The sequence below is a fragment of the Cnephaeus nilssonii genome, assembly GCF_951640355.1.
Source record: "Cnephaeus nilssonii genome assembly, chromosome: 22".
NCBI classification, from domain to species: domain Eukaryota; kingdom Metazoa; phylum Chordata; class Mammalia; order Chiroptera; family Vespertilionidae; genus Cnephaeus; species Cnephaeus nilssonii.
The window spans coordinates 2,670,872-2,892,458 of NC_137093.1; the positions used below are offsets into that span (position 1 = coordinate 2,670,872).

Here is a 221,587-nt window from a genome sequence, read left to right on the forward strand (position 1 = left end):
ACACAGACACACACAGACAGAGACACACACACACACACAGAGACACAGACACACACACAGACACACACAGACACACACACAGACACACACAGAGACAGACACACACACACAGACACACACAGAGACAGACAGACACACACACACATACACACACGGACACACACACACACAGAGACACACACAGACACACACAGAGACAGACAGACAGACACACATACAGGCACACACAGAGACAGACAGACACACACACACATACACACACAGACACACACACACAGAGACACACACACAGACACACACACAGACACACACACACACACACACACACACGTGTCCCCAGAGCAGGTGCACACACTCTCACAGCTGGTAGCTCAATCGAAGTTTCTCTCTTTTCGGCAGGACCAAGCTTTGGACAAAGGACATTCATCCTGAAACACGATGTGAGGTTTGAAGATGCCGTTGCGGTACAAACACCGCCCTTACAGGGAGGAGAGTGTGTGCCGTTTCATCACCAGCTGATAACTCAGGTTTAACTGATTTGAAATAATGGGTGAAGCCGACTGAGCTTTGAACAAAGAAAACGTGTCCGCCAGACTTCTCATGGAGACACGCAAGAGATGAAGTCCACGCACAAAACCGCAGGCGCCGAGGAGGAGCGGGCACAGTGCCCGTGCAGCGCCCCGACGGGCGTGGTCCACGGCTCTGCGCTGCCAGCGGCGGGCGCAGCCGGCCAGTGTGACAGCGGCTGTGCCATGAGCACTCATTTCTGCAGGTGCTTCCCACCTGGAAATGACTGTCTGTTAATCAACATTGGGCATTCTTGTATATACATGACTGTGTGTGTAAGATTGATCATGTGCACACAGGCCCATACATATGTGTGTGTGTGCGCGTGTGTGTGAGTCTGACTGCCTGGGGAGGAGCTGCACTCTCCCCAGAACAGGAGGGGAGCAAGGACAGCCCTCTCCTAAGCACAGTCCCCTCCTCTCCCAACGGCAGGGGGGGCCTTACACACTGGCAGGGGGCCTTACACACTGGCAGGGGCCCTTACACACTGGCAGGGGGCCTTACACACTGGCAGGGGGCCCTTACACACTGGCAGGGGGGCTTACACACTGGCAGGGGGGCCTTACACACTGGCAGGGGGGCTTACACACTGGCAGGGGGCCTTACACACTGGCAGGCAGGGCCTTACACACTGGCAGGGGCCTTACACACTGGCAGGGGGGCTTACACACTGGCAGGGGCCCTTACACACTGGCAGGCAGGGCCTTACACACTGGCAGGGGGCCTTACACACTGGCAGGGGGGCTTACACACTGGCAGGGGGGCTTACACACTGGCAGGGGGGCCTTACACACTGGCAGGGGGGCTTACACACTGGCAGGGGGCCTTACACACTGGCAGGGGCCCTTACACACTGGCAGGCAGGGCCTTACACACTGGCAGGGGCCTTACACACTGGCAGGGGGGCTTACACACTGGCAGGGGCCCTTACACACTGGCAGGCAGGGCCTTACACACTGGCAGGGGGCCTTACACACTGGCAGGGGGGCTTACACACTGGCAGGGGCCCTTACACACTGGCAGGGGGGCTTACACACTGGCAGGGGGCCTTACACACTGGCAGGGGGCCTTACACACTGGCAGGCAGGGCCTTACACACTGGCAGGAGCCCTTACACACTGGCAGGGGGGATTACACACTGGCAGGGAGCCTTACACACTGGCAGGGGGCTTACACACTGGCAGGGGGCCTTACACACTGGCAGGGAGCCTTACACACTGGCAGGGGGCTTACACACTGGCAGGGGGCCTTACACACTGGCAGGGGCCCTTACACACTGGCAGGGGGGGCTTACACACTGGCAGGGGCCCTTACACACTGGCAGGGGGGCTTACACACTGGCAGGAATGGGGAGGCCCTTACACACTGGCAGGGGGCCTTACACACTGGCAGGGGGCCTTACACACTGGCAGGGGCCCTTACACACTGGCAGGGGGGGCTTACACACTGGCAGGGGGCCTTACACACTGGCAGGGGCCCTTACACACTGGCAGGGGGGCTTACACACTGGCAGGGGGCCTTACACACTGGCCGGGGGGGCTTACACACTGGCAGGAACGGGGGGCCCTTACACACTGGCAGGGGGCCTTACACACTGGCAGGGGTGGGGAGGGGAGGGGGGGCTTACACACTGGCAGGGGTGGGCAGGGGCGGGGGGACTTACTCACTGGCAGGGGTGGGCAGGGGCGGGGGGGCCTTACACACTGGCAGGGGGGCTTACACACTGGCAGGGGTGGGGAGGGGAGGGGGGCCTTACACACTGGCAGGGGTGGGCAGGGGCGGGGGGGGGCCTTACACACTGGCAGGGGTGGGAGGGGAGGGGTCCTGGGCTGCTGTGAGGGGACCCAAGCGAGGAGGCGGCCACACGGGGCAGGGCGGCTGCTGAGCCTCTGGGAACAGCCTTTCACGTGCTCAGGAGCCTGAGAGGGAGGCCTGGCGCCGCTGCCATGCCAGCTCCTGGGCAGGCGGGAGAGGGGGGCTCAGGCCGGAGAGGGGGGCTCAGGCCGGAATGGCTGCCTCACGTTCTGTGCGGCGGGAGGACCGCTGATGTCAGGCCCCACGGGAAACCCCCAATATCCCCCTGGCCGTCAGGGCACGCGGGAGGCTCTGCCCCCTCTGGGTCCCCCCGAGGGCTCCCCGTGGGCAGCAGGGGCGCAGAGCTGGCTCCCCAGGTGGGGGCACATGGCCCCTGAAGGCAGAGCAGGGCAGTGCCCACTGCCTGGGGCGGCCCTGTGTCCCCAGCGGCTGGCAGTTCAGTGGCAGCGGCCGGTCCCTGGGTCCCTGGAGGCGTGGCGATGCCCCGCGGGGGGCGTTCCAGGGCCACGTAGGCGGGAGGCCAGTCGGGTGCTGCTTCTTACAGCGTCAGCCAAGAGCGAGACTCTGAGCGAGAGTCCGCAGGCCGGCCCCATGCAATGCCTCGGTCCCTCGCTCCGCTGGTGGATCCGAGTCGGTCAAGCTCTGATCCACAGGCTGGAAAGGGAGCCAGTCCCCGAGGGAGGGCCCTGACCGCGACGAGCGTGTTGGGCGATGCTCTTCGGGGCCTCCCCCCCGAGACCACGGGCCACGCACCTGAGGGGCCACGGGCGCGGGGACGGGGATGCAGACGCTCTGAGGACGGCACACCTACGCTCAGACCAGAGGTCCGCGTGAACATGCTCCGGACATGCTAGGGCAGGAGCACCCAGGAGGCCAGGGGCCGCAGACACACCGGGTCATCTTTCAGGCCACACGCACTAGCTCTTCGAGGCCTCGGGCTGCCGGCCGCTCCGCCAAGGCAGTACGTGCAGACGAGGATTGCCAGCCGAGGTCGGGGAGGAGGTGGGCTGAGTGTGCCTTTAGAAGAGCAGGAGTGGGGACTGCACGCCAGGAGACTGGCCACGGCTTCCCGAATGACGGCGTCACGGCAAGCTGAGCCACGTCGGAGCCCGGTTTGCGCTGCCGGACGAACACGCTATCGTTACCACAGCGTTACTTCGGCTTCCGGCACGTGGCATGTGGCCATCGGTTGGCGAATGCAGTGTTTCTTGCCTGAATCAGGATCGGGGATCAGAAGGGGTTCATGTTCAAATACGACAGACGGCAATCTCCAGTCACAGTCTGCCCCGGGGCTGAGAGCTAGACCCTCCGGATTCTCAGAGCGGCACCGGTCCATTATGTGGGTGACGTCGAGCTGAGTGAGCACAACGAGCAGGAGAGGGCGAGCAGGCTGGGCCTCGGTGAGACACGCGTTCCAGAAGGCGGAGGGTGAATCCCGACAGAGGACAGACGCAGAGCTGGTCAGTGAGGTCTTGGGAATCCAGTAGTCGGGCGCACTGGGACCTCTCTCTCGAAGTGAAAACACGCACAGAAAACCTCATCGCTGCGTCTTGTAGCCTCTCTACAGAGAAGTGTGTCCTTCCTTCTCTGTGGCTTTCCTTGGATTGTGGAGCCCACACTCCCACCTCTGAGAACGGCTCCAGGCCCTCCCAGGTGGCACCGCATCCTTCCCCCTGACGTGGGCTACGGGCAGGGAGGAACTGGGCGGCCGCTCCGGGCTGAAATGCGAGCAGCCCCGCCCGCGGCCACACGCTCAGGAGACTGTGCTGCCGAAGGCGTCAGTTCCTTCCGGGCCCCAGTGGGAGCGCACGCAGGCCTCTGGAGTTCCGGAGGACGCCATGCTCTCTGCAGCAAACAGCAAACCCGGACCAGCTCCTGGTGCAACTGAGCGCTGGCCTGGAACATCTGACCCACACACAGCAACCAGGGCCCAGACATTCCCATCACATTTCCATCAGATCATCCAGCCAGGGCTCCGGGAGAGCCTCCCCTGCGGGGAGGGGAGGTGTCTGCTGCACCAGGACCCCCACCCTCACCTGGATCACACATGCGGCCACGTGTGGGTTGGGGGTGGGAGGCACACGATGAGGAGGAAGCTTGAGCTTGGTGTTCAGGTGCTCATCTTGGTGTGTGTAGCCGCCGGCAGGTGGCTATCGGTCGGCCTGTCAGGGGGGCCTGGAGACCGGGAGGAGGGACTATCCCGAAGTGCGGACCTGTGGGCAACGTTGCTTGTCATGTGTCTTGTGTCAAAGGGGAAGTGTCTGAGGTTGGAACATGTACCCACTCGAGGCAGGGGTGAGTCGCACGGCCGGTTGGACAAGAGGCATGGAAGGAAAGGGCTTGGAAGTCACTGGCCAGGGAGCTGGAGTAGATGTGGCGACAGACAAGGGGGCTGGGCACAGAGTGTGAGGTCTGAGTCATGTTGGCGCCCGCAGGAAGCGTGCTCTGCAGAAGAGGCCTCAACAACCAACCATGCTGAGGCGGTGTTTGCCAATGTGGGTACTGGGTGCACATGTATGAAGTGGCCGCAGAAGCAGGGACAGAGGTTATGCGTGGGCCCAGCAGCGTGAACTCCCACTTAGCAAGGCTGAGCAGTTACCATGGCCTCGGAATATTCCGTCTGCAAATGACAGAGCCCACAGTGAGCCCTCGGCATGGAGGCGTGCGAGTGCCTCCGCCCGGGCATGGCCTCTATGCTGAGCAGCTCCTGCCCGGGGAACCCACCTCCTAAAAGCAAGAGTGCGGCCGTGGCTCTGTGTGTTCTCCTGGCTGGAAACACAGCACGAGACAGACGCCAGTCATGCTCCCCCGCTGCCTCGGAGTCCCGCGCTTCGGCGCCTGGGCTGCCTTCCACTCAACGGGATGTGCATGCAGTCTGTTAGCTTTTCATCTTAAAAGAAGGCAATTAAAAACCTGATGTAAACTTCTGAAATCTTTCATATTTATTACTACACAGAGGCCCAGTGCACTAAATTCGTGCACGGGTGTGTGTGTGTGTGTTCCTCAGCCCAGCCTGCACCCTCTCCAATCTGGGACATACCTCTCACAATCCAGGACTGCTGGCTCCCAACTGCTTGCCTGCCTGCCTGCCTGATTGCCCCTAACTGCTTCTGCCTGCCAGCCTGATTACCCCCTAACCATTTCCCTACCAGCCTGATTGACGCCTAACTGCTCCCCTGCCAGCCTGATTGCCCCTAAATGCCCTCCACTACAGGCCTGGTCCCCCCCCAACTGCCCTCCCCTACCATCCAGGTCACCCCTAACTGCCCTCCCCTAAAGGCCTGGTCTCCCCCCAATTGCCCTCCCCTGCTGGTCTGGTTGCCCCTAACTGCCCTCCCCTGCAGGCCTGGTCACCCCCAACTTCCCTCCCTTGCCAGCCTGATTGCCCCCAACTGCTCTCCCCTGTTGGTCTGGTTGCCCCTAACTGCCCTCCCCTGCAGGCCTGGTCCCCCACAACTGTCCTCCCTTGCTGGCCATTTTGTGACAGCCATCTTGTGTCCACATGGGGGCAGCCATCTTTGACCACATGGGGGTGGCCATCTTGTGTGTTGGAGTGAAGGTCAATTTGCATATTACTCTTTTATTAGTTAGGATGGTAATAATCACTTGAACAGCAAGCTGCAAGCATCAGTTTAAATTATTGCACGAATGCTCTAGAACCTATCTTCTTAAAGAATTAATATTATTTGCCTCTAAGTAATATTCATTTTTGTGTTGGCCTTGCTCATTCTAGACACTGGGTTTGGGCTAATCTGATAAAGGTGGCTTAATTGTGGGAAAAGTGGCATTGGGGCTTTGAGAACCACATTGAATGACACTTCTAAATGTTCAGTAACTAGTCAGCGGAATTTTCTAGATCTAAGATCTCAATAATAAAAATATTCATCTCTTAATTTTAAACAAGGACTCAAAGTGTTTTCTGAAAGCATCTTTAGTATCTGCCTCTAGCCAGGGACTCTGTCATAGCTATTTCTAAGTAGACCAACGTAACAACAACACCCCTCACAGCTCAATTTGTTCAGACGTACTTGCTAGCACATGAGCAGTGACGCTGAAAGAAGAGGGTGTGGGCGGACACACCGTGTTCCTTCTTCACCAGGTGGCACCAGCAGTTCCTCCGGAAGAAATCCCCTCCAGCCAGAGTGGTTCTGAGGCTGGACACAGCAAGCGGAGAGACTTCGGCCAGGAATCCCGCGCTTTGCAAGGACACGCAGCAGAAACAAACGCTCACACGTCCTTAGGATAACAATACACCCCGCTCCCCCCTGCAGAGGTGAAGCTCACTCACCAAGGATTGAAAATTAGGTTCCAGCAGAGAGATGGCTCCCAAGGTAGACGCCACGTGTGGCTCACGCAGATCCGTAACGTGTTGAATTCAAGTGCCCCGATGTGTGTGCCTAACTGGAAGGACGCACTGGCTTGGTGGCACGAACCAGGAATAATGCATCCAGCCCAAGATGAACACTCTCCGACTATGCACAAATGTGACAAGTCACAAATCCGGAAAAGAGCGCTCAGAGAACTCCGAGGGAGAGTCATCAGCAACATCTACACATCACAAACATGCTGACCCTTTGGCCCAGCAATCCCACTTCCGGGAATGTATTCCACAGGTTTATTTCAAACACGTAAAGGAACACATGCTGATTGCAGCAAATGAGAGAGAGAAGAACAGAAATGTCTGTCACTAAGGTATTGGTTAGAATAGCAATCACACCCAGATTACACTGTAGGCAAAGGGTAAGGTGACTCCCTATGACTGCAAGAGAGGTCCAAAATACATTTTAAGTAAAACAAACAAACAAACAAAAAAAGCAGGGGCCTGGCTGGGGTTCTCAGTGGTTAGAGCATCAGCCTGCAGACCGAAGGGTTGCAGACTTGATTCCCGGTGAGGGCATGTACTTCCATTGCGGTTTGAAACCCAGCCCTGGTCAGGGCGCATGTGGGAGGCAACCCATCGATGTGTCTCTCTTGTCGATGTTTCTCTCTCTCTCCCTTCCTTCCACTCTCTAAAAAGCACTCAGTGGAAAAATATCCTCCAGTGAGGATTAAAAAGTAATAGTTTTTTAAAAGCAAGGTGCACGCGGTCTGTAGTGTACTCACTTCGCTCTGTATAAATGCGGGGGACAGTGAGCGGACGTATATCCCTTTGCTCTATTTGTTTACGTTCTGAGGCACCCCACTTTTCCAGAAGACCGGTAGCGCCTCGCGGCCACACTGAGCCAGCTGTGGGCGTTCTTCCTAGCGGCTCTCCTCCTCCTTTGCTGGCTCCGCTGTGGCGTGAAGAGCCTGAGCCAAGCCGAGGCGGCCGAGCCCGGGCAGCATTGGCGATCAGCAGCGGCGTGGCCCGGGGGCCGGGGGCTGAAGGTGCTGGCTGCGGGTGCTGGAGGCAGGGGGCTCACTAACGCTGGCAAGGTGCTGCCTCAGGGAACGCAAACTCAGCCCCGGAGGCCGCACGTGGAAGTCTGTGGAGACCCAGATGAAGGGTTTTGCTGTTAGTCCCTTTCCTGAGATGCTCTTGCAAAAGAAGGCCGGGAGCTCTGCAGTGAAAGAAAGAAGGATGGCCCTGGCCGGTGTGGCTCAGTGGATGGAGCGTCGGCCTGCGGACTGAAGGGTCCCAGGTTCGATTCCGGTCAAGGGCATGTACCTTGGTTGCGGGCACATCCCCAGTAGGGGGTGTGCAGGAGGCAGCTGGTCGATGTTTCTATCTCATCGATGTTTCTAACTCTATCTCTCTTTCCTCCTCTCTGTAAAAAAATCAATAAAATATATTTTAAAAAAAGAAAAAAAGAAAGAAGGATGGAAAGGCTGCCTCTTGCTGAGGGGGGGGGAAGCTCTGAATTCTTGACGCCCTGAGGCCTGATTGCTGGGATGCGTGGCTTGTCCACGCGCACACACGGGCGGAGGAGAAGGACACCTTTGTTGAGAAACGTAACAGGCCTCACTCTGCGGCGTTACTGGTCAAAGGACCAACAAGCACACCCACCCACATGGAGGGCGCAGAGGAGCTGGCCGGGGGCCGTGGGAATGCTGCTGCTGCCGGCCGTGGGCTTCCCGCGGGTGCAGCGGGATGGCAATGCGGACGCCCTGGTTCCACAGGAGCCGGGTGCAAAGGGCGGGGCCCAGCTTGGAGCTCAAGCTGAGGCATTGCTCATTATGCCCAAGCTTCCTGCTCAGAATTCCAGGAAACACGAAAGTCAGGCAGAACATTCGGAATCAGGTCAGCTTGTGGGTGTGAACTTGAACCAGGTGAGCCAGTGGGAGTGGCAGGAGGCGGGTGGACAGCTACTGCGTGAAGAAACCGTGTATTCTTGCCTGCACTGACCTTCCACCAACCTTCTCCTCCTGGCCGATGAGCCACGGAGCTGGGCGTCTTCCTGAAAAGGCTGACGGGAAGCTTCCCCTGTGTTGCCTGAACCATGAAGACTCCGCGGGAGCCTAAGAACACAGCTACAGAGCTTGGTCCTGGCTTCAAATGATCCGTAAAGGAATTTTCTTTCCCATAGGAAGGAGAGCACACTTGCACCACCTATTAAACTCCAGTCTGAAATGATAATCACATTGTTTTTAAAATTGCACTCAGTGTATGCACGATAAGCAGGCCATTTTCACCCAATAAAAATGCATGTTATAAAAGCATACGATATCTACCTTATTAAATACTAGAGGCCCGGTGCATGAAATTCGTGCATGGGAGTGGGGGGTGTCCCTCAGCCCACCTGCACTGTCTCCAATCTGGGATCCCTTGAGGGAAGCCCGACTGTCCATGTAGGCCCAATCCCACTGGGATCTGACCTACACGGACAGTCGGGCATCCCTCGGGCATCCCTCTCACAATCCAGGACTGCTGGCTCCCAACTGCTCGCCTGCCTGCCTGCCTGATTGCCCCTAACTGCTTCTGCCTGCCAGCCTGATCACCCCCTAACCACTCCCCTGACAGCCTGATTTACGCCTAACTGCCCTCCCCTGCTGGCCTGGTTGCCCCCAACTACCTTCCCTTGCAGGCCTGGTTCCCTACAACTGCCCTCCCCTGCAGGCCTGGTTGCTCCCAACTGCCCTCCCCTGCAAGCCTGGTCACCCCTAACTGCCCTCCCCAGCTGGCCTGGTCACCCCTAACTGCCCTCCCCAGCTGGCCCGGTCACCCCTAACTGCCCTCCCCTGCTGGCCATCTTGTGGCGGCCATCTTGTGTCCACATGGGGGCAGCCATCTTTGATCGCATGGGGTGGCCATCTTTGTGTTGGAGTGATGGTCAATTTGTATATTAGCCTTTTATTAGATAGGATTCCTTGAAAAACAAATTTTAATGGTTTATTAATTTTTTCTAATGATGTATTTTTACTGTTCCAATAGTTCCTTATTGAGCATTTCAGATTAAAATGTTTATGCTAATATGAATGACACGTAAGTAACAAGGTCTGAAAGCATCCCTGTTTCTTAGTATAAATTGCTGTACAACAACTGGAACTTTCAGTGGGACTTTTCATGCTTTGAAGTAGCTTTGCTAAAATGCTTCCCAGGGAAGTTAAGTGGGTAGAAAGGTGGGTGACCTAGAGGCAAGTGCTGTACATTTGTAAAATGGCAAAAATTAACATAGAGGAGACAGAGGCAGAGGGCTTGAAGGCCTGGTGACAGGGCCGGCTGAGATCTGCAGGTACCACACTGTGCTTTCACATCTCTGGACCTTTGCTTACGCCGAAATCCCCATCCCCAAACCTCCAGTGTCACTTTTTCCCACAAATTATCTGACCATGTCTCTACAAAATCACTTTTTGTACAGATGGTGTACCCGTACCGTCCCCGAAGGTGAAATTGTGTTGCTAAGCTTTGTATTTTGAGAACTTGACTACAGTGAGTGTGCAATAAATGTTTAACTCAAAAAACAAAATTCTGGAAAGACACACAAGAAACTAATAAAAGATGAGTACCAGGGTTCGAATGGGATTTTCTAATGTATACCTTCTTTGTTTTATTCAGACTTCTTTTTGTAAACAAATTGAAATTTAAATCAAACTTTTAACACAACCAAAGCAATTCATAATGTCCTAGGTGTATTCTCTAATTGTGGAGTAAAGCTTACACCTGCCCTCAAATGATTTCATGCACTGGGCCTCTATATATATTGAATATTTTAGTAGATCAGTTTGGGGGGGGGGGGACTAAACATTTCTAATGTTAACATTCATATTTTTGAAGGAATCAGAAATACATTATATTTTAAGGAAATACAATATGGTATGTTATTCCTTTCATGGATTAACTTAGTTCCTAATTCTCAGTTACCTGAAAAACTTAAAAGTAGATGAAATGACTGATGTTAATATTTAATGACCTATATAGTTTTTTTGAGAGAAATAAAGCAATCTTTATTCAATAAGATTTTATATAGTATAAAAAATAGACAAATCAACCAATGAACTCATATGTGTATATGCACAGCCCACGGACACAGACCTATGTATGTTTTAAAAGTTATCTGGCCAATTCTGAACTCCAAAGTGGTAAGTCTAAGCTAAAGAACACACTCTTCTCCAGAGAAGCCTGGGGAGAAAAGGTAACCTTGCTTGTAACATCCCGTGCAGGTCACAGCGTTTCAGGGCGCGTGGGCTGGAGGGCGGGGGTGGGCCTAGGGGCGTGGGCAGGAGTGCGGGGAAGAGGGGTTGCAGGGGGGGGTGGGCTAGGGGGCGGGCTGGAGTGAGGGGGGAGGGGGGTCGCGGGGGGGCGGCTAGGGGTGCAAGCAGGAATGCGGGGGGCGTGGGGGCTAGTTCAGCAGCACACAGTGGCTCCTCTGGGGCCTCAGTTCTTGGCACAAGGTTAATTCGCAGCATTTACCAGGACATCCTACCTAATAATAGACAAATATGCAAACTGACCGTACCTTCGCTTTGGCCAGGAGGCGCGGGGGGGGCGGGACTCGGGGTGGCCGGGGTAGCTGATTGGGCCGGTGGGACGCTGAGCTGCGTCGCCAGCAGCGGCACGAGCGCAGCGTCTGCGCCATGTCCATGCTGCGGCACAGAAGGGGCCTCTGGGGCAGCGAGCTGACGTCCTGCCGCGCGGACCATCAAAAGCGGGGGAGCTGAGTGCCTGTCTGCTCAGGCAGCAGGCACTCAGCTCCCCCGCAATCAAAAGCAAAAGTGTGGGAGCTGGGTGCCTGTCCACTCAGGCAGCAGGCCTTTCAGAAGCCTCTGCCATGCCGGAGGCTTCTGAAAGGCCTGGTGCACCAGCGATCGAAAGCGAAAGCGTGGGAGCTGGGTGCCTGTCCGCTCAGGCACCAGACCTTTCAGAAGCCTCCGCTGCTCCAGAGGCTTCTGAAAGGCCTGGTGCACCAGCGGACAGGCACCCAGCTCCCCACGGTCAAAAACAAAAGCGTGGGAGCTGGATGTTTTTCCGCTCAGGCACCAGGCCTTTCAGAAGCCTCCGGCGCCTGGTGCACCAGCGGACAGGCACCCAGCTCCCTGTGATCGAAAGCGAAAGTGTGTAGGGCACCCTACACGTGCATGATTCAATCATGCACTGGGCCTCTAGTTATTGATAAGCAGGTAGCATTCAAGTGTCCAGAACTCGAATCCTTATAGAAAATTATTTTTCAAAGGGAAAAAGTGGCCCGAATTTCTACATCAAGACGAGACTTTCCTTCTGGCTCCATCCACGCAGGGGATGCGGCCGCCTGAGCGGGGCTCGGGGCGCCTCTGAAGCCAGCGTTTCTAGGTGCTCCCTCCACGTTTTGCTTCTAACTTTAGCAAAATCCCGATTAAGTGTGTGAAGATGGCGAAAGTGTTCCCAGCGAGGTCCATTTTTCATAAATACACAGGCATCCATCGTGACCACACAATCCAGAAAAAATCACAACACAAAGAGAACGTGGACTTGGATTTTTAATTTTTTTAAAGATTAACTCTCTCTATATATATTAATAAAAAGTGCAAAGGACATGTTTAAATTATATTCTGAAATAAAATATATATTTCCATCAACTGCAGGAGCCAAGCCCCCTCCGCCGACCACGTGCCCGAGGACAGCACTCGGGCGCCGTCACCGGGTCTGGTGCCTGGAGAGCAGTTCGTCTGTAAGTTCCATCCAACACGGAGCAGGGAAACCAGACACACACACATGCCCGCAGAGAGCGGCCTGGCACCCCGCCGGTGGTGCAGCTCACAACCCAGACAACACGTGACCGCAACCCCGCTGACATGGCTGAAATGTTGGGCTAGAACTGAACTTTCCCTTTGTTATGTAAACAAAATTTTTAAACACAGCATAGTAACATTAGGCCCTATTACACACAGCTCCCATTTTGGGTTTTCATCAAAAGGTTCAAAAGAAACGAAGAGGTTATATAATGCCTGCTGCTTTCTTATGTATGTATGGCAATAGGTTGCAGAAACAACAGAAACTTCTAAAATGACACACGACTCTGAACTTATTTTCTTTAAAACACTCTGGGATATTTCAAATAAAAAAATTGATTTCTATGTGGCTTCAGCAGCTACATGCTCACATCAAAAGAACCCCTTGGTTTTGGTTTAGATTTCTTTTATTAGTCCTTTCCTTTTCCATAACTGAAAAGAATGTCTATTTTTGAAAAGATAGGCAGCAACCAAGCTGTAATACTGGCTATGATGGCATTCTGATCACAGATATGCTCTCACTGAACCTGGAGGAAGTCAGGATCAAAACAGAGAAAGCAGCCATCAACTATGCATCACTTGTGGGCTCAAAGGCCCAGGTGTCTTCCCTCCTTGGCCTGTTATAAAAATAATTTTGGTTACGAGTGTCTACGCAGCACCAATTTTATTTCAGAAGAAGCATTACTCAGCCACGCAAACAAGTCTACAAGTACACATGCTCAAATCCCTTTTCTCACTGCTCTAACTCTAAAAGACCGGTAATTTTATTAATTTTGTCTCAATCAAAAATTATTCAGCAAGTTTTAAAACCATCAGTTTCAATGCCCTACAATACCCACACCCACAGAGAGGAGCAGTCTCCTGCCACGTGCGTGTGTAATAGAAGTGCACCTGCCCGCGGGCAGGCCTCTAACAGTACAAAAGCATCTCATAGAACTCTGTCATATATAAAATATCTCATCAATTGTGACCCTCCCGCTTATGATTAAAGCAAACCTAAGTGTTCCCTCTGCCTTCTGTGGGGGTCAGGGGCCACACAACCTCAAAAAATAAGGGTGCATCTATCTCCTTGGCTGACAAAAGCAAAGGCTCAGCTAACCTGTTCCTCTCTCAAATGCGCCTGCACTCATGCACACACACAGCCTCCACAGTTTTAACCTTCAGACACGAGGGCCACACTCTGCCCACTTCCAAAAATATGCCAGGAAATTGTGATTGCAAAATAATGACTCTGATCTATGTGCAGCGCGGCCCCACAGCCCCCCTTCTGCCTGGAAGGACCGAGTCCGGAGGGAGACGAGGCCTCGTCCCCTCACTCCCTTTGGTTCCCACCTTCACTGTTTCGGTGAATGTAGATCGGACTCGAGAGGCCTGGGTCAAGGGCTTTACAAACACTGAACCTGAAGTGCATAAGAGAATAAATACCTGCTATTACGGCATAGGAAAGTTTTAAAAGTAACAGTAATAAACACAACACCATATACATGAAGAATTTACAAGCCACCTAAGAAATTTCCGAAGAAATTCACAGGAGTGGTGGAATCAATTAAAAGGTCAAAAACCATCCTAAAGATTACATTCTCTGAAAAATCCTGCCTGTGCACGCCTCCTGCCCGCCTATGCTAAGTCTCTGTACACATGGTGGACCACGAAAAACACATTTTAAAGAAAGAGCCTGTACTGACTGACAAAGGAATGGAATAAATCAAGACGTCAGAGCAGGGAAGGAACTAGATTTCAAAGAAAAGTGCTTTAAATATGCTTCTGCAAAAAATCTGACCTGGAGGCGGTTTTGAATTTGGACACTTGTACTTTACTCATAAATCAGAGCGGCGCTGCGGGGCGACCAGGTGAAACGGAAACAAGGAGGCCCCGCCCATCATGGCACCACCACGTCCCAGGCGAGAGCTGGACCCACAGCGCCTCGTTCACCACAGAGTGCAGGGCGGGCCCTGCCCAGGACCCCCGTCTCCTGACTTCTCCAGACACCCTCGGGGGAGGCCCTGCCCAAGCCGCCCTCGCCCTCCTGGCTCTGACGCAGCAGGCGGCCGGTGCGCACAGTAAGACGGGGTTCCTCAGTCGTCCTTTCGGGAGGGAGGGCACACGGGCTGGAGATGGAGTCAATTCTGCCGGCAGAGCTAAAGAAATCTTGGTAAAAAATACATCAAACAGCCCCCACCCATTCCAGGGGTGGGGGGATACACCTCCACCCCCTACACAAAGCAAAGCCAAACCAAAGCAAACCCATCTTCTCCCTCCTAAAGAAAACCCGGGAAACGGTGCCTGCGGAGGTCCGGGGGTGCAGTGCGCTCTGAGAGGTCACTTGGCTTTGGACTCTACGTAGATCTTATCCCCATCCCTGATGCCGAAGGAGTGCAAGGCCCGCGAGCTGTACTTCATCTCCTCGGGGCCGAAGGGCGCCTCGTGGTCGAAGTGGTAGAGCAGCATGCTGCTCGGGGGCAGCTGCACGAGGCTCTTTAACTGTCTCTTCAGTTCTGCGACGGTCTGGTCCAGACGGATGCTCATTTCTTCCACCTGGTCGTTAAAGTGGACTTCCACCTTTGCACTGCTCTGGGGTCTGAGATCCACTTCTGCCAAAGGCTCCAACTTCCCGTATTTTGTGATCAGTTCGTGATACCTGGAAGGATAAGCAGGCAGTGTGAGCTGCAGCCACTAGCAACTGGAGTCCAAGCTACTTCCCCAACTCCCGGTAAATCACAGCTCTCCTCCGCATCAACCTCCCAGCCCCATGCTCTGTCTCAGTATCGGACGACCTCTGCGGGACCTGTGACTGGAAACGCTGCCCTTTGAGGCTCACAGTGAAACCACGTGCTGTGGACAGCCTGCCCTGAAGATGGTGCCGTGCCTGCTGGCCCTTCTGCGTAAGAGGCTCAGCGAGGAGAACAGAGCCTAGAGCGGACACTACGAAGACCACAGAGCGGAGTCCAGTTTGTCACAAAGGAGGCGGGTCTAAGCTGCTCCTTAGAACAGGTGGGAAGAGGGAAGTGGGCCGGCAGTTCCTGAACCCGGAGAAGTCATAGCTTACAAACACCCAGGGTGTGTGAGCCTGTTTGAATGATCCAGCCTAATCTCATTGGAATTTGTGGAAGAGTCAAGAATGAATTCTTGTAAAAAAGTGGTAAATGGGGGATACAAGTTCCTCGATCAAGGCAGTAATAAAGAGTAAACAATACCAAGAGGAAAGTGAATATAGAGGTGAGTCTAGGGCCCCCAAGATGGTTTCCCACGTGGGAAATATTGTTTCCACTACCAGCCTTGGAGGATCTGATTTTATTGAGGAAGCTGAGCAGTTTCCTAAAATCCAGAGAGGGAAAATGCTGAAAAGATCCGATATTAGTTTTATTATAACCAAGACTATAACGAGGTTAACTTGTGATCAGAATACAATGGTCACATAAGATTATTCCCCCCTCTCCCCCTCTACTTTTGGTTTTAATTCAGTTAAATCGGTGCTAAATTAAGGTTGGCAGGAACATAGAAGAACAGTGGGATGTCTGTGGTCAGAGATGGAGGGAGCAATTCCACCACAGGAGGGACAGGGTAAGGCCAAGGGGCACTGGCCTTGGAGTGGGAGACTCCTTACGATTAGCCATGTGGCTCTCTTACGATTAGCTGTGTGACTTGGGTACTCGCTCAATCCTTTGGATTTCAGATTTCTCATTAGTAAAATTGGGATAATAAATCTGCCCTTCCTACAAGACAGTCTTAAAATTATATAAAACTAGAGGCCCAGCGCACGATTAAATCCTGTGCGTGTAGGGTCACCTAGGCCTAGCCTGCCAACAGGGCCATGTCTGCCGCTCTGCGACGCCCCGCCTCGCCCGCTGCGAGAGCTGCTGCTCGTTTGGTCGTGACGCTGTTACGGCATCACGACCACAGGCCTTTTAGGATATAGGTAACAGGGGAGTAACACTTTGTAAATTAACTTCGTAACATAAAAAAATATGAACGTTACATTCCTACTGTTCTGGAATTTACATTATTAAAACACACACACGCCTTAGAAAATATATAATTAAAGTATATTTAGATAGAACTTCTTGGAAAAGGTAGGGCTATAAGAAGCAAATTACAGAATCTTCTCCTCCCAGGACTTGAGCCCAAAGTAGTACTTTTGAAAAGGGTAAAGAAATCACCAGCAGCAATTAACAGAAGAGATGTCAACCAAAATTGTTGTCATCATCAATTCAATGGCAACAGGAGTCCCCGTATTTGGTGTGGCAAAGGGGGAGAATTTATTCAGTGAAAACAGCTCACTTTAGCACAGCGTGGCTGAGACCGCTCAGGTATGAATGGCTCAAAGTGGCTCAGGGGCTACAGCTCCCGTCAGGGGAAGGCAGTCACGATGGAAACTGAACGTGCACTCCATTGAGACAAAGGGGAAGCTGGCTTATGGAGAGAAGAGTGTCTGCACCCAGTCCCTGATTGGTCCAATAGGACTCCAAATCTACATCAGTCCAAATAGCACTGTCCTGATTGGTCAGAATGGAATGCTCTCATTGGTCAGTGAGGAGCAAATGATATACAGCTGCACAGCTCCAATTAGACAAGGAAAGTCTCAGTCCTATTGGTCGAATTTCAATCCTAGGAGCTCTCTTATAAGGGTCAACGGAGACAGCAGGAGCCCAGTGCAGGAGGCGTGGCCGCCCGTCTATGGCTTTCCCCTGAAATGCAGAGTGCACGAGACCTCTGTAAATAATGGCTGCTAGACTCAGGAAAAACTCCTATTTGGCAGGTATATTCTTTCTTGGGTCAACAGAGGGAATAACCTTATTGCCATAATCTTTAAAAAGGAAAGAAAGATCTGCATTAGTGGTAAGCTGTGGATGCATAATCTGGATGAGCTGTCTCATTTTTCTGTTCCAACCGCTTCCTGAAATACCTTCCTGAACTGCAAAGATTGGAACTGAAAACTACATTTCCCACACTCTTGGCAGGTGAACTTTAGCTTCTATGAAGCACATTCAATACTCCTGGGGTGAGAAATAATGAATCTAGCAGGCACAATCTGGGTAGAGGCTTCCTAATGACCAGATTGTAGTTCAAGCAGTGTGTTTCTGGCCGCAGCTCGCTGATCTCCAGATCCCAGCTAAGGTGGTGTGACCCAGCACCCGGACATCACTTCCTGAGTCTCTCCTCACAGGGCTCCTGCAGAGGGAGCACTGCCCTTGGTCAGCTGGTTCCGTGTAGCATTCTAGAGACAGACCAGTTCTAGGGAGACAGACCTTCCAAAGATGTTGTCAGCACCTTATTTTCTGTATTCAATTCCTTCTTCTTAAAATAGCTGCTGTGAGGTGATGTAGGGGAATGGCAGCATGCAAGATTCCCTTGGTCTCTCCCCTTGAATTTTTAACAATTTCAACAGCTATAACTCAACAAAATGATTCCCTGCTCAATGCACAAGTCACCGGAGAGATCCACGCACTGAAACATCTAAAGGTGGAACAAACTGGGGAGGTGAGAAGAGAAGAAATCCAGTTGTGGCTGGCACTCCACTCAGCTGGGAGGAGCAGAGAGATTCCATGGACGCTCCTGCAGCAATGAGCAGTACGAGCTGCAGCTGAGCCCCGAGACCCAGGCAAGGGCACAGCATGGGGGACATCTGTGGCTGTTGGGTGACCAGCATTCTCCACGGAGAAACAAGCCATTATCTGCAAACCCAAGAACAGGTACTACAGAATCACTCTATCCCTGAGCAAAGGGTGCACAGTCCCAGGGCTGGGTGCAGGGGGGACCCTGTGAAGGTCTCAGGTCATCATTACCAGGAGGGCAAAACAACGAAGAAGCTGGCCAGTTCCCCAAGCCCACCCCACCCCACACATGATGGCTACACAGATGGGAGCCTCTCTCTGGCTGTGGAGGACAACACTGGGATTTCACAGAGCTAAGAAAACTTGTGCTATTCAGTGCCCCCTACTGGAAAAGAATAGAAAGACTTCTTCATATTAATCTGTTAGAGAAGTGCCACTTACACATTGATGTCAAGACAGAGAAAGAACCCATCAAATGCCATGAATAAACCAAGGGATCAAGGCAACTTAGAAAGAAACTGAAAAATCTCCAGAAAGCAAAATTAAAGACATGGAAATCGTGATATAAATGACAAGGAATTCAAGATTGCACTTCTGAAAATACTCAATGAGATGTGAGAAAATACAGGCAATTTAGTGAGCTCAGAAAACAAATCAACAAACAAAATGAGTACTTTACCAAAGAGATTGAAAAAAGAACCAAACAAATTCTGAAGATGAAGAACTCAATAAAAGAGATCAAGAATGAACTAGCAATCACAGAAAACAGAGTGGACCAGAAGGAGGAAAACATTAGTGATATCGAAGACAGAAATCTAGAAATGATGCAGAGGGAAGAGAGACTTGAGCATGAAAAAAAAAAGAAAGAAATGACTCTACGAGAATTATCTGACTCCATCAGAGAGAGCAATATAAAAATAGGCATACCAGAAAAAGAAGAGAGGAAGAAAGGAAGGAAGGAAGAGCTTATTCAAACAAATAGTTGATAAGAACTTCCCAAACCTATGGCAAGAGCTAGATCCTAGAATCCAAGAAGCAAACAGAATACCTAATTACCTCAACCCAGAGGCCTTCTTCAAGGCACACTGTATTAAAACTATCAAAAATTAAAAGAATTATCAACGTAGCCAAGGAAAAGAAGAAAGTAACCTATAAAGGGAAACCTATTAGAATATCACCAGACTTCTCAGCAGAAACTCTACAAGCCAGAGGAGAGTGGAACCAAATGATTAAACTACTGAAAGAGAGAAATTACCAGCAAAGAACAATATATCCAGCAAAGTTATCATTTAAATGTGAGTGAGAAATAAAGACTTTTCTAGACATACAGAAGCTGAGGGAATTTATCACCAGAAGAATTTCACTGCAGAAAATACTCAAGGGGGATAGTCTACCTGAAACCGAGAACGAAAGGTCACAAAATTATGATTATGAGTAGTATCACCAACAAACAGCATCAACAGGGATAATCTGTGACAATAAAAACACCAAAGGGGAGGGGATAAAGGTCTGAATTTGCAAAGGAAGGAGATTACATGCACTCAAAAGATAAAGGACTACTGTATATATGAAATTTTCTCTTTCATAAACCTAATGGTAACCACACACACACACACACACACACACACACACACACATACACACAGCTTAAAAAAAAGAAGAAACAGAGGAAAGAAGTATAGAATACTACCAAATAAAAACAGAAACACACACAAAAAGAAGTACCAGAAAACAAAATATGAATGGCTGTAGGAAATCCTCATACATCAATAATTACTTGAAATGTAAGTGGATTGAGTTCACCAATAAAGAGGCACACCATAGCAGATTGGCTCAAAAAACAAAACCTAACCATTCGCTGTCTTCGTCAGATGCATATAAGCTGCAAAGACAAAGACAGACAAAAAGTGAAAGGGTGCAAATAAATTCTCCAAGCAATTAACATCCACAGATAAGCAGATTTCAAAATAACAAAAGACAAGGATGGACATTTTATAATGAATAAGGGGACACTAACTCAAGAAAACATAATACTTCTCAATATATATACACATCATCAGGGAGCACCAAAATATATAAAGCAACTACTAACAAATAAAGAGAGAAACATAAGAACACAATCATAGTTGAGGACCTAATACTCCATTGACAGTACTAGACAGATCACTCAAACAGAATATCAACTAAGAAATATCAGTCTTAAATGACACATTGGAACAAATGGACATAACTGACATTTACAGAGCCCTTCATCCCAAAGTTTCAGATTCCGCATTCTTCTCCAGCGCACATGGGACATTCTCAAGGACAGACCCTATGTAGGGTAACAAAACTAGCATCGACAAATTCAAGAAGACTGAAGTGGTATCAAGCAGATTCTCTGACCACGATGCTTTGAAATTAGAAATCCACTGAAAAAAGGAAGTAAAGAAAGCCACAAATACGTGGAGATTAAACATACTACTAAAAAATGATTGGGTCAAAGGAGAAATAAAAGGTGAGATAAAAAGACAAATGAGAATGACAATACTGAGACTTCTGGGATATCAAAACTTCTGGGATGCAGTGAAAGCAGGTATAAGAGGGAAGTTTATATCACTACAGGCCTATCTCAAGAAACAAGAGCAAGCCCAAGTAAACAACCGAACATTACATCTTAAAGAACCAGAGGAAATTAAGTGAAATAGATCAGACACAAAAAGATGAGCACTGCATGGCCCACTATGTACAGTGTCACATTCACAGACACGCAGAAGAATGACGACGGCTGCAGTGGTTGCAGCGGCTGCAGAGGCGGCACTGGGGAGCTGATGATTAATGGACAGTTTCAGTTTTGTCCGAGGAAGATTTGCAGTACAACAATGTGAATGTACTTAACGCTTCTGAACAACACACTTAAAAATGATTAAGATGGTAAATTTTGTTATGTATATCTTATCATTTAAAAAAGTGATTAAGTTGGTAAACTTCATGTGCATTTTACTATAATTAATTTTTTTAAAAACTTAAATAATAAAAAAGAGATTTAATACCAATTTTATACAATCTTGTTTAGAAAACAGAAGAGGGGGGAACACTTACTAATTCATTTTATGAAGCCAGTATTATCCTGATACCAAAAGCACAGAAAATTGCTTTAAAAAATACTACATATCAATATCTCCCATGAGCTTAAACACAAAAATCCTAAACAAAATATTATCAAACTAAATTCAACAACATATGAAAAGAAATATACATCATGACTGAGTGGAAATTATTCTACATATGCAAGACTGATTTAACATTTGAAAATCAATCAATATGGCATCCCTGCCAACAAGTTAATGAAGAAAAATCATATTATAGTAATTGATACAAAAAATAATTAGGAAAAAACTGATATCCATTTATGATAACAATTCTCAGTATGTCAGAAAGAGGAAACTACTTCAACTTGATGAAGAGCACCTACAGAAGAAACCTATAGCTCACATTATACCTAGTGGTAAAAAACCGAATGCTTTTCCCTATGATTAGGAGCAAAACAAGGATGCCCAATCTTGCCACTCTTAAGCAATATAGTACTAGAAGTTCTAGCCACTGTAAAAAGGCACAAAAATGAAAAAAGTCATATACATTTTCAGTCATAAAATGAAATAAAGTCATATCTCTGAACCCATAATAATCTGGCCACTCAGTGTATATCTTACCTAATAGACAAACATGTAAATTGACCGTACCTCCACTACACCCCCAGCCAATCAGAGTGAATATGCAAATTAGAAGGACAAAGATGGCGGCTGCCCAGCTGCTCCAGGTGCGGAGTGGCCAGGCGAGGCAGAACACCTGCTATGAGAGGGAGGGCAGGGGGGGCGAAGGGGTCTACAGGAGTGGAGTGCTGCAGCGAAGACAAGACTGCAGACTCTGGAGTCTGCAGCGAATACAAAGATGGCAGACTCCAGCCTGAGTCTGCAGCAAAAACAAAAAGTCAGACTCTGGCCAGAGCGAAGGCCTGGGTCCCAGGTACTGGAGGAAAACCAGTGCTGGAAGTCAAGGGAAGTAAGGCCTATTGCACGAATCTCTTCATGCAACAGGTCTCTAGTCTACACTAATAAAAGAGAAAAATGCTAATTGACCATACCTTCGCTATGCTCACAGCCAATCAGGAGTGATATGCAAATTAAGCCAACAAAGATGGAGGGTAAATTTGCATATGCAGGAGGGGCAGGCTGCGCCTGACGCCGCCAGCTGGGACCAGGCCGCCATCGGGGACCAGGCAGGCCAGACAGGCAATGCCTAACGCCACCCTCTGGGTCCAGGCCGCCATCGGGGACTGGACAGGCCAGGCGGGCAGCACCTGATATCGTCTGCAGGGTCGAGCTGAAAGGTAAGCGGGCGGGGTTGGGGGGAGTGCCTGACTCTGCCCGCGGTGTCCAGGCCGCCATCGGGGACCAGGCAGGCCGGGCAGGCAGCACCTGACTCCGCCCACAGTGTCCAGGCCGCCATCCGGGACCATGCAGGCAGGGCGGGCAGCGCCTGACTCCGCCCGTGGTGTCCAGGCTGCCACTGGGGATCAGGCAGTGGGGCGGGGGCAGCGCCAGAGGCCACCCGCTGTGTCCATGCCGCCATCGGGAACCATGCAGGCAGGGCGGGCAGCGCCTGACGCAGCCCATGGTGTCCATGCTGCCATCAGGCACCAGGCAGGACGGGCGGGCAGTGCCTGACACCACCCTCGAGGTCCAGTCTACCATGGGGGACTGGGCAGGCCAGGCGGGCAGCGCCTGACATGTCTACAGGGTCGAGCTGATAGGTACATGGGCGGAGGCGGGGGGGGGGCGGCGCGGCGGGGGCGGGAGGGAGGGGAGCGCCTGACTCTGCCCGCAGGGTCCAGGCCACCATTGATAACCGGGCAGGCCTGGCGGGCAGCCCCTGACTCCGCCTGCGGGGTCCAGGCAGCCATCGGGGAACAGGCAGGCTGGGCGGGCAGCGCCTGATGCAGCCCGCCGTGTCCAGGCTGCCATTGGTAACCGGGCAGGCCTGGCGAGCAGCACCTGACGTCACCTGCGGAGTCCAGTCCACCATGGGGATCAGGCAGGCCAGGCGGGCAGAGCCTGATGTCGCCTGCTGGGTCGAGGCCTCGATAGGTAACCGGGCAAAGGGGGTCTGACTCTGCCCAGGGTGTCCAGGCAGCCATCGGGATCCTGGGTAGGCTGGGGTGGCCAGGGTCTATGGGATCATTGTCTGCCCCCGGGCTGCCTGTGGACACAGGTGGAGCAGGCCGGGGTTGAACATTTTAATGAAAATGGGGTGCCTGTGTCCAGGCCCCCTGCACCAGTCCCTGGCGAGGAGAGGGCAGTGGGCAGTTAGCAGGCACCAGGGCTTGGAAGGGACTGGGAGCACCCTGCAGGCATGCTACCAGGAAGAGGTGCTGAACCATGATGATGCAGAGAGCTGGCTGATAGAGGCGCACAAAGGTGCAGACGAGGCGGCTCTCGCTGACGCTAAGCTTGAAAAGCGCACCAACAGCCTGATGGACTAAATCGCCTTTCTGAAGAAGGTGCGTGAAGAGGAGATCGCTGAGCTGCAGGCGCAGATCCAGTACGCTCAGATCTCCATGGAGATGGACAGGTTCTCAAGTCCGACCTCTCTGCCGCGCTCAAGGACATCGGCGCCCAGTACGAGAAGCTGGCTGCCAAGGACATGCAGAATGCAGAAAAATGGTACAAGAGCCGCTTCACCATGATGACCAAGACCACTGCCAAGAACACCTACGCAGTGCGCCACCAAGGAGGAGGTGTCTGAAAGCCGCCGCCTGCTCAAGGCCAAGACCCTGGAGATCAAAGCATGCCGGGGCATGAACTAAGCTCTGGGAAAGCAGGTGCGAGAGCTGGAGGATAAGCAGAACTCCGATGTTAGTGCGATGCAGGACACAATCAACAAATTAGAAAATGAGTTGAGAACTACAGAGAGTGAAATGGCATGATATTTAAAAGAATACCAGGACCTCCTCAATGTGGCTTTGGACATTGACATTGCAGCTTACAGGAAACTCTTGGAAGGTGAGGAGACCCAGCTCAGTTTCACCAGCGTGGGAAGTATAGCCAGTGGCTACACCCAGAGTTCCCAGATCTTTGGTCATCTGCCTAAGGTGGTTTACAGACTAGCTCCTACTGGATGTCGGGTAACTGGGCAGGCCTGGCGAGCAGCACCTGACGTCACCTGTGGAGTCCAGTCCGCTCGCTCCTTCCCTTCTTAATACACCAGCCACGTCCAGGAGGAGCAGATCGAGGTGGAGGAGACCATTGAGGCTGCAAAAGCCGAGGAAGCTAAGGATGAACTCCCCTCTGAAGGAGAAGCTGAAGAGGAGGAAAAGGAGAAGGAAGAGGCTGACGAAGAGGAAGGAGAGGAAGAGGAAGAAGGTGCCAAGGAAGAATTTGAGGATGCAAAGGAGGAAGAAGAAGGAGGTGAAGGTGAAGGAGAAGATGCCCGAGAAGCTGAGGATGAGAAGAAAGATGAAGGTGCTGGGGAGAAGCAAGCAACCAAGAAAAGACTGAGCCCCCCTTTCCTTAATTATTTCAGGAATAACCCTCCTGAAACCAGATCAACCCTGTCACCAACCAAGCGGTTGAGTTCCCGATACTATATGAATTAAGAAGTCAATATATGTAACATTCTGAGGTGACTCAGGTTGGACATTAAATGTTGTGCTATGACTTTTCTCCTTATGCAGAGTATCTGTTTGCTTGCAGAGTGGCTTCCTGGCTTGCTGCCAGCCTGTGCATGGTCCACGCTTATGAGTTCAGGATCTATGACAATGTGAATAATTCAGATGTTAACAATAAAAACACATGAATACATGAATTCACAGATGTTAATGTTAAACTTCATGGAAAAAATAGTCCTTTGAGTCTTTGGTGGTTAGAAATTAAAGAACTCAAATCATGTGCAATAAACAGTAAATAAAGTTACACTGAATGACAAAAAAAAAAATACATTAGGGGCCAGGAAACATTCAAAGAACTGGGGAACCATTCCCAAATCAGGAAGGGAAGTCACAGGGTGTATATTATTGCTATGAATACAGTATTTCCTACTACTTACAACATATACAATGTAATGTATTAGATGCCTTCATATCGCATGAAGTATGTATTCTCATAGAGTAATACTGGTACATATGTTATAGTTATGGCAGTATGTCATATTCTATCTATATTAATAAAAGGGTAATATGCTAATTAGACCATGAGACCTTCCAGAAGTCCTTCCGGACAAAGCCATGGTGGCGGGGCCGAGGCAGAGGTGGTTAGGGGTGATCAAGCCAGGAGGGGAAGGCAGTTGGGGGTGATCAGGCCCGGAGGGGAGGGCAGTTAGGGGCAATCAGGCCGGCAGGGGAGCAGTTAGGCATTAATCAGGCTGACAGGGAAGTGGTTAGAGGGTGATCAGGCTGGCAGGCAGAAGTGGTTAGGGGCAATCAGAAGGCAGGTAGGCAAGCAGTTGGGAGCCAGCAGTCCTGGATTCTGAGAGGGATCCCAGATTGGAGAGAGTGCAGGCTGGGCTGAGGGACAAACACCCTCGTGCACGAATTTTGTGCACTGGGCCTCTAGTATGTGTGTGTGTGTGTGTGTGTGTGTGTGTGTGTGTGTACACACACACACACACACACACACACTGAGTGGCCAGATTATTATGCGTTCAGAGATCATAATAATCTGGCCACTCAGTGTACATTGGAAATGTAGAAATAAAATTTTTTGTGTTTGCAAATGACATGAAATACTTAAGACATAAATCTAACAAAAGATTTTACCAGACTTTGTATGTTGAAAATTACAAAATTTTGATGGATAAGTGGATAAACAAAGATGGAAGAAATAAAAAACACACATCTTATTGATATATATAAAAGCCAAGCGACTGGAACGATGGAATGACCAGAACGACCGGTCACAATGACACACACTGCAGTGGCCAACCAGCCTGTCTGGGGCTCCCTGCAAGCTCCCACGGCCCCTTCCCCTAGCCGTCCCCGTCCCGATCAGCCCTCCACCCCGAATGGGGGCGGGGCTGGCCAGCCAACTGCCCATGGCCCCTCCCCCCAGCTGGCCCCATCCCCGATGGCCCCCGTGGGGGTGGGCCAGCTGGACCCCACCAGTGCACGAATTCATGCACTGGGCCTCTAGTATAAATAGACTTACTGTGTTCATGTATTGGAAGATCCAATAGAGTAAACATGTCAATCTTCCACAAACTGATCTATAGCTTTAATAAAATTCCTATAAAAATCCCAACAAGATTTTTTGTAGACAGAGTCAAGTTTAGTCTAAAATTTATATAGAAAGGTAAAGACCCTAGAATAGCTAAAATACTCTTGAAGAATAAAGTGGAAGAATCACTCTGCGTGATGCTCAAGCTTTCATACAGCCACAGGACTCAAGGCAGTGTGGTGGTGGTGGAGCAGCAGACACACAGGTCAGTGGAACAGAACAGAAAACCTAGAAATATACCCTCACAAACATGCTCTACTAACTTTTTAAAAAGTTGTCAAAGCAATGCAATGGGACAGACAACTTTTTCAACAAACGATTTTAGAGCAATTGGCTCTCCATAGGCCAAAACATAAACCTTAGCCTCAACCTCTCCTCTTCAAAAAACTAACTCAAAATTAATTATGAACTTAAATGTACAATGTAAAACTACAAAACTTTTAGGAAGAAAACAAGAAAATCTTCATGACCTTTGGCTAGACAAAGAGTTCCTACCACTAAAAGCAGGCATCCTCAAACTACTGCCCGCGGGCCACATGCGGGTGTTTTTGCCGTTTTGTTTTTTTACTTCAAAATAAGATACGTGCAGTGTGCATAGGAATTTGTTCATAGTTTTTTTAAACTATAGTCCGGCCCTCCAACGGTCTGAGGGACAGTGAAATGGCCCCCTGTTTAAAAAGTTTGAGGACCCCTGACTAAAAGCATAATTAATAAAAGAAAAAATTGATAAATTGAGCACTCATCAAAATTAAAAATGTTTGTGCTATCAAAGCTCATGCAAAAAAATATGAAAAGACAAGCTAATACAAATAGAAGATATTTACAAATCACATATCCAGCAAAGAGCTCTCAACCTCAACAGGAAAGAAACAAAACAACCCACTAAAAACATGGGCAAAACCCATGAAGAGATACTTCACTGATTTAATAGAAAAATAAAAAAAATACCAACCCAATTCATTTTATGAAGCTAAATAACCTTCATAACAAACCCAGAAAAAAAAGTACAAAAGAAAACAACAGACCAATTTTAAATATGAAAGTAGATGGAAACCTCCCAAAACATTATAAAATTAAATTCTGCAGAGTTGAAAAGAATAAATATTTTACAACTGAGCTGAATATTCCACAAATGTAAATATTATTCAATATCTGAAAAAGTATGACTAAATTCAGATTAACAGAACAAAATAACATGCTTATCAGAATACACAAAGAACATTTTATTTAAAAAATCATTTAAGTTAAATAAACTGTTAGAAAAACAGAGATAGTGACTACCTTAACTTGATGAAGGGCACCTATCAAAAACCTACAGCAAAAGTCAGATTTCATATCAAAATATTTCACATTGAAAGTTTGGAAGTAGTCCCTTTAAAATGAGAAACAAGATAAAGATGGCCTCCTTTACTGTTCAGTTTTAATATTATACTGGAGAACTTCCTACACCCCCCTCCCCTCATTAAAAAAAAGAAACAGAAAAGAGAGGGATAAAAATTATTTGCAGATATAACTGTCTACGTGGATCTGAAAGAAAAGTAAAGATCAACTATTCTTGCCCTGGCTGGTGTGACTCAGGTGACTGGAGCATCATCTTGTACTCTGAAAGGTTGGGGTTCGATTCCTGATTAGGGCACATACCTAGCTTGTAGGTTTGATCCCTAGACAGCGGTGCATACGGAAGGCAACCGATGGATGTTTTTCTCACATCGATGTTTCTCTCTCTGTCTCTTTCTCTCTCTCTCCCTCCCCTCTCTAAAAATCAACACACAAAAATAAAAGCATGCTTATACACTAACAATAACCAATTAGAAAGTAATGAATGAAAAAAATATTGCATTTAAAACAGCAACAAAATGTAGAAGATGCCTAGAAATAAATTTACCAAAAGATGTAAAAGGCCTTTGTGAGAGAACTAGAACTGTTGCTAAAGAACAAAAAGGTGTTCACAGGTAAGAAGACATAACAGCGTCAAGATGTTAATTCTCCCAAATTAGTCAGCGGATTCAAATAATAAATACCCAAATTACAGTGGGATTTTTGTGGAACTTGATAAGCCAATCCTAAAATTCATAGGAAAAATGGTCTACAATGACTAAGGTATTCTGAAACAATAATTAGGTGAGGAAACCTACTCTAATTGGGAATTCAGACGTACAGCAATTTAGCAATTCTGTAATGGCACAGGAATCGACAAATTCACCATAGAACAAAACAGAGCCCTGAAACAGAAGCATGTGTGTGTACCTGTACATTGCAAACAAGACAATACGACAGAGGCAGGTCAGTGGTGAATGCCGATTATCAACATGGGGGCGGGGGCAGGGTGGCCAAACACTTGGATCTCTATTTGACACTACACACACATAAAAGTAGATCCCAGGGGGATCAAAGACGCAAATGTGAAAATACTTCAAGAAAAAGATCAGGAGATTATCTTAAGTTATCTTTGTAAAGGAAAATATTTTTTGAATAAGATGAAATAAGAATAAACCAGAGGGTTGATACATTTTATATTAATTTTTTAGAAATTCTTTAAAAAAACACAAAGTGAAAAGATTCAATTGAAAAGCTACAGACTGAGAGACGAAATCGCAATGCATGTTGACAACGAATTATAAAATCCTACTTTATATATATATTTAAATACATTTTTATTGATTTCACAGAGAGGAAGGAGAAGAGAAAGATAGAAACATCAATAATGAGAGAAAATCATTGATCGGCTGCCTCCCACACGCCCCCCACAGGGGATCGAGCCCTCAACCCAGGCATATGCCCTTGACTGGAATCGAACCTGGGACCCTTCAGTCTGCAGTCCAACGCTCTATCCATTGAGCCAAACCAGCTAAGGCTTAATCCTACCTAATAAAACAGTAATATGCAAATTGACTGCACCTTCGCTACGCCCACCATCCAATCAGAGCAAGTATGCAAATAAACCCGACCAAGATGGCGGTTAATTTGCATACATAGGCACTCTGAGCTGACCCCCTGCAACGGATTGCAGGGAGCTGGGCTCTGCTCTGGCACCAGACCGAAAGCCTCTGCCGGAGGCTTTTGGCCTGGAGCCGGAGCGGACACCCAGCTCCCCACTTTCGATGGATGGTGCGCGTGGTGGACAACCAGCTCCTCGCTCTGATTGGATGGTGGGCGTGGCAAGCGGACCCCCTGCCATCGAAAGCGGGAGCTGGGTGTCCGTTCCGGCTCCAGGCCAAAAGCCTCTGCCGGAGGCTTTTGGCCTGGTGCATGAGCGGACACCCAGCTCCCCTGCCATCGAAAGCGGCTTTTGGCCTGGTGCACGAGCAGACACCCAGCTCCCCTGCCATCGAAAGCCGGGAGCTGGGTATCCGCTCCGGCACCAGGCCAAAAGCCTCCGGAGGCTTTTGGCCTGGTGCACGAGCGGACCCCCTGCCATCGATCGCAGGGAGCTGGGGGTTTCTTCGGCCTGGTACACCAGCGGACCCCCTGCGATTGATCACCTGGGCAGGGAGCTGGGGGTCTGCTTTCCGCCTGGGGCACGAGCGCACCCCCTGCAATCGATCCCAGGGAGCTGGGGGTTTCTTCGGCCTGGTGTACCAGCGACCCCCTGTGATTGATCACCTGGGCAAGGAGCTGGGGGTCTGCTTTCGGCCTGGGCAGGAGCAGACCCCCTGCGATTGATTGTAGGGAGCTGGGGGTCCGCTCCTGCCCAAGAGGCTTTCAGTCTGGGCAGGCCTGGGCAGGGGCTGAGCCGGTGATCAGAGGGAGCTGGAGAGGCCTGCCCAGGCCTAAAGCTTCGGCCAGAGGCTTTAGGCCTGGGCAGGGCCCAGCCCTCCATTGGTGTGAACTATAGAGGAAACACCTTTTCTGACTATACATTGGCTAAGCTTCCTGTATGCCACTGGTAATATTCTTAGTAACTTGGGTAATAAGAATCCAAAAAGGTGATCTAGGGTTTTTCCACCACACTTCTGGAGAATAAAATGAAGGTCTGCTGCTGGAAGGCTAAGAAATGTCATAGCCTGCCCTAGCCGGTTTGACTCAGTGGATAATGCCTCAGCCTGCCGACGGCAGGGTCTGGGTTTGATTCTGATCAAAGGCATGTACCTAGGTTGCAGGCTCCTCCCTGGCCGGGGCCCAGATCCGGGCTCATGCAGGAGGCAACCAATCAAAGTGTTTCTCTCTGTCTTTCCCTTTCTCTTCCACATTCTCTAAAAGTCAATGGCAACATACCCTCAGGTGAGGATAAAAAGTAAATAAAGAAATCCATATCCTATGAAAGACACATCTTGAAAATGCCTAAAGAAAGTTGTCATTTTTTCTTGGTGAAGGGACTGGAGTCCGTGTTGATGAAAACACCTTGGTGGCTGCGGTGACTGACAGTGGCTGCAGCAGTGAGGTGATGGGGCTGGTGCCTTCCCCTGACCAGCCCGGTCGCCTCCCACAAAGGGAGGCCAGACTGTGGCTTAGGTACGCTCCCTGTGGGGCGAGGGCCTAAGCCGTCAGTAGGACATCCCCTGAGGGCTCCCAGGATGTGAGAGGGGGCAGGTTGGGCTGAGGGACCCCCGACCCCAGTGCACGAATTTCGTGCACCGAGCCCCTAATGGATATATAAAATATAATCAGCAGACACCAAGGATACAGATCAAGTTTTTGCCAGTGGTTACATCTTGCAGTAAGGACCAGGACTGATAATAGAGTCCAAAAGACATCCAACTTGATCTGCAATATTGTTCCTTTAATTAAATAAACTTGAATAAAATATTAACATTACCAGTTCTGAATAGTATAAACATGACTGTTTTATTATTTCAGTATTTTTCATGATTTTATTCTAAAAAGCAAACAAAACACAAAAGATAAAGCTGTCCCCTTGCACTTGCCAAACAAAAGCTGGGACCCTCCGGACAGTCGCCCTGGAGACCAGGATTTGGGAGGCTGGCTCTCACTGCTCCTGTCCTTCGCAGGTCTATTCCAATTCCCACACAGAATTCCATCCCCATAGGAAGGCAGCCCATCTTCCCCAGGCTGGGAAAGTGGCAAGAAGTCAAAATAGAGGCCCGGGTAGTGGGAATGACAAAGGCCTTGCCTCAGGGGAAGCTCTCCTTTCAGAGGCTCTGGGGCAGGAGAAAGCCCTTTTGTGTCCGAGACTCACAACTCCTGCAGAAAGTGAGGAGGGCGGGGTCAGGGCCCTGTCAGAGATGATGGAGCCTGGCAGCATGGAGAGGCCCAGGAGACCCGGGCCCTGGGCAGGCATGTTTCCTCGCACACAGGCCCTCTGTCTGAGAGGAACATGAGGTCAGGGACACAGCACACTAGGGTTTCTCCAGCACCCCGGACAAAATGCGCCTCCCTGAGTGGTGTCCAAATACAGGCTGCTGCCCGCTCTCCACCACAGGGAGATCCGATCCGCGCAGTTCAGAACAGCCATTCGTCTCGGGCAGGAAGAAAAGCCACTCTCAGTATTTTAAAAAGCATACCACTGATGACTACCAAATAAGCATCTGACAAATGCCTAATACAGCCCCGGGCATCACAAACAGGAATTTCCCAGGGTGCAGTTTAGGGAACCTTGGGGCCCACCGCAAGTGAGGTACCAAGGAGAGCAAACGCAAAGCAAGGCCTTTGGAAAGCCTCCTCGGGCGTGGCCACTGTCTGACAGCAGCACTTCCTCCATCACAGAACTGTCACAGGAGCTCCGCCTCCTACAATTCCTCCCCAGAAAAATGTTAAAGTCTGAAAAATAGAGACACCCCAAATCAAGGAATCTACTTTCCGCCAATATCCTCAAAAACATAAAGAAACCATTGACTCCCAAAAGAAGCAGGTACTTTGATTTATAAAAGAAAAGTTACATAGTTTTTCTTTTTGTCTCTCTGTAAAACTATGACTGGATATTAGTGGAGTTCCAAATATGCAATTTAAATTAAAACTCTCAGAGAAAATTAAGAGATAAAGAAAACACTTTAAAATGAAGGAAAAACTGATAACTATAGGCAATGTGGACAGACATCTGATAAAAGGCAAGGCAAAAATAATAAACATAGAGACTGTACCAGCTCCATAAACATGGAAGTCCCTTCCTCTCTAAATGACATTTTTCTACCCCATGAGAGATCAGGTCTCTGAATACAGAAAAAGAGCAGCGCCTCACAGTGTGTCTTCTGAGGACTAAGCCAAACGCGTGGAGACGTGCACCAACGTGCACCTCTGTAGACACAGGCAACTCCAGCACACACACCCGCCTCGACTAAAGTCTCGCTGGGAACTGGGGCTCTGGGGCTCTGAGCTTCTCCTAAATATGACCTGAAGTCTGGCCCTGACTTCCCCACTGAAACCATCCAATGACTTCCCACAGCTACAAAAAGCCCTAGTCTCCTGGTATGTCACAGCAAGGTCTTTAACAGACTGCTCTGGGCCCTACCCACCCCCACCCCCACCCCCACCCCCAATTATCTGCCAAACTCCCGCTTACTCCTTCCCACCAAGTCACACAGAATCCGCAGCGCACTACCCGGGAAGAGTTACGAGTGCTCCTGAGCCTCGCGCTCAGAGCTGCTGTGTCCTTCTCTCCTAGCGTCACCAGATCAAGTCATTTTCCAGGAAGCCCCGCCTCTTCCAGCAGAGCTAAGACCCAGAGCACACATGACTGGTACAGGGGAACATGGTTCTTGAACTTAATTATTTCCGGAAGGCTGTTCAAGAAGTGATTTGTTCAAAAGCCGTATCATATTTTTCCCGTTAGAAATAATGTAAATTGAATTAATCCATTCCGGGCCCCCAAATGATCCCGTTTTAACCTTTCTTATATACAGTGCATGTCTCCTGGACTGACTAATCTACAAACAAACACTTTTCTTAAATGCATCTACTGGCCTTAGGCGTGTCACGTTCAGCACTCAGTCCTGGGGTGTCTTCCAGGGCGGCCTGCAGCGACTTCGCTTGTTCCTGTATCACTGCCCCAAAGGCTGTCCTGGCTAATGTCCCACACCCTTAGCAACATCAGCACTCTTAATGGCCTCGTTATATTTTAAAATTGTGCTAATCATCAATTTCACCATGACATACTCAGTAGCCAGGTCAGACTCGCAAACACCTCCATCAAACTGCAATTATTTCCTTTTTAAGCTCTATCATGTTCTCACAACTTTCCTTTTCACTTTGTTGCCATCACTAACCTTCTTAGGGCCCAACAATTTCCTGAGATGTTAATGCGAGGTTTAGTGGTAAACTGACTCATACTCGTGCATTCTCTCCTTTGTCACCTGAGAGACATGTGACTGATCACAGAGTATCACCATGCAATGGTGATCGAGAACTGAAGTTTTGTTCAACAACTGAGACACTTTTCCACGAACAACTTGGTCAAGAACTGAATTGCTCCAGATGGGAGACACTCAAGAACTGAGGTTTGACTTTTTCAATAAGTTTACACTCACTATTATTTTGTACTAGAGTCCCGGTGCACAAATTCCTGCACGGGTGGGGTCTGGCCGGACGGCATGCCCCAATAGGGGCTGATTGGGCCAGGCTGGCTGTGGGGAGGGGCTGGTTGAACTCCCGGTTGAATTCCCAGTCAAGGAGACAATTTGTATATTAGCCTTTTATTATATAGGATTAGTTTCAGGTGTTCATCATAGTGATTAGACAATCATATACTGTACATACTGTTCAACCAGGTATTTCCAATACCAACCTACATAGATATTACAATGTATTTGACTATATCCCACTGACTATATTGTAACTACAAATTTGTACTTCTTAATCCATTCACCTTTTTCATCCAGTCCCCAACCCCCTTCCACTCTGGCAACCAGGAGTCTGTTCTATCTATGAGCACGTTTCTGTTCTGTTTGTTCATATATATTGTTCTTTAGATTCCACATATAAACTAAATCAGATGATGTTTGTCTTTCTGTGACTCACTTATTTCACTTAGTATAATAACCTCTAGGTCCATTCATGCTGTCACAAATGGTAAAATTTCCTTATTTTTTATGGCCGAGTAATATTCCATTGTGTATGTGTACCACTGCTTTATCCACTTGTCTATTGATGGGCATTTCGGTTGCTTCCATATTTTGAGTACTGTAAATAACACTGCAATGAACATGAGGGTGCATATATTCTTTCCGATTAGTGTTTTGGATTTCTTCAGATATATACCCAGAAGTGGGATTGCTGGGTCATAAGCAGTTCCATTTTTAATTTTTGGAGGAAACTCCATGTTATTTTCTATACTGGCTGTACCAGTCTGCATTCACAGCAACAGTGCACGAGGGTTCCCTTTTCTTTACATCATCACCAACAACAAGTGTTGTGTATTGATTTATTGATGACTAGAGGCCCGGTGCATGAATTCATGCACGGCCGGGAGGTAAGGGATGTGGGAGGTAGGCTGGCTTGGCCCTGCCCATGGTTGAACTTCTGGTCCAGGGGACAATTTGCATATTACCCTTTTATTATATAGGATAGCCATTCTTACAGGTATGAGATGATATCTCATTGTGGTTTTAATTTGCATTTCTCTGACAATTAGTGACACTGGGCATCTTTTCACGTCTATTGGCCATCTGTATGTCCTCTTGGGGAAATGTCTATTCAGGTTCTCTGCCCATTTTTTTATTGAATTGTTTGGTATTTTGGTGTTGAATTGTATGAGTTCTTTATGAATTTTGGATATTAACCCCTTATCAGATGAATCATTGCGATTATCTTCTCCCAATCAGTAGGTTGTCTTTTTGTTTCCCTGAGATTTCCTTTGCTGTGCAAAAACTTTTTAGTTTGATGTAGTCCCATTTATTTTGGGGGAGTTCCCTTGCCCAAGGAGATATGTCATAAAAAATACGTCTAAGAGAAATGTCAGAGATGTTATTGCCTATGCTTTCTTCTAGGACTCTTATGGTTTTGAGTCATATTTATGTTTTTAATCCATTTTGAGTTTATTTTTGTATATGGTGTAAGAAGGTGGTCTAGTTCCTTTTTTTTGCTTGTATCTGTCCAATTTTGCCAGCATCATTTATTGAATAGACTGTCTTCACCCCATTGTATGTTCTTATTTCCTTTGTCAAATATTAAATTACCATATAGGTGTGGGTTTACTTCTGGGTTCTCTATTCTTTTCCATTGACATATATGTCTTTTTTTATGCCAGTACCATGCTGTTTTGATTACGATAGCCTTGTAATATAGTTTGATATCAGGAAGGGTGGTACCTCCAATTTTGTTCTTCTGTCTTTCTTTTTTTTAAAAGAAGGTATTTTTATTGATTTCAGAGAAGAAGGGAGAGGGAGAGAGGGACAGAAACATCAATGATGAGAATCATTGATCTGCTGCCTCCTGCATGCCTCCCACTGGAGATCAAGCCCACAACCCAAGCATGTGCCATGAACAGGAATCAAACAGTGACCTCCTGTATCATAGGTTGATGCTCAACCACTGAGCCACACCTGTCAGGCTGGTGGTCTTTCTGAAGATTGCTGTCTATTTATGGTCTTTAGTGGTTCCATATAAATATTTAAATTATTTGTTCTAATTCTGTGAAAAACGCCAGATATTTTGATACAAATTGTGTTGAACCTATACATTGCTTTGGGTAGTATGGAAATTTTAATTAAGTTAATTCTTTCTACCCATGAGGATAATCTATGCTGCCATTTATTTATATCTGCTTCAATTTCTTACTATAGTATCTATTTTTTTTTTTTTACCTCCTTGGCACTATATTTTAAGGAGGCAACTGTAAATGGGATTGTTTTCTTAGTTTCCCTTTTTTTATAGTTCATTATTGGTGTATAAAAATGCAACTGATTTCTGAATATTTATTTTGTACCCTGCTACTTTACTGGATTCATTTATTAGCTCTTATAGTTTTTTGGTGGTAGAATCTTTATGGTTCTCTATATACAGTACCATCATCTGCAAATAATAAGTTTTACTTCTTCTTGTCTGATTGTTCTAGTCAGCACTTCCAGTACTATGTTGAATAGGAGTGGTGAGAGAGGACATCTCTGTCTTGATCCCTATCTCAAGGGAAATTATTTTAATTTTGTTTTAAAGTCTATTTTGTCTGTTATAAGCATTGCTACCCAGCTTTTTTCTTTTGTTTCCATTTGTATGAAATATCTGTTTCCATTCCTTTACTTTCAGTCTGTTATCTTTTGTTCTGAGTTGGATATCTTGCAGACAATATATGTGTGTGTGTGTGTGTGTGTGTATTCATATATATATATATATATATATATATATATATATATATATATATCTTATATTCTTATTCATTCAGTTACTGTATTTTGATTGGAATATTTAATCCATTTACATTGAAAGTAATTATTGACAGGTATGTACATATTGTCATTTTATTCTATTTTAAAAATATTTTTATTGATTTCAGAGAGGAAGGGAGGGGGAGAGAGAACTAGAAACATGAGAATTATTGATTGGCTGCCTCTTGCACGCTCCTTACTGGGGACTGGGCCCACAACCTGAGCATGTGCCCTGACTGGGAATCAAACAATGACTCCTGGTTCATAGGTTAATGCTCAACCACTGAGCCACAATGGCCAGGCCTTTATAGTTATGTGTTGTTGTTTGTTCCTTTCTTATTTTTAAAGAAGTCCCTTTAACATTTCTTGTAATACTGGTTTGGTGATAATGAATTCCTTTAGCTATTTCTTGTCTGGGAAGCTCTTTTTTCCTTTCCATTTTAAATGACAGCCTTGCTGTGTAGACTAGTCTTGGTTGATGGTCCTTGCTTTATATCACTCTGAATATTTCATGCCAATCCCTTCTGGCCTGAAATGTTTCTGTTGAGAAACAAGCTGATAGTTTTATGGGAGCTCCTTTGTAGATAAGTCTTTCTCTTGATGCTTTTAAGATGCTTTGTCTTTAACTTGCCATTTTAATTATGAAATGTGTCTTGGTGTGAAGATTTACTAGATCAGTGAAGATTTTTTTTTTAGTCATTATTTATTCAAATTGGTTCTCAATCCCTTGCTATCTATTTTCTCCTTCTGGTACCCCTATAATGTGGATGTTGTAACACTTCATGTTGTCCTAGAGGTCCCTTGAACTATTTTCATTAGAAAAAGTTTTTCTTCTTTTTGCTTCTCTGATTATTTTTTGCTACCTTGTCTTGGTCATTCCAAATCACTGATTCCATTCTCTGCTTCATCTAATCTGCTGCTCATGCCTTCTAGTGTATTCTTAATTTCAGATACTGTTCTTCATTTCTGAATGGTTCTTTTTGTGATTTCTATGTCCTTTTATATGCTTTAAATTCTTACTTAGTTCATTCATTCTTCCCCTAAGTTCCTTGATCATCCTTCTAACCATTGTTTTGAACTTTGTACCTGGTAGATTGCTTGCCTCCACTTCATTTAGTTTTTGTTTTGTTTTTTCTAGCGATTTCTCCTGTTCTTTCATTTGGGGCATGCTACTTTGTCTCCCCATTTTTGCTGCCGCTCTGTGTTTGTTTCTGTGTATTAGGTAAATCTTTTATGTCTGCCAGTCTTGATAGGCTGGCCTTATGCAGTAGGTGTCCAGTGTGGCTCATTGGTGTAGTCTCTTTGATCACCAAAGGTAGGTGCTCCAGGAATGTTCCTTGCATATGTCCCTCCTGTTGTAGTTCAGTTTTGATTGTTGTTGGCCCATCCCATCCATGGGTGGGGTTGACACTCAGGTTGGCTGACTCTGAGGACTGACTGCAAACACAGTGTACAAACTGCTGTGCAAAAGCTGTGACCCCATCAAGTGGAATTAATCCCAGCAGCGTCTGTTGCCTGCAAGATCTCCCTTTGGGTGTTCCACTTGTGAAGCCAATTGGGTTATGCTCTACTGTGGTCTGAAATGCAGAACTGGGTGTGTTGGTTCTTGGGTGTCTTGGAAGGGACTCCAGTGCATGTCACTGTCAGATGCTGTCCTTGAATGGCCCTGGGCTACCTCTTTGGAGCTACCTACCAAGCAATCCATAGTTTGTGGCTGCCTCTGCTGGGCCTTGAGTACACAAGGGAGCAGCCAAGCTGCGTATCAATGCTGATTTCCACCAGAACCAAGCCTGGGGGCAGGTCAGCAAAAGGGCCAAGGCACAGAGATATGCCTCCCGCTGTGGGCCACCTGTTAGGCTTAGTCACTGAGAGACCTTCTGGCAGTATGCAGGTTATGTAAGATTATTCTCAGTGAATCACCAGGTAGAAACAAGTGATGTTCATGAGGCTGATACACATTCAATCTTGGTGCTAGTACTGGGCCTGAAGCCACTCAGCCAAAGTCCCAGGGTACGCCAAGGCCAGTTGCCACCCACCTAAAGCCTGTGGACCTTGGTGGTCTCAGGGAGTTTCCAGGGAAAGGCCAGTAGAGTTCATGGAGCTAAGACAGACCACAGTGTGGCCCTGTGGAGGAAGAGCTCTGCACAGGAATGGTGGTGTCAGTCGGGGCATGTGGCGAGTGGTGAGTAGGTGGAGAAATGAACCTTCTCGAGAGCCTTCCATTAAAGTCTGTTCCACAGGCCTAGGCTGGCTGCAGCCAGCAAACTCCTCTGCAGGGAACAAGTGTGGCAGGGCAGGGCCACAGATGGTGGAGACAGTAAACTAGTGCATCCACCCAGGCTGACGCAAATGGAGGCAGAGTGCTTGACCCAGGAAAGATGGCACCTGTGGGTCGTGTGGGAGAGGGACTCAGAACAGGGACAATGGCGGCTGTCTCTCTAGCTCTCTCCTCAAAGCCACATAACCCAGTCTCTCCTTGGATGACTCACCTCCTCTAAGCCCTTTAAGAGGGTGACTGGGTTTCTAGAAGACTCCCCTCTGTCTCTGGCAGATGAGATTTCCACAGATTTTCAGTCAGATACTATGTGGGCTCCCTTTTTCTAGTTCTCTTGGCTGGGAAGCCCAGAGTGAGGGAAGTCCCACCACTCCTCAGGGGGACCTTTGCAGATGAGATACCCCTCCTAATTCTCAACCACAGCATGCAGGTGCTCTGCCCTTCCCACCGTCTCACTGTGGCTTCTTCTATAAATCCTTGGTTCTGAGACTTCTCTTCAGCTGGCCTTCAGTTGGTTCTTCAGGCTGGCTGTTCGATAATTTGGTCCTGGGAGGAGGTGAGCACACTGCTCTGATGCCTTCTTGGATCTCCAGTAGAAATGAAAGTGGCTTGATGGCATGTAGCTACTCAAGAACAGAGTGCCTAGGATTAGAATAAATGGGCTATCTAATTTCACGGAGAGTGAAATGTGTTTTCATTTATACAAGGAATATATGAGAGCAGGTAAGAAAAATATTTAAATGTGACTGGGGAAGATATGTGTATAAATGCTGGGTAGTCAAAGTGGCAGATGATAGTAGATATTCTTTTTGCTGATTTGTCCCTATTGGGAAAAAAGTCCCAAGATCTACCTCACTGCAGAAGCCAAAGTGGAGCAGATAATCCCTCTCCCTATTGCTAGAAAAACAGGTGTGAGCACATGCCTTAAATATAGCCAACCAATTGGTCAGATGTATAATTCTGAAGTAAAGATCAGTGAGTATTTTCATTACTTAGGAAGGGAATCAAAGTCCATGGCAGAGCTGTAAGTGTCCAGTGGTAAAGTCCAGAATTGTCATGCCCAGATGAGACAGTGGCAGCAGAGATAAATAAACAAACCATGAGTTGGAACCTTGGCTATCCTTGCCTCCCTTGGTTCCTACCTATTTTAGCTTCTCAGTATCCTCCCAATACATTCTTCCACTGATTCAAGATGATTTCAGGGACCTTTATTCAAGAACAGCAACCAGCATAGACACATGAATGGCCTTTAGGATACTTAGTGCCATCAGGAACAGAGAACAATTCACTGCCCATATATATACTGGAAGTTAAGGAAACTATAGTGGAAGACTCTGGCTCAAAGCTAGAATATTTACTTTTCTTTTAAATATATTTTTATTGATTTCAGAGAGATAGAAACATCAATGAATAGAGAAAATCATCAATCAGCTGCCTCCTGCATGCCCCCTACTGGGGATTGAGCCCACAATCTGGGCATGTGCCCTGACCAGAAATCAAACGGTGACCTCCTGGTTCATGTGTTGACACTCAACCGCTGACCCAGACCAGCTGGGCTAGAATGTTTATTTCTTTCATTAATATGTTAGTTTGAGTCAAATGAAGCTATAGATTAATGACCATTTGTTACCTAAAAAAAATTTCATGCAGTTTAACCTAATATTTCTGGGCTGTATTAAGAGGCACAATATCTATTTCTCTCTACCTGGCTATTCTTAACTAATATTAAAAAGTTACCTTCTATTTCTTTTCTTTTATTGAATTAACAAAATTGTACAGGCATCAGGTGTATAGTCACAGAATACATTATCTATACATCGTATTGTGTGTACATCACCCCAAGTCAAGTCTTCTTCCATCACCTTTTCCCCCATATACCTCTCTCCCCCTCCCTGCTGCAATCACACCACTGTCCATGTTCATGAGTTTTTTCTCTTTTTTTAAATCAATCCTTTCACCCTCCAACCCAGCCCCCAACCACCATCCCTGACAGCTGTCAGCCTGCTCTCTATGAGCCTGTCTTTATTTTGTTTGTCAGTTCAGTTGTTAAAAGGCATAGAACTAGCTATCTCTCTACCTGGCTATTCTTAGCTTAATTAATTAATCAATTAATTAAATCCTCACCTGAGGATGTTTTTGTTTTGTTTTTCACTTTAGAGAAAGAAACATTGATGTGAGAGAAAAACATCAATCGATTGCCTCCCACACCTGGCCTAACCAGGGATTGAACCTGCAACCTAGCTATGTGCCCTGACTGGGAATTTACCAGCAAACTCCTCGTGTTAAATAAGATTTCATATAATTCTAAAAGTAATTAAGAAAAGCATATAACTTATAGGTACCTGAGTATAGTTACCAACACCTAGAAAACTGGGAAATTTATTTTCTTCTACCTATAACATACATGTTGCATTTCCTTTTATATTTACACAGCATTAAAGGTAGTCCGTCACCAAATAATATATAATAACTCTTTAGACACTTAAAGGTAATTATTAATTTAGCCCTCAGCATTTCTCTTCATACTCAACCATACTAAATTCCTTTACTATTTCCTGGAGTCTGCTTTCCAATCTTTTTGCATAGTCTCTAAACCTAGTATACATTTGCCAAATCTTCCAAATTGCAGAACTCAGTATATCCTGAAAGCAGGTGCAATGTGAAAGAAGAGACCAATTTGCCCCCAAAGAGGATTAAAAAAAGAAATCAATGATGTAAAGTATGAAGTGGGAACTACCAGAAGCAGCCAAATACTTAGGCGTGCAAGGCAGACACAACACACTGTGGGAAACGAGAGAAAATTGGTTGGCTTTCGTGTTTCTTTGCTTTTTAACCCATCACCAATCTCCTCTCAGAGGGTCCAATAACAAGTTATCAGATTCCGCTCTACAAAAGTACTGCTTAAGCTGCCGCAACGCCTGCTGCAGAGCCCCTGAGCCGATGGGGCTCTTACCTGAATGGCACTTCTTCCTGCGGAACAGCCACGTAGTAACGAATGAAAAACCTCTCCGAGTCTTCACGCTCATCGTCGGTAACAACACTGCCATTAAGTTTGGAAACTGATGGCAATCTGTCAGTAAAACCAAAATAAAGACTTTTTCAGATATGAAAAACATTTAGCTTTGGAAACAGAATTATTGATTTGAGCCATTATTCTCTTGAAAGGAACTTTTGATGCAGCTGTGCTTGTGTGCAACTACTGACATAAACTAAAGGGACATAATATAAAAGGACCCAAAATATTTAAGCTTCATTTTTGGATGAGACACTGCCCTTTTATAATCACACTCACTCTTCAAAATAACATTCTAGGTTCTAGGTTGTATTGTCCAACTTGAACATGATGCAAGCCACACATGTAATTTACACACAGTCTCTAACCCTAGTACACATTTGCCAAATCTTCCAAATCGCAGAACTCAGTATATCCTGAAAGCAGGTGCAATGTGAAAGAAGATTTGGCAAATGTAGCCTAGGTTTACCAGCCATATTTTAAAAAGTAAAAATAAAGCAGATGGAATTCGTTTTAATAATATATTGTATTTAACCCAATATATGCAGGATATAATCATTTCAACCTGTAATCAATACTAAAAAATAACTCATGAGATATTTTACATTCTCTTTTGCATATAAAGTGTTCGAAATCCAATGTATATTTTACACATTTAGCACATTTCAATTCAGACTAGCCATATTTCAAGTGCTTAAAAGTCACACATGGCTAATGGTACCAAATTGGACAGCAGAAGTCTATAGAGTAGTCAGTACAGTTTGGTCATACACTTCAGGAATTAGCTTATTGTATTTACGAAAGAGCTATGTAAAAATACAAGGCCCACAGCAAGGCTTATTCTTCCTAGAAGACAAGGCCGCTGAGGGATTTCTTCAGCGAGGTGTCCATGTGCATGTCCCTGCGAGCAGCAGGGAAGCCCTGCTGGGTGTCAGTGGGTCAGAGAGAACAACACTGTTTAAGGAGCCACTCTTCTTCCCGGGGCCTTAAAGCCTCCTGCTCTCCTTTCGAAACTGCCGTGATAGTGCCCAGAGAGCAGATCAGCGCTCCATCCCTCACACCTTAGCTGAACACTGTTGTTGCTAAGGCACATGCAGAAATAACACGCACGGGTCGTTTCAGCAGTCTGTGGGAGTCTGAGGCAGGAAAGGCAGAAGATAACAAAACAGTAGCCAAATCTAAGTCGACCTATATGATAATTGGAAAATACAGATGCTGCTCTCTCGACCTATATGATAATTGGAAAATACAGATGCTGCTCTCTTAAGTTTTAAGATGCTGCAACAGCCTGATTTTTAGGTATTTACACCTTAAATGACCACTATGTTAACAGAGAAAATAAGGACAGCTGATTCTACCTACCTTTACTTCATGACCCAAAACAGAACTTCAAATATTATAAATATAAAAAAGTATAAAAATAGAATAGATTGGTGAGGAAATTTTGCAGTGGTCTTGGCAGGCCAATTACATTTCACATTTTTCTCATCATATTGCATTCCTTTCCTTCCAGGATTTCAAGCTACAAAAGCAGCTCCTTCAAGCACAGTCTGTTCACAAGTTGGATCAACTTATAATGCACTCCCTCCTAAAGAGTGTCTCATTCCTGCAATGAAATAACAAGGCCCAGGGGAGGGAGGCAGAGGAACCGGACAACAGACCTGGCTATTACCAACTTCCTGCGCTCCTCGGTGGTGTATGGCTGCAGAAGAGGAATGCCTAACAATCTCACTTCTTCAAGTTTAGGGAATGAATTTAGTTTGTCAATGTCTTCCCAGGTCTGCAAACCTAATTTGAAAAACATATTTTTTAAATAAATCCAGAAAAGTACATGAATAAGAAGATAAACATAGAAAAAAAAACTTCAGTTAATATGTGAAATATTAAAATAATTGTAAACTAGAGATCCTGAATTTTTTCTAATCCAAGGAAAGAATGGAATACATTTCACAGCATAAAGGCTTCCCTAGTCTCTCCTATCCCTGTGATCCCAGTGGTCAAGGAGAGAGACCTTCATTCTCCAACATCCACTCATCTACTAACTCTCCACCCAAATGGCTTGTAAAGGGATCACCGGTGATTTCAATAAGCAGGATGTATGCCATGATGACAGAGAATGGTGACATAATCAACTCTCCCATCAAGTACAGACTCAGGGAACAGGACCATTTATGATCAGACTCAAATTTTTTACCTAATAAATTCTAAAATGGGGCAAGTTCAGCAGATCCAGAAACGAAGTATTAACTCTCTTTCATACTGTCCTGATTTTGGGGACAGGGAAAACAAATTCAAAATTTAAAGGAAACAAAAAAAAAAAAAAACCTGAACCTTTGGGTAAGAACATGCAATAAATTAAGTTCATCTATTCCTAAAATGAAATCCTGCCTATCGCTGTGAATAAATACATCACCCAAGTCAATACTTGGCAGTGGTTGGAAAAATATTGCTGTAACAATGAAGCTGGCCGATTTTACAACACGTTGAATCCATGTTAGAGAATGTGATCCCTTCCTATTTCTGTCCATCTCCAGTGAACATAAAGCAGAGGAGCAAGTTATGAGGACTCTGGTGCATGACACCCCCGCCCCCCCCCACACACACACACACAACTGTCCTCTCCCTGCAGCATGGCATTCCCATCCAGGAGGAAGAATGGACTTAGCTCAAGGGGCGGTCAAACAGCTTCATTATGCAAAATACTAGTTTTTAAAACTTAGTTCTCACCCTTATACCCTCTACAGTGAATTCAACTGTTTACATTTTTTCTGTTGTAGGTTATCTATTTTAAATTATGTAGTTGTTTTAAGAAATAGGCTACCAGTAAAAGACAATGTCATGAGAATGAAAAGAAAAGCCACAGACAGGGAGAATATATGTGCTAAAACATATCTGATAAAGGATCCTTACCCTATAAAATACACAAAGAACTCTTAAAACTCCACAATAAGAAAATGAACAATCTGATTAAAAAATGGGTGAGAGACCTGAATAGACACCTTACCAAAGGAGATATATAGATGGCAAGTAAATATATGAAAACATATTCAGCATCTTATGTCATTAGGGATGTAAAGACAGAAAAAAAGGCCTTTTTTTTAATTTGCTGTGGCCCTCCACAATTTATGAGAAGTACCTGGTAATTAAACCCCAAGATATTAGCTCCTCTGATTCAAATAGCCCCTCTGTTCAAACTGCAGGACAAGGTAAGCTACTCTCCAGGCTACATTCTGGCATCCACCTCCTCCCTGCTGTTTTCAGAACTCAAGGATAACTCCCACCAAGGAGTCTCTAATGAGTAGAAAGTTCACTTCCCCAGTCCCCTTCAAAGAAGCCTCTTTTAAACTTTTCATAACTTTTGCTCTAAGCTTGTTCTACAGGCTTGGGAAAAATGCTGATAAGATACCTCCCTAGCGCATCTGCTAGACTATCTTCTGGAAAGCAAACAAACTGTAACTTTTCAAGACAGCCCCTGGTATCTGCTCAACTTCAGTACAACACAAACCCCTCCCTTCCTTGTCACCTAGCAATGACAGCCATTATTCTTTAAAAGTGGAAGCTGCTTTTTGTTCCCTACCCTGTACTGATTAGCAATGCACTGGCCCTTTCCTCTCTTGGAAAGTAAAATAAACTTCCTTTCTGCATCTCTTCTTAAGCTGTGAATTCTTCCACAGCCCGAGTCACCGGCCAAACCCTAACATTTTGGTGGCCTGTATAGGGAGTTAACTTTTCCTCCAACTTCTCCTCTGTCTCTGGAAATTCTATCTCTTTTCTCAGTTGTGAATTCTTTCACAGCCTGCATCACTGCCCAAATCCTAAAAGGGAATTGCAAATTAAAACAATGAGATACCACTATGCACCTATTAGAAAGGCCAAAATCAGCCAAAACCGGTTTGGCTCAGTGGATAGAGCGTCGGCCTGCGGACTGAAAGGTCCCGGGTTCGATTCCGGTCAAGGGCATGTACCTTGGTTGCGGGCACATCCCCAGTAGGGGGTGTGCAGGAGGCGGCTAATCGATGTTTCTCACCCATCGATGTTTCTCACTCTCTATCCCTCTCCCTTCCTCTCTGTAAAAAATCAATAAAATATATTAAAAAAAAAAAAAAAAAAAGAAAGGCCAAAATCAAAAAACCTGACAACACCAAATGCTGACAAGGATGTGAAGCAACTCTCATTCATTGCAGATACAAAATGTTCCTTTGGATACAGTTTGTCAGTTCCTTATAAAACTAAACATACTCTTACCATATGATTTAGCAATTATCCTCCTTGCTATTTACCCAAATCAACTGAAAATTTATGTCTACAGAAAAACTGCACACAGAGGTTTACAGCAGCTTTATTCATAATTGCCAAAACCTGGAAGCAACCAGGATGTATTTTAGTTTGTGAGTGGATAAATAAACTGTGGTATATCCAGACAGTAGACTAGCACTGGTTGGGCCTCACAGGATGTAAGTGCTAAAAATAAATAAGCTATCAAGCCATAAAAAGACATGAAGGAAACTTAAGTGAAAGAAATTAATCAGAAAAGGCTGTATGATTCCAACTACATGACATTTGGAAAAGGTAAAACTATGGAAACAGCAGAAAACACCAATGGCTGCCAGGATTGGGAAGGGGGGAGGATAAACGGGCAGCGCATAGAGGACTGTTAGGGCAGTGAGACTGTTAAGTATTATACTACAAGCGGTAGGTACGTGTCATTATAAACTTTCCAAACCCAGAAAATGTGTACCACCAAGAATGACCCTAATGTAAACTAGGTGGTGAGGGCGTGTAATGCAGGTTCAGTTGTAACCAAGGTATCACTGATGCTGGGATGCTGAGAGTGGGGGAGGTTGTGCTTGTGTGAAGGGAGGGAGCCTGCGGAAACTTTCTGTACTTTCTGCTCTATTTTGCTGTGACTCTAAACTGCTCTAAAAAATAAAGTTTGTTAATTTTTTAAAATCAGCTAAAAATATTCACTCCTGTAATACACAGAATAAGATGGCAACAAATTGGCAATCAAATATGTAAGTAGTAGAAAAGAAAAGAGAAAATTTGAAAGGCACACCAGGTTGGGATTCCCTAACCTAAATCCACACAATATGGTCTAGTTTGCAATTCCTTATATTCTTTCTACTCTGCCTTTTACTATACAATTCATCAATTTCACTCCTTTCACAGCATGACCCCTTTAATATATAAAATGTAAATAGCTAATATAACACTATGCCACTTGATTTATGACAATGAATGCCTTAAATTCAGCTGATCCCCAGGCACCTGCAGGTCACTCCTGAAAACGGTCCTCTAAGAAGGCAGAGCTGACTGCAGGAACACACTTGCACTGCATTTCATGCATACGCTCAGCTCAGTTCACATGGGAATGAGAACAAGCCGATACCTCACCTGACTTGTGGAGGCTGATGGACCGCAGGTTAGGAAACAACCTGGCCAGTGAGTCGTCAGGCTCCTCAATAGCGTTCAGGTGGTTGTTGGCCAGGACCAGGGTATCCAGCGAAGGAAACATTGCTCCTAACTTTCGTATTTCAGTCCAGTCTTGGAGATTGTTGTCTGTTATATGTAGGAGCTTCAGAGAATGACAGCAAATGGAAGGACAAGACACTGTTTCATAGTCATTAAGGCACAGGAAGAGCTCCTCCAAACTGGAAAGAAAAGAGAAGTATTCCATTGTGTAGAGCAGTTAACTTCCTACTTGGCACCTATTTTCATTCGTTGAAGAAATAAGTAAGTGCTACTATGTGTGAGCCTCTGCTAGGGGTTACAGGGAAAATACAGATATCTTCCTGAAGCTAAAATACAGCTGAGACCACAGCAGAGGAAGATATAACGCAGAACTAAATTAACTTTGTGCTTAATTAAGAAGTACTAACTGTATGTACAAAAGTATTTCATAGAGGCATGGAATTAAAATTGTGTTAGAATAATCAGGTAAGGGTGCATAACCTTGAAGGAGGGGCAGACTTATACAAGTTGAGAGAAGATGGAAGAAAATTCCAGAAGCAACATGAACAAATATTTAGAACACAAACAATATCTACCATTTATTGAATTTCTACCCTGTGTCAGGCCCCATGCCAGATGCTTTATAGACTGACTGTTCTTCTATTTCTGCAAGGTAGATCTAGTTATGCCCATTTTATAGACAAGGAAATAGTGCTCAGAGAGGTTAATTAGCTTATCAAAGGTCATCTATATATATAAAAGCCTAATATGCTAAGTGTCTGACTGTTCAACCAGTAGCTATGATGCTCACTGACCACCAGGGGGCAGACGCTCAATGCACAGGCATGGGAACATGGAACAGACTGATGAATCTCAGAGGGAAGGGAGGAGGGGGAAGGAGGGAGGGCGGGAAGAGATTAACCAAAGACCTTATATGCATACTAGAGGCCCGGTACCTGGATTTGGGCCAAAACCAGCTCTCCGACATCCCCTGAGGGGTCCCAGATTGCAAGAGGCCAGGCCAAGGGACCCCACACATGCACGAATTCATGCACCGGGCCTCTAGTATGATTAGAAAGTGGAACTGGGTTTAAAACTCATTCTGTGCCATGTTGGATGCTGCAGGCATGAGGAAACCAATCTCACTAGAGTGATAGTGGGAAACTAAAGTGGAATAAGTGGGGTGAGACCAAATTCTGAAAAGCTTTGATAATTTTCATATTTAAAGAGTAAAAAATCTACAGCTTCATATATTTCTTTAAACGTCCTTTGAACATTTATGCATATTTAAAGATAGATACAAACAAATGTAACAAAGCATCTCTAAAATGACAAGAGTATAATTTCTTGCATAAAGTATTGAAAAGAATACCAGGTTTATTTCCAATGAGGCCAGCTATGTACAATCATCTGAGTGTTAATATATTTTAGAGATACTGTGATTATTTTTTCCTCCTAAAGAAAAGGTTGAGGCAAAATTCTGAAACCAGGTAATCAGAAGATTAAAATGGAGAAAGGCTGGGTTGATCTAGAAATGATAAGTGCTATTCTCAGGGCTATTTTCTAGCCAAAGATTGGCATATCCCATGTTACTCAACACTGAATGAGCATTCCAGTAAAACGCTCCTGAGTTACATTCACGCCCTCATTGTACCCACTCCATGTTGGTAACCGCTCCCCATTGTCTCCGCAGGCCTAGTGTTTCTGAGTGGCAGGTCAGGGGATTCCATGCCCAGGCAGGTGACGACCAGCCTCCCAGCATGTGTTCCGGCTTACTCTGGCAGCTCCTGCAGGATCGTGTGCACTGTCTCCCAGGAGGCTTTGCTGTTATTGAGGACAAGTTTGCGAACCCCAGAGAAGGACCCAGCACATGTTCTTTCTAAAACTGACAAATTCAGAGGGTTGGAACTCAGGTTTAGAAACTCCAACTGGGGAACATTTGACACAATTTTACTGACCTAGGGAGAAAAAAAAGAAAAAGCATATCAGGCAATAATCAGTTTCTAAATAGCAATCATGTTCAGACAGGCCTAAGCGAGTGGGTCTCCAGGCAAAGGATCATTCACATTGGGGAGTTCTATTTAGTGACAGTACCCAGAGTAGCATAAATAATTTCAACAAATCTTGGCAAATAATATCCTTCTATGAAACAGTGTCAGGACGAAAAAGCAATGGTACAAACAAAAAGATTTCCCATGTTGCCTTTGGCAAGGTTTTTATTCTGATATTCTCTTTGATAAATGGAGAAAAGACAGTTTTGATGACACTTTAGACTACAAGTTATTAAAGAGCTCAGTATGGGTCCTCTTTGTAATCCTCTTTGAATATTTCCTTTCTTCTTCCATCCTCATTACAACATTAAGGCTAAGTGAAATAAGCCAGCCAGAGAAAGACAAGTATCACATGATCTCACTCAAATGTGGAATCTAATGAACAAAATAAACTGATGAACAAAATAGATCCAGAGTCAGAAGCATGGAGCAGACTGTGGAATCTCAGTGTGGGGAGAGATTAACCAAAGAATTTGTATGCATATATGCATAACCCATGAACACAGACAATAGTGTAGTGAAGGGCGGGGGTTCGGGGGAGGGGTGGGGAAGGGGACATCTGTAATACTTTCAACAATAAAGATACATTTTAAAAACTTACTTGATTAAAGACCACAAAGTAACAATTCAGGTGTTCAAAATTGACTACATTGCCACAATCACTAGAAAACAGGTTCAGCTTGGGTCAGAGAGGTACTAAACTTTAAAATATATTGACTGAAAATATAAAAAAGCACAAAAACTATATAATAAGAGAGAAAACATGATCATAAATTTAATAATTTAACTAGTAAACTGGTAGACACAAAAATTTTAAAAAGGACCTGAGCATTACTGACCTTAGCTATTGGCTTTATGTAGCAATAGACCTGCATAGCTTCTTGCACTACGTGCCCCCAACAACTTGCAAGATGACTATTTCCATTTTAAAAAAATTAAGAAAATGAGCCTCAGAGATGTTAAATAATTAACATCTTGTGTTAAATCAGGTCTCAGAATCACAAAAGCCAAATCTCAAGTTGAAAATCAGAAAGGCAAATCTAAAGTTAGCCCATGGTTCTTCCCAATATACAGTCGCCCCCTATCTGCAGTACTGCTTTCCACAGTTTCAGTTACCCACAGGCAATAATGGAATGAAAGTATTAAATGGAAAATTCCAGAAATAAACAAGTCACAAGTTTTAAATCAGGTGCCACTGTGAGTAGCGTGATTACATCTCGCTCTGTCCGGCTCTTCGGCCCCAGGACAGAAATCACCTTTGTCCAGGTGTCCACCCTGCATACACCACCTGCCCCACCCACTCATTAGTCACTTGGTCGCCATCTTGGTTATCAGATGGACTGTTGTTCAAGCAATCCTTCTTTCACTTAATAATAACGCCAAGGCACAAGAGCAGGGATGCTGGCGCTTTGGATGTGCCAGAGAGCAGCCATGAAATGTATGCATGCACAGACAAAACCATAGTACATCCAGGGCTTGGCACTACCAGGGGATTCAGGCATTCTTTGGGGGTCTTGGAATTTCTATCACATAGATAACTTGGAATTTCTATCACATGTACCACAACTAGTAAATTATAAATATAACCAGAAAAAAATGAAAACTAGGCTTAAAGTAATATAAAGTGCTAGAAGCCCAGTAAATGTTTAAACACCGAAGAGCCAGGCAATGTGGTAAATGAAGTTATGAGAAGAGAAGTTAGCAGAATACTAGTAGGTAGAACTGGTTTGGGGGTCAGACCAGGTCCCAACACTTCCTAGTTGTGTCTTAAAACTTTCCAAAGCTCAGTTTCCTTATCCGGAACACAAAGAAAATAGCACCCATCGTTTTCACAGGATTGCTGGCAGAATTCAACGAGGCACGTGTGCCGAGCACTGCTCATGGTGCGTGGCACTCCTTTTAGAAGCTGGTTTCCTTGCCCAGGAGAACGTAAACTCCAGGAAAGCGGGGACAGCACTTAACCTTCTTCATTCACCTCTGCACTGGGGCGCTTAATGTTTACTGCAGAAGTTAATGGCACAAAATCATTCAATAAATGTAATTACTACTAACAGAAATTTAGTATGAACCAATATGTCATATCATATTTTTTTAAAAAAGGAAAATACTCAAAATTTGATAATTTAAGGGTTTTTGAAGCAATTTCTGGGAGAATTCCCAAAGCGAACAGATACTGATGTAACCTTTCCCGAGTCTGCATCTACCCTACAGTCCAATGAGAATAAAGATTAGAATAATGACTTACTAGCCCTGGAGTATCCCAAAAAGACGATGTTAGACTATAGTCTAATAATTAAAGCAGAAAAAATAATACATGTTAAAAACAAATAAATATTTTATTTAGAAAGCTGAAATTAGAAAGTATTTTAGGGTAACCATAAATTAATAGTAAGATTCTGAAAAATGTAACACCTTACACAGGTAAACTTACTTATGGCAGAAAAATGTCCTAATAGCAAAGACGGGCAAGCATGCAATAAGTTTCTAGGGCAGCCCACTGACTTCTCTTTTTTAACTTCTAAACACCAACCAACCAACCAACCAACAGAAACCGCTTCCAGCTGGAGTGAGCTGAGCAGGCTCATGTGCAGAAACATGGAGCTGAACTCCTGTCTCCTTTAAGTCTCCACAATTCTATTATTTAAGAGGGGGCCCTCTACTCGGGCTTCTAAAAAGAAAGAAATTACAGTTTTAGGAAAAATGGGACAAGCATTATAAGACAACAATCTGTAACTTCTACCCAAGCTATTCTCTACCTCACCTGAGTAGCTAATACTTCCCTCCTCTCAACTCTTTTATAAAATGGTTTTGATAAGAAAGGGAAGAAACAGAAGATACCTTGGGAAAGGTCAGAGTAAAATCTAGTTAGACAAAAATTCAAGTCAAAAGCTAAAAAAATGCATCTTGTTTTAACACAAAGACGCCCGACTTTAGAAGGATAGAGACAAATCTTTGCTTCCCCCAAAGTATTACACTTCTCAGTCACATTGATCTTAGTCTGGATATATAGCAGCCAGTAGTTTAAACTACATAAGAAGTTACTCATAGCATTAGTGATCATTCAAAACACTACAAGAGCAAATGATATTACAGTATTTTGTTCCACTTTGCTATGTCAAATACTGGCTGAATAAACTTAGTTAATGGACAGAAACAAATATCTTTTTGGCAATCAGATATATGGGCTACAATGGGGTTGAAATGTAATGTCTTAAAACTGTGACCTATGCTTTTGTAGCCTAGCAGAGTTTAATCAATCCTCAAAATCAATATTCTTTGGCTGTACTTCTCCCATCTCTCTGTGTTCTGATTTATGTTCCAGAAGACGGAGATCGATCACGTTTAAGGTTAAGGACAAATGTAAAGCAACGATGAAACAAAAATAAACTGGAAAGGACACCAGAAGGGCAGTAGCAGCAACCACTTACTTGAAAACAAGCTACAGAGTGCGTACATGTGGGACCTACAAACTCCAGAGTCCAGACACGCGACCCTCTGGCCATCACGTCACTGGGTGGGCAGGGTCAGCGCAGCTCTCCGTCCAGGCAGAGAAAAGGCCGAGTGCTCAGTGCGAATTGTGTTCTGACCCATGCTGCCATAAACTGCTCTCCCGAGGTAGCAACGTCAGCACTGCTAAGCTGGTCCCACCAGGCAGCCAAGGCACAGGTCAGAGCACGAAGCACGCCCCTCAGTAGTTTACCCCCCAAGGAAACGGATTAGGAGAAGCAGCCTGCGGACACAGGAGCGGAAATGATTCAGAGGGAGATTTGGTCCGACTTGCCGCCCACGCGGGTCAAAAATCTCCCTGCGGTCAGCAGGAGGACACTGCGGGGATCGTGAGGAGGGTACCAAGGGAGTTCTGCATCTGTGCAGTGTGGACAGAGCATGCGTGTCAATTAAGCACCTCAAAGGACAAAGAAGGCACAGACTATAATCTGCTAAGGAGTGAACCACACTGTTTAGATCAGTGTATCAGTCAATAAAAACATGTGCAAATAGGGACGTTTTCTTGGAACAGCCAGTGAAGACTGCATATACTAGCAAGTCACTTAGAAATCAAGTGACGTGCCTCTCAAAGAATTCAGGTGAGCATCTCAATAGAAACAGGAAATATGACTGGGAGCAGTCACTGGATTGAAGCTATGAAATAAATAAGCAAATACACGAGAAGCGGAAGAAAACTGATCAATAGGAAGCTGTCTCAGAATTTGTACAGCGTTCAGCATCTATAAAACGCCTCAGTGATGAATTTTATCAGCAGCCCTGTCTGTAACATGAGCAAACTGAAGCACTGAAAATGAAGGGGCTTTTCTTCAGATCACAAGAAAAGTTGGAGCAGTGGTCTTCATTAACCCTTAAGAGACAGTCATTTACTCAGTAATGAAGTCAACAGACATGTGAGTGCCTGGTATGCTGGGTGCTGATGATAAAAAAGACAAAAACCTCCACTTCGCAGAAGGTCATGGAGCAGGGAAATGCCGAGGGAGCCAGTGGTTGCAGAACCTTGTGAGAAACCCTGTCAGGGCAGCAGGACCCGGCAGGGGGCAGGCGGCTGCCTGGGGGACGCCAGGGAAGCTCCTAGGAGTGGCGCCGGGGCGTCTTGCTGAGACACAGAAAGAGGGCAGTGGACTGAGAAGGAACCGAAAGCAAGGAAGCTTGTCCTGGAAAAGCTTCTCCTGAGCTGTAAGCAGCAGCATGAGGTTAAAGATGAAGATGAGGCTCTAGAAATAGCACAGGGCCAGCTGAGGGAGGGCCACCCCAGAGAGCTCGCACAGACAGCTGCAGGCCCTCAGCCAAGGGTCCCAGGTTCGATTCCGGTCAAGAGCATGTACCTTGGTTGCAGGCACATCCCCAGTAGGGGGTGTGCAGGAGGCAGCTGATCGATGTTTCTCTCTCATCGATGTTTCTAACTCTCTATCCCTCTCCCTTCCTCTCTGTAAAAAATCAATAAAATCTATTTTAAAAAAAGAAGAGTAGAAAATTTAATGCATTGCTAGCAGTCTAAACTTCTCTCAACTTATTACCCTTTGGATGCCTGGAATAAAGTTCCTCAGTGCTTTTCACATTAGTATAAACTAATAATCAAGTTAATTGAAAAATTACCATAAGAACGGCTGAAACAGCCAGTTATGTATCTTAGGCAAACAGACAACAAGAATCTCAAGTGAGAACGAGCTCAGCAGAATACCTGATACCATGAGCAATGCGAGGATGATTGCAGCATTTCCCCAAAGGGCAGCGATAGGAGAGCTTACCTCCTGCCAGTCTTCGAGCTTGTTGTCAGAAAGGTCCAGCTCAGACACGTGAGCGCAAAAGGCAGCGATTTCGGTTTCCTCGCCCGCACAGGTGATCCCACAGCTGTTCAGCACCAGGACGCTGGGGAGGTTGAGGCGATCTGGGTCACGGGAGACAGAACACTTGCTTCGTCAGCCTCGCTCTTGTCTGACACAGGCAGCCCCCAGGAATCAAAATCCAAAGCTACGATGTGGGACCTGAGGGTTCGGAATCCTCAGTGGAGACGCCAAATGTGAAGCAGGCAACAGTGTGTTTCAGAACCAAACCCGGAGGAGATGGAAGCACGGGGCTCCCCTCCCGCAGCCTGCCATCCACCACACAGGCCATCACCCCGCCACCTGAAGACCAGGTCCACACGACTCGGGTCACCCACCAGTGTCTTCTTATTGGCCTCAGTTCTTCCTCTTTAAAATTTAGTTCAAAAGTATCATTCTGGATAGCTCTTTTCTCTCTGTCTGGTGTATAGTTTCACCTTTTGCTGCCTTTTAAAATAACCTCAAACCATTAAACATAGTCTCTGCTAACCTACTTCTGTTTGTCTACGTGTCAATAAAATCACTTACTATCCTATCCTATATAATATCCTATATAATAAAAGCATAATATGCAAATCGACCTAATGGCCGAACAGTGGCACGGCCATCCGGGACCACACTATGACACCCACTGGCGCCGGGTCAGCCAAGGCAGGTGCGATGCGATTGGTAGGGGGCCCGGCCATCGCCCCATGATCGCCCGCAGAGGGAGGCCCAGGCCACCGATGGGAGGGCTGCGATGGGTGGGCAGGGCCTCCCTCTGGGAGGGAAGTCCGGGTCCCGGGTGCCAGAGGGAAGCCAGTGCCGGGGGAAGGAAGGCTTCCTCTTGCAGGAATTTCGTGCCTCAGGCTCCAGTCTCTAAGAAAGGGATAAGCATGAGAACTCAACCACTTTCCCTGTGCATAAAACAAGGACTCACAAAGGTAATGTTTAATAATGGAGGCCTCACACTGCATGATTTTTCAACTTAGTACTTATCAGTATCAAGTTTTTCAGAAAGAGAATGGAGCCTGAAAAAAATGACCAAGTAAGAAGTCCACTTCCTTCTGTCATTCCAGTTGATATGGGATGATAAGATCGTTGCAATGAGAATAAAAGCTCGTAACCTTTGGATATAGGAACCAAAACACTGTTCAATAATAATCTTCCATAATTACAAAGAACTAACCCTATGAACTGTTCATTACAACATTAAGCTAAAACAGCATGCACACTTCTAGTGTAGATCTTGGCTCACATCATAATCCCTCTTCTGGAATGTCTTTATGTCTCCTCTAACAAAATTCTACGTTCTTGAGGGGTTAGTTCAAGTCTCACAGCTTTGAACCCTTTTCTGATATTAACTCTCTTCTGAACTTCCTCCCCAGTCACTGTATCGTTCATTGGGCTCAACGTAAACTACCTCATGTTATAGTTTCGTAAATGTGACTATCGTAATTCAATTAGGCTGTTCGGCTGTTGAGGACAAAGGAGTTTTGCAGTCTCTGGCACCCTCCAAGTTCGTGAAAGAATATGTATTTGAAATGATATCACCCAAATATTGTTCTTGCCCCATGAGTCCAACTAAAATGACTTTTGACCAATCAGGAGCAAAACAAGTCCTTTCACTTTTTTCAAAAAAAAAAAAAATGAAATCACAGCAAGGGAGAAAAACTGACTCATAATTCAAAATAAAGAAATTTGCAAAAAGGCAATATTCTGGTTTAATCTCCTAAGTAAGTCCAGCAAATAACCCTTTTAGATCTCTTTCTTACCTTTCATAGGAGAGCCCTGAGGTGTAGCTGGGACGTGGACTCCCATCCCAGGACCACGGCGGTAAGGAAAGTTTTCAGGACTATATTTTTCACATAACACTTGCATAAAACTCCTTCCAGTAGGCTGATCCATCTTCCTTTCCTAAAATTCTACAAGAAACCAAGAAGTCATCAAGATTATTTATTTTCTAATATAAGAAATATTTATTAAGAACTAATTATTTATAAGGCACCAGGCTAGGCATTGCAGACATCTAAGACACGGTCAGTGCCCCCAAGAATTCATACTGTGGTGAGACCTTATGACTTAGGGAGGCCACATGTAGACAAGACAGCAATACAGTTCAGCACATGATCATCACAAAACAGATAAAAAGTGCTACATGATTTCGAGGAAGAGGCCATCATTCTCAACCCAGGGCAACAAGAAAACTTTTGGCTGGTGCATAGGGTTCATGTGGTAAGTAATAGGAAAAAGGACTAAAGAGAAAGTAAAGACTAAACATCAGACTAAAGCATTTGAACGAATCCTCTATTTTTCTCCTCTTCCTCCATAGTAAAAAAAAAATGTTTGTGTACATAGCTACCTGTATTTAGGAATGACAATATGATTAAGTTCTAGTTGATGAGATAGAAACAAATTATTCTATGGCCACTTCTAGAAATCATCCTTAAAAGAGCCAGAGCCTGGCCGGTGTGGCTCAGTGGTTGAGCGTTGTCCTATGAACCAGGAGGTCACACACAGTTTGATTCCAGGTCAGGGTTGTGGGCTCGATCCCCAGTAGGGGGCATGCAGGAGGCAGCCGATCAATGATTCTCTCTTATCATTGATGTTTTTCTCTCTCTCCCCTTTGCCTTCCTCTCTGAATTATTTTTCAAAAAGAAAGCCAGAGTATGCTTTTGCCCAAGTTATTTTTACTTTTGTTGCCTTTGCCCAAGACATATATATATATAAATAATCATGCTGAGGTCAATATCAGAGTTTACTGACTAAATTTTCTTCTAGGAGTTTTATAGCTTCAGGTTTTACATTTAAGTCTCTAATTGATTTTTAGTTTACTTTTGTTTATTGTGTAAGAAGTGATCTAGTCTGATTGTTTTGCATTTATCTGCCCAGTTTTCCCAACACCATTTATTGAATAGACTGTCTTTACAACAATATATATTCTTGCCTCCTTTGTTGTAGATTAATTGACCATTTAGGCGTGGGTTTATATCTGGGCTCTCTATTCTGTTCCTTGATGTATGTGTCTGTTCTTGTGCCAGTACAAACACTTGTCCACTTACTGTACCAAAAGTTGTATCTGTACAATTTACCAGTTGAGACTATGGACTGTCCCCTTGAGAATACAGGGCTGCCCTGTCGGGATCCTCATTGTGAGCTGAAGGATGCAGCGTGTTTAGCTCTATCCACGCAGAGTGATCAGTGCCTAGTGTCCTCTATCCCAGCCCTGAGTGTGTCACAGCGGATGCATTCATCTAGGCCTCAGGCAACTTCAAGTTGAAAGGTTCTTTTTGTCAATGTAAATTTATCACCACGGACAAAGTGGAGCAGGGGCTATGTCATCAGCAACAGCACCATAGCTCTTACCAAAGACCTGTCTCAAGCAAATGCCAAGAAAAATTTTAGAAATGTTTAACAAAAAGTCAAAGAAGTTACACTGCTATCTTCCCTGCAATTGGCAGTTCAACAAGATTAAAGAGTGTGGGGAGCGTGCTGAACTGTCAGTGTCCGCATAACAGCCACCTGAGATTAAATAGCATCTTTAACTGAAAGCGTCAGGACCACTTACATTCAAACCTATGCAATTCAAGAGCAGTAATCTTATACACGATTTAAATGGAGACAAACTGAGGAATGGTAATATTAAACACATATTCAAGTCAAAGTAAGTCCTCGTAAGCAAGTAATCATAGAGCACAGAACATAGAAAGGTTATTCTTCATGGCCCCAGGCTTAACAACTCTTCCAGACAGTCTGGGGGTTTCTCCTTCCTTTTCCCCCGAAAGACTTAAAAGCAGTGCCAGGTGCCTTCACTGACCATTTTCCAGGAGACTCTATTGAAAAAGCTTCCCAGGAATGTAGATAGCGTACACATTAATACGTGAGCTTTGAATTAGAAAGTTAAGATTGCAAAATGAATCAGTAACATAAATCTACTCAAAATCTGTTGAGGCAGTTTGAGGAGGAATAGCAGCAGAAAAGGGAAACGGAAAACCAAGCAGACTGAAAACTGAGGAATCCAGGATGAAAAAAAAGATCTTTAAGTGAAGCCTTCGAAAAGGTTGTTTTGGGGTAGGAGGGTAATCTATGTCTTTCTGGGGGAGAAAACAGGTGTCAAATTACACCTGACTAGCTCTCCAGCGGGCATGGTGCTGATGCATTTGTAAAAGTGTTCTAAATTGGTGCTTAGTCGGCAGCCATGAGACCTGGGTGATGTCACTTGGCCCCATCATCAAGTTGTGGAGTGCGCCTGTGAAAATGTCAGCTCCTTTGTGCCTCCAATCCAGACTACACGATGCTCTTGTAAAGGCTGGAGAATGTTCAGGACAAAGAGCATGTTGGTGGGTAAGCTGCTCAGTGTACTTTTGCCAAATCCTATGTAATAAAAGCCTAATATGCTAAGTGTCCAACTGTTTGTTCAACCATTCGACCAGTCGCTATGACACGCACTGACCACCAGGAGGCAGACGCTCCAACAGATAGGTTAGCTTGCTTCTGGGGTCTGGCCATCGGAACTGGGCAAGATGGGCCGGACACGCCCTGGAGCCCTCCCGCGGTCCCTCCCCAGCCCCGGTGGGGTCCCTCTGCCTGGCCTGCGCCCTCTCGCAATCCGGGATCCCTTTGGGGGATGTTGGACTGCCAGTTTCGGCCCAATCCCCACAGGCCAGGCCGAGGGACCCCACTGGTGGACAAATCCGGGCACCGGGCCTCTAGTAGATTAACATCACAACAGAACACCCAGTCACCTAAGTACCCTCAAATGCTGTCAAACAATTTGCACTTTATGTCCCCAAAGGACTAAGTCAAAATTAGTATGAAACTCAAGGCAACTGGAAATAGGAACTAGGCCAGGTCCAGCATGAAGCAGAAGCTCCCCAGTGCAGTGCGCGGAGGTGGACAGAACACCCTCGGCCTGCAGTCACTTCCTTCACTAGACAAGTTAAATGTGCTAATCAATGTTAGCCAATATTTCATCCCAATTACCCAACTGTCCAAACTGCTGTGACTCTGGAACCATAAGGGCTCCAGGAGGCAGAGGTGACAAAGTCATCAAAGGCTCTGGGATCAGGCCTTCCTGCCACCTCTTCCTGGGGACTAACCAGGAGGAGTGGAGCTTCCGCAACAGGAAGCCGACCCCAGGATCCTGGCTACTGGGACAGGAAACAGTTCTAAAAAATCAACTGCAGTAATTCAAAATATGCATTAGTTTAGGAGAAGGCTACATCTCCAGGAAGAGTTTTCATAGCATAAACATAGTGGAGAAGAGGGAAACATTCTCAAGTAGTTTAAAACTATTGTCAGTCACTTGACATGAAGCCACTTATACACAACTAACCCATCTCACCTATTCATCAGAGAAGGGCAGAAAAAACTACACTCCAAAAGCCACCTGCCCAGATTTTGGTTCCAATTATTTAAAAACAAAACTTAGGTTAAACATTTTAGATGAAGATTCTACAATTTCACCTTTAGGTTCCTTTGGTCAGACGACATTTCATTCTGGTCATTTTCCTCCACTTAAATGTCTATTTCCTTTATAAGACCGTTTAAGAATGAAAATCTCTTTACCACTTGTTTAATAAAAATGGAGAGCAAATATAATCAATTAATTTTGCTATCTCTCTTGGGCGCCTTACCAATTATTTTCCCATTCATCTACATATATAAAAGCCTAAGTGACCGGCTGACCGTTGGACTGGCCGACCGGTAGCTATAACGTGCACTGACCACCAGGGGGCAGACGCTCAATGCAGGAGTGGAAACCACAGGCATGGAAACATGGAACAGACTGATGAATCTCAGAGGGAAGAGGGTGGGGAAAGAGCGGGAAGAGATTAACCAAAGATCTATATGCATACTAGAGGCCCGGTGCACGAATTCCTGCACCAGTAGGGTCCTTTGGCCTGGCCTGCACCCCTTCCCAATCCAGGACCCCTCAGGGGATGTCAGAGAGCCAGGTTTGGCACAATCCCCGCAGGCCAGGCTGAGGGACCCCACCGGTGCATGAATCAGTGCACCAGGCCTCTAGTGAATTTATAAAAACAAATGTCCTCACAGAGCTTCAAGTCTTACTTAGTTCTGTTCAACAAACAGGAAGCAGATGGTGCATTTGTGCCGAACACTTTGTATTTCTGCCGAACACTGTGTGGAGCACTAAAGAAGTGAGTGAGGAAAGCCCAAACTCTGCCCTTAGGACAGCCACAACCTACAAGAAACAACACGGACATCACACATGCCTGAAATAGGCCACACAGAACAAGGAAGGAGGAGGTGAAACCTGAGGCACTTGAAGGATGATGAAGATTAGGTTAACGGTGGAGAGCACTGCAGGCACAGGAAGTAATACAATGTGACCAGGCACAGGAGACATCAAGCACTGGCCAGGGAGCTGTCTAGCTAAACCATGAAATACGCGTTGGGGGAGCAGGACATGTGACTGCAGGGTGGATGGGAGACTCAGCTTATTGCTCAGAGAGATAAGAGTAAAAAAAATGTTGATAGATCACCACGAATAGTGCAAGGATGGGGGTTACCAATCGTTATGCAGAATATCGAGAGGTCAAAAATGGTGAGAATTTTAAAGCCCCTGGGCAATTAGTTCATTCATCTCAGGGAAGCATTTTCAGGACAGACAAGTGGGTACACATCGGAAGCTAAGGAAATAAGTAAGTGAAGACAGTGAGCGCAGACCAGGCCTTTGAGAAGCTTCGATGAAAGCAGAAGAGATGGGGCAATGGATGAAGAAAAACCAAACGTTCAGAGAGAGTTTTTATAGCTTGTTTTTTTTTTAAAAGGATAAGAGAGATATTTATAGGCTGAGTTCTTTTGAGGGGGGGGGGAGGGTGCAGGAGGTCAATAATAACAAAATAAGTCTGTGGGGGGGAATCTCTCAGAGACTACCGAAGAATCTTTTAAGGTTACAAGCTTTCTCAATTTTTCCAAGTATTTTTTAAAATTATTTTTAAGCCCATTTAACTTTACCTTTGTGGAATTTTAACCTCGTACAGGAAAGCTTCCTTTTATGAAAGATCCCCACTGTACTCAAACCCTGCTAGTGTCTTGGACATTTTAGGTTAGCTAGGACTTTTGTTCATTTCTTTTCCAAATCTTTCTGATCTTCAGCGTAAGTATATCCCAATAAAACACAATTACTCTAGGAAAACATATGTGTGTTATATGTTTTTCCCTCCATGAAAGATTAACTACATGAATTACTAAAGGTCTATTAATAAGCTTTTTTCTAGCTCAGGCTGGGTTGTTCAGTTGGTTGGAGTGTTGCCCCATTTTCAAAAAAAAGGTTGTGGTTCGATTCCCAGTAAGGGATCATACCTGGTCGGGGAGTGTACAGGAGGCAACCAATCGATGTTTCTCTCACATCAATGTTTCTCTCTCTCTCTCCCTTCCCCCTTCCTCTCTCTCTAAAGAAAAATCAATAAAACATATCCTTGGGTAAAATTTGTTTTTCTAAATAATTGCTTTAAAAATACAAGTATACACATTCTGAAATTTTTAAATGTTCAATTGCTTTAAAAATACCAGTGATTTACATTCTGAATTTTTTAAATGCTCTATTGGGAAAAAAAAAAAACACCACATAGTTTTTGTGTAGATATACTTCTCCTTTTTATCAGCTAAGGGAGGCATGGAAGTAAGTGTGACCCAAGCCTGTCCTTATCAGTAGCATGTCTAGCGCCACAGCCACACCTGGAAGTTTGGTCAACAGATTCAGCGAGTAGATGAAACCGGAGGATGCTCCTTATGGTGCATATGTTTCCAGACAATTCCTCATGCTATGTAGATATGTATTTTTTACACAAAGATTGAGTTACTTTACATATATAGTTTTGTAAACTGCCTTTTCACTAATAGCTCATGAAAAACTTTATCACTAAACATATACCTACATGATCATTTTTAGGGTTTGTAGAGATTCCATTAAGAATCTTTTACAGCTGAAGTCATAAAAACACTTCAGGGATATTATCCAAGTCAATATAATTAGGCTAGACAGTGTCACTCCTAATTTCATTTATAGGTAAACCTGAAATACTATCTCAGTACCTTTTCTAAGCTTTATGTGATATTAGAGGCCCAGTGCAGGAATTTATGCATGGGTGGGGTCCCTAGGCTTCGCCGGTGATCAGGGCCAACCAGGCCATCTCACCCAGTCCCAATCAGGGCCGGGCTGATTGGGCCTGTGCCGATTGGGCCTGCGCCGATTGGGCCTGCAGGCGGGGAGGGGGGGAGTGAAGCAGGGAGGGACGGGGGAGGTTGGCCGGCTGCAGGAGGTTGACTGTGGGAGCATACTGACCACCAGGGGGCAGCTCCTGTGTTGAGCTTCTGCCCCTGGTGGTCAGTGCGCATCACAGTTCCGGTCATCTGGCTGTAACGGTTGCTTAGGCTTTTATATATATACTAGAGGCCCAGTGCATGATTGAATCATGCACGTGTAGGGTCCCCTACACGCTTTCGCTTTTCCCAGGGGAGCTGGGTGCCTGTCTGCTGGTGCACCAGGCCTTTCAGAAGCCTCCAGCTCGGTGGAGGCTTCTGAAAGGCCTGGTGCCGGAGCAGACAGGCACCCAGCTCCCCCACTTTTGATGGTCCGCGGCCGCTGAGGGGGGCTGCCGCGGACACCTGGCTACCCTGCCGTTGAGAGGCGCAGCTGGGTGTCCGCGGCAGGCCCCCTCAGCGGCCGCGGATCTGGCCGTTGAGAGGCACAGGGGGCGGGACCCCTCCCTCAGTGGCAGCGGATCCGTGCCTCTCAATGGCCGGATAGGCCACCCCGAGTCCCGCCCCCCAGCCTCCCGCCACCCAATCATGGGCGTAGCGGAGTGATGGTAATTTACATGTTACTCTATTATTAGATAGGATAGATACTTAAATGGGTGCCTTCTTGAGATAAAAAGAAAGGAAAATAAACTAATTCTAATAAACTTTCAGAACTATTCTATAGAATTATAGTTCACCAATTCACAAATTTATGCATTCCAAGTGCAAAACTTGAGTGTAGCTGATAATCCATTATCATGACACACCATGTCATAACCTGCTATGAACGACCATTTTTTAGTCTTTCTCGATTGTATACTAAACCACATTTAAGTGTAACAAAGTAGCACATCAACTTTGCAAGACAGAATATTTTTTAAAAAAATCCAACATTGCCAAGTGAAATGAGAATTCAGACTCTCGCTTAGTCCTTGAATTATGCTGTTGGTAAGTCACTGCTGTTATCCTCCTTGCTTCTCACAGCACTATGACTCTCTCTAACAGTATCAGATATTAAAATGTCCAACTCACACGCTTTAGTCCAAAGACGTCTAGAGCTGTGACTCTTATCAGAAAGTACAGCCTCAGACCTGTATGTATTTCCTACTAAACAACTACAATGCACATGAGGCATATTTGATATTGAAAAAAGAGAAAGCTTTCTCATTTACAACTGCACATTTGCAAATATGACTGACCTGCTTGCTGTGTTCTACTGTATGTAAACATAGTGCTTAGAATTTCTGATCCAAATGCACTAACCCAAGAATTTTAAGATTCTGATGAGAAAGCATTTGAGAGGAAACAAAAATTAAGAAAATATTGCTATTTAGACTGAAGAACCTTTGTGCAAAAATATTTCTAAGCACTTCTTTCTTGATTTTCAGATTCTTGTCCAGAAATGTTGACTTAAATCATTGCCTACATTGCTATTAAATTAGGCATACTAAAATATAGAAAAACACTTTCCAAAAACTTTCAGCAAGAACAACAAAAGCAGTTTACCATTCACTACACCCTTTAATTCAACAGCATCCAAGGAAGAGTCCCAACCTTACTGCACCTCCCAGCTCTTTCCCAAACTGGCCACACACCCTTTCTACCCGCCCCGATTCAACTTGGGAAAATCTCAAGGCTTGCTGTACTTACTCAAAATTCAGGAGTAGATACATTTACTCTCAAATTCATGTTCCCCCAAAGCCACGTGCCCCACACCGAGACTAACAATCGTGTTACAGCCTCGCCGTTTTCCACAGCCAGCCTCTGGGACAGACAAACGGACACTTCTGCTTCCAGCTCCGAGACTGAGGTGACTGCTCAGGTTTCTGTGGCCCAAACAGCATGAGTCAGACTTTGTGGGCCCTAATCTACTGAGCCATGCTGTCTTTACTAACAAACAGGTATTTACGTCAACAATATGGGGCATCACACAAAAATCATAGAAATACAACTTATTAAAATATATGAAAACCACTACACCTCAAATACCTCTTGTAACTACATCAAATTGAATCACAAAACTAAGCAGCAATACTGATAGTTTAGTCACCAAAAGGGAAAAAATGCTCATAACTTCTTCCTGTCAAAAAAGCAATGAATATTCGTTTCTTGAATGGATTCATTTCCATCAGAAGAAAACTATGTGCATGCTATCTCAGTGGTGAATACACAAGTTCAAGGTTATTCATTACTCAGCTGTTTACAGGACAGATTGCACCCATTATCTCTACTCCTGAGCAGCAACGGAAGCTAGTAAGTTAAAATGAGGCCTTCTAGACGAGCGCTTTTCAACCTTTCTCATCTCATGACACATATAACCTAATTACTAATATTTTATGACACATTATATTTTTTTGCCAATCTGACAAAAAGTAGGTATAATTTTTATTCAGTCACACTGGACAGCTATGGTTGTGCTGGCTGTTGTCATTTTTTTATTTGACAATCTAAGGGGAAAGAGGTCGGTGCCCCTGACTAAATAGTCAGGTATTGCATGTTGTAAAAATGATTACTGCACCCCAGTTGGAAATTGGTGTTCTAAAGAAGTTTGCAAACCATTCTGGCTCATTACCAGGTATTGCCAGAATGTTAAACATCAGCCACACAGAGTTTACAAAAGTTTACAGGTCATTAAAAAATTCACTAATCCTTCCCGGCCAGCATGGCTCAGTGGTTGAGCATTGACCTATGAACCAGGAGCTCACAGTTCGATTCCCAGTCAGGGCACATGACCAGGTTGCAGGCTCGATCCCCAGTGGGGGGCATGCAGGAGAAAGCCAATCAATGATTCTCATCACTGATGTTTCTCTCTCTCTCCCTCTCCCTTCCTCTCTGAAAGCAATAAACATGTTTAAAAAGTCACTGTCTTTTCCACATTTAGAGCTGCTATAGCATGGCCTATGGTGGCATTGCCTGGTGGTAATAGAAGTGCTTGTTTCAGAACGAAGTTGCCTGATGTAAATCATGACTGTCTCCACTATGTGTGACTGTGGGCAAGCTTCTTCAGTTCTCTTAGGTCTTCGTTGCCTTGTCCATAAAAGGGGGCACAGGGTGCTGAAGATGGTGACCATATGGGTAAAAGTGTTTACCACGGTGCCTGGCACATAGAAGGCACTTAGTAAACACAAGCTTATTACTATTACTTCTACTGCGACTCCTATTACTCCTACCATCACCACTCAGGGAGCATGATAATGTAGGGCTGGGGGACTAGCAATTTTTGTTAAATAGATTCAATCTAATTGTTTTTGGTCCCAGGTCTGTTAACTAATGCCAATTAATGATTCAGGCAGTAAAAATGTCTGACATTTATAACAGCATTCCTTCCTAGTTAGAAGATCTTCCCCTGTCCTCTCCACCTATCGAAATGTTATGGATCCTTCAGTGCCCAGCTCATTTTTCAGATACCTCCTGGCATAATCATCAGTTTCCCTTGAGCTGAGCCCATGGTATCTATTGCCTAAAATATTCAGTGAGCAACTAACCAATCACATATTGGCATGGAAACTTTTCATTTGTGTCCCATATATTAGTACTACTAGTACTACTATGCATTATACCACTTGTGCGTAATGATGTGATTTTCATGTTTATGCCTGTGTCCTTAGACTGAATAATTCTTCAGGGTAAGGACCATAATGCTTCTTTGCATGATCATGGACTGGAACTTTGCACTAAACTGGCACTCAGTAAATATGCTAATCAATGAGTTTTCTAATCGATTCTGATTGTGCATATCAAGTGAATTTTATAAAATATTTAAGACAGGTTTATTAATAAACTCTGAGATTAGAGTATTTATGAACAAAAATGTTTCATATCTACCAATAAGCATGTACTTATGTCTACCGCTTCACAGAGATTCCAAAAATAAAGATGACATGACTGAGCAATGAATCCATAGCAGAGTCAGAAATACCTGCTATCAAGCTAAATTCTTCCGCAAAACCTACAGCCACAATTGTTTTAACACTGAGTATTTTATTTTGGTATCCATGCCATCCTCCTATACAATAAAAGCCTAATACGCAAATTGTCCCCTCGACCGAGAGTTCAACCACTCGCTATGACGTGCACTGACCACCAGGGGGTGGTGTGAAACATGACAAGTGTCGGTTACAGGGCACTGGCAGCGGTGAAGGTGCTGCCGGCCCCAATGGGCCCCTACAAGAGCGGGGCAGCGGTGGGATGGTGGAACAGGTGAGCAGGCAGCGCCAAGCCAAGGTGGGTGCGAGCAGGGACACGATTGCTCCACAGATGGCGACCAGCGGTGGCGGCAGGGGGGTTGCGGCTGCCACCCAGCTCCCAGGTGCTGAGGAAGCCAGGTGGGGGCCCAGCCCCGACCGATCGTCCTGCAGATGGCAACCAGCGACCGGCAGGCCCTGATCTCCTGATCGAGACTGGGCCCCAGGCTGAGATGGGGAACTGGGGGAGGGTGGTGGCAACCAATCTCCCGCAGTGCCTGGGCGGGGGGCTGCGACCTCTCGCCAGCTACCTGGGGGTGTAGGTGACAGGGACGGAGGTGTGGTGAGAATGCATGGTATCCACCAAGCTTGCTCTCACTTCCCCTACCTGCCCTCAGGATGCCAGGACTCACGCGCCGGGGAAGGCCCCATGCTCAGGTGCTGGGTGCTGGTGAGGAGCACACCCCGCACCCATGGGGCCTCTTCCAAGTGAGCTGGGCCGCAGCTGCTGGGGCCGCAGGGGCCGATCAGGCTCCCTGTGGGTTCACGCAGGAGCCAGTCTGCAATGCCAGCCGGGAGAGAGTATGCTTGTGCTGCCTGCCCGGCTTCCGTGCGGTGCCGCTGGGTGGCCCAGAGACCCATGCTGCACCCCAGCCAGTGGCGTCTGGCCAAGCTCACTGCATCTCCATGTGGGGACTCAGGCACCATGACTCAGGTGGAGGGGGGTGCGCAGGGCTCCAGGTGCTGCCCAGGGCCAGAGGTCAGCTGGGACCTACCCTTCCACGCCAGACACTCACACTTTGATCGCCGGCCAGGCCTAGGGACTGCACCGGTACACGAATTTCATGCACCGGGACTCTAGTGTATTTCATATGCAAAAGTTAATAATATGTTATACTTCAAAACAATAGATACTTTAGTAACTACAGATTCATATATGTGCATTGCTGGTGAGAATATAAAAGTGTAGCTGCTATGGAAAACAGAATGGCAGATCCTCAAAAAATTAAACATAGAATTACCATATGACCCAGCAATCCTACTTCTGGGTATATACCAAAAGAATTGAAAGCAGTGACTTGAGTAGATATCTGTACACCAGTGTAACAGCATTATTCACAACTAGAGGCCCAGTGCACAGATTCGTGAACAGGTGGGGTCCCTCAGCCTGGTCTGCACCCTCTCGCAACCTGGGACCCCCCGGAGGATGTTGGACTGCCGGTTTTGGCCTGATCCCCAGCAGTCCAAAACCATCAGTCCGACATCCCCCTGAGGGGTGTAGCAGTGCCTAAGCGGCAGGCGGCCAAGGAGGAGCCCCAGCCGGGGCCAGGTGCAGCTCCACTACCACTCTTCCCGGCCCTGCTGCACCTGCCGCCACCGCCACTCAGTAGCGCTGCCGCGGAGGCGGGCGTGGCTCCCACTGCCGCAACTGCACTCGCCAGCCGTGAGCCCGGTTTCTGGCTGAGCGGTGCTGCTACTGTGGGAGTGCAATGACCATCAGGGGACAGTTCCTGCATTGAGCATCTGCCCCCTGGTCAGTGCGCATCAGTGACCAGTCGTTTGGTCGTAACGGACGCTTAGGCTTTTATATATATAGACAAGAGGCCTGGTGCACAAAATTCGTGCATGGGGGCGGGGGGTCCGTCCCTCAGCCCGGCCTGTACTCCCTCCAATCCGGCACCGCTGGCTCCTAACCACTCACCTACCTGCCTGCCTTATCACCCCTAATCACTCTGCCTGCCTGCGTGATCACCCCTAACTGCCTCTGCCTACCGCCTCTGCCTGTCTGCCTGATTGCCCCTATCCACCCCTGCCTGCAGCCTGATTGCCCCTATCTACTCCCCTGCTGGCCTGATCACGCCTAACTGCTCTCCCCTGCCGACCTGATTGCCCCTAACTGCCCTCCTCTGCCAGCCTGATGGCCCCTAACTGCCCTTCCCTGCCAGCCTGATCTCCCCTAACTGCTCTCCCCTGCTGGCCTGATCGCCCTAAATGCCTCTGCCTTGGCCCCCGCCACCATGGCTTTGTCTGGAAGGACGTCTGGAAGATGTCTAGTCTAATTAGCATATTACCCTTTTATTAGTATAGATAGCCAAAAGATGGAAACAATCCAAATATCTATGAACATATGAATGAATAAATAAACAAAATGTGCTATGTACATATGATGGAATATTATTCAGCTTTGAAAAGGAAGGAAATTCTGACACATGCTAACACATGGATAAATCTTAAAGACACTGCTAAAAGAAATAAGCCAGATGCAAAAGGTCAAATACTGTATGAATCCACTTATATGAGTTATCTAGAGCCATGGTCGGCAAATTGCGGCTTGCGAGCCACATGCGGCTCTTTGGCCCCTTGAGTGTGGCTCTTCCACAAAAAACCACGGCCTGGGCGAGTCTATTTTGAAGAAGTGGCATTAGAAGAAGTTTAAGTTAGAAAATTTGGCTCTCAAAAGAAATTTCAATCGTTGTCCTGTTGATATTAGGCTCTGTTGACTAATGAGTTTGCCGACCACTGGTCTAGAGTAATCAAATTCATAGAGACAGAAAGTAGAATTATGGGCTGGGAAGAGTGGGGAATAGAGAGTTATTGATTAATAGATACAGAGTTTCAGTCTGGGAATATGAAAAAATCCTGAAGAAGATAGATGGTGGCGATGATTGTACAACAATGTGAATGTACTTGATACCACTGAACTGTACACTTAAACATGATAAAAATGAGCCCTGGCCATTATGGCTCAGTTGGCTGGGTGTCATCCCATGCACTGAAAGGTCGCGAGTTCCATTCTCAGTCAGGGCAGATGCCCAGGTTATGGGCTCCATCCCTGGTAGGGGGCATGTAGGAGGCAGCTGATTGAATATGTCACTCTCACATTAACATTTTTCTCTCCCTCCCTCTCCTTTTCTCTAAAAATCAATAAAAATCTTTTTTAAAAATTATACATTTTGTTATATATATTTTACCACAATGGAAAGTATTTCAAAAAATTAATGAATAAAATATATAATATGTAAAAAATGAACATAAGTCAAGTCCAAAATTTCTGATTCTTACTCTCTCTCTCAGCACACTTATCAAATTAACACCAACAATTCACTGAAGACTCTCAAACAGTGAGTAGGGGATAAATTAGTCTCAATAAATACATTTTATGGGAAATTTGATTTATAATCTTTATCTTTTCTTGGACTCCTTCACTAATGTTCACATGGAGAAATGTCACTAATTCATGAGGAACTACAGAGTTAACATTTAAATTACAACCTCCAAAAGGCACTTAGCTTTCCAACACTTAGACCTTAAGGTATTAACAGTATCTATGACATAATATGATCCTCATGAATCAGAATATGGGATTAATAATTTAGACTTGTTTTCAAGATTTTAAGAATTGCAATTCTTTCCTAAAATTTTTAGCTCATTTAGCTATGAACTAGGTATCAATATCATGATTACAAATATCACAAATTAGTCACAAAAAAAGGAGTATCTTTTCTAAGATAATGGCCTCTGTCAATAAGAACTTAGTATTTGAGAGACTCATTGCATTAAACTACTCTTTGAAAATAAAATATTCTAAAGGCATGTGTAAACATGAATGGGAAGGGAAAATGCCAAGATTTCATAGCAAAGGCGAGCCTCGTTATCAGTAGATTCCTTACTTGCAAATCCACCTACTCACTAACATTTGTGGCAATCCAAAAAGCAATATTTGGAGCATTTTTACTTCAAAACTTGGAGTCATTTGCAAATACTCCCAAAGCAACAAAAAGATGTGAGTAACCCGACGTGCATTCCAGCAGAGGTAGAACAAGATGGCATTCTGCCTTCTCATGTCAGCCCTCACGCTGTAAACAAGTGTTCTTTCCACGATCTATTCAGTGCCATGTTTTTCCTATTTCTGTGCTTTTTTTGAGGTGATTTCATTATTGAAAATGGCCCCAAATGTAGTGCTAAAGTGTCGTCTAGTGTTCCTTAGTGTAAGAAGGCTGTGATGAGCCTTATAGAGAAAATACATATTACATTTACTTAGGCATGAACTATAGTGCTGCTCACTATAAATTCAAAGTTAACAATTAATAATATATATCGAACAAGGTGTCTTTAACCTGAAACACATATAAAACCAGGTTTGTATTGATCAGTTGATGAAAATGTTATGACCAAAGGCTGGCAGGAACCTAACGATGTATTTTCCCTGGGAGCAATGGTTCCAGACTCACTAATTCAGTATATGTGGCAACTTTACACATGTACCATGAATTACAAACATTACAAGCATGGACTGTACATGTTAAAAAAGCATGAAGTGGGGGAGGGGCTAGTGGGGCACAGATCAATGAAACAGAATAGGCAGCCCAGACACAGGTGGATGTAATACGGCAAGAAGTGGCATAGAGATTCACAGCAAAAGGCTAAACTATTCAATAACTGGTCTCAAGACAGTGACTATCAATGTGGGAAAAATGAAAGTTAATCCTCACCTCACAACTTAGAAAAACCCAACCCCAGATAAAATGTGAAAGGCAAACTTTATCCTTATGAGAAGAAAATAGTTATATTTTTCTAATAGAAGAGCTTTAAGATCTTGATATAGGAAAATATTTCATAAACAAAACACTGAAGGAACCCATAAAGAAAAAATTGACCAGTCAAATGAAAAACTTTACATCATGAAAAAGACATTAAACCCTTAAAAAGGCAACTGAAAAAAGATACTCACAACACATGTAACTAATATAGAGAACTCTTGAAAACAGTAAGAAAAAGGCAACCAACCCAACAGAAAAATGGACAAAGGACATGAACAAGTATTTGACAGAAGATAAAATTTGAATGATTAATAAATATGTACAAAAGATGTTCAAGTTCAATAATATTCCAAAAGGAAAAATTAAAATCTCAATGAAATACCATTTTATATAAATCAGCAAAATTTAAAAAACATCACCAAGTGCTGGAGAAAATGTGGCAGAATAGGGGCGGGAGCACAAACACCTTGCAGAACAAGTGATCACTGTCCAGTGACGTTAGATGCACACTCCCTGTGACACAGCAATTCTTCTCGGGGGACCAGGAAAAAAGCAAAAAATGTCCACAACAGAGTGTTTTGAAATCACAAAGTCCTGGTGGAAAACAAAAAGGGTCTTGCATCCAATAATAGGCAGTTGGATAAATGGTGTTATGTTCAAAAGATGAAGTTACACAGCGATGGAAATTAACAATTGACAGTTCCCTAGGACTGCTTCCTAGAGAATGAATAAAATAACTAATCACAAGGGGGAAAAAGTACAACACAATGCCACTTATTAAAATTTCAAATCCAGAGGAACCAAGATGGTGGCATAGGTAAACACCTGAACTTGCTGCCTCGCACAACCACTTCAAAACTACAACTAAAAGACAAAACGGATGTCATCCAGAACCACGGGAAGCCTGGCTGAGTGGAAATTCTACAACTAGAAGGAAAAAGGCCATTGAGTTCAGTAGGAGGTTTGGAGGTGCGGAAGTGTAGCGCAGAGGTACGGCGGCACACGAGGAAAAGGGCTGGCAACTGGGTACGCTGTTGTCTTTTTCAATCAGGAGGGAGATACAAGCTCCAGCTGCTCTGAACTCCAGTTCTGGGCGAGACTCTGGGGACCCAGACTCATACGGAGAGAAACTGGACTGTCTGGCATCAGGCCGGAACACGAGGGCGGCTTTCTCTCAGAGGTGCTTGCAACGATCATTGTTCCTGCATGGTGCCGCAGGACATAGAGACCCGGGGACCTCTTCGGGGCAGGGCTAATGGTCAGCCATTGCTGTTTGCTCCGCTCTGGTGATTCCCTGAGACCCCGCCCACCCAATTTACAACCCCACCCAAGCTGTGTGCAGAGGCTTTTGCATATGAATGGCCTGGCCTTTTGCAATATAAAACCTAACAAACTGTAGGTGGGTCAGAGAGCCACAGAGCCTCCAAAAGAAGGCCCAAGGCTGGACAGCTGCTTGCATTGCTTCACAGCTGGGCCTCACCTGGGCACCTCCAAACCCCAAACAAAGAGGAGGAATCTGCAGATCTCTCTGTAGCTCCTGCTGGGTGACCTCAGGCAATGGCTGACTTTGCACCTCCTTGGAGATCCAAGAGCCAGTGTACCCAGTGGTCAGAGTGAAACCATCCAGATTACAACTCTTCACATCCATAAGAGACACAATCATGGCAGACTCAGTGATCGCCAAAGCCCCACTGAAGCAAATCTTGCCCCATAAGGGTGTCTCCAGCACAGTTCTCCCATTGTAGACACAACTAATCCTCACAGCCAATTTGCCTGGAGGTCAATTCCTCCCAGTGATACCAACAGCAATCAAGGCTTAACAACAAGACTGTGCACACAGCTCACAAAGGGGTGTATCACGAGTGTCCACCTCAGGTAACTGGGGAGGCTGAGCCACTGGGCCATATAGGACACCTAGCACACAAGACCACTCTAACAACTCAGGGAAGCAGCCAAAATGCGGAGACAAAGAAACAGATCACAAATGAAAGAAACGAAGGAAAGCAAACGACTGGATATAGAGTTCAAAACCACGGTTATAAGGTTATTCATCTTCTAGAAACCTCTGAGAAATTTAGTGAGACCCTCAAAGATTTAAAAAAGGAGCAACTAGAAATTAAGCATACATTGACTGAAATAAAGAATAATATACAGAGATCTAACAGCAGACTAGAGGATCCCAAGAATCAAGTCAAAGATTTGAAATACGAAGAAGCAAAAAACACCCAACCGGAATAGAAAAAAGAAAAAAGAATCCAAAAATATGAAGATAGTGTAAGAAGCCTCTGGGATAACTTGAAGCGTACCAACATCACATCATGGGGGTGCCAGAAGAAGAGAGCGAGCAAGATATTGAGAACCTATTTGAAGAAATAATGACAGAAAACTTCCCCTACCTGGTGAAAGAAATAGACTTACAAGTCCAGGAAGCACAGAGAACCCCAAACAAGAGGAATCCAAAGAGGACCATACCAAGACACATCATACTTAAAATGTCAAGGGCTAAAGACAAAGAGAGAATATTAAAAGCAGTAAGAGAAAAACAATTAATTACCTACAAGGGAGTGCCCATAGGACTGTCAGCTGATTTCTCAACAGAAACTACACAGGCCAGAAGGGAGTGGCAAGAAATATTCAAAGTGATGAATAGCAAGAAGCTACAACCAAGATTACTCTACCCAGCAAAGCTATCATTTAGAATTGAAGGTCAGATAAAGAGCTTCACAGAAAAGAAAAAGCTAAAGGAGTTCATCACTGCCAAACCAGTATTATATGAAATGCTGAAGGATATTCTTTAAGAAAAGAAAGAAGAAAAAGGTAAAGATAGAAATTATGAACAACAAATACATATCTATCAACAAGTAAATCTAAAAATCAAGTGAATAAAAAATCTGACGAACAGAATAAACTGGTGAATAGAATCAGGGGCATAGAAAGGGAGTGGACTGACAATTCTCGGGGGGAAGGGGTGTGGGAAGAGAATGGACAAAAATCGTACACCTATGGATGAGGACAGTGGGGGGCAAGGGCAGGGGGTGGTGTGGGAACCGGGTGGAGGGGAGCTATGGGGGGGGGGGGGAGAGGAACAACTGTAATAATCTGAACAATAAAAATTTATTTTAAAAAATTCAAATCCATATTAAATTAATCATCATATTGTGTAGGGCCACACACATGTGGTAAAAACTATCAAGAAAAGTCAGAGAATAATAAGCACAAAATTCAGAGTTATGGTATCCTTGGAGGGTGGGGATGTATAATCAGGGACAAAAAAAACCTCTTGCTTCCCTCCTTAAACCTGCTCCTCCTCCACCAGTCCCTACCTTCAGAGTCACATTCGATTTGTCTTCCTCTCACACCCCATGTAATTAATCAGCAAGACCCATCAACTACCTCTAAAACATCCCAATTCTTTCCATCTTCATCACTTCATCTGGTTCAAGCCTCCATCAGCCTCTCACTCAGGACTGCACAATTCATTCTCCACAAAGCAGCCAAGTGATCTTTTCAAAATTTAAGTCAAATCATGTCCTTTAAACTCTCCAATGGCTTCCCTTCACACTTAGGAAAAAATGTAATCTCTTGATCACAGTCTTCAGGACTTCATTTAACTGTTCTCTACCTCTCTAACCCTGCTTCCCCTCTGCCCCTCGCCTGTTGGGCGGCTCCCGCCTCGCAGTGGTCCACAGGGATGCGTGCCCTTTCCCTGGCTCTTGGCTTAGCTGGCTTCATCTCAAATTTAAACAGAAAGGTGATCTTCTCACTGAGGCCGCCTCTGAGGACCCCATCAAAAACAGCACCACTGTCACTTTCAATCACTCATCATCTCACCCTCTGTCATTTTTTACAGCACTTCTCTGTCTTGGTTCTAGGTCCCTCTCCCCCAGAACCAAACCCACAAAAGCAGGAGCCATCAGTCTGGTCCAGCGTTACAGGGAACAGTGTCTGCCACGGGGCAACAAATACTCGGATGAATGAAAAAGTAAACTTTACTGAGAATAAACATGAACATCTTCTGGCAGTGAAATGAAAACCAAGTATACCAATCAGGAGTATGACAGGATGGAAAGGGACTATTGAAAACCACTGGACAAGCATTAATTCAAGAAGAGTTTTAGTTTAAATACGCTGTCTCTCAAGTACCAGTAACAGATCCGTCAGCCCAGGCTTCACAGGCACAGCCCTGAGCTCCAGCAGCATGCCATCTGCTTACATCTCCTAATCCGTTGCTGTTAATCCTCACCTGAGGATATTTCCCCACTGATTTTTAGACAGGGAGTGAGGGGAAGAGAAACATGGATTGGTTGCCTCCCCCATGCACCTAGACTAGGGCTGGGGATCCAACCTGCAACCCAGGTACATGCCCTTGACTGGGAATAGAACCCGTGATCCTTTGGTGTGCAGGGTGACACTCTAACCATTGAGCACACTGGTCAGGCCTAAATCTTCTGTTCTTAGAAGAATACTATGATTAAGAGCGTGAGCTTCAGTTTGGCCTGAGTTCAATTACGAAACAACATTGAAATTTGAGTTACTAACCTCTCTATGCCTATTTCCTCATTTGTAAAATGGAGCTATTAATAGTTATTTCATAGAGTCATAGTGAAGATTAAAGGTTTTAAAACATCTAGTTGTGCCTGTCATGTGGTAAGTAGTCAATAATAGTAGTTATGATGAAAGTTGACAGTAGAAAACTCCAAGCACATGGGAAAGCTTATCTGAGTCAAATTACAACTAAACATCTCCCACCTCTAACAAGGTGGACTAATTATTTAAAATGTACTGGGAGCATATACTAGGACAAAATCCTTTTCCCTCCAAAAGAAGACAAAGCTGATACAAAGGATGCACAAAGCCCTTTGAGAACTCCAAGAGAGCGGCTCCTCATGAAGGGCGAGTCCTAGAAGAGAGCCACGGCTCTCCCTATGAACAGTACAGCACATGCACAGGCCCGGGAAGTGTGAGTGAGAAATGGGCCTCGCTGCCACCCAGGGTGTGGGAAGAGGGCTGGAAGAGCAAGACGGCTGGCAGGACCGGTGCTGAGGGGCAGCTCGCTGTTGAAAAGTTTGCACTTTATCCTTCAGGCAATGGGGAGATGAAGAGGAAAAAACTTGAAATCCTAAAGCCATGGCCGGCAAACTGTGGCTCTCGAGCCACATGCGGCTCTTTGGCCCCTTGAGTGTGGCTTTTCCACAAAATACCATGGCCTGGGCGAGTCTATTTTGAAGTTTAAAAAATTTGGCTCTCAAAAGAAATTTCAATCGTTGTACTGTTGCTATCTGGCTCTGTTGACTAATGAGTTTGCCGACCACTGTCCTAAAGCAAAACACCTTTATGACTTAAAACACCACATATATAAGCCCACTATCTGGTAACCAAGAGCAATTAACAATGACTGACATGGAGCCTAGTCTCACTTTTCATTACTTCAATGACCATTGTCAGGCTGATCATCCTTTTAACAACAGCAGATAAAATCTTTTGAGTTTTACTATGTGTCTGTATTATGTGGTTTTACGTATGTTCAATTACACAACATCCTGATGAAAGGTACTATTATTAATCCCATTTAAAAGATTGGAAAACTAAAGCAGAAATGTTATAGTCAGATGGCTAGTGAGACAGGATTCAAATCTAGGCTTCCTGACTCCAAAGCCCTAAAAAAGTAAACCAGCCTCCTGGCTGCTCAGTTCATTTACATCACTTGAAACAAAAATTCTATGTATGTGCCTATTGTAACTTAAAGTTATCACGCTAGGTCAGTGATTCTCAAATTTTATTGAACAGAAGAATCACAAGTCACATACCTAGAATTTGATTCAGTAAGTCTAGGACACAATTTTCAGAGAGCTGCAATTTTAACCATAAATCCAGTTAATTCTGCATCACATGATCCAGGAACCAAGCTCTCATAAACCCTGTGCTAGGTGTCCTAGAGATTCAAGGATATTTGAGCTTCCTGTCTTCTATGAGTTTACGATCTAAAAGGGAAAAAACAAGGCACACAAACAATACAACGCAATTGAAGAAAAGCAATACAGGCAGAACAGAAGAGACGTCAAGGAAGAAGTCATCAGTAACGAAATGAAAGTAGGTTTTCATGAGGAAAGGAAAGACACTTCCTGCAGGCTTTCAGGAATAATGTCATATAGAAAGGAAGGTCTGATGAGTAAACCACTTAGTGAAAATGGAGGATTTGCATTTCAGAATGGAAAAATGTCAGAAGAAGAGTAGAGGCTGTGGAATGACCTCAGTGTCAACCTATACAGTGCCATCGCTGGGAAGCTGCTAATGGTTTTGAGGAAGGAAATGATAAAGGACAATAATATTCTTTGAAGCTATGCAAGATCATGCAGACCTAGAATAAGACAATAAAATGGTTAGGCCAGTGATGGGCAACCTTCTGAGCTTGGTGTGTCAAACTTCGCCAAAAAACTGAGCATAACTCGGGTAGTACGTCACTTTGAGGAAAAAACATTATTTCGCAAATGTTTCATCCTCGGCATGCGGCCGGCCGCGTGTCATCAGAAATGGCTACGCGTGTCAGTGCTGACACGCGTGTCATAGGTTCGCCATCACTGGGTTAGGCTGTTAACATTCTAATCTCAAAGAAATGAGTCAAAATAGGGTAGTGAAAAAGTTGAAAACAGGAGAAATGGTAACTCTTAATGGCTATTTGCATGTAGGGCAAAGGCAACAATCACAGCTAAGTGATTTCTTCACCCCTAAGTCCAACTTGTATCACCGTCAGATTCATATCAGTTTTTAAGAACTTTTTCTTATTACAGCTAATGAGGCTCAAAATATATAAAGTTCATTTATTCAAAAAGCAGCCCATGATTAAGAGGTCAATAAACAGGCCTTGGAGTAGCCAAAATACATATCACATAGTTCAGATACTAAAAAATATTAGTAATTTATATATTATACATATATACATATTATATATAAAGAACAGTACTCAGAGCTATACAATCTTATTTTACATAAAGTTCTAACAATTTGATTCAATTCTAAGATTTGAATTTCCAAACTCACCAGTTTAGAAGCAAAAATTAGAAGGGGAAAAGATCATTTAAAAGTCTGAGGTTCAAAAGAAATGAAAACTATAAAAAAGTACACACATTCACTCAGGGTATATTCTCCACAACTGTTTATTGAAATTCCCAGGGAAAAAAAAATTTTAATGAGACTCTTCCTTCATGTTTCAAATACTTACCATAAAAAAACCCAAACATGTTTTAAACATGCTTTAAAGCTAAATATTTTAAAACAACTATTTACCTGATTAAAAGATAATTTAAAGGATGACTGGTACATGACAACACAGTTCGCTCATCAATAACCAAGATATAGTCAATAAGTAGTTAAGAAAGATAGATTTTACAACAAAGTTTAAAGATGATAAGAATCTTTCTTAAGGCATCTAATGTGACCCCATTGATGAAGTTTAATTTGAGCAATTCTTCCCTGATGGCTGTGCCTTTGATTTCCATGTTCCAAATAATATGAAGGCATCCTCAACAAAAATTAACACCAGTAAACTGGTCTTAAATATATACCCTATAAATTGACCTACTGAAATCAGGTAACATCATTTGGCACCCAACATCCTGTAGCAACAGGCTGTGTCACAACTTTTAAAAGGACTTTACACAGATCAACACATGCAGGCTTCTCACTTGGTCACCAACACTCTTTAATGTTTATTACAATAATATAAGGACCTCGCTGATTTATACACAGATGAAAACAACATTTTCCTGGGAGGAGGTGAGGAATAATGATGTTAACTGATTCAAAGTTAGACTTAAGTTTAAAATATATACCAAAACCATATACTTTTAATTATGTAGAAGTAGCCTATATAATCTTCTCTAATAAAATGGTAATATGCAAATTAACCATCACTCCGCTACATAAGCCACGCCCACTAGCCAAGCCACGCCCACCAGCCAATCAGGGCGAGTATGCAAATTAACCCAAACCAAGATGGCTACAGCCACAGAGAGCAAGGTTTCCCAGGTAACAGAGCAAGCCAAGCTTTCCATAGCCGTTGCAGGCCTAAGCCTCCACTCAAGCTACAAAGTTTCAATTATAGAAGGTAAACAAATTGAAACAAATGGCGGCAGAATGGAGCTTGAGAGAGCAGGCCAGGGTTGCCGGTGGCAACAGGGGAAGCAAAGCTTTCCGCACACCCTGGCCGGGCCCACCCGCTTAAGGCTACAAAGTTTCAACTGTAGAAGGTGAATTAACTGCCACAGAAATGGCTGCCGCCCCAGAAATGGCTGCAACCCCAGGCTACAAAGTTTCAATTGTAGAAGGAAAATAAATTCCAGATACCAGGGCCTCCGCTTGGGTTGCCAGGGGGCATGGTCGGCCTGCAAACCACCACAGGCCCCTCGCTCAGGCCGCCCCACACCCCAAGGGAACCCCCACCCTGATCTGGGACACCCTTCAGGACAAACCAGCTGGCCCCCAACCATGCACCAGGCCTCTATCTTATCTAATAAAAGAGTAATATGCAGATTGATCATCACTGCAACACATAATATAGCTGCCCTCATGTGGTCAAAGATCCTGCCCCCATGTGGACACAAGATGGCTACCACAAGATGGCCAGCAGGGGAGGGCAGTTGGGAGGCACCTGGCCTGCAAGGGAGGGCAGTTGAGAGGGACCAGGCTTGCAAGGAAGGGCAGTTGGAGATGATCAACCCTGCAGGAGAGGGCAGTTAGGGGTGACCAGGCCGGCAGAGGAGGGAAGTTGGAGGTGATCAACCCTGCAGGAGAGGGCAGTTAGGGGTGACCAGGCTGGCAGAGGAGGGAAGTTGGGGGCAAACAGGCTGGCAGGGGAGCAGTTAAGCATCAACCAGGCTGGCAGCGGAGTGGTTAGGGGGTGATCAGGTTGGCAGGCAGAAGCGGTTAGGGGCAATCAGGAAGGCAGGCAGGCAAGCAGTTGGGAGCCAGCAGTCCTGGATTGTGAGAGGGATGTCCGACTGCCCGTTTAGGCCCAATCCCACCAGGATCGGGCCTAAACAGGCAGTCGGACATCCCTCTAGGAGTCCCAGATTGGAGAGGGTACAGGCTGGGCTGAGGGACAACCCCCCGCCGTGCATGAATTTCGTGCACCGGGCTTCTAGTAAAAGGCTATGATGCATACTGACCACCAGGGGGCAGATGCTCAATACAGGAGCTGCCCCCTGGTGGTCAGTGCATTCCCATAGGGGGAGTGCCACTCAGCCAGAAGCCTCTCCTGCCTCCACAGCTGAGTGGTAAGGAGCTTGCCGCTAAGGAGCTGTTGAGTGGTAAGGAGCTTGAGCAGCGAGACAAGTGGTAAGGAGCGAGCAGGTCCCGGGATCGGGCCTAAGCTGGCAGGCGGACATCCACTGAGGGGTCCCGGACTGGGAGAGGTTGCAGGCGGGGCTGAGGGATGTCCGCCCCCCCACCCCCAGTGCATGAATTTCATGCACCGAGCCTCTAGTACCATATATTAATTAATAGAGAATAGTTTAGGTTTCAGCTAGATATTTTTTTAAACAGCAGAAAAGGAAATCAGTGTATGCTTACAGCACTGTAACATTAAAATAAAATTACCTTACTATGTTGTAGGGATAAGTCAACTAAATGAAACTTGGCCTCTCCTATTTCTCAGACACAGCAAAGGATAGAGAAAATTAAAGAACATGCTTATTTCAAACCTTTCATCAAATGATCAAGCAAATTAAGACATCATGATTAAGATTATGGTACAAACAGCAGTCAAATATGCTATATGATAAATATTTAAACAAATGAATCCCTCCCCAACACTCTCAGGATTCATGTGGGGTAACCAGCCTTGCTCGCTAGCAGCAGACAATAGGAGGACAGTAATTGAAGCCAAAGAAATGTGCCTTGGAGACAGGATTTTTCAAACTGCAATTTGGGACCCATAAATCGATTTAGTGAGTCTAGCATTTTTAATTAAAGAGAATGAAATATGATAGAAATCATTGGACAGCATCACATGTCATAAGGATAAACACTGCTTTGTGAAACTTTTCATCCATACGTAGGTATGTACTGGATCCTGATGCTAACTGTACTTCTCTCTATGGAGCATGGTTTTTAAAAAGGAGTTTGAAAGCTCCTACTCCAGAGATCTAGGTCCGATGGATGGCTCAGGACCCAAGGCTGGGAATTTTCCATCGTCCTCAGCTCCTACACAAAATCTCTGCTCAAGATGACTCCTGGGAGCCAAAAGGAGCCGCGGGCAGCACAAGAAGGAAGAGCTGGGACGCGCCTCAGCTAAACTCACAAGAGCACTCGGGTCCCCAGCAGCCTTAGGCGGGGCCCTCAGCTCCTGGCAGGTTAGCCGCGCAGAGCGGAGCTCCTCCTTCCTCCGCCGAAGTAAACAGTCCGGCTCCTGCGATCAACTTTCTTATCGGCAGCTCCCAGCAGCCCTGTCCCAAGAGAAGGCGGTGTACAACCTCCTGCCTCACCAGTGCCAATCTGGGACTCCGCCGCCCAGCACTACCCTCCAGGCCCGGCCCCCTCCGGCCCGTTACTCCAGTCCCCGCGCCCTCGGCATCTCCCCGCAGAGGGCAAGGCGATTCTCCCAAGCCTTTCACACTCCGCCGCTCCCTTCGCCCTGGAAGGAGGCCTAGCGCCCCGGGACTTCCGCGGGGACGCGGGTGCCGCTGTTTGGTTTTGGCTCCAGTGGTTCGGGGACAAGTTTCCCTGCCCGGGAGACAGCGGCCCAGAGTCCTCGCCTCCTCGGCCCGGCCACGGCCGCTCCCAGCCAAACGCCCCGGGCCCCGGAGGCGCCCCGACTCTCGGGAACTCGCACTGGCCGCCCCTCCAGCCTGGGCCCCCGCGGCGCCCACCGGCCAGGCCGCCCGCCCTCCTCCCGGGCAGGCCCGTCCCCCGCCGCTCCCGCTCCCGTGGGGCGCCTGGGCCGCGGGTCCCCAGGAGGCGGCGCCGGCTCCACTCACCCCTCAGCCCGGGAGGCGGGAGCTCTGCGCCGTCCTCCCCCCTCCCGGCCGCCGCCGCGGAGCCGCTCGGCTCGGCCTCGGCCCGGTCCCCGCGCCCCGGCCCGCTCGGCCTCGTTCCCAGCGCGGGCCCCGGAGCCCGGCGTCCCGACCTGACCCGGAAGCAGCTGTCAGGCCCAACAGCTCCACGTGACCCGGGCGCAGTCTACGTCCTCTGCGTGAGTGGGCGGGGCCGGAGGAGCTAGGCCTCACCCCGTCTCGCGCTGCCGTGGCGGCAGCGTCCGGTTGCCATGGCGGCGGGGCCCGCGCCGGCGCGTTGTCCCGGGAGAGGCCATGCTGTGGTGCTGTCTCCGGTGCGGCCGGAGGGCCAGCCGGTGCCGCGGAGGAGCGCGGACGGTCCGCAGCCGGGGCGGCTGAGGGCTGCGGCCTGACCGAGCGGCCCTGGGGTGAGCCTTCCAGGCTCACTTGGAATTGTGTCCTGGGGTCACTAATTTGTGGCGGGACCCTGACCAACTCACTTCCGGTCTCGCGTCAGCGTCCTCACCTGGTGCCCCCCAGGCTGGAATCCAACCCCATCCCAAGATGCGGGTGCGTGAGGCTGAGGAGCGCTCTGGCCGCCGTGCTGCGTCCAGAGCTGTCGGGGCTCCGTGGCCAAAGGAGCAGTAGGAGCTTCCACTTCTGAGCACCCTGCCTGGCCCGGGCTCTGTGCATCGGCTACTCCCAATTTTACTGCCTCCATCAAGGGGCTGTTTTATAGATTTGAAAACTGAGGTTCACAGACGTTAAGTAATCTGTCCCAGGCCAGGCAGTTAGTCGAAGTGACCAGGCTAAGGTCTGAATCCAGGTCCATCTGGCACCACAATAAAGTCCACACTTTCCGTTATGCTATTGCTGCAGCCCCGCACACATTGTACCTGACCGTCGGGCAGTGATTGCTTCGTACTTCTTTGTCCGTTTCTTTTGCAGGAACATACATGGAGTAGGATGGTGCTGGCTGGCCCTGGGCAGAAGTCGGCCTTTGTGGATATGTTAGCTGAAGTGTTAGGAGCCGAGGTCTGTTGCCTGGGCTGTGTGTGCTCTCATGTGGTGTGTGTCAGGAAGCAGGTGAGGGTTTATGGTGTGCATGCCTGGGGATGTATTAATGGTTCCTAGAGTCAGGGAGACAACATTCTTTAGGAGGGACCCAGTGGCCGTTCCTGGGGACTTACTTGCCTCGTTTTGTGTTGTTTGCTCTTGACCATAGATAGCACTTAATGAAGTTAAAGGGGGTGGAGAGGGAGCCTGAAAGAGCTGGTTAAAGAAAGTGCTCTGAGGATCAAGGGGGGGGGGGGGGGGGGGGGAGTCAAATCAATGTGGCTTAGTTTGCTGACGTGGGGCTTTTCCCTCCTGCCGCAGAGAACAGGGAGCCTTCTGGCATCTTAGAATGAATGGCTTTGGGAGTATCAGGGTCATTGCCATGATCACATTCAAAAATAGCCTCAGAGGCAAGGGCCAAGAGAGAGCAGAATGAAATATGCAGAGGAGGAAAAATTGGGTGGGTGCTCCATGGATACTCAATGATAGACTTGTGAGTTCAGGTACCCCTGGGGATACCCAGAAATACTTAGCAAGTTAAATGTATTCTGAGCAATTAGGGAAAAGGCAAGAAATGTGGATAATTACTATTAACAAATACCATGTACAAGGTCTATAAATGTATCTGTGAGTGTTGTATATGACCAGGTATGATTAGTTATATACTTTTTTATTTATTTGAGATGTTATCGAGTCACTTTTCTTTTGTTCCCTTCTCTCCCCTTATAGAGCAATTCCTAAAGGCAAGACCACTGTCTTCACCCATCTCCAATCTCTGCCCACAAGACAGCCAGAATTCTCTTTCCAGAACTCACATCTGATCATGTGATTCCCTGTCTCCTCTTATTCCTTACCTGTCCTGTCCCGTCTGGTAGCCACTATCTCCATGTGGTCATTTAAATTTAAATTAATTAAAATTAAGCTAAATTAAAACTACATTTCCTGAGACATATGACACTAGCCCTATATCAAGTGCTCAATAAACATATGTGGCTAATGTTATACTATTTGACGGTGTCTAAATAGAATATTTATATCATCCCAGAAAGTTATGGGGCAATGCTGCTCTCTAAATTCCTCATGCTTCTGTTCTTTGGAAATTTGTTTTGCTAAGCTCTTTGCTTGAAAGATTTTTCTTCTATCTCCTTGAGACTGAAAATTATACATGATTGCTTGTTTTCTCATTGGCTCCTTGACAAGCACTCAAGCCTCTGTGAAGGCAGGAACTAAGCCTGTTTGTACACCACTGATTCCTCATTATGTCTAAATGACTGTCATAGAGCAGAAGAGCAGACAGTGAACTAAAGAAACAGAAAATAGGATAAGAAAGGAACATTTTATTAGAACTTGTGGATAGTCTGATTATTTTAACCTACAAACAAATTTCATATGGTCCAACCTAATAATAAAGGAAAACTTTCAAAGAATTGGAGGTGCTTCAGTTGGTTCTAATGAGTTCCCTGTCTCCGGGATAGTTTAAACAAAGGCTGAATGTTGGAATAATATATAAAGAATTACTGGGGAGGTTTGACGGGTTGACCCGTCTGATTCTAAGATTCTAAGTCTGTGTTCTAGCTGAGTCATTAGTTCAACGTTGATTACACCATAACAACAATCACAGCTACTCTCATTGCCTATGTGCCAGGCGATGCTCGCTATAGTTCACTTAACTTACAGCTTTCAGTCCTCACAATAAGCTTGTGAAGTGTGTTTGGCACCATCCAAGTTACCGAGTGAGATGCAGGTTAGGTAATACACTCCTTGCAAAATACAGCTAGTAAATGGCAGAGGTTGAGTTCATATTCTTGTAATTTCTTGTTTCCTACCATTGTGGTCAGAGAAGATGTTTGACATGATTTGAAAATTCTTAAATTTATGGAGACTTGTGTTTTTCCTAAGACGTGGTCTATCATGGAAAACGTTCCACGTGCACATGGAAAGACTGGATATCCTGTTATCAATTAAATCCATCTAGTCTAGTGCGTCATTTAAGGTTGCTACCTCATTCAGATAAGTCCTCATTCCTTTGCTGTCTATCTTCTCTCTCTGACACCCCTATGATCTGATGCTGTTTAGCTTGATGATGTCACAGAGGTTTCTTAAATTCTCTTCTCTTTTAAATTCTTACTGTTCTTAGGGCGGGCAGGGTTCCCACAGAGAGCAGCTGAAGTTCCAGAGGGCATGTGTGGGAGCCAACCAATTGATGTTTCTCTCACATCAACATGTCTCTCTCTCTCTCTCTCAAAAGTAAAAATTATGTGATTGTTATTTTTAAAGAGCGTATAACCCACTTCAGACCACTTAGTCTTTTTGTCTTCTGCCGGGCTAGGTCTGTCTGTCCCTGCAGCTAATCCCACAAATGCAATTTAAGGAAGCCTGGAAATGAAATAGTGGTGACAATCTCTAATTACTGTTGACAGCAAAAAGGAAGAAGCCAGAACCCTGCCCCGCCCCCACCCTGCTGTTGATGAAAACAGAACAGCAACAAGCTGCCTCTTACAGCAGAGTCCTGTCTCCACCCACATGGGTCCCAGACTCCACTCCAAGGAGATGAAGCAAAGTCTGTTTTTCTAAACAGAAAAACATTGTGTGTGTGTGTCCAATTATATACACCATCTGAATATTGCATTGTGTGTTCATCATCACCCCAAATTTTTCAACAACCCTAAGACTCAGTGTTGCTTCCTCCACTAAAGCCTATCTCAGCCCCCTGGACACGGCCCTGCGTTCCTACCTGGTTATGTTCCAGACCCAACACTCCGGGACCTGGATCGTGTGTGCTTCACTTTTGCTGCCTCTTTCAGGTGAGTCCATCCTCCCAGACAGAGCACAGTGTATCTACGGCATCATTTCCCACAGAGTCTAACGTGTCCCGGATGCTAAAGAAACGCCCGCCAAGGCCACGCACCGATCCATGAAACAGTGCCAACAGGTGAGAGGCCCTCTGGTCCCTGCTTTCCTCTGAGCTTTTGAGAGTCAGGGAGCACGTTGGACTGGGCCAGAATACTGAAGCACGCAGCATCCCTCCGCTGCGTGGCTGGCGGGAGGGTCACTGCGCTTGCCTGTGTGATCTCCATCCTCTACGATACAGACTCCAGGGGTCTAACCTGTCATAGCAGTAAGTCCCAGACACAGCACAGCCACATGCACCGACTCCCTGAGATGTGAACCTCGGACATGGGGACATCACACCCAGGCTCTCAGCTCTTCGGGCAGATTGAATACCCAGTTTCTTTATGCTTGTTCTTAGGCCTCTGCCTTCTGCCATTTGTGATTAGAGAGGCTGTTACTTTATTGCTCCATAAACGTCTTTCTTTCTTGACCTCAGCACTGTATCTGCTCTTTGTGTATGGTAATATTAGTATTTTTTCATTCTTCACATTTTGAAATTAGTATGAATTAATAAAATTGAACAATAATGTTCTATCAATAGGGACAGAATCTCTCTTGCCTGGTTGCCTTTAAATTGCAATGGGGTTGTTGACCCCTTCAGTTCTAAAACATGGAGGTTTTTTCCCCCTGGAAGCCACACCCAGGTTTTGTGTGTGTGTGTGTGTGTGTGTGTGTGTGTGTGTGTGTGTGTGGCGGAGGGGGGGGGGTCCTATGAGAAGGGCACATGGCATCACCAGTGTGTATGTGTGTGTGTGGCGGGGGGGTGTCCTATGAGAAGGGCACATGCATCACCAGTGTGTGTGTGTGGCGGGGGGGGGGGGTCCTATGAGAAGGGCACATGGCATCACCAGTGTGTGTGTGTGTGTGTGTGTGTGTGTGTGTGTGGCGGGGGAGGGTGGTCTATGAGAAGGGCACATGGCATCACCAGTCTTTGAGGGGCATACTGCAGGATGGCCAGCGTCAGCCTGGAGGCACTGTGTCCGGGCAGCAGTGGCCTTGCCCGTGGGGGAAAGCCACCTTTCAGCAGAGGCATGGGAATAACTCAGCTCGGGCAACTGAAGGCGGCATTTCTCTGTTTGAGAAGGTCCCATAGGAAGCACCAGCTTTAGGCAAAGTCTTTATGAAAGGGTTCCTTCTCTGAATTTCCCAAACAGGCCTCTTTGTTATCACCCCACGGGAGCTGACAGCCAGTGGGAATCAAATCTCCCTTATCGTTTCCAGACTATTTTCCCTGCTGCGCACCCCCACTGGCAGGAGGGCCACAAGGGGTTCTCTCAAGCTTCGCTCAACCAGCCCGCTGCTCTGAGATGCCTCCCCCCCCCCACCCCGACCCCCCCACCCCCCGCCTGCACATTTAATTCCTGCACCACAGGGAGTCCCCTGGATTCCAAAGGAAAGGTAAACTCCTTGGAATCCAAAACTAACCAGCGTTCACAGGGCGGCCCAGGCGGATTGGTTATCGTGATATTTCAGTCTCACCTAACCAATAAGAGGGCCGGTTGGCAAGTTCCCAGGATGAATATTCTCATATGAGCATTGAATTAGAGAAAGCCATCTACACGCTCAACTTACACCCCGCTAAGTTCTGAAGTAGAGATCTTGTGACGGTTGGGGCCTTACAAAGCAATTAAAAGAAATAAAGCAAAGTATTATATTTTAATTGATGTAATCTTCAAGCTCCCAATGGGATCTGGGTGATATCTGACTAGAGTTACCCTCGGTATCAATAGATGACTATTCTGTGAAAGTGCATTGAGGAAGACAAAACCCTACAAATCCTGAACTTCATTAGCATGCGGGTCTGTTTGGGGGGATTGGCTCCGACTCCCAGGACTACAGATTGAAAGAAGCCACCCAGACTTTTCAGAGAGCTGAACAAAGCGCTGCAGCGGGTGGGGGTGGGGGTGCGGGTGGGGGTGGGCTGGGGGCGGAGAGAGGGGCAGAGAGGGGCAGGCGGAGGGGAAGACACAAAGGTTGTTACTGCTATTTGCTGTTAGCCTGGATATAGGACAGGCCAGATCATTCTCCAAACCCAAACAGCTTTCATCCATCACTAACATTTCTGGGTTTGTTTCTGTTTTATTATAAATATTCGAAGAAAGATAAACAGACAAGAAAACCTGTGTGCACAGTAACAGATTCAGATAGAAAATACAGAGTGGGAAAGAGAGCCAACAACCAACAAGATAACAGGTAGAGCCCAGCCAGGGAGCGGACTGGCTGGCTGCAGATGGCCTCTGGTCGGCTGAGCCCAGCGCAGTGCGGCCTCCGGCTGACAGGCGTGCCCGCGCCAGGCTGACCTTCATTCCACACGGTGAAAGGAGCAGACGTGATAAATAATTCATGGGGACATTTACCTCAGTAACCCAATACAAAAAGCTTGCTATTGATCAAGATATCCTGCTTATAAAAATGAGTTGTAAAAAACACCTTCCCACCCCAAATGTGATCTCCCAATAGGGACCCCTCTGTCAGAACCCAGGCCGGAGCCGGGTTGGGTGTGCACCGCTGGGGCTGGGGCTGGGGCTGGGGCTGGGGCTGGGGCTGGGGCTGGGGCTGGGGCTGGGGCTGGGGCTGGGGCTGGGTCAGTTTCCCTCTGGGAGCCCTTCTCACCAAACCCATGTTTCTCCTGAGGCCTGCAGCAAGGTTTAAAAATACTCATGTCCTGCACTGCTTGCTGTCATCCAGTCGTAAAAAAGAAAATATTTAAAAAGAATTCAAATTCATGAGCGAGAAGGTCAGCCTAGGACGAAACCGGCACCCTTCCCGGGAGTGACCGGACCGCCGGCAGCTCTAACCCCTGCCCTGGCACCAAGAGGAGGTGGGCCACCCAGACGGCAAAGTCACCTCCCAGCGGCGTCCGTCCTTGAGCGCGTCCAGCGCAGCGACGCTGGGAGGTCCATTGGTTCCAGCGGCGGCCGCGGCTCTGTGTCCCCCGTTCCCTCTGACGTTTGTAAGTTACAATCGGAAATTGCATAGCATTTAAGTTTTCCATCAGAAAATGAAAATTCTCTACGCGAGCATCCTAAGTGGTGAAACCAGCCGCGGCCACGCAGCTGCCGAAGCCGCACCCCCTCCGCCGGCGGCGGGCACGCAGGTTTGCAGGTGGGGGAGCTCCGTGCTTCCCTGAGGCCACGCGGCTGTTGCCCAGGCCCAGCTGAGGGCGGAGGCTTCCGGCCCCCGGGCCTGCGTGCTGGCGACAAGACCCCACATCTGCCAGGATCATGGCAAACCTTTGGTTGCTTGAGGTCATTTCATTGAGTAAACACACACACACATATGCACACACATGCACACACATGCACACACATGCACACACCCCCACGTGTGCACCGTCTCCTGTCTACCAACAGGAACTCCCCCGGCCACGATAGCCGCGGGCCCGGCCCCGGGCAGCCGGAGTTGGGTGAAAGGAGACGCAGGTGGCAAACGTGGGTCGCACGCGGGGTGCCCCCCCACCCCCCTCCTCTGGCTGCGGGACGGCAGCTCCCTCTGCTCCGCGGACGAGGCCCAGAGGCTGTGCCCGCCGCTCACCTGCCTCTGCCTCGAGGTCACACTCACAAAAGACCAAACCAAACCAGTGAAAACCAGGAGGGGAAGCCAGGGCCACCGCACCTTGAGGTACCGCTGGGCACCTGAACCGGGGCTTCAATGAGCTTGTTTGTTCTCCCAGAAGCTCCTGCGGCCCGCACCACGGGGCTCAGCCCGCGTCCTGCGCTGCGGGGAAGGGCCCCCCAGTGAACACAGGACAGAAGGAGGGAAACAGCGGTGGGGAGAGGGGAACAGGAACAAAAATATACAAATGCAGAAAAGGAAACTCCCTGTTGCGTTTATTTTTCCTTGTCAGAGCTGGACCCAGAGTACAACCGCCCCGTCCTAACGGGAACCCACCAGGTCACTGGACGTCTGGGCGGCCCCGGGCTGTCACCGGGAGGCCCGCGGGAGGAGGGTCCCTGTGGTCCCGGGCGGTGGGCGCGGCGTCCCGCGCGGGTCGGCGTCTCGGGAGCGCCCGGCTCCGCCCGCGGCGCGGTCTCTGCGGGGCGCCGGGCCCTTGATCCTTCCGTCAAGTCCCGGATCCCGACTCCGGAGGGACGCGCGGCCGCGGCGGAGCCCCCTGGACGGCGCGGCCGCACTGCCCGCCGGCCGGCCCGGCTCAGGGTCCGCGGCTACTCGGGCTCGCCGCCCGGGGCCCGCTCCCAGGCCAGGCTCTCCTCGCTGCGCGCGGGCCGGCGCGGGCCCTGGAAGCGGCGGCACTCGGGGCAGACCCGCACGTGCGCGCAGCCGCGGGCCACCAGCGCCGCCTCCCGCGCCAGCCGCTGCGCCAGCTGCTCGGGCTCCGCCGCCGCCGCCCCGCACAGCTGCCCGTTGCTGAGCGTCGCGGTGGCGCGAGGCAGGCGCTCCTCGGGGAGGGGGGGCCCGGGCCGCACCCCCGCGCGCCGCCGGCGGGGGCGGGCGCCGTCCTGACACAGGATGATGCTGCGCAGCTCCGCCACCATCTCCTGGCAGACGGACACCTGGAAGACAGAGGGCGCGGGGCTGTCAGACCTGCGCACTGGCCTCGGACCGGAAGGTTCTGGGCGCCTGGCAGCCACCGCCTGGCTCCCGTCGCCTCTGCAGCCGGCGCCTCCGCACGGCGCTCCCAGCCCAGCCTGCCCGCCAGTCTCGGTCTGACACCTTCAAAGACAGTCCCTTTCGGTGGTGCCAAAGCGCCCTGCCCTCATTTACTTACTTACTGTTACTTTTTGGCATTTCTGTTAAATGCTGCTAAGTTCACAATTCCTCTCCCTCAAAATTCCCATTGGCACGTTACCTCTGGACCCAGAAGCCCACTAAATAATAACTCTCCACTCCAGGCCAGGCTTTCAAGTGTTTGAAAGGCTACCATGTCTCCAGGAACATCCTGTTCTCAGGCTAAAGGTTCTCATTTCTTTGGGTCGACTGGTTAGAGCCGGAGAGCATGCGTTCTAATAACTAGAACAACAAGACCACGGCAACACCATTCCTTCCGACCCACAACCTCCTAATATGAGACCCTCGGGTCCAGCTGTGTTTCAGAATGTTTTGGGTTTTAGGAAGGGAATACAATACACATACGATGAGTATATATATTGCCCGGCGGGGGGGGGGGGGGGGGGGAGGTCAGGGGCAGATTCTATGCTCAAACACATTGATATTTCTGTGGCAAACTGCACTTGCCTTCACACTGAATGAGACAAAGACCATACACAAAATTTCATACCAATTCAAGGTAAGCTTTGCACCAAATGCATTTGTTTAACAAACTTATAAAAAAAACTTGGAACTTTTGGAGTTTCTTAGGCTTCAAAATTGTGGATAAAGAATCATGAACCAAGGGGCACACCGAGAGGGCCCAGCGCAGGTGACTGGGGAGGCTGAGCCACTGGCCCCACAGGGCCCCTCCTACAAAAGGCCACTACCAATTCCAGGAGACACAGCAGCTCTACCCAACACACAGAAACAAACACAGGGAAGCAGCCAAAATGCAGAGACAAAGAAACATGTCACATATGAAAGAAATGGAAGAAAGCAAACTACTGGATACAGAGTTCAAAACCAATTATAAGGTTACTCAAGGATCTTCATGAGGCCTCCAAGGGACTTAGTGAGAATCTGAAGGATCTTAGTGAAAATGCCAAAGACATGGAAAAGGACCAATCAGAAATTAAGCATACACTAACTGAAATAAAGAATTTACAGGCATTCAACAGTAGAGGATTCGAGAATCAAATCAACAATTTGAAATATGAGGAAGCAAAAACCACCCAATTAGAAGAGCAAAACGATAAAAGGATCCAAAAATATGAAGACAGTGTAAGGAGCCTCTGGGACAACTTCAAGCGTACCAACATCACATCATGGGGGTGCCAGAAGAAGAGAGAGAGCAAGATATTGAAAACCTATTTGAAGAAATAATGACAGAAAAGTTCCTCTACCTGGTGAAAGAAATAGACTTACAAGTCCAGGAAGCACAGAGAACCCCAAACAAGAGGAATCTAAAGAGGACCACACCAAGACACATCATAATTAAAATGCCAAGAGCAAAAGACAAAGAGAGAATTTTACAAGCAGTAAGAGAAAAACAATTAATTACCTACAAGGGAGTGCCCATAGGACTGTCAGCTGATTTCTCAACAGAAACTACACAGGCCAGAAGGGAGTGGCAAGACATATTCAAAGTGATGAATAGCAAGAACCTATAACCAAGATTACTCTACCCAGCAAAGCTGACATTTAGAATTGAAGGTCAGATAAAGAGCTTCACAGATAAGAAAAAGCTAAAGGAGTTCATCACCACCAAACCAGTATTATATGAAATGCTGAAGGGTATTCTGTAAGAAGAGGAAGAAGAAGAAGGAAAAGAAAAAGATAAAATATATGAAGAATAAAATGGCAATAAATACATATCTATCAACAATTGAATCTAAAAATCAAAATAAATGAATAAGAAATCTAATGAACAGAATAAACTGGTGAATAAAATAGAATCAGAGGCATGCAAATGGAACAGACTGATGATTTTCAGAGGGAAAAGGGCTTGGGGGGCGGTAGGAAGAGATTAAACCAAGATTGTATATGCATACATGCATTACCTATGGACACAGACATCAGGGTGGCAAAGGCCTGGAGTGGAGCGGGAACCAGGTGGAGGGGGTCATGGGGGAAAAAAGAGGGACATCTGTAATACTCTCAACAATAAAGATTTAAAAAAAAAAACAAAAAAAAGTTTAAAGCAAAAAAAAAAAAAAAAAAGAATCATGAACTTGCACCGCTACCACTATTATACCCATTTCACAGTTGTAGAAATGGAAGCTCAGAGGTTATAAATCTTGCTAAAAATTACTTGACTAATAAATAGAACCTAATTAGAATTAGAACCTAAACTTATCTACTGCAAAGGGCATGCATACTGTCTGTTCTCTGCCTGTGCTGAAGGACACGTGCCCAGTCTGTGACAGGAAAAGCCACCTTCCGCTGGTTCACGCTCTTCCTCCCCGTCTTCCAGTTCTGCCAACAGGCCTGTTCCTCTGCCGCAGCCAGATGGCTAAGGGAGCTCTTACTCTCCACCTTACTGTTGGGAGTCCTCACTGAAGTTTTCAAGGTCCGGCCAGGCCACGGCTGAGCTCTTGGGGAGTAACCGAGTGTGCACGGTCCTCTCCTTGAAGCAGCTACAGAGAAGTGGTAGCATTTGAAAGAGGACGGCCGAGCCAAGAACTGAGACCTGGATTCTAAACACGCTGTTGTTACTAAGCAGCTGAGACTCTAGGCAAGGTCCTTGACTTCTCTGTGCTTCTAGTAATAACTGCAGCAGGTGAAACAATACCACCTGCCTGAGCTGCTGCAGGAGACAGGAATGTGACCGCCTGCAGGCCGTGACGGCCACCCTGCGGACAGCACAGGTCTGCGTGCTCTGTGTGCGGGCAGCGGGCGGGGAGGCAGGGGAAGGACGGACTCTTCTGGTCTGGGGAAGAGGCGGGAGAGCCGGGGAACGCTTCCCACGTGGCCTGGGTCTTGCTGTCTAGAAGGAATAAGGAGAATTCACTTAAGGCGTGGACAGAGCTGTAGAGAGACGTGGGAGAGAAACCAAGGCGCCAGGCGAGGCCCGTGAGGGAGAGCTCCCGGGAAACCGCTCGCTTTGTCAGGGGCCCATTGAGGCTCAACAAGGCCCAGCGCGTCCTCTCTGGTTTTGTCCATTGGGAGGGGTCAGACCTTTCAGCGTGACCTCTCAAAGCCAGACTGCCCGGATTGAGGGCTGAATGGGAGGCGAGGCAATGGAGACTGAAGCCGTTGGTTTGGGAGAGGGAGGGAGAGGCTGAGAGTAACAGGAATTTTGATATTTTTAACATAGAGAGTAAATGAGCATGTTTTTAGATTTTGGGGAGAGAACAGGGATGAAAATTGAAGGGGAGAAAAGATAATCCTGGGTAGCTGACAAAAGATGGATCAAGACAGAGGTGGAACCCTGGCTGGTGTGGCTCAGTAGATAGAGCGTTGGCCTGTGGATGGAAGGATCCTGGGTTCGATTCCGGTCAAGGGCACGTACCTTGGTTACAGGCTCCTCCCCGGCCCGGGCCCTGGTAGGGGCGTGGGCAGGAGGCAACCCATTGACGTGCTTCTCTCACATCGATGTTTCTCTCTGTCTTTCTCTCTCTTCCACTCTCTCTAAAAACCAATGGAAGAATTTCCTCGGGTAAGGATTAACACAACAACAAAGACAGAGCTGGCAGGACCACGGAAACACCTGCCGCAGCTGCAGGGCAGCTCAGCCGGGGGGCCTCTTAGGGGGTTTCCTTTGGGGCTTGTCACGCCTGAGTCTTGGTGAGGCACCATGAACCTCTGTGCATGGAGGAGCAAAGGGGTGGGAGGCAGGGACGTGAAGTCCTGCTGGAGATGGGGAGAGGCTGAGCAGAGCTGGCTGGAAGGCGGTGTGAGGGCGAGGCCCTGTGAGGAGCTGGGCTCCACGGACGGGGCGGGGGGGGGGGGGGGGCGTCCCGCGGTGCTGCTGGGAGCTGCTGACCAGGGTCGGTTACCGCAGGAGACTGAAGAAGTCCGAGCCGGGAGACTGAGGCAGAGGCTACTGTACTTTAAAAGCAGAGAACACAGCTAGCCTGTGAGGCTTCCTGGCCTCTCCGAGAAAGTGGAGGTGCAATGGGAGAGTTTTCTCTTCAGACTCTTCACTCCGTGACACTTGCTGAACACCGTGGGTAAGCACCAGGCTTGGGAACTGGACTTATTCAGATCCCCGAGAGGGAAGATGGACGCCTGGCCCGGGACGGCGGCCTCCCTGAGACCTGCACTTGCAGGTGGAAGCCTTCACAGGGAAGAGGTGAGGCGTGGTTTCCCTGAGCAGCGGCACTTCTGCCTGCCTCCCTTTACCATGGTGCAGCTCAGATGACAGTCACAGAGGGCCTCGTTGTTCATAAAAGCCTTTCCCATCGTTATCTCCTGGGCTGTTTCCTAGAAGACTGAAACCGGCAGCTGGACGCCTTTCTGTGGCTGCACGGAGGGAGCTCGGAGGCCGCGCCCGCCCGCGGCCTGTCCCGGGCTGCTCCACCCGCAGGCCCGCACGGACCTGCAGGCAATCACTTCTGTCTGTGCGGGAGCCTGTGAGCTCTGCCCTTTCTGCCAACACTATAGGTCAGACCCCTTTGGAGGTTTACCTCGGTAGCTTCTGAGTGTCGGAGAGTCCATAAAAACTCCAACATAGCCATGAAAATGGCCACGATTAAGCCACAAATAAGAACCACAAAGATTCCACCAATATTCTCCATTCCCAGTCCTGTAAGAAAGTGATAACAAAAAAAATAGTGTAAAAGAGCTGGAAGACACAAACATCCTACCAAAAACGCTGAAGTCACTTCAATGACAAAGTAAGTCTTGCAGATGCTTTTCATACATATTCCTTAAAGAGATATAACTATTTGCTTGGAAAAGTGCATCGTAGCGGGAGGAAAAGAGGGGAGGGGCCCTCGATGCCAATGGGGGGGGGGGGGGGGGAAAGCTCCCGAAAGGGCTCTGGGAGGGGGCGGGGCATTTTAAGAAAAGAGCTCCGGGAAGTTTGATTTCGCCTGTGATACCAAAATACCGGTGCATTCCAGTACTTGCATAAAAATGTAGCCCATCTTATTTATCATGTGTTTGCTTGATATAGAATAATTGTTTTAACCAAACTATAGAGAAAGATATGTTTACTAAAATACTAATTGGGAAATTAAAACCTTTTATCTTACTTTTTATCCTATCAGACCAGAGGTTCCCAAACCTACCTACCATCAGAATCACCTGGGGAATTTGTTAAAATATTGATTCCTCATTGTTCCCCAGACTTCTCAAAGCCACATCTCAGGAGATGGGGCCCAGGAATCTGATTTTAACACATCTGATAGGTAACTCTCATCCAGCCAGGCCATAAATAGTTTTCAAATTGGCGTTTTGGGAAGTTGTACTTGACTAAGTTCCTTGAAGTCAGGCATAGTTTCTGGCTGGGCCTCCTTGCCTGGCACACGGGCGTGTGGCACCACTCGGTAAAGATCTGGGGTTGTATGGCTGCTTCCTCCACAGTGCCGCCCACTGAGTGCGGCTCTGTCACTGCACGTCACAAACCCACCCAACAGCACCTCCACCAGGAAGGTGCCCGGGGCTGCTGGCACCGCCCTGCTCCAGGTGCTGCCACGTCTGCGTGTCCCGTCCGCAGTGTCGTCATGGGATGTGGAGCTACGGCCGCGCCAGGGGAAGCCAGCTTCACCCACCGCCAAGGGGTGAGCCAGGTCCAGAGCAGACCGCAGGGAGAGCTGGCGAAAGAGCCCTCAGCTGCCTAGATGCGGGGTGTCCTCTCACAGAGCCTCAGGGGGTGTCTGTTGTTTTCCTGTTTGGTTTTACAATCACCTAGTGCAGTCAGCGCCTCAGACACTGCGAGCGAGGCCTGCCCCGTATGAGGGGCCAGGTGGGCAGTGCTCTGTCTGCAGCACGTCCCGGCCCCTGGGGGAAGGAGGGCCGCTGGGTGGATGGTCAAAGCCAGGGCTTATTTAAAGCTCAGTGGTAGGGAGGCCCACAGGGCATAGGGCAGACGCCACCTTTGAGAGGAAAGGCGCCGGGGGTTTACTGGAACACTCGCACCTAACCTGGGAGCATTTGGGCAGAGGCTTTTGTCCACAGAAACATCAGGGTCCATGGGGAGGTGGGGGCACAGGGATACCCAGGATCCGGCTGGGGGCAGGCAGACGCTCCAGCGCCAGGTTTCCGGGGGTGAGGACTAGGTACGGGATGCACCTGAGCTCCATGGACAAGCTGGGTTCCCTGCTGCCCCTGGGGAGAAGGCGGCGGCGTCCCCAGGGAAGGGTTCCCACCAAGGACGCCCACCTGGTCTGGCAGCTCCCAAGGGATTGCTAGATGCTTCCTATCCGCCTCCCCTGCACGTTGGGGTGGTGCTGTCCCATATGGAAAAGACACCCGGAGCCCCTTGACGGGCCTCCACCTCCCCTCGTGTTCCTGCGGGGGGGGTGGGGGGTGGTCCTGCCGCACGGACATGCCCCCACATTGCTGCTTCGCACAACGTGAAGGATGAGCAGGAAAAGGAGGATGGAGACAGCCCAGATGCACTCCTGGGCCCTCCAACTCTGTCTACTGCACACCCCCCTCTTCCCTCCTTCTTTGGATAAACTTTTTGAAGCTGTTATTTATATCAGAACTATTTTAAAGACATTTTAAAGCCCTAAAATGCTTACATTTGGAGACCTCACCTCACATAAAAGCAAGTAGAAGAAAATGCGCCCACTTCTTACGTGAAATGCATTTTTAAAATTTTTCTTGTGAAATGACTTAATGGAACAAAAAGGTTATAATTGGCTGTGATTTCTCAGCATTCATTGTGCAAAATGAGAAAAATCTCACAAAAATTGTTTCTAAAAGTAATGAAGTTTTTATGAATACTACATTTAAAAATTAATAAAGTCAAAACAATGTCATATTTTGGAGATATTTAATTAAATATGTCTGTCTTAATTAAATTTTGCAGTTTTCTATTTGCATAATTTTCTGCAGGCCACACACATAATTTTGGCTGCTGGAGAAACTTTAGGCCCCAGGGGTCTTGTCCATGGCACTTGGAAGTGTTCTGGGGGGTCTTGTCCATGGCATTTGGAGGTGTCCTTGGGAGTCTTGTCCATGGCATTTGGAAGTGTTTTGGGGGGTCTTGTCCATGGCATTTGGAGGTGTCCTGGGGGGTCTTGTCCATGGCATTTGGAGGTGTCCTGGGGGGTCTTGTCCATGGCATTTGGAGGTGTCCTGGGGGTCTTGTCCATGGCATTTGGAGGTGTCCTGGGGGTCTTGTCCATGGCATTTGGAGGTGTCCTGGGGGGTCTTGTCCATGGCATTTGGAGGTGTCCTGGGGGTCTTGTCCATGGCATTTGGAGGTGTCCTGGGGGTCTTGTCCATGGCATTTGGAGGTGTCCTGGGGGGTCTTGTCCATGGCATTTGGAGGTGTCCTGGGGGTCTTGTCCATGGCATTTGGAGGTGTCCTGGGGGGTCTTGTCCATGGCATTTGGAGGTGTCCTGGGGGGTCTTGTCCATGGCATTTGGAGGTGTCCTGGGGGTCTTGTCCATGGCATTTGGAGGTGTCCTGGGGGTCTTGTCCATGGCATTTGGAGGTGTCCTGGGGGGTCTTGTCCATGGCATTTGGAGGTGTCCTGGGGGTCTTGTCCATGGCATTTGGAGGTGTCCTGGGGGGTCTTGTCCATGGCATTTGGAGGTGTCCTGGGGGGTCTTGTCCATGGCATTTGGAAGTGTTCTGGGGGGTCTTGTCCATGGCATTTGGAGGTGTCCTCGGGTATCTTGTCCATGGCATTTGGAGGTGTCCTGGGGGGTCTTGTCCATGGCATTTGGAGGTGTCCTGAGGGGTCTTGTCCATGGCATTTGGAGGTGTCCTGGGGGGTCTTGTCCATGGCATTTGGAAGTGTTCTGGGGGGTCTTGTCCATGGCATTTGGAGGTGTCCTCGGGTATCTTGTCCATGGCATTTGGAGGTGTCCTGGGGGGTCTTGTCCATGGCATTTGGAGGTGTCCTGAGGGGTCTTGTCCATGGCATTTGGAGGTGTCCTGGGGGGTCTTGTCCATGGCATTTGGAGGTGTCCTGAGGGGTCTTGTCCATGGCATTTGGATGTGTCCTCGGGGGGTCTTGTCCATGGCATTTGGAGGTGTCCTGGGGGGTCTTGTCCATGGCATTTGGAGGTGTCCTGGGGGGTCTTGTCCATGGCACTTGGAAGTGTTCTGGGGGGTCTTGTCCATGGCACTTGGAAGTGTTCTGGGGGGTCTTGTCCATGGCATTTAGAGGTGTCCTGGGGGGTCTTGTCCATGGCATTTGGAAGTGTTCTGGGGGGTCTTGTCCATGGCACTTGGAAGTGTTCTGGGGGGTCTTGTCCATGGCATTTGGAGGTGTCCTGAGGGGTCTTGTCCATGGCATTTGGAGGTGTCCTCGGGTATCTTGTCCATGGCATTTGGAGGTGTCCTGGGGGGTCTTGTCCATGGCATTTGGAGGTGTCCTGGGGGGTCTTGTCCATGGCATTTGGAGGTGTCCTGGGGGGTCTTGTCCATGGCATTTGGAGGTGTCCTGAGGGGTCTTGTCCATGGCATTTGGAGGTGTCCTGGGGGGTCTTGTCCATGGCATTTGGAGGTGTCCTGGGGGGTCTTGTCCATGGCATTTGGAAGTGTTCTGGGGGGTCTTGTCCATGGCATTTGGAGGTGTCCTGGGGGGTCTTGTCCATGGCATTTGGAAGTGTTCTGGGGGGTCTTGTCCATGGCATTTGGAAGTGTTCTGGGGGGTCTTGTCCATGGCATTTGGAGGTGTCCTGGGGGGTCTTGTCCATGGCATTTGGAAGTGTTCTGGGGGGTCTTGTCCATGGCATTTGGAGGTGTCCTGGGGGGTCTTGTCCATGGCATTTGGAAGTGTTCTGGGGGGTCTTGTCCATGGCATTTGGAGGTGTCCTGAGGGGTCTTGTCCATGGCATTTGGAGGTGTCCTGGGGGGTCTTGTCCATGGCATTTGGAGGTGTCCTGGGGGGTCTTGTCCATGGCATTTGGAGGTGTCCTGGGGGGTCTTGTCCATGGCATTTGGAAGTGTTCTGGGGGGTCTTGTCCATGGCATTTGGAGGTGTCCTGGGGGGTCTTGTCCATGGCATTTGGAGGTGTCCTGGGGGGTCTTGTCCATGGCATTTGGAGGTGTCCTGGGGGGTCTTGTCCATGGCATTTGGAAGTGTTCTGGGGGGTCTTGTCCATGGCATTTGGAAGTGTTCTGGGGGGTCTTGTCCATGGCATTTGGAGGTGTCCTGGGGGGTCTTGTCCATGGCATTTGGAAGTGTTCTGGGGGGTCTTGTCCATGGCATTTGGAAGTGTTCTGAGGGGTCTTGTCCATGGCATTTGGAGGTGTCCTGGGGGGTCTTGTCCATGGCATTTGGAAGTGTGCTGGGGGGCGGGTCTTGTCCATGGCATTTGGAGGTGTCCTGGGGGGTCTTGTCCATGGCATTTGGAGGTGTCCTGGGGGGTCTTGTCCATGGCATTTGGAGGTGTCCTGGGGGGTCTTGTCCATGGCATTTGGAGGTGTCCTGGGGGGTCTTGTCCATGGCATTTGGAGGTGTCCTGGGGGGTCTTGTCCATGGCATTTGGAGGTGTCCTGGGGGGTCTTGTCCATGGCATTTGGAGGTGTCCTGGGGGGTCTTGTCCATGGCATTTGGAGGTGTCCTGGGGGGTCTTGTCCATGGCATTTGGAGGTGTCCTGGATTCACGCTTGTTTTTCCTATCACTCCTCGTCCCGGACAGTGTCCCCTTGCACCATATGTTCCATGAGCTCTTCATGCCTGACGCACTGGGAAAGGCCCAAGCCTGGCCTTCGCGGCCGCCGGCAGCCCTGGGCGTTCATGCTGCCTTGCCAGCCGCTGCCCTCCACCTCCTCCGGCCTTTGCTTGCTGGGGGCGGGGTCTCCTCCTTTTCCTGCGTGTGGCCTCTTGCAGCTCCTCCACGCACCAGCTGAGACAAACCCTGCCGATTTCCCCTCAGATGCTTTTCAGCCCCTTCCCCTTCCCTCTCTGCTCCCACTGCCGGGCCAGGCCCACACCTCTGGGGCAGAGTGACTTCCTGCTGGCAGCTGTCACCTCCCAGCCCTGCTCCACACGGAGTTGCCTGGGTGGCCTTTCTGCAAAGCACAGTGGAACTATGACACACCCTCTGGTAACAGAGCTGTTGGGAACCCCCAGGGCACCCCACTGTCAATGCTACCTGTCCTTCACGCCTGTGAGCACCTCCGCCCAGACCCGTGCCCACCCCCATTCACACCCTGGCCAGGCTCCCCCCTCCTTTCGGATGGAGCTCGGGGGTCACCTCCGTCAGGCCATTCTTCCCGGTGTGGCCTGACTCGGTTAGTTACGTCACTTTAGTGTTTTACTGATTCCGCTCTGTGCACCGCTCCAAGGTTGCATAAAACAGCACATGAGTTTAATTCTGTGTTATCTGGCCTCCCCGTGAGGCTGTGCATCCCGGGAGGGGGCGCTCACCCTTGCTCAGCCTGCAACTCCGCAGCCACGGCGGTGGGAGCCCAGTGAGAGCCTGAGAAGTGGGTGTTGAAAGAATGAGCAGAAAGAAAGGGGTAACGACGTCCCAGACGCAGAAACCCGAGTTATCAAAAGCTTTGGGTCCATCCTGTGATGTGTATTCATCCCCAATTACGTTTTGTTTGAAATAATAGTCAAGCGTGGCACCCCTTGCCCAGTGCTCCCAGCCTGGTCAGAGGCATCAGCCCAGACTGTACTGAGCGGCTGGTTGTGCGGGGCAGCACTGCACGCAGGCGGGGGGGGGGGGGGGGAGGGGGGGGCGGGGCGGCAGGCGGGGGGCAGGCCGGCAGGAGGCCGGGGGGGGGGGGGGAATGGGGGGGGCGGCAGCAGGGACTGGCTCTGTGCTGGGTGATTTTGGTTAGACCAGGGAAGCGTTCTGGAGGGCCTGAGCGTTTAACAGGATGCTGCTGGGAACCGGGAGTCACTGAGACGCCCACGGGCGGGCTCTCTTCCCAGCTTCTCCTGTGTCAGGGCCGCATGTCAGTCATGGGCACCGGCTCCAGCCGGTGGTTCCTGGCTGAGTGGCCTCTCCCCCTGGGGGCAGCATTACAGACCACTCGTGCCTTTAGGGTCTGTTGGAAAGTGGAAGCGAGCATAGATGCTGGCAGAGTCAGAGCTGAGAGACAGAGGGGGGGAGGGGCGCGGGTGCTGAGAGGGTACAGCACTTCTTTTCTCACTGTCGTCCCTCATCCTCCAGAAGTCAGATGCCTCACAGCCAGCCCCTCAGGGCAGCCTCTGGTGGGCTCCTCCGGGCCTGACCACAGGACCTCACTGCCCTCCCAGAGGCGCCCCCAGGGCCATCCATCACCCCTCCCCCTCCTCAGACAGATCCACCTACACAGATGGTTCTCAAACTGGGGTTTCCTACTGGCACTCCGCCTCCAGCTCAGCTGGGGCCCAGCAGTGAGATCGTACCAAGTGACACAGAATCGAGCTCTCCCCACAAACTCCTGGCTGCTAAACACTGGCTTGGGGCCACACACAAATACAAATGACAGCTGACCAGTACCTACAAACACATCTGCTTCTAAAGCTGTGAGTCACTGCGGGGCCCGGAAGGGCGTGCCTCTGCGTAGACCTGGCTCTCCAGCCCCACCCCCGCCCGCCCTGCCCTCGGAGGGACTGGGGGGTCTTCACGCTGGGATCTGGGTGCGCACATGTCTCACCCACAAGCCTTGCAAGCCTCAGGCGGCACTGCAGACATGTGCGCCAGACGCAGGGACGTTACTCATGGCCAAGGGAGGGCAGCTGTGGCCCGGGAGGCAGAGAGACAGAGAGGCCCAGGAGCCACGAGGCAGGTGGGAGGCAGGCGGGCTGCGCAGTCTCCCAGGGGCCAGCGCGGCTCCTCTCGGACGGCGGCCAGCACACATTTTTAAGGAGCTTCCTGAGCCGAGCAGGGTCCAGGGGCTGGAGCTCGGTGCAATGCTCTCCGCTGAAAACATTTGATCAGAAGTGAATTTTTTAACCAATATGACTTTCAAGTACCTTCTATTTCAGAATCACATTCACCGACAAATACACCCATTGGCCCCACCACCACGCTTATTTGTTGTAACAGCACCTTCCCCTGGGCCACGTGTGAGCGACCTGCACGGCCTTCCCGGAGGAGGCGCTGAGGACTGACTTAGCCTGCTTGTCATTTCTCCTGGCGTTTCCTGCGGCCTCTGTGGGCGAGGCCAGCAGCCATGGAGACAGGGATGGAGAAGAGTAGGGAAAGGGAATGAAATAGAAAGGGGATGGGAAAGGCATTTGATAAGTTTTGCAATTTATCAAAACACAAATTATGGGGGAGGCACTTTACAGTTTATCCAAATCTGAGCTCAAGCACTTCATTTTAAAAAACATTTCTTACGTCATTCACTTATTAAAAACACTGTAAGGAAGGCCCGCTGTCCAAATTTTACAGTTAAAGAAATGAAAATTCAGAGCACTTAAGTTGCCCAAGTTTTTATACCTAAGATGTGAAATCTAGAAAAATCCTACTGCCTGGCTAATGTTCTTTATACAAATCAAGTTGTTCTTTATAAGTGTTTACTATGAACACAGCTACCATGCCAAACATTTAAATTCAGTCCTAACAGTTGCCTTGTGAAGTCAGCACTACCAATTCAAATATATATAATTGATTTCTAAAGAGAGAGGAAGGCAGAGGGAGAGAAACATTGATGTGAAAGCAAAACACTAAACGGCTGCCTCTTGCACGCCCCCTACTGGGATCAATCCAGCAACTGCAACTGAGACAGGAGCCCTGACCAAGAACCAAATTGGCAACCTTTGGTGCTCGGCCAACGCCCAACCAGCTGAGCCTCTGCTCTTCCTTCCATTTTCCTGACAAGGAAGCCCGGGGCCTGGAGTCAGGCCACCTGCTGGGCCCTGACCCCACCCACACGCCTCTCCCAGGAGCCGGGGTCCCTCCGGTTGCCGGGGCTGATTACAGAACTCAGCCTGGCGCCCCATGACGGAACTCATCCCTGGGACCCCCACCCGGAGCGACCGGGGGGAAGGGGCCCCAGGTGTGGCTATTGGTTCCACTGATAAAATCCCCTTCTCTTCTGGGGAACGTGCTTGAATCAATGATTCACTGACTTAGTTTCCAGACAGAGTTGGCGGCAGCCTCCACGGCTGCGACCCCCGTGAGGCCCACCCGCTGGACCACAGCGGCCTCCATTCCTGACCGCGCTTTGCATTTGATGAGGGAGAAGCTTCCTGCGAGCCCCTCTCTAAGACACTCTCTGAACTCCCACATTGGGGTTCCAGGCTGGCTCTGTCCAGAGGAACCAGAAAACCAGGATCCTCAGGCTGGGCCACCTGCGCAGACCGAGGAAAACATTCCCAGAACGCCCCTCCCGCACCCCATCACTTGCCCCCACACCTGCTAAGACGTCTCATCTCACACTTTCATTCCCAAGCTGTGCCCGTGAGCGAACTTCCTGCTCTCAGGATTGTGTGAGGAGTCACCGGCCGCCCTTCCGTCCTTGAAAGGGCCCCTGCGTTTCACAGCCGGGGGGTGGGTGGGGGGGCATTGATGTTCCTTCGGAGCTTGACGGTGAGCTTGTGTTTTTCAAGATGAAGGCATTTCGTTGTCTTGGAAGCCACTCCTGCCTTTTGAGAGACTAGCCATGGTTCTGCGAGCCGCCAGCAGCCCCCCCCCTTGAATTGGGATGCTGGCGCCTGCGAGCGGCTAGCAGAACCTCTTTCCACAGGAGCCGAGTGAGAAAACAAGAAGTGTTTTGGAGAAGAAAAGGCAGGAAAAATGAAAGAGCCTGGAAGGAAGCCGCTCCGTGTGCTGCTCCTGTCCTGCCGGAGCTGCCGGCACGCTTAGCTGCACGAAGTGGGCGCCACGGAGCGGAGCGGAGGCGGCAGGGCGCGGCCGAGGTGCGGCCAAGGCCCGCGTGGGTCCAGCAGCGCCACGTCCGCGCTGCGGGGGTCGGACCCGGCAGCTCACCCACCCGAGGGCTCTCCTCTGGGGTGGGGACTAGAGGTGGGATAGCCAGGGTCTTCCTTTAAATTTCTCGCATTTTAACAGGACAACAAGGCAGAAAGGGATTGGGTTGGGCACCACCAATGTCTGGTTCTTTCTTGTTGAAACCGAGCGCCTAAAGCCGGCCCCTCTGCTTCGGGCCCCTCACAGTCCCCTCACCTCCGTCTCTGCCTCATCTACATTTTTCCCACTCCTCTGGGCACAGGCCAAAGCTGTCTTAAATCGGGAAGGGAAGGTCACCCGGTCGGCGTCAGAAAGCGGTCTAAGGCCACTGCTCCTGGTCAGCGTGCGGCACGAGGAGGAGGATGCTCCAGGCCGGGTAGGAGGAACGGGTCTTTGGGGTCGCGCGGTCCTGCTCTCCTGGCTCAGGAGGGGTCTCCTGAGCAGCACGCTATGCCCTGAGTCTGATGGCAGATTGGACCAAGCGAGGGCCTCTCGCTCCAGCGGGGCTTCTCCTGGGTCAGAGGTCACGTGGACTGTCGTGGCCAGGACGCCTTTTGTTTGGGCTTCGGCCACGGCAGATGCGGGGCCCCTGTCTGACTCAGGCACACGCTGCGGTGGCTGGAGGGGAGCGGTGTCCTGGCTGTAATTCTGAGTCGCACCCCTCCCGACGGCTCCCCGACATCCCTGCTGATCGCTGCAGAGGCAGGCCATGGGCTGCTGGGTGGGACCTGGCATCTTCTGGGGCACCGGGCCGGGCTGGTGACTTCCACCCATTATTTTTCCCTTTTCATCGGCTCAGCTCTCTTCTCCGGCCAGAGAAGCTTGGTCTCCCAGCCGGCCGGGGAGAAGCCTCCTGGCCACGCCTCTCCATCACGCTGGGAGCCGGTCTGTGGGTCTCTCCCCAGCCCGCCTGCACCCCGCGTCAGATCAGCCTCCGAGCCCTCTGTGGAATGGGGAAGAATTTCCAAAGCCAGCCACGCTGCCCAAATGGTAACAGTTCTCTACAAATGCACCTAATTTCGCCTCCCATTCCCATTCCCACTTGATTGCCAAAAACGTAGACTTCCCGGTCATTTCCGTTCTAAACTCAGTTAAAGGCAGCGTTTCCTCTGTCCCCCTCCCCCGGCATGCTTTTCAGGCCTAGGAGATGCTGTGTAATGACATCATCACTACACGTTAGATTTCCCACATTCTTGTCTGGGGTCCAGGAAACAGACCTTCTACATGGGTCCCCTGTGCCATCTCTCATGCCTGCAGTCCGCCAAGCACGACACGTACTTCCGGGGATTGCCAAACTCCAGCAAAAATCTCTTTCCTCTTGGAATCCCCAACGAATCTAGAAGTTGTATCTGCCACTCTCCACCTCCCAGCAGGACACGGGCTCCTTCCGGGACCTGCCACGTGCAGCACCGCCTTCCTGCTCGGAAGCCCGTCCTGACCAGGGAGCCCTTGGGCATCCGGTTTGCAGAAGACCTGGCTTTCCTCTTCTCTCCTCACTCTCTCTAGCTGCACGCTCAGTCCCTGCAGGCAATTACCCTTTTGTTTCCAAAGTACTTTTCTAGCAAATCAAACTCATGACTTCTTTTTGTTAATCCTCACCCGAGGGTATTTTCCATTGATTTTTAGGGAGAGTGGAAGGGAGAGGGAGAGACAGAGAGAAACATCTATGTGAGAGAAACACATCCATGGGTTGCCTCCTGCTCGGGCCTTGACCAGGGCCCAGGCCGGGGAGGAGCCTGCAACCAAGGTCTGTGCCCTTGACTGGAATCGAATCCGGGACCCTTTGGTCCGCAGGCCGATGCTCTATCCACTGAGCCACACCGGCTAGGGCCAAACACTGTGACTGCTAAGAACATTGTTCTGCAATGACTGTGCCCTGGGCCCACGAATGCCACCCAGAGCTCAGAGCTCTACCCCACAGCACTGCTTCCATCCTGCCCCCTCTCCCCGGGAGCCCAGGATGTCTGCAGCCAATGCCCTCAAACCCGGTCTCCGGAGTGGGATTCACGTGCCAGGCCAGGGCACCAGCTAAACTCTGGGCAGTCTGTGGGCTTCTTCCTGGAATGCTGATTTATTTTAAGCTTCGGCAGGAAAAACATTTCTACATTAAATACACGTGCCTATATTATGCGGTCAGATGCAAAATTCACACGTGTTTGTAGGACAACACAGAACACTTTAAGGAAATTCTAAGCCTGGTGGGCTACCTGAGGCTATGCACGCACATCCCAGGAGTGTAACCGTTTTCCTCTGCTACTCGCCCTCTGAGGGAAGCCTGGGACACGCTGATGGCCAGTCCCAGGGCCTTTGCCAGGTCTCAGCGCCCTGCAGCTCCGACCTCCTCCTGCTTACCCAGAGCCGTGCCGAGGACAGCCCCGTGCTCCCAGCGCTCCTGAAACTGTGGCTCTAACAAATCTTCGGGGTCATGGCCAAACGTCTCCCCAAAGCATTCCTGACCTTTGCCCAGAATCAGTCACGTCTTCCTCTGGGCGTCATAACTCCCGTCATTAAAGCAGTCCCACGCGCAGCCACCAGACAGACTCGCCGTGCCTCCCTCTGTGTGCCTCCCTCTGGGCTCTAGCCCTCTGAACGCAGGGCCGTATCGTATTCCTTTCTGTCATCCCCGAGCCTAGCACAGGGCCCGCAGGCAGGGCTGCAGGCTGTTTGTTGGATGCAATGGGGACTGTGAACACTTCCAAATGCCCACACCTGGGGTCAGTGTCCCTGTTCGGGAGGAAGCAGACACAGGATGAGGGTGAAGATGGTACCGGGCTGGAGGTCCTTGAGAAGTTTGCTCATTCATTCATTCATTCATTCATTCATTTGTTGCTTATCCTTCCATCAAATATTGCTGCGGATAACATGCTGGTTACTGGGATACAAAAATAAGAACCAGGCCCTGACCTTGGGTTTCTCCTAGTCCATGAGAGACAGATGTCAACAAACACAAAATAAATGCCCCAAGCGTCGGTTTTCGAAGAGCCATGTAGCCTTACGGAGCGTGGGGTGAGTGGACAGGCACCGTGGCTTGTGGACACTGCTTAGACCTCTTGTTGTGCCTACTGCTCCTTTAGACCGAGATTTTAGAATAGAACCCGTACCCATTTCCTGTGTGCCAGGCACGGTGCTGAGCGCTGAGCACGGGTTAACTCCTCCCACTTCCTGGCGGCCTGAGATGGAAAATTATTGCCTCTCCCGTGAAGGGCCACCGGGCGCCAAGGCCTAAGCAGTGTCTAGCACAAGAGCATCTGTGGAGTGGGGTACATTTGACCCACAGCCCCTGGTCCCAAATCCTCAGACCCGCCTCAGGAAGAGAGCCGTGCTCGGTGTGTGAAGACGTGAAGAGCCTCACTCCTGGGGGGTGGGGGGGACACAGAGCCCATTGGACTCTGGGTGACATCCAAGGGGAGAGATGGTACAGCGAGGTCCCTGCGTGAAAACCCTGAGGCGCCCAGTCCCAGGTAGCCATCCCCACGTGTCTGCTTGAGAGCGTAGAAAAGCGCACGCACACACACACACACACACACACACACACACACACACACACACACAAGTGAGCGCCCAAAGCGAGGGCCTGTGGCGGGTTCGGGTCAGGGACGCAGGGGAAACCAGGGAGTGAGGTGACTCAGTAGCCACTCAAGGGAAAGCGGTGCCAGGCGATGCCCTGGGATGGGCGCAGCAGGAAGGAGAGCTGAGCATCCAGGGCAGCGGGAGAGGGAGGCGAGGCTCCGAGGCCACGCCTGCTCTGCTCCTGGCTCCCAGAGGAGGGGCGCCGGGGCTGCCAGAAAACCCTGGGCATAAAGGCCACCGAGAAAGGAAGTGCAAGCACAGTTTCAATCGTCGCCGCAGGGGCCCAGGAGGCACAGCCATGGCAGCTGGCAGCACAGTCCCCTCCCGCCAACGTTACGGCCTGCCCACCTGTGCCAGGCGCTGGGGGAGGCTGGGGACCCAGAAGCAGTGAGACTGGGTCCCTGTCTAAGGGGCGTCATCCAGGCAGAGACGCAGAATGCAGTGTCCTCTGCCCAGCGCCCGCCCAGCAGAGGGCGCCGCGGCGGGGTGGGAGGGGGCCCAGGGCCTCGCTAGTCAGTCCCAGGAAGGACCAAGGGCTCTCCCTGACCCAGGGCCTCCTCCACTTCCATTTCAGATGCTCCAGCTCCATCGCCAACACGCCCCTCCCCTCCCCTGCCAAAGGGCCTCTTTCCCAGCACGCTCACCCACCGCTGTCACGGGCCATTGACCAACGCCAACCTGTGGACAATCTCACTTTATTTCAGCTCCCCGGCCTGGTCAGAGCACATGGTTTTCAATCACATGTGTTTGCACAGGGACGGGCGGTGGAGGGCCACGTGGCTGCCCACAGCTCCCCTGGTGCCGCCCTGTGGGCAGCCACGTCCCCCTGGGCATATCTCCGCTCCACCCGCAACACCGCAGCCTCTGCCCACAGCCTGCCCACTGCGGCCTCTGCCCACTGCCTGCCCACTGCCTGCCCATTATGGACTCTGCCCACAGCCTGCCCACTGCGGCCTCTGCCCACTGCCTGCCCATTATGGACTCCACCCACAGCCTGCCCACTGCATCCTCTGCCCACAGCCTGCCCACTGCATCCTCTGCCCACAGCCTGCCCACTGCCTGCCCACTGCATCCTCTGCCCACAGCCTGCCCACAGCCTGCCCATTGCCTGCCCATTATGGACTCTGCCCACAGCCTGCCCACTGCGGCCTCTGCCCACAGCCTGCCCACTGCCTGCCCACTGCCTGCCCACTGCAGCCTCTGCCCACAGCCTGCCCACTGCCTGCCCATTATGGACTCCACCCACAGCCTGCCCATTATGGACTCCACCCACAGCCTGCCCATTATGGACTCCACCCACAGCCTGCCCATTATGGACTCTGCCCACAGCCTGCCCACTGCGGCCTCTGCCCACTGCCTGCCCACAGCCTGCCCACTGCATCCTCTGCCCACAGCCTGCCCACTGCATCCTCTGCCCACAGCCTGCCCACTGCATCCTCTGCCCACAGCCTGCCCACTGCATCCTCTGCCCACAGCCTGCCCACTGCATCCTCTGCCCACAGCCTGCCCACTGCCTGCCCACTGCCTGCCCACTGCATCCTCTGCCCACAGCCTGCCCACAGCCTGCCCACTGCATCCTCTGCCCACAGCCTGCCCACTGCCTGCCCACTGCATCCTCTGCCCACAGCCTGCCCACAGCCTGCCCACTGCATCCTCTGCCCACAGCCTGCCCACTGCCTGCCCACTGCATCCTCTGCCCACAGCCTGCCCACAGCCTGCCCACTGCGTCCTCTGCCCACAGCCTGCCCACTGCATCCTCTGCCCACAGCCTGCCCACAGCCTGCCCATTGCCTGCCCACAGCCTGCCCACAGCCTGCCCACAGCCTGCCCATTGCCTGCCCACAGCCTGCCCACAGCCTGCCCATTGCCTGCCCACAGCCTGCCCACAGCCTGCCCACAGCCTGCCCATTGCCTGCCCACAGCCTGCCCACAGCCTGCCCACAGCCTGCCCATTGCCTGCCCACAGCCTGCCCATTGCCTGCCCATTATGGACTCTGCCCACAGCCTGCCCACTGCGGCCGCTGCCTCCAGGCCTGTCCTTGGGCACCTTCTGCCTGCAGCGCCCTCCTGTCTGTCCAGGTTCTGGGCACCTTCTCATCGGGTTCATTCTGTCCAACCCTCGAAAGTCCCCTGATGCCTTTCTCTGTCCCCCCATCTCTCTTTCCTCTGGATGCACAGAGTTTGCATCCTCCACACTTGACTTTTGGGGAGCAGACAGCCAGGAAGGGTGTGGCCTCGCGGCCCCGGCGATGGGAGGAGCAGAGATTCCCTGAACAAGGAGGGCGCGCCCATGAGGCACAGGCGCGAGGTCCCCTCAGGGAAGAGCCCGAGGAGAGACTGAGGGACGCCAGGCGCTCATTGGGCTACTCACGCAGAGGGTGGGGACACGGTGCTATCACTCCGTGCCCCCCGCTGCCCTCCTCGGGGAGTGCAGGTGCCTTTCTGGGCAGAGCTGCAGCAGATGGCGAGGGGAGCGCTATGCCTTATGCACAGCCAGGATGCTCTGAGGGTGAGGGCGCTTCTAAACATAACCGACTGGCACCAGCTGGCCCACAGCTGGTCTGATCGGGGACTCTGGGCAAAGCAGGGTATAAAATACTGGGGCTCAGGAACCTGGGGAGGGGTGAGGGTGGGGAGAGGGGAGGGTGGGGAGAGGGGAGGGTGGGGAGGGGGTGGGTGGGCAGGTGAGAGGTGTCCAGGTGAGAAGTGGGCGGGTGAGAGGTGGGCGGGTGAGAGCTGGGCGGGTGAGAGGTGGGCCAGGGTGGGAGGTGGGCGGGTGGGAGGTGGGTGGGTGAGGGGTGAGCTGGTGGGAGGTGGGCGGGTGAGGGGTGGGCAGGTGAGGGGTGGGAGGTGGGCGGGTGAGGGGTGAGCGGGTGGGAGGTGGGTGGGTGAGGGGTGAGCGGGTGGGAGCTGGGCAGGTGGGAGGTCGCTGGACAGGGAGCTGGGGTGGAAGTGCCTCTGGCTCCTGAGCCAGGTGGGCATTGACACTGGGCTTTGCCAGGGCGCTCAGAAAGGAGCCAGCCCAGCCCAGCCCAGCCCCGGCTCCTCCCAAGGCCTGTTGTGCACACGCCTTGGAAGCCCCGGCCGGGACGGACACAGGCCCAGCTCTCGGTCCCGGGCGGGCCCTTACCTTTGGCTCTGTGGTCCTCCTCCTTGGGGCACTTACCCCCTTCCCACCACTTGCGCTTCAGGATCTCCAGGCGGTTGTTTTCCTGCAGCTGGAGAATGGCCAGGTCGAACTCGTCCCGGAAGGCTGAGCCTGCGGCACAGAGAGCAAGGGCAGGGCATGAGTCCTCTCGGCACCTGCTCCCTCCAGGAGCCTCGGCCAATCCCACTTCCCTGGGGGTGGGGGGCGCTGCAGCCGCTGCTCTGGGTGCGACCCCGGGGCCTGGAGGAGAGGAGGAGCTGGGCCTCCCGCAGGCCTCTCAGGAACTTCCCCTCCCGGGGCCCCTGGCCAGGCCCCGTGCGGGGTGGGGAGGGGGTGGGTAGGGGCAGGGTCCCGGGCAGCGTGGCTCCTGCTCCCACCCGCGGGCCCTGTGGTGCAGGACACACACAGGCAGGAAGCTGCTTGCAAAGCCTCCATCGGCATCCCAGCTGTGAGGCCGAGGAGGAGAATCCATGACGTAACCTCTCAGGCAGGCAGGTGCCTGTTTTCTACTTTATTTAAATAATTTCTGGGCATTTATACCTCTTTCTACATTACAGCTAACATTACCCAGAGCAGCCACCAATGAATGACACCCACCCAGTGGGACTGAAGTGCCTCTTCTCCCTCCGGGTACCGGCACCCAGACCCCGGCTGCTCCACGCCCTGGTCACACTGCTCCTCCCTCCCTCCCCACTCAGAAGGCTCTGCTCAGAACAATTCTTTTAACATTTTCTGGACCATATTGGTCAGGGAGCTTTGATTCTAGATTTAGATTTAATCACAAAGACAGGCTTAAATGAAACGGCAGAAGGCTCAGTGCCCGGCACAGGCTGAGGCCTGAGATCATAAGAAAACACTGCCAAGCCCTCGCCCGTTTGTCTCCGTGGGTAGAGCGTCAGCCTAAAGACTGAAGGGTCCTGGGTTTGATTCTGGTCAAGGGCACATGCCCGGTTGCAGACTTGATCCCCAGTGGGGGGCGTGCAGGAGGCAGCTGATCAATGATTCCCTCTCATCATTGATGTTTCTATCTCTCCCTCTCCCTTCCGTTCTGAACTAAAAAAATAAAAATTAAAAAAAAAAAATACTGCCAAGAGGCTGGAAATCCACAGGGCTGCGCAGTGTTCTTGCCCGCTCTGTGGAGGCCTGAGGGACAGCTGTCCCGGGGAAGACTATGGTGGAAACTCAGGAACTCAGGCAGCAGGTTGGGACAAGGAGACGAGTGCTCTCAAACTCCAACGTGCACAGGAATTACCTGGGGATCCTGCTGAGCTGCAGACTCTGATTCAGGGGGGTCTGCATTTTTAGGGAGCTCCACGGTGATACCCTGCAGGGGCTGCACTTTGACAGGCAAGGACAGCCCAGGACCCCACAAAAGAAGGAACCTGCCCACGGCAGCTAAGCCTGGGCTGGGCGTGCCAGCCCCAGGCCGCAGGCCTCCCGAGCGAGCAGTAGACACTTAACACCGCCTGCAGGCAAGAGCCCCTGGGACTAAGGGATGTGGCAGCCGGCGGTCCAATGGACAGCCCAGGCTTGAAGGCAACTGTCCAGCCCAGCGAGGTGCTTCAAGGCGTTCTCAAGGCATTTTCAGCCGAACCTCAGCAGCACCCGGGGCCCCGCGGGAGGACATTCCATTGCTCTGTCTGCCACTTGGCCCCTCAGCACCTGGCTAGTTTTCCATCGCCCCCCTTGCTAAAAGTTATCTGCTTTTATCAAAAAACATAGGGGACTATGGAAGAGACGGGGAGGGCGCCAACGTTCCCCCAAGCAGGCTAGGTGTGGGCCCTATGGGAAGGCACCTGACTCGATGGCCAGATTTCACCCTCACAAGAACCCTACAAGGTAGGTATGAGCCACCTATTTTCCAAGCGGGATGACTGAGACTCAGAGAAGTTAAAGGACCGAAACAAGGCCCCACGGCCAGCGAGCAGGCGCATCCCCAGCCGGCCTGACTGCAGCCCATGCTCTTCCCCTCTCCCAGGGCTCCCTGGCGCCTAGAGCTTATAGAGGCCCGAGCGGTGCGTGTGAGGTGCCAGCACAGATGCACAGCTGCATGTCAGTCTCCCCACGTGGCCTGATGGCCTCAGTTCCCGCTTCTTCCCTGTGGCCTTGCACAGGACCGGCCGGACGAGGTCAGCCCTACACAGCATGGCTCCCGGTGGCGTGTGGAGGAGGGTCTGCACCCAGTCACCTGGGACCCGTGTCAGATGCCCCACAATCACAGCCGGCAGCTCAACGGCCTCCCTGCAGCTCTGGTAGAGGAGCGCTCGGGGCACAGCACCGTTAGAAGCAGGGCCGCGGCCGCTGTCTGGAAGCCAAGCCTCTCTATCTCCTATGCCAGCCAGAGGGCACGCGGTCCGCAAGCTGGACGCTGACTCAGAGCAGGGCATCCGTGAGAACACATGTGAGTTGAAAGCCATCTCATCAAATCGTGTCAGTCTTCTTCTGTAATAAAACTTTCCCCAGGGACACTAGTAGCAAAATGAATTCATTTGAGTTTTACCATCTTCTCCTTCTCCTTCCCACTACGAGATGCTAATCAACAGAGAAACGGCCAACGGGCAGGAGAGAGGAAAGCAGAGGCCGAAAGAATCCACCAAGGGCATCAACATGCCATGTAATAATGAACTAATTCATCGCTGGCCCGTGTGGCTCGGTGGTTGAGTGTTGACCTATGAACGAGGAGGTCACGGTTTGATTCCCAGTCAGGGCACATGCCCGGGTTGTGGGCTCAATCCCCAGTGTGGGGCGTGCAGGAGGCAGCTGATCCATGATTCTCTCTCATCATTGATGTTTCTCTCTCCTTCTCCCTTCCTCTCTGAAATCAATAAAAACATATTAAAATAGTAATTAATTACTTCATACCGATTAGTAAGGATTGAGAACTGCTCCCTGGTTAGTGGGAGCATGTGGGTTTGCTCTTTTTGAGCTCTCAGCAATGCCCACCCAACGCCACGGCCACCCTGGGCTTAGAAACGGGCTGTGGATCCCGGGCTGCCCTCAGGGGCCTAGTGCTCCGCCGCCTGGCTGAGGCGCCCGGGGCCGGGCTCTGCGTACCGACGGGCATGCCGATGCCGTAGCCCTTGGTGTCCAGCAGGCCCCCGACCTGCGTGAGGTTGCAGTTGCGCTGCCGGTGGTACTCGTTCATGGTGGACTCCAGGAGGAAGGCGTAGTTGGAGTTTAGCACCCTGGCGACCCCCTCCTCCGTGCTCTTCACGAACACGCTCGGCTGCTTGGAGTACATGTAATTCCACATGCGCTGGTAGGTCTGGTAGCGGGAGTTCTGGGAGAGGGCGCACGGAAGCAGGAGGAGGAAGAGAAAAGGAAATGTTAGTTTAAAAAGGAAGAGAGAGCCCTGGCCGGTTTGGCTCAGTGGATAGAGCATCGGCCTGGCCTGCGGGCTGAAGGGTCCCCGGTTGGATTCCCGTCAAGGGCATGGACCTTGGTTGCAGGCTCCTCCCTGGCTGAGGTTGGGGTATGTGAGGGAGGCTGCAGCCAATTGATGTGTCTCTGTCTCTCCCCCCCGCCCCCGCCTTCCACTCTCTCTAAAAATCAAAGGAAAAATACCCCTGTGTGAGGATTAACCGAAAAACAAAGTGGGGTGGGGAGTCACAGTGGGCCTTACATTCTGGCCCTCCTGCTCCCCGTCCCCACCCTATCCCATGGCCCTTCCTGTCCCAGCTCTTCCCAACGCCTGATGGCGGGAGGGGGAGTGGGGCCCTGATGCCTTTCACCAGGGACAGGGAGGGACAGGTCCGCAGGCTGCGGCCTCTGCCTGGAGGCTGGGTGCCTGGTGTGGCCTCATCTGCCGAGAGGCTGCGCCGGGCCTGTCGGATGGAGTGAGAATGGGAACTGGGGGTGTCCTGCCTCGGCCTTCAGGCTGGGGCAGTGGCCCCAGCTCGAGCCGGGACTTCCACAGAGATGCCGCCTGCAGGGCCAGCGCCGGGCCTTCCCCAGGAGCCCTAAGCCAGCTCCAGTCCAGCAACAACAGGTAATAACGGGCGGAGCGCTCCGGGGTCTCGCCAAACCCTGTCAGCAGGGTGTCATCACTGGCCCCGTATCCACAGGCTCCAGGACTCGTGGGAAACAGAAACCGAGGCCTGAAGTGTTCATGAAAATGAACGTGGCTGATTCCACCATTAACTCCGGGCCCTGTCAGACTCCCAAACTGCCTCCTGTGCAGCCAGGCTTCCCCGGGGTCCTGAGCCTGTGGGAGCCCACCCTCTGTCTGCTGCGCAGCTCACCCCGTGGCAGGGCCTCCGGGGCCTCGCAAGGGAACCCCAAGAAACTACTAGGGTTCTGATCTGAGACCCCTCCAGTCTGGGATCAATAAAACCAGAGCGTTTTAATCTAGTGTTCCTTACACTCCAGTCATTTGCGTATTATTCTAATCTTGCTTTGTCTCAGTGACCTATAAATTAAAGTAACTTAGAAAACATTTAAATATATGCATTAGCCTCATCCTATGCAGTAATATAAATAAAAGTACAGATTAGATTCATTGCATATACATTTCTAACACGCATTTAAAAAGAAACATGAAGCTACTGCGATTAAAAAAATAGCTCTGCCAAATAGTACCTAAAATAATCTCCCCTACCACCATCTGTCTGCATGCAACACTCGGGACAGGCTGACACTAGCCCCAAGGCTCTGGGGGCCTCAGGGGCGTTTTGTGGAGCAGGAGGAACCCGAGTCTCATGTGAGCCCCAAAGCAGATGCTCCAGAGAGATCTGGGTGAGGAGAGAGGCCCCTGTCTCGGGGACAGACGTCTCCCCGGTATGCTGCCCATCCCCGTGTTGGTGAGCGACCAAGTGGCTTTACTTGGAAGAAGGTCATGCTGGAGCCGCCGTGGATGGTGCCGTACTCGATGGTGGTCTGGTCGGCCAGGTCGTCCACTGACTCAATGGGCACGTCCATGCGCTGCACCGTCAGGAAGGCGGCCAGGTTGGCCGTGTAGGAGGAGATGATGATCAGCGTGAATGCCCACCTGCACAGGAAGGACAGGACGCCGTGTCCCCAGGGCACGCCCAGGAGTCCGGGCCCACCTGGTGCTGCTGCAGCGGGGGGAGACCGGGTCCCTCGCGGGAGGGACCAGGTGTGTGAGGCTGCCTGGAAGGAGACAGGGTCTTCCTTGTTTCCTACCGGAAAGATGGGGCTGTTACTCAATGAGGGCTGTGCATGCACAGGAGGCAGTTTGGGAGTCTGACAGGAATGGGCGTGCGGTGAGCGGGGGCGGAGGCTCTGAGGTTCTGCTCGGAGCTGGGCTGTCTCCTCAGGAGGCAGCCAACCTTAGGGGAGCAATGCCGTGGGCGAGGCACCGCCCCACGCACTCGCCTGGCTCGAGGGACAGCCGCGCACCCTGGCTTTCCAGACGAGGCCCTGCGGCTCCGAGGGCAGCCTGCCCAGCAGCTCGTGTTGAAGCCGGTTCTACGGCCTGTCACCGCAGAAACTCCTCACGGCTGTGGACAAGCGCCTTCGAGCTGCTCAGGAGTGGCAGTTGGGACTCACATGCTCGTGTGATTTCGAAGGAGAAGCCTGCTTTACTGGGCGGATGGAGCGGATTTAAAATGACAGTGATTGTGCCACGCAGGCAGCATGCACACCAAAGCCCTTAAACCATTTGCTCCCTGAAGGAGTTAGACAAGCAGGATGGCTCTGCACCCTAATCCACTTGTGTATAGGGGTTCCAGGACAGATCTGGGCCCGCTTGCGGCTGGATAATCACACATTCTGACTCCGGGGAGGCTGAGTCCACGAGGCCTCACACTCCGGGAAGGTGTTGCCCGCGCAGGCGTGGGGCTGCCCCGAGTTCAGCAGCCAGCGGCCCCCAGGCGGCTTTGTTGTCGCTTTTGCTACCACGTCCAGGGCTCCCGCGGGCTGCCTCCCAGGAGGAGACAGGGGCACCTGATGGGGGCCGTCACATGCCCAGTCCCCAGACCCGTGTGCCAGGCCCCCAGGGAGGTGACGGTTCTAGTCATGGCACTGTCCTGTCCACTGTGAGGCGGGGGTGGGGGGGCATGTCCCCTGAATTGCTCGCATGTCTAGCAAGCGGGTGCTAACGCCTGCTCGGCCTTGAGATCTGTGAGAGCAGATGAGAGGTCAGGGGACGGGTCACCTGTGCGCCCCAGCCGAGTGTGGGTGTAGAGAAGGTGGAGATGGACCCCGTCACCGCTGTGGGGGGCCCGCTGGCTGCCTTCCCTGCGTGTGACCGTAGGCCAGTGTGCTCCACAGCCCAGACCTGCCCTCCGGCTCCCGCCCCAGCTCTGCACGCGGCTGGAAGTCGTTTCTCATGCCCACGCCCCGAGGAAGCCGGGAGGTGAGGTGAGTGGCCCAGTGAGGGTGAAGGTGACCGTGCTCAGCGGTCTTGGCTAGGACTCTGGGGTAAGGAGCCCTGGGCATGGATGCCACCTTGGCGTTGGCTGGGGAGGTTCCTCAGCCCTCACACTCGGCTCCAGCCTCGGGCATGTGGCTGTTTATGCCCCTGTGGCAATGGAAGGGGTCAGAGGTCAGTGCAGGCCTCGCCTCTGCTGAGAAAGCACATTCCCCTATCCGCCCCCCTCTCGGCAGCACGGGGGCCCCCAGTCCCGTCTGAAAGGGGCCGTCTGTGGTGAAGCTGGCATTCTCGTCAGCTCCACGGCGCTGTCTGCCACCTGCTCTGGGCGAGGAGGCTAAGGGCGGCCTGTCTTCTGCTCCCAGTCCCCCCGCGAGCTACCAAACCGAGCACTGAGTTAACGACCGACCGAGAACTCCAAGGGGCAGAGGGAGGCGCCAGCACCACCCAGTTGGGCTGGGGTGCTGCCTCCCACACATGCTCGCTCCGCTCGCTCGGAAGCAGAGTCGCTGAGCCCCGGGGCCAGGCACTTGCACACGGAGGGCCCGGTGCGGGCAGAGCGGCCGGCGGCCTGGGCGCAGCCGCGGGAACAGCACCCTCTGCAAGGCAGGCCCCAGGAGGCGGGGCAGACCCTGCAGCTGACTCTCGTCTCCATGGCATCTGCCCAGGCCTCCTGGACGGTTAGATGCTCTGCGACTGTCCCTTCCGTCCTGGGCAACGGGAACCCGGTTCTCTATGTGGAGCTGCTGCGTGAGGGCGAACGCCTCGTCCACATGCTTTAAACCCAGAGAACAACAGCCCAGCCTGGAAGCGGCTGCTGTCCCAGCGCGTCTCCCCGTCCCGTCAGCCGCTCTGACTGCTGAGCAGACGACCCTGCCCCGCACGGGGTCCAGTACAGACACGCTCCTGCCCTGTCCTGGGCCTCACACACCCTGGACCGTGTGTGACAGCCAAACCCGAGGTGGGCTTCCGAGTGCAGGCGGGGGCTGGTGCTCTGCACGCTTCTCTCTCGGTGCACATTCCCTGTCAGCTCCTCCCGGCCCGTCTGAAGCAAGTCTCGTCCACACGTCAACAGCACCTTCACGTTTCAAAGAGCTTCGCCCCCACTGAAGCGGCTGCCCCGGGGGAGCCGGAGGAGAGGGGAGCTCTGGGTGGAGGCTGCCCCCTGCTTGGGAGACCAGAGGCTGGCCGTGTGCTGCCCACTTGCCCCCCGAGGGCCTGTCTAATTCAGAGTGACTACGGATTTGCATCCCCCGCCCCCCTTCTTCCCCGCTGAGGTGGACAGGCCTGGGAGGCCCCCACGCCCGGTGCAGAGGGCAGGAGGCTGGCGGAGGCTGGCGGAGGGCGGCAGGCGGCTGGGCGAGGCTCCGCCCGCAGCGCCTCCTGTTCGCACACTTCCGCACAGGCCCGGGCCGTTTTCTCAGTCCGTCTCCCTCCCGCCTCGGCTCCCTCGTGTGCGGACTGCGGCGCGGAAGGGCAGGGGCAGGATGCCCAAAGCGTCCCTCCACTCCCCGCTGGTGGGCTCGGCCAGGCAGAGGCTGCCGGCTCTCCCACGGGGAGCGAGGTTCTGGCCCAGGCGAGCGGTGTGCACCCCGAGCAGGGCTCATCGGAGGCAGGCCCCCCGCGGTCCCCGCCCGCCCACGAGGCCCTTCTCTGCCATCTTACCAGACGCCGCTGACACAGCGCGTGGACAAGGCCCGCGGGGCGATGGTGGAGCCCTGCTGCATGAAGCCCCCGACCGGGAACCAGAGGCTGTTGCCCAGGGAGTACTGGTTCACCAGCAGGCCGCACCGGCCCCGCGCACAGGCGTGCGGGCTGTACCACTCGTAAGGGGTCAACCTGCGGGCAAAAGGAACATGTCTGGTGCCGCGGAGGGGCGCGGGGACGGGGCGGGAGAGGCGGGCTCCCCTTTCTGGCCTCAGGTTTGCACTGCCACTGGGCTCGTGGCCTTGGGCAAGTCCTCACTGCGGGCACTGAGCTCAGGACAGGTGTCCTTTCCTGGACTTGGATTTTCCCACCCAAACCGCGGGGCCTGGATCGTACTGGCAGCTCCTTGCTGTTTTTCCTTCATCATAGAAACACGCTTACTTTCCCACATGAATGCTGATGCAGAGCTCCAGTGCACACAACAGGCGAGGATGGAGCCTGCGACTGGCTGAGAGGTTCCGGCTCTGGCAGGCCTGGCGAGGCAGGCGTGTGTGTGTGTGTGTGTGTGTGTGTGTGTGTGAGGGGTGGGGGGATGGCTGGTAACCAAGCTGGAGGACCATTTCCAGCACCTTCAAGGTCACCTGAGGCTGTGGTTGCTGGTGCAGGAGGGGCTCAATCAAAGGGGCAGGAGAGAACTGGGGAGCAGCAAAGCCAGGCTCCAGGCAGGCGCTCCTAACGGGCAGCAGACAGTGCGGCCCGCGGAGGGGCCAGGCAGCGTGCCGGTGCCCGGGGACGCCCTGCTGTCACTGACAACAGGGACGTGGCACTGGCCCGGGCTGCAGGCCGCAGGGGCAGGTGGCGGCCAAGCAGCGCGCACAGCGCCTCTGAAGACCACCAGGCGGTCAGAGGGCTTTCTCTGTGGGCCCGATGGCTTCCTGAACGTGGCTTTGATTTCCAGGAAGCAGCAGAGACTGGGTGACGCAACCCCCCTGGGCGGCGGGGAACTGCCCCAGCTGGGCTCCCCTTGGTTTGGGGGCCCGTCTTCCGATGGGAGGAAGCACAGCTCCCCAGGGCCACTGAGGAGCCGGCCCCGAGGGAGAACCCCCAACACACACAGAGAGGTGGGGCCTGCACGGAGGCCTAGCCCTGCGGCCGAGCGGAGCAGCTGCTGAGGGGGACAGAGCCCCTCAGCCCCGCAGGCGCCCTCTGAGCAGTCGTCCTCCCGCACAGGCGCCCTCGCTGTCCTCACTGCGGGCACTGAGCTCGGGGGAGGCGCCCTCGCTGTCCTCACTGCGGGCACCGAGCTCAGGGGAGGCGCCCTCGCTGTCCTCACTGCAGGCACGGAGGTTGGGACAGGCGCCCTCGCTGTCCTCACTGCGGGCACGGAGCTCAGGGGAGGCGCCCTCGCTGTCCTCACTGCGGGCACCGAGGTTGGGGGAGGCGCCCTCGCTGTCCTCACTGCGGGCACGGAGCTCAGGGGAGGCGCCCTCGCTGTCCTCACTGTGGGCACCGAGGTTGGGGGAGGCGCCCTCGCTGTCCTCACTGTGGGCACGGAGCTCAGGGGAGGCGCCCTCGCTGTCCTCACTGCGGGCACCGAGGTTGGGGGAGGCGCCCTCGCTGTCCTCAGTGCGGGCACGGAGCTCAGGGGAGGCACCTCTGAGGGAGGAAGAGGAGCCCCTGGCCTGGGTCCTGCTTCTGGGTAATGAAGGGCCAGGCTGTTTCATGCCCCAAGCCTTAAAGAGCACACCCTCCTATGCACAGCCCAGGAGGCCTCAGCCTACAGGCTCCTTGACTCTCCATAGGCCCAGGGCAGTCTCGGGCTTCCAGGGAGAGGGGAGGGCAGGTTCTTCCCAACCCCTGATCTGGGCCACCTATACTAATAAAAGGGTAATATGCTAATTAGACCGGGTGACCGGACATCTTCTGGATGTCCGACTTCCTTCCGGACAGTTAGAGGGTGACCAGTCTGGCAGGGGGGCAGTTAGAGGATGACCAGGCCAGCAGGGGGGCAGTTGGGGGTGTTCAGGCCGACAGGGAGGCATTTGGGGGGCAACAAGCCCAGCAGGGGGGCAGTTGGGGTGCAACCAGGCAGGCAGGCGAGCGATTAGGAGCCAGTGGTCCCAGATTGCGAGAGGGATGTCCAACTGCCACAGGATCGGGCGTAAACTGGCAGTCAGACATCCCTCAAGGGGTCCCTGATTGGAGAGGGTGCAGGCTGGGCTGAGGGACACCCCGCCCCATGCACGAATTTCATGCACAGGGCTCTAGTATATATACACTGAGTGGCCAGATTATTATGATCTCTGAACGCATAATAATCTGGTCACTCAGTGTGTGTATTTATATTTATATTTATATTTATATTTATATTTATATTTATATTTATATTAGAGGCCCAGTGCATGAATTCGTGCATGGGGAGGGGGCGGTCCGGCCAGCCTGGCCAGGGGGAGGGGACATGGGCGGTTGGCCGGCCTGCCTGCTGGTCAAACTCCTGGTCGAGGAGACAATTTGCATATTAGCTTTTTATTATATAGGATGTACACTGAGTGGCCAGATTGTTGTGCATTCAGAGATCATCATAATCTGGCCACTCAGTGTGTATATATAATTCATTTCAGAAGGGAGGGAGAGGGAGAGAGAGAACCATTAATGACGAGAGAGAATCACTGATCGGCTGCCTCCTGCATGCCCCGCACTGGGGATAAGCCCACCACCGGGGCATGTGACCTGACCAGGAATTGAACCATGACCTCCTGGTTCATAGGTCGATGCTCAACCACTGAGCCCCGCTGGCCGAGCTGGACCATGTGTCTTAATGTTACTGGCAAAAGCCTCTCTCCATCCTGCCTCCCTGCCATCTGCCACCCTCATGCTCCGGTTCAACAAGGCAGCTGTGTTTTCGCAGGCAGCTCTGGGCTGGGGAGAGGCCAGGCCTCTGCAGAGAAGCCTCAGCGCTTAGGCCTCCGTCCCCATTCCCATTGCTCATCACTCAGCCCTTTGTGGCAGACCCTGGCGAAGACTGATGCCAGCGCAGTGGAGTGCACAGTGCTTCATCAGAGGGACCTCCTTGCCCCTCCGCTTCCGCCCCTCCTTCCTCCCAAGGCTTCTGCAGGAACAGGGGCTGAAGACAGGGGAGCAGGCGGGGCGAGAGGCAGGGGTGCATGCGCAAGTTTGGGCAAGCTCACCTGTTGGCATTGCACACAGGCGGGAATGTGTGTGCCATGGGTGGGTGGACAGTGCCAGGCCAACAGCTGGGCTGAGTGGTTCAGGTTCTGACTCCCTCCCATCAAGGCCTTCTCCTCCTCCCCGCCCCTCCCAGGTAGTTCCCAGAGGTGGACACGAGGTGGCAGTGTGAGGAAAGGGACGGGAAGACTTTACCGCGCCACCAGGAAGAGGATGCAGCTGACGGCCAGGTAGGCGAGAAGCATGAAGAGCCAGACACCTGGAGAGAACGGGTCCAGGAAGGAGAAGTAGCCAGGCTTGCGTCCCTGGGGACGGAAATAAAAACAAGACTCACTGCACACATTCGATGAGAAGGCTTTGGGGCCAGGCAGGGGGCAGGGTCTGGTGAGCGCAGGGCTGGTCCTGGATTGCATGGCCTTGGGCTCTGGCTGACCGGGTGGAGTGACCTGGGGTGGAAATGTGGAGGGGGCTGCTCCGAAATGAAAGGTCAGCCCAGGCCAGGTCACTTCCCGGGTGAAGGTGGTTTGGCCAAGCAGAGGGGCCGCAGTGCCCTCGGCGCTGCCCGTGCGCTCCGCCCCTGCGCTCCCGCCCTGCGCTCCCCAGGCATCCTGGAGGGCGGGAGGCGGCGCTGAGCGGTCGCTGTCCGTGGTGCTGGAGCGGGACACACGTCTTTCTCTGCAGGTCACACACAGTGAGACCTTCTCATATAAATCGCAAACCAGTGCTGTGGGGCACAGGTTATAATTTCCATTTTTAAGTGAAGAAGCCAAAGCCAGGGCAGTCAGGAGATGTATGCAGATCACACAGCGAAGAAGTGAGAGCTGGGACTCAGACACACGTTTCTTTTTCTTTTTTTAAATTAAAATTCTTTATTGTTTAAAGAACTACATATGTCTCCTTTTCCCCCCATTGACCTCTCCCCGGCTATTCCCAACCCCAGCGCATACCCTCACCTCCCTACTGTCTGTGTCCATTGGTTAGGCCCATGGTCGGCAAACTGCGGCTCGCGAGCCACATGCGGCTCTTTGGCCCCTTGAGTGCGGCTCTTCCACAAAATACCACGGCCTGGGCGAGTCTATTTTGAAGAAGTGGCGTTAGAAGAAGTTTAAGTTTAAAAAGTTTGGCTCTCAAAAGAAATTTCCATCGTTGTACTGTTGATATTTGGCTCTGCTGACTAATGAGTTTGCCGACCGCTGGGTTAGGCTTATATGCATGCACACAAGTCCTTTGGTTGATCTCTCCCCTTTACGCCCACCCTCCTCTGCCTTCCTTCTGAGGTTTGATGGAATGTTTGATGCTTCTATGTCTCTGGACCTATTTTTTTAAAATATATTTTATTGGTTTTTACAGAGAGGAAGGGAGAGGGATAGAGAGCTAGAAACATCGATGAGAGAGAAACATCGATCAGCTGCCTCCTGCACACCCCCTACCGGGGATGTGCCCACAACCAATGTACATGCCCTTGACCGGAATCGAACCTGGGACCTTTCAGTCCACAGACCGACGCTCTATCCACTGAGCCAAACTGGTTTCGGCTCTGGACCTATTTTTGTTCATCAGTTTATGTTGTTCATTATATTCCACAAATGAGTGAGATCATGTGATATTTATCTTCCTCTGACTGGCTTATTTCACTTAGCATAATGTTCTCCAGGTCCATCCATGCTGTTGCAAATGGTAAGAGTTCCTTCCTTTTTACAGCAGTGTAGTATTCCATTGTGTAGATGTACCACAGTTTTTTAATCCACTCATCTGCTAATGGGCACTTAGGCTGTTTCCAAATCTTAGCTATGGTGAATTGTGCTGCTATGAACATAGGGGTGCATATATCCTTTCTGATGGATGTTTCTAGTTTCTTGGGATATATTCCATAGAAGTGGGATCACTGGGTCAAACGGGAGTTACATTTTTAGTTTTTTGAGGAACTCCATACTGTTCTCCACAGCGGCTGCACCAGTCTGCATTCCCACCAGCAGAGCACGAGGGTTCCTTTTCTCCGCATCCTTGCCAGCACTTGTCCTTCGTTGGCAGACACAGGTTTTCTGACACAAAGCCCAGGCTGGGACGGCGGCGCTGCGGGAAGCAGGGCTTGTTCCCGGCCCAGGGATGTGTTTGGCCAGAGTCATGGGAGTCACAGGAGGGAGCTGGTCACAAGAAGCTGTGGACAGTGGACCTGGAGGAGAAGGAGGGAGCCAGGAGCAGGAAGCTGTGGGGAGTGGACCTGGAGGAGAAGGATGGAGCCAGGAGCAGGAAGCTGTGGGGAGTGGGAGGGAGGAGAAGGATGGAGCCAGGAGCAGGAAGCTGTGGGGAGTGGACCTGGAGGAGAAGGATGGAGCCAGGAGCAGGAAGCTGTGGGGAGTGGACCTGGAGGAGAAGGATGGAGCCAGGAGCAGGAAGCTGTGGGGAGTGGACCTGGAGGAGAAGGATGGAGCCAGGAGCAGGAAGCTGTGGGGAGTGGGAGGGAGGAGAAGGATGGAGCCAGGAGCAGGAAGCTGTGGGGAGTGGACCTGGAGGAGAAGGAGGGAGCCAGGAGCAGGAAGCTGTGGACAGTGGACCTGGAGGAGAAGGAGGGAGCCAGGAGCAGGAAGCTGTGGGGAGTGGGAGGGAGGAGAAGGAGGGAGCCAGGAGCAGGAAGCTGTGGGGAGTGGACCTGGAGGAGAAGGAGGGAGCCAGGAGCAGGAAGCTGTGGGGAGTGGACCTGGAGGAGAAGGAGGGAGCCAGGAGCAGGAAGCTGTGGACAGTGGACCTGGAGGAGAAGGAGGGAGCCAGGAGCAGGAAGCTGTGGGGAGTGGGAGGGAGGAGAAGGATGGAGCCAGGAGCAGGAAGCTGTGGGGAGTGGACCTGGAGGAGAAGGAGGGAGCCAGGAGCAGGAAGCTGTGGACAGTGGACCTGGAGGAGAAGGAGGGAGCCAGGAGCAGGAAGCTGTGGGGAGTGGACCTGGAGGAGAAGGAGGGAGCCAGGAGCAGGAAGCTGTGGACAGTGGACCTGGAGGAGAAGGAGGGAGCCAGGAGCAGGAAGCTGTGGACAGTGGACCTGGAGGAGAAGGAGGGAGCCAGGAGCAGGAAGCTGTGGGGAGTGGGAGGGAGGAGAAGGAGGGAGCCAGGAACCTGCCCCCTGATTGAGCTGTGAGTCCACACCCCCTCCAGCCTCGGTGGGAGCTGGGCTCGACCAGAGGTGACACACTTGTGCTTATACCACACGCAGCCCACAGACAGCCTGTTTGTTTGCCCTGCATTGTTCACACATTTTGATTCGTTGCCAGCATTAGTTATGGAGATTTCATTTAAAAATCCAGATTTCTGGCTGTCTTGCTTTTGATGGGTGGTCCGGCGACACCGGGCCTATCTTCTCAGTTGCTGGAGCCGAGTCGTGGCTGCCACGCCAGGCGGCCTCTCCCTTCAGCTCCCACTGCTCCTGTGGCCTCGTGCCAGGCTGGCCACGTCCACTCACGGTGAGACCACTGGCCAGGGGCTCCCACAGGACCATTCCCGATGGAAAATGTGATTTCATGATTCCAGAAATCTAGGACGTCCGAGAATAGAATAGAAACTCAGTGCTAAGCGCAGGGGTTCTGCAGACAGACTCATAGACACGGAGAACAGACTGAGGTTGCCTTGTGGAGGGGGCTGGGTGAAAGGTGATGGGATGGAGAAGTATTGATTGGCAGTTACAAAACAGTCACAGGGATGGAAAGCACAGCGCAGGGAATGTAGCCAACGATGCGGCAATGACCCGAGTGGTGCCAGGAGGGGACTGGAAATATCAGGGGAGGGACCACGCTGTGAAGCAAATGACTGTCTAATCACTATGCTGTTCATCTGAAACTAATACAAAATATTACTGAATTCAAACTGCAACCGAAACATGCACACTTAGGAAACTGGTGAGCAAACGCCTGGCTATGTCAGTTTTTTGTATGGGGCTGGAGTGTCTTCCTCGTCATGCTAAGAGCCAGCAGCAGGCAGACTGCGCAGGCCCCATCCTCAGAGCCCAGTGGGGGTGGGGGCTGGCACGCCCACACCTTGCACAGCCACCGACTCTGGGCAAACATTACGTGAGTCCCATGTGCCCTGTCAGTCATGATCATCTTACTCTGTGTCTCAATTGAGAGACATCTATGAAAAAAATCTCTCCTTGTTGCTTTCTGAATCTGGAACCCCATTACATGCTGAAGTCAGAATCTATCCTTGATTTTACCATGAGTGACACTGTGCTATAAGGACGCAGCTCCACTGAACACATCTAGTCACTTGGCAAGACGCCATCTGATTCCTCCTGTGATTGGCCGGTGCCAACCGGAGAGCAAAGAGGGGCAGTCGTTTGAGATTTGAGTCGGGGCCCCCGCTGTCTTGGCTTGGGCAGAGCCCACACAGTTTATATGATGCAAGAGAAGTATGTGACTTGCAAGGCTCTGAACGCCTACCATTTTTTCCTGTGGGGATGCTTTAGATGGCTTTCTTCCCAAGACTTCTGAGGTACCGTGCTTGGAGCAAATCAGATCCATATGCCATAGGCATTTCTTCCAAGTAACAGATTTTCCTCAACCCAAAAGGTATATGATGGCGAATAACTCAGTGCTTCCCTGTGTTCTCTGGCTCTCAATGCCAGGTCTCCACATTGAAGGGTGGGAAGGTCCAGGGAGGGTCCTGGCCCAGGGAGGGCGCATGCCATGCTGACATCATGGCGATGGGTTCCGTTTACCTGGTGCTCATTTGTTGGTCTGTTGCCATACGGATGCCCTGCTTGCTTTCCTTTAAATGGCCCCTGGACTGTGTCTTCTCCTTCTTATCTTGATTCAATAATGTCCCTAATTACTTTCACACCTTCTCCTCAATGCCAGCAGAATTCCAATGTGCTCCATCTCACCCCTTACAGTACTCTTAGACATCACTTACTTATAACCACCATTATTTATCCGCCAGCCAGACTGCCTAGAACCGAATCCTGGTTTCACCACTTACAAATTGTGCGATCTTGGGTAATAATAAATAATGCCTTAATACAACAGATATACTCTGTGGTACCTATAGGCATTTACACTGGTTGTACACGTCTCTGTTGACTGATGTTTCTAGTTTCTTGGGAGGAATACACCATTCTTTAGGAGGAATACACCACTCTGAAGGTCGGCAATTGGTTATAAATGTCTATGTCTCAATTGCCTAGGACAAGTCAAGCTCTGCCGATGGGATTGAAAATTAGATGGCACCAGAATTCGAAATGGTCCCCTTGACTTTTGCTTCAGACGAACCACACCAGAGCCAGCATCCCTGATGGTGGGAGAGAGCCAAAGGGCTGGTCACCAGCTGAGCCGTCCACATGGTGAGGCTCTTTGAATGTTACCAGTGGAGCTGCCCAGGGGCTATGAAGTGGCACCAAACTCCCCTTGCAAGTAGGCAATTCCTCTTCTCCTCAAAGGAACCTATAGCTCCCTGATGCTCCGTTCTGTGTGTCCTGGGGTAGGTGACATCACAGGAAGAACACAGGGCTTTTCCAGAGTCTGGAACAGGTGCTTGAGAGCCATGCAGGACAAGCAGTAAACGGAAGCAGACTTGGACTGAACGTGGCTTACACTTACAAACTGTGACACTGGGCAAGTCACCCAACTTCTCTGGGCTTCTGTTTCCGTTGTGGCAGGGGTGACAATAAAACCTGTCGCATGGGGTTGCTTTGAGAACTCGATGACACGTAGTGAGGGCTGTGCACTAGTATGTGCTTGCCTCTTCCTGTCTAATGGCAATCAGAAATGAATGGGGGAGGGGGTATGTGATAGGAGGGAACGTACTTTTATAGTGACACTCCCTCGATGCAGCAGGTATCCTACAGTGACACCTGCTAACGATGCTGGGGTGCCATCTGGTTATAGTCACTCCCCAACTCCCGGGGTTCCTGTGGTTATAACATGAGTCATAAGGGTCCCCTAGGGCTCCCCAGGGAAGCCATCAGGGCAACACCAGGCTCGCTCCTGGAGGAAGGCACTTAGATGCCAGTGATTCCATCTCACTGGCACCATGTCAGCCTTTCCGGATGGACAGAGTGGGTCCGACTGTGGTGGGGCCTCTTGTGTTTGTGTAAAGTTGTACCCTAGTCACCATTCCCTCCATACAAACTACTGTTATGAATCTTCTTTTTTCCCTGTACTCCATCCCCTCTCCAGCAGAGCTAATGACAAAGGCTTGGCAAAGTCGTTGGAACTCAAGGCAATTTACAGAGACCAGTCGTGGTCAATGGTCAATAGAACACAATTGGGATGAAGAGATAAGACAACCGTTTCCATTACTCCTTCAGGAAGAGGCAGAAGAGCATAATTCCTTCTTGTCCCAACCCAGGAACCAAAGGGAGCTCCCCTCAGTGTGTATGCAATGAGTTGTCTTGATGACATTTTGGTTTAGCATGCAATTCTCATCTCTGACTCCCAGGGCGGAAGGCTAATCAATGAATTCCTCTTACATAACACCCACGGATGGGGTTGTTGCCTGCATACAGCCCAGATGCAGCCTATCTATTTCACGTTGCTTGTTGGAAATCAGGTGTGAGTAGACCTAAGTTCTAACCCTGGCATTGCCTTTGTCCTCCTGAGTGATGCTAGGCAAACCACTCAACTTCTCTGGTGCCACTTCTTTATCCGTATTGTAGGACACCATGATCAGCATGGAGGGAGAATGTGAGAATTACTAAAGTTGATAAAACACCTTCAGCTTCTTTAGAGAGGAGCACTCAATAAATAATCAACATTAAAATGATTCAGGAAGCCATAGTTCCATTATATGGGCTATTAGGTTATTTAGTGTTAAGAAATAAAACTCTATTCATTTTCAGTTTTCTTGTAATAGAATATTAAGCAGTATTAGGAATGATTCACTGGTTTACTCAGCACTGTTCTCCATTTTCCTAGACAATCTTTCTGAAGTGAAAAGACCTTCTTGAAAAAGGGGTAATACATCCAGCAAAATGCTTGGCATTGATTCAATGTTGGCCTTTATTTCTTTCTCACCTTTTAATCCCTGTCTTCATTTGCTTTTGGGTGTTCCCTTGGGGCCCAGGTGCTGGAGGGGGTAGGGTGGGCTCAAGAAACAGTGTGAGCTAGGGAACACCCAGGGATTCTGCCAGGCGCAGCTCTGAGAGGAACACTGTTCTGAGAGTTAGGACACCTGCATTCCAGGCCCAGCCCTGTGTGAGCTCCTTGCTTAAGATGGAATTGTAATCCTGGCCCTTTTCCCTCAAAGAACAGTCCTGAGGACCAAATGAGAAAGGGTACACAGGACCATTATTCAAACGTCCCACAAATAAGGGTGCAGGCCTGGTATCCTAGGAGAACAGGCTTAAACCTGGATTTGAACTCTTCTCTCTCACTCATTGGTAGGTGATCTTGTTCAAGTTTTTAAAACAAGTACAACAGCTACATTAGTTTCCTCGGGCGGGCGGCCACCACAAAGTACCACAAACTGGTGGCTTACAATAACGAAAAGGTGCCGTCTCATAGTCCTGGCAACTGGAAGGCCCAGATCGAGATGTGAGCGGGGCCAGGCTCTCTCTAAAGCCTTCAGGGGAGAACTCTTCCTCGTCTCTCCCAGCTCCTGGTGCTGCTGGCAATCCTCGGCATTTCCGGGCTTATAGACACCTCCCTCCAATCTGTCTTCAAATTCACATGGTCTTCTCCCTGTGCGACTGTGTCCAGATTTCCCTCTTCCTATAAAGACGCCCTAATCCACTACGACCTCACTTTAGCTTGATTTCCAAATAAGACCACGTTCATAGGTGCTGGGGGTTAGAACTTGAACGTATTTTTTGAGGGGCCCCACTTCAACCCATAACAACAGCCAACATCACAGGTGCCTGAGAGTGTGTCTGGCACAGAGGAGGTGCTGAGGAATGGGGGCTGTCATCACCGTGAAAAGAGGAGAAAGAGGATTAACACCCCCTTTATCCACAAGAGACACGGCAACAGCATTGTCGACCGTTGTCTGTGACCAGACCCTCATCTTTCTCTCCATCTTTGCCTGGAAACCTGGGATTTTGATGTTCTCTTCTTCCAGATGCTTGGCCTTCTTCCCCAGGCCCGGCAGGGGTCCTGAGAGGCCCAGGCCCAGGCCCAGGACAGCTGTGCTCTTCTGAGCAGCCTGGTGGCCGTGCAAGGAGGCCTTCCCCTGGAGAAGTGGGCCCCGTCTCTGAGGCCCTAGCAGCTGTCGGCTCTGTGAGCTCGGGCTGGGGCTGGGAATGTAAACATCCCCTTTCCTGGAATTGGAACCCGAGGCCCGAGGAGGATCAGAAGAGGGAGGGTCGCTTCTTCGGCAGACACGTGGGATGAGCTTTGGTGACTTCCCTGCTGGGTAGCCGTGTGGTGCCAACTAATACAGAGGAATATGCTGTGTGACCTTGGACCCCAGTGGCTGCAGTGCCGGGAAAACCATCTAATACAGTGCACGGAGAGCTAGTTTGTATGAAGATGAGAGGAAGCTCTTCGGGTTTAGCAGACAAACTAGGAGCACTACGTACGAGCCGGCCATGTGATGACTGCCATGGCGGTCTGAGGCCCAGCCAGGCTCCTTCCCTGCCCTGCCCGCCAGCTGTCTTGCCCATCCTCTGCTGCCCATTGCTGTGCCTCCACAATCCTTTTCACACCAGCTGTACCCGCTCTAGCCAGCCTAACCAGAAGCCTCCTTCTCTTGTTAAAGTATGCGGCGCCCTGGCCAGTGTGCTCAGTTGGTTGAGCGTCGTCCTGTGGAGCAAAAGGTCGCCGGTTTGATTCCTGGTCAGGGCACATGCCCTGGTTGCAGGTTTGATCCCCAGTCGGGGTGTATGCGGGAGGCAATCAATTGATGTTTCTCTCTCTTCCTCTGTCTCTAAAATCAATTAAAAAATTAAATCATTTAAAACATGTGTGCAGAAGAGGGGGACATGTCAGGGATACATGACATTAAATGATCTGCCCTTTATTCACCAGTGGAAGGAGCGGGCCTGCCCCCACCAGGCACCACGCTCCGAGTGAGCAGAGGGCAGCTGAGCCGTGAAGTCTGGAGGGTGCTGGGGACCTCGCTGTGCTGTGGCCTGTCCTCCAGGGGGAAGCAGAGGGACCAACAGGCCAACCGTCCCTAACTGAGCAGTCACTCCTGGCCATCGCTACTCAGCGAGGCAGACGCAGTATTTACAGGGACGCCCACAAGTGTGACTCTTCCGTTCTTCTTGTTTACCAATCGTGCAGCTGCTGGGGGAAATACGAGCCCAGCACATTGGCACTTAAGTCTTGAAATCTAAATATTCCCACAGTCATTCTTAATTACTATATAACTTTGTGTTTGCATGCAAATACGATGAGTGACAGAAATGCTTACCATGTGAACGCGGTAAAGAATGCTAATCCCCAGAGTCATGAACGGCTTGGAGAAATCAATCACCTTCTCGCGCTCAGCGGTAATGGTGAGGCCGGCCACGGCCAGGTCTGCTTTCTGGAAGGGAGAGAGAGCCCATCAGAGGGGCGGCTGCATGGGACGGGGCGCCAGGACGGAGACAGAGGCCACCGCTGCTGGGGGATGCTACCCTGGTCTGGCTTCTCTGTCGTGGGAGTGACTCTAAGGAGCAGCTCCAAGGTGGGAATGATCACTGACGGTCACTGGAGGTTAGACCCCTCTGCACACTGCACACTAAGTAGAACAAAAAGCAGGAAGGACCACATAGACTGCTCAGAGAGACTCAAAGGCCCTAGAATAGGGGTTTCAAATGGGAAAACTGGTAGATAGGTTTCTTGGAACCTCAACATTGAGTTGTTTTTTATTCAACTTATTAATTTATTTAGTCACTAAATGTCACTGAGTTCCCACACTGTGTAAGGCACTTTTGCAGGGGGTAGGATTACAATCTATACTAATAAAAGCCTAGGTGGCCCTCACGTCATCACAAGATGGCTGCCCCATGTTGTCACAAGATGGCCGCCCACACATCATCACAAGATGGCCACCACAAGATGGTCTGCAGGGGAAGGCAGTTGGAGATGAACAGGCCGGCAGGGGAGGGCAGTTGGGGGCAAGATCAGGTTGGCAGGGGAGGGCAGTTGGGGGCGACTGGGCTAGCAGGGGAGGGCAGTTGGGGATGATCAGGCTGGCAGGGGAGTGGTAAGGCATCAATCCGGCCAGCAGGGTAGTGGTTAGGGGGCAATCAGGCAGGCAGGCAAGTGAGTGGTTAGGAGCCAGCAGTCCCGGACTGTGAGAGGGATGTCTGACTGCTGGTTTAGGCCCGATCCCTGTGGACTTCTGAGGGGTCCCAGATTGGAGAGGGTGCAGGCTGGGCTGAGGAACACCCCCTCAGTGCATGAATTTCGTGCACCAGGCCTTTAGTAAAAAATAAGAATAATGGAACCACAGGAATTAAAAACAATCTAAAGGAACCCATTCATTTCCGGTCAGATGCTGAAGAAATGGAGACCAAGAAATCAAGCAAGTGGCCCAACATCACTGAGCTTGTCCTTGGAGCTGGGACCAAGCCCACTGGCCACTGAAGTTGCTCTTGAAGCTAAAATTCAACTTCCACAGCAGAACTGAGGGAAGGCCCTCTGGTCCCTTTCATGCAAAATCAGCAGAGTTTGTTCAGAAGATGTTTCCTTCCTTTCGTTTTGCCTCCAGGTTGCACCTTAATGCCCACATTGGACGGTCTGTCCTGAGTCAAGGTCCTCTGGGAAAGGAGGGATGTCGGCTCCCTCTGCCAGAAGTTCTTGCATCCAATCTAACTCCATCCCACTGCAAAGCAAGCTCGCTCCCTAGTGGGCTGCTCCCCTGCAAACAGAGTGGGGAGAGCCCAGAGCTGACGTTCATTCTAGTCCATGCTCTGCCCTAGCCACTGCCCTCCTCAAGGCTTCCGTAACCTCATCCCTCAGCTGAGGGTCAGGGTGAAGAGAGTTGTTGGGTCCTTCTCAGTGGCTCTCCAATGTAGTCCATGACCCCGGCAGCCAATCACCCGAAAGACTCAATTAAAATGCCAGTGCCCGACCTCCTCCCAGACCAGGAAGGTGCCCATGTAACAAGTTGCCCGGTGATGCTGGCATGCTAATACCCAGGAACTCAGCGTGCATCTAGACTGGTCGCCATGGGTTTACATTTCAGCTTCTTCTTTTTTTGTGTGTGTTAATCCTCACCTGAGGATATTTTTCCATTGATTTTTAGAGAGAGTGGAAGGGAGGGGGAGAGACAGAGAGAAACATATCGATTGGTTGCTTCCTGAAGGTGCCTGGGGATTGAGCCTGCAACCGAGGTATATGCCCTTGACTGGAATCGAACCCAGGACCCTTTAGTCCACAGTCCGACGTTCTATTCACTGAGCCAAACTGGCTAGGGCTGTATTTCAGCTTCTTTAACTCCTAATTCTTATGGATCAGTTGATGAAAAATATGAAGAAAGAAATATCGAAAAGTGAAGTGTCCAACCATCTACAAACAGGTATACTCACACACATTCCTCCCAATCACTGGAAGGAAGTAGGGAGAGAGACACGCTGGTCCCCACTTTCCACACCAGGGGTGTGTGATGGATGAGAGGGTACATTCCCTGGCAAGGTCAGTTCCTTCTCTACCGACCCCCCTCCCCAATCCTCCACCCCAACTCTGTTCCACCAGCTAAAGCCGCCAGGAGACTTAGCAGGCTAATAAGCTCAGGCCCTCATACAGGGAGGTCAGGCTGAAAAGAGACTAGCCTGCAGATGTAAGAGATTGTTAACAAAAAATAAAAACTGTGAGTAGCTCATTGTGCTCGCTCTGTATATTCTCCAAGACAGTGTTGATTACTTGTATCAAGTGAATCAACCCATGGGTCAGGGAGGGAGGTGGGGTAGAAGACTGTTAGCGCCTGCATTTGGAGATTCCGTGGAGGGCTGTTTGGGGCTTCTAGAACCTCAGCCCTGCATTGAGTTCAGGCAGCCACAGAGCCCAGCGTGCGCCATGCCAGGCTGGTGCGTGGTGGATGCCAAATCGGCAGCCCAAGACTTGGGAGGAGGAAGAGGCGAAAAGAAAATTGGTTGGAAAGAAGGAATTGAAGGAAATGTTAGAAACCAAAACTGGTAAGACGGGTCAGAGGTAAACACAGCACCCAGTCCTTTCTGTGATTATATAAATACACACACACACACACACACATACATATACATACACACATATACTGCATGCACACATATACATATACACACATAGTGTATACACATATACTGTATACACACATACATTTACATACACACATACTGTACACACACATACACACATACTGTACATACACACATATACGGTATACACACATATACATACACACATACTGTATATACACATACTATATACACACATATACATACACACATACTGTATATACACACATACATATACATACACACATACTGTACACACACATATACTGTATACACACATACACACATACTATATACACACATATACATACACACATACTGTACATACACACATACATATACATACACACATACTGTACATACGCACACACACATACACACATACTGTACATACACACATATACTGCATACACACATACACACATACTATATACACACACATATACACACACATACTGTACATACACACATATACATACACACATACTGTACATACGCACATACATATACATACACACATACTGTACATACGCACACATATACACATACACAATACTGTACATACACACATATACTGTATACACACATACACACATACTATATACACACATATACATACCCACATACTGTACATACACACATACTGTACATACACACACATATACTGTATATACACACACACACACACACACACACACACACCTCCCAATTAACCAGAGTCAACAGCTCTGTCCTCAGGTTTCTCTCCCTACAGTCAGCTTTCCCCCACAAAGGCAACTGCAGATTGACATTTGGGAATCTCTTCACAAGTGTGTAAGAGTCGGCCGGCGATGACGATGGGAACGCGTGCCACGTGGAGAGAGGCTGGGCGTGGGTGGTGCCCACAGGGCCTCTCCTGGGCTCCTGGGCGGGACCGTGCCCAGCATGACGCCCCAGCTCCTTCGAATCCTCGGACCCGAGGCTCTACCCTGATCAGCCTCCAGATCTTTATTCTCGGGCCCTTATCCACGGTCCACCCGGTCCCCACACCCTCTTCCCGTCCTCTGTGCGGGCCAGCTGCCCCTCCGTGCCAAGCCCGCAGCTGCCCATCCTCTGCAAGGCTCATCGGCACCTCTCGCTTCACCGGCCCCCGGCCCCTGGCCTCGCGTTCCTTGCGCCGTTATCTAGCTCTGGTGGATTAACTCTGAAGCTCCTGGAGCAGAGGGTGCTGCGCAGAAAAGGCTGCACTGAGCATTCCCGGAACCTTCTTTCCCAGGTACTTTCCCTGGACTTCCCCCCCACCCCCCCATACCGAAAGCCTCCTGGAACTCCCACAGGCCGGCCTGAGGCTGTGGGAATGGGGCAGCACTATCCCTCCCACCCGCTGGGAAGGAGGTCCCATCCGAAAACTTGGTTTTCTTGGGGGGGGGGGGGAGCGCACATTAGGCTCTGACTATCTGGCTGAGGGTGACATGGGGTCACTGAGCTCATCAGGGGTCCCCAGAAGCCCTGTATCTCGGGTTCTGCCTTCCCTGAGTGTGGGATACTGAGGTGGGCGGGGCCTATCTGCAAAGCCGCTGCCCCTCCCGCCCCCTTCAGTGCCCAGCAGTCCTCCTCACTCCTCACTGACTCTGCCTGCTCAGGCGGGGTGCCGGCATGCAGGGTGCCGGGATGCAGGGTGCCGGGATGCAGGGTGCCGGGATGCAGGGTGCCGGCATGCAGGGTGCCGGGATGCAGGGTGCCGTGATACAGGGCGCCGGGATGCAGGGTACCGGGATACAGGGTGCCGAGATGCAGGGTACCGGGATGCAGGGTGCCGGGATGCAGGGTGCCGGGATGCGGGGTGCCGGGATGCAGGGTGCCGGGATGCAGGGTACCGGGATGCAGGGTGCCGGGATGCGGGGTGCCGGGATGCAGGGTGCCGGGATGCAGGGTGCCGGGATGCAGGGTGCCGGGATACAGGGTGCCGGGATGCAGGGTGCCGGGATGCAGGGTACCGGGATGCAGGGTGCCGGGATGCAGGGTACCGGGATGCAGGGTGCCGGGATGCAGGGTGCCGGGATGCGGGGTGCCGGGATGCAGGGTGCCGGGATGCAGGGTGCCGGGATGCAGGGTGCCGGGATACAGGGTGCCGGGATGCAGGGTGCCGGGATGCAGGGTACGGGGATGCAGGGTGCGCAGACACAGGCCCGGTCCCTGGAGGCAAAGCTCCAGCGGCTGGAGGAGGCCGGAGGGCGGAGCCAGGGCGGAAGGTGCGCCCGGAGAGAATGAGAAGAATTAGAAGGCCCGGCAGGGTTTTAAGCAGAGGTGGGCCTGCAGGGCCGCGGAGTGATGGGAACACAGCCCTCATTGCCTCCTCGGTGCTCCGACACCCCCGGGCGCCAAGTCACTGCTGTGACCCCCACTTCACAGATCAGGAAAGTGAGGCACAAAGCGGTGAAGGAACTTGCCCAGGTTGCAGAGGAAGCAAGTGGCAGACCTGGGCTCAAACTGGGCAGTTCGGTTCCGAGGCTGCCTCTCGACCCTGCCACAGACCCAACGGGCTCTCCTGGAGGGAGAGATGGCAGAGGCAAGAAGGACGCGTCCTAGTTGTCACCCTCGCCGCCTCCCGCTTACACCCACGGGACAACCCGACGCCCAGGCCAGCACTCCGCCGGGGTCACCCGCTGGCCGGCGACCCTGTGACACAGGTCTCCACGCGGCCGCGCACACACCTGTGCAGGTGCTGGAGGACAGACGGCGGGAAGGCTGAGGACCGGAGCCCAGAGAGCAAGTGCGAGCGGAGCCTAATGTCACGAAGCGGGTGACAGACACGGAGGAGGGGGAGGGGAGAGCACCGCGGAGTCTCTCCGCCCCAGACCCGGGGCTCCAGATCCAAGCCAGGACGCCTCCCACTCCCACCTGCAGCTCCTCTTTCCATGGACTGTTTCTCAGGTCATGAGTTACCTGCCACCTGTCACCAACACTGAGACCAGGCGTCAGCCGGGAGCCTCCTCTCCCTTCCTGTCCTGGCCCTCCCGTCAATAACTGAGTCCCAGCCCCCAACGCCTGTGGGTCATGACCGTCACTGGAACCTCGATGCTGCCGCCCTCGTCCGGGTCTCCACGTGATCACGCCTGAGTCCCGGCGCTGCTCTGCTGCTTCCATCCAGCCGGGAAACTGCACAGCCCCCGCGTGCTCACACCCAAACCCGCACCAGCGCCGCCGGAGCCCGTTAGAATGCAAATCGCTGGCCCCTCCAGAGTGCCCGCCTCAGTGGGTCTGGATGGAGCGGAACGCGGGTTTCTGGTGCCCCAGGGGCTGCAGCTGGCTCCGGGACACGCCTGGACAGCCACCGCTTAGAGTCTGTTTCTACACCACGGACCTGACCCCTCGTTCCCTGCCTCCGAGCGCCAGCAGCTCCTGCTGCCGGGGAAGTACAGCCCAACGCCTCACAGCCACCTGCACGGCCCGCCCGCGACCGCCTTCCCAGCATCGACCCCGCTCCGGACTTCCCTCCCTGTGATGGCCCCTGGGCCCCTGCCTGTTCCTTAGGCCGGCCCCGTATTCAGGCTCCGGGCCTGTCCCCACAGTTCCCTCTCCTGTAACGCGCTCCCCCTCGGTGCCTCTCAGTCCCCGCTGGGCCACCACGGCCCCCCTGGACTGTCATTCCCGCGGGCTTCAAGGGTATTGGAGCGGCATGGACGTCGACGTCAGGCGGGGTTGGCTTTGAACTTCAGATCAACCGCTCGTTCGTTGTGTGACCTGATAGCCTTTCTGTTAAGCAGCTGTCAACCTCAGCCTCTTTGTGATGAAACGTGAGCGACAATGGTCACCTCACCAGGCTGTCGGGGAGGAAATGGCACATGGTAAGTGCCTGGCGGTGCTCGGCCCTCCACACACAGCAGCTGTGCACCAACTCTGCCCACTTCCTGGAGCGGAACCGTTTCTACTTTTCTGTGCCCATGAAGTTAGTAAGCGACTCCATCCGCATGCTCTGTGGGCTGCGGGCTCCTGGTTTTATGCCTGCGCCTCATTCGGAGGGAGGTGGCGCCATCAGGTGAATTACACAAATCGGTCCCTCCGGGAGCCTGAGTGGCACCTGGCTTGGCAAACGAAGGCCTCTTTGTGGGAAGGAAATCCACAGGTGGACACAGCCTCCCGCACGGCACGTGCTTGGCGAGCAGGGCGGTCTCGCCCGTCGCCGTGTCCGGTAGACAGCCTGCCCAGCAGCCCTCGGCGTCCGGGCTCAGAGCCGTGGGTGCGGGAAACAGCCGCTGTTTCTCATCAGCCTCCCAGTGACGCCGAAGCCACGCATCGGCCGAGGACAGAAAACACGTCCGCGGGGTTAGCAGGACCCTGGCCTCAGGGTCGGGACAGGACCCACAATCCTGGGGTGAGGGCGGAAGGACCAAGGCTGGCTGCTCCAGAGGCTCATCCCGGGGGTGGGGGTGGGTAGCCCAGCGCTGACTTGCTGAGAGGGGGCGGCAGCCAGCGCGCTTGGGGAGCAGGCAGAGGCTGTGCTGCCCGCGGGCAGGGGCTCCACACAGTTCTCCGGACTCACTCGGGCAGAGCCTGGTGGTGGCTGAGGCGCAGGTGCTGCTTCGCCTCGGGTTCAGCTCTCTGGTCTACACCCCTGGCTGCAACCCACCGTGTGACAGAGCAGGAGGGCTGCCAGGAGGGGCTGACCTGGGAGAAAAGCAGCACCTCCCAAACAGCCAGGCTCCCGCCCAGGTCTTCACCTGCCCAGCCCCGCCCCGCCCCAGGGAGTGGCTGCAGGCTCCTCCCTGGGCCTCTGTCCCTCCTGTTGACGGCTCAGCCCTGCACCGGCCAGCTCCCAGGGCAAGTCCCCACGTCTGACTGCCCCTGGGCTGCAGGGCAGCGGGCATCCCCGTTCTCTGCACAAGCCTTGCTGTGCGCCCGCCGGGCCCACACGGCCAGACAGGCTCCTCAGCGCCCCCAGCTCTCAGCGCCTTCCCGCTCCAGCCTGCACAGAACCCACACGCTTTGTCGAGGGTAGCTTATGTAATGCCCCAACTAAAATGTAAGCCTTAAAGACTAGGATTTTAGAAAATGCATCTGATATCCCAAGTGTGGTACAGGTAAAGGGTTAAAATCGTATTAACCAGGGGCCGCATGTGCGTGGTGCAGAGCCGCGGACACAGACGATAGTGTGGGGAAGGCCTGGGAGGGACGGCTCGGGTGGAGTGGTCAATGGGAAAAAACGAAACAAAGGGGACTCCTTTAACTCTTTCAACAATAAATTAAAAAACCATATTAATTCCCTAGATGAAGGGAAGGGAGTAAAGAAGAAGAAAAGAAAGAAAGCAGGGAGGGAGGCGTGAGGCGAGGGAGGAGTGGGGCTGGGAGGGGGCGGGGGGGAGAGGCGCGGCCTGCACCTAGGCGGCCTCCCTTGGAGACGGCACAGGCCCCGGAGGCCCGTGCTGCACGGAAGCCTGCGGCTCGGCATTCAGATCCCAGCGCAGCCTCGTCCTGACTGTGGGTTCAGACCCGTCGTCCCAGCTCTGAGCTCAGGTGGCTTGTGTGACAGTGGGGATGACACGGAGCTGAAAGGCACGTGTGTGAGGACTGGAGAGAAGGACGTGCAGCACGTGGCACGCTGGGAGGCTGCAGGGCTGCCCTCGGAGAGCAGGGTGAAGGGGCGGTGCAGACTGCACTGGGGTGCCCATCCCCCACCTGACCACAAACGCCAGTTAGGAAAACATGGGCCTTGCATTAATAATGACTACTTTTTACAGATGTTAATAGTGTGTACCAAGAAAACAAGAGATTTTCCCCTGGAAAGGCTTTGTTGTTTTTTAAATTTTATTTTTTACTTATTTTAGAGAGGGGAAGGGGCGGGGGGAGAGAGAGAGAGACATTGATCAGCTGTTTCTCATGAGGCCCAACTGGGGATCAAACATGCAACCTCTGGCTGTAGGATATGATGCTTCACTCAACTGAGCACCCGGCCAGGGGCTGGAAGAACGTCCCACATTCCTGCTCTAACCTAACAGACGACTGATATTCTATGATGCTCACCTGAATTTTAATCCACATTCCCTCTGAAAATCCTGGACTTGTGAGCCTGAACAAATGCACCTTGGCCCTGGGTCTGTAAGGGCGCTTTAGCGAAGGCAGAAAATGACACAACAAGCAGTAACTGCACCTGTGACGAATCCTCTGACGCCGATCCTTCCCTGTGATTTTACTTATTTCTTTATTTTTAAATATTTAATGCTGAGAGTATTACAGATGTCCCGCTTCTCCCCCCCCCTTGTCCCCCTCCCCCGGTTCACATCCCACCCCAGGCCTTCGCACCCTATGGTCTGTGTCCATGGATAATGCATGTATGCATATAAGTTCTTTGGTTGATCTCTTCCTGCTCCTCCCCCTTCCCTCTGAGATACGTCAGTGTGTTCCATGCTCCCATGCCTCTGGTTCTATTTTATTCATCAGTTTATTTTGTTCTTTAGATTCCTTGTTCATTTATTTTGATTTTTAGATTCAATTGTTGATAGATAATGCATTTTTTGCCATTTTATTGTTCATTTTAAAAATCTTTCTTTTTCCCTTGTTCTTCTTAAAGAATACCCTTCAACATCCTATATAATAAAAGGCTAATATGCAAATCACCTGAAGGTGGAATGACTGGTCGCTATGACATGCACTGACCACCAGGGGGCAGACAATGCAGGAGCTGCATCCTGGTGGTCAGTGCACTCCCACAGGGGGACCACAGCTCAGCCAGAAGCTGGGCTCATGGCTGCCGAGCACACCAGCAGTGGCGGGACCCTCTCCCGCCTCCGCAGCAGCACTAAGGATGTCCAATTGATGGCTTAGAAATTCAAAAGACTAATCCATCAGTCGGACATCCCCTGAGGGCTCCCACACTGAGAAAGGGCACAGGCCAGGCTGAGGGACCCCCACCCCCCTGGTCTGTGCACAATTTCGTGCACTGGGCCTCTAGTTTCATATAATACTGGTTTGGTGTTGATGAATTCCTTTAGCTTTTTCTTATCTGGGAAGCTCTTTATCTGACCTTCAATTCTGAATGATAGCTTTGCTGGGTAGAGTAATCTTGGTTGTAGGTCCTTGCTATTCATCACTTCTTGCCACTCATTTCTGGCCTGCATAGTTACTGTTGAGAAATCAGTTGACAGTTGTATGGGCACTCCCTTGTAGGTAAGTAACTGCTTTTCTCCTGCTGCTTTTAATATTCTCTCTTTGTCTTTTGCTCTTGGCATTTTAATTATGATGTGTCTTGGTGTGGGCTTCTTTGGGTTTCTCTTGTTTGGGGTTCTGTGTGCTTCCTGGACTTGTAAGTCTATTTCTTTCACCAGGTGGGGGAAGTTTTCTGTCATTATTTCTTCAAATAGGTTCTCAATATCTTGCTCTCACTCTTCTCCTTCTGGTACTTCCATGATGTGAATGTTGTCACATTTGAAGTTGTCCAGAGGCTCCTTACACTATCTTCACATTTTTGGATTTTTTTTTCTTTTTGTTCTTCAGATTGGGTGTTTTTTGCTTCCTCATATTCCAAATTGTTGACCTGATTCTTGGATCCTCTATTGTTGATTCCCTATAAATTATTCTTTATTTTAGTTAGTGTATCATTCATTTCTGTCTGATCCTTTTTTATGTGTTTGATGTTCTCACTAAGTCCCTTGAAGATCTCATTAAGTTTCACGAGCTTCCTTATAACCATTGTTTTGAACTCTGTAAATAGTTTGCTTGCTTTCATTTAGTTATTTTTCTGAAGATTTATTCTGTTCTTTCATTTGTGACATGTTTCTTTGTCTCCACATTTTGGTTGCTTCCCTGCATTTGTTTCTGTGCATTAGGTAGAGCTGCTATGTCTCCTGGAATTGGTAGAGTGGCCTTGTGTAGTAGGTGTCCTGTAGGGACCAGTGGTTCAGTCTCCCCAGTCACCTGAACTGGGCCTTCTAGGTGGGCACCTGTGTGGGCTGTGTACACTATCTTATTGTAGTTGAGCCATGATTGTTGTTGGCATCATTGGGAGGGATTGACCCCAAGGCCAATTGGCTGCAAGGACCAGCGACGACTACAGTGGAAGAGCTGCTGTGCAGGAGCCCCCCTATGGAGCAGGACTTACTTCAGTGGGGCTTTGGTGCTCACTGAGTCTGTACCTTGAGTGAGTGACTTGTGGATGTGTGGAGTTGTAATCTGGTGTGCTCTGAAGCTGTCCATGGGGTGCATTTCCTCTGGGGCCTCCCCGGAGGTGCAAAGTCAGTCACTGCCTGTGCCCTGACTGGGGCCACTTGGTAGTAGCTACAGAGGGATCTGCAGATGAATGCTACTTGTGTTGGGCTTTGGGCCTCTTACTGAGAAATAGGGGCATGCTGATACCAGCTACTGCTTATTTGAGAGATTTTAGGAAAGTCTGAATCCTGAGCCAGGATAGGCTATTCATATGGAAAAGCTGCTGCAAACTGCTTGGGTGGGGTTGCAAATTGGGTGGGGCAGGATCTCAGAGAATCACCAGGGGGACTAAGTCCAAGTAAGTCCCAGGGTGGGTTCTTTAAGAGGAACTGCCCGGAGCAGCTTCTGTCACTTAGCCACAATTCCCAATGATTTTCACAGCTTAAAATTTTTGGGGGTTCTCTTCCCAGCACTGGGCTGGGAGCCTGGTGTGGGGCTGGGACCCTTTGCTCCTCACAGGAGGCCTCTGCAGCCGAGATATTCCTCCAGATTAACAACACACCACACATGAGTGTCAGACTAGCGTGTTCTGTGCCTCTGCCCCGCCTAGCAGTCTTGATGTGCTTTCTCCTTTACTTCTCTGGTTGTAGGACTTCCATTCGGCCAGATTTCAGGCAGCTCTGAATGATGGTTGTTCTGTATTTTAGTTGTAATTTTGATGTGGTTGTGGGAGTTGGTGAGTACTAGCATTTACTTATGCCACCATTTTGATTCTCCAGCCCTCTCCCCTGTGTCTAACCATCTCTCCCTGACAGCACCTCTCAAGGTCAAAGTCAGCTGATGTTGGTGTGTTTCACTTTCCTGGGACCTGTCCCAGCCCTGCCAGGGGGTGCTCATGAGCAATACAATAATCAGAACAAAGAGCACCTGGATTATCCAAAAGCAGAGCCCTTTGATTCCTGTAAATTGGTGAAAGCCTCCCTTACCTGTTACAGGTGCTGGACTGGGCCTTCTAGGTGGGCATCATGGTTTTAAATAGTCACCAATGATTCTCACCAGGGACAGCTCAGCAAAAATTTGTGCAATGAGCAGAGAAATAAGTGAAAAATGACTGACTGACTGAATCAATGGAGGGTTTATAAGCACACAGCACAGCTTCATGTCCTTCCATCTCCCTCCCCAGCCCACTCCCAAGTCCAAATCACCTGTTCATTCCTTACCCTCGTGATCAGCTCCCCGACCATTCCCGTCCAGGTGCCGTTGGCCTCGGGCACGCCGTACACGCCATCCCCGACCAGGCGGATCCTGTAGTTGAACCGGAGGATCTCTGCTAGCTCTTTGAGCATGTCCACACAGAAGCCCTCGTAGCGGTCATTGCCTTCCATCTCCTGGTGATTCCCCTTCAGCATTAAATATGGGTTTTCCTGCAGCAAAACTGGGCAGCTGTCATTCTCATCTTAGCCCTGGTGTCTTAGCCACACAAGATGGGACCCAGGGCACAGGAGATTCGGGAGGCGATGGGGTAGATGAGGGGAAGTGGCTTAAGTAACGGGCTACTTTGGAGGTGGTGGTTAGCTCCCCTCCTCCCAATTCAAGGCACTTATCTTTCCAGGAACAAACAGGAGTCCCACTGCAGAGTCAAGCTGAAGGCCCTCTGCCTTGTGTAAGGTCATCGCCTGACCCCACCCCATTCCATCCCTGGTCTGTTTGTTTATTGCACACGGACCTATCACTGAGCTCTATGAGATACAGGATGCTGAGGCTACAGCAGGCCAGGTAAGAACATGCTGAACACCTGCAGCCACGGCAGCGCTGGGCCAGCCAGGAGTGTTGGGAAGAGGGACAGGGCCTCTGGAAAGCTCCGTGGAGGAGGTGGGCTGTGAGCGGGGCCTGGAGGACGACAGAACACTGACCGATGGGAGGGTGTGGAGGGCAGGCCCCACGGGCGTGATCAAGGGCATAATCCCGAGTGAGGTCATGCAGGGGCGTCAGGGGACAATGGGCCCTCCATGTAGGGAAGCATGGGCTGTGGGGAGCAGGGGTAAGAGAAGAAATTTAGGGAGATGAATTAAGGACAGTAGGGCCTTGGATGCCAGCACGAGGTGCCTGTACACCACACATATACTAGGGAAGCATTACAGTTTTAAAGACTTAAGATAGGAGTGTAGAATATTGAGAAGCAAGGGACTGAATGTCTGCGGGTGAGAACAGACGCTGCCTGATATGAAATACTGAGTCCTGAGCCACAGTTTGACTCGGGTGGGACACAGAGAGGGTCAGGCGTGGTGACAGCGTGGGCGCCGGGCACACAGGGGTGAGGTCCTCGGACCCTTGGAGCCTGTACAGATGACTGAGGGCGGCGCCTTCGGCCAGGGATGATTTGGAGGGAACGGATCTGGAACATGTTGACCCTGTTCACAATGTGGAGTGAGGGCAAGGCTGGGGCCGCGGCTGGGAGGCTCCTGTAGCGGCCTTGGCGGCAGGTGCAGAATCTGTGAGGCCGCTGAGGGGAAGGAGCGAGGAAGGACCGAGAGTGGTAAGCAGACCTCGTGGAGACCGCGATGTGAGGGGAGTGAGGGCAGCCACAGAAGACAGCAGAAGCGTCCGGAAGAGCTAAGGGTCAGAAGGTCAAGGCCCTGACAGTCACGAAGGGAAGGTGTCAGGCAGATTCCCACACAGACAGGCAGGCTCCAGGGCAGCCTTTCGTGGAGAGTGGGGGGGGGGGCGGGGGGGGGCACCCACAGGACGGGAGGGAATGCAACTGGCCCTGAGTGAGCAGCGTGCAAGTCGGGAGAGGAAAGCAGGCCGGCAGAGCCTCCCACCCGCCAGTTGTGTCTCTCTGAGCCTCAGCTCCTCATCTGCACACCCGGCGGGAGGGCGCCCAGGGCCCCTGGACCCAGGCACGTGGCTCTGTGAGCGGGCGGTGGCCAGAGGGCAGCGGATGTGCTCCAGGCGGGGCCGCGGCTCAGGGAGCGGAAGCTGGAGCTGAGACGGGAGCTGCTCGGCCTGCCCTTTGCTTCAGGCGCCCTCTGCCCAGGACCTCTCTTCCCAGCTGGCCCTTGGCTGCCACGTCCGTCCGTCCTGTCAGGTGTCTGCTCACACCTTCCCGCACCTGGGTGTTTACACAGCTCGCCGCTCAGTGCCCAACCGCCCGCCCCAGGCCTGTCTGGTGCTGAGCACGCACAGCGCCCAGCACACGGGATAATAAACGCCCATCAGTGAATGAACAGCCAGCCAGTGGCACCTCCCCCCCCTCCCCCCTCCCCCCCCCCCCCCCCCCCCTCCCGGTGCAGGGAAAGCTCACAGCCTGGCCTGCAAGTCCCTCCACAGCCTCCGGCCACGGAGCTCACCGCCCCCCCAGGCTCAGCTGGGGATCTGCCCTTCCCAGCATTTCCGGCATTGACGACTCCGATTCATTCCTCCCGCCCGCCCTGTGCTGGAGCTCGGCTCCATGCCCCTTCTCCTCGGAAGGCTTTGCTGACCTCCGGAGGGGGGACTCTCTCCCCTTGGACCCTTAGGTGCTAGGTGTGCGCCTCCTTCCCGGCCTACGCCCCACTCTGCGTGGAGCACCTCCAGTCCAGCCCAGAGCCCGGGCCAGCAGCTCACGAAGGTGGTGAGGGAGGTCCCGAGCCCTCCAGCATCTCCAAAAGCCCGAGAGAAGCAGCGCACCTGCAGGCCGTGCACTTAGCGACCACAGGCTGAGCCGCGGGAATGCCTCCCGCCTCTGCTTGGGGCCGGACCCTGTCAGTGCGGCCACACTGGGTGCCGCTGACGGGTGGCCGGGCAGGGAGGTGTGCTGCCCAGCAGGTAACGGCGCGGGGGCGAGAGGAACCACGTCGTTGCCACTTCGTCCACGCAGGTGGCTGCACTGACACGTCTTTGAAAACATGGTCCTCAGGGGGAAGAAGGCTGCCTTGGCCGGGGCCGAGCCTGCCTGGCCACCCTCGCCTCTGACCTGAGGACAGGACCGAGTCTCCCGTCTCTGAGGGCAGTAAGGAGCGCAGTGCCTGGCGCGGGGAGGAGGGTGCGGGGAGGAGGGCGTGAGGACTCTGCCGCAGCAGCTGAGCAAGAGGACATGGGCCAGGAGCACCGCTGGCCTGCAGGGTCCCTGCAGGGGCACTGGCCTGCCATGGGCACCGAGCGAGGTGGCTGTTATGCCAGCGAAGGGGACGGCCTGGTGGGCTTCTCCCGCCTGTGCCTCTAGGTCCCCTTCCCTCGGCCATCACAGCTCCCTGACTGCCTGGAAGAGCGTCCCCAAACGGGGCGTCTCCCTCCCTCCCTCCCTCCCAGCTGCTTTGGGACTCAGCAATGAGTGAATTGCGCCCCATGCTGCCGCAGCTGGCCAGGGCTGTGACAGAGCGCCATCCTCCGCTCCTGGGGAGCCTGTGAGTGGCTGGACCTGGGAGCACCCTGGGCTGCAGCCAGAGGCGGGGGCACCTGCTTACCAGGATGGTGGTGACGACCAGGGTGGTGTTGAAGAGACTGTTGGACGTGTTGGAGGCGTAGAGGCGGCTGTCCATGCTGAGGCCGTCTGCCACGTGCCACTGGCCAATCTGAGGAGACCAAGGAGAAAGGGCAGACGGCGGGAGGCGGGGGCTGGCAGCTGGCGAGAGGCCTGCCGGTGCAGGAGCCCAGAGGCCGGTGCCCTGGCCCCAGGTCAGCCACAGAGGCTGGGAGAGGCGGCCTACGGCCTACGCAGCCAAGGGGCTAACCTGGGGTGATTTCCAGGGGTTGGGGGTCAGAAAAGGGTGAAGAGACCTGAGGGAGCAAGGGAAGAAAGGGGCGAAGGCTCAGGAGCGGTGGGAGGATCAATCGGAAAAGGAAGTCAGGAATGGAATGAGCGCAGGGACCTTCTCTCACAAAAGGGAATGGAGCCTGCGGGTTCGCGCTGTCTGGAGGCGGGAAGGAGCCAGGCAGCCTTAGCTCCCTCCTGCCCGCAGTAACGCTGCTTCTCGACCTGAGAGTCAGGAGGCGGGTTGGGGGAACTGGGACACCCAGGCCTTCAATGTGTGCTGAGGGGGGCGATGAGTGAAGGAACCAGAAGAGGGAAGACCCGGTTCCAGTCCTGCTCGGTTCCCCTGCCAGATGTGAGACTGAGACAAGTGACTTCAGTCTTTCCGAGTCTCCCTCTCCGCCTAGGGGTGGAGAAGAATGTTTCCTCTGTCCTCCTCTGGGGCCCGAGTCCTGGAGGCGCCACTTTGCTGCATGTTATTCCGCGGCCCCTGGACTGTGGGTCGCAGCTGTGCAGCCTCGGAGAAGCGACTGCACCTCTCTGAGCACGCTTCCTCGCCTGCCGCTGGGACTAACGAGAGAAACCTCACTGGGTGGTGGTGATACTGTGTTTAGCCCAACATTAAGAAATGCCATTTTCTTTTTCTTCCCCGTTGTCTTCATTTCTAGGCGCAAAAAGTCCACCACTTAGTTCTCCACTAAGTTACCAAGACCGAAACGCAACAGCTTTGGGTTTTTAGATGTTTTCCCAGTGGAACCGCATGCGTGTGTGTGTGTGTGTGTGTGTGTGTGTGTGTGTGTGTGTTACCAACACATTTCTATTTGCTGGAGCCCCTGGCAAATCATTTCTGTTCAGGAGAGACAGGTGATGGCTGGCTAGAACCCAAGGCAGTGCCCACATCCGCCTTCAGGCAGTGCCCACATCCGCCTTCAGGTGTTGCCCACATCCGCCTTCACACAGTGCCCACATCCGCCTTCAGGCAGTGCCCACATCCACCTTCAGGATTGCCCACATCCGCCTTCAGGCAGTGCCCACATCCGCCTTCAGGGGTTGCCCACAAACACCTTCAGGCGTTGCCAGGCACCAGCAGCAGCTTTCTTGGAAAACCCTTACGTTTCCATGGGTGCCATGTGGCTCTGGCCACCTGAGCTGGGCTCAGAGTCCCTCCTGTGAAAGCTTCAACCTCAGTAGAGACCTGTCCCCGGGTCCTCATCTCACCTGGAGGGGTCAGTGGTGAGTGAGCAGGACCATCTCCCTGACGTCACCGTAGAGACTGGAGAGGGGCCGAGCTCGGACCTCCCTGGACCATCACTGGGGCCTCCTGCCCACCTCCAGGGTCTCCACAGGTGCTACTATCATCTGCCAAAGGGCGACGGCCCAGCCTCCTCCCCAGCCCCTGCGAGGGCGCCCCCTGGAGGGCTGGCGGGTCCTGTACCTGCTCCTGTTCACCTTCCTTTCACAAGAGTGTCTCCTGCACATCCGCACAGGAAACGCATCTTATTGAGAAAGAAACTGACACCAAACCAAAAGAGCCATCAACCTGAGGTCACCTTGAGGCCGGCTCCTCCCATGCTCCACCTCATCCTGCCGGCTCCTCCCATGCTCCGCCTCATCCTGCCGGCTCCTCCCATGCTCCGCCTCATCCTGCCCTGCTCCTCCCATGCTCCACCTCATCCTGCCGGCTCCTCCCATGCTCCATCTCATCCTGCCGGCTCCTCCCATGCTCCGCCTCATCCTGCCCTGCTCCTCCCATGCTCCACCTCATCCTGCCGGCTCCTCCCATGCTCCGCCTCATCCTGCCCTGCTCCTCCCATGCTCCACCTCATCCTGCCGGCTCCTCCCATGCTCCACCTCATCCTGCCGGCTCCTCCCATGCTCCTCCTCATCCTGCCGGCTCCTCCCATGCTCCTCCTCATCCTGCCCTGCTCCTCCCATGCTCCACCTCATCCTGCCCTGCTCCTCCCATGCTCCACCTCATCCTGCCGGCTCCTCCCATGCTCCTCCTCATCCTGCCGGCTCCTCCCATGCTCCTCCTCATCCTGCCCTGCTCCTCCCATGCTCCACCTCATCCTGCCGGCTCCTCCCATGCTCCACCTCATCCTGCCGGCTCCTCCCATGCTCCTCCTCATCCTGCCGGCTCCTCCCATGCTCCTCCTCATCCTGCCGGCTCCTCCCATGCTCCACCTCATCCTGCCGGGTCCTTCCATGCTCCACCTCATCCTGCCGGCTCCTCCCATGCTCCACCTCATCCTGCCGGCTCCTCCCATGCTCCACCTCATCCTGCCCTGCTCCTCCCATGCTCCACCTCATCCTGCCGGGTCCTTCCATGCTCCTCCTCATCCTGCCCTGCTCCTCCCATGCTCCACCTCATCCTGCCAGCTCCTCCCATGCTCCTCCTCATCCTGCCCTGCTCCTCCCATGCTCCACCTCATCCTGCCGGCTCCTCCCATGCTCCACCGCACATGTTTGTTCTCCTATCCATCTCCCCACCTGCCTGTGCACTGGCCTATCTGTGTTGGTGCCCAGCCCACTTCCCACGTCGCTGTTCTCAGGAGACCCAAGCTTCATTGTCTCCCCAGCCCCAACGGCATGGTCTTACCTGAGCCACGAGATGGGAACCCACAGAAATCAGGGGTACAGTGATTTACCCCAAATCAGAGTGACAGCTGAGCCATTTACTGTCCCCACCTTTGGGAATGCAGCAGAGAGGCTAACGAGCCCCTAAATGCCAACCGGAAAATTAATCTCACACCATCCTTCCATTAGCCCCCAGGAAATTAATAACCTCATCAGCTTCAATGAAGTGGCTTGGCAGCTATTACCCGTGCAATCTGATTGCTGAAAGGCAGTGGGAGGGAAAGTGAGAAACACAGCCTGGTGCCCTGGGGTACAAGCTAATTGCCTCACCCACCAGGCACCGACCATGCCATGCACATGCCAGCGGGCAGGAGACACAGCTGTCGTCACCGAAACATGTGGCTCTGCCTCCTGTTGATTTACTGTTTCACGCCATCGTCCGAGACAGAAGCTGGAACTCCCTGTGCCTGGCTTTGCCTTGGCGACCAGTCTATTAGGCAGAGGAGGCGGGGCCCTCAGGTCTGGCTCCTGGACCAGCAGCACTGACGCTAGAAAGGCCAGTGCTCAGGCCCCAGTGGGGCTGACTGGGTCCCAGACTCCAGGAGGGCGGGCTGTCAGTGCCAGGGCACGTGCCCCGTGGTCCGAGGCAGGAGGGGCCAGAGCGCAGCAGGCAGAGCAGCTCAGACAACAATGCTGAGGGGGGCGGGGTGATCAGTGGGGCTGGTGCCTGCCCGTGCGGGGCTCCCCGGGAACAAGGCCCTGATCTGCAGCATTCCCCGATTTCTGTGGTGGAAACACTTCCCCGGGGGCCAGGTTCAAGCTCTCCCCGATGCCACCCACAGAGCCGGGAAGGGAAGCACACTGGTGGGCACAGGTAGGTTTCCATCTGTGAGCGTGGAAGTTTATTCTTATACTAGAAGCCCGGTGCACGAAATTCGTGCACGGCGGGGGGTTGTCCCTCAGCCCAGCTTGTATCCTCTCCAATCTGGGACTCCTGGAGGGATGTCCGACTGCCCGTTTAGGCCCGATCCCACAAGGATAAACGGGCAGTCGGACATCCCTCTCACAATCCAGGACTGCTGGCTCCCAACTGCTTGCCTGCCTCCCTTCCTGATTGCCCCTAACTGCTTCTGCCTGCCAGCCTGATCACCCCCTAACCACTCTGCTGCCAGCCTGTTTGCCCCCAACTTCCCTCCTTTGTCGGCCTGGTCACCCCTAACTGCCCTCTCCTGCAGGGTTGATCACCTCCAACTGCCCTCCCTTGCAAGCCTGGTCCCTCTCAACTGCCCTCCCTTGCAGGCCGGATGCCTCCCAACTGCCCTCTCCTGCTGGCCATCTTGTGGTGGCCATCTTGTGTCCACATGAGGGCAGGATCTTTGACCACATGGGGGCAGCTATATTGTGTGTTGCAGTGATGATCAATCTGCATAGTACTCTTTTATTAGATAGGATAGAGGCCTGGTGCACGGGTGGGGGCCAGCTGGTTTGCCCTGAAGGGTGTCACAGATAAGGGTGGGGGTTCCCTTGGGGTGTGGGGCGGCCTGAGTGAGGGGCCTGTGGTGGTTTGCAGGCAGGCCACGCCCCCTGGCAACCCAAGGGGAGGCCCTGGTATCTGCAATTTATTTTCCTTCTACAATTGAAACTTTGTAGCCTGGAGCGGAGCCAAGCCTGGGGCTCCGGCAGCCATTTCTGTGGCAGTTAATTCACCTTCTACAATTGAAACTTTGTTGCCTTAAGCGAGTGGGCCCGGCCAGGGTGTGCAGAAAGCTTTGCTTCCCCTGTTGCCGCGGCAACCCTGGCCTGCTCTCTCAAGCTCCATTCTGCTGCCATTTGTTTGAATTTGTTTACCTTCTATAATTGAAACTTTGTAGCTTGAGTGGAGGCTTAGGCCTGCAATGGCTATGGAAAGCTTTGCTTACTCTGTTACCTGGGAAACCTTGCTTTCTGTGGCTGTAGCCATCTTGGATTGGGGTTAATTTGCATACTCGCCCTGATTGGCTGGTGGGCTTGGCTTGGCTGGTGGGCGTGGCTTATGTAGAGGAGTGATGGTTAATTTGCATGTTACCATTTTATTAGAGAGGATTATTATCCATTAGTTATTGTATTCTTTTCCATACGAACAACTAAACCTCCTTGTGCCCACTCTGCATAACGGGCTCCCAGGCCTGTGGGCTCCGGCGCAGCCTGGGCCACCCACGCTCACCCCGGCTCTGGGCGGGAGGCGGAAGTTCATTCTTACAAATCGCATTGCCACTCAGCTCTATTAGTGGGGACAGGGAGGCCCACATATGTTAATATTCCCCCTAGTAACAGAGCTGCTAAATGGGAAAGGAAGGATTCAGAACAAGGCCAAGTGCTGCTGCAGGGGGATCACAATATTGACGGCAAACGTGTCCTCCTTCTCACTCCTGACGCTCACGCTCTTGGAGGAAACCTCTGGTGCTAGGTGGGCCTGGTCAGATATGAAAACTTAGGGAAACGTAACGGACATGGAATGTATCTGCACAAGCACAGCAAGTACCATTATCCCACACACCAACGGATACAGGCTCCATATAATTACAATAATCTTGCTCCTTAAATCACTACAATTTTGGAGATTTAAATTATGTATTTGAAAGCATTATTTCAAAAGACTCTTTGTGGGGAAATTACAATGTCCGCTGTCTTCTCAAGAACATGAGCATCGGTAACGCCATCCCAGTGTGTCCTCACGAGGCCAGCTGCCCGTGGTGCCGGGATGTGCGGGGAGCGGCCATGCCTTCGTTTCTGTGCTCTTCTGCATTCCTTTGCCCACTCCCACCGAGTCTCTCTCTCACTGTGAACTGTCCCTGCTCACTGCCGGCAGAACAGCCGTCTCCAGTGGCCCTGCCTCCCCACAGCTGTGCTTAGGGCCCTGGGGCAGCGGCCACGGTACCAAGGAAAACACAGGCTCTGGTGCAAGCATGTCAAACTCGCGGCCCGCGGGCCTCATGCGGCCCATAACAAATAATTTTTTGCGGCCCAGCCAATATAACGGTATGTAAGAAACGTCTTAACAAAAATTTCCTTACTTACTTTTTACAATATCCTGTTATACATAATTATTAATAACGAACTACAATGTTCGCTAATGACGGATGACTACAATCATGTTGCATTTGTTTCCCTTACGCGCCTTACGCACAGGCGCACCACTTCTCTCCACTAATAGCAGCAGCGAATATTTTAGCAGCCGATGGCCACGTCATTATTTTTGGACTGACTTGTTTGATGTGTGCAACAGGAAATATTTCACTTTCAGAGGAAAATAGGTTTATTTGTGCTACGCTTATTAATTTGTGCAGTTATTCAGTGTTTGGTAAGTTAATGTTCAAGAAAAAAATATTAATTTTTATTAAAACGTTCTATTATTTTATGTTAACGATGACTCATTTATTTCAGCCCTTTGTATTCCACATGTTTCTATCGAAATAAACGTACATTTCCATGAAAATCAAAGCTTTTGTTTTTTTGCGGCCCACAGAAACGTACACCTTGTTTATTTGGCCCGTGTCAGCCTTGGTGTTTGACACACTTGCTCTAGTGAATGGCTACGGGCTACTCTCAGTTACTTGGAGAGGCGACTATTGCACCATTGAATGAGTGTCAGACCCGCGTTAGGTCTGCGGTGTGACCCTGGTCACCCTGAGCAACATACCTGTGGCATGCTTATCCCCGGGCCGTGGCCAGAGAGGTCCTCGCTGCTCCCTGAGAGCTGCCGTGAGCAGCCTGGAGTCCAGGGGCCAGATTCGCATCTGGCACCGTGACCACAGGGCTGGGCGGCCTGTGAGACGCTCTGCCCTGCCCTGGCCTCCCTGAGCCCAAGTTCCAGATGAACATCTTGGACCGGAGCCCACGATGGCCTCTCTGTGTCCTGTTCTCTACACACAGCCAGCGGTCCTCCCACACATCTCCAACACGCCCCTGAGCCCCTGCTTAAACCCCTTTCTCGTTTAGGTTTAAGGATGGAGACCCACATCCCTACACCAGCCACCAGGCCCTCGGAGGCCTGCCCGCTGCCCAGTCTCCACATCCATCTCCCCGGATATTCCCCAGCCTGTAGCTCTCCCTGCCGCCCGCCCCGCCCCAGCCCTCTCCGCGGATCCCAAGCTGCGTGGCTCAGGAAATAGTTTTCTCGAGCACAGCCACGTCCGTTCATCACGTGCTGTCTGCGCCTGCATCGTCAGCACCAGGAGTGCTCTGGAGTCTCCCTATTCACTCAGGACCTTCACAGACCCCAGGACCTTCACAAACCCCAACCTCGTTGAATCCTCAGGCCTCAGTTTAAAACCACTCCCTCCAGGAAGCCCTTCCTTCACCTTCCAAAGTCAAATTCTCCCAGAAAGGTATCTGTCGCCCTCAGGGCATGGATCCCAAGCTCACATTCCTGAGGAGCCATTCCTTCCTTGCTCCCTGTCTTCATTACTAGGCTGCTGAGAGGAGCCCTCCTTCATGGCCGGCCTGGAGGGCCCAGAGCAGCCCACACCTGGAGGGCCCGAGCTGCCCACACCATCTCTCTCACAGCCTCTCCTTCCCCCAGAATCACTCTTGGTGGTCATTTTGCCACCTTGTTCTCTCCCAAGTGGGTAAAAGGAATTCATTTTTAAAACCCTGAGGAGGCAATATACAGATTTAATGCAATCCCCATCCAAATCCCAATGTCACTTTGTAAAGAAACGAAACAAGAAATCATCAGATTTGTATGGAACCCCAAATAGCCAAAGCAATCCTGAGCAAATAGGACGAAGCTGGAGGCATCACGCTACCTGACTTCAAATTACACGGCAGAGCTGCGATGATCAAAACAGCACGGCATTGGCTGAGACACAGACACACAGGTAATGGAACAGAACAGAGAGCCCAGCTATAACACCACATGCATGCAGACAGATAATCTTCAACCAAGGAGCTAGAAATACACAACACAGTAAAGACAGTCTCTTCAATAAATGGTGCTGGGAAAACTGGAAAGCCACATGCAAACGAATGAAACTGGATTACAGCTTTTCCCCATGTGCAAAAATTAATTCAAAAATGGATCAAAGACCTAAATATAAGACCTGAAACAACAAGTGACATAGAAGAAAATATGTTACATAGGTACCAAACTTATGGGCCTTGGTCATAGAGAACACTTTATGAACTTGACCCCAAAGGCAAGGGAAGTAAAGACAAAAATAAATGAATGGGATTTTAACAAACTAAAAAGCTTCTGTACAGCAAAAGAAATGGACAACAAAACCAACAGGCAGCCAACCAGATGGGGGATGGTATTTGCAAACAGTAGCTCCAACAAAGGTTTAATCTCCAAAATATACAAAGAACTAGTAAAACTCAACACCAAACAAATAACCCAATAAAAAGGTGGGCAGAAGACCTGAAAATACACTTCTCCCAAGAAGACATATGAACCAATAGATATATGAAAAGGTGTTCACCCTCACTAGCAAAACAAATGCAAAACTACTATGAGATACCACCTTACACCAGTTAGAGTGCCATTATCAACAAGACAAGCAACAACAGTGTTGGAGAGGTTGTGGGGAAAAGGGAACCCTCATTCACTGCTGGGGGGAATGGAGGCTGGTGCAGCCACTATGGAAAACAGGCTGGCGATTCCTCAGAAAATTGCGACTAGAGCTACCATACAACCCAGTAAGCCCTCTCCTGGGTATACTGGTATACCCAGGAACCTCAAAATCATGTATTCGCAAAGATATATGCACCCCCGTGTTCATTGCAGCATTATTCACGGTGGCCAAGACATGGAAACAACCAAAGTGCCCTGTGGTAGAGGACTGGGTAAAGAAGATGTGGCCCATGCACACAGTGGGCTACTGCTCAGCCGTAGGAAAGGACGAAATACTGCCATTTGCAGCAACATGGATGGACCTTGAGAATACTATGCTAAGTGAAATAAGTCCATCAGTAAAAGCTAAGAACCATGTGGTTTCACTCATATGTGGGGTATAAAGCTACAACTCGTGAACACAAACAGCAGCGAGGTGGTTGTCAGAGGGAAGGGGGTAGGGGAAGAAGAGGATCCTAATACAAGGTGACAGATGTGACTTTGGGTGGTGGGCAATATACAGATCTTGTAACATAGAACCTCACCTGAAACCTACATGTCATGTTGACTAATACCACCCCAATCAATTAAAAAATATCCTATATAATAAAAGCCTAATATGCAAATAGACCGAATGGCAGAACAACCGAACAACTGTGCTGAGCACCAGGGGGCATGCGTGGAACATGGCGGGTGTCGGGATGGCGGGATGGTGGAGCAGGTGAGCGGGGGCGCCAGACCAAGGCGGGGCACTGGTCGCTGTCATTGGGGTGAGCCTCTGGTGGTTACTGAAAATTCTTTGCTCCCGTGTGCCACGGTCCCATCCGGTTCTTGCACCTGCTGCTGGCACCCAGCGCTGGTCCCGATTGCTCGGTGCTGTCAGTGGGTGTGAGCAGCGGCTGCCAGTCCCAATCACCCCTGAGGGCTTCTCCACCTCCCCCTGCTCCTGGGGAGCGATCGGGGCAGCAGCCGCCGCTCGTACCTGCTGCTGGCACAGGCCCCAATCTCCCTGCGCCTTCATCTGGTGCGAGCGGGGCTGGCGCCCTAAGCGTGTGAGAGTGACAACAGCGGGAGGGGGGCTGCTGACAGAGAGGAGACCTGGGGCAGCAGCAGGAGGGGCCGAGACCCACTCCTGTGCCCACCGCAGCCTCATGGCCAACAGTTCCTTTCAAGATGCACGGATTCATGAGCTGGGCCCCTAGTAAAGAAATAAAGCCCTGAGGGATTTCTTCACATTCTTGCCTGCATCAGTGGGTGCACACGCTCAATAGCATCTAACACTTTATGTACATTTAGATGATTGTTCTTTACACTCGGCCTGTCAGGACCCAGCTTCTTCTACAGAGACTGACAGAACTCCAAGCCAGGTCTGTCCTGCTGCGGAGTCAGAGTTTGCAAACATCACTGATCACCTTCCCATGCTGGGCACTCAGCCACGTGGCTTGCCTGCATAGGTTTCCCCGATTCTGCAAACGACAGCGCTGTTATTATTTCCACCTGAGAGATGTAGGTGCTTCAGACAAGTTTTTGTTGATTGAATGAATGAATGAATGAATGAATAAAATTCAGACTCAGAGATGTTAAGCAACTCGCTGAGGGTCACAGTTCATAGGGGACAGGAGCTGGATCTGAACTCAAGATCTGCTTACTACTACACCGTGTGATTGAGTTGAGGGCAGGTGGAGGCCACGCCAGCCTGGGCCTTCCCACACATCTCTCTGATCACAGTGAACTCAATTGCTGGAGAATGCAGTCCTGGAGGGAGTCAGCTCCCAGAGCCTACAATGTGTCTGGCGGCTTCTGATGGGCCACACCACACCCCGGCTGGGCTGGGGGCGGCGCAGGGCTTAGCACAGGGCGTGCAGCGAGCCCCCAGGCCCAGGTGTTGTGCCCTCCTCTGCCAAGGTGAGCTGTGTGAGCGTAGTCACACCCTCTCTGAATCTTTCCTGTCTGTGAAATGGAACGGATGAGCCTGCCTGCTGAGAGTATGACGTTGCTGTTGACAATGAGCGGAGATGATGTGTGTGAAGAACGTTAGGTGACTCCATCTGAAAGCGAATCCCCTGTCTTGACATCTGGGTGAACCAGAGCCTGGACCCCTCTCCTCCCCCCGGTGAGCTCTGGGCTGGTCACCGGACTCTGATTAATTCTCTTTCTGGGGCAACACCCGCTCCAAGTTTCTCTTACTGCAGCCTGCACCAGAGCCCCAGCACCTCACCCCTGTGGCCATCCACACTCCTCACTACCTTTAGCTGTAAAACAGAGGCTGGGGAGGGGGGTGGGTATAGTGATCCAGACCGCTTTTCCCAGGGGAGTTTCCTATTAAATTCTTCAAGGTGTGAGCATCACCAATGGACGCAGACAATAGGGGGGTGAGAGCATGTGCTGGGGGGTGGGAGTGGCTGGAGAGAGGTCAATGGGGCAAAAGGAGACTTACGTAAACAATAAAGAATTTAAATAAAAAAATAATAAAAATTCTTCTAGGTGACAGCCGGGCTTGTCTACCAGTTCTTTGGCATCCTGGATTCTTTGGCATTTGGGGCCGCTTTGCGTGCACAGCCCACTCATGAGCAATGTGTCTGGCGGCTTCTGACGGGCCACACCCAGCACGAGGGCGTGAGGTGGCAGCGCTACGGCCTGTGGGCTGGCAGCTGAGAGTCGGGGGGCTTGGCTTCAGGTCCCACCGGCACTGTGTGGCCTGTGGAATGTCAGTTTTGCTGCTGCAGGAGAAGAGCGGGTTTCCTCGCTGTTCCCTTGTGGGGATGAGCTACGCCAACCAGAGGGGACACGTGTTTGAAGGCCCAGCCAAATGCAAGCTCTTAGTTCCAGACCCTCGTTCGCTAGGACCATCTAGAGCTGCACAAACAATAACCAGGGAGTCTTTGGTTTTACCTCAGATTCAGGTTCAAAGTTGAAGTTCGCGTTAGGAAGGGTGCATAGACTACGTTAGTGTCTCCTTGAGCACACTCGTTGAGTGATGGTTGGCATAAAGCACTATGGCTAGCAACCCTAGGCCTGACCCGAAGGGCGTGAGTTCAGAGTCAGCAGCCCAGGCGTGTGCCGCGACGTAAGACTCGCTGGAAGGCCTGTAACGGGAGCCTCCCTGCGGTCACCCCCGCAGGAAGGAATACATGTTTGCTGAATTTACACCTAATGTCTCCACCATGAGAGCTTAGTTCACGTGGAAGACTGGGCTCGAGTAAGGGCCCGACCGAGTGCTTGAGGGCTGATTCGGGAACAAAGGGAGCTGCCAATGTTGGTTCAAGACCTCATTCTCTTAGTCAGAATATTCCCTCAGCACCACAGAGGCGCGCACGCAGAGCGCTGTGGAAATGCTGGGTCAGAGGACAACGACTCGGGCCAGTGCGACGGTGAGAGGTCCGAAGGAGCCCACGGAAGACGCCTCAGCAAACGACCGTTCCACCCGCGCTCATCGCTGTAACGGTCAGCTCGGGGGTAGGGCAGTGTTTTGTTCAACTGGGATCGCAGCCCGTTCCCGGGTGTGAAACCAACTTATGGGTCAAGCCCTGCACTTTAAAGTGAAATGAATTCCAAGGGTGTATCCGAGAGCAGTGCACATAGCAGGTGGCGCGGTCGCCTAAGTTTGGGTTTAGTTATGTGTAGGTTGGTGTTTGTGTGTGTCCTAGATTGTACCTAACGCAGCTCCTGCTCACAAGTGTGAAAATACCTGGCATAAGGACTGGGACCCCTTCCCTGTCACGACTCTGTAGCCAGCCCCTAGCAGAGTACCTGGAACTGTGACGCACAGACAGCTCCAGGGGAGACGCACGAACAGCTCCAGGGAGACACACACACACACACAGACAGCTCCAGGGGACACACACACAGACAGCTCCAGGGAGACACACACACAGACAGCTCCAGGGGAGACACACAAAAGAGACAGACAGCTCCAGGGGAGACGCACACACACAGACAGCTCCAGGGAGAAACACACACAGACAGCTCCAGGGAGACACACACACAGACAGCTCCAGGGAGACACACACACAGACAGCTCCGGGGGAGACACACACGCACACACACACAGACAGCTCCAGGGAGACACACACACAGACAGCTCCAGGGAGACACACACACAGACAGCTCCAGGGAGACACACAGACAGCTCCGGGGGAGACACACACACACACACAGACAGCTCCAGGGAGACACACACACAGACAGCTCCAGGGGAGACACACACACAGACAGCTCCGGGGGAGACACACACGCACACACACACAGACAGCTCCAGGGAGACACACACACAGACAGCTCCAGGGAGACACACACACAGACAGCTCCGGGGGAGACACACACACACACACACACACAGACAGCTCCAGGGAGACACACACACAGACAGCTCCAGGGGAGACACACACACAGACAGCTCCGGGGGAGACACACACGCACACACACACAGACAGCTCCAGGGAGACACACACACAGACAGCTCCGGGGGAGACACACACACACACACAGACAGCTCCAGGGAGACACACACACACGGACAGCTCCAGGGGACACACACACGGATGGCTCCAGGGGAGACACGCACACACAGACAGCTCCAGGGGACACACACACGGATGGCTCCAGGGGAGACACGCACACACAGACAGCTCCAGGGGACACACACACGGATGGCTCCAGGGGAGACACACACACACACAGCTCCAGGGGAGGCAGCTCCAGGGGAGACACACACACACACAGACAGCTCCAGGGGAGACACACACACACACACACACAGATAGCTCCAGGGGGGGCAGCTCCAGGGGAGACGCCGCAGAAAGGCCCGCAGTGCGGTGGAGCCCTGAGGGCATGTCTACAGGCATCTCCCTTTCCTCTCAGGATGGTCATGGTGCCCAGGAAGCAGGGTGACTGCAGCAGCCGCTGAGGAGCAGGCGCCAGGAGCTGGGAGGCTGGGCCTTGGCATACGTCCGCCCAGCACTTGCCTCCTCTGCCTCAGCCCCTCAGCCCCTGGGCTTCCTCTCCCCTGGCTGCCCGCCCGCACTCCCGCCTCTGGCCTGTGGTCTGCTCCGCGTCCTGGGGCTGACCTATGGCTGCTTCATGGGCTGAGTTCGCTCAGCCCGTTCCCGCTCTCCAGGCCTGAGCTGCCGGAAAGACGCAGAAGGAGTCACTGGGCACTGGCACACGTCCCCGGGAGCTCGGGCAGGACAGACATTTAAAACGCAGCACGTCCAGCCCCTCCTCTGCCCGAAGCAGCCGCAGTGAAATGCAAGCAGCTACAATTGTTTGCAGGCTGCGTGTGCATCAGCTGCTACGGTCGGTGACTTTTCCATCGAAGCCCTTAAGCAGCCCGACCCCGTGCTGTGGGAGAGAGGCCCAGGCCGCCTGGGCCAGGGAGGGCAGGAGAGCCTCGGTGACCGCCCCCACGTCGCACCTCTGCCCCGGCTGTCCTCCTGCGGGGCCAGCGAGCCCAGGCTCTCACAGGAGGAGGGACTCAATAGACTTTTAATTACCAAGGAGTATTGCTCCTGGAGAAAGAAAGAAAGTTTAAGGGAGAAATGAATCCATTGTTTGGGGGCCTTCCACTCTCATTTCAAATCCCAGCAGTCCCTGGGGGCGGGGTGTGAAACCCTATTGATCTTTAGGACAAAGCCAGGGCCCGGGCCTGGGGCCCTGCAGCCTGCCGCCCCTACGCCTCTGGTCCGAGAATGTACCCTAGTCTCTGCTCTGCTGTCAGCTACCCGCACCCTCAGGACGACCCCCTCGCCTGGCTCCTTCACTAAGAGAAATGCACGTGTCTTCTCAGTGACCTTCTAAGCAGCCCCCAACACCCTCCCTCCCTCCCCCCAAGAACCTGCCACCGCAGCATTTCCCCCTTGAAGCTAAGCCACTGCACTGGTTCTCAGGGGAAGGGGCGCACCCAGCAGCTCCCCACGTGCCCACCCCCGGCGCGCTGAGCCAGGTCTGCAAAAGCAGCTCAAAAGGTCTGCATATTCACGGTGAACTCCTTTCCCAAACTGAAAATGTGTGCGGCAAACTAAGAAGAGAATCCCATTTACAGCTGCATGAGAAACAGGTACTGAGGAATAAACTTAACCGAGGAGATAAAAGACCTGTAACTTGGAAAAGTGTAAGACATTGAAGAAAGAAACTGGACATGCAAATACATGGAAGCACATACCAGCCCATGGATAGAAAGAATTAACACCATTAAAGCCATCTATAGAACTAGAACAAATAATCCAAAAATTTGTATGAGACCACAAAAGACCCCGAATAGTCACAGCTATCTTGAGAAAGAAGAATAAAGTTGGAAGGATCACAATACCGGATATCAAACTATACCACAAGGCTTTGGTGATCAAAACAGCCTGGTGCTGATATAAAAAGAGGCACAGATCAATGGAACAGAACAGAGAGCCCAGAAATAAACTGATACCTTTATGGTCAATTAATCCATGACAAAGGGGGCAAGAACATACACTGCAATAAAGACAGTCTCTTCAACAAACGTGTGGGGAAAATTTAACAGATACATGCAAAAAATTGAAACTGGACCACCTTCTTACACCACACACAAGAATAGACTCCAAGTGGATTAAATACTTAAATATAAGACTTGAAACCGTAAAACTTCTAGAAAAAAACATAGGCAATAAAATCTCTTAGCAATATGTTTTTTTGACATATTTCCTTGGGCAAGGGAAACAAAAGAAAAAATAAACAAATGGGACTACATCAAACTAAAAACATACATCTCAACACCAAAATACACACAATTCAATTTAAAAATGGCCAGACATGGACACTTCTCCAAAGAGGACATGCAGATGGCCAATAGACACATAAAAAGATGGTCAACATCACAAATCATCAGAGACATGGAAATTAAAACCACAAGGAGCTATCACCTCACACCTGTCAGAATGGCTGTCATCGATAAATCCACACACAACAGGTGCTGGCGAGGGTGTGGGAGATGGTAGGGGGTAAACTGGTGCACTCACTGTGGGAAGCAGTGTGGAGGTTCCTCAAAAATTACAAATGGAGCTGCCTGTGATCCAGGATTCCACTTCCGGCTACATAGCCCATGAAACCCAAACCACTAACTTGAAAGAATAAATGCACCCTGAGTTCACTGCAGCACTTTTTACAGTAGCCACGATACGAAAGCAACCCAAGTGCCCATCACTAGACGAGTGGATGTAAAGGTAGTGGTACAGATACCAGGGAACGTTGCTCAGCCGTGAAAACAGTTAGATCCTATCCTGTGACAACATGGATGGACCCAGAGATGATTGTGGTAAGTAAAATAAGCCAGTTAGACAAAGCCAAATGCCACATGACTTCACTTATTTGTGAAATCTGAAGAGCAAAATAAACAAACAAAATAGAAACAGACTCAGATGCTATAGACCACAGACTGGTTGCCAGAGGGGAGGGAGGCTGGGGACTGGGTGACAAGGTGAAGGAATTAAGTACAAATTGGTAGTTACAATGGGCCTGGGCTGCAAAGGGCGTGGAGCCTGTAACGTGTGTACCTGTGTGGTGCAGGTGGTGCTGTCAATGCCAGGGGAACTTGGTCAAGTGTATGACTGTCCAGCCACTGATGTGACCTGAACCTAATACACAGCAACACCGAACGTCAGCTGTAGCTGCAAAGGAAATGCCTCGGTCAGCGACCCATGGAGCCCGGCTGGGCCTGAACCCTCTGTTAGTGAGATGGGACTGGCTGTCAGAGGCGCCTCGCAAGAGGAGGTCCGGGAGGGGTGTGAATGTGGGGGGGGGGGGGCTCTCCACACAGAGAATGGCCCCTGCTCCCCGTCCCAGGTCACGGGCCGCAATGCCAGCGCAGCCTCCACCTGACGGGTGCTGTGGGGTCCCTGCTGCTCTGGCCTCCTTTGTGAAGTGAGGGGCGCTGTCTGGAGGCGGGACCAGCGGGAGCCCACCAGCCTGTCCCCTGCAGCTGCTACCGGAGAAACAGGTTTCCTGTGTCCCCTCCCGCCAGGCGGCCAGGCCAGCAGGCGCAGGGCCTTCACCTGAGCTCCTGTGCCCGGCCCTGGGCATTGCAGGAGCAGGTAGGGGCATTGCAGGAGGGGTAGGGGCATTGCAGGAGGGGGAGGGGCATTGCAGGAGGGGGAGGGGCATTGCAGGAGGGGGTAGGGGCATTGCAGGAGGGGGGAGGGGCATTGCAGGAGCGGGTAGGGGCATTGCAGGAGGGGTAGGGGCATTGCAGGAGGGGGTAGGGGCATTGCAGGAGGGGGGAGGGGCATTGCAGGAGGGGGTAGGGGCACTGCAGGAGGGGGTAGGGGCATTGCAGGAGCGGGTAGGGGCATTGCAGGAGGGGTAGGGGCATTGCAGGAGGGGGTAGGGGCATTGCAGGAGGGGGTAGGGGCATTGCAGGAGGGGTGAGGGCATTGCAGGAGGGGGAGGGGCATTGCAGGAGGGGGAGGGGCATTGCAGGAGGGGTGAGGGGCATTGCAGGAGGGGTAGGGGCATTGCAGGAGGGGGTAGGGGCATTGCAGGAGGGGGGAGGGACATTGCAGGAGGGGTAGGGACATTGCAGGAGGGAGTAGGGACATTGCAGGAGGGGTAGGGGCATTGCAGGAGGGGTAGGGGCATTGCAGGAGGGGTAGGGGCATTGCAGGAGGGGTAGGGGCATTGCAGGAGGGGGTAGGGGCATTGCAGGAGGGGGTAGGGGCATTGCAGGAGGGGGTAGGGGCATTGCAGGAGGGGGTAGGGGCATTGCAGGAGGGGGTAGGGGCATTGCAGGAGGGGGTAGGGGCATTGCAGGAGGGGGTAGGGGCATTGCAGGAGGGGTAGGGGCATTGCAGGAGGGGGAGGGGCATTGCAGGAGGGGGTAGGGGCATTGCAGGAGGGGGTAGGGGCATTGCAGGAGGGGTAGGGGCATTGCAGGAGGGGCTGGGGCATTGCAGGAGGGGGTAGGGGCATTGCAGGAGGGGGAGAGGCATTGCAGGAGGGGGAGGGGCATTGCAGGAGGGGTAGGGGCATTGCAGGAGGGGTAGGGGCACTGCAGGAGGGGGAGAGGCATTGCAGGAGGGGGAGGGGCATTGCAGGAGGGGTAGGGGCATTGCAGGAGGGGTAGGGGCACTGCAGGAGGGGGAGAGGCATTGCAGGAGGGGGAGGGGCATTGCAGGAGGGGGTAGGGGCATTGCAGGAGGGGGAGGGGCACTGCAGGAGGGGTGAGGGGCATTGCAGGAGGGGTAGGGGCATTGCAGGAGGGGTAGGGGCATTGCAGGAGGGGGAGGGGCATTGCAGGAGGGGCAGGGCAGGCACTCATTGACTCCCAGACCCGGAGTGTAGAAGGAATAAACAGTTTGGGGACTAATTCCAGGAAGCAAGTCAACGTGGTGAACAGAAATCTAGGGTCAGGTGGGGGAGGGGTTGGCTCTCAGTCGGCTCAGTCTGTGCCCGGGTGGTAGCTCCGCGGCAGTGCGGGGCCTGCGCTGGGCCTCCTGCTTCGGTGGAGACAGAGACCAACCCAAAGGCACAGCGGCGAGGCCTGCAGGCCGTGCACTGGGAACAGGACGCACGGCTGCGGTTCCTGCCTTTCCCCAAGACCACGAGCTCGTGAGGGCTCAGGACTCAGGTCTCTTGCATTCCCAGCCCTTGGCACAGAGTAGGCACTCAAAATGCCTATGCTAAGTCTCAGGAAGGGACGGAGAAGTAAAATCAAACAACTTCAGGTATTAGAAGAGCTGGGGAAACCAGCAAGCAGGGCCTCGGGTTGCTCGCAGGCGGGGCGAGGGGCAGACGGTGGGCAGACCCGTGAGACTGGGAGGCCCGCGGGGGAGGGTGGCTCCAGGGGAGGCTGCGGCTGTTTCCCTGGGGCAGCCGGGGACAGTCCTGCATTGTGTTGGAGGTTAGACTCGCGGCCAGAGGGCCCCTCCCGCTGGCCTAGGCCATGCTGCTGAGGGAGACCAGGCAGCTACATGCGGACTCCTTCTCAGGTCTGAGACCAACTAGCTCTGGGGATGTGGGCTCATTACTTTTGCTCTCTGCTTCAGCATCTTTACCCCCAAGATGGAGCGACTAGCTTTATGCATGGCATCTCCACACCCCTCAGCACGGGGCGTCAGGCAGGAGGCACCCAGCACGTTAGCTCTTCTGACGGCTGCGTCAGGAGAGCCGATTTCCTCCCCGGTCACCGGCAGCGGAAGAGGGTGGCAGGCAAACCCAGTCCCGGTCATCCTCGGGTGTAGCCAGGCCGTTGGAGGGCCACACCCTCCCCGGGCAGCGGAAGGCAGTCCCCACGCCCCGGGAGGCACACAGCCGGCCAAGGAAAAGCCGAGACCTGCTTCTGTCGCGGGGGATGCCAGACCCCCTTCCTTCGCCTTCCCTCTCCCAAAAGCTCAATTAGGGCCCGTTAGACGTTTCAGATCCTCGGACGAAAGACGCGCTCGTCAGCGCAGGCCTGACAGGGCCGCCGGGGGCTGCTCGGAAGCTCTGAGCGTTAGACCAAGTTACCGGCAAACAGAGGGCATCGGCCTCTGACGAGGGCTTCTGCTTTCCTCGCCTCTTCTATAGGATTTCTTCCGGGTCAGAAGGGGGCGCTGCTGTCCCCATACCATGCAGGACATGGGGGGGGGGCGGGGGGCATGGGATGGAGACGGGATCTCGCACAGGCAGACGCGGAGGACGGAGCCAGAGAAATGGAAACAGCACTGCTGTCCACACCCCAACAGGCAGGGGGCGCTCCCAGGTTCAGACGTGTCACCCCAGGGCGCCAGCGTCTCCCCCCACGGGCTCTGCGGAAGCCCCAGGAGCCCAAGACGGAAAGCCTCCCCAACCATCAAGCGTGATTTGTAGATGGCAGCGAGTAGCCTGAACCCTGAGGCTCTGTTTAAAATTGCGATCCTCCCTTTGTGGGCCGCCAGCAGGGAACCTGGTACTTGGTTCAGAATCGCACCAGTTATCCCCAGAGCCCTGCATGGTGCTTTCTAAATAACCAAAACCAGCGCCTACTAGCCGGTAGCCCAGGAAGAAAAAACAAAACAAAACAAAACAAAACAAAATCCCCACGAGAAGACGCCATGCTGGAGACAGCCCGCCCAGCAGGCCCTGGAGTCAGGGTCCCCGCCCCCGCCCCGCAGGTGGCAGCAAAGCCAGAGACCCGGGTCACAGGCGTGCTGTGGCGGCTCCGGGTGCGGGAAGGGGAGGCGGCCAGGAGTGGGCGGGCTCCGTGTCGGACGAACGAGCGACTGGCTAGTCATTTCCTTGGGCCAGGCTCCTTCCCTCCTGAGCCTCGGTCTCCTCATCCGGGAAATGGGGTTTGTCCCCTGCAGGGCTGTTCACCAGGGCAGCTGTGCTCTGGGCCACGGCGCCGCGCCGTGCCGGGTACACACAGATGCTCTAGAGGCGCCTTTCCCTGCGCCCGGCACCTGCCCTCCCCCGAGCGTCACCGTGGACGGGACTGGGAGACGATCAGGACGTTGGCATCCCTCCCACCAGGGAGGCAAGCACGATGATCTTTCCTCAAACCCTCTCTCCCTCGTCACAGGGAAGGACACGTGTGGGGGCAGGGACGGGCTGGTGATGGGGTGGAGCCCCTGTCCACGCACACCCTCAGAGGGCCATCGGTGCTGAGCAGGTGGAGGGCAGCGCCCCATCACCAGGCTGGTGGAGGAAGAGCGGGGTACACGTGAAAGCGGTCACGTCATCCACTGCCTAGTGCAATCAGGAGCGTGCGTCCCGCGCGCGGCCGAAGGGCAGAAGCGCCTCCTCCCTGGCGGCCCGCACCCAGCAGGCCCCTCGAGAGGGTGGGAGGCGTTCTGTGCAGAGGCGGCTGCCCAGCATCCCTACCAGGCGTGTCCGGCTCGGGTGGTCAGCGCCACCTGCATTAACCATCTACCGGCCGGTGGGTAAGAACACGCAGATTCTGGGAATGCACCCTGTTTTGCTAACGCAGCATCGCGGGGCCTGGGAATGTGCATTTAAAGACAAACTACCCTGGTCATGCTTGTGCACCCCGAGGCCGAGCAGCCCCACCTGCCCCAACAGTGTGTGCCCCGGCGGCTGCTGGTGAGTCTGAAAGGCTGACTCTGCGGCCGGAGCCTGAGCGGCAGCTGCTGGGGAGGAGGCACTTGGCGCTGCAGCAGCTGCCTCAGAGGGCAGGGTGGGCTCAGGGCCCGCGGCGATGCCCGAGGAGGGGGCGCTGGAGGGGCTCCTCCCAGGAGACCAGCAGGAAGCAGGTGGGAGCCGGAGGGGCTTCCCACGCCCAGGTGGGTCCCACAGGGGGCCGGGCCTGGCCGGGCTGGGTGGGGCTCAGGGAAAGTCAGCCAGATTTCCTTGCAGGCGAGGCCCATTGTCAGGGAGTGTGCCCCAGGGCACGACGGGGTTAATGGCCCCAAGTGTCGCTTATGTTTTTTGTCATCTCAGCCCTCCGGCCTGTGCGCTCTCTCGGGGCAGGGACCCGCCTTCCCACCTTCGCTCCCGGCCCAGCAAGGCCCGGAAACGCTGTCAGGAAACCAAGGGGCACGTGAGACTCAGCCGTGGCGTCAGGCCGCTACCACCGGCCGGGTGGGCGCCAGGAGCCACAGCACTGTGGTTGCTTAAAGCCCACACAGCCTGCCCAGAGCGGCGAGGAGTTCACACGGCCCAGGACTCTCCGCCTGGGACTCCCCTTTTGTGTTTTGTGATCTGAGAAGGTGACCTGGCCTCACGGCCCAGTGTCCTCAGTGTCCCCCTGGAAGGAGCTGGATCTGGGGGCCTCCAGACCTGGGCGCAGAGGGGCGGCGTGGGTGTGGCGGGCCCAGCGCTGGCCGGGCACCCTCGGAATCACCGTAGGGTCTGACGCCTTGCTCCCTGAGCCCTATCCTCGGGCACCCCATCCGTCTCTTGGTGGGTAGAGTCGAAAAATCTACCTTTTGACCAAACTACCAAGGTAACTTGAATGCATGATTGACTATAATGGTTAAGAACCTGGGCTTCGGCGTTAGAGGTATTTGGGTTCAAAGCTAGTTGATCTTTCTAATTGTTCAAGGCCAAGCCAGTCAGTGTCCTCAGTTTCCCTGCTTATGAAGTAGGGGTTCACACACAGTGCCAGCCCTGTGGGGTCCATGAGAAAACACAGATGCACACTTACATGGCCAATGGTAAGACCTCGGTAAATAGAACCTGCTATGACGATGACGATGATGATGAAGAAGAAGGAGGAGGAGAAGAAGAAGAAGAAGAAGAAGAAGAAGAAGAAGAAGAAGAAGAAGAAGAAGAAGAAGAAGAAAAAGAGGACGACTCTCAGCCTCTCCTGGGAAGCGCCCTGCAGTGCTGTGTCCCCTGTTCAGCTGCCCTGACAGTCAGGAAGCTCGTTGATTGTCTGCTTCCTGCTTGCTCAGTGCACGGCGCCCTGTGCCTCAGGCTTTCTGAGGTTGGTGAAGGGCTAGGCTAAGAAAGGAGCTGATTATTAGGGTGACAGGAGGTTGGGAAGCCTTCAGAGAGTCATTGGAGTGGTTGTCAGAATCCCTGTTTCTTCTGGTGCAGCAGAGTTGGAGAAAAGGAGAAGGTGATGGAGGAGAATGGAGAGGAGACAGGGAGCTGGAAGAAGCTACAAAGGACAAAGCACCCTAAGCTGGGGGAGAAGACAGGCAGCAGAGAGCAGAGGAGGTGCGGGGAGGGGAGCCTGGGCCGGTCAGAAAGGAGCCGACGGGGAGAGCTGGCCGACCATCCCAAAGCTAAAGGCAGTCCTCAGTGCCCATGGGATTCCCTCTGTGTCTAACCAGCCAGCAACCGGGCTCTAACCCTGGCTCCAGGGTCAGGGCGAGACTTGGGGAGCAGAATAAGCCAAAACCGCGGACAAGGCTTGGGAATTGCTTCCTTACACGACACCCCCTTGCCTCCCCTCGCCCCAAACAAAACATGACGCCTCCTTGGTATCTCGCCGGGGCTGCCGTCTGAGACCCACCCTGGCTGAGCCTGGGGGCAGGGAGCCGGGAGCAGTGCAGCCAGGAGCCTGGCCTGAGGGGCACCTGCTGTTCTTGGGGATAACGGAGAGCAGGAGGCCGCCCTGAGCGCCAAGGAGAAATGGACTGGGGACAGAGAGAGGAACAACGAGGGCGAGTGTCGCGTGGCGTCAGAGCCAGGCTTACCTGCCGAAAACCACTCCTTGTGAACTGTAAGATTTTCAAGGCATAGTTGGACCTCTGGCCTTTGCTGTTGAATTCAATGTGGCCGGTGAGACCTTCCAATTCTACCTGTCCAGGAGAGAGAGAGTTACAGCACCACAGGGGCCGGGCCACCGGCCTCAGCACGCGGCCCACGCGTGTGCTGCTGAAGGATGCTAACAGCTGCCCGCTAAGGGGACACAGGCCCGTTCTCCTGTCCGCCTCTCAGCGCAGGCTCCTGAAACTACAAAGGCGATGACTGGAGCCAGTTCAGAACCGGCTGGGACTGGACGGGAAGAAGGGTGCCCACCCCTAAGGACCTCACAGCTGCTGCCTAAACCAGCGCCACACCAAGAGGCCAGCTGGAGTTCAGACCCCCCCGAGCCCCTCCTGCTGGCCCTCGGCTGTTCCTAGGGCAGCCTCCACTCCCACCCCCACCCCCCCAGTGCAAGTCAGGACCACCTGACTCAGCAAAATCCGAGCCACTCCGCCCAGATGTGAGGTCTGCGTCCTGGTCTAGGGACCCACATCCATCCCCCCGAGGACACGTGGCTGAGAACCGGGGACCGGCACCAGTTAGAAGTGCTGGGCCTGAGGGTCCCTGTCTACAGCAGCAGCGCCCACCCACCGTGAGCGCAGCTTTGCTGGGACCACGTGTGAGCTCAAGGCGCGGGTTCCAGCCCGGCCCCAGGGGGCCCTGCACTGTCGGAGGCTCTCCAGGGCCATCGTCTTGTGAACAGACTTGCCATGGATTCGGGGGATTTTAGGGATTAGGGAGCAAAGGTGACCCCTGATCCCCGGGAGGGGCTGCCACAGGTCACTGTTTGGGCTGAGCTCACGGAGGAGGCCTGCCGGCGAGGGACATGGCAGCGACCCCCCCCCCCCCCCCGGCCGGCCGGGCGTGGCCCCGGGCCCCCTCACCATGCGCAGGTAGTTCATGAGGCTGGTGCCGTGCTGCCAGATCTGGGCTGAGCCGCAGGACAGGGGCTTCACGCCGATCTCCTGGCTCCGGTTCAGCTCCCGCACCGCGGTCACCACAGCGTAGAGGGCATCGAACAGCAGGGCCGACGAGAGCTGGGCGGGCAGGGGCAGCGGAGCAGGGGCAGCCAGGAGGCGTGTGGGTGGGCGGGGGGGGGGGGGGAGCAGAGAGAGGAAGGGCCGGTGTGAAGGAAGGGGAAGGGAAAGGGGAGAAAAGAGAAAAGCAAAGTAGAGATGAGATAAGGCTGCACCCTGTGGCCTGAGGCTACCTCCTGTGCCGGACCAGCTCCGGCTCCCTTCCCGGGGCAGCTGCTCAGCCAAGGCAGGCAGTGCTGGCAAAGGACTCTCGGGGACTGGGCCAGCAAGCTTCGGGGCCCCAAATGATTGCAAGGAGATCCGTTCTCTCTTTGCTCCAGGGAAGTACCCACTTTTATTGCCCGCAGGAATCCCCCAAAGGCAATGGGGCTGCCTGTCTGAGGGAGAGGAGGGAGCCCAGCCACTCCCCTCAGATGTGCCCACTCTACCAGACTCCGGTGAGGGTGACTTCTGCTGGGAAGACCCCCATGATGCTGCTCACAGCTGTCCGCACTCTCAGCCCACTGTGCGCTATTGATTTGATGGGTCTGGATGAAATACGTGGCACGTTGAGTAAGGCCCTATTCCTGTGGTAGATTACAGTGAAACCGGGGTGGGGCTCGGGGAGACAGGGCACATAGAGGTGAACATGAGACTGAGTCGGGGACCCACAAAGGGCTGTGGGGTCCACAGAAGATAGCGCATCTGGTTGGGTGAGCAAGGAGATGGTTCTTGGAGGAGGCAGTGCTGGAACTGAGCAATAAAAGGTTCTGGTAGCGAAATCGTTGAAGCTGGGAGTGGGAGCAGCTAAGGCAGGGAGAAAGGCGTTCCAGAGATGGAACTGTGTGAGCAAAGGCACAGAGGCGCAGCGTGCAGAGCCCCCGGAGGGGCGCAGGTGAGGAAGCAGCCAGAAACCAGAGGTGAGGAGGCCGTGCTGTGGAGCCTGAAGACCAGGGGCAGAGGTCAGTGCAGTGCTGTCCAGCTCTGCACCTCCCTACTGCATTGCAAACAGACTCTTAGGGCAGGAACTCACGGGCCTCATCTCTACAACTCACAGAGCACACCCACCAGGACCTGGCCCATGCTGGCCTCCAACGTATTTACTGAATCAAATTAAATTTGGGGCGAAATCTGCCCGCGGGGCTCAGCCTCAACACTACATCCCGTTAAGCATGTGTCAGCCTCCGTGGGGGCGGGAAGGCTGAGGGGTGTGGGTGGAGGTGGCAGACGCAGAAACACAGAAGACACTTGTCCTTGGGGATGTGCGTCCCGGGAGGCGATGGCACTGGGCTGCGCACAGGGGTCCCAGACAATAGAAACCGATGGAGCGTAACCAACCACGGGGCCAGCACTGAGCGGGGTCTGGGGGGGGGGGGGGGGCGGAGAGGCCTCTGGGAGGAGGGTGTCAGGTGCCCGAAGCCTGGGGACCCTCCTCACTGCAGCCCTGCAGACGCAGCTCACCCTGCTGCTGCCACATCTCCCCACCAGGCCCCACGCTCTCCTGCCGTGGGTGTCGCCATCCCCACTCCGTCTGAACAAGGCTTTCCTGGCGGACGCTCTCTCATTAGCCAGCGACCCGGGTGCTGGGCGGTCCGTGTGTGTGCCTGCTCCCCGTGCTTTCGGAACCTCAAACTTCAGGGCCCGCACGATTCTCTGAATGCTGCTCGTGAGAACAACTCCAGCTGGGGGGGCGGGGCAGGGAGCAGAGGGAGGGACGTCTAAGGCACCTGTCTCCTGTCCATCTGTGTGTTGCCTTCAACGAGGTGACTGGTGACCTGTGACCTGTCCCCAGGTCCTCTCCGCAGCTCAGCCTGATCTGATGTGAACTGGACACTCCTAAGCCCAGACGTCTCCTCTTCCAGCCCAGCCTCCTCAGGGTCCTTCAGACGCAGCCGACAGCCCTTGCTCACAGGCTCGGCAATCCGCCCGGGACCCTCGCCCAGGTCCTCACCGGCTTCTCTGGGCCTCGCCTCCACCCCGTGTTCTTCAAGCTCATCTCCCCGAGTCGCCCACCTCCCTCCTCACCCCGCCTGAGCGAGCCTGTCCTCCCAGCTCACCAGAGCCCCGTCGCACGTGGATCTCCACCCCGGAGTCTCTGTTTGCTCTCCTGATTGCTTTCTGCCTCGGGTTTCATTTACTAACTTCGTTCTGGAAAGTTTGGGACCACAGTTGGCAAATTAGTTCTGGTTCAAAACCGCCCTCTCCTGGTCTCCACTCCTGGCTCTCCTCGCTGCCGTCTGGGCCCTCTGTCCCCCCATCGCTCCGTGGCTGACCCTCGTCTCTCTGTGGCCTCCCTTCCCATGTGTCGTGCCTGCCTCGGGGTCTTGTCTCTGACAACCCTCCCCCCGTGCCCTGTCTCTGGCTCCTTCTAAACATTCAATCCCCAATGCCTCGATCCTCATTTAAAATCCCGTCCTCTTTCTTGACACCAAAATGCTTCTTGGCAAGAAACCCTCAAGTCTCTTGTTTTTATATTTTCATCGGTTCTTCATGGCTATGTTCTCTCGAGCTGTTTGTAAGTTGTCCAGGGGAATGAAAGGCTATGAACGAAGATGAGTCGATTGGCCTCAAGGAGCTGTGGCTCAGTTTCTCCCCGTCCCGGAAAGAGGACTGACGGATCTCCTGCACACGCGCCACCTCCCCTGGCGGCCCGCAGCCCTCCTGGACGCCCATTTGTCCCTGAGCCTTCGCAGCTTGAACTTCACCCCCAGTACGATCCCAGGGCAGAGATCATTAAAATCTCACGGAATAGTTCTTACAGCCTGTGTTTTATTCAGTGAAATAAACACTGACAAACATCTGTTTTAGCATAAGCTCAATTAATTACTTAATCTAACCGTCAGTAATTTCAATGCTCTTCCACGCTCTCGTTCTGGGCAGCATGATCAATAGGGTAGCATGAACCCAGTGGATGTTATCGCCACCCATAATGCTCCTTCCTTGCATGGCTCAGGCAAGAAGCTCAGGGGTCTGACCCCTTGCAGCTCGCTGTCTGTCAGACCCCTGGGGTGCAGCTCGCTGTCTGTCAGACCCCTGGGGTGCAGCTCGCTGTCTGTCAGACCCCTGGGGTGCAGCTCGCTGTCTGTCAGACCCCTGGGGTGCAGCTCGCTGTCTGTCGGGCCCCTGGGGTGCAGCTCGCTGTCTGTCGGGCCCCTGGGGTGCAGCTCGCTGTCTGTCAGACCCCTGGGGTGCAGCTCGCTGTCTGTCGGGCCCCTGGGGTGCAGCTCGCTGTCTGTCGGGCCCCTGGGGTGCAGCTCGCTGTCTGTCGGGCCCCTGGGGTGCAGCTCGCTGTCTGTCAGACCCCTGGGGTGCAGCTCGCTGTCTGTCGGGCCCCTGGGGTGCAGCTCGCTGTCTGTCGGACCCCTGGGGTGCAGCTCGCTGTCTGTCGGGCCCCTGGGGTGCAGCTCGCTGTCTGTCGGGCCCCTGGGGTGCAGCTCGCTGTCTGTCAGACCCCTGGGGTGCAGCTCGATGTCTGTCAGACCCGGGGTGCAGCTCGCTGTCTGTCAGACCCCTGGGATGCAGCTCGCTGTCTGTCGGGCCCCTGGGGTGCAGCTCGCTGTCTGTCGGGCCCCTGGGGTGCAGCTCGCTGTCGGTCAGACCCCTGGGGTTCAGCTCGCTGTCTGTCGGGCCCCTGGGGTGCAGCTCGCTGTCTGTCGGGCCCCTGGGGTGCAGCTCGCTGTCGGTCAGACCCCTGGGGTTCAGCTCGCTGTCTGTCGGGCCCCTGGGGTGCAGCTCGCTGTCTGTCAGGCCCCTGGGGTGCAGCTCGCTGTCTGTCGGGCCCCTGGGGTGCTGCTCGCTGTCTGTCAGACCCCTGGGTGGGGTGCAGCTCGCTGTCTGTCAGGCCCCTGGGATGCAGCTCGCTGTCTGTCGGGCCCCTGGGGTGCAGCTCGCTGTCGGTCAGACCCCTGGGGTTCAGCTCGCTGTCTGTCGGGCCCCTGGGGTGCAGCTCGCTGTCTGTCAGACCCCTGGGGTGCAGCTCGCTGTCTGTCAGACCCCTGGGGTGCAGCTCGCTGTCTGTCAGGCCCCTGGGGTGCAGCTCGCTGTCGGTCAGACCCCTGGGGTGCAGCTCACTGTCGGTCAGACCCCTGGGGTGCAGCTCGCTGTCTGTCAGGCCCCTGGGGTGCAGCTCGCTGTCTGTCGGGCCTCTGGGGTGCAGCTCGCTGTCGGTCAGACCCCTGGGGTTCAGCTCGCTGTCTGTCGGGCCCCTGGGGTGCAGCTCGCTGTCTGTCAGACCCCTGGGGTGCAGCTCGCTGTCTGTCGGGCCCCTGGGGTGCAGCTCGCTGTCTGTCAGACCCCTGGGGTGCAGCTCGCTGTCTGTCGGACCCCTGGGGTGCAGCTCGCTGTCTGTCAGACCCCTGGGGTGCAGCTCGCTGTCTGTCGGGCCCCTGGGGTGCAGCTCGCTGTCTGTCAGACCCCTGGGGTGCAGCTTGCTGCCGGGCCCCTGGGGGTGCAGTTCGCTGTCGGGCCCTGGGGGGCTTGCTCTGCTGCTGCTCCTCAGTCGGCTCCCCCCTCTCCCTGCCCTTCGAGCTGCCAGCAAGCTCCCCCCGGACCCCTCCGGCGGACATGTGAGGTGAGGAAGGCAGGGAGGCTTGCACAGTCGGGAGGGAAGGAATGGGAGAGAAGAAGGAACAGGAAGAGAAAGAAAGGCAGTTACAGGACAGAGGGGGTGGGAAGGACAGCATGAGGAAGGAGGGAGAAGAGGGATGGGACTTGAGATGGAGAGACGGAGAGGGCAGAGGGCCTCGAAGACGAGGAGAGAGGGGAGGAGAGCGGTCCCCTGAGCTGGGCGCCCTGGCTGTTGGAGAAGCTGACGGGAGACAAGGCGGGAGGATGCTCCCGGCTCCCAGCCAGTGGCAGAGCAGAGCCGGCATTGGTGCTGGGTCCTCAGCCCTGGAGAGGATGGGCGGAGGCTGCTTTCTGAAGGTTGCTGCTAAGTGAGACCCATTGGGGGGTGGGGGTGTGTGCGTGGCAGCTGTGGGCTCCTTCCACATTCTTTGATGTGAGTTCCTATAAACCCTTCCTTCCTCCGGAGACCACAGAGCCCTAGCTGACGCTGAGAGGCAGTGCATGACCCCTAGATGACCCCTAGATGACCCCTAGCTGACGCTGAGAGGCAGTGCATGACCCCTAGCTGACCCCTAGCTGACGCTGAGAGGCACCAGCTACATAAATGCTGTTGCTGTGAGACTGGGGGCTGATGTTCAAATAGCATTTCTTTTCAAAACCTTCCTGATACCGTTACTGATGCCTAGCCTTGTGGCTGGCACACAGGAGGTTAATTCAACTCCATCAGTGCATAACTGTGCCTTGAAGACAGAACCGTATCCCATTTTATCGTCCTAATAACCCTCTAAGATGGTCAAGCACAAGCAGCTCAAAATTACAGATAAAACACCTGAGGCCAACGGCTCACACAGCCCTGAGCTCAGTGGCAGGTCCTGCCGCCTCCAAGCCCAGCACCGTGAGCTCGGCCAGAGCCGCCGCCGGGAAAGGCGCCGCCCACAGGGCCTGGAGGGCTCTCCTCCGGTCGTGTGGTCCACGTGGGCACCACGGAGGGGCTGTGACCCTCCGGGGGGAGTTGGAAAGGGGAGCAGGGACCTCGTGCTGCCCTCCGCAGGTGCCGGGTGAGGGTCGGTCCGTGATGGAGGGGAGGCGGTGATTTTGTTTCCTCTCCTAAGATGGGCCTTGAGCCGTTCAAGTCCACTGGCATCTCATTAGCATGCTGGGGTGACGGCGGCAGGAAGGGAGGGAAGGCCAGGACGGGCTTGTGTCCCTGCAGGAGGACGCTCCTGCCCATCCATGACACTGGGCTCGAGGGCATCCCTCACTGTCCCCAAGCCCTGACGTGGGCGAGGACCTCCCTCCAAACCCTCCCTGTGGAGTCTCACCTTTCAGGTCAAAACGCCACATCGGTGCCGCAAGGCATTCCCGGGCTGGGCCCCACGCCCTCCCCACCGTCTCCCCATCAAGGCGCCCTGCTCTGCGCGGGCGCGGCCCGCAGCTGCCTCCTTCCTGTGCCTCTCACCGCCACAATCCCACCGGCAGAGCTGCTGGAAGGTCACCTTGTCCTTCGGCCCGCCCACTGCTAGGTCACCATCCTGGCCAACTGCCAATCAGGCGCCCTGTGCCCGGGTCCAGCATCGCCCTGGCCTCTGGACACGTGTTCTCCAAGCCAGGGTCACTGCTACCTTAACGCCCAGAAGAGGACGTCACGCAGGAAGGTACCCAGTTCCTACTCCTGAATTGTTCCCATTTCTTCACATCTTTAACTCAGGACCCCTCTGCTCACTCGCGCACTCCGTCACTCACCTGGCAGACACCGCTGGCCGCTCTCGTCTGGCCCGTCTACAGCGCAGTGCGCAGCGGGCGGCCTGGAGAAAGGCCGGGTGCAGGGGTCAAAGCTGTGACCCGTGAACCCGCCCGGCCTTGGCTCCGACCCTGCTGCCTCCCACAGGAGCTGCGGCCTGGCTGCTCCCTTAGCCTCCCGGCCTCAGCGCCACCCGCGCCAACGCAGACCCGCAGCGGCTCCCTCAGAACGCTGTTTGGACACCACGGACGCTGCCGTGGGGCCTGACGGCACCCTGGCGAGGTCAGGCCTAGAAAGCCACCCGCCCTGCTCCTGAGACCCTGAGACCCTGTCTACTGCAGATGGACACAAGCGAGCGCCCCGTCCCACCGACAGGCCCTCACGCCCCGTGGACACAAGCGAACACGCCCCGTCCCACCGACAGGCCCTCACGCCCCGTGGACACAAGCGAACACGCCCCGTCCCACCGACAGGCCCTCACGCCCCGTGGACACAAGCGAACGCCCCGTCCCACCGACAGGCCCTCACGCCCCGTGGACACAAGCGAACACGCCCCGTCCCACCGACAGGCCCTCACGCCCCGTGGACACAAGCGAACACGCCCCGTCCCACTGACAGGCCCTCACGCCCCGTGGACACAAGCGAACACGCCCCGTGGACACAAGCGAACACGCGCCCTGTCCCACCGACAGGCCCTCACGCCCCATGGACACAAGCGAACACGCGCCCTGTCCCACTGAAAGGCCCTCACGCCCCGTGGACACAAGCGAACACGCGCCCTGTCCCACTGAAAGGCCCTCACGCCCTGTGGACACAAGCGAACACGCCCCGTCCCACCGACAGGCCCTCACGCCCCATGGACACAAGCGAACACGCGCCCTGTCCCACCGACAGGCCCTCACGCCCCGTGGACACAAGCGAACACGCGCCCTGTCCCACTGAAAGGCCCTCACGCCCCGTGGACACAAGCGAACACGCCCTGTCCCACCGACAGGCCCTCACGCCCTGTGGGGACCGGCGGGGCCACCTGTGCTTCCGCCCGACAGGAGGGAAGGGAAGAGCGAGGAGAACACGGGGAGGCCCGCGCGGCTCCTCTGGGTGAGTGCCTCCTTGGGGCCGTGGTCCGGGTGTGTGAGCAGCCCTGGACCCGGAGTCAGACCCTCAGAACCTAGTTTTACCTGCAACAGGCCTGGCGTCTGCCCTCGAACAAGACCCCCACACCGCCATTCCCATCTGGCCTGCGTTCCCCAGCTGAAGTGTGAGGGACAGACCAGCCAGGGGATTTCCAATCATAATGTCCTTGGGTTCTAAGCGCAGGCAGTTCTCAGCAAGTCCCCTCAGGAGTGTGGCCCCAGGAGGCTCCAGCACTCTGTCCCACCCTCCCCTCCCCCGCAGCACTCTGCCCCACCCTCCACTCCCCCGCAGCACTCTGTCCCCCCTCCCCTCCCCCACAGCACTCTGTCCCACCCTCCCCTCCCCCACAGCACTCTGTCCCCCCCTCCCCTCCCCACAGCACTCTGTCCCCCCCTTCCCCCCACAGCACTCTGTCCCCCCCTCCCCTCCCCCACAGCACTCTGTCCCCCCCTCCCCTCCCCCACAGCACTCTGTCCCCCCTACCCTCCCCCGACAGCACTCTGTTCCACCCTCCCCTCCCCCGACAGCACTCTGTCCCCCTCCCCTCCCCCACAGCACTCTGTCCCCCCCTCCCCTCCCCCACAGCACTCTGTCCCCCCCTCCCCTCCCCCACAGCACTCTGTCCCCCCTCCCTCCCCCACAGCACTCTGTCCCCCCCTCCCCTCCCCCGACAGCACTCTGTCCCCCCTCCCCTCCCCACAGCACTCTGTCCCACCCCTCCCCTCCCAACAGCACTCTGTCCCCCCTCCCCTCCCCACAGCACTCTGTCCCCCCCTCCCCACAGCACTCTGTCCCACCCTCCTCTCCCCCACAGCACTCTGTCCCACCCTCCCCACAGCACTCTGTCCCCCCTCCCCTCCCCCACAGCACTCTGTCTCCTCTCCCCTCCCCCGACAGCACTCTGTCCCCCCCCTCCCCACAGCACTCTGTTCCCCCTCCCCTCCCCACAGCACTCTGTCCCCCCTCCCCTCCCCACAGCACTCTGTCCCACCCCTCCCCTCCCCACAGCACTCTGTCCACCCCTCCCCACAGCACTCTGTCCCCCCTCCCCTCCCCACAGCACTCTGTCCCACCCCTCCCCTCCCCACAGCACTCTGTCCACCCCTCCCCACAGCACTCTGTCCCCCCTCCCCTCCCCACAGCACTCTGTCCCCCCTCCCCTCCCCACAGCACTCTGTCCCACCCCTCCCCTCCCCACAGCACTCTGTCCACCCCTCCCCACAGCACTCTGTCCCCCCTCCCCTCCCCACAGCACTCTGTCCCACCCCTCCCCTCCCCACAGCACTCTGTCCCCCCCTCCCCACAGCACTCTGTCCCCCCTCCCCTCCCCACAGCACTCTGTCCCACCCCTCCCCTCCCCACAGCACTCTGTCCCCCCCTCCCCACAGCACTCTGTCCCACCCTCCCCTCCCCACAGCACTCTGTCCCCCCTCCCCCCCCCATAGCACTCTGTCCCCCCTCCCCTCCCCACAGCACTCTGTCCCACCCTCCCCTCCCCACAGCACTCTGTCCCCGCTCCCCTCCCCACAGCACTCTGTCCCACCCCTCCCCTCCCAACAGCACTCTGTCCCCCCCTCCCCACAGCACTCTGTCCCACCCTCCCCTCCCCACAGCACTCTGTCCCCCCTCCCCCCCCCACAGCACTCTGTCCCCCCTCCCCACCCCACAGCACTCTGTCCCCCCCCTCCCCTCCCCCGCAGCACTCTGTCCCACCCTCCCCTCCCCGCAGCACTCTGTCCCACCCTCCCCTCCCCACAGCACTCTGTCCCACCCCTCCCCTCCCCACAGCACTCTGTCCCCCCCTCCCCACAGCACTCTGTCCCACCCTCCCCTCCCCACAGCACTCTGTCCCCCCTCCCCCCCCATAGCACTCTGTCCCCCCTCCCCTCCCCACAGCACTCTGTCCCACCCTCCCCTCCCCACAGCACTCTGTCCCCCCTCCCCTCCCCACAGCACTCTGTCCCCCCTCCCCTCCCCGCAGCACTCTGTCCCACCCTCCCCTCCCCGCAGCACTCTGTCCCACCCTCCCCTCCCCACAGCACTCTGTCCCCCCTCCCCTCCCCACAGCACTCTGTCCCCCCTCCCCTCCCCACAGCACTCTGTCCCACCCTCCTCTCCCCCACAGCACTCTGTCCCACCCTCCCCACAGCACTCTGTCCCCCCTCCCCTCCCCCACAGCACTCTGTCCCCTCTCCCCTCCCCCGACAGCACTCTGTCCCCCCCCTCCCCACAGCACTCTGTTCCCCCTCCCCTCCCCACAGCACTCTGTCCCCCCTCCCCTCCCCACAGCACTCTGTCCCACCCCTCCCCTCCCCACAGCACTCTGTCCACCCCTCCCCACAGCACTCTGTCCCCCCTCCCCTCCCCACAGCACTCTGTCCCACCCCTCCCCTCCCCACAGCACTCTGTCCACCCCTCCCCACAGCACTCTGTCCCCCCTCCCCTCCCCACAGCACTCTGTCCCCCCTCCCCTCCCCACAGCACTCTGTCCCACCCCTCCCCTCCCCACAGCACTCTGTCCCACCCCTCCCCTCCCCACAGCACTCTGTCCACCCCTCCCCACAGCACTCTGTCCCCCCTCCCCTCCCCACAGCACTCTGTCCCACCCCTCCCCTCCCCACAGCACTCTGTCCCCCCCTCCCCACAGCACTCTGTCCCCCCTCCCCTCCCCACAGCACTCTGTCCCACCCCTCCCCTCCCCACAGCACTCTGTCCCCCCCTCCCCACAGCACTCTGTCCCACCCTCCCCTCCCCACAGCACTCTGTCCCCCCTCCCCCCCCCATAGCACTCTGTCCCCCCTCCCCTCCCCACAGCACTCTGTCCCACCCTCCCCTCCCCACAGCACTCTGTCCCCCCTCCCCTCCCCACAGCACTCTGTCCCACCCCTCCCCTCCCAACAGCACTCTGTCCCCCCCTCCCCACAGCACTCTGTCCCACCCTCCCCTCCCCACAGCACTCTGTCCCCCCTCCCCCCCCCACAGCACTCTGTCCCCCCTCCCCACCCCACAGCACTCTGTCCCCCCCCTCCCCTCCCCCGCAGCACTCTGTCCCACCCTCCCCTCCCCGCAGCACTCTGTCCCACCCTCCCCTCCCCACAGCACTCTGTCCCACCCCTCCCCTCCCCACAGCACTCTGTCCCCCCCTCCCCACAGCACTCTGTCCCACCCTCCCCTCCCCACAGCACTCTGTCCCCCCTCCCCCCCCATAGCACTCTGTCCCCCCTCCCCTCCCCACAGCACTCTGTCCCACCCTCCCCTCCCCACAGCACTCTGTCCCCCCTCCCCTCCCCACAGCACTCTGTCCCCCCTCCCCTCCCCGCAGCACTCTGTCCCACCCTCCCCTCCCCGCAGCACTCTGTCCCACCCTCCCCTCCCCACAGCACTCTGTCCCCCCTCCCCTCCCCACAGCACTCTGTCCCCCCTCCCCTCCCCACAGCACTCTGTCCCACCCCTCCCCTCCCAACAGCACTCTGTCCCCCCCCTCCCCACAGCACTCTGTCCCACCCTCCCCTCCCCACAGCACTCTGTCCCCCCTCCCCACCCCACAGCACTCTGTCCCCCCCTCCCCTCCCCCGCAGCACTCTGTCCCACCCTCCCCTCCCCCACAGCACTCTGTCCCCCCCCTCCCCTCCCCCACAGCACTCTGTCCCCCCCCTCCCCTCCCCCGCAGCACTCTGTCCCACCCTCCCCTCCCCCGCAGCACTCTGTCCCCCCCCTCCCCTCCCCCACAGCACTCTGTCCCCCCTCCCCCCCCCACAGCACTCTGTCCCCCCTCCCCACCCCACAGCACTCTGTCCCCCCCCTCCCCTCCCCCGCAGCACTCTGTCCCCCCCTCCCCTCCCCGAAGCCTGCTGGTGGCGCACTCTTTCCGGGAACCACCTCCCAGCTTGGCCTGGAGAAGGGGCCCCGGAGGGGGTGTCCTGGCTGCCCACAGAGGGGGCCCAGGCACCGGAGGGGCTGGGGGGGGGGGCACTCACCGCCGGCCCGCGGAACGGCACGTGGTCACAGTTCTCCTGCCAGGACTGGCTGAGGCTCTGGGCAAACTCTCGGAAGAAAGCGTGGGACTGGTTGAAAATGGAAAATCCCAGGATGTTGACACGATCGTCCACGAGGCCGTCCACGCTCTGGAGCGAGAACTCCTGGAAAGAGCACAGTGGGAAAGAGCCGCGTCAGACAGGGGAGGCGGGGGGGGGGGGGGGCTGCTGGCCCCACCGCTGTCCTGTCAGACCACACGCCTTCCTGAGAGCAGGCGCCGGAGAAAAGGAAAGGGCAGCAGGGTCCCTAAGAGGGCTGTGGGGTTCGGGACAGGAGCGAAAGGACACGCGGGGCTGGTGGAGGCAGGAGTGTCACAGCAGGCGCCACCGAGCTGCCTGTCGGGGACAGTGTGCAGGCATTTGCCGCCTGGCTCGCTGGGCCTTCAACAGGAGCGATGTCTCCGGGGCCTCTGGGGCGCGGCCGGGAGGCTGCACTTTCAGCAGGTCCCCGGGCGTGATGCACCCCAAAGTTTGGGTTTACTGGGTTAGCACATAGGGTGCACGGGCGGGGCGTGAGAAATGAACTGGAGAGGCTGGCCTCTCTCCTGTGCGCGATGGGGCCGAGGGGACGGTCGCAGAGAGCAGACACGATCAGGCCTGTTTCGGAGACTCTTGGCCTGCAGGCCCAGGACGGGCTCCTTTATTGCGTCACTTTCATTCCTTACAGCACCTGGGTGCCCACTGTGCGCCAGGCGCAGGGAGCGTGCGGGCAGGGCAGCCTCCGTGCTGGGCAGGTGGGGCTGTCCTTCCTTGCAGGCGGCCAGGGAGCTCCCCTCGGGGCAGTGACAGGCAGAAGCTCAAGGGGATTCTCCCAGAACCATGTCCTCACAGGGCACCTGGGCCCGGCCAGGGCTCATCTCCGCAAACGAAACCTGGAGCCTGGTCCCACGGAAGCCAGTGCGTGCCCCAGGGAGAGCAGCCTCCTCATGGGCTGAGCTCAGAGCCCCAGGCCCCCTGTTCCTGGGCCCCGCACCCCGGGCCCCTGTTTCCTGGGCCCCACACCCCGGCCCTCCGGGAGGCCGGGCGGCAGGGTGTGGGTGGTCAGCTCGCTGATCCCGCTCGAGAGCAGCGCCTTCCCCTGCGGGTCACTTTCCCGCAGGAAGTCCCCTCATCACATGCTCATTGTGAGCGCCTCACACGGCCCACCGCCAGCGGGCACATGGCGGCACCGACCCCGACAGCCCACTGCCACGCAGCCCGATGGCAGAGGCGGCGCCTGGAGCTGACTCCCGGTGCCTCCTCCAGGAAGCACTGCTCTCCTCAGTGGCGTCTCCAAGACTGAGCTCCCCCGGGCCCCTGTGCACCTCTGCGTCCCCCTCGGGTCTGTGCCAGACACTGCCAGGCCCAGGCTGCGCGGAGCCCCCTGAGCTGAGTCCAGCCGCTCTGTGCAGCTTGCAGATCCCTTTGGGAGATGCTGTAAGACCCCTTTGGGAGATGCTGTAAGATCCCTATGGGAGATGCTGTAAGATCCCTATGGGAGATGCTGTAAGATCCCATTGGGAGATGCTGTAAGATCCCTTTGGGAGATGCTGTAAGATCCCTTTGGGAGATGCTGTAAGATCCCTTTGGGAGATGCTGTAAGATCCCATTGGGAGATGCTATAAGATCCCTTTGGGAGATGCTGTAAGATCCCTTTGGGAGATGCTGTAAGATCCCTTTGGGAGATGCTGTAAGATCCCTATGGGAGATGCTGTAAGATCCCTTTGGGAGATGCTGTAAGATCCCTTTGGGAGATGCTGTAAGATCCCTATGGGAGATGCTGTAAGATCCCTATGGGAGATGCTGTAAGATCCCTATGGGAGATGCTGTAAGATCCCATTGGGAGATGCTGTAAGATCCCATTGGGAGATGCTGTAAGATCCCTTTGGGAGATGCTGTAAGATCCCTTTGGGAGATGCTGTAAGATCCCATTGGGAGATGCTATAAGATCCCTTTGGGAGATGCTGTAAGATCCCTTTGGGAGATGCTGTAAGATCCCTTTGGGAGATGCTGTAAGATCCCTATGGGAGATGCTGTAAGATCCCTTTGGGAGATGCTGTAAGATCCCTTTGGGAGATGCTGTAAGATCCCTTTGGGAGATGCTGTAAGATCCCTTTGGGAGATGCTATAAGATCCCTTTGGGAGATGCTGTAAGATCCCTATGGGAGATGCTGTAAGATCCCTATGGGAGATGCTGTAAGATCCCTTTGGGAGATGCTGTAAGATCCCTATGGGACCCCAGCCCCTGACGCTCTGCGTTGCACGATGGTTCATTGTGTTGTGGGTCTCCCACATTCCTGTTAGGGAACGGAACATGCCAGAGGACAGGCTGACTCCTAAGCTGATGTCCTGTCCTAACAGGCAGCTGCCCGCGTGGGGGCGATCAGCCAGCAGAGGCAGATGGCTAAGGAGAAGGATGCGTCTCAGAGGAGAGGCGGCGGGCCCCAGCCAGGCGGCTGCAGGGCACCCAGGGTCCTCACTGATACGGCTGGTGGGGACCAGAGAGGTGTCCCCTGTCCCCTGCCTCCTGTCCGGTGGGCAGCTGGCACCTCTCCTCCGTCCTCTCCCCACATGCACGGCCTGACGGTCTCAGATGCCCACAGACCCGCCGGCGGCTGGGGCATACGGTAGGAGAGACCCAGGCTCCTCACCCTAGTGAGGTGCGCCTTGGGGAGGCCTTTAACTCTCCAGGCTTCAGGCCCTGTTTGTAACGTGGGGACAACAACGACGGCAGCCGCAGAGGCTGGTCCAGGGTCAGGTGAGATGCACGCACAGCTCAGCCTCGATCTGCACCGGGAAGTGCTCAGCCTGTAACGGGCACTGACCTGCTCTGCGAGACCCGGGAGTCCCGCCCTCCGTGCCATCCCTCCCGGCGGCCTGGGAGGTCTGAGTTAGGAAGGTGTTTCCTGCCCTGGCCGGTGTGGCGCAGTGGATAGAGCGTCAGCCTGCGGACTGAAGGGTCCTGGGTTCAATTCTGGTCAGGGCACATGCCCCGGTTGCAGGCTTGATCCCCAGTAGGGGGCGTGCAGGAGGCAGACAATCAATAATTCTCTCTCATCATTGATGTTTCAGTCTCTCTCTCCCTTCCTCTCTGAAATAAATAAAAATATATATTTTTTAAAAAGGAAGGTGTTTCCTTCGAATGTATGTCAAGTAAGAACGAATGTTAACTGCAGACTCCTAGGACAGCCCTTTCAGAAGCCAGCCAGTCTGTCTTCTGGCCTTTTCATTCCTACTTTCTTATCCCTCAATTTTGTTCTTTTCTCAAAGTCCCCTTAAGATGAAAAGACCCAAAATCTTCCTTGACGCCTCATCCTGTTTGTATAACTCACGGGGGAGCTCGCAAAGGACCACAAAGCAGAGTGCGTCTTATCACAGTGTGGCCGGACACGCGGGGTCTCCTCCCCAGCCCCTCGGTGAGGAAATGCTGTTTAAGTCTAAGCGCAGCCTCGCTGGGGGAAGCTGAGCACCGGCTCCTGAACAAACATGGAAACAGCCACCAGTTTCTACACGATAACAGCTTCCAAGCCAGTGCTTCCCAAAGTGTGTTCCCCAGGGCACTAGCTTTTCCAGGAGCCATTAGAGAAATTTCATAAAAATAACGTTTCATGTGCAAATAAAATTAGAAAGCACTGCATGAGACAGCTGACTCTTGAAGATTCGCAACAGTTATCCGCACATAGAGCTTTACAGATGGACAACAGGGAGCTGAGGCTGGATTCTGGTTCACCCAGCTCTTCCCCGCACACCGCTCTTCCGGTAAACCACCCTTCCCCGCACACCGCTCTTCCGGTAAACCACCCTTCCCCGCACACTGCTCTTCCGGTAAACCACCCTTCCCCGCACACCACTCTTCCGGTAAACCACCCTTCCCCGCACACCACTCTTCCGGTAAACCACCCTTCCCCGCACACCGCCCTTCCCCGCACACCGCTCTTCCGGTAAACCACCCTTCCCCGCACACCACCCTTCCCATCACACCGCCCTTCCCATCACACCGCCCTTCCCATCACACCGCCCTTCCCATCACACCGCCCTTCCCATCACACCGCCCTTCCCATCACACCGCCCTTCCCCGCACACCGCCCTTCCCGCACACCGCCCTTCCCATCACACCGCCCTTCCCATCACACCGCCCTTCCCATCACACCGCCCTTCCCATCACACCGCCCTTCCCCGCACACCACCCTTCCCATCACACCGCCCTTCCCTGCACACCGCCCTTCCCATCACACCGCCCTTCCCCGCACACCGCCCTTCCCCGCACACCACCCTTCCCATCACACCGCCCTTCCCATCACACCGCCCTTCCCATCACACCGCCCTTCCCATCACACCGCCCTTCCCCGCACACCACCCTTCCCATCACACCGCCCTTCCCATCACACCGCCCTTCCCATCACACCGCCCTTCCCGCACACCGCCCTTCCCATCACACCGCCCTTCCCATCACACCGCCCTTCCCATCACACCGCCCTTCCCATCACACCGCCCTTCCCCGCACACCACCCTTCCCATCACACCGCCCTTCCCATCACACCGCCCTTCCCATCACACCGCCCTTCCCATCACACCGCCCTTCCCGCACACCGCCCTTCCCATCACACCGCCCTTCCCATCACACCGCCCTTCCCATCACTCCGCCCTTCCCCGCACACCGCCCTTCCCATCACACCGCCCTTCCCATCACACCGCCCTTCCCATCACACCGCCCTTCCCATCACACCGCCCTTCCCATCACACCGCCCTTCCCATCACACCGCCCTTCCCATCACACCGCCCTTCCCCGCACACCACCCTTCCCATCACACCGCCCTTCCCCGCACACCACCCTTCCCATCACACCGCCCTTCCCCGCACACCGCCCTTCCCATCACACCGCCCTTCCCCGCACACCGCCCTTCCCGCACACCGCCCTTCCCATCACACCGCCCTTCCCATCACACCGCCCTTCCCCGCACACCGCCCTTCCCGCACACCGCCCTTCCCATCACACCGCCCTTCCCATCACACCGCCCTTCCCATCACACCGCCCTTCCCCGCACACCGCCCTTCCCATCACACCGCCCTTCCCATCACACCGCCCTTCCCCGCACACCGCCCTTCCCCGCACACCGCCCTTCCCATCACACCGCCCTTCCGATCACACCGCCCTTCCCCGCACACCGCCCTTCCCATCACACCGCCCTTCCCATCACACCGCCCTTCCCATCACACCGCCCTTCCCCGCACACCGCCCTTCCCATCACACCGCCCTTCCCCGCACACCGCCCTTCCCATCACACCGCCCTTCCCATCACACCGCCCTTCCCCGCACACCGCCCTTCCCATCACACCGCCCTTCCCATCACACCGCCCTTCCCATCACACCGCCCTTCCCATCACACCGCCCTTCCCCGCACACCGCCCTTCCCCGCACACCGCCCTTCCCATCACACCGCCCTTCCCCGCACACCGCCCTTCCCCGCACACCGCCCTTCCCATCACACCGCCCTTCCCCGCACACCGCCCTTCCCATCACACCGCCCTTCCCATCACACCACCCTTCCCATCACACCGCCCTTCCCGCACACCGCCCTTCTGATCACACCGTCCTTCCCGCACAGAGGAGGCAGAGCGCTGGACCCCGCAGCTGTGACTTGCTTCGCTCTGTGCCTCCGCGACTAAATAACGAGTTGTTAACTGTGAGCAGAAGTTCAGGGTCAAGCTGACCTGAGATGGTGGACACTGTGCTCCCCTCGCCGAGGCCCTGCACTCCCGTCAGGATCGGCCTCCTTCCCAGCCACCGGGTGGGAACCTCTGTCCAGTCCCAGCTCCTTAGCCTCAGGCCTGTGGTGACCAGTGCACCGCCCATCTCACCAGCGCGCAGCCGGCTGCTGAGGAAGATGAGTGGACTGTCCAGCAGCAGTCTCGGCCTGCCCCATCTCTGTAGCAGGGCCAACGCTGGGCTCCCGTGGGCTGGCGGCTCACTGTCCAACATGCTCAAGGTCACTCAGGAGGTATGAAGAGGGCAGGACCAGGATCCAGGACACTGAGCTCTCAGGTGGCTTCCCACAGCAGGAGGGAAATGCACGTAACAGGAGATTTTTCAGATCTTGGCCATTTTTGCCTCATTCATGTCACCAGTCCACAAGCACCTGCTCTAGGACACTCAGCGTGTGTGATGCACGAGAACCATAACGCTGAGCAGGCTGGTCCCTGCTCACAAGGCGCTCATTCCTAGAGGCCAGCAGGAGGCAAGTTCCCCAAAGTGGTCGGTGCCAGAGCCAGGAAGGCAGGCGGGGTGGTCCCTTCTGCCGGGATTTCTGTTGATTTTCCTAAGCTGAGAGCTGATGGCAAAGCTGAGGTCTGAGAGATGCTGCATTCAGTCACTGCCATCTTGGCACCCATCAGGGCTCTGAGGTGGGCTGGCCTGGGTCACAGGACAGTGCTTCTGGGCAAGGGGGAGGGAGAGCCAGGGAGCTGCCCTGCTCAGGCGCCCTGGACAGCGAAGGGCACGGGGAGGACAGGCAGCCCAGACAATGACAGACCACGAAGAGGGAAGCCACGCACTTCACCTGGGGACAGGAAGGCGGGAGACTGCCTCCCGCCATTTATCACCTCATCATCCAACCATGAAGCCAACAGCGTTTCAGAGTCTATGGAGCTTCTCGACTTGCTCAGAGGAGGAAGGACTTGACCCAGCTGCCAAGACCAGACCTTGGGCCTCCCATGCCAACTCCAATGCGGAAAACGCCCGGCAACTTGGCAGGACAGATTGATCTTCTCTGACGGAACCTTCCATAGTGGCTCTGGCTCCCCCTCTTCGTCACACCCCTGGCTCCGCCAGGGCAGGCACCCTGCTCTTCCTCAGGCTCATGACGCGCCTCTGCCTACACGCCACACTCCCATTCTCATTCCTAACCAGCCTTTTTAAGCTCCTCACCCAAGGTATTTTTCCTATTGATTTCTAGAGGGAGTGAAAGGGAGGAGAGGGAGAGAGATACTGACATGAGAGAGACACGTCGCTGAGAGCTCTTTAAGCTACATCCCAATGTTGCTTGCATTCCCCAGCACACAGTAGGCATTTAATAAATGCTTGCCGAATAAGTATAGTTCATTTTAACATTTGCTTAATCATGTCTGACTAATCATAATCCTATAACCTGGGCCAAGGACTTCCCGCTGTCAGCCAAATGCAAATACAAAGACTCATTCTTCTGTGGATGCCTCCTGGATCTCCTTCCAATGATCCCTGCCGCGCCTCCTGAGCACACCCCTCCTCTGACGGCCAAGGTCAGAGAGCACGCACCAGGAGGCATAGCCGCGGGAGAGAGCGGTTTTGGAGCCAAGTTTCTCTTTAAGGTGCTGTGGTGCCCATGTGTGTCACTGTCAGATCTCCCCCCACTCGGGGTCTGCATGGTGGATGGTGCCTTGGGAGCTCAGACACATGGGAGCCTTCACTCCATTACTCTTTCCTAGCTGCACTGAAAACATATTTATTCACCAAAGTGCACTGTGCTGTGCAGCGTGGTTCTCCTAAGAGGCTCAATAAAACTGAAATATGTGGGTAGTCTTAGTAATTTTACAATAAACTACACTTCAGAATCAACTGCTCTAGCACTTAGAAAGTTCTCTAACTGATGGATTATAGCTCTTGGCCACTCTGCGAGTGCAGGTGTGTGTGTGTGTGTGTAAGAATGCATGTATGTGTAGGGATGTGTGTGTGTAAGGATTCATGTATGGGTAGAATGTATGTGTGTAAGAATGCATGTATGTGTGAGTAAGAATGCATCTATGTGTAAGGATGTGTGTGTAAGAACACATGTATGTATGTAAGAATGCATGCATGTGTAGGGATGTGTGTGTATGAATGCATGTATGTGTAAGGGTGTGTGGGGAGGGTGCTTTCAGTCAATGACTACAAGATAATGAAGAGGCTCAAGCACCCTGGGAAGTACAATTCCAACTGAGTGAGAAGCCAATTTTGAAATGTCCCCGATAGCTTCCGAGTTTCAGAAAGCGAGAGGCAGGCAGCAAATCAGAAAACTGAGGTCTAAGGATGGAAATACAACATGAAGTGGGCAAAAAGAGATGGGAGATAAATAATGTTGACTAGCAGCCCACTGAGGTTTATAAACTTTCCATGTTCTGCACAAAATGATGCTGTAAGAATTATTCCCATCTTACCAAAGGAAAACAGACTCTAACAGGCTGCACACGGTGCCACATTACATCTGACTCGTGGCAGGGCCCAGATTCAAACTCATGTCTTCTCCGATCCGAGGCTCTGACTGCCTCCATTAAACCGTGTTTCTATCCTCTGTCTCAACACAGCCAGGAGGCTCCCACAACCTCACGTGCCGAGCCCTGGACAGTGGGCCGCCTGAGACAATTTCATCCTGACCTTTAAAGCCTGCAGGGGAGGTTTTGTTTCAAAGACCTTTGGGTTCTGGCTTCCCGAGTCAGGTGCCAGATACTGGCCCGAAGAGGCCACGTGACCAAGGCCAACCAGAGCAGATTGTGGCCAGCGGAGTAAGCAGCCCCAGGTGACGGACAGGCCACTCAGCACAACGAGTCAGACCGTCCTTGGTCTCCTCTGCCTCCTCCTACCTCAGTGGTCGTTGTTGGTGCCACCCTGGGCCTCAGGTTTTGACATTGCCCTCACTCACTAGGACCCTTGGAACGCTGTCTCTTGAATCCTGAACTACGCCCCCTTCACGGTCATGCACACCCTTCATTCTAGTCTGTCCAGCCCAGCATGGAGGAAGGCCCTCCAGGCGGAGCAGGTACTGTGTGGTCCTCCTGGCCGAGCTGCAGACCTTCATGCTTATGGGCGTGGAGGGGGTGAGCGAAATTCCTGTTGGATGCAAGGCGGCGAGCTCTCTCTCACCTGGCCAGCCCTCCGAGTCTGAGAACTCTGTAATGTTATGAACTGCTCCATTCATTCACTCCACATACACTTACTGAGCACCTCCCATGTGCCAGTAGGCCACTGAGGTTATAGTGACGAAGCTCAAAGCCTAGCGGAGGAGTCAGCTATGGAGGGAGTTCCCACTTGAGATGAGGCTACAAAATACAGAACACAGGGCTCTGTGAGGGAGTGTGCCAGTGAGCTCAACCGGGGTGTCAGGGGAGACCTCCTTGAAGGCGTGACATCAAAGCAAGGCCTGAAAGAGGAGTGGGGTTGGCTTGCCAAGGGGATGGGAGCATATCACTTCCTCCGGAGTCAGCTCCTTCCCTCCCTGTCTGCCCCAGCTCCTCTCCGTAATGATTTTAGCAATTTCAATGACTTATGACTAATCTCTGATAACGCTTTAGAAGAATAAACACAGGCTCCATCTGCTTGACAATAACATGGACCCAAAGGGTACTACTTCTCTGCATATACACATTCTGCCCAAAGAAACAGGGACGGGCGCATGGGACAAAATTTCTGCAGGGCTCCCGGCTGGCTGCAGCGCGGGAACCCCGGCAGCTGTAGAACTAGCAGCTGCGTCCTCGGGCCACGTGGGCCTCTAATCAAGGGATCATTCCTCCTTGGAGTGCCAGCCTGAGGGCGTTGTGACTTGAAATGCTCCCAACAGCGTGTAGGATGGAACGAGTCCAGGACTGAAAAGACCCTCAGAGACCGCCTAGTTCTGCCTCATAATTTTAAGGTAAAGAAACTGAGTCCCGTGAAGGGAATGGGCTGGCCTAGAGCGGACGCGGTCGAGTGAGGGGTGAAGAGCTGCTGCGGATCCACGATCGGCTCCACTACCTCGAGCAAGACAACCCCCTGGCGGAACTCGGCTCGCTCACCCTTAACATGAGGGTGAAGCAGTGCTTCCTGTGGGAGCTGCTGTGGGGTTAACGGAGCAGCCCTCACGACAGAGCGTTCTGTGTGGAAGGTACTCTTTGACGAATGTCATCCCATTGCTGTGTCGCCCGGCTAGTCAGTGGCAGGGCTGCAACCAGAAGCCACGCTGCTTCATGACCGCCCTCGCTCCAGTGAGACGTCCTACTGTGTGACCCTTCCCACGCCGTCCAGCACCAGCACTGGGCCCTTCTCTCTCGGTGCCCGGAGGGAACTCGGAGGTGCCTGCTTCCTATACGGCCCACGTGGCAGCCTGCCCTCAGGCGTGGCAGTGGTGCCAAGAGCTCAAAGCTCTGGCCCCGCCTGGCACATGGTAATAACACGTGTCATGGTGACATGCAATGCTGATAGCAGCCCCAGTGGCCCGCAGGCCACACAGCCTCCTGCTTTCGGTGCCCAATTAATTCTTGCATTTCATTGACATATCATGACTTTTGACCCAGGCCCTTACCTCTCCACACTTCTCCCTGCCCAGGTGGCATCGCCCTCCTTCAGCCCAGGCCCATCTGCTCTCTGACAGGGACTGGGTGACGGTACTTTCCCGGTAGGCAGTGATTGTGCATCTTCCTGGGTTCACTAGTAGCTGGGTAACCCTTCCAGGCTTACCAGCTCAGATCACACCTCTGCCTATGCCTCTGATCCGAAGGGGCAGCTCGGCCGTCTCAGTGGCTGACTTGGCTTTGCCCAGAGGCCGGAACTCTCCCGTCGTTTTCCATCGTCTTGCAGACAACAGTTTCCGAGCCAAACCCAGAGGCAACTGGACAGACTCCTCCCAGATTAACGAGCGGAACAAGCACAGTGGACCTGAACCAGCCCCGTGCAGGCCCCTGGAGATGCCACAGGACCATGGGCTGCCCCTGCACAGAGCAGCCAGGGCAGGCCTGTGAGCTGTGAGGGAGCCAACCCCTTTGTAACGACCGCTAATCTCCACGTTGAGGACCCCTTTCCCTCTAAACAGACATGCCAGAGAGTAGGATGCTCATGGCTTTTCCACATGCATGAAAGAGTATGTGATGATTAATAATTTCATGTGGCAGATATTGCTAGCAATCACTACACACATTTCCTCTTCCACCTGGGCAGTCAGCAGGTGAAATTTCCCAATCTCCCTTGCAGGTGGTTGTGGGCATACGACTGAGTTCCAGCCCGTGGAAGTGGGAGGAGAAATACCACTGCCCCCTCCAGGCCTGGCCCACACGCCTTCCTGCGCCTGACCTCCCGTGTCCCCATCCCTGGCTTCTAGGGACACATTTATACGCGGGAGGAGCCTGGCCCTGAACGCCCTGCGGAAGGCTGCCCGCTGACCAGGACTCTCTTTTGAAACTTCAGCTGAGTCAGAAACACACTTCTGCTGTGTGAAGCATGAGGTTCAAGGGTTTATCTGCTACAGCCATGGACATTACCTATCAGAGACACGTGCTATCAATAGCTAACTTTTTATTTTACTCAGATTTTAGCCACAGATGTCATTACCCACACTGTACCTGTGAGAACCCAGGACCCTCGGAGCTTGGGGCGCACAGCGAGTGAGCGCCTGACTGGGGACTTCACCAGGTCTGCCCGCCTGAACGGCTGGGTTCTCACACGCTGGCTTTGTCCTCTCAGTATAAAGCTTCTTAATCAGGTCTCACCTTTAGACATGGGTCTTGCTTCTTTCCATTTGCAAAGTCCAAATAGAAATAAACACATGTGAACTCTTCAGACCCATTGACATGACTATTATCATAAAAACAATGACAAGTACTGGTGAGGACATGGAGGGACTCGCACCCTCATAAACTACTGGTGTGAATAGAAAACGGTGCCGCTGGAAAACAGTGTGGCCATTCCTGCAAAACGAAGCATAGAATTCCCGTCGGAGCCTGCAGGTCCACTTCCAGGAATCTGCCCACAAGGGCTGAAAGCCGGGGCTCAGACAGGTCCCTGCGCTTGTTCACGCAGCCAAAGCGAGAGGCAGCGCAGCTCTGAGGGGCCTAGTGATAATGGAGCCGATATTTATTAAAACCTTCCACATGCCAGGCTCTGCAGCCAGTGTTTCTCGGTTATTTTCTCATTTAAACCTCACAGCATTTCTAGCAGCAGGCACTGACTCAGACCTCAGTGGCCTCATCCGTAAGCAAACACTCATGCTACCACCTCGGTAGTGGCATCACCCAGCAGCCAGCTTACACCACGAGCGCAGTATTCTTCATACTGCATAACCCCGTCCCCGCCAAGGCGCCCCGGGAAGCAGCTGCTGTGTGGACAGGATCTCTGAGGCGGTGAGTCGTTGAGGCTCAGAGAGGTTAAGTAAACTGCACGGGGTCACACAGCTGATATCTACCGAATGCCAGGGCCTGTGCCTTTCTAACTCACTGTGATGGCTCTGAGAATGCGAATCTGGTGCCTGCTGCATCCTGTGGCAGAATTTAGGAGATGGGACATGATGGCATCCCTGAGAAATTCAGAGAAGGAATAAATAAGAATTAAAGCTCAATGGCCTCTGTATTTGGGGGGAAGGGACTAAAGAAGTACAGAAGATAACTCACTATCCTCTTTAATACACACACACACACACACACACACACACACACACACTGAATGGCCAGATTATTATAATCTCTGAACGCATAATAATCTGGCCACCTAGTATATATATATATATATATATATATATATATATATATATATATATATATTAGAGGCCCGGTGCATGAATTCATGAATGGGTGGGGTCCAGCCAGCCTGGCCAGGGGGAGGGAACATGGGCGGTTGGCCGGCCTGCCTGCTGGTCAAGGGGACAATTTTCATATTAGCCTTTTATTATATAGGATATACACTGAGTGGCCAGATTATTATGCGTTCAGAGATCATCATAATCTGGCCACTCAGTGTATATATATATATGTGTGTGTGTGTGTTTGTATTTTTTTTTTTTCCAGAGAGATAGGGAGAGGGGGAAAGAGATGGAAACATCAGTGATGAGAGAGAATCATTGATTGGCTGTCTCCTGCACGCCCCCTATTGGGGATAGAGTCTGCAACGAGGGCATGTGCCCTGACTGGGAATAGAACCAGGATTTCCTGGTTCCTAGGTCGATGCTCAACCACTGAGCCACTGGCTGGGAGCATTACCCTCTTTATGAAGCCTGGCCTGCTCTGCTCTAGCCCAAGACTCCCACTGCAACTGGGCAGAAAGAATGGACTTCAAAACGCTTCTTTACTCCTAGCAGAGGGTCTGTCCATCCAGAAAGCCCAGCCCCGAGGGGCTTCCAGACTCCCACTGACGTGTGCAATGGCACCGCCTCTGTTTCCTGGCCTGCTTATTACTCAGCCACCATCCCTGCTGCAGCCCCCGCTCTGCTTCCCCAGGGCTCCGGCGGTGCCACCCTGGTCAGCTCCAGGTCCAGAGAGCTCGGACGCCTGCTCCCGGGCCCCTGGTCTGTGCCCACCGCAAGGAGGAAGGCTCTGGTAACGGGGAGTGCTGTAATGCACTTCCTCATCCTCACAGCAGCCCCGGTCCACCCGAGAAGACCGGGCGCAGGTCACCAGTGCGACTCTCCCAGAGGCACGCAGCGAGCCAGGCCGAGGGGCACTTCCGGGTCTCCTGGCTTCACAGGCCAGTGCTTTTCCACCTGAAAACCCCCAATCACCATCGCCATCGTTTGTGAGGAGAGGGCGTGGCACACAGCATTGGTGATGCTGTTTCTGAAAAACCCTCAAGCCGAGCAGCTCCTTCTCCTTACTGTGCTGGGAGCTCACTCCAGATGCCTGGCTCCCCCGCGAGGTCACCCCGTGACGCCCTGCTTCCAGCATCTTTCTCTGCTTCTGGCAACAGCCCTGGACTCCCGGCACACACAGCAGCCCTGGCCTCCCGGCACACACAGCAGCCCTGGCCTCCTGGCACACACAGCAGCCCTGGCCTCCCGGCACACACAGCAGCCCTGGCCTCCCGGCACACACAGCAGCCCTGGCCTCCCGGCACACACAGCAGCCCTGGCCTCCCGGCACACACACAACAGCCCTGGCCTCCCTGGCACACAAACAGCCCTGACCTCCCGGCACACACACAGCAGCCCTGGCCTCCCGGCACACACACAACAGCCCTGGCCTCCCGGCACACACAACAGCCCTGGCCTCCCTGGCACACACACAACAGTCCTGGCCTCCCGGCACACACAGCAGCCCTGGCCTCCCGACACACACAGCAGCCCTGGCCTCCCGGCACACACAGCAGCCTGGCCTCCCGGCACACACAGCAGCCCTGGCCTCCCGGCACACACAGAACAGCCCTGGCCTCCTGGCACACACAGAACAGCCCTGGCCTCCCGGCACACACAGAACAGCCCTGGCCTCCCGGCACACACAACAGCCCTGGCCTCCCTGGCACACACACAACAGCCCTGGCCTCCCTGGTACACACAGCAGCCCTGGCCTCCCGGCACACACAGAACAGCCCTGGCCTCCCTGGCACACACAGCAGCCCTGGCCTCCCGGCACACACAGCAGCCCTGGCCTCCCGGCACACACAGCAGCCCTGGCCTCCCGGCACACACAGCAGCCCTGGCCTCCCGGCACACACAGAACAGCCCTGGCCTCCCGGCACACACAGAACAGCCCTGGCCTCCCTGGCACATGCAGCAGCCCTGGCCTCCCAGCACACACAGAACAGCCATGGCCTCCCGGCACACACAGAACAGCCATGGCCTCCCTGGCACACAGAACAGCAGCCTGGCCTCCCGGTCCTCTCCTCTCTCCTCCCCTGGCTCCCCAAACGGGACACAGCTGCCTTGTACTCTGTCCTTCCTCTCCTGCCACTTCCAGGCTCCCCCTCGTGCCTCCTTACGTTAAGCAAAAGCTTTTGTCTTGCTCTGGGAATCATCTGATCCTTTCTCCCTTCCACATGCTACCTAGCATGGCTGCTCTAGTGTACAGCGTGTTAGACAGAAAAATACACACATAAGCCAAGAAGTGCCTGGCGCTTGGCACGCTGAGGGGGGGGGGGGGCCTGCGGGGCTGGCACTGGACCTGGTGGGCTCGCTGGACGGCGCTCTGCAGGTGCACGGAGCTGTGTGAGGCTTCCTGTGGCTGGTCCTCCAGGATGCCAGGCCAGCGGAGGGGCAGGAGTGCGGAGCTGGGCGACAGCTGGGGAGGGACCCCCGATGCGGGAAAGAGGCCCCCGGGTCCTTCAGGGGCTTTCAGCTCTGGGAGCAGAGGCCTGGGGAGGCGTCAGTGTGAACAGCCCCACAGCCGCCCGCAGACAGCGCGCTCACAGGACCCCGACAGCCGGACGGGAACAGGACGGCGCAGTCCCGCGGTTCCTGGGCAGGCACCGCCCTCCCCGCACAGGGCAGTGCCCAGACCCCGTCCCTGCTCCCCAGGGGACGTATCCTATCACATACGCTGACCAAGAAAGCTTAACTTTTACGTAACCTTTTCCTCCTTAAGATTTAAGAGTTAAATCTGTGAGGTGAGATTCTGCTCACTAACATACTTAGACCCACTTTAAATCTTCTAAATGGTTATTTTCATAGAGAGATTTAGTTGAGCAATTAGCAACGATCACCTGCAGGGCCACCTAGAGCAGCCCATATAGTTCAAGTGAGTCCCTTTGCCCTGGACACGCCATGCGCGTTTAATCCCCGAGCCCGTGGATGTGCGGCTCCGATCCCAGAACCTCTTCCCACCTGGCTTATCCAGAAAAGGCCCGCCGACTTTCAGGATGTAGCTTAAATCCGCCTCCTTGGGGTCTTCTTTCCTCCTCCTCCTCTTCTTCCTCCTCGTCCTCCTGCTCCTTCTCCTCCTCCTTCTCCTTCTCCTAGTCCTCTTCTTTCTCCTCTTCCTCTTCCTCCTCCTCCTCTTCCTCCTCCTCCTCTTCTTCCTCCTCGTCCTCCTCCTGCTCCTCCTCCTTCTCCTTCTCGTCTTCTTTCTCCTCTTCCTTCTCTTCTTTCTTCTCCTCATCCCCCTGCTCCTCCTCCTCCTCCTCTCCTTCCTCCTCCTCTTGCTCCTCCTCTTTCTCCTCCTCCTCTTCCTCCTCCTCCTCTTCTTCCTCCTCGTCCTCCTCCTGCTCCTCCTCCTTCTCCTTCTCATCTTCTTTCTCCTCTTCCTTCTCTTCTTTCTTCTCCTCATCCCCCTGCTCCTCCTCCTCCTCCTCTCCTTCCTCCTCCTCTTGCTCCTCCTCTTTCTCCTCCTCCTCTTCCTCCTCCTCCTCTTCTTCCTCCTCGTCCTCCTCCTGCTCCTCCTCCTTCTCCTTCTCGTCTTCTTTCTCCTCTTCCTTCTCTTCTTTCTTCTCCTCATCCCCCTGCTCCTCCTCCTCCTCCTCTCCTTCCTCCTCCTCTTGCTCCTCCTCTTTCTCCTCCTCCTCTTCCTCCTCCTCCTCTTCTTCCTCCTCGTCCTCCTCCTGCTCCTCCTCCTTCTCCTTCTCGTCTTCTTTCTCCTCTTCCTTCTCTTCTTTCTTCTCCTCATCCCCCTGCTCCTCCTCCTCCTCCTCTCCTTCCTCCTCCTCTTGCTCCTCCTCTTCCTTCTCCTCCTCCGAAGCCTGCCCCAGGTTGATCGAGTGGCCCCTGTTTTAGGGTGTAGACCGGGTTGTACACATCTAATAGAATTTACCACTTTGCACAATGGATACTTTGCATTTTCCAAGGCAAATTTACTTTCTTATTCCCATTTTAATCCCTAATTCCTGATGCAGCGCCTGAAACATCACAAGCATGCCTGCATGAAGGGGCCACTTAAGTGATCTAAGACGTCCTGCATTTATAAAATAAAACAGACTTCTTCTCCTAACGACTGTTACAACGGCTCTATTTGTAACAGCCAGAAACTGGAAGCAACCAAAATGTCTCTCAACAGGTGGGTCATCCGCACCAAAAGCCAGGTCCTCTTTGGTCAGAAGCAGACCATGCCCTCACCTAACAGCCCGGTGACTCTCCAGGGCACGGCGTTGGCCTGACAACAATGACCTCAAAAGGGATTGCATTAAATAGCATTCTGGAAGCTATAAAGCAACAGAAACAGAGAACAGAGTAGGGAGAGTGGGGATTAGGGTGGTAGGAGGCTATAAACCCTAGCACAAGGGAGATTTTTGTGGTGATTAGGTAGTTTTGTGTCTTGATTGCAGTGGGAGTAACACAAACCTACACATTTTGAGAGATGTGCCGTTTGCGATCCTGTTTTGATGTTATTGTAATTAAATAAGATGTGACGCCTGGAAGAACCTGGGTGAGGGGTACAGGTACCTCTCTGCATTTCCTTTGTGACTTCCTGTGGTTCTTTTATTTCGACATAAAAAGCTATAAAATTCTTCTAAAATCCCATTCTCTGACGTTCTTCCTTCTCTCTAGCTGAGTGCCTATCCTTCATAACAACCTTTCTCTCTTTTACTGATTTACAATTTCAAAATGCTCCACGCACATTAAATTACATCCTTCCAAAACGCAGCGGCTCCGCGGCGCAGCGGCTCCTCCTGTGTCACAGACCAGGAGGCGAGCTGGCACTGCTGAGGCACGGAGCTGGTAGGTGGCAAAGCTGGTGCCCCCACCTACCCAATAAAATGTCTACCGGCTTTCTTTCTCAGCCGCAAAGTGGGGGTTGGTAGACACGGGCTCGGACGGCGCAGCAGCGATGACACCTCAGGCCACGTGCACCTGCTGTGCCCTCGCTGTCCTGCGGGGCCGGGACCAGCAGCCAGCAGTCCGGCCTCCCAGGGGGACTCGTCTCCCAGGGGAGGCTGTGCTGTGTAGCCAGCGGCATGTGAATGGAGGGTCAGACTCTACAAACCCCCGTTCCCCCAAGACGAAGAATCGTTGAGGTGAGAATGCGGTAGTTCTTGAAGTTCCATGTTCCCAGGACACCTGCCTGTCATCGGGCTGGCCTCTGCTTCTGTGTTCCCGATCCTCACCTCCTGGGCGTCATCCTGTCCCCCCACTGACCCTGATTAAGGACACTCTCCATGCCAAGGAAGTGGGCTGTGGAAATGTCTTACCAGATTAGTGAAGATGTACGTGTAATAGGCTGACACCATCCCTAGCTCAGCGGCCTGCAAGGGGAAGAGAAGGAGATTAGAGAGGAAAGCATTATCCACTCGAAGCCAAGGAGCAGCGAGGGCGCCGTGCCTGCCACTCGCCCGGCTCACTCGCCTTCGCCCAGGCAGAGGAGAACATTGGGATCTGTTCTTATTTTGCCCTTGACCTTGAAGGACGGGGCACAGAATCACCGGCCTCTAGGGCAGGTCTCCCCACCTCCGCCCCACTCCCACCCACAGGGACTCGCAGAGCAGCTGCTGTTTGCACGCACAACATGGACAGGAGCAGCAGTCCTGGAACCCAAAGGACTTTAAGGGGAACGAAGCCGGTACCAGCCGGACTGTGACCTGGCTCATCTCCACCCCTGCGAGTGCTGGTGTGGCTGAGCCTGGGACTTGTCTCGCTCGGGCTAACGGACCAGGCGGCGCCGCCTCCCGTCTGACAGCGGAGGAACGGAAACACCAGCAGGCCCCACAACTTGTCCCGGTTCACAGGCCTCATGAACGGAGACGCCGGCAGTAAAGCCAGGTCGCCCCCACCCCCGGAGGACTGCAATATGAATGGAAATCCCACTGGGAATTCTGACAATTTTCTCAGGAGCCAAGGCATACCCGGGAGAGGCTGTGGGTTGAAGGCAATTCCCAAATGTACCTCATGCGTGGCAGAATGCAAGGAGCAAGACGCGTGGCCTGCGGTCAGGTGGGAAACGGGGTTCTGCATTAGTAAGAACCAAGCTGTGTGATGCGCCTCCACCTTGACCGCAGCACGCAGTGTGGCGGCGCCCGCAGGGCGAGACGGCTGCTTCAGCACAGCCCCCCTGTGGTCTCATCTTTGCCGCGTCACACACGCTCCTCACCACCCTCCCCGGGCAGTGTGCCCGGCTGTGTGTGACGCGCTCCAAACCAACAAGCAGATCCAGTAACTAAGCCAGCCCCCCAGGCCGTCCCTCCGGCAGGCGGCAGGGAGTCCTAACGCCCCTCAGCTCTGGCCACTGTCATGACTAGGGAGGTGCCGGGGGGGAGAAACACCCAGCGATGATGATCCCACCTTCTTCTGTTTACCTCCCGAGGAACTCCAACAACCGGGCATTCCTGTAGGACACCCCCAGTCTCCCCGAAGAGCAGGCTGGGTGATTACATCACCACCACTCCAAAGGGGATGCCTGCAGGGCCTGAGTGACTGGGCAGGGGCATGTGGGGTCCCGATGGAGCTCAAGGCTCTTAGTTGAGGCCCCCACTTCCCCCAGCAAAGCTCCTCTTCTGAGCGGGTGAGGTGTCAGGGTGCCGCCCATCCCCTCTCCACTGCCCAGGCTGACGGCAGCCCCTGAGGCAGGAGGCCACGAGGCAGCACTGTTGGATGGTTAAGACCCGTTCGGTGAGGGCTGCTGTCCTGTGGATAAAAGAGAGCCTTGGCTTCAGGACCGAGCTCTCTGCAAACGAAAGTCACTGCCGGCACGGCCACTCGGTAAAAGGAGGGCTCACTCTGCAAATCCCCCGAAATCCAGAGGCAGCAGATGTGGCCACGCTCGGGCCAGGCTCAGCTGTGCACAGGGTCCCCGAGCGAGCGCTGTGTGCTCTCTGCTCACACTGCCTCACCCACTGAGCTCACCCCTCCCGAGGGCCCTCAAGGCTGGCTCTCTTTCTGTGCAGGGGAGTGTGGGGCGGGGGAGCGTGGGGCGGGGGAGCGTGGGGCCCAGAGAGTGTGGGGCCCGGGGAGGCTGGGGCCCGGGGAGCCTGGGGCCCAGGGAGCCTGGGGCCCAGGAAGGGTGGGCCCGGGGAGCCTGGGGCCCGGGGAGGGTGGGGCCCGGGGAGCGTGGGGCCCAGGGAGGGTGGGGCCCGGGGAGCCTGGCGCCCGGGGAGCGTGGGGCCCAGGAAGGGTGGGCCCGGGGAGCCTGGGGCCCGGGGAGGGTGGGGCCCGGGGAGCGTGGGGCCCGGGGAGGGTGGGGCCCGGGGAGCCTGGGGCCCGGGGAGCGTGGGGCCCGGGGAGCCTGGGGCCCGGGGAGCCTGGGGCCCAGGAAGGGTGGGCCCGGGGAGCCTGGGGCCCGGGGAGCGTGGGGCTGACCCAGGCCTGCACTGGGGCCACAGGAAGTCGCCCGGAACAGAGGGCGCAGGCTTTGCGGTGCCTCAGGTCATGCTGGGCACAGGCCCAGGCCGGGAGGTGTCTCGGGAACTGCTGCTGGCCCTGCAGAACGCCTGGCTGCTAATGACCTTCACAGGCCGACTTCCCTTCACACGCACGGGCAGTGAAACACTGAAAATCATCCTAAATGGCGACGCGTGGCATTGGTGGGTGCCATGAGACACCACACAGCTGGTGGGACTGTCAGTTGTTACGGACTTTCTGAAAGGCCATCGTGTCAAAATCCTTCAGACGTACATGCCTTCCACTCAGTGGTCCCACTTCTAGAAGCTGTGCGGGGAGAGTATTCGTGAATGTGCGAACCATTCTTGACACAGCCACAGGTTAAAACTGGCCTGCATCTCCAATAGGAAAGCAATAGTTCAATAAAGTATGATACATCATGATCGCAAATGATGCAGCTATTGAAATATTCATAGGAAAATATGTCATGACACGGGGAAATGCTCACATATAATGAAGCAGAACAAAGCAGGTTACGGGAGAGTATGTGTGGGGTGATAATTGGGGAGGAAGTGTGTCTATAAAGGCAGAGAGAACGGACATCAGAATTTCACAGTGGTAGTCTCTGTGAATTGTGAATACTTTTTATTTTCTCCCCTGTGCTTTTCTGTGCTTTCCTGAATTTCAACAATAAACTAGACATGCCATTTCCGAGAGAGAGAGAGAGAGAGAGAGAGAGAGAGAGAGAGAGAGAGCAGATGCAGCTGCAGGAAACCGCGAGGCACTGCCGGCCAGGGCTGCCCGAGGCTTCCCGGGGACTGCCAGGCCCGGCTCTGCAAGGGGTGCAGGCTGCCCTGCCCTCTGCCAGGAGGCTCCCCCCTTCCCAAGGACTCCTCAGCCTGGGTTTCTCACGTCCGAACACTTAGAGGAGCTTTTCACTTCATTGATCCTAGTCCCAGACACGAGAGAGGAAAGAGGAGGAAAAGAGAAAAGGTGTGCATGTGTGTGTGTGTGTGTGTCTGTGTGCATGTGTGTGTGTGTGTGTGTGTGTGTGTGTGTGTGTGTGTGTGTGAATTGGGTATATGCACAGAGACAGACATGGGTTTGAGCTGTGAGAAATTACTATAGCAACGGGCTAACGGGATAACCCTCGGTTCTCAGAATGCATTCACATCTCTTGTTAACTTGGAGACAAAAATGAGCTGGGGGGAGAGAGGGAGGGCGGGGGAGGAAGAGAGGCCATCCTGTCTGCGCGCCCCCCCCCCCCCCCACCTGTCTGCCTGGTGGAGTGAGTGAGGAGCCTGGCTCCCCGCTCCCGGAGCTGAGGTGCTGCTTTTCGATGTGCAGCTAAATGGCATCGGGAGAGGCCGCTGGGCCTGGAGAGGCTGGGGAGCTGCTGCGAGTCGGAGGAGCTCTGAGGCAGGCCCACTCTGTTTGGGGTGTACGCCTGGCCCGGCCGCCAGCCCAGGACTGGTGCCCAGAGACACCAGGGCTGGCCAGTGGTTTCCAGCTGTGTGCCAGGCAGCTGGCCTCGCTGCGTGTCTGTCTCTGTCTCCCTGGCGCTGGCCTCAGAGGCCCAGCTTCCCTGCGCAGGGCCTGAGTGAGGCCTGGGGCAGGGTGGGCAGGGGAGCCCACTGCGGGCAGGGAGGCTGGTGCAGGCCTGGCTCTGCTCCCAGGCTGCTCCTCGCCTGGAGCCTCAGTTTCCATCTGTGAAGTGGGCATATCACACCCACCTCACGCAGTCACCGCGAGGACCACACTGGGAAACCGCACCGTGGCCCTGGTGACCCGGGCACACGTGGAAGGTCATGGGCAGGCCCGTGTTCAGCAGTGCACACAGATGAGACTGCCCTGGGTGTCCACACATGGGAATCCTTCTGTACCGCTGGGCAGACAGCCCATCCCATCACCCCAAACCCTCTAGAGACCCAGGGACCCCCAGAGCCCTGGCGGGATCTCGGCTGGCCAGCGTTGCGTTGGTGGCTGCCCTCCTGCAGCAGCTCAGTGTTCCTACAGCATCGCCGTCACCCTTTCTCCCGGCAGCCCTCAGGAGCGTCCAGGGAGACTGAGGCCCCCAGAGGTTGGTCAGGGCTCAGGCCCCGCCCAGAACGGCCAGGAGGACCCCCCGCACGGAGGGAGCAGAGCGCACGCTCCGCGGGAGGGCGGAGGGACGCACCTTCAGGAGGATGGTGTGGGACATGGAGGCATTGGCGTGGATGATGATGGTGGCGGTCTTGTCGTCCCGGATCTCTTTGAGGAGTGGGGTGGGGTCCCTGGTGTCATCCAGCATCCGGACGGAGAGGGTGTCCTTGGAGATGAGGAACTGCCGCAGCAGCTTCTCCAGGTTCAGAAGGCCTGGAGCGGAGAGAGGACGAAGGCCCCGAGGGCCGCATGCCCCTGGGACCCCTGGAGCAGGAGCAGGAGCGGCCACGCCCCGGGGCCTGCTGAGGCAGGCGGCCCAGCCAGTGCCTCTTGGCCTGAGCAAGGTTCTCAGCTGTTCTGAGCTTCCAGTACCCCCTCTTCAATAAAACAGATGCTCCTACGCTCCCAGGGCTCCCCCTGACTCCCCTGGGAAACTCCTAGAAGGCAGACAATGCACTCCCCCAGGCAGACAGAGCCCCCACTCGCTCCTGTCCCCCACCCCCGAGGCAGAGAGAGCTCCCACTCGCTCCTGTCCCCCACCCCTGAGGCAGAGAGAGCCCCCACTCGCTCCTGGGGTTCCCCCAGGCAGACAGAGCCCCCACTTGCTCCTGTTCCCCACCCCCGAGGCAGAGAGAGCCCCCACTCTCTCCTGTCCCCCACCCCCGAGGCAGAGAGAGCCCCCACTCGCTCCTGGGGTTCCCCTAGGCAGACAGAGCCCCCACTCTCTCCTGCCCCCCACCCCCGAGGCAGACAGAGCCCCCACTCGCTCCTGGGGTTCCCCCAGGCAGAGAGAGCCCCCACTTGCTCCTGGTCCTCGGGCAGCACTGGCCAGCAGGCAGCCCTGGGCTCAGGGACCACCAGGCCTGGGCTTCTTGCCCTCGCTTAGCCACTTGCTCACTGTGTGACCTGTTCGTGCGGCCGGGTCTCTTGGCCCCCGTTTCTTCATCTGGGACATGAGAGCAGCAACAGCGGCCGGCTCACAGGGCCGTGGCGAGGATTAGATGAGGCACGTGAAACACTTGGGCCGAAGCGTGCACACGGCAAACCCTCCTCGCCGTTACATGCACTCGCAACAGCCTTCACCTACGTTGTGGGGGTCGGGGCCCGGTCACAGGCCCAGAAAACAGGTCTTGCAAAACACTGTGAGCTCCTCAGAGCACAGTGGCTGCATCAGACAAAGTGTTAGTACAGCTTTAAAAGAACAGGCTTCAAGCTGCACCCCAGCAGGCAATCATGGGGCCCAGAACAGAACAGGAAGACTGGACCGCTCTAAGGATACTCCCTCCTCCGCCCCTCCGGTCCCTGCTACCTGCTGCCTGGGGCAGGGGTGGGGGGAGAGGGTCCAGAATGTGTGAATGAGACAAAAGGTCTTAATTCTGCTCTGTCTTTAAGGCAGGCCAGCGAGTGTGCAGGTCTCCTGGGAACACAGTGAGCTCAAGCCCAATGGAATAGACCTATAGGCATTTGCTCTTCAAAGCAAGCTCAAAAGTAACGTTTATTAAACGCTATTACGCTCCAGGTGACTGGCGGAGCATTGTACGTGGTCCACCTCATTTAAGCACTCCCAGCGACGCGACAGGCATCATCAGTCCCCAGCACAGAGCCCGAGGCTGCAGACAGCGCCGCTGGAACAGGGGCTCCACACGCGGAGCAGAGGGAAGGCCTGGCCTGCTCACCAGGCGGAGGCCCCACGCTCCCGCTTCCGTCCTGGCTGAAGGGACAGGAAACGCAGGAATGTCCTGAGGTGTCCAGAGACCCCTCCCTGCTCAGGTCACTCCCCGTCTTGACTCTTGAGGATCCAAAGGTCAGAGAGAGCGGGAGCCGGGAGGAGGGTCCATGCCTGCCTCTTTCTGTTACAGAGGCCTTGCCTGGCCACCGGGGAGCCAGCTGGCTCAGGGTCCCATGTTCTCCTCTCCTCCAGCCCTCTTCCCATGGACCAGGCTGCCGCTGCGGACAGAACCACAGAAGGCAGCAGGCATAGAGCCGAGGCCGGCCCCGGCGTTTTCTCTGGATGCAAACAGGGACAAAGTAGCAGATGGAGCCCACGGGCCTGGCACGAGGGGGATGGGAGCTCTAGGAGGTGGGCGAGCTCTATCCCATGGGGCCTGGGCAGCATTCCAGGGGCTGGAGGCTGCGGGTGGGTGGGGAGGGGAGCCACGGGATGGGGCTGCCTTTCCTTCCTCCCCACAGCACAGACGGTGAAGAGCCACGGCTGCCCGTGCCCCTCGGAGCCCCTCCACCGGCCTCCGGGGCAATGAGGGTGGGGCACTTGCTGCCAATCCCTGAGGCAGGTCTGGGTTCAAGCGCAAGGTCAGCCCTCCCTGGCTCTGTGACCTTGAGAAGTCACCTAACCTCTTCGAGGCTCCATCTTCATCTGTAAAATGGGTGTAACAGGCCAGAGTTCAAGGAGGTCCCTGAGGAAAGCTCGCTGGGCACTGGAATATGTAGTATCCATGTTACTTCTCCTGTGTTTCCTCATCCCCACGAGAGCTCAGAAGGGTGGCTCAGTGAGGCAGAACAAAGAGGGAGGAGAGTAGAAGTCTGTTGAACCAAACTCACCCTGCGCACCCCAAGGGCCAGGCACTGGCCCCCAAACCCAGAAGAGAAGATGGACCCTGCCCTCCAGGAGCTTAGGGTCCAAGGAGCTAAGCCTATAGGAAAGTTCGGCTCACGTCCCTGTTTTCTTCCACGGCCTGAATGCCGGGTTTTCTAGGGCCGCCGCATTGAATGCCGGGTTTTCTAGGGCTGCAGCATTGAATGCCGGGTGTTCTAGGGCTGCCGCATTGAATGCCAGGTGTTCTAGGGCTGCCGCATTGAATGCCGGGTTTCTGGGGCAGCCGTGTTCTGTCCTGTAAGTGAATGGAGAGGGTATTCACCCCCTTTCCTCTTTGCTGATGGGAAAGCACAGCCTCGCGGGCACTGAGGCCTGGAGCCAGCCTTTCGGAGGGCATCGCCCTGACTCAGGAAAGACCTGCCTGCGGTGCGGGCGGGAGGGAGCACGCAGCTGCAGGGGGCGGAGGGCGTCCCAGGGGATCTGGATGCAGCAGGGAGAGTCTTTGGAGCGTGACTGGGCAAGAGGCCACATCCCCTGGGGTCATTCAGTCTTGGCAATGAAATTCAATGGAAGGAGACAGAGCCTGGGGTGACAGCGGGTTACTCTCCGCCCAGAGGCCAGAGGTCTGGCAATAGGGAGAGGAGCCGCCTCAGCGGGTTAGTAAGAGGACGTCCAGTAAGAGAACAGTGTCTGTCACCTAGAAGGTGCTGCGCAAATCTAGTTTCCACTCCCCTCCCTCCACCTTCACAGACCAACCATCCTTCACCGTCTCCCACCTCTTACAAAACTTATCATCCCACCACAGCACAGCCTGTGGTTATGTCAACTGATGGTCAGCAGCGCCAATTCAACACCAACAGGAACCCCCATTTTGGGGTGTGGGGAAGACGAAACCTTATTTAGTGCAAATAGCTCAGCGGTCATACAGTGCGATGGATCGCAGGGCCGGGAGCTACCTGTGGGGCTCCCAGGGCCCAGGCCTCCCTCAGCAGGCAGCTCTGCCCGCCCCACACCAGTCCACGCCAGTCTGCTCATTCCACCCGCCCCACGCCAGTCCACGCCAGTCTGCTCATTCCACCCGCCCCACACCAGTCCACGCCAGTCTGTTCATTCCACCCGCCCCACGCCAGTCCACGCCAGTCTGCTCGTTCCGCCTGCCCCACACCAGTCCACGCCAGTCTGCTCATTCCACCCGCCCCACACCAGTCCACGCCAGTCTGTTCATTCCACCCGCCCCACGCCAGTCCACGCCAGTCTGCTCATTCCACCCGCCCCACACCAGTCCACGCCAGTCTGTTCATTCCACCCGCCCCACGCCAGTCCACGCCAGTCTGCTCATTCCACCCGCTCCACACCAGTCCACACCAGTCTGCCCGCTCCGCCCGCCCCACACCAGTCCACGCCAGTCTGCTCACTCCGCCCACCCCACGCCAGTCCACGCCAGCCTGCCTGGTTTTGCTCTGTGCTGCTAGTGTGCTCTGCTCGGCTCCAGTGAGACGTCTCTGAGACGTCTTCAGTGTTTCGGCTGCAGCCTGAGAAAGGCAGCCTCCAGCTGCCAAGGAAAGTGCACTCCCGGAGGGGCGCTGGCTTTCCTGGACAGAAGTCCCAGCCCCTGGCCCCTGACTGGCCCGTCCTCATTCAAATGAGAACCCAGACCCTCACATTTGACTGGTCCAAAGGCACTGTCCTAATGGACCAGAATAGAGATGCTCTGATTGGTCAGACCTGCGCAGCTCCGATTGGATGGGGAAAGCCTCAGCCGTATTGGTTGAACTAGGATTTGAGGAACTGCTTTATGAGGGCGGATCAGGGGCAGCTCAGAGCAGAACCTTCCCGCGGGGAAGTGCGGTTTGCGTGAGAGGCCCCTGTGCAGACACGGCTGCTAGGCTCTGCTCTTTTTTAAATTGATCCCTTCTTAGTAGGTATCTTTTTTTTCCTTTCAGGATTCAGTTAAACTATTTTATAGCATCTAAATAGTTATATCTATCTATATCAGGGGACCTCAAACTTTTTACTTTTTTTTTTTTTTTTTTTTACAGAGAGGAAGGGAGAGAGATAGAGAGCTAGAAACATCGATGAGAGAGATACATCGATCAGCTGCCTCCTGCACAGCCCCCACTGGGGATGTGCCCGCAACCAAGGTACATGCACTTGACCGGAATCGAACCCGGGACCTTTCAGTCCGCAGGCTGACGCTCTATCCACTGAGCCAAACCGGTTTCGGCATACCTCAAACTTTTTAAACAGGGGGCCAGTTCACTGTCCCTCAGACCGTTGGAGGGCCGGACTATAGTTTTAAAAAAACTATGAACAAATTCCTATGCACACTACACATATCTTATTTTGAAGTAAAAAAACAAAACGGCAAAAACACCCGCATGTGGCCTGCGGGCCGTAGTTTGAGGACGCCTGATCTATATAAAACCCTAATATGCAAATCGACCGAACGGCATAATGACCAGCAGAATGACTGGTCACTATTACACACACTGACCACCAGGGGGCAGAAACTCAATGCAGGAGCTGCCTCCAGCCCACAGGCCCCAACCAGCTGCAGCGGTGGGGGGTGAGGCCGGTGAGCGGGCGGCACCAGGCCAGCCAAGATGGGTGCAAGCAGGGGCCCCCAATCACCCCTCAGAAGGAGGCAACTGGCAGCAGCGGCAGGGGGCAGGGCCGGCGAGTGGGCAGTGCCAGGCCAGCCAAGGTGGGTCCAAGCAGGAGCCCTGATCACCCCGCCAGTCGCTGCACAGATTGGCCCTGATCACAGGCCAGGCCCAGGGACCCTGCCTGTGCACGAATTTTGTGCACCAGGCCTCTAGTGTGTTACATATTACAACATGCACACACATACACTATTTCACCATGTTGGGTAGGAGTCCCACTCACACTTCTCTGCACATCTCTCATGCGAGGCAGGGCTCGGGGTGCTTACTGACCAATGGAACTAGAGACTGTGGGCCACAGACAGTACCCCCACATCCTAACAGACCAGGGAGCTGCAGTGCCTGGTGGGGCAGCGGAGGCAACGAGGTTTCTGGCTGGAGGAAGACACTCTGGTCCCCGGCAGCCTCGGAACCACTCCAGGAACAAGGAGCGGCTGGGCGCCCCCGAGACAGGCCTCCCTCAGCCTGAGGAAGAACTTCTGTTCAAGATGCCAGCGACGCAGCAGCGGCAGTGGCAGGAGGGAGGAGCCAGGCACTGCAGGCAGTCGGGAAGGGCTGAGCCTCCGAGGAGGCTGCCCAGGGATTAAACCCAAACCTGGGGCTGGAAGTTGAACTAGAAGAATGTTGACATCTTTCCAGCGCACAGATTCTCTAATTCTATGAATCAGAAGAGAATATTTTAAAAATTCTAGGCAGGGGAAGAAATTTGCAGAAGAGAAAGTGTGGTTTGGTTACTTTAAAAATATTAGGAGTGTTTCAGTGCATTTGACATGCTTCAATTGTCATTCTCTTCACTTCCGCCCTTTTAATGGAATGAAGGGGTTTACCAGAGGCAGCTGCACGGGGAGGCCAGAAGCTGCTCTCCCCCTGGCCTCCCTTCCACCCCCAGCAGCCCTCCTCTCCAGAAGGCCCTGGCCCAGCAGGGGTCCTTGCCAAGGCCAGCTCAGGATGAGGGGACCCACAGCCCCGCACAGGATGTGGGTGGCCTGCTGTTCTGGGCAGGAGAAAGGCTGGCTGTGGGGAGTGGAAGGCAGGGGCCAGGGGGGTGGAGGGAGATGGAGTGGCTGTGAAAGACACGGCCAGGGTTGGACAGGGCTAGAGGGCAATGACACAAATGCCCACAGGAAGGCTCTTCGGGGGACACAGAGGACCCTCGTATCAAAAAACAAGATAAACACCCATTTCCATGGGCATCACTTCCTCTCCCCCGGCTGATGCCTTGGGTGTGGGCTTTGCTTCTGCAAATGTTAATGTTCCCCGGAGGCAGCTGGCATAATCCCGACCTCAGAGGACGGTGGGGAGGGTTAGTGAGCAGCACGGAGCTCACCGCTGTGCACGGAGCCCTAAACCCGGAAGTCTCCATCGCCCTCCTGCTTGCCAGGCACCCGTGCCCCAGGAGTGGCTTCAGACCGCTCCATGGAGCGGATGAGGGAGCAGGACGAGGCTCCGATGGGTTGCTGGTGGGGAAGGGGCACAGAATTAGTTCAAATGCTTGAACAACATATTTCACTTGTTCTTTGTTTTGTCCCATCCCACACTCAGCTCGACCCAAGAATGGGCAGGGAGGGCCGAACACGGGCCAGAGGGGAGAGAGCGGGTGTGGGGGAGGCTGAGGCTTCTCGCTCACAGGCAGGACAGTCTGTGCCTGGCGTGGTCGTGGAGACTGTCCCCTTGTCTGAGGGAAAGATGGGGGTGGGAAGAACGTGGCCTCTGCACTGCCATCAGTCTCCCAAATTCACAGTGTGTTTCCCGCATGGGCCTCAGCTGCCAGGGCCCAGCAGACCGAGAGCAAGAGGGACTGTGGCTAGACATAAGGAAGACCTTCCTGTCAGGTTGGTGAGCACTGAGAAAACTGCAGGAGAAGCTTTGCCTGGAGATGTTTACAGCTGTGCTTTGTCCCTCAACACTCCTGCTGTGAGCACAGGGCGCGCCGGTTCTGTCCTGCCTGAGGGGGCTTGTGGCAGAAATTTCCAGGGGAGTCCTTGACTCCGTTACCCCATTCAGTGGTGCGAGGATCCCACACGAGGGGGGCCACCTGGTTCCCAGCCACGTTCTATCAAAGACAAGCATCCGATGGGCTCCCAGCTCAGCATCCTTTTGGGCGCATGGCCAACCTACTGGGACGATGGGAGGTAAGAGAGTTGTTTGGTATAGGACCGGCCAGCGTCCATGCTAATGTGAGCTGCACACCTCTGCGAGGGGAACTAGGACAGAGTGGTAGCCAATACTTCTGGGTTTGTGTGGAGGGCCACACACTCGTTTTTCCCAAAGCACGCATCATCTAAAGTAGCGCTGCCCAATGGAACATCTGGTGGGAAAGTTCTAGACCTGCGCTGTCCACATGTGGCCACTGAGACCTGGAAATGTGGCTGGTGAGAGTGAGGAACAGTTTTACATTCCACTTAGGAATCCCAGTACTTCCAAGCCTGAGTTGTAATAAATAAGAGATGTGAAAAGCACACGTGGGCTCTGGTCCAAGATGGCGGCATGGGAACACCCTGTACTCCCCTCTACAGACAGAGCAGTTCCCCCTGGAGAAGAATGGGAGCTGACCAAACAGCTTCTGCACAACCAGAGAGAGAGAGAGAGAGAGAGAGAGAGAGAGAGAGAGAGAGAGGCTGACCACACAAAACAAGCCTCTGAAACAGCTCTGGCTCTGGCTCCAGCTTCCAGCCTCGTGACTCGCTGCCAGACTCTCCTCAAGTCGCATTCAAGTTCATGTTAGCTGCAGCTCCCACCCAGGTGTGGCTTGTCCTCAGAATTACCTCCCTCTGCTACAGCCCAGCTTACCTCCTGAATCCCTACAGCTAGCCCACCTCCAGCTGCTGCTCGGTCCCAGGGTGCCTTGCCCCAGGAACTGTGGGAGGCCCGAGCCCCTCCAGCTACAAGTGCAGCCACCCTGCCAGGGTCCAGTACAGCCTGCCCTTGGCCCTTCCCATTCCAGGCACAGCTCCAGGCCTTGGTAAGGCCTGACCCCCAGTAACTCCCAATGCAGGCTCCAGCTCCTGCTGGCCTGCCAAGGACACCGACATGCAGTCCACACAGGAGCCCTCCTATACAAGGTCACTCCTGTAGGACCAGGAGAGGTTGCTGTTTCACTCAACTCATACAAACACTCGGAGACGGCCAACATGAAGAGACAGAGAAATACGTCCCGAACTAAAGACTAGCACAAAGCCCCAGAAAAAGAATGAATTGAAACAGAGACAAGCAGTCTATCAGATAAAGAGTTCAAAACACTGGTTATTAGGATGCTCAATGATCTCAACAAAGAAATAGGAAACATAAAAAAGGAGACAGAAAACATAAAAAACAACCCGTCTGAAATAAAGAATGCAATAACTGACATGAAGAATACATTGGATGGGATCAACAGCAGGATAGAGGAAGCAGAGGATCTAATCAGTGATTGGGGAGACAAAGGAACAGAACACATCCAGTTGGAACAGCAAAAAGAAAAAGGAATTAAAAAAAATAAGTGCAGTTTAGGGACCTCTGGGACAACGCCAAGTATCCCAACATTTGAATTACAGTGGTCCCAGAAGAAGAGAGAGAAAGAGACAGAAAATCTTTTCCAAAAGTTAAACTTCCCCAATATGGTGAAGCAAAAGACACACAACTCCAGAAAGCACAGAGAGTCCTAAACAAGATGAACCCAAAGAGGGCCACACCAAAACACATCATAATTAAAATGCCAGAAGTTAGATCAACGAGGATTTTTTTTAACTTCATAGTTGAAAAGAAACACAAATAAACTTAACAATATACCAAATAGATAACTAGATTAAAGAAAAGTAAAAAAGAAAGAACCCAAGTGACTTTTAGCTAGAGTACTTTTACTCCCCTCATTCTGAAGATAAAAGGACCAAAGGAACTGCAAAAAAACTGACATGACTTCATAGGTTAGTAGGTTTATTATTAACAGTGGTATTGGTGTAGTAATTCTGCAACAAGTTTATGGGCTGTAGAATTGAACAAAGGAGTAAATATATTGATTTTGTTGGGAGCCGGGCTTCTCATGATGAGGTAAAGGAACTACAAATATAAAGTGGTGAAAGGCAAGAATGATAGGAAATGGATATTTTCCCCAGTTTATCCACTGAAAGGACGTAAGAGATGACACCTAGATACCAGACCTAGGGTTCTATTATTCCTTGAAACACACACACAAAACAAACAAACCAAACAAAACAATAAAACATGGGTCCTTAGCCAAATGGCTGAGTCCTGGGCTGGGCTGGGGCGTGGACCTGGACCACCGTGGGCCAGAGGTAAGAAGGTGCTCAAAGGCAACAGGCACAGAGGCCAGCTTGCAGGAGCTCCCACTGCCAAACCTGGACCATCTGAGCCTCAACATAAGTAATAATAGCAACGGATTGTAGCCATTGAATAAACCAGAGTCCGTGGAGCCACACTGACAGGAGGAAATAAGTAAGGAGAAGCAAAGAGCCTCGCCGGAAACTGCTCACTCACAAATGCAGACAGAACGCTGCGCTCCGACCACTTCTGGCAGTCATGTGACCTGATTCAGGCAAAAGCCTGCATGTGCCCTAAGGAGCAGGGCATTCATGTACCTTCCGATAATCTCCCAGTTAGTTATTCCCGAGGGGAAAGCAGCACCGTCTACAAAATAACTGGCCCCAACCCTTCAAAATGGCGCAGTTGAGAGACAGATCTAGCTGAAGGAAGGCTGAAGAGACATGGCAACTGAACTGCACCCGGTGACAGGCCTGGATCCTGGACTGAAGAACACTGACTGCAGGGGCCGGGGGTGGACTCGGAATAGAGTGTGGATGGGGGCGGGGCTCACACAGTGGGCTCGGCTGCTCTTCTTCTCTTGCAGTACAGGAGTCATGTCCGCTGAGTGGTGGGACAATGTGCCTGTGGAGGCCACCAGGGCCGGGACCGGTGAGGACGTGGCTCCACCCTGACAGGGAGGGCGATGTCTGCAGGTGCCTTCAGGATGCCAGGGAGGGGGGAGGACGTTGGTGCGCCGAGCAGTTCTGAGCATCTACTGAGAGGAGCCCTGGCGGGCATGGCATGGCCCTGCTCGTGCAGCCCCCCACTCCCCGGGCCTGCCGGCAGGCCTGCACAGCGAGCTGCCCAAACACAGGTGCCTGGGCCCGGGGCTGGGCCCCGCTGACAGCCCGCGGTCAGCACCTGGCCGACTGCATGGGTGCGGCTGCCACTGGGTGCACAGAGCAAGGGTTTCCTGGGAAGTGCTGCTTAAAGGAGCTACATCTCAGACACTGAGTTTATGTTACAAACTGTCTGAGAGTCAGAGAAATGCATTTCCAAAACATGCATTTGCAGGAAACAAGTGCTTTATCGGAAATTGACCTTGGCCCTTGTTCCGGCAGCAGAGCCTGCTCTCCAGGCAAGAAGCTCTTCAGCTCATCAAGTACAAACGCACCGCCTTCATCCCCCGCTTCTCCTCAGCAGCGGCTGTAAGTGTGGGAACTGCGTTTGCAGGCGCACCAAGGCGTGGAGGTTGGCCAGTCTCCCTGTACCCAGTTCTCTCCGTTCTGCCCGTGCCCAGGGGATTCTGTCAGACAGACTGCTCTCTCTCTCTGTCTCACATGCATACACACATGTGCACACACACATGGACAAGCAGCCAAGCAGAAGCTCTCTGTGTGGGCTCGCCCCGAGTGTGGGTCCTGGGGTGCTCTCCGATGGTTGGCTCCCTCGTCACTTTACGCTCCTGGGGAAAGTCAGCCAAGAAGGGGTGCTCACAGATGAGCATGTGATGCCGAGCCCCTGGTTATCTGCCCTGGGACCTAAGGGGGCGCCCTCTTCCTGTGTGTCCCCCCCAGGGCTGCAATCAGGTTGAAATCAGCCAGCTCGCGCGGGGGCTGCCGGGAGCCAGCCGGCCGGGGGCTTACATTCCGCTTTGGCGCAGACGAGGCAGGCCGTGGTGCAGTTGAAGAAGTTCAGGACCCCAGCCACAGCCACGCTGATGTCCGTGTTGCTGGGGTGCAGGTTCAGGGTGGTGAATCTCTGCAGCTGGAACTTGATAAACTCCTCTGGGGCCACTTTGAAATGAGGGACCTGAGAGGAGGAGCCAAAATGAGCAGCAGGTTGAGGGGGGGGTCCAAAAAGAGGGAGAAAGGAGCTGGAGAGGCTGTGGAGGGAGGGTTTTTTAGGTCAGGCCTTTGCCTCACACCAGCGGGAAGCAGAGCTGGCAGGCCTCAGGCACCCACAGGATGGCACCCTAGACAGCGCTGAAGGCGGGCGGGCAGGGGAGAGCCTCCGGGAGGCCTGTGTGGGTGCCTGGGCACCATGGGCTGATTCTGGAGGAAACTGCCCGCTGCTGAGCAGCTGGACAAGTGGCCCTCGAAGGCATAACCCTCATAATCCTCGAGTTGTCACGAATAAGTCAGCGCAGAGATGGCAGGGAAAGAAAACCCTGCTCTGGGGACCAAGAGACGAGGCAGGAGCACCAGCCAGCTCCCACCACGCCCTGGAACACGCACGTGGAGAGCCTGCGCGTGGGGCAGGTGCACACACACCTGCTGTGGCCTCCTGGGCCAGTCAGCTCCCTCTGCCTCTGCTCCTGACATTCCCAGAGGCACCGCCCTGACCCCGCCTCTTCTCCTTGCAGCCTGGGATCGCTCCTTTATTGGCAGCTCAGGCGCCTGGGTAGGTTGTTGGACAGTTAAAACGTAATAAGCTGCCATCCATGTTGATTTTATTCTGTCTCCCTCACCCCTGGCACAAGCTGGGAGAGCTGCAGGCTGCCCCGTGCCCTGCGCGCGGTGGGGCTGGAACTTCAACACTCCTCCCTGAGGACCAGGGGCCTACGGGGACGGCCACATCACAGCAGGCATGACTCTAGACGCGTGTTAAAGCGGCAGGGCTGAGGATGAACAGCAGGAAGAACTCTGATGGTGCGTTCACTGGCCAGCCCGTCTGCGATGGTTCTGAGATGGTCTCCGTGGGAGTCAGCGACCTTATCGTTTTAAGCTTCTGAGGAACGTCGGCCAGAAGCCGGATCTCCGTGAAACCAGGTGAGGGGAGAGGAAGGTTAGCAGAGACGGGGGAGAAATGTCTGAATTCAACTAGGATTAGCCCTTGAACTGACAGGGCAGCCACTGTTTCCAGCAGAGACAGAAAGTGCAGGCTGGGGGGTCCCGCGAGTCGTGAGCCGGGACTCGGAAGAGTGAGGCTGTGCCGTGGAGAATGCTGCGTCCCAGCTGTGTTTTGCATCCCATATGATTAGTGTAAGACGAATGAACCCTGTGAGGGCAAAGGTCACAGAGGAGCAAGATGGAGGCACAGGCCAGGCAGGGCGCGGGGCGGGGCCTGGAGGACACATTCGGGCGTCTCTGGCCGAGGCCCGCCGTGCATGGACATCCAGCCGCCAGGGTTCCGTTAGCGGCGCACTCCCCTCGGGGAGGTGATACCCTTAGAAAAGCCCTCAAATCCATGGGCTCAGGAAAGTGAAGGACAAATGGGTTAAAGTCTAAAGATTTGGTCTGCATCCAGGGGGTGTGGCTTGGGGCCCAGCTCATGCCAATGAGGTGACGAGAGGGGCCTCTAGGGGCTTTGGGAGCATAAAGGGAGATCTGTGAGTGAAGGAGCAGCGCTCACGCCGCACGCAGCACGTGCTCGGCACTGCCCCTTCTCCTCCTCTTTCCCCTTTTCCCCAAAACGCAGGGGCTCCAGACAAGCTCCCGGAGCGGGGTGTGCAGGAGGCGAGGCTGAGGGCTCCCAGAGGGCCCTGGTAGGAGGAAGGCAGGCGCCGGGGGAGCCGCCAGCCGCTCTAATGAGCCAGGCAGAGGGTCTGGCCAGGCCTGCTGACATTCCATCCAGGACCAAGAGCAACGCATTTCCATCTGCGATTGCACACAGGCCCCGGAAGCCGCGTGGAGGTGGGAGCAGGGAGGTGAGCGGGAGGGGGAGGGCAGCGGGGGGGGGGGAGGGCAGCGGTCAGGGCCGGGTGTCAGCTGCGCTCAAAGAAATGAGCTCCTTGGTGCGAGCGCCATTTCTTTTCCCTGGAGCTGCGGGAGTTCAGGGTGAGGCCGTTCAGCCTCAGAGAATATTAAAAGCGATGCTTGGTCTGGCTGGAGGCCCGGGGGCAGGGAGAGGATGCAGGGGCCTTTGCCTCTGTCTCCAGGGATACGCTGGCAGGGAAAGAAGTGGTTGATTCTGGGAAGGCCTAGGGAAGATTCCAGTAACAGGCAGGACCACTGCACTCCACAGCTTGTTTCTCTAGGGGTGAAGGCGGGAGGGAGGGATGAAACCAGGAGCAGCTGTGCCTTAGCCTCCCAGCATCCTCCTCTCGCACGGAGCTGGAACCACAGGAAATGGCTCCGCACGTGGAAAGGAGGGAGGCTCCAGGGAGAGGCGGCACCTGCGGAGGACGTGGCTGATGGACGAGCGACCCCTGGACTTGGTGAATGAGGTAGAAAGCAACATAGAATCCCTTTCTAGAGAACTTATAAAGCAGGTTTCCAAACCTTATTTTACCAATCGACTGTAGCAATGCCTTCTTCCCCAGAGTCCCATTGTCTAAAATCATAACAGGATCTGTCACGTGGAGTCAGACTTCTGCCCTCCTGCCCCACCCCCACCCCCATACCACCCCCAGCCCCCCTCTGCCCACCTCCCCCAGCCCCACCCTCCCCGAAGGACCACCGTAGACGCAAAGGCGTCCTTGAAATCCTGTTGCGAAACCTGCTCTGCGTCCCCTCCCTCCAAACAACCTGGAAAAGGCGCGTGTGCCGCGAAGGACACTCCCTGGCCTCATTCCATTCCTGCTGTCAGTGGCACAAACGGGCCCCGCGGGCTCCGCTAGCCTCGGAGCCCACGGCACCTGTGGGCACGCTGCGGCCTGCGGTCGCCCCGTCTGCCCAGCACTCACCTCCTTCTCCCCACAGATGTTGCTGATGATGGAGCTGGAGGCCGGGCTGGAGGACGGGCCCAGGACAGCGACCACGCCCTTGGGGAGGATTTGACACACTGGGCCGCAGCAGGGGGAGAGCAGGGGCAGGAAAGAAACAAGGAAAAGAAACTCATCACGGTGCGGCCAGCGGCTGTGGGCTTGGCCCCCAGCCTCCCACTTCCCACTGCCCCTCGCCTTCCACCTGCTGCCCGCCGCCCGCCCCCACTCTTCCAATCCCCTGGACTGCCGGGCTCCAGGGCTGTCTGACTGCCGTTTATGGGTGGTATTAAGTGAGGAAATGGCCCAGGTGATGGTGACATATGGCCACAACCGACAGGGTGTATAAATCCTCTGGCTGCCAGCAAAGGACACAGGCTGGTGGTGAGAACCACCACCACCCCCCCCTCCCACCCGCCCCAGACTGCACTTGGGTTGCTGTTTAGATGGCTCTCTCCTCTCATCAGGTTCAAACCCCTAAGGGCAGGCGCCGAGCCTTATTAACTCAAATCCCCACGTTTCAGTCCCGGGTGTCTCCCCGCTTTTCCTAGCAGGAGCAGGTGCCCAGTGCACGCTCCTGAGTGAGCGCATGCATGGGCGGGACATGCAGTCAGAAAAGGAGAGAATCTAAGACTTTACTCTGCGATAGCCTGAGGAAGGAAGGGTGGGAGAGGAGGGGAAACAGAGAGAGAACACATGATGTCAGAACCCAGCAGCCGCCCCTCCTCCATGGGCGCGCCGAGGCCCCCTCCCACACCTTCTCCTAAATGCAAAGCTTGATCCTGGCACCTTTCCCTCCACCTCGCACCACAGTCAAGTGGAGCCACTTCCCACGCTGTGACCTGGGGTGGAGGCAGCAGCCAGGGTGTAAAGCCACACCGGCACCCTGGTCTCTTCCTCTTAGGGCGGCGTCCTCATCACAGCCACCCAGCCAGCGGGTGCCTCGGATGGGTGCCGGTGGGAGGGGGAGCCCCAGGGCTCACACCCAGCGCTGCAGTTCACCAGATGACAGGCAGACCTGCAAGGTCCCTCTCCGCCTGCAGCTCGGGCAGGGGTCCTGCAACAGCACAGGCCATCGACCTGCGGGCCCCGTGCATGACCGGACCGCAGCTTGAAGAATGTGACCTCAGCCTGCTAGATGGTCTGTGTTCGTCAGCCCTCAAAGCCCGAAGCAGCTGCGGGCGGGTCTCATTCCTGATCCCCCCCCATGAGGAACAGCTTCCGGGCGAGGCTGTGACTCCCCTATAGTCACCGCCCGAGGGAGGTCGGAGCCAGCACTGCAGTGCAAGTCTGAGGCCCCCCAGTGCTCACTCCGCGCCCTCAGTCACCTCACCGTCGCCTGCTCCTGCAGCCGCTTCACCCATCTCTACACGCCCTACAGGTGCGGTCCCCATCCCACCTCGGCCTGCCGGGTCCACTTCTCCAAGGTCACCCTGACCTCTGGGTCCCAGACACCTTCCGCTCCTCATTCCCACCCCCTGCTCCGACCGCCTGTTTTCCCTTTCATTGCTGCTCCTCTCCCGTCGCCGCCTGCTCAGGTCAGAGGCTATCCCGTCTCACTGCCCGGGCCCTCTCACCCCGGCCTGCTGCCCCCGCTCTCATCTCTGCCCAGGTGGGCTGCACTCTGACGGACGTCCTGGGTTACAACGTCCAGTTCCAGGCGACATCCTGACACCTGCTGGATGTCAGCGGAGGGCTGTCCACACAGAGAGGCAGGACGTACGGTCATTAAGAGCACGGACTCCAAGGCCAGACCGCCTGGGTGAGTCTGGGCTCTGTCACTGCTGTGAGGCCTAGAGCAAGTCGCTGCCCCTCTGGGCCTGCTTCCTCAGCTCAGGAGCTGAAAGGCTAGCAGCCCACACACCTCCACCCCGCTGCCCCCCGCGGGCTTGTTGTGGGACTAAATGAGTTAGTACATGCAACGTTCTTAGCTGGTGTGGACATGCTACCCTGATCTTGTTATTCTGCCCACTACATCATATTTGCCATATTAGTGGCCTGGTGCACAAAATTCGTGTCCCTCAGCCTGGCCTGCACCTTCTCCAATCTGGGACCCCTCAGGGGATGTCTGACTGCAGGTTTAGGCCCGATCTGATTGGGCCTAAACTGGCAGTCAGACATCCCTCTCAAAATCCGAAACTGCTGGCTCATAACAGCTCACCTGCCTGCCTGCCTGATTGCCTCTAACCACTCTGCCTGCCAGCCAGCTCGCCTCCAACTTCCCACCCCTGCCGGCCTGCTCACCCCCAACTGCCCCCCCTTGCTGAGACTAAAATTATACGTATATCCATATGAAGGCTACAGCTAAGCAAGTGCAGAAAACAGTTCTGCACTGCTCAACCCCAACTGCCCCTGCCTGCCAGCCTGCTCACCCCTAACTGTACCCACTTCTGGCCTGCTCGCCTCCAACTGCCCCCTCCCTGCTGGCCTGATTGCCCCTAACCGCCTCTGCCTCAGCACCGCTACCATGGCTTTGTCCGGAAGGACATCCGGAAGGTCTCCTGATCTAATTAGCATATTACCCTTTTATTAGTATAGACATTTGCATGCATCATGGGATTTGATTTTCATACTTTTAGGATGAACATTCATTGTTTCCCCCACTTTGCAGATGGAGAAACTGAGGCTTTCAAAGTTTCAGGAACTTGTTCAAATCACATAGGTAATGTGG

General features: G+C 53.2%; 2 protein-coding genes and 1 pseudogene across 5 annotated transcripts; 1 reads left to right on the forward strand and 2 right to left on the reverse strand.

The window, feature by feature from the left end:
• Positions 1 to 12,238: 12,238 nt before the first annotated feature.
• TBCEL (tubulin folding cofactor E like) lies at positions 12,239 to 82,787 on the reverse strand. Of its 3 annotated transcripts, XM_079762840.1 has the most exons (9): positions 82,627 to 82,787; positions 81,951 to 82,095; positions 56,436 to 56,585; positions 54,607 to 54,746; positions 49,077 to 49,258; positions 47,244 to 47,500; positions 43,511 to 43,637; positions 41,790 to 41,906; positions 12,239 to 15,145 (listed from the first exon to the last, which is right to left on the reverse strand). In XM_079762840.1, the coding sequence occupies exons 3-9, from the start codon at positions 56,566 to 56,568 to the stop codon at positions 14,827 to 14,829; spliced, it is 1,275 nt and encodes a 424-aa protein (XP_079618966.1). In that variant the 5' UTR covers positions 56,569 to 56,585; positions 81,951 to 82,095; positions 82,627 to 82,787; the 3' UTR covers positions 12,239 to 14,826. The 3 variants fall into 3 exon arrangements, with proteins under 3 accessions (XP_079618966.1, XP_079618965.1, XP_079618967.1); XM_079762839.1 differs by lacking the exon at positions 81,951 to 82,095; XM_079762841.1 differs by lacking the exons at positions 81,951 to 82,095; positions 82,627 to 82,787 and adding an exon at positions 64,579 to 65,225.
• Positions 20,310 to 24,695, forward strand: LOC307094332 (neurofilament light polypeptide-like; annotated as a pseudogene). Its single transcript has one exon. The product of its transcript is annotated as a neurofilament light polypeptide-like (transcript).
• A 7,968-nt stretch (positions 82,788 to 90,755) lies between the features above and the next one.
• GRIK4 (glutamate ionotropic receptor kainate type subunit 4) lies at positions 90,756 to 220,013 on the reverse strand (the record flags this gene model as incomplete). The annotated part of the gene is made up of 18 exons (XM_079762939.1): positions 90,756 to 91,103; positions 95,769 to 95,887; positions 111,827 to 111,955; positions 114,899 to 115,124; positions 116,666 to 116,831; positions 119,841 to 120,014; positions 123,204 to 123,313; positions 132,341 to 132,454; positions 144,470 to 144,673; positions 147,695 to 147,802; positions 170,233 to 170,337; positions 171,169 to 171,321; positions 182,719 to 182,880; positions 200,552 to 200,605; positions 204,850 to 205,028; positions 215,918 to 216,083; positions 218,899 to 218,996; positions 219,935 to 220,013. 18 exons carry the CDS (start codon positions 220,011 to 220,013, stop codon positions 90,756 to 90,758), a joined length of 2,694 nt encoding a protein of 897 aa, XP_079619065.1.
• Between the last annotated feature and the right edge of the window lie 1,574 nt (positions 220,014 to 221,587).

Bases quoted from the DNA above. Each gene is read 5' to 3' on its own strand.
- TBCEL (XM_079762839.1), bottom strand. From the start codon at position 56,568: ATGGATCAGCCTACTGGAAGGAGTTTTATGCAAGTGTTATGTGAAAAA. The intron at 47,501-49,076 runs GTAAGCCGGAAC...TTTTCTTTCCAG, and splicing joins ATCCTGCAGGAGCTGCCAGA to TTTGGAGGAGCTCTTCCTGT. The intron at 41,907-43,510 runs GTCTGTTGTCCG...TTTTACTGACAG, and splicing joins AGGAAGTTGGTAATAGCCAG to ATTGCCATCAGTTTCCAAAC.